The 288,358-nt window shown below is 39.0% G+C and overlaps 1 protein-coding gene across 2 annotated transcripts; it reads right to left on the reverse strand.

Annotated features, from left to right (window-relative positions):
• Positions 1–30,031: 30,031 nt before the first annotated feature.
• On the reverse strand, positions 30,032–230,788 carry LOC149162411 (chlorophyll synthase, chloroplastic-like). Of its 2 annotated transcripts, none has more exons than XM_089437258.1 (16): positions 230,601–230,788; positions 230,416–230,460; positions 200,907–201,001; positions 162,639–162,726; positions 161,820–161,905; positions 161,536–161,622; positions 120,494–120,559; positions 120,285–120,368; positions 120,085–120,146; positions 119,623–119,698; positions 119,452–119,514; positions 119,223–119,304; positions 58,549–58,625; positions 30,873–30,920; positions 30,661–30,748; positions 30,032–30,535 (listed from the first exon to the last, which is right to left on the reverse strand). In XM_089437258.1, exons 1-15 carry the CDS (start codon positions 230,743–230,745, stop codon positions 30,686–30,688), a joined length of 1,167 nt encoding a protein of 388 aa, XP_089293384.1. In that variant the 5' UTR covers positions 230,746–230,788; the 3' UTR covers positions 30,032–30,535; positions 30,661–30,685. The 2 variants fall into 2 exon arrangements, with proteins under 2 accessions (XP_089293384.1, XP_089293385.1); XM_089437259.1 differs by having other exon boundaries at positions 30,032–30,555.
• Between the last annotated feature and the right edge of the window lie 57,570 nt (positions 230,789–288,358).

Genomic DNA, 288,358 nt, shown 5'->3' on the forward strand with positions numbered 1-288,358 from the left:
CACACCTTGTACAGACAACTAATTGGGTCACTCATGTATCTAGTCAACACCGGGCCAAACATTTGTTTCGTTGTCAATACCCTTAGTCAGTGCACGGTGGGACCAAAAAGGGTACATTAGGCAACATCTAGGCAAATTCTCTGATATGTGCGTAGATCAATCGGACTCAGGGTGAAATATACTCAAGGAGATGACGTCAGGTTGAGAGAATTCACAGATGCAGATTGGGCAGGTAGTTCAGTGGACAAGAAAAGTACCTTCGGGTACTGCTTCAGCGTTGGATCAAGGATGCTCTCTTGGTGTAGCAGGAAGTTGAAGTCAGTAGCACTGAGCTCAAGAGAAGCAGAATATATGTCGGCTAGCACAGCTATGTGCAAAGCCATATGGCTTAGGAAATTGTTGGTGAGTTTGTTCAAGAAGAAAATGGGAGTAACCAATGTTTACTGTGATAATAAGAGTTGCATAAAACTCTTCGAGAATCCAGTATTTCGTGATAGGTCGAAGCACATTGATATCAGATGTCATTTCATCAGAGATTTTGTTCAACATGGGGCAGTCCAGCTGCAGTATGTTCCCACAGGCGATCAAGTAACAGACATACTCACAAAATCTCTAGGGAGGGCTAAGTTAATCCAGTTCAGAGAACAAATGGGTATGATGGAGAATCTGTTCCAATAGATTCTCAACAATAACAGTTGAGAGGGAGTTGCAGTAGTTGACAACAGTTCAACAGGGTCAGCAGCAGCACAAATGCAACACATATCAGAGTTACGCAGTTGTTGGTGGGCAGCAACAGCCAGACATCAGGAGCGTGACAAGAGATGGTGCAGAGACAGGATGTTGCTTTAGTAGATTGTGGCACTAGAACACATTCCTCGCTAAGAGCGAGTGTTGATTTTTGTTGCATTGGATGTGTTCTAGCCACGAAATTTTGTGGAGAGGCTAGAATACATATATTCTCCAAAACCCAGAATCGTTTCTGGAAATTCCACCTAGAGACGACTTAATTAAAATAATTAACCTTTTTTAATGGTTCCTAAATCTAAACTTAAGAAATCTAGTTAATTAAAGGGTATTAATTAAGTCATGGTGAGAATCTTCTAGAAGACATGGATTGATTTCTAGTTAATCTTAGCCATCGATTATGTTTTAATCTTGGTCATTGGTGCTCCAATAGAATATTATAAGAAGCAGTCGATGGATAGGTGGAGAACACACCAGGGCAGATACTCAGTTGCTCAAGTAGATCAATTTTCCCAGCAGCTGAAGTTCGGCAAGAGAAAATTGAGTCATAGAGTGAGTTGTAGGTGGGAGAGAGAGGGCATCAGCTTAGTCTGAGAGTGCAAGACAAACCTGGAGGGGGCAGCACAAAGGAGGGACACAGATGATCAGTGCAGAGGGTTGACACAAGGCCTACGCAGTCACTGCGCAGAGCGTCACGCAGAAAGGCTAGCGAAATAGCAGGAGGTCCTCTTCAGGGTCAGAAAAACATTGTGGAGTGTGAGAAATTCACCAGTAAATTTCTCTCAATGATTCTTCCTCTATTTTGTCTATCTATGTCTTGTACATAAATTGTTACTGAAGATTAATAAAAGAAACCCTCATCTGCTGCACTGGTTTTCCCACATTGGGTTTTTCTGGGGACAATTGTCCAAAAATAACTGTCACTGTGGTTATATATGTGCTAGTATTTTCCTTCTATTTACTTTTTGCAGAATTTTATTTGTGAAGGTTGCAGTGTATGTATTTTGATCTTTGCCATAGAAAACTGCAAATAATTTGTTTAAGTAATTTAACAAATAGAAGAAATGTTATCAGTTACTGGAGTAGGATTCGAGATCACCCAATTTTCACAAACTCAAGGAAATTCATGTTTTTCAAATTAGCATCTCACTACATCATGAACATAAAGCTTGTTCTACATAAACGATATTCAAAGTTCAAGCCTATAAATATAAATCATGAGTCAACGATTATGTGAAAATTTCATCTATCACAACAACTAGAAATTATTTTTCTAAATGTTAATTTATTTAACAAATTATCTATTGTCTGCTAAGATAAATATCAAATAATTCACACTGTGGATTTCACAAATAAAAATGCAAAAGAAAATAGAGTTGAAACTGAGAAAATCTAGCACACACATAAAATTTACACAGTGATTTTTGGACAAATGTCCCCGGAAAAACCCAACTTGGGAAAACTGGTGCAGCAACTAAGGGATTTTATTATTATGCAGTAGTGAAATCTGAGTACAATTTATGGATGCCCAAATGGCAATCCAAATAGCAAGTATCTGACAAAAAAAGTGATTAGAGAGAAGAAATTATCTCACTCCTCAAGCAATTTCGGCACTAACTCCTCCAGAAAAACTAGTCGTCCAAACCCCTACGTAGGCCTTTTGCGCAGTCCTTGCGCTGCCTTTCACATGTGTGGCTTAGATCAGCCTCTAAGCAAGTTGTTTTGCTTGTCTTAGTTGATTTCTGGTAGCATCGAGTGTGCTATAAGCCTCAAAATTTGCAGGGAGGCTAGAACACATGTATTCTAGAATACCCAGAAATTGTTTTGGGAAATTCCACCAAGAGACAGTTTTATTAAAATAATTAATTATTTTTAATCGATGCCTAAGTCTAAACTTAGGAAATTAAAATAATTAAAGGGTATTAATTAAACTGAGGGTGAAACTTCTAGAAGAAGGCGAGGATCAAGTCAACATGATCTGAGCCATTTATTAGAATCTAATATGGTTCGTTGATTGATCAACAAGAGGATTATAAGGACTTCGATAGGCATTTGGAAAATGAACCCGAAAGATACTCATTTGCCCAAGCAGATCCATTTTCTCATTGGCTGAAGTTCGGCAAGAGAAAATCAAATCAGCGGGAGAGTTGCAGGTTGGAGAGAGAGGGCATCAGCAATAGTCGGGAGTGCAGGACGCGGAGAGAAGATGCAAAGAAGAGGAGGGACAACGCAAAGGCAGTGATGCTAGGACTGCGCAGTCACTGTGCAGAAGGTGACGTAGTGAGGGCAGCAGGTCCTCTCCAAAGTCATAATTTCACTGTGAAGCGTGATAAAATTGTCTGTAAAATTTCTTCTCACATAAATTCCTCTTCCATTCTACTAGTTGTATCTTGTACATGAGATTTATTTAAGATCAATAAAGAAACCCCTATCTGCTGCATCGGTTTTCCTAGATTGGGTTTTTCCGGGGACAATTGTCCAAAAATAACTTTGTTATTGTTATTGTACTTGTGCTAGTATTTTTCCTTGCATTTGCTTTCCGCAGTATTTGAATTGTGAAGACTACAGTAGAATTTTTTTTTATATTTGTTGTAGAAACACTGTGAATAACTTATTTCTGAATTAATAAGTAGAAGAAATAATATCAATCACTGCAATTGGATTTCTATTTAGAAATTTTCACAGTCTTTGCCGCTAGAAGTGACTCTTCGACCCTCTAGAAAACTTCCTCCCCAACTAAATTGAACTGCTCTGCTTCAGCGACTGCACAGTCCTTGCGCTGCTTTTGCGTGGATCACTTATGTCACTTGCTACTGCCTCTCCAGATCTGGAAGACTTCCTCTGGATCATTGTCTATGCTTCCTCACTGAAGCTCGAACTCTTCCAACACTGTTGGCTTTTTGGAAAATCAAACTCTTCAAGGAAATTGAACTTTGTGGTTCTCACAAGTGTATTATCCAAGTGCCCATCGACTTCTTCTTATAATCTTTTGTTGGAGCACCAACGACCAAGACTAAAATTTAATCAAGGGCCAAGATCATATCGGAGTCTATCCGTGTGAGTTTCTAGATGATTCTCACCTTGACTTAATTAATTCTAATTAATGAACCAGTTTTCCTAAGTTTTGACTTAGGAAACATAAAAAAATAGGCTAATAATCTCATTAAGTCATATCTATGTGGAATTTCATGACTAGAACACATTCGAACACAAAGTTTCATGACTAGAACACATTCGATGCTACAAAAATTAACACCCCTCTTAGCGAGGACTATGTTCTAGTGCTTCACACCTTGCCACAACACCCTGTCTTTGTATCACCTTCTGTCACGTTGTTGATGTCTATCCATACTTCCCACCAACTACTGCGCAACTTTGATGCTACATCTATGTTCTTGCTAACAATGCAATATTGATGTCAACTCTACATCTACACTGCAACTCCCTCTCATATGGTGTTGTTGCTACTGCAACTCTAGCAACTGAGAAGCAACCTAAATACTAAATCAATTGTGTTCAGTATGATGCATTTGTCTCCCAAGTCATGATTGCTACTAGCCACTACACTGTCTACCAAGGAATCTGCATTGTTGCTGACTTTGCACTGCTGCCAACTCTGCACTGCACTCCTTAGCACCTGATTGTTACTAGTCTACAACTGTCAATCTGGAACCTGCCTGCATCTCTGACACTGATCCATCCTGCTACTAAATACTATGGGCCCCCATAGAAAGGTACTGATCCATGAGGAGAACACCTCAAGGATCCTACTCAATCTATGTAGTTCTGGACTACAACTTCAAGTCACCCCACCTCACTCTTAGAGGTATGACGGCCAACATAGCAAAATCTGATCTACTCATACTGTTGATGCTATTGCGCTACTAATGATTTTGCACTGCTTCTGCAACTACTACAATGATGAGCCTGATCTCCCCAGATCCTGAAATACTAACTTCCATAGAGATGTTCCCTCTGAAACTAAACTCCCTTTGAGTCTCGATCTCCCAACGGGAAATCTCTCTGCTCCCTCTTGGCAACTCACATTGTCCTACACTGGAAACTGGACTGCGCAGTTCTGCATGGGAATCTCTTGGTTGGAATTGCACCTGCATACTGCAACTGGGCAATTTGCACTGCCTGTGCCACTGCATCTAGCTTTGCAACTATCTCCTGGGTACTAACTGTGACTAGATTTGCAACTGTCTAATGACAAATTACGTTCGCTGACACTGAACCTACTACTATGATATTGCGGGCTCTTGTAGCAAAGGTGATGGTCCCGCTGCAACAATCTGGAACTAATTTGACTAATCTCCTTGTTGCAACTGTGTTGGACACTACCCAATATGGCACATTGGAGTCTTATACTCCTTCCCTCCTAGATCCGATGCCCTACTATCTCCTTTCAAGCCTAGTCCCTAGCTGGGACCCTTCCTTTCTTTACAACTCGCACTTCCTCTGGTATCTGCCTCCTGCAACTGGAAGTCGATCTGTTGCCCAGATCTACATTCTGGCTCACTAGCACAGCCTCCTCTGGCAATCTCGTACGAGCATCCCTGTAGAGCTGCAAAATATGGAAACTCAACAGTAGAGAAATAAACCTCGAAAATATCCCTCTTTCCCTCTGTTCGGTTGTTGAATATGCTACTCGCACTCCCTTTTGGAGTGAGAAAATCTGCTCATAGCAACTACCAATCTACAATTGGAAAAATTTAGATCTCTAAGACTCTAGATCTGTTAAAATTGGAACCTAGGGCCAAACTCCATGTGGGTCATCTTATTTATCGCAGCTGATATTTTTATTGGATCCCTCTCATCGAGAGTTGTAGGATTGAGCTAAAGATCATCTGATTCCGATAAGTATTCATGGAGTTCTGAATTTATTTGTGTTATAAGACAATTCGTTAAGGTCGGCCAGCAACCAAATAAACCCCACATGTGCTCAATGTTTTAGTATAAATAGAGGTGGTCTTCAAGTCATTTCAACACACTTGGGATCTCTTCCTCTCTCTACTTGTCTTTGGGTTTTAGTAGAAGGAGAGATCCTAAGGAATAACGTTGCCCTGATCCAGAGGGCAGAAAGCCGAAACTGCCGGAAAAGCCAAAAAAGCTAGAACTGCCGGAAAAGCCAGAAAAGTCAAAACTACTGGAATTGCCAGAAAAGTCGGAACTGCCGGAAAAGTAGGAAAATCCAAAACTGCCTGAAAGGAAAATCCGAAATTGCTAGAAATGCCGGAACTGCCAAAAAAGCCGGAACTGCCGAAAAAGCTAGAACTGCCGAAAAAGACGGAACTACCAGAAAAGCCGAAACTGTCGGAAAAGCCGGAAAAGCCGAAACTACCAGAAACGCCGAAAAAGACGGAAATGTCGGAACTGTTGGAACTGCCAGAAAAGTTGGAACTGCCAGAAAAGACAAAACTGTCGAGACTGTCGGAACTGTTGGGAACAACCGGAACTGCCGGGAACTGTCGGTAACAGCCGGAACTGCCAGAACTGCCAGGAACTGCCGAAACAGTCAGAGCATCTGTCTCCGAAGGAGAGCAGCATGCAAGGGACAACTAACTAACATTGGGACAGTTGTATGGTACTTAACAGCAAATACACCAAGCATGCAATGTTACAGCTAGCATGCAAGGGACAACTAGCATGCAACAACAAGCATGCTAAGGACAACAAGCATGCTAGGGACAAAAAGCAAGCAAGCGACAACAAGCAAGCAAGGTGCAGCCAACACATAGGTCAGGATGGCAACATGGTGCAGCAATGGCACATAATGCAGTACAGTGATGGGTACAGTCATGATTAATGAAGCGTGATGAGATGCAGCATAGTGATGATGGGTGCAGCATGGTGCAGCGTAGTGAGGTGCAGCATGATGACGAAATGCAGCACAATGATAGGTGAAGGAGTCACCTTAGAGAATTAGTTGAAGCAGCGTGTCTTCAACTGATCTCATGTATCATCTTCTTAAAGATGATCTATGCTCTTATCTAGATAAGTCAAAGTGTTGACTTCGGTTGTAAACGTACTATTTCTCTCTCTCTCTCTCTGCTGAATTATTGAAGAACATATAAGAAGAATTGATCAAGGATTTCCCCACATTGGGGTTTGTCCCTGGCTAGTGCCACATCTTGTGTCCTCTTGTCTTGGCTTGTCCTCTATGATTTATGTTTATGTTATATCTGCAGTTTACTTTAATTCTGATGTGATTGCTAATCTGGAAAAGATATGGAACTAACTGTGAAAATTGAAATAAATTGCTCTAAGCATAGAACATATCTAAAATTTAACATGGGATCAGAGCTGAGGTGAAGATAATGCCCAAGAAAGAGTGAAAGAGCAATCACTGAAGGCATTTGGGAAAGGACAAAAGGATCAATGGATTCCTCATCCCTCTTCAAATGCACCAAGGGTGAAGTCGAAGCAGAGAATATTATCAGAATGGCGCAACGGAATATGGCCTACCTAAATATCACTTCATTGGAAGACTGGATCTCAGGCTAGAAGGAAAGGCAGATAACTAGTTCGGCCATTATGCGAAGGAGTGTCTGAATGGCAGGGACACATCACTTGATGATGATAACAATCATTCCAAGGACATCTTCAATGATCAAAGGAATGACAGGTAATGCAAGTCAACAAGGAAATGGCCGACTCTTCATAGAAAGCAAGGAACCCCAGGTATGAAGAATCAAATGTTGTTTCTGATAAGATAAAGAAGCATTATCTTGTATTGGCCCTCTCCTTCAGATTCTTTGGGAATCTGGCTTATAGATTGTAGTCCTTCAAGGCACTTCATTGGATAGATGGGCGCACTCTCTAATTTGGTAGAGATGGAAACAATCGTGGGATTATACTTGTAGCCGATGCCACCTATCCCGGAAAGGGTGTAGGTAATGTTAACTCTCAATTGAATAAGGGTAACTTGATTCATTTACAGAATCGCTTTTATGTACCTGATCCCAAGAAGAACCTAGTGTCCATCTCAGAAATGGAAGTCAAAGGTTTCAGGGTGGCATTCATCGATGGAAAGGTACGTGTTAAAAAATATAATTTTCAAAAATGCTTTTTCTCATGGGTTCAGGGTTGGCAATTTGTATCAAATTGCAGGATGGTCCATTTGGGATCATGTCAATTGACATATCGCATCTATAACACCGGAGGTCTACCTATGGGGCCCTACCTGATGTGAGTCAAATGGTGATAGGGATGTCTAAATTCAAGTAGAGCATGAAGGTACATGTCTGAGATGTACGGAAGGAAAATCTTATAAGGGGACCATTCCCCTCATGCATCAGGTCCACAGGTTTGAAACAACCTGAGGTGTTTGAGATTCATGACCAGGAATCTCATGTATACAGGTGGAAGAAAGCCCTCTATGGCTTAAATCAAAACACGCCGGGCGTAGTATGAGAGGATTGATAGCTGTCTGATGAAGCTGAGATTCACTAGGAGTGAAACCGATCCAAACCATTACCCAAAGGTTGTGGATGATAGACCTCTCATATCGGCACCTTATGAGTACGACCTATTTATGGCAGGTACAAACCCTCTCATTTGCAGAAGTAAGAGGGAGTTGGATTCCAGATGTGGAAAGATAAACTGTAAGCCTGTGACTACCTTGAGGATCTTAACTTTCAAAAGTTATATGGTAGTGATGTCGGACCGGATTTGGGAAATGCCTCTGAGTTTCATAAACTCATTTGCGTTGATATTCTTGGTGAACTTCCATCTGGACATATGTTTTGCAGTTAGCATGGTGAGCTCATATTTGGTTGAGCCTCACTGGATTGGTGCCAAGAATCTTCTGAGATATCTTCGGGGCACAATCTCTCATAGATTGAGATACACTGCCGGAAATATGAAACTGCATGATTATTCGAATGCTGACTAGGCAGGCAGTGTCGAGGATCACTAGAGCACTTCTCAGTGCTGGTTCTCTTTGGATTCTGCTTCAATATCATGGATGATGATGAGCCCCAAAAATGGACAAATATTTGGGCTCATCCAACCTCCTAATTTGACTTAATCCACCATTCTCATTTGTTTATTGCATGTTTTTGATTATTTTTATGTTAATAGAGTGAATTTGGTTAGTCATTATGCCAACAAGTCTAATGGGTGCTTTGTGTAGCCTTGTTGGTCAACTTGGAGGCAAATTTGAAGGTCTTAATGAGCACTTGGCAGCCAAATTCGTGGGAAAACAAGCTAGAGGATTTGTAGGAAGGTGTCCCCCTCATTTATGGGCCCTTACCTCGAATTCTCCACCATCAGCTCGGAGTTCAAAGGCCACCAAATTAATGAGCACAAGGGCAGCCAAGCAAGTCAAGTTGGACTGCTGTTAACTCCAAGTCTTGGGCAGCCAAGTCCCTAACTTTTAGGAGGACTGTTGGGTCCTCAAATTGTATAAATAAGAAGGCTTGGGGCCTCATTTTGGTTAGCTAGTTGGTAGTCATTTTTGTAGCTAGTTAGTCATTTTGTTTTAGCCATTAGTTAGCTAGCTTGTAGTTCGAATTTTAGGCCATGGATTAGCTTTGCTTTCAGCTCATTCTCAAGCTCTCCTTATGGACAGTTTTGATGTACTTTTCATTTCTTGATTAATAAAGATGGATCCAGCTTTGCACCAGCTCTAAATCTTTCATGGGAGGCTGTAGCTCTTGGGGTTGGGCCCATCTCAAGTGCCCAGTACCTCCCTTGTGTATCTTTATGTGTTTGTTGCGTTCTTGAAATAAAAATCTGCTCTTTAGATCTTGCTTTGTTATGGTAGTTGGTTTTGATGGGTGACGTAGCTTTTTATGCTTAGAATCAATTGGTAGGAGTTTGTTATGCATTTAGATCTTTTGGAATGCTCTTTCTCACGTGAAGTACATGGTTCTCTTTCCAAACAAAGCTGTTGTTCATTTATTTCATTGACAATTAGATTAAGTTAGCTAGGACTTGGTTTGTTTGCAAGAATTCATTGATTCGTTTAAATGAGCATTGTGCAGGGCATCTCTATCATCTTCATCACCTCCTCAAGTTCTATTTAACCTCTGTCTCACTCATTTACCCTCCAACTCTCTCATTTCCCACATAGCTCCATCTCCTTCAACTTTCGTTGACATAGCCCTTTACCTTCCAACCTACTCCCTACACTCACTTCCCATCCTATTCTTCCACTTCTACAGCCATCACCAGCCTCATTCCTACCTTACACATCTCCCCCTACCATTCCATTACTCCTCCATCACTCCAAACACTCACGGTAGGTCATCCTGTAGCCATTTATATACATCCTGTAGAAAACAGAGTATCCTGTAGGATCCTCTGCAGGCATCCTGTAGGAGGCCACTCTCTCGGTTGCTGAGCATCTGAATGCGAGGAACCTCTGTGGATGGATGCTAAGGATCCCTAGGGACCTCTCCTAACCTCCCCAACCTATCCCACGCTTTCCTTCCTTCTCCATCCCATCTGCACAACCAAACCCTAGTTAGCACAAGATCACCATCATTCCACACACTTAAAGGAAAAATACAAAAACATAACCTTCATGATGCAAGTAGTTTAGATCCATGCATTCTCACTTATTAGAGGTAATGACAGCATTGGTAGAAGTTGCATTTACATTCCTTGCACTATAGAGGTCAGACTAGTTAAATTAGGGTTTCCTAGGTTTACATGCTTTGATTTGCTTTCAGTTCATTTTTGTCAATTAAAGTAGCTTTCCTTTGAGATTAGCTTTCGTCCATCAATTAGCAAGCTTCTTCTGAGAGCCTATAGAAGTTGGCTTGAACCCTAGCGGACTTGTGCCAGCTGACCAAGTGACAGCTGCGACAAGAGCTAGTACTTGTGCATATAGCACCGTCGCTTCCAAGTTTGTACGAACTACCGGGTTGATAAAATGAGAGACAGGAAGCCCCAGGAGTTGTAGCATTATTGCTACAATACTGGAGCTCACCAGATGAGCAGGAAGCAGAAGTTGGGTGCTATAAGCACCGCCGAGACCGAATACATAGCTACGAGTATGATCTCGTGTGAAGCTGCATGGTTGTAGAAGCTCTTAAGTGAGTTGTTTGTACACATGATGAATACTACTGTGATTCTCTATGACAACCAGAGAGGTGATTCAATTATTGAGGAATCTCGTATTCGATGATTACTCCAGCAGATAGACATCAGATACTGCCTTATCTGCGATATGGTAAGTCGATGAGCGAGGAGGCTCCATCGCATTGAGACTGATGTACAGGTCGCAGACATTTTGTCAAAGCCCCAGGGAAAGGTCAAATCTGTGACTTTCCCGAATGACTTAGAGTCGTTGAGAGATCTTCTTATAAGGGTCCTGCGGGTTGCATGCATTGAGCTCTGGGAGCTCTGGGGGGCTTGGGGTACTTACTGGAGCAACATACGACCACAGGGTGACTCACCCTCCCCTGGTGGTGCGCTATGAACAAGATGATTAGTTCTTATGTGGGCCAGGATGATTCTCTCGTGGCAACTATGGAACAGGATGATTAGTTCTCTTGTGGGTCGGGATGACTAGTTCTCCCGTGGCAACTATGGAACAGGATGATTAGTTCCCTTGTGAGCCGGGATGATTAGTTCTCCGTGGTGACTATGGAACAGGATGATTAGTTCTCCTGTGGGCCAGGATGATTTGTTCTCCATGGCGACTGTGGAACAGGATGATTAGTTCTCCTGTGGGCCAAGATGATTAGTTCTCCATGGCATCCACTGACAAGATGATTCATTCTCCTGTGGACAGGATGATTAGTTCTCTTGTCGAGGCATCCTACCCATGCAGTCTGGGACTCATGGGAAGTACCTCTCATCTGATCAATGAGCAGGGAAATGAGGATAGGGACCATAGTAGTATTATCGATGGATGCATCGTTGTATCTATCGTACTCCCTATGCTAGGATGACCTCCATTGATCTGGGATCAGTATGAGTGGTTTGAGACACTCTCTTGTGACATTAATCTAGGATCAACGAAACTGATCTGGGATCAGTATGAGTGGTTTGAGACACTCTCTTGTGACATTGATCTGGGATCTGTATGAGTGGTTTGAGACACTCTCTTGTGACATTGATCTGGGATCAATGAAACTAATCTGGGATCAGTATGAGTGGTTTGAGACACTCTCTTGTGATATTGATTTGAGATCAATAAAACTGATTGTGGGTCAGTAAGAGTGATGTGACACACTCTCTTCAGATGAAACTGAATTTAAGTCAGTAGAGAATGGTATGAGACATTCTCGATCAATTCTTCTTCTTCATGGTTCAGCAGAGCAGAGCTCAGTAGATCAGAGCATAGCAGAGCAATGCAGGGCATTGATGGCAGAGATAGTAGAGTCGGACATATGGATCAGCAGATGGAGTTCTCCCTAGTTGAGAGGGAGTGCTAAAATTGACAACTAGGGCCAAACTCCATGTGGGTCATCTTATTTATGGCAGCCGATATTTTTCTTGGATCCCTCTCATCGAGAGGTGTAGGATTGATCTAAAGATCATCCGATTCCGATAAGTATTCATGGAGTTATGAATTTATTTTCGTTATAAGACAATTCGTCAAGGTCGGCCAACAACCAAATAAACCCCACATGTGCTCAACGTTTTAGTATAAATAGAGGTGGCCTTCAAGTCATTTCAACACACTTGGGATCTCTTCCTCTCTCTACTTGTCTTTGGGTTTTAGTAGGAGGAGAGATCCTAAGGAATAATGTTGCCCTGATTCAGAGGGCAGAAAGCCAGAACTGTCGTAGAAGTCAGAAAAGCTGGAACTGCCGGAAAAGCCAGAACTGCCGAAATTGTCGGAAAAGTCGGAACTGCAAGAAATGCTGGAAAATCTGGAACTGCCGCAAAAGCCGGAACTGCAGGGAAAGCTGAAAATGTCGGAAAAGCCAGAACTGCCAGAAAATCCGGAAAAGCTGGAACTGCCGGAAAAGACGGAACTACCGGAAAAGCCAGAAAAGCCAGAACTGCCGGAAAAGCCGGAAAACCCAGAACTGCCAAAAAATATGGAAAGGACGGAAATGTCAGAACTGCCGGAAAAGCCAGAACGGTCAGGACTGTCGGAACTGTCGGGAACAGCCAGAACTGTCGGGAACACCTGAAACAGCCGGAGCATCTGTCTCCGAAGGAGAGCAGCATGCAAGGGACAACTAACTAACATTGGGACAGTTGTATGGTACTTAGCAGCAAATACACCAAGCATGCAATGTTACAGCTAGCATGCAAGGGACAACTAGCATGCAACAACAAGCATGCTAAGGACAACAAGCATGCTAGGGACAACAAGCAAGCAAGGGACAACAAGCAAGCAAGGTGCAGCCAACACATAGGTCAGGATGGCAACATGGTGCAGCAATGGCACATAATGCAGTATAGTGATGGGTATAGTCATGATTAATGAAGCGTGATGAGATGCAGCATAGTGATGATGGGTGCAGCATGGTGAGGTGTAGCATGATGACGAAATGCAGCACAATGATAGGTGGAGTCACCTTGGAGAATTAGTTGACGCAGCATGTCGTCAACTGATCTCATGTATTATCTTCTTAGAGATGATCTATGCTCTTATCTAGATAAGTCAAAGTGTTGACTTCTGTTGTAAACGTACTATCTCTCTCTCTCTCTGTTGAACTATTGAAGAACATATAAGAAGAATTGATCAAGGGTTTCCCCACATTGGGGTTTGCCCCTGGCTAGCGCCACATCTTGTGTCCTCTTGTCTTGGCTTGTCTTTTGCGATTTATGTTTATGTTCTATCTGCAGTTTACTTTAATGCTAATGTGATTGCTAATCTGGAAAAGATATGGAGCTAACTGTGAAAATTGAAATAAATTGCTCTAAGCATAGAACATACCTAAAATTTAACAAGATCCCCTAAGAGAAATTTTCCCTCGGTGTGTGCTTTTCTCTTCCACTCGACGCAGGTTCTACTACTGCAAAACCCTCTGTGTCCAATCAAGGAATCTGTTCAGCGAAAAATCTTTGTTCCTGCTCACTCTGACTATTGGAATCACTATTTCGGGCAACTCGAATTTTTTGCAACCCTGCAACTGAAAATTGAACTCCTACCCCAGCAATTCGAACTGCCAATCTAGGTATTGTGCAGCTTTTAAGAATTTTAGTTTGTTACTCCCTCTAAAAAGTGAAATTCTCTCCGCTTTTGAGTTATTTCGCTGATCTCTCATGCTCTGATACCATGTGAAAGTTTCATCTATCACAAAAACTGGACATTATTTTTCTAATGATTAATTTATTTAATAATTTATCTGATGTCTGCTACAACAAATATCAAATAATTCACATTGATTTTCACAAATAAAACTGTTTAAAAAAATAACGTTGGAAACTAAGAAAAACTAGCACACACACATAAAATTCACACAGTTATTTTTGGACAAATGTCCTCGGAAAAAACCCAACTTGGGAAAATCGATGCAGCAACTGAGGGTTTTTATTATTATGTAGGAGTGGAATCTAAGTACAATCTATGGATTCCCAACTGACAATCCAAACAACAAGTATCTGACAAAAAAAATGATTAGAGAGAAGAAACTATATCACTCCACAAGCAATTCCAGCACTAGCTCCTCTAGAAAACTAGTCATCCAAACCCCTACGTAGGCACTCTGCACATTCGTTGTGCTACCTCTCACACGTCTGGCTTAGATCAGCCTCTAAGCAAGTCATATTTCCTCTCTCTGCTACTAGAAGTGACTCTCCATCCCTCTGGAAGACTTTCCCAGACTCTAGAAGTTGAATCGACTTCCTCCCCAGCTAAATCGAATTGCTTTGTTTCAGCTACAACGTAGTCGTGGATCACTTTTGTCACTTGTTGTTGCCTCTCCGAATATGAAGACTTACTCTAGATCATTTTCCCTACCCCTCACTGTCTTTGCTTCCTTACTAAAGCTTGAACTCTTCCAACACTGTTGGCATTTTGGAAAATCGAACTCCAAGGAAATCAAACTCTTTGTGGTTCTCACAAGTGTCTCAAGTGCATTCTCCAAGTCCTCATCAACTTCTTCTTATAATCTTCTATTGGAGCACCAACGACCAAGATTGAAACATAATCATGTTGAGAAATCTATAGGGCAATGATTACAGTGATTTATCTTTTCTTGATAACTTCTTGTGATGTCTTTTTACTTTTTCTTACTTATTAACTTCTTTACTTATTATTATGTTTGTATATCATCAGACAACTACCAAACCACGAAGAACAATAGCACACAAGAACACAGAATGTATGTTGCAATCCAAGACCAAAACCTCTCCACTTAAGAGGAAAACCCACAATTCTCTTCTCTTATAGATTTTTCAATTGATGAATTCTAAGACTTCTAGACCAAAACCAATACCCTCCAAGGCGAAGTCCAACCCTTCCGGATGATGTGCTTCCTTTGTCCAAGTCAAACCCAGTCAAATCTCTTCCAGTAGCACAACTTTGACCCCCAACTTCAGAATTTTGGCCTCTACTGCAAGTCTGAAATTTTCATCCCTCCCCGCAGCAGTCGCTGCCAAATGTGTGAGCTTATTGTGGTCTCCCAAGGTTTCTTCAAACCTTCACTTGGTTTTCTCCTTCTTCTGGTGCTTGAGGATCGCCTAATGTGACCTTCACTAGCCTTCTTTCTCTTCCTTCTTCAGGATTGAACCTGCAAAGGAAAAACCCTAGACCAATAACAAAAACCCTAGCCTTCCTTCACATGTGTGGGAGAGAAATAGCCCAAAAACAAGGTTTATTCGCCCTCTTCCTCCTTCGTTGCCTTCTTCTTCTTCCTCCTTCGCTTGAATGAGTGAGTGATGAATGTGTTCCAAGGAGGTCAAGCTTCCTCCTTTATATAGGCTTCTTAAGGTGGACGCGGCTCCTCAAGTTAGGCTGAGTTTCCAGCTGCCAGGCCAACTTGGTCATGAAAGTTATTTTGACACTTTTAATGAAAAAAATAATTTTCTTTACAAGTTACAATGTGCCCGATGGGGTCTTTAACTTATGACAATGACTCTTTTGACTTCTTGACCTAAGACAAACCCTATAAGCACTCAATGGGTGCTTGACCTCTAAAATAAAAGACCTTGAGCATCAAACCCATGCTTCGAAAATAATAATAATAATAATAATAATTTTTCTTTCATTTTACAATATACAAGAATCAAAAGTACATTTCATATTTATGAAGACAGAACCTAGTTACACATTTTTCAACGCTCCCTCTTAACTAGGGAGTTATTCATAAATGGTACATGGACATTCTCAATCTGAAGAAATCTCATAAGAAGAGTCGGATTGGCATTTTTCCACTTTTAACGATAAAAATAATTTTCTTTACAAGTTACAATGTGCCTAATGAGGTATTTAACTTATGACAATGACTCATTTGACTTCTTGCCATAGGACAAACCCTAGAAGCACTCAATGGGTGCTTGACCTCTAAAATAAAATACCTTGAGCATGAAACCCATGCTCCAATAATAATAAAATAAAAAAATTTCTTTCATTTTACAATATACAAAAATCAAAAGTACATTTCATATTTATGAAGACTGAACCTAGTTACACATTTTTCAATAGTCCCTCTTAATTAGGGAGGTATTCATAAATGGTACGTGGACATTCTCAATATGAAGAGATCTCATAAGAAGAGTCGGATTGGTAATCCATATGTTTAGCATCATACCAACCAACATTCTCATATAGAAAGGCCTTGTCTAACAAATTTATCTCTCCACAAGATCGGAGCACAATTTTGGCGAGACCAACGATTGATAGACACCATCATCATTGTCTCTCTCGGAACATACCCCACCCGAGTTCTCTCAGAGTATGTTCCACTAGGACTATTCTTATCTTAGATAGTCAGTCCTCAAAGAATATCGGTCCCCTATGACTACTCTTATCTTGAATGGCCTACCACATCCTTAAAGAGCATCGAATGTCAAATGCTTACCCAATCCTCCATTCATTCTTCCCAAGTGAAGACAAGAATGATGTGCCTATCTCTCCCTCTCAACCAGGGAGAATATATCAACCAAACCAAGCTTGTCTCTCAAATACACAATCTTCTTGTTAAGAAGATATTTTGTCAAAATATCAGCTACATGTTCATCAATGGAGATATATCGTAGCTACATACACCATCTTGTACTAGCTTTTGAATGTAGTGATACTTGTTTATATGCTTTGTCTTTCCATTAAAAACTGACTCTTCAGACAGTCGTATACAACTGGTGTTATCACAATGTATCATTGTAGGGTCCATTGGTCCTTCAAACAAGTCGGACAACATCTTCTTCAGCCAAACAACTTCTCTTCTTACTTCACAGGCTACAATATACTCAGTGTCAACACTACTCAAAGAAATTGTATCTTGCTTTCTACTCATCCATGAGATCATGGAGGATCCCAAACTAAAACATCCTCCTATAGTGTTCCTTCCATCCTGCTCATTGCCTCCCCAATCGGAATATGTATATCCAATCAAGTGGACATCATTCCTCCTATCATATTTCAAGCAGTAGTGGATTGTTACTTGCAGATATCTTAGTATATGTTTTGTTGTTATCCCATGATCACGCTTCAGATCCACTTGGAATTGACTGAGAACATTTACAGCAAAACAAATATTTGGTCGTGTATTCACCAAGTACATCAGTGAGCCAATCAATTGTCTATACTTGGTAGGATCAACGAGGCTCGATTCAGAACTCCTTAGTCTTTTCAAGTTTGTGATCAATGAGGTTGGCATTGGTTTGCAATCCATCATGTCAAACCTCTTCAACATCTTGATCACATATTTTCCTTGACCTAGATAGATCTCATCAAGTCCTTTCCAAACTTCCAATCCCAAATAATAGTGCATTAGCCCTAGATCCTTCATGTCAAATTATGTTGCTAGTTGCTTTTTACATTCTTCAATTCGACCTTCCACACCTGTCAAGAGAAGATCATCCACATACAGAAGAATGATTACCAACTCTCCCTTCACAACCTTAATATAAAGGTTCGGATCAACAGAACTCTTTATGAAGCCTAATCTTTGTAGGTATGCATCCATCCTAACATACCATGCCCTTAGTGCTTGCTTAAGGCCATATAATGCCTTCTTCAACCTACAAACATATGCCTCTCTATCTTTAACTTCAAATCTCAATGGTTGATCTATATAGACTTCATCATCAATTGTGCCATTCAGGAATGTAGTCTTGGCATCCATTTGGTGGATGTTCCATCCCATCGATGCTACCAAAGAGGCCAACGAACATATAGTTGTATACCTTGTTGTCGGAGCAAATGCTTCTTCATAATCGATGCCTTCTTGTTGAGAGAAGCCCCTAGTCACATCTCTTGTCTTGTATTTATCAATACTTCCATTTGCTGCATGTTTAATCTTGTAGATCCACTTGGAAGTTACCACAGATTTGTCTTCAGGCCTAGGTACGATCTCCCAAACTCCATTTTCTATTATCGATTGATACTCTTCATTCATGGCATCCTTCAATTCTTGGTGTGTGACAACTTCTTCAAAGGTGGATGCCTCTGCTTCTATCAATTTTGTCATATAGGTTGCATATCCAGAATATCATTTGGGCTTCTTTCTTTCCTTGAATGTGCCTTGAACTGCTCCATGACCTTCTGCATCAAGTAGTGTAGACTTCAACCAATTAGGTCTCTTTCTAGTTTTGGGGATTACCACAGGTTGTATAGGCTCACTGGGACCTTCATCTTCATGATTTGATTCTTCTTCCTCCCTAGTAACTTCCTCTTCAAACACAAAAGTTCTTCATCATTAGAGTCGATAGGGAGTGTTGTCGCGCAGATTGACACGACAACGCTCAGACCGGGGGCTGTCACTCTGATCCCTGATCCCTCCGTTTAAGCCTGTCTCCCACGGCTAAGGGGGGTAGACCCTTCGAAATGATGAAGACCAACTGTCGATCAGTTGGTTGGGAGACACGATATGAAAAGCACTAAAAGGATTTGAAGTTAAAAGACTAGTGCCTTAAGAGATTAAATTTTAAGTGATCACTTAGTAAATATTTCATAAATGTAAATGATGTGTAGCAATCATTCATCATCAAATGACTGGAATAGGAGCAGGATATTCGATAAACACACAGAGTTCTTATAATGACCAGAGCTCAATAACGATATTCAGTAATTAAAAGAGATGAATGCTTTCAAACAACCACGAGAATCATAAATCATTAACCAGATACCAGCTAACCTTTAAGATGATCATTCATGTACAGATTCCTCTAAAACATTTATCCCACATCAGTATTTTGAATCTTAAAATGATATTTTCCTGAAAACAACTGGATCTGGCAAACAAGAAAATTTCAAAAAAGAAATTTTTTTTTTTTTAATCTAAACTAAAACTAAAATAAAAAGGCCTTATATATATATTTACAATTATATTTTTTACAAAATTTTAAAATCTAATTTGAACTCAAAATCTAAAAAAAATAAAAATGATATTTTTTAGGCTTTTTATGAATTTTTATCCTTTTTTTTTTAATATATATATTTTTAAAGTCTAAAAAATCTAAACTAAAAAAAATTATAAAAAATCTAAACTAAAGTCTAAAGCCTAAAATTTTTTTATAAATGAATCCTTTTTTATTTTTATTTTTTATTTTTCATGTTATAAAAATCTAAAAGAGAAAAACGATTTGTTAAGCAACTTAAAATCTAAAAATTAAAATCTAACAAATCTTAAATCTAAAGTCTAACTAAAATCCATATCGAAACTATAATGAAACTTTAAACTAACTAAAACGTAACTAAACAAAAGACTGTAAAACGATTAATGTGATACACTTACGGCGCTTGAAGAAATGTAACCCAGAAGAACCACGACCTGGCCACGCGAATGTCAATGAGGAAAATCCAATGTGCGTTTAATACTTTGATGACTGGAACAATAATCATAACCCTTGTCGAATGCTCCAGACTTGCCCGGTGACGGATGTCCTGCGATTTCCAGCTCTCGACGCGGGGTGAGCAGGGCATAAGCAGCAGCGACTGAGCGTTTGAAAATACCGCCAATCCTTGCCACGCAGCAGATCATGAGGACATTTGCATTTACGATTTGGAAGAAACGCTGGCTTACAGTGAGTTTTCCTTCACTTTATACGCAGATCAACTGTCAACGTGATGTGTAAACTGAGCACGTTTCTGCTAATCGGCCAAAGGAAACTTGATGGCGGATAAAGATTTTAGCCAGAGGTTTGTTGTCTGCAGGCTTTGTGATGGCAAGGAAACAATGGCGCATATGGTGGCAACTGTGTAATGCTTTAGAGATGGATTGATGGCCTGAAATGATGAAATCACCCAAAAAAAAAAATATATGTACATAAAACCAAAATCAAAACCCTAATGAAAAATTTGAAACCCTAGATCAGCTTGATTAATTTACAAATTTTGGCCCCTTAACAGCCAGATTCATCAATAAGCACAGAAATATTTAAAAAACAGAGATTTCAGATTTTCACTGTGAAGAACTTCAGAAAATCTCTCATGCAAATTAGAAAAATAAATTGAATGATAGACCCAGGATCAAATCCAACTGGGCTCAGCAAAAAATGCTTGCGGGAGTTGGCTGGTTCAGCCGAGAGCTTCCCCAAACGCCCACCAATCTTCTTTAGTAAGGTTTTTCTGCACAGCTCAAAACAACCATCAGTAAAGAGGGCAAAAATGCTGCTAGATCTCAAAAAGTAATGGAGATACCTGCCATTAATTCAGAAACCCTAACAACACTCAAACCCTAGCAAGTGAACAAGATACCTGTGGTCACAATACTCTACAATTAGCTATTATTAGTGGCTGAAAATAAAATATGCAGAAACTAAATTAGCTCATAGCACTTCCAGAGAGTAACACCAGCAAGATTTGGACCCCAAAGTCTTCTTTTATTAACCAGAAAACAGATTACAAGAGGGCTTCTTCAGTACCAGACTCACAGATCCAATTCCATCTGAAATGACCCCTAGCACCCTATTTAAAGGAAATGATCCCAACGGCTAGTTCGAGTGATCCATGTCGAAATGATCTCGACCGTCTATGAGGATCAAGACATCTCTTAATCTCATCCGTCGATTTATTAAAAAATGATATTTTGCATGCATTCACTTAAAATATTATTATTTTATTATTTTAGGGTTTTTGCTCTATTTTATATTTTTTTATTATTTTTTATTTATTTCATTTTTTAATTTTTTTAACTTTTATTTATTTTATTATTTTATTATTTTATTTATTTTCTCAAATGGATCATCGAACTAAGCCTTTGGAAACATCACCTAGGACCTAGGACTTAGGACTCATGAGGGGATTTAAAACATTTTTCAACCCTCAAGACACATTACATCATGACTTTTACAATTTACATCTTAAGGGGACAAACCCACTTAACATAGACCCTCATAAACCACCCAGTTCTGCGACACAACTATAATCTAGCAGATTAACACACTACGATTCTCCTAAAGTTCTAATAACAAAATGCATCCCGGCTTTGGGGTCAGGTTAAAGGAAAACTCTGCCGATCGTAGATCGGTGAGACGAAAAACCTTCCAGGACGTAGATTATCATTAGAAAGTTAGGTCCACCTAGACAACTTTACATACATGATTCTGATCTGCTAAGATTATTTACATTTCATACATGCAGACTGGGTTTACAATTAAACTGATCCAGCTGTTGATGACTATAGGCTGGCACGGACACGTCGTTCAGGTGTTACCCCTTTCTGCCAAGAAAAGAGGGGGTGTACTGCATGGGTAGTTGACCGGTAGTGGTCAACATCTGGCTCTACTTGGGGACACGTTGTTGCTCTGTAGGAATGTGAGAATCCAGAATCTGCATCCATACAACACAAAAATAAGTAGCGTCCATCCAAAAATCATCATATACATTAAGCACATGATAAATAAAAGCTCTTCATTTGTTAACTATTCTAGAAAAGCAAATCTAATCCTAAATCAGAAATGAAAATGCGGAAAAACAAGGAGTAGGGTTACAAATACAATACAAAGGATGCCCCATGGCATCAGATGTGTTCAATATAGTGTATACTGGGCATTTGCCTGCTTTCAGGCAAATCTGTCGGCTGCTTGTCGGATGTGCCATGTCCAATTCTGCATATGGTAGGACTTTTTCCTATCCGAAAATCAAGCTGCTCACGGCCGTCTAATGCAGCAAATCTTCTTCTCATTCTCTTTCTCTTACGCTTTTTCTTTGTGGCAGGTTGAATTACTGATGACCTGGAACTTTTTGTTTCAAAACTATCAAATGAAGTATGCGTGATATGTCTTTCTTTATCCTGCATCTGATCTTTATCATTTTTAAGTCTATCTGGATCACCTTCAATTAACCACCTTTCAATCGAATCAATGACCTCCTCATAATAAGATGGAACTTGTTGCAACAAATGAGAAGGCTCCTGCTCTGTTGATGTCCCCTGGTTTCTCTTATCCTTTGACCATTGTTGAAACTTTTGAGCTTGTATTTTAATGGCATCCATCTGACTAGAGTGTTCAACCTTTGTAGCACTGATTTGTCTGGCATGATGTTCTTCCATGTCTTTTATTACTTTATCGTTCTTTTCCTTCATGTTCATCAAGCAATGCTGCATGGAATTTATTTCTTCTCTATGATTTGCTTGCATGTTAGCCAACTGATTATTATGATTGAACGTCATGATAGTCATTTCTTCATCCATAGTTAATAACTTGTTTTGCATGGAATCAATTTCCCTATCATGATCAGCTTTCATGGTCATCATATTTTCTTCTAAGCCTGACATTTTGCTTTGCATGAATCTAATTTCTGTTTCATGATTAGTCTTCATGGCCTCAATTTCTTTAGTATGCTGATTTTTCATGATCTCCATCTCCCTATTACGTTTTTCCAGGTGGGTGCATAAAGTTTTGACATCATTAACGTAATTATTTTGATTGTTCTCCATATTTTTCACCAGCATCATTAGATCTTGCATAATTTGCTTTCGCTCCTTTTCATTGTCATTTGTCCCTGATTTTCCACTATCATGAACTTGGTCTGCGATATTTCCGGTGGATGACACATTCTGATCTTGAAAACTTTCTTCAACAGCTGGACCTTTTATAAGATTACTTTCTTTCTTTTGCACAATTTTAGGGGCAGAAGGAACGCTTTTTGGATAACCATATCTATCTTTAAAAGCTTCGACAATGTCTTGTAAAGAAGTGAAAGAATCCTTAGGAAAATTGTTAAACCAATTCAAAGCATCATCTTCTAAAGAAAGGACAAATAGACGCATTTTGATATCTTCATGATTAAACTGAGGGGGTCTACAATATATGATCATTATGCGAGTAAACAAGCCTAGATGCCTTCTAACAGCGATTGAATCACCACCCGAGAAAATAGGTAATTTAGAAATGGCCTCTTCCGGAAACTCATGGAGACGTTCAGTAAAACGACACGGTTTAAATGAATAATCCATGATGAATGATAAGGGATTAAAAGAATGATAGAACTAGATATCTGCTCAAGAAAATCAATAGATGAAAACAGTGGAGTCGCCACTTGAACAATGAATCTGATTCTAAGATCCAAAAAGAAATCACAAGCAGATATGAGGAAGGCTTCTTGTCTGGGAAAAATGAGAAAATGGAGTCGCCACCCAAACAAGAAACACACCGAAGAGATGCTGATGATATGACGAAAAATAAGGCAATAAAAGATCCAAATGATAACCCCAAAGGTCGAATCTGCCAGCTCAAATGAGAGATGAGAAAGATGAGAAGATGAATGTCGATGAAACTCCAGGAACAAAAAAACTCTGTCCCCGGCAACGGCGCCAAAAAATATTGGCGTTGTCGGGCCAGCTGAAAAGATAAGAAATGAGAAGGATGATTGTCGTTGAAACGCCGAGAATGAAATGATCCCCGGCAACGGCACCAAAAAATGTTGTCGCGCAGATTGACACGACAACGCTCAGACCGGGGGCTGTCACTCTGATCCCCGATCGCTCCGTTTAAGCCTGTCTCCCACGGCTAAGGGGGGTAGACCCTTCGAAATTATGAAGACCAACTGCCGATCAGTTGGTTGGGAGACACGATATGAAAAGCACTAAAAGGATTTGAAGTTAAAAGACCAGTGCCTTAAGAGATTAAATTTTAAGTGATCACTTACTAAATATTTCAGAAATGTAAACGATGTGTAGCAATCATTCATCATCAAATGACTGGAATAGGAGCAGGATATTTGATAAACACACAGAGTTCTTATAATGACCAGAGCTCAATAACGATATTCAGTAATTAAAAGAGATGAATGCTTTCAACAACCATGAGAATCATAAATCATTAACCAGATACCAGCTAACCTTTAAGATGATCATTCATGTACAGATTCGTCTAAAACATTTATCCCACATCAGTATTTGGAATCTTGAAATGATATTTTCCTGAAAACAACTGGATCTGGCAAACAAGGAAATTTCAATTTTTTTTTTTTTAATCTAAACTAAAACTAAAATAAAAAGGCCTTATTATATATATATATATATATATATATATATATATATATATATTTACAATTATATTTTTTACAAAATTTTAAAATCTAATTTGAACTCAAAATCTAAAAAAAATAAAAATGATATTTTTTAGGCTTTTTATGAATTTTTATCCTTTTTTTTTATATATATATTTTTAAAGTCTAAAAAATCTAAACTAAAAAATACTATAAAAAATCTAAACTAAAGTCTAAAGCCTAAAATTTTTTATAAATGAATCCTTTTTTATTTTATTTTTTTATTTTTCATGTTATAAAATTCTAAAAGAGAAAAACGATTTGTTATGAAACTTAAAATCTAAAAATTAAAATCTAACAAATCTTAAATCTAAAGTCTAACTAAAATCCATATCGAAACTATAATGAAACTTTAAACTAACTAAAACGTAACTAAACAAAATACTGTAAAACGATTAATGTGATACACTTACGGCGCTTGAAGAAATGTAACCCAGAAGAACCACGACCTGGCCACGCGAATGTCAATGAGGAAAATCCAATGTGTGTTTAATACTTTGATGACTGGAACGATAATCATAACCCTTGTCGAATGCTCCAGACTTGCCCGGTGACGGATGTCCTGCAATTTCCAGCTCTCGACGTGGGGTGAGCAAGGCATAAGCAGCAGCGACTGAGCGTTTGAAAATACCGCCAATCCTTGCCACGCAGCAGATCATGAGGACATTTGCATTTACGATTTGGAAGAAACGCTAGCTTACAGTGAGTTTTCCTTCACTTTATACGCAGATCAACTGTCAACGTGATGTGGAAACTGAGCACGTTTCTGCTAATCGGCCAAAGGAAACTTGATGGCGGATAAAGATTTTAGCCAGAGGTTTGTTGTCTGCAGGCTTTGTGATGGCAAGGAAACAATGGCGCGTATGGTGGCAACTATGTAATGCTTTAGAGATGGATTGATGGCTTGAAATGATGAAATCACCCAAAAAAAAAAATGTACATAAAACCAAAATCAAAACCCTAATGAAAAATTTGAAACCCTAGATCAGCTTGATTAATTTACAAATTTTGGCCCCTTAACAACCAGATTCAGCAATAAGCACAGAAATATTTAAAGAAAAGAGATTTCATATTTTCACTGTGAAGAACTTCAGAAAATCTCTCATGCAAATTAGAAAAATAAACTGAATGATAGACCCAGGATCAAATCCAACTAGACTCAGCAAAAAATGCTTGCGGGAGTTGGCTAGTTCAGCCGAGAACTTCCCCAAACGCCCACCAATCTTCTTTAGTAAGGTTTTTCTGCACAGCTCAAAACAACCATCAATAAAGAGGGCAAAAATGCTGTTAGATCTCAAAAAGTAATGGAGATACCTGCCATTACTTCAGAAACCCTAACAACACTCAAACCCTAGCAAGTGAACAAGATACCTGTGCTCACAATACTCTACAATTAGCTATTATTAGTGGCTGAAAATAAAATATGCAGAAACTAAATTAGCTCACAGCACTTCCAGAGAGTAACACCAGCAAGATTTGGACCCCAAAGTCTTCTTTTATTAACCAGAAAACAGATTACAAGAGAGCTTCTTCAGTACCAAACTCACAGATCCAATTCCATCTGAAATGAACCCTAGCACCCTATTTAAAAGAAATGATCCCAACGGCTAGTTCGAGTGATCCATGTCGAAATGATCTCAACCGTCGATGAGGATCAAGACATCTCTTAATCTCATCCGTCGATTTATTAAAAAATGATATTTTGCATGCATTCACTTAAAATATTATTATTTTATTATTTTAGGGTTTTTGCTCTATTTTATAATTTTTTATTATTTTTTATTTATTTCATTTTTTAATTTTTTTAACTTTTATTTATTTTATTATTTTATTATTTTATTTATTTTCTCAAATGGATCATCGAACTAAGCCTTTGGAAACATCACCTAGGACCTAGGACCTAGGACTTACGACTCATGAGGGGATTTAAAACATTTTTCAACCCTCAAGACACATTACATCATGACTTTTACAATTTACATCTTAAGGGGACAAACCCACTTAACATAGACCCTCATAAACCACCCAGTTCTGCGACACAACTATAATCTAGCAGATTAACACACTACGATTCTCCTAAAGTTCTAATAACAAAATGCATCCCGGCTTTGGGGTCAGGCTGAAGGAAAACTCTGCCGATCGTAGATCGGTGAGACGAAAAACCTTCCGGGACGTAGATTATCATTAGAAAGTTAGGTCCACCTAGGCAACTTTACATACATGACTCTGATCTGCTAAGATTATTTACATTTCATACATGCAGACTGGGTTTACAATTAAACTGATCAAGATGCTGATGACTGTAGGTTGGCACGGACACGTCGTTCAGGTGTTACCCCTTTCTGCCAAGAAAAGAGGGGGTGTACTGCATGGGTAGTTGACCGGTAGTGGTCAACAGGGAGATCCTTTGATTTATTGAATGCAATATTTTCGTCAAATATCACATCTCAACTGACTTTTATTCGATATCCTTCCTTTATGTAGATCCTATAGGCCTTAGAAGAATTATTGTAGCCAACAAATGTTCCCTTAATTCCTGATGGATCCAACTTCTTTCTCTTGTCCTTGGGCATATGAATATAGACATGACAACCAAAATTTCGGAGATGATCCATGGTTGGTTACTTCCCAGTGAATACTTTTTCAGGAGTCTTATTATCTAGTGACCTGTGGGGAATTTGATTTTGTATGTATACAGTTTTCTTTGTAGCTTCACCCCACAGAAATTTCAGTAAATCTTGATCATGTGGCATAGCTTTTACACTTTCTTTAATGGACTAATTCTTTCGTTCTATAACTCCATTTTGTTCGGGATTATATGGGACTATCAACTCTCTCTTAATCCTAAACTCCTTACAAAAGGCTATAATTTCCTTGGATGTGTATTCTCCTCCATTATCAGATCTTAATATCTTGATTCTTCTTTATGTAAGGTTCTCTACTTCAGCTTTGAAATCTTGAAATTTGGTAAATACTTCATCCTTAGATTTCATTAAGTAAACCCAATTTTTCCTTGAATGGTCATCTATAAATGTGACATGATATAGATGACCTCCAAGAGATTTAGGAGTCATAGGACCACAAACATTGGAATGAATAAGATCCAAGATTTATTTTGACCTTGAAGCATTGCTTCCAAATGGTCTCTTGGTGTTCTTACCTTATGCACATCCCTTGCATACTCCTTCGTGATCTTTTTTCAGTTCGGGGATTCCATCTACTATTGAATTTAGGGTTGGAAGGATTTTGAAATGGAGATGACCAAATCTTCTATGCCAAAGTTCACATGAGCTGATTTCAATGTGAACTAAAGCTTGAGCAAGGGGAGTTAGCAACCTGCAAAGTCTTCCTTCATGAATCGCAATCATTCTAGCATTTTCTATGCTTGCATTTTTACCCCATACTCAACTTTTCCATCAATAAAAGCCACTCTATCACCTTTATCTTCTAAACTTGAAATGGAAAGTAAATTCTTATGCAAACTTGGAACAAATAGGATGTTGTTGAGATGAATATTTCCTCCATTCTCTAGCTCTAGTGAGGTTGATCCAATCCCTCTCATAGGATAGCTCTTATGATCACCAAGCTCTACGAAGTAAGAGTAATTTCCTTTTGACGGAGTTTTTAGTTGCTTGTGATGGTCGGTAATATGTCTTGAGGCTCCACTATCAATCACCCAAACGCTCCCATCTTGAAATGTGCCAATGAACGCTGAGAAGAGTCCCTCATTCTTTGTCTTGATCACTTACTTCTTTGGAGTAAATAGAATATTCCATACTTCTTTGAAGTTATTCTTGAGATGGCTTGCTACCTTTGAACACTTCTTTGAAAACTTCTTCAATGTAATAGAGATCTTCATAATGCTCTTAGGCAACCTTAGCTCTGAAACCATGTTGAGAAATCTATAGGGCAATGATTAGAGTGATTTCTCTTTTCTTGATAACTTCTTGTGACATATTTTTACTTTTTCTTACTTATTAGCTTCTTTACTTATTATTATGTTTGTATATCATCAAACAACTACCAAAACAAGAAGAACAATAGTACACAAGAACACAGAATGTAGGCTGCAAGCCAGGGCAAAAACCTCTCCACTTGAGAGGAAAACCTGCAAATCTCTTCTCTTCTTATAGATTCTTCAATTGACGAATTCCAAGACTTCTACACCAAGACCAATACCCTCCAAGACCAAGTCCAACCCTTCTGGATGATGTGCTTCCTTTGTCCAAGTCAAACCCAGTCAAATCTCTTCCAGTAGCACAACTTTGACCCCCAGCTTCAGAATTTCAGCCTCTACTGCAAGTCTAAAATTTTTGGCCCTCACTACCGCAGTTGTTGCCACACGTGTGAGCTTATTCTGGCCTCCCAAGGCTTCTTCAAACCTTCACTTGGCTTTCTCCTTCTTCTAGTGCTTGAGGATGGCCTAATGTGACCTTCGCTGACCTTCTTTCTCTTCCTTCTTCAAGATCGAACGTGCAAAGGGAAACCCTAGACCAACAATAGAAACTCTAGCCTTCCTTTGCATGTGTGAGAGAGAAATAGCCCAAAAACAAGTTTTCTTCATCTTCTTCCTCCTTCACTGCCTTCTTCTTCTTCCTCCTTCGCTTGAATGAGTGAGTGATGAATGTGTTCCAAGGAGGTCGAGTTTCCTCCTTTATATAGGCTTCTTAAGGTGGACATGGCTCCTCAAATTAGGTCGACTTCCCAGCGGCCAAGACAACTTGGTCTTGAAGGGTATTTTGACACGTTTAATGACAAAAATAATTTTCTTTACAAGTTGCAATGTCCCTGATGGGGTCTTTAACTCATGACAATGACTCTTTTGACTTCTTGACCTAGGACAAACCCTAGAAGCACTCAATGGGTGCTTGACCTTTAAACTAAAATAACTTGAGCATGAAACCCATGCTCCAAAAATAATAATAATGATTTTCTTGCATTTTACAATATACAAGAGTCAAAAGTACATTTCATATTTATGAAGACCGAACCTAGTTACACATTTTTCAACAAATCAATGGCCAAGATCATATCAGAGTCAATCCGTGTGAATTTCTAGATGATTTTCACCTTAATTAATTTTGATTAATTAACCAATTTTTCTAAGTTTTGACTTAGGAAACATTAAAAAATAGGTCAATAATCTAATTAAGTCATCTCTAGGTGGAATTTCCAAAAACGATTTCTGGGTTATGGAGATCTCATGTATTCTAGCCTCTCCACAAAGTTTTGTGACGAGAACACATCCGATGCTACAAAAGCTAACAAATTCCACAGTGAAATCTAAACGAGTATAACTTTCAAAATGCAGGAGTTATAAGATGGAGAAAGAATGCCCTTATTTAACGCTCTTAATAATCTTCCCCTATGAAAAAAAATTGTTTTCCAAGTTTATAAAAGAACGGAGGTTCCCTAATTCACCTTTTCATTAACTTGTGAAATTCATAACTTTTTACCTTATCTAGAAGGGAATTTTAGGTTGAGTTGTCCTTCCTATAAAATAAGGAAAAATTTTCCTTAAAAGCATAAGTTAAACCTTTTCCGCATGATTATTTGTCGACTTCTTGCCAAGATGCACAAGAAAGAGAACCAAACACAGCAATTCTTGGAAAAAAAAACAGAGAAATGGTAACACTTAATATTCTACACTGAAGAAAGTATTTTTTGCAGTCACTCACCATACAGAGATTTTGCATCAACAATAATACATCCTTAAGACTAAAAGATTTCATTATCCCTTGATATCCTATCAACGATACCTTTGTAATTACATAGAGGGTTAACCTGCCCAAAAAGCAACCCATTAACGTTCACATACAAATTCTTACAAGAAAATAGTGGAAGTTAATATCTATCACTAAAATGCTTCTACAAGATACAGTACAAGCAAATGGTGAAGTCCATATCTATCACTACAATGCTTCTACAAGATACATTGCCACAAAACACATAAATATAATTGCTCCTAGTGTACATTAACACGTTTTACTCTATGTTTTCTTGTAATAATTCCTTTATGATAGTCCTTTCTTGTGGGGCAGCTAAAAGTAAACTACAGACTAAAACTGACCCCTGCAGACCACAGTGAATTGTTAAACTTTTTTTATCAGCAATGAACAGAAGTAGTTGGGCTGCTGCAATTACTAGTTTCAACTGCCACAAGGATTGAAAAGCTTGCCACCGATCTTGCATCGGTATGTGTGTCCTCGATTAGGCCTGCAGTGATCACAAATTCACTTTGCGCAGACTCAGTATACTTCAGTGGCATTCTTATGCATATAACCTTGAAATAAAGTGAATCATAAAGATAATCTTAAATACACAATAAATGTAATGTCTACCTATTTATACAGCAAATTCTTTGTATCAATGACTGGTTGCCAGAGCTGTGCAAAGCAACCCAAAAACAAGAAAAGGTTGTGCGCTAGCCTGAACGGGAAAGAAAGAAGTATTTGTTTTAAAATAACCCTTATAAGAGTGGCAGCTGATCATTCAACATAATAATTATACAAACAAATATACTGGTAAAAGTAGCATTAGATGGATAAGTTACCTGGTATTTTACATCATATTTAATAGGGTCCTTCAGAAAGTATTGAAACTGCCAAAAGCAAACCAAAGTTAAAATAATATTGAAGAAGTGTGTAAGCTAAAAGATTAAAAGTATTTGGATAGAGCAGACAAGTAAGAAATTACAAAAGGATCACAGACAGATAAAGAAATAAATTATAATACTACCTTTACCGAAACATTGCATTCTATCTTGAAGATACATTGAAGAACACATTAACAAATAGTAGAATGCATTGCCCATAGATAATTACTAACACATACCCCAACAATGTAAATCTGACCTCATGCAATGATATATTTAATGGACAAATAACAAATCAATGCTCCACAACGCAATCCCAGCCAACTTAAGTACACATAAATTAATAAACTAAAAGGATAGATGACAAATGCTAAAATGAATAAATGATAATTAGTAAATAAAATTAATAGAAGTTTTGCCAACTTCACCCACTCTACACGCAAAAATACAATAAATTCTGGAATTAGAGGAGGCATACAGAAATAAGGATGGAGATTTACTATTTATTAATGAATTCTACATGGACTTTTTAAGTTAAGCAGAGAACCATAAGAAAATTACGAACCTCTTCAGTACTGAGCAAATGAAATATAGACTAGACAGAATATGTCTCGTTCCACTTTCCTAACCTACAGCATCAGTTATAACCACAGGATCTGTGGTGCCCCTATCGTATTAAGCTCTGACATCTGCTTTTGCTCTATCTTCAAAATACAGTATGATAATATTTAAGGGTTGCCATCTGACATCTGTTTTTGTGCCATCTTCAGGCTACAATTTGTCAAGGGTAATCCTTCAATATTGGCATTTACATCATCTTCAGTTTATATCATTACCCCCTCATTTCTAGGGGTAATTATAGAAGGTTTTTCTTCAATGATCCGCATTACAGACAATGGTCCCAGTGATGACATTCAGCATTCCCCAGATACTGTAGTCCACAGATGCCTCTTATATCATGCTCAGTTCACTCATTTATTGATGATGGTTCCCGACACAAATGAGGTACGTTTGTCTATTGCTCCATACTAAGTGTTTACATTTAATGTACTTGGCATGAAAGTAGGGATCAAGGGCTGAATCAAATAATCAATCATGATGCTTGGAAGTTATGCCTTTTGCCTTGTTTCACCTTGGTGGTCATCATCATTTTCCTAGTCAAGTGTTGCCACTGTTTGGGAGAGGGGTACTAATGGGGAGCCTTGATAAGGGTAACGTGCACATGTCTTTCCATACTTAACATACTCCATCTAGTCCAGTTTTCATTATCCTTGGGTACTAATGAGGGACATTGATAAGGGTAACGTGACCATGTCTTTCCATACTTAACTTACTCCATCTATTCTAGTGTTTGTTATCCTCTCTTTGGGGTTGGCTGTTACATGTACCCCAAAAAGGTTCATGCTTCATGATCCCATGAGAAGGGGCCTAGATGCCAAAGGTTTATGCAGTTGTGTGTGTATATATATATATATATATAAAGAGCATGATATGAAAATAATCTCAGCAAAATAATTTGGAGAAAAATTCCTCCCTTTTGCAAATTATCTTGGCCTCCTCCTGCCTCCTCAAACCCCGCTGAGAAACTCGGCCTCCAGGAATTCGCACTGCCTAGCATGGGAAGATTGTACATCCTGCTAGGTGGCTCCAAGTGAGTTGTCATGTTTCCCTCTGCTACTAGAAGAAATTCGCTTGGCCTTCCGAAGCTCGATCTGAACTCCGACAACACTGCAAACCCTCTTTCGGCTACCCACACTAGGTTTCTAGCTATTCGAGCTTCCTGTAGAGATATTTCAGCCTCCCTACTTTGCTGCTGGGAATCTCTGTTGGAATACTCTGTTGTTGCTCCCTCAATCTCACTCCTGCTTTCCTTCTAGCTCAAACTCTTATTCCTTGGTCAATTTCAGCAACTAGATAACTCGATCTGCCAAGGAACTCGCTCTCCCTATGTCTCATTGCTATGCTCAAGTGTGTCTCCTTCATCCCCATCGACCTGCTCTTATAATCTTGTTGCCACACAATCTAGCAGGGGTACTAAAGGGACAACTACTAGACCTAATGACAACAATGAGGCAAGGACCCACTATCACCTTAGTTAATGTCCCCTGCACTTTACGTACTTTCACTAATGGGAGGAGTCTCGGTATGAAGGAAATCACTAGAATAATAGGATCAATGACGAGGTATGGTGTGATTTCCAAATCCCATTCAAAGGAAAGACTCCAGTAATGCCTTGGTTGCTTCAAAAGCAAGATAATGGCTCCCCATGAAAGGTGTGCGAGGAGGCCTAGACCTAGGAGGAAGGGATACTCAATACAAAAGATGCTCCTAGATTAAGGCTTCCTAAGGGAATAAAGGACCTCTCTTAGGGTTTTGTGAGATAGTGATCATATAAACCTTGGGACCACAAGAGAGACCTAGAGGCATCTAAGCAAGGCCTAGGGTTTGCAAGATCAAAAGAGGAATAAGATACCTTAGGTCAAACAAGGAAAAGATAGGTCAAGGAAATGATTAACATCCAATGAGATTTCGAGGACAAATTGTTAATTTTTCTTAGGGCTATATTGTTCTTTACTTTGATAATTGCATTTCTTCATTAGCACATTACATTCACCCCATAACATCATAACATTATTCAATAGCATATGCAACTATATATAAAGAACAATATCATCATCATCAATGCAGCGGAACATAAAGGAAAAATAGAAGAAAAGCATTCACACATAGAGACAACAAGATTGGTCGGAGACTAAGGCAAAACCCACTTTGGGGAAAACCCTTTCAAATTCTTCTTCTTATTAAATTATCAATGAATGATTTAGCAAAATAGAGTACAATGATCCATGTCTTCATTCATACAACTATCTAGCAAAACAACTACAACATCCATGAAATGAACCCAACAACTGTTAAAATTTGCAACTAGGGCCAAACTCCATGTGGGTCAGCTTATTTGTGGCCGCTGATATTTTTATTGGATCCCTCTTGTCGAGAGGTGTAGGATTGATCTAAAGATCATCCAATTCCGATAAATATTTATGGAGATATGAATTTATTTTGATTATGGAATTATTATCAAGCCAACCAGCAACTTATGTAGGCTCAAGAAGCCCAAACGTCATGTCTATTCAACCTATACGTTTTTGGTATAAATAGAAGAGGATTTGATGTCATTTGGAAGACACATTCTTCATGTGATCTCCTCCTCTCCACGTCTTGGGTTTTTGGTGAAGGAGGGACACTAAGAAGAATACGCTGGCCTTGTATGATGCCCTAATTGCTGTACGTTGCCCTAACTGCTATACGTTGCCCTAGCTGCTGTACGCTACCCTAGCCGCAGGTCAGATGTGCCCTAGCCGCAGGTCAAGGGAAGGCTCCTATCCTCTGCCCAAAGGAGTTCCAATAAACAGTTAACATGATGCCCTAATCTGCTGACAAGTAATGCCCTAATCCACTGTCCAAGGAGACTCTTAGATGCAGCAAAAGGAGACTTTAATTCGTGGTTAAGGAGAGGCCTAACCCGCAGTAAATGGAGGACTGATACGCAGCAGAGGAGGCTCTTATATCTGCATCAACAAAGCCCTAATCCGTTATCATAAGGAGGCTCCTAAACTGCAGTCTAGAAGTGACCCTTAGCCGCAGCTAAAGAAGACCTGGCCGCAGATATAACAAGCCCAAATTCACAGCTAAGGAGAGACCTTCAGCCGCAGCAAAATGAGTCATAACACAGCAAGAAGAAGCCTGAAACAAGCATGAATTGCTGAAGGTAACAGCACAGAGATAGAGGTTGTTCCTAGGCTTGGGTCAAGGACTGTTTGCAAGGGAAAGGAGCTGCAGCATATTACACTGCTGCGTTGATGGTTATTGGAAGTTGTTTGGTGGAAGACCGTAAGCCTATCTTGCTGCCACAGGCCATAGCCAACGTCAAAGGGCAGCATGATAATGGGCAGCATGATAAACAGCAGTGATAGAATGGCATACCTGTAGCAGCCCTATCACAATGAACAGCAGTGATAGAATGCCATCTGTTAGAACAGCAGCATGATGATGATGCACATTAGTATGGGCAGCATGATGATGGATAAGATCATGGACATGGGCAGCATGATGATAATCATGATTAGTGCAGCATGGTGCAGTATGCAGTGGTACAGCAAGAGAACCAAATGCAGCACGATGATAGGTGAAGGAGTCACCTTGGAGAATCAGTTGAAGCAGAATGTCTTCAACTGATCTCATCGTTATACGAAATGATCTATGCTAGATCTGGATAAGTCAAAGTGTTGACTTCTGTTGTAAATGTACTATCTCCCTCTCTCTCTTTCTCTGCTGAACTTTGAAGAACACAAAAGAGGAATTGATCAAGGGTTTCCCCACATTGTGGGGTTTGTCCCTAGCTAGCGCCACATCCTGTGTCCTCTTGTCTTGGCTTGTCTTCTGCGATTTATATTTATGTTCTATCTGCAATTTACTTTAATGCTGATGTGATTGCTAACTATGAAAATTTAAATAAATTTCTCTAGCATAGAACATACCTAAAATTAACATGGTATCAAAGCTGAGGTGAAGACAATGCCCAAGCAAGAGTGAAAGAGCAATCACCAAAGACAATAGGGACAAGGATCAATGGGTTCCACATCTCTCTTCTAAGTTCACAAAGGGTGAAGTCGAAGCAGAGCATATTATCAGAATGGCATAGCGGAAGTTTCTGATGGCCCATATAAAGATCACTTCATTGGGAAGTTCGGATCTAAGGGTGGAAGGAAAGGCGGATGCCTTGGTTGCAATAAGTTCGGCCATTATGCGAAGGAGCGTCTGAATGGCAGAGACACATCTCATGATGAAGATAACAATCATTCCAAGGACATCTTCAATGATCTAAGGAATGAGTAATAATGCAGGTCATCAAGGAAATGGTCGACTCTTCAAAGAAAGCAAGGAACCCCAGAATCACTTTTATGTACCTGATCGCAAGAAGAACCTGGTGTCCATCTCGGAAATGGAAGTTTAAGGTTTTAGGGTGGCACTCATCGATGGAAAGGTACGTGTTTGAAAATAGATTTTTCAAAGATGTTTTAGAGTTCAGGGTTGTATCAAGTCCACTGGGGACCATGACCATTGACTCAGCACCGGAGGTCTATGAGTCAGATGGTGACCGGGATGCCTGAATTCAAAAAGAGCATGAAGGTACATGTCTAAGATGTACCAAAGGAAAATCTTACAAGGGGACCATTCCCCTCATGTAGTAGGTCCACAGGTTTGGAACAACCCGTGGAGTTTGAGATTCATGAACACAAGTATACAGGTGGAAGAAAGCCCTCTATGGCTTGAAGCAAAACACCCTGGGCGTAGTATGAGAGGACTGATAGTTGTTTGATGAAGCTGAGATTCACTAGGAGTGAAACCAATCCAAACCATTACCCGAAGGTTGTGGATGATAGACCTCTCATACCGGCACCTTATGCGGACGAACTATTTCTGACAGGTGTAGACCCTCTCATTTGCAGAAGTAAGAGGGAGTTGGATTCCGGACATATGTTTTGCAGATAGCATGGTGAGCTCATATTTGGTTGAGCCTCACTGGATTGATGCCAAGAATCTTCTGAAATATCTTTGGGGCACAATCTCTCATGGATTGAGATACACTGCTGAAAATATGAAAACTGCATGATTATTCGAATGCTGACTGGGCAGGCAGTGTGGAGGATCACTAGAGCACTTTTCAGTGTTGGTTCTCTTTGGATTCTGCTTCGATATCATGGATGAGCAGGAAGCAGAAGTCGGTTGTTATAAGTACCGCCGAGACTGGATACATAACTACAAGTATGACCTCGTATGAAGTTGTCTGGTTGTGGAAACTCTTCAATGAGTACACATGATGAATAACACTGTGATTCCCTGTGACAACCAGAGGTGGTATTCGATTATTGAGGAATCTCATATTCAATGATTGCTCCAGCAGATAGACATCAGATATTCCTTATTTGGGATATGGTAAGTCGATGAGCAAGGAGGCTCCATTGCACTGAGATGATGTACAGGTCGCTACACTTTGTCAGAGCCCCGGGGAAAGATCAAATTTGTGATTTTTCCCAAACGACTTGGAGTCGTCGAGAGACCCTTGTAAAAGGGTCCTGCATGTTGCATACATTGAGCACTGGGAGCTCTGGGGACTTACGGTTCTTACTGGAGCAACATACGACCACGGGGTGACTCACCCTCCCCTAGTGGTGCGTACTGGGACAAGATGATTCGCTCTCTTGTGGGACAGGATGATTCGCTCTCCTGTGGACAGGATGATTCGCTCTCTTGTGGGTCAATATGATTTGCTCTCTTGTGGGACAGGATAATTCAGTCTCCTGTGTAGCAAGATAATTAGTTCTCCTGTGAGATCTGGATGATGTGTTCTCCATGACGATTGTGTAGCAGGATGATTAGTTCTCCTGTGAGGTCTGGATGGTGTGTTCTCCATGACGACTATGTAGCGGGATGATTAGTTCTCCCGTGACGTCTAGATGATGTGTTCTCCATGATGACTATGTAGCAGGATGATTAACTCTCCTATGTGGCCTGGGAATAACACTGTGATTCCCTATGACAACCAAGGTGGAATTCGATTATTGAGGAATCTCATATTCAATGATTGCTCCAGCAGATAGACATCAGATATTCCTTATTTGGGATATGGTAAGTCGATGAGCAAGGAGGCTCCATTGCACTGAGATGATGTACAGATCGCTACACTTTGTCAGAGCCCCGGGGAAAGATCAAATTTGTGATTTTTCCCAAACGACTTGGAGTCGTCGAGAGACCCTTGTAAAAGGGTCCTGCATGTTGCATACATTGAGCACTGGGAGCTCTGGGGACTTACGGTTCTTACTGGAGCAACATACGACCACGGGGTGACTCACCCTCCCCTAGTGGTGCGTACTGGGACAAGATGATTCGCTCTCTTGTGGGACAGGATGATTCGCTCTCCTGTGGACAGGATGATTCGCTCTCCTATGAACAAGATGATTCACTCTCTTGTGGGTCAATATGATTTGCTCTCTTGTGGGACAGGATGATTCAGTCTCCTGTGTAGCAAGATAATTAGTTCTCCTGTGAGATCTGGATGATGTGTTCTCCATGACGATTGTGTAGCAGGATGATTAGTTCTCCTGTGAGGTCTGGATGATGTGTTCTCCATGACGACTATGTAGCAGGATGATTAGTTCTCCTGTGACGTCTAGATGATGTGTTCTCCATGATGACTATGTAGCAGGATGATTAACTCTCCTATGTGGCCTGGATGATGTGTTCTCCATGGCGATTGTGTAGCAGGATGATTAGTTCTCCAGTGAGGATAGGATTGATTAAGTTCTCTTGTCGAGGCATCGTACTCATGCAGTCTAGGACTCATGGGAAGTACCTCTCATCTGATCAATGAGCAGGGAAATGAGGATAGGGACCATAGTAGTACCGATGGACACATCGTTGTATCTACCATACTTCCTATGCTAGGATGACCTTCATTGATCTAGGATCAATGATACTGGTCTGGGACCAGTGGTAGGAGTTGTACCTACTATGACGCTAACTTCGGATCAGTTGAGACTGGTCTGGGACCAGTGGTACATACTCTGAGACTGACTTTGGGTCAATGGAGGACTGGTCTGGGACCAATGGTAGGAGTTGTACCTACTATGACGTTAACTTCAGGTTGGTTGAGACTGGTCTGGGACCAGTGGTACATACTCTGAGACTGACTTCAGGTCAGTGGAGGATTGGTCTAGGACCAGTGGTAGGAGTGGTACCCATTATGACGCTGACTTTGGGTCGGTTGAGACTGGTCTAGGACCAGTGGTACGCACTCTGAGACTGGTCTGGGACCAGTGGAGAATGGTATGAGACATTCTCGATCAATTCTTCTTCTTCATAGTTCAGCAAAGCTAAGTTGAGCAGAGCAGAGACAGCTGGAGGTGAGCAAAGCAGAGCTGAGCTAGCAGAGCTGAGCTAGCAGAGCCAGCAGAGCTGAGCAGAGCCAGCAAAGCTGAGCAAAGCAGAACAGAACCAGCAGAGCTGAGCTGAGCAAAGCAAAGCAAAGCCAACAGAGCTGAGCAGAGCTGGGCAGAGCAATGCAGGGCACTGATGGCAGATAGTACAGTTGGACATATGGATCAGCGGATGGAGTTCTCCCTAGTTGAGAGGGAGTGTTAAAATTGGCAACTAGGGCCAAACTCCATCTGGGTCAGCTTATTTGCGGCAGCTGATATTTTTATTGGATCCCTCTCGTCAAGAGGTGTAGGATTGATCTAAAGATCATCCGATTCCGTTAAGTATTTATGGAGATATGAATTTATATTGATTATAGAATTATTATCAAGCTGACCAGCGACTTATGCAGGCTCAAGAAGCCCAAACATCATGTCTATTCAACCTATACGTTTTTGGTATAAATAGAAGAGGATTTGATGTCATTTGGAAGGACACATTCTTCATGTGATCTCCTCCTCTCCACGTCTTGGGTTTTTGGTGAAGGAGGGACACTAAGAAGAATACGCTAGCCTTGTATGATGCCCTAACTGTTGTACGTTGCCCTAACTGTTGTATGTTGCCCTAGCTGCTATACGTTACCCTAGCCGCAGGTCAAATGTGCCCTAGCTGCAGGTCAAGGGAAAGCTCCTATCCTCTGCCCAAAGTAGTTCCAATAAACAGTCAACATGATTCCCTAATCTGCTAACAAGTAATGCCCTAATCCATTGTCCAAGGAGACTCTTAGATGCAGCAAAAGGAGACTTTAATTCGTGGTTAAGGAGAAGCCTAACGCGTAGCAAATGGAGGACTGATACGGCGCAGAGGAGGCTCTTATATCCACATCAACAAAGCCCTAATCAGTTATCATAAGGAGGCTCCTAAACCGCAGTCTAGAAGTGACCCTTAGCCGCAACTAAAGAAGACCTGGCCGCAGATATAACAAGCCCAAATTCAGAGCAAAGGAGAACCTTCAGCTGTAGCAAAATGAGTCATAACATAGCTAGAAGAAGCCTGAAACAAACATGAATTGCTGAAGGTAACAGCACAGAGATAGAGTGTTCCTAGGCTTGGGTCAAGCACTGCTTGCAAGGGAAAGGAGCTGCAGCATATTACACTGCTGCGTTGATGGTTATTGGAAGTTGTTTGGTGTAAGACCGTAAGCCTATCTTGCTGCCACAGGCCATAGCCAACGTCAAAGGGCAGCATGAAAATGGGCAACATGATAAACAGCAGTGATAGAATGGCATACCTGTAGCAGCCCTATCACAATGAACAGCAGTGATAGAATGCCATGTATTAGAACAGCAGCATGATGATGATGCACATTAGTATGGGCAGCATGATGATGGATAAGATCATAGACATGGGCAGCATGATGATAATCATGATTAGTGCAGCATGGTGCAGTATGCAGTGGTCAAGCAAGAGAACCAGATGCAGCACGATGATAGGTGAAGGAGTCACCTTGGAGAATCAGTTGAAGCAGAATGTCTTCAACTGATCTTATCGTTATACGAAATGATCTATGCTAGATCTGGATAAGTCAAAGTGTTGACTTCTGTTGTAAATGTAATATCTCCCTCTCTCTCTTTCTCTGCTGAACTTTGAAGAACACAAAAGAAGAATTGATCAAGGGTTTCCCCACATTGTGGGGTTTGTCCCTGGCTAGCGCCACATCCTGTGTCCTCTTGTCTTGGCTTGTCTTCTGCGATTTATATTTATGTTCTATCTGCAGTTTACTTTAATGCTGATATGATTGCTAACTGTGAAAATTTAAATAAATTGCCCTAGAATAGAACATACCTTAAATTAACAATGATGCTTATCCTCAAAACCCTGATTATGAAGTTTGTAATGTACTCTTACTATCTGCAGTCAACTAACGAACACTGTGGTCACTGAGCAAAATCTTCAGACAACCGAACTTTCATCATTTAGGTCTCGATCGCACAAAGGAGTCATGCATGCGACTAGGAAGCTTCCAGCCGCTCTCTGGAGCCTACAAGCTAGCGACTGCATTCTGCAATTGAGATTTTGAAACCATAGATGCCGGTCGCATGGAGGACGAGTTGTGCATGCGACTGGGATGCTTCAGTCACACGGATGAGCCTGGTAGCGAGCGACTGCAGCCGAGATCTCTCTGTCATGTGCTTGTGACCAATGTTTTAAAACTCCGACTCGAATTCGGAACAAACCGAAGGTTGACTCCGACTTTGACTCTAACTCGGTATCGACTCAGCCAGTTTGATTTCAATGACTCAGTCGTTGTAAAAAATACATTAAATATTTATTATTTTATGAAAAAACATAATTTTAAAGATTTTCATTCATGTTTCCAAACACAAAGCATTAGAATATAGAGACAAGAGAACATATGATCAAAGTAGGCTCATGAATATATCCATTATATCAAAATGGCACCCAGTGCACTGTCCAATACATACATGATATAGAGATCAAAACAAAAACACGTAACCAAGGCAGCTCTAAATGGCCTCTACAACAAAAGTAAATTGTAAAACATCACTAGTCAATGTAGTCACCAGTACTATTGGCTATTGCTAGAGAAGCCAATATCATTTGGCTCAGACTATGAATCAGAATCAAACAAGGAAACCCATCGCTCCTCCTCCTCCTCATCACCATCTCCAACTCCAACTGTAGAAGTAGTAGCACTAGCAGGCGCAGTAGCTGCACACTGAGATAGACGAGATATGCGCTTTCATCATGGCTAAGTAGAGGAAGGGACTGCAACTGGGACTTGGCGCTGGGCCTGGTATAAGTGATCTGCATTCAACTAAACATTATGTTCAACTAATGGCTCCATCTGTAAATCCAAATCAAGACCAAGATCCTCATCAGAATCAAACTTTGTTGGATGACTCTCCACTACCCAATCTGATGCTGGATCAATATCTTCTAGCACAATGGGATCTGGATCAGGCCTTTTGTTCAACAATTGGTTGCGTCTTAGTCGGCGGTTGTATTGGGCATAGACTTGATCATTTAACTGTTTTTGTTCCAAACGGTTTCTCTTCTTCGTGTGAATCCTCTCAAAGACAGACCGATTACGCTCGCACCCAGTAGCACTGCAAGTTTGACTCAAAATATGGATTGCAAACTTCTGCAATTGAGGACAATGGCTACCAAAAGCCTCCCACCATTGTGTTGCAAAAAACATGGTTGTGTAATGAGTTAGCTCAACAAATTATATTCAACTTTCAAATTATAAAAAATTTAACAAAATAAGAATTTGAAAATTGAAATTTTTGTTTACTTGGCTCATATGCTTCACTTGCAATCCTTGTTAGGTTCTTGCCAAAGGTACTTGTGGCTCTACTGAAACAAGTGATCTGTCGGTGTATCTCTAGTTGATCACTCTCCTTGGGGACCATGCGGTCAATTGTTGATTTGGGGTAGCATCGGATGTGCTCTAGCCACGAAATTTGGTGGAGAGGTTGGGGCACATGAGATCTCCAATACCCAGAAAGGGTTTGGGCAAATTCTAAACAGTTCATGAGATATTAAAATAATTAATATTTTTAATGGAGTCCCTAAGTCTAAACTTAGATAAAATAAAATATTAATGTGTATTAATATGAAACTGTATTAGAATGGTCCAAAAGACATGGATCAAGCCAGATCTAATCTTAGTCGTTGATTAGGCCCTTAATCTCGACCGTTGATATGTCAATGAGAAAAGTATAAGAGGAGGCTTGAGGGTCACTTGGAGAATACACCAGAATGATCAGTGATTCTATTCTCTAGAAAGGGGTTTGTTAAAAGAGATAGAATCAGTGATCGGAGTTGCAGCTAAGGGGCATTGAGTACAGAGAGACAGAGAGGCAGAGATAGTGTCGGGAGAGCAGCGCAGTAGCTGGGGAGAGTGACGCAATAGCAGCCAGAGCTCACGCAGAGGTAGTCGGGAGTTGCGCAGAGCTTCAGAGAGGTCAGCATTGCTGACACAGAGAGCGAGAAGGCTGATTCAAGCCTTCCTAAGGCTGACACAGACCCATCCGGGGTGACGCAGGGCCAGTGCTGGGCAGAGAGGGGCTGAACCAGTGCAACAAGGCAGACGTTGGGGTTTCTGGGGCAAATTGGAGCTGAGGAGCTGCCAAAAGGATTATCCGAGGTTTCAGCCAGGAGATTTGTCTCAAACTGAGAGGTATTACTGCCAAGGAAATTCTCTGTTGGATAGGCCAGTTTCGGCACCTAGATTGTACTCTGATATTGCTTAATAAGAAAACCCTCAAATAGTTGCATCGGTTTTCCCACAATGGGTTTTTCCGAGGACATTGGTCCAAAAATAACGGTGTCATTTGGTGTGATTGTTCCTGTTTCCTTCAATTGTTGATCTGTAATATGTTGAGCATGCACTAGTGTTTATTTTCAGTATTTACATTATAAATAACTTGTTAAGTAACGGAACAAGCAGGTAGGAATAAATCAGATAAAGTGCAGGGAGGGTTTCTAACTAAGAAAACTTAGAAACCTCAACATGGTACAGAGCGTGATTGCAAATCATAGGAGAACTGAGGACATCATCCGAGCGGAGCAATAGCAGCAGAAAACAGTTGTCCCAAGGTGACAGAAGTTGTTTCTAGCAGAGTAGCGACAAGAGAAGGGTGACGCAATGCCTGCGTCATCAAGGGTGAACCAAGAAGAGGCAGCGCAAAGGCTAAGGAAGGCAAAGGGAGCCTCACGCAAAAGCTAGGAGGGCTGACACAGTTGGCTGAGGAGGTCGGGTTGCTGGTGTCCGGGATTGTGTAGAGCCTAGGAGCTCTCATCTTTAGGTTGCTAGGGTTTAGAAGGTTGTGGGAATATTGCAGAGTGGAGCTGGTGAGGTACTGTAGTCAGAACAGTACCTGACAAAGCAAGGCCAAGAAGAGGGAGTTGCTACAGAGGGTTTCTAGCCGAGAAACCCGGATCAGTGGTGTGGTTGCACAGACGATCAGAGTAGGGGGCATCTCGACGACGATCAGAGTAGGGGGCATCTCGACATCGGCTGGAGGATTTCCAGGAGGGAAACCAAGACTCAGAGGGAGTCAGATCGAGAACTTCCAGGAGGGAAGTAGAAGAGCATCATGGCACTACAAGGAGTAAGAGACCAGGATAGACTGGACAGAGCATTGAACTTCGCAGTTTGGAAGGCCAGAATCTTATATGTACTTGATAGAAATCGTGTCAAGAACTTCGCCTTAAAGGTTATAGCTATCCCAATCAACCCCAATGATAATGACAAGTACAAAGAGGCAATGGCGAGGGCCAAGAGCATCATCCTTGACGGGGTCAAGGACCATGTAGTACCACACATTGTTGAGAAGGAAACGACGTATGAGATGTGGGAGGCCCTCAAGAAATTGTATTAGCATATACTTCTGTGCAGAGAAGAATGTTACTAGAGAATCGGTTGAGGTTGTATCAGATGAAGAAGGGAGAAGCGATTGACACCTTCCTCTGAGGATTGAATGAGACCCGAGATCAGTGGACCGCTATAGAAGCCATACCGGATCAGGAATTGATGGTGAGGACGGCCCTGAATGCAGTCTCAGAAGACTGGGAGGTATTTGTCCAGAGTATACTGGGCAGAGGGATACTTCCACCTTGCGATGAGATGTGTGCTGCTCTTCGCCAAGAAGAGATCAGACGGCAGTCGAAGACGGGTAGCAGCAGCAAGGGGATCAAAGTCAAGCAGGAGGAGGAAGATGTTGCCCTAGCCTCTGAGGGAAAGTAGGAGAAGTGGAAGAAGAAGGATCTTTCCAAGATCAAGTGCTTCCACTTTGGGGAGCTGGGTCATTATGCGACCTAGTGTCCAAGGAAGAAGAATAAGGGAGAGTCTTCCAAGACTAAGGCAGCGCCAGAAAGGGCAGAGAAGGAAGTTTTGACAAACGATGATTGTGCCATGAGTGCACACGCACCACTTGAGCGGAAGTGGGGAGACATCAAGCTGTAGTCAGACAGACTACAGGCGATGAGGGGCAGGATCCTCGAAGTACCTAGCCTCTTGGATTAGACCTTGCTATGGGAGCCCCGACGAGGAGTAGTAGGACTGGCTAATGTGGGTAGAGATGGATGTGGATGGAGCGACAAAGAGAGCTAAAGTGCAGTAGTCCCGAGACAGCGCGAGGCTAGCAGGTTGCAGCAATGGGAGAGGCACAGGAGTGTTTCACTAGTGCAGGATGGCACAGAGAGGTGTGCAACGGTGCGAGATGCAGGGAGTTGTTGCAGCAGCACAGAGGCCAGAGAGGGAGCACTTGTCAACAGCAGAGGGAGCTTCAACATCAGGAGGGTCTCTAGCCCAACAGGAAGGTCAAAGTTGGGAGATTAGTCACTTACTTCTTAGTAACTGAGTTGCAGTGCAGCAGTGGGCAACATGATGAGAGGAGGTGCAGTGCGGATGCAGTGCTGGGAGAAAGGACCAGCAGCAGCGCGGATGTAGAGGGAGTTGTCGTACAGATCCAGCAGTGGCAGTGGCAGAACCATGGGCAGTAGTACAGGATACAACAGTGTAGAGGATGGTGGGCAGCAGGCCTAGCATCAGCATAGGAACCGATGCCAGATGATCAGAGTAATACTCAGTGAGAAGTATTGCTAGAGCACAGTCCTCGCTAACAAGGAGTGTTGATTTGGGGTAGCATCGGATGTGCTCTAGTTACGAAATTTGGTAGAGAGGCTGGGGCACATGAGATCTCCAGTACCCAGAAAGGGTTTGGGCAGATTCTAAATTGTTCAGGAGATATTAAAATAATTAATATTTTTAATGGAGTCACTAAGTCTAAACTTAAGGAAAATAAAATATTAATGTGTATTAATATGAAACTGTGTTAGAATGGTCCAAAAGACATGGATCAAGCCAGATCTAATCTTAGTCATTGATTAGGGACTTAATCTCGGCCGTTGATATGTCAACGAGAAAAGTATAAGAAGAGGCTTGAGGGTCACTTGGAGAATACACCAGAGTGATCAATCATTCTATTCTCTAGAGCGGGGTTTGCTAAGAGAGATAGAATCAGTGATCGGAGTTGCAGCTGAGGTGCATTGAATACAGAGAGACAGAGAGGCAGAGTTAGTGCCGGGAGAGCATCACAGTAGCCGGGGAGAGTGATGCAATAGCAGCCAGAGCTCACGCAGGCCACGCAAAGGTAGCCGGGAGTTACGTAGAGCTTCAGAGAGGCCAGAAGGCTGATGCAGAGGACCAGAAGGCTGACGCAAGGCTTCCTAAGGCTGACGCAGACCCATCTGGGGTGACGCAGGGCTTCCTAAGGCTGACGCAAACCCATCCGGGGTGACGCAGGGCCAACGCTAGGCAGAGAAGCACTGACGCAATCCAACAAGGCAGACACTGGGGTTTCTGGGGCAAATTAGAGCTGAGGAGTTGCCGGAAGGATTATCCGAGGTTTCAGCCAGGAGATTTGTCTCAAACTGAGAGGTATTGCTGCCAAGGAAATTCTCTATTGGGTAGGCTAGTTTCGGCACCCAGATTGTACTTTGATATTGCTTAATAAGAAAACCCTCAGATAGTTGCACCAGTTTTCCCACATTGGGCTTTTTCGGGGACATTGATCCAAAAATAACGGTGTCATTTGGTGTGGTTGTTCTTGTTTCCTTCAGTTGTTGATCTTTAATATGCTGAGCATGCACTAGTGTTTATTTTCAGTATTTACATTGTAACTAACTTGTTAAGTAACGGAACAAGTAGGTAGGAATAAATCAGATAAAGTGCACGGAGGGTTTCTAACTAAGTAAACTTAGAAACTTCAACATCAATGCAGTCAATCAATCCATCTCTAATTTCCCTAATCAAAGATTCTGCCTCCAGAGCTTTATAATGATACCTTGGGTTCAAAAATATGATATCCATATGGTGTAGAGAGAAATCCCAAATTAGGGGAAGGATACCAATTTAGAAATTCAGAGCCTTTCCTACAACCACAAAATGAATGAATGACCAAGCTCAGGAACTCGCTATCACGATCATTGTTCATAACTTCATACTTCATGGTTGCCCTAAGGTCATGACGAGAAGAAGAAGGGGACCGAGGGCATGGAGAGACACAACAAACAGATTGCTTGATATGATGGTCACATTGAAAAGGGGCAACAATTGTGTGTTCATAATCCCAAGGGTATCACTGAGAAGAAGGGATACATCTAATGAGTGGCTCTTCCTCAACATCATACTCAGGAGGGGGAAGGATTTATTGATATTAGTGATGGTATGAGAAAGGGTAAGGCAATGGCACATGGATGATGCATTAGCTGTAATCTCATGTGACTGGAAAAACCTTCATGAAAATATTAACTCTTTCAAAGATCAAGAACAACAAGCAACTGCAAAATACGTTCCACCACATCTTCAGAAGAAGAGCCAATTTCTAAGAAGGAAAATTAAACTTACTACACCGTCAACAAACATGAGGAAGAGACTATGTCCTAAAACCCTAAGGCTCAAGGGACTCATAAAAGGTAGAAATGTCAATATACTTATAGATTCTGGTAGTACTCACAATTGTATAAACATTGATCTTGCTAAACAACTTGGTCTTTGTATATGCCCAATCAAGGACCTGACCATGTTTGTCACTACTGGAAAAAAAATCAAGGAAATAGGAGAATGTCAAAAAGTTTCAATCCAAATACAAGAACTGGAGCTACAAACAGATCTATTTGCCCTACCACTCAAAGAAATGGATGTAGTTTTAGGTGCAGAATGGTTAATACAACTAGGGAGCTATACTACAAACCTTGAAGAACAATTCATGGAGTTTAAATGGCAAGGATGACATTATAAATTAAATGGTGTCAACATTCCCAGCTCCAAGGAAGGTACAATTACTCATGAAGAATGCACCAGTCAATGAAAGGATGCCATTCCATCACAACAATGTTCAACTAGAGAAAACCCTTCTGGTTGTGCTTTGAGGACAAAGCATCTCTAAAGGGGGTGGCAATGTTATGAATAAAAATATTCAAAAACATCAATTAAATAATAAATATTTAAATAACAAATATTAATAATAATAAATTTATTAAATTAGTTAATGTCCCATTACTTGTGAAGAGACATGGGTCAAAATTTGTGACCTTCTATCTTCGTGGCCAGTCAATGCCTATATAGGCACACCGCCACGAAGAATTGTAAGCATCATTCATATTTTTATAAATAATACAACTACTACTTACTACAAATACAGGTCTACACATACAAATTCATGCTTGCAGGCAAGTTTAATCGCTCCAATGCAACTAGAGCTTAAGTTTTCATGCAAACCAACCATGGGAATTGCTCCAAACTTGGAAGGCCAATAGAGGAAACATTGGTGTAGATTCTTGTCTAATTACTTTTGCAAAATTCCTCCTGTAATGCAATTTACAGGCATCCCTAGTTGACCGTCTAGGAGGGGCCGAAAATTTTTGGAGAAAAGAAAAGTAAGGAGAAGGTGACCACCAATTTTACTTGGATCAGTGCCTAATTCTTGAGCTATAGAATCTATGATGATTCGAAATTTTGCTGAGATTGTCTTCAAGGAGGCTAAAAACCAATGCCCTAGCAACCACCCTTTAACATTTACCCACCCACGATCTATGGACTTTCATGGAAGAAAAACAAGTTTCAATCCACTAGGAACATTCATCTACTTGTTATTCAATGAGTAACATGTGCAATTTCACAATCTAACAATCTTTACAATGATATTCAATAAAATTAGGGCACAAAGATCTAGCTAGTTGTAATAATTCCACACATTAGACATTATTTCATGAAAAATCTTCAACAAAAATCACTTACAAGATAACAAGAGATATATCCAATCATAGATCAAGAAGTAGCTCCAAGAAAGAACAAAATTTCCATTCCCAAATATATCGAAATGCATCAAGAGATCTCCAATAGACATCCAAGAAGAAGTGTGAAATTCGTACAAGAGAATAGATCCAAGTGATGATTGGTGACAAGCCCACCAAGTAGCTCATAAAGTTAAGAATAAGCCATCCAAATTGAGTTGAAATGATGAAATGATGATGTACATGGGTCGTTAGAGGGCCTCATTCAGTCCTCAAGGTGCCATAATGAGAGTGATGGCTCAATGAATGATAGACAAAGGGTTGGCCCCTTGATCTCCAAGTAAAACATCATGTGGTGCTCCAAAGTAGCTTTGGGGCATAAGTAGTGGTCTCATGGGTGTCCTGATGGAAAATAAGCTTGTAGACTACTCCAAATGAGGGCACAGAAGATGGTGCTTGCCCTACCATGTCTCAAGGATGAGAGAAACCTCCTCTAAGCCTCAGATCAACTAACAAACCTTGTATATACTGCTAAGCCAACTAGGGGCACTACTGGTCCAAGTGCATCATCTCGCATATAATGTGGGCAATGAACAAGCCGCTAAAGGCGTTGAGGTTGCCCATGGCCTTAGATAATGCTCTGTCACATGATGAAAACCCATGGCTCTCAATGCTTCCCCTACAAGTGTCAATATGATCCTCTAGTGGGCTTAGGCCCCAGTTAAGTTGCCCAGCCGATGATGAAACCACCTGCCAATCCTGTGTAAGACCCAATGTGTCTCCTCACCTTCAGGTACAATAATTCATTAGTGCATCTAAGTGAATCAAGCTTGTTAGTCAAGGGCACAAATAAGACTTCATAATGGGTTTCCATTCCAAAATTGGGGCTTTGAGCATCTAATGGTGTTACCTCCTTAGGTACGAGTGGTTAATAAAGAACCCTATTGTGAAAATTTCTAAATAGAAATCCAACTACAGTGATTAATATTATTTCTTCTACTTATTAACTCATAAATAAGTTATTCACAATGTTTCTACTGCAACCTTCACAATTAAAATATTGCGGAAAGTGAATGCAAAGAAAAATACTAGCACAAGTATAACCACGATGACAGTTATTTTTTGACAATTGTCCCTAGAAAAACCCAATGTGGGAAAATCAATGCAGCAGACGAGGGTTTCTTTATTACTCTTCAGCAAAATCTCATGTACAAGATATAACCAGCAGAATAGAAGAGGATCCTCTGTGAGAAATTTTGCAGACACTTCTCCGCGAGTTTTTGATCCAGGAGAGGACCTGCTACCCCCTCTGCGTCTCACTGCATTAGCTCCTGCATGAGGACTGCACAGTCCCGACATCACACTACCTCTGCGTTGTCCCTCCTCTGCATCACAACCTCTATGTTGTCCTCCCTCTGCTCTGCGTCTTCTGCTCCTGCACTCTCGATTGATGTTGATACCCTCTCTCTCCTCACCTGCAACTCTCCCTCTGATTCGATTTTCTCTTGCTGAACTACGACCAATGAGAAAATCGATTTTACTCGGGTAACTGCGTATCTGCCTCTGGTGTGTTTTCCAAATGCCCATTGAAGTCCTCCTTATAATCCTCCAGTTGAGTAATCAACGGCCCAGATTAGATTAATGAATGGCTCAGATCATATTGACTTGATCCTCGTCTTCTTCTAGAAGTTTCACCCACAGTTAGATTAATACCCTTTCATTATTTTAATTTCCTAAGTTTAGACTTAGGCACGCATTAAAAATAATTAATTATTTTACTAAAACTGTCTCCGGGTGGAATTTTCCAAAACTATTTCTGGATATTGTGGAATACATGTGTATAAGCCTCCCTGCAAAATTTGAGACTTAGAGCACATCCGATGCTACCAGAAATCAACACTCCCTCTTAGCGAGGAATGTGCTCTAATAATGCAACTTGCCAAAGCATCGCCCTGTTCTGTAACATCTTCCTCTGCGTTGTTGATGTCAGACATCACTGGCCACCAACTACTGCGCAAATGTTGCATTTGCATTGTTGTTGACCCTACCACTACCAACACTGCATTTGTACTGCAACTCCCTCTCATTTCCTATCACTGTAACTGAGAAATCACCTGTTTCTACTACTGAAACAGATTCTCTACCATACCCATCTACTCTCTAAACTGAATGAACTTAGCTCTCCCTAGAGCCTTTGTGAGTACGTCTTCTACCTGATCTCCTGTGGGGACATATTGCAATTGTACTTCTCCACGCTAAACACAGTGTCGGATAAAGTGACATCTGATATCAATGTGTTTCAACTGATCATGAAATACTAGATTCTCAGAGAGTTTGATACAACTCTGATTATCATAGCAAACCCTGGTCGCTTCCATTCTTTTTTTGAACAAACTCACAAGCAGTTTTCTAAGCCATATAGCTTTGCACATAGCTATGCTGGCTGTCATATATTCATCTTTTGTTGAGCTCAGAGCTACCGACTTTTGCTTCCTACTGCACCAAGAGATCATGCCTGATCCAACACTGAAGAAGTACCCAAACATACTTTTCCGGTCTACTAAATTGCTTGCCCAATCTACGTCTGTGAATCCATTCAATCTGACATCATCCCCTCGAGAGTATTTCAACCCATATCTGACCGTTCCACGCACTTTCCTAAGAATGTGCCTAGCTGCTGTCCAATGCACTCTTTTCAATTCCACCATGAATTGACTAAGGGTGTTGTCAGCGAAGCAAAACCAGATATATGAGTGACCCAATGAGTTGTATGTACAAGGTGGAGTCCACCTCCTTGTCTCCTGATCTATTTTCTTCCCGTTGGTGATCATGAGAGTAGCCATGGGTTGACAATCCTGCATTCTGAATCTCTTCAGAATCTCTATAGCATATCTTCCTTGACCAAGGAAGATCTCCCCATTCTTCTGCCAAACTTCCAACCCTGAAAATAATGCATCAACTCCATATCCTTCATGTCGAATTTTTGCTTCAAGATTCTTCTTACAGTCTTGTATGAGCGTAGTGACCCTGTTAAAAACAAGTCATCCACATATAATGCCAGAATAAGTGGTAAAATCTCTACCATTAAATAGTAGAGATTGGAATCAGCGTCACTCTTGACGAATCCTAACTGCTGCAAGTAACTATCAATCTGACCATACCATGCTCTGGGTGCCTGCTTCAGCCCATACAAGGCTTTCTTTAATCTGCATACATGAGTTTTCTTTTCACGAGTTTCAAAGCCTTCAAGTTGTTCTATATACACCTATTCTTCTATCACCCTTTCAAGAATGTTGTCTTGACATCCATTTGGTGAATCTCCCATTCCATTTGAGCTGCTAGGGATATAACGGATCTGATAGAGGTATATCGGGCTACTGGAGCGAAGGTCTCTTCATAGTCTATTCCTTCTTTCTATGTCTACCCCTTTGCCACGAACCTAGCCTTGTACTTCTCTATACTTCCATCTGCAGCATACTTGATCTTGTATATCCACCTTGATCCTACAACTGATCTATCCTCTAGCCTAGGTACTACTTCCCAGACATCATCTGTCATGATAGAACTATACTCTTCTACCATGGCATACACCCAAACTTGATGTTGAACGGCTTCCTGAAAGCTAGAGGGTTCTTCAACCTGTGCAACTAAGGCCTGGAATCTGTTAGGCTGTCTACATTGCCTCTTCTCGATTCTAGGAGCTCCAACAAACTCCTCTATGTCCCTCAACGTATGTCGTACTTCCCTATTGGTTCTACCACTGGTGGTGGGAGGCTCAATCAACTCCTCCTCCTGATCCTGTCGTTCCATCTGCTAAGAACTATCTGGATTTCCTTCTTCTGAGGAAATACTGGTACTGGTCAGTGTACTCGATCCAGGTGTTTGTCCTCCTGCCTATCCTTCTCATTGCCCCTACTGCTGCTGGACTAATGGAACATCCACTGACTAACCTTCTGTTAGCATCTCTCGAGATTTCTTGATAGCCCTATCCTCCATGAACTTCACATCCCGTCTCACTACAATCTTCCTGCTGCTAGGAATGTACATTCTGTATGCCTTTGAGGTCTCGTTATACCCTACGAGGTACCCCTTTTCTGCAGCCTAATCCAGTTTACTGCGCTTTTCGTCTGGAATGTGACAATATGCCACGCTTCCAAATATCTTGAGATGACTTACTTCCGGCTTCTTCCCTATGAAGACACCTTCAGGCATTCTCTTCCCCAATGCTTTGTGAGGAGTTCTATTCTGGATATACACCGTTGTGTTGCAAGCCTCTACCCATAAGAATCTAGGCAAGTCTTGATCATACAACATAGTTTTTGTTGCCCCAACAATAGTTCTATTTTTCCACTCTACTACTCCATTTTGCTCCGGATTATATGGAGTTGTCCATTCTCTTTTGATGCCCTCCTTTGCGCAGAAATCTGTGAAGTCTTTGTCTATATATTCTCCACCATTATCTGAACGCAATACCTTTATCTTTTTCCCTGTCATGTTTTCAACGAGAGCCTTAAACTCTCTAAATCGATCAAAGACCTCATCCTTGGTCTTTAAGAAATAGATCTAGGTTTTTCTAGAGTGATCATCAATAAAGGTGACAAAGTATTCGCCACCACTAAGAGCTCTTGTGGACATTGGACCACATATATCTGAGTGTATTAATCCCAATACACATTCTGCTCTATTGTTACTTCTGGAAAAAGTTGCTTTAGTGTACTTCCCTAGTACGCATCCTCTGCATAAATCATCATGCTCAATACTAAGGACTCCATGGTGTAAGTGTCCCATTCGCTTATGCCATAATTCATTCAATTCCTTTTCACCATTATGATTGTTGCCTATTAGTGCCATTGGAGACTCGAGCTACAACCTATACAATTTGTTGCTTCGAGCTCCAATTTGTCTCTTCTTCTTCCAGCTTGGATGTTTGACATATACTTTCTTTCCAATGAAGTATAAATTGAATCCCTTGTCCTGTAACTGGGACACTAAAATCAAATTCATTCCTAACTCGGGCACATGCAGAACATTGGTGGCTCGGATGCTAGTTCCTGCGTCCGTCTGAAATGCTATGGTGCCTCTCCCTACTGGAGTACACTTTGTTTTGTTTCCCATAGTAATCTAGAAGTCCATTTGTTCTTCTTGATAGCTCAAGAAATATTCCCATACTCCAGTCATATGGGTTGAAGCCCCGCTATCAATGTACCAAACATTTGCTGATGTTGAACTTGTTAGGCATGCGAATTCTTCTTCTAATCTGGAAGATAATTCGGAGACATCTTGAGTTTCCATCTTTGTGCTACTTTCTAACAATCTTTGACACTATCCTACCCCAGCAACTACTATAAGAAAAAAATGCGTCTTTTCTTGAAGACTGCTATGCGCTGAAGCTTTTGCGCTGCTACCTTTGTCACTGGCAAACTTTAATCTGGAAATCTTCCTCTTTGTCGACTCTCTTAGAGAGAGATTTTCTCATGAGAATTTTGCCCTCCTAGGCTGGATTGCGCAATTTTTCTGGGGATTCAATTTTCTTCCCATGCAGTAATTTCGAACTCCTTCCTCTTCAAAACTGGCTCTTTCGGTCTGCACTCCTGCTTAACCTTCCTTTGATACCATGTGAAAATTTCTAAATAGAAATCCAACTACAGTGATTAATATTATTTCTTCTACTTATTAACTCATAAATAAGTTATTCACAGTGTTTCTACTGCAAATATCGAAATAAATTCTACTATAGCCTTCACAATTAAAATACTGCGGAAAGTAATGCAAAGAAAAATACTAGCATAAGGATAACCACGATGACAGTTATTTTTGGACAATTGTCACTGGAAAAACCCAATGTGCGAAAACCGGTGCAGCAGACGATGGTTTCTTTATTATTCTTCAGCAAAAATCTCATGTACAAGATACAACCAGCAGAATAGAAGAGGATTCTCTGTGAGAAATTTTATAGACACTTCTCGGCGAGTTTCTGATCTAGGAGAGAACCTGCTGCCCCCTCTGCATCTCACTGCGTCAACTTCTGTGTGAGGACTACGCAGTCCCAGCATCACACTGCCTCTGCGTTGTCCCTCCTCTGCGTCACAGCCTCTGCATTGTCCACCCTCTACTTTGCGTCTTCTGCTCTTGCACTCCCAACTGATGTTGATACCCTCTCTCTTCTTCTCACCTGCAGCTCTCCCTCTCATTCGATTTTCTCTTGCCGAACTTCGACCAGTGAGAAAATCGATCTTACTCGGATAACTGAGTATCTGCGTCTGGTGTGTTTTCCAAATACCCATCGAAGTCCTTATAATCCTTCAGTTGAGTAATCAATGGCCCAAATTAGATTATAATCAATGGCTCAGATCATATTGACTTGATCCTCGTCTTCTTCTAGAAGTTTCACCCACAATTAGATTAATACCTTTTAATTATTTTAATTTCGTAAGTTTGGACTTAGGCCCTCATTAAAAATAATTAATTATTTTAATAAAACTGTCTCCGGGTGCAATTTCTAAAAACAATTTATGGGTATTGTGGAATAAATGTGTCTAAGGCTCTAAGCCTCCCTGCAAAATTTGAGACTTAAAGCACATCCGACGCTACCAGAAATCAACACCTATTAAGTGTTCCCAACCCCTAAAGGAAAGGACATGTTTAAGGTACATCCTTCAAGTTGTAGGTGTCATGTGTATAATGATGAGGCAGATTGGGACACATGGGTCTCAAGGCCAAATGCCATGGGCCCAAGGGTGGTAATGATGAGGGATGTCCACATATCTGGATTTATGAATGTAGGAGGGATAAATCGTGGCACATGAGTTACCCCGCCCTTTGTTTTCCACACTTCTTCCTTTTCCTTTTACCTTTTATTGATTTTTCTTTTATTTTACTGCTCGGGACTCCAGGGGATGACAGCGTGTTGCGTATGATATAGCAGTGATTACCCCCTGAAGGTGGGGCAGTTCATCATCCACTAGGGGTTGGGACATGCATGGGTTCCTTAATGATGTAGGGGGCACTCATAGTCGTAGGAACCACGGTGATGACCATAATGATAAGGGGTAAAGCTCATTTTTCACTTTTTCCCACGTGCTAAATTTTATTGTCCCGATCATCCTTTGTATTTTGTGGTATTATTTCCTTTTGTATGTGGCCATGATATGATTTTATCTATTTTTCTTAGTTGCATTAACCTCTGGGGCATCGTTCCAAGCCCAGCCCAGACATGTGAAAAAGGGGAGGGGGAAGTACCAGAGCCTTATGGACCCCGTGGTCGTGTGGACCTAGAGAGGGAAGATGATGAAATAGGGCATGTAATGTGTGGAGGGGAGTGAAAAATGTGGAACAGGAAGACAAGACCATGCTACCAAAATTGAGGTTTCCCAGGTAGTACCCATCCTAAAGTTGTAAGCCTATAGAGGAGATCCCAGGGGACTAAGGTTGAGGATTAACCCGCCATTTAAGGTTGAGGAACAAGACTATGGTCGAAACCCTTCCTTCTAACAAGTCCCCCAATAATCCTTACCCAAGTGTGCCCAAGGAAAACAAGCATAAGCACCTGATTGCCCAATGAAAGACATACCTTTAGGATTGGATGGCCCACCCTCAAACATATACTTTCGACATATGAGCGAGGGTACATATGACTAGCTCAAGGAGTGGAGATCAACTGACACAATATTGGCTACACGGATGGTTATCGAGGCTACTGGAAAATCTAGGAGAAAAGTTCTCCTATGGGGTCACCCACTGGGGGTGGCTAACAAACCCTTGGGCAATTAATCTGTAAGGGGGCATTACACTTAAGACCCATTTTTGTCAGTAAACTATCTTTGTTCAGTGGTACTTCCTCCTTCCCCTGCAGACTCAGGTAGCATCCTGCCCTCTCTCTCCATGTCTGCACATTTTTCTTTTCTTTCTATACTTGACATATTTCAAAACAGAAGGTTCATTCTCTATTTCTTCTCTAGCTTGTGTTTCTCTCCAGCAGCCTTCGAGAAAATAATGATAATCATAATAATATCCTCTTTCCCCCTACTTAGCATAGCAATTATCTCCAACTATGGTGTCTCCTTGGTCATGGTTATTCCTCCTAGAATCTTGGGGATAATGGAAGTTATAATTGTGACAATTGTCATTTAACTTGTCCACCACTGGGACTCCGACCACCTACAATTATTTGATAGCAAAGAACCCTCATGCTAGCTCCCATAACATTTTCAAATAAAGAGAATACTTTATTTATATATTTATTTATTTATTTATTTATAAATAATAATACACAAATATTTACACCTGTCCTTTCAACATTTCAAATTTAGTCTTCACCTCATGGTCAGTGTATCTACTTCAAATATTTACAAATAAACATAAGACCATAGAGTCCTTCAAGAATTAATTTGCACTAGGGGTATCACACTTTGTGTGCTTTGTGTGCCTTCATTCTACACTTAATGTGTGCAATATGGATTTATGAACCATCTAATTCATAACATTGGGCCAACATATAATAATATAATTTTAATACAATTTGGTTCACATAAAAAAAAAAAAAAATTGACAATGAACTTAGAACGTACCTTTATACATAATACAATAAAGTTAAAAACAATATCCAAGAAATGATGCCAACAGATAAACCGTTTCTCGGATTTTAACATTTTAGAAAGTCTATAGTAATGTGTAATGAGATGATTAAACTTTTGTTCTATTTTGCCATTCATTACACCTGTAACTAACAATTTCAATTTTTATTATAGACAATTATTATAAACTTTACTACATTATTCTAATTTCCTTGCGCACCAAATAAAGATGAACAGTAACAGCCCTAGCAAATCCCAATACAACAAAGATGATCTTCTTAAGAGCCCTACAAATTGCAAATGTATGATTTTGTGTAGTGAACCAATAATGAAATGTTCATATTTTTAAATTTTAGGATCCTATCTTAAAAACACTCGTTAGTTTGCATCTCTATATGGTGACTAACTTGTAGTATTGATTTTATGATTTATTTGTTTCCACCATTATTTGAATATTGCTACTAAGCTATATACACATCTCTAATTTAGTAAATAAATCAACTTCAATATCAATGATGTCATTTATTTAACTGATATTGCTGGTTATAGACAAAAAATAAAAAACCCTAACAAATCACATTTCAGGTTTATATTGCCCTTTTTTTCAAGCCTTGGCGATTTTTGGTGATTTTGTTCTTAAAAATCACAATTTCACACTTTTTTTTTTTCTAAAAATCACATTTTTTTCCAAGTGAATTCTTGTTTTCTGTTTGACATCACAATTTTTCACGATGTTGCAAATTTTTCAGTGATTTATTCATCTATTCACTGGTAGGTCTTGAAGAGTCATGAAAGTTCTAGGTGTCTACGTCTATAGATAATTTGATACAAAGTAGCACATGTTTTGACAACCCGAAAACCAGTGACTATGGCAGAAACAAAAATGTATCTTGGTATGATAGTAAACCATAGTCCATTGAAGTCATGCTTTCTATTTATTGAAGGTGCACAACTGAAATTCAAAAGGAAAGCTTCCATTGTTATAGTATGGCATAGATGGATTCAAAGACTCAAGCACAGTAGCATGATATTCAGAACCAACTGATCAACAAATTATGCAGTTCAAACAGGAAACAAGAAAACAACCAAGTTATGTTTATGCAAAAGAGGATGACAGATGGAAGAAGAGATAACAAATATATCTAAAGATCAGAAAAATAGATTAGTTGACTATAGCTCAATTAAGCCCGAGTAAAATAGAATTGAGAAAACTCAGCTTAAGCTTGCCTAGAAAAGTAACAGACATGGGGTCTTACTTGGAGGATAATTTGCGGAGTGATCAAACCAAGCAGGGCTAGAGCATAGTACTGTTTCCCTGTCGCAAAAAGATAACCTGCAACCAGTTTGACATGGTGATGGAAGAGTGTTTAGTATTATAAGATAAATTCCAATTGCCTAGTTCAAAGACATATTAGACCCATTTAAATACTAAGCATTTGCCATTAAATCATAGTTTGCAGCACCTCAAATAAAAACTTTTGTTTTTAACTAAAGCTACAATGTATCCATCATGTAGCACATCTTGGTGAAGTTACAATAATACTATATTCAAGTAGAAGAGGAGGCACAGAGCAAGGTATTCTGACACTAGTCACCTGGTTTTAACCAGTGTTCCACCAAGTCTCCAGGATGTGGGGACGGGGGAGCGGGGCAACGCAGGAGCAGCCTATGCAAAAGCTCCCACCAATTTTTAGGAAACGTGGGGGGGGCGTCGGGGTATTTAACACAAGGGACCCCAATAAAAATAGTAACTGTAAAATACTAAAAAATTATAAATGATTAATTTTTAATAATTAATTATACAATGTTATTCATTATTTTATAATTATTTTATTAATTATAGAAATTTTAATATATTAGATTTTATATATCAAAAAATATTAGTAATTATATTATAATAATTTTTTTACAAATAAAGAAAAATCTAAAACATTTTAAAATATCTAATTTAATTACTTATATATAAATTTATAAACAATATTCTTAGAAAAGAAAAAATATAATAATTTTAAATCATCATAACATATATATCTTAAATGTTTTTTTATGAATAAATATCCAAACAATATCTCCAACAAAGAAAGATGGAACAATGAAAATTAATTTTCATGCTACCAAACCATTATTTTAATATTATTCTGATCTCATAATCTGCTATCAGCGACCATGGATCTATCTGATTGTATATATTTATCAAGAAGTCGTGAACAAAAGAAAAACACGAGTCATATCATTTAGATTATGAAGTTGGCATCATTTATGCCATTAGTTGATCTGATTCTTGGACCGTGCAACATAGTTTTAAAAACCGGTGGAGAAAACCGGTTACCGGCCTAACCGGCCGGTTGGAAGCTTGGCCGGTCCGAACCGGCCCTCCTAACCCGGTTTAGACCCCCACTTGCCCAAAAATAGGCCCTAACCGGTAAAAACCGGCCGGTTTAGGGCGGAACCGGCCGGTTTATAGCAAACCGGCTGGTTTATGGACAGGCCGCCGGTAAACCCAAAAAAGCGCAGCGGTTTAGCAAATGAGGGCGGTTTAGGGGTTTTGGGGGTGAGGGAAAGGTATTTTCCCTCCAAAAACACCCTCACACTTGCTATAAGACACCCCTCTCACTCTCATTTGTCTCACACAACTGATTTGGAGTGTTTGTGAGTGTTTGTGAGTTTGTTTGTGAGCTTGGAGAGTGTGGAGTTTTTGCTGAAGTAGTCATCTTGGAGTTGGAGTTGGAGCTATTTTGGAGATAGTGTGTAGCTGTCAGTGGAGTTGCCATCATCAAGAGGAGGCTAAGGGAGCTACTTTGCATTTCCAGGTAAGGATTTGCACTTGATAATTCCTCATTTGAGTCTGCTGTCCATGAATTATTTTTTTTGTGCTATAAACTTCTCACTTCAATGATCTATCATCTATGCTAAGCCTATGAACTCTCTAGCTCTATGCTATCAAATTTTGTAGCTTGCATGTGCATTTTTTTCCTACATTTATCATTGGTTTTCCATGTTCCTTAGCTGCAATTTTTTTTTTAAATGGCAGATTTATTTGCAAATTGTTATTATTTCAAGCAAACATGGCTCCAAAAGGAAAGGACAGTGCATGGGTTCATTGTGATGTAATTGAGGGAAAAATGATATGCAAATTATGCCATAAATCTATTGGAGGTGGGGGTATTCTTAGGTTGAAACAACACTTGGCTGGGGTAAGAGGCCAAGTAAAGCCATGTGATGCACCAAAAGAACTGTTAGGTCCTATTAGGGCAGAATACATTGCCAAGCTTGAAAAAATTTATGAGGATAAGGCTAGGGAGAAGGCCATCCAAGATGAAATTGCAAGGAAGAGGGAATTAATGGAAACCATGAATGTTTTGAAACAGAGTGGGTATGATCATGATGATTATGAGATTCAAGACTCCACTTCTATCCCTTCCACCAATGACCCCTTTCACTATGTTCATCCTTCTGTTGGAGTTGGCCAACCATCAAAAGGACCAAAGAGACCAAACATCCAAAGTTATTTCTCATCTTCTGCCACCATTGCCTCTTCTAAATCTAATCCCACTTCCTCCCAGCCAAGTTCTCAACCCACTTTGGATCAGCATTGGAAAAAACAATGCAAAGAAACTTCTCACCAATACATTGCTAGATGGTGGTATGATTCAGATATCCCATTTAATGTTGCTCGCTCACCTTATTACCAAGCTATGTGGGACTCTGTTATAGCTGCAGGAAAGGGCTTCAAAGGCCCTAGTATGCATGACTTGAGGGGAGCTCTTTTGCAAAAAGAGATATCTTCCATTGATGAGTATTTGGTTGATTTTAAAGAGTCATGGGTCAAAACAGGTTGTTCCATTATGTCAGATGGATGGACCGATGGAAAGAACCGCACTATCATTAATTTCCTTGTTTCTTGCCCTCAAGGAACCATGTTTTTGAAATCAGTTGATGCATCTGATAGGGTAAAGGATGCAAGCCTTCTATTTGAGCTTTTGGATAACATTATTCAGGAAGTTGGGGAGCAGCATGTTGTGCAGGTCATCACTGATTATGCCTCAAACTATGTTCTTGCTGGAAAGATGCTTGAGGCCAAATATAAGACCATATTTTGGACTCCATGTGCTGCACATTGCATAGACCTCATGCTTGAGGATATAGGCAAGGTGGAGTGGGTAAAAAACACTGTAGAGCATGCCAAGTGCATTACAAAATACATTTACAACCACTCATGGGTATTGAGCCTAATGAGGAAACACACTGGAGGCAAAGAGCTTGTTAGGCCTGCAATTACGAGATTTGCAACTCACTTCCTCACGTTGCAATGTCTCAATGGTCAACATAGAAACTTGCAGAAAATGTTTTCCTCTGATGAATGGTCTGAATCTCGGTGGGCTCGTAGACCAGATGGAAAAGACACCAAAAAGAAAGTGTTAGACACTTATTTTTGGAAAAGGTCTGTAGAGCTTGTGAAAATTACCGAGCCCCTTGTTAAGGTGCTAAGGTTGGTGGATGGGGAAAGATTGGCCATGGGCTACATTTATGAAGCTATGGATCAGGCAAAGGAGCAGATACGGGCAGCTTACAATGACAGGTTAGCTAAATATGGCCGTATATGGGAGATCATTGATAACAGATGGAACAATCAACTCCATCGTCCTATACATGCAGCCGGGTATTTTTTGAACCCAAGGTATCACTATAAAAATCGGCTAGGAGATCAGCATGATGGGGAGGTCAGAGCTGGATTGATTGATTGCTTGGAGCGCATGGTCCCTAACCATGTAGACCAGTTGGATATACATAGACAGCTTACTATTTTCAATCAAGCAAGTGGTACTTTTGGCAAAAACTTGGCAAAGATGGCAAGAGATGTCGACCAACCAGGTAAGCAATTCCAATTTCCATTTTGTTTTTCATTTCAAGTTAAAATTGTTTACGTTCTTTACAATTCAAATTATAAACTAAGTTACTAATTATTGTCTTTTTCTTTGCAGCACATTGGTGGGAGTCATTTGGTGGCCAGTGTCCTCAATTGCAAAAGTTTGCAATTAGAGTCCTCAGTCAAACTTGCAGTGCTTCAGGTTGTGAGCGCAATTGGTCTGTTTTTGAGCGCATACACACGAAGAAGAGAAACCGTTTGGAACAAAAACGGTTAAATGATCTTGTTTTTGTGCAATACAACCTTCGACTGAGGAGGAACCAATTGATGAGCAAATCACCTGATCTAGATCCCATTGTGTTGGACGATATTGATCCAACATCAGAATGGGTGGAGGAGACTGAAGATCCTGTGTTTGAGGCTGATTTTGATATCGACATGGCTTTAGCGGAGGATGAGGCAGATTATGTGGCGGCATCAAAACCAGGATCAGTAGCGGCATCAAGGAAAGGCAAGGAACCAATGGAAGGCACTAGTCGTGCAGGTCGACAAACTCGTGCTTCCATTAGGTCCACTTCTATTGTCATTGGTGGCATTGATACTGATGTTGCAGATGAGGCAGAGGCATCCTCAGACTCTGAACCAGATGATGTCTATGTAGCTCCTGATGATGATCCTGTGTCTAGTAGTGGTGATGGACTTGATGATTGATCATGTGTACACTGTAGACTTGTAGTAGGCCAATGGCCTCATAGCTTGCAGCATTGTTTTTGGACTTTATAGGCCATTTAGAGCCTCATTTCTTATGTATTTTGCTATTTTGTCGATGATATGTATTGCACTCCGTGCCATTTTGATATATTCACCTTTGCATGGTATATAAATGAGCAAACTTTGCATATTTTGTCTCTATTGGCTTGGAATCATGGTTTTACATCTTAAAAATAGTTTTGTTTCATTAAAAATTAATTATTTAATGTATTTTTTAAAAACCGGTTCGTTTAGACCAAACCAGTCCCGGTTAGACCGGTTCCGGTCGGTAAACCGGTTCATTAGGTGGACCGGTTCGGTCACCGGTTCCGGTTTTAAAAACACTGTCGTGCAAAGGGCTAGTCCATACCCAACCAACCTCCATTATTGGATATAGAATTCAACGAATGAACAAATCAGTTTTAGTCAGAAGCTCAACACGCCTCTGCAAGTGGACCTCATAATTTTCTTGACACAAAGTACAAATTCATATTTCATACACTCCAGACCGTACTGCACCTTACCCTTACCCGCCCATTAAATTGCTTGGCGACAAAATAGCATGTGAGCATAAATTTGACCTCGAATTTTTTTGGAAACGCAGGAAACATTTCCTCTTTTGGGAGGAATCCCCCCCTTCGAGTTTCCTCACATTTCTGTTTTTTTAGGGACGGGGAGAAATGTACCCCAGACGTCCCCGGAGCGCAAGGAAGCGCAGGGACACATTTCCCAGGTGGTGGGACGCGTCCCCGTGGAACACTGGTTTTAACTACTGTGCCCTTTGACATGCAGCCAAATATGGATCTGCTCAACCAAGTTCCATCTTCCACCGTCAGTTGCCATATATTAGAGATCAATTCCAATATATCAATGTTACTTGCAGACAGGTAAATATTTGCTACAATCTAAAGGTAATTGTCAAAAATAAGCCAGAGTAATGTACACTTGCTTATTGTCTAGAAATGCAATATGTTGGATCAATTATAGTATGGTTGGTTGTACTCTATCCAGACACAAAATATCTAGAGATCTTTTAGGACCATCAAATCCATTGTACCAAGCATAGTATTCAAAACCAGAACCCATGACCGGACCGGTCCACCTATCAAACCGGGTTTCAAACTAGAACCGGTCAAACTGAGACTGGTCAGATCTCAATGAACCGGTCTTTAAAAAAATAAATGAAATAATTATTTTTTAATGGAAAAAAAAAAAAAAATTAAGATTTAAAACCATAATTCAAAATCAATAGAGACAAAATATGTGAACTTTGCTCATCTATATACCATGTAAAGGAGAATATCTCAAAATGGCACCAAGTGCAATACATATCAGCAACAAAATACATAATCAATGAGGCTTTGGATGGCCTCTAGAGTCCAAAAACAATGCTATAAGCTATGGGGCCACTAGCGTATTACAAATCTACATATCAATGATCAACATGATCACTCCTCATTATGACCAAACTCATCACCACTACTAGACATGGGATCATCAACATGAGCTACATAAATAATCTAGCGCAGAGTTTGAGGACTCCTAGTACTCCTCTGCAACCTCAGTAGTAGTGGTAATAGTAGCAGCAAAACTAGACATCAAAACTACAAATCACTGATCAACATGATCACTCATGAAATTCATCATTCATTCAGTACTACTAAAAATGGGATCATCAACAAGAGATACATAAACATCATCTAGCTCAAAGTCTTCAGACTTGGATTGCTCAACCTTATAATATGATAGAAATTGAAAAAGTATAAGATGCCTAACCAATGATTTTGATTTGAGTGAAGGGTTCATCTCCTCAACCTTATAATGTGGTAGAAAAAGCATAGCATGCCTAACCAATTATTTTCCTTTGAGTGAAGGGTACATTTTTGTTAAGGCCATGGTAGAGGAGTTCAACAATCAATACCACCAACATCAACAAAATTCAACAATCAATGCCACCAATAGCAAGGTACTTAAAGGGCTTCATGGTCTTCATCAAATGCCAATCTCATACCTCACGCATGACAGAATCAAATGGAACATTGCAAACCCCCAAACCATGAAATCCAGAAAACCATTAAGTCTGCTGAATTTTGAGTGAAATCTATAATTCTAGTTTCTCCATATGAAATCCAATGAGGTCGAAACCACTCTCAAACATCTTGAGTCATTTCATGGTAATGTTAAAAAATTAAGCAAAAGGATTCCTTTTAATTTAAGAATTTAACATTAGCATTACCATTAAGAATTTAACATTACCATTGAATGCCAACGTTGCTAGGGTTGAAATATGTGAGGCAAATGAGAGGGGAGGCATGTTTTTCTTGGAGGTTCTGTTTTTGGAGGGAAACAACCCCAAGTTTCCCTCAAAACCACTTCAAAACTCACAAAATTGCATTTTGTGGGGTCTGCAGCTGGCCTGGCAATAAATTGGGTGGTTTATGATGGAACTGGCTGGTTTACGAGAAAACTAGTCAATTATCTCATAAACTGGCTGGTTTATGCCCGGTCAGACCAAAAAATTGTCAAGTCTGCTCAGATAACCTAGTTTTTTAATCGATTCAGAGGCCTAGGCTAATGAACTGGCCGGTTTACGGTTCGAACTGACTTGTTTTAAATATTACCAAGAATGCAAATTGGTATGTTGAGAACGCTGAAGAAGAGAAATCTACTTGGATGCTTTCTAACCATGTATTTAAGGCTTCAATAAAGGTTTCCCAAACATTCGCAAATCTTCCATTTTACGAAAGGAATAAAACCAATGTTTTTAAAACCGGAACCAGTGACCGGACCGGTCCACCTAATGAACCGATTTACCGACCCGAACTGGTCTAACTGGGACTGGTTTCGTCTAAACGAACCGGTTTTAGAAAAATACATGCAATAATTATTTTTTAATGAAAAAAAACTATTTTTAAGATTTAAAACCATGATTCCAAGCCAATAAAGACAAAATATGCAAAGATTGCTCATTTATATACCATGTAAAGGTGAATATATCAAAATGGCACCGAGTGCAATACATATCATCGACAAAATACATAAGCAATGAGGCTCTAAATGGCCTCTAGAGTGCAAAAACAAAGCCTACAAACTATGGGGCCAGTGGCCTACTACAAGACTCCAGTCTACATATATGATAATACTATAATAGTGATCAACATTATCACTTGAAACTTCTCATGAGTCATCATGATCAAACTCAGTTGGTTGAGTCTCGACTCCCAAACTTTGCAGTCACAAACTTCTCTATTGGTTCAGTGACTTGAGTCTCAAACTTCTGAAGGTATTCTGCCCTAATAAGCCCTATTATTTCTTGTGCCCCAACCTCTCCACCAAATTTCGTGGCTAGAACACATCCGATGCTACCTCAAATCAACATCGTATTCTTCATTCATAGCATCCTTCCATACTTGTTGCTTCACGGCTTCTTCGACTGATGAAGGCTCATTTTGAATGATAGTGCTCATGGCAATCAAATATCCTTGATACATGTTCGGCTTCTTGCTTTCACGGAAAGTACCCCTTGGTGCAATGTGCCTCTCAGCATCTTAAAGAGTCTCCCTAAGCCATGAGGGTCTCCTCTTGGAGGAGGAAGGCTCATGAGGGAGTGGATCAATAGGATCCATAGGTTCATCAACATTAGGCATCATTTTGTCCTCTTCTTCACCCTGATTTCCTGTGTCAGCTTCTTTCTCCTTCCTTAGGATAGGAAGGTTGTTGATCTTCCTAAGGGCCATATCTTCATTGAAGGTGACATCATGACTTATCTCTGTTGATTTGGGGTAGCATCGGATGTGCTCTAGCCATGAAAATCGGTGGAGAGGTTAAAGCACATGAGATCTCCAATACCTAGAAATGGTTTGGACAGATTGTACCTGGTTTGGGAGATATTAAAATAATTAATATTTTTAATGGAGTTCCTAAGTCTAAACTTAGGAAAAATAAAATATTAATGGGTATTAATATAAAACTGGGTTAGAAGAAGAGCAGGACTATTAGAAGGCAGGGTTTTGATGACGGAATGGAGCGTTTACTATTTGTGACCTGCGGCAAAGGTATGGCGAGATCTGGCAGGCCGCGGTGGGCAAGCCCATTAAGGTCGATGATTGGATCCTCACCACATTCTGGATCCCCTGTAGAGTCAGGTACACGCACACACCCTCGTTCTCGTTTAAGGCCCTTCAAATCATCAACCGCTCCCCGCAGCAACAAGCCCAGGAGGTGCAACCCTAAGCTGCCCAAGAAAAGCCCATCGCCATCAACAAGGAGAGGCCAGACACCATCATTGCAACCTAAGCTTTCTTCACCTTTTAGTCCAGAAGTGGGAGTTTTGAGGGCGGGAGTTGCCGAAAAACTCTCTCGCGCTGACATAATTGCTCCACTTGGAGGCCTGGGAAGATATGGCAGCCCTGGACAGGGATTTCGCTCCCCAGGTGATAAAACCAAAGGCAGCCACGCAGAAGATGTCATGCAAACGCTGATTCGAAATAGCCATCACTCAAAGGTTGCCAGTTCTATTCATTGGCAAGGATTGAACGTTCTTGAGCCGGATCAGAATCTTATCCATGGATTGAGACACATCCTATCAAATCTGATCAACCAGAAGACAAAGTTGCCCTCGATCTGGCGAGATCCGGAAGTATCTCCTCGAACCAACAATACCCAATACCTTTTTGTTGATGCTAAGCTCTCTATGAGGATGGATCTGGTATTTTTCTAGGTTCTACCGGATCCTGCGGGGTTGGATCTGCATATTATCTTAGCAATACAAGAACACGCCCCAGATCTGGTAAACATTGAACTCAGGAACCAAAAGGGCCTCTTTGGCATGCAGATCGGTGGTGCTCTTGCCGGCTGGATCATGATGAAGCTCTGCATGGAAGCATCAATACGCTTAGATCTGACATATCCAGGCACATGGGCAACAGATCGAGCCCCTCCTCAGACAGACCCACACTCAAAAGTGGAGGATCTAATACAAATCTTCATTAAAACACTGGAAGGCAAGACTATTTGCTGGAGGATCTGGAAAGGGAGGAAGATTCAGGAGCTAAGAAACAAAATCCAGAACCACCTCGGTATACCAGCATGCCAGCAAAATCTGATCTGCTCAGGCCACAGTTTACAGGACAACCTCACACTCCAAGATTATGGCATCACCGCAAACTCGACCATCATAATTAACCTGCGTCTAAGGGGTGGAAGTGTTGGAACCAGCTCAAAAAGCACAGGATCCTTCAAGGAAGCAGTCAAAGGTAAGGAAAAAGCACAAACCAAAACTGCAACACCGCCCGAGCTTCCAAGGCCCTACATTGTAGAACAAAAATCTAAGAATCCTGCTCTTACCATCGCAATGCCTGAGGTAAAAGACCTATACACAGATCTCTATTCCAAATCAGTTATATGCAGATTTAATGGGTTTTGGCCTAAATCTGATGTTTTGCACCAATGGATTTATGATGCCTGGTCACCAGACTGTGAAATATACTTATGCCCCAAAGGCTTTTTTATAGTCAGATTCAAAACAGTACAAGAAATGGAACATATCCTCAATAAGGGGCCATGGTTCTAGGGCAATGCAGGACTATTTATGACCCCTTGGTTTCCGGAATTCGACGCCAACACCATGGTGGTATCAAAGATGCCAGTTTGGGTCAAGTTGCACAACCTCCCGTTACATTTTTGGCATCACAATGTATTAATTGCCATAGGGAATGTATTGGGAAAATTCCTAAAGACCGATGAGGACAGAATTACAAGGGGGATATTCACTTTTGCCAAGATATGCGTGGAGGTAGACCGCAGTGAGGGACTACCAGAAAGCATAAACTTGAATTTCAATAATACACAGTGGACACAACCACTAGACTACGAAAATACAGCCTTTCGATGTCGTGGATGTCTGATGCAGGAGCATTCAGCCCAAGGAAAATCATTGTAAATAGTAGACATAGAGGGTCATGCATTTTAGGAAATAGTTCTCCTAAGTATTAAGTTAATGCAATATTTAAGCCTTTAAGTGTGATTTAATTAGCTAATGGGAGAATATATAAATGCTTTCAAAACAAATAAATGAGAACATGAGTAGTGAATAAATGACAAAGAGTTAGAAGTCAAATCCAACTCTTAAACAGTTCCATGATTCAAGGGACAAGAGAGAGCTTTTAGGAATTAATTAGAGTAGAAGTGGACCATTGAGCTGATAAGGAGACTTTTCTGTTTTAAAACAAAGAAAAAGATGGAGTCGATAAAGTCTGCCACATATGTATGCATGTAGAGAGCTTTAGGGCTTTTGTTAGAGGATTGATTAGGTCCTTCATAGTAATCCAATCCAAAGTTTCCATAGAAATATATGTAAGCCTACGGACAGAAAGAGAGAGGCCACGAATAGTAGAAATCAGGCCTCTGCGTGTGTGTGTGTGAGCGAGACCGAGGAGTCTCGAATGTAATCATTGTTTGACATATATATATAGAGTTTATTTCCTGTCTATGTCAGTATGCTTAAGAAGTATTTTATGTATGAATTACTTGTGAATTCGTAGGCTCTACAATAGGTTGCAGGCAGAATTCTGAGGGACGCAAAGGAACGAAGATGATTTAGAGGAATCATATAGGGATCATTGAATCCAAGTGAAAGACAGAGTTTTCTTTGGAGAGGAGCTGCGAAGCAGGAATTCACTAAGGAGTCCAGCACAGAGAAGAAGAGCGATTCGGAGAAATCGTATTGATCCACTTGAAAGATCAAGAGTTGCTTTGAAGTAGAAGTGCATGCAAAGTGAAGCTCAGAAGGAAGAGTCGCAGAGAATAGCGAAGGAGGAAGAACCTTTGAAGAACCCAAAAGAGCCGCAGAAACCATTGAAAATGGCGTAAGGTCTAAATAAAGGGACGAGCAGAGAAGTAAAGAATTGATGCTCAGCAGCCGTTGGATCTTCAAAGATCAACGGCCACAATTGGATCGCTAAATCGCAATCGGAGGAGTAAGACTAGCGATGGAACGGAGCATAGCGATATGCCAATAACGATATCACCGATAAGCACTAATCGGCGATCAGAAGTTCGGGAGATCAGGAATCGGCGTTGGAAAGAGGCTCGCGATAGTACCAAGGACCGACGGATGAACGGACCCGACGTCGCTTTAAACTACGGTGTATAAACTTTGAAGTCCACTTATTATATGATTTGGACGGAAGGTTAATGCAATTCCTTTGTATTGTGTAAAGAGTTGCGCCGGTGGTTTTAGGCTTAAGTTGTGTTTAACGATCCCGACAGTCGTTGGATCTTCAAAGATCAATGGCCAAAATTGGATCGCTAAATCGCAATCGGAGGAGTAAGACTAGCGATGGAACAGAGCGTAGCGATATGCCAATAACGATATCACCGATAAGCGCTAATCGATGATCGGAAGTTCGGGAGATCAAGAATCGGCGTTGGAAAGAGGCTCGCGATAGTACCAAGGGCCGACGGATGAACGGACCCGACGTCGCTTTAAACTACGGTGTATAAACTTTGAAGTCCGCTTATTATATGATTTGGACAGAAGGTTAATGCAATTCCTTTGTATTGTGTAAAGAGTTGCGCCGGTGGTTTTAGGCTTAAGCTGTGCTTAACGATCCCGATAGTCATATATCAGAGTCGGAGGGGTGATGAACCACATATGTGGTAAGACCTGTGAAGATAGCCGATAGCGATTGCAATGAGGCTTTAAACTCGGGTTCTGTGCAGAACCTGTATAAAGGAGGAAAAAGACGTATTGCGTGGAATTCCTTTGTGTAAGGATTATACAGGGAAATTAGCGCCAATAGTGTTATGTGTTAATATCTATATTAACCAAGGTCGAGAGGACTGGTTATATATATATATATATATATATATATATATATATATATGCGGCTAAAGGCTTGAATCAAAGGTTTGAGGGTTCCTATAATCCCGAGAGGAAGGTTCGGCGGGGTGATTGAAGTTCCGTTACAAAGGAACTGTATAATAGGGCCACTTGACCATTTATGGTTTGAAGATTTGACTCCATTATAGAGTTAAATACCTGAGATAGTTGTGGATGCATTATTGATAAATGCATACTATGGGCATATGCTGGGTAACCTGGCATCAGTTTGGCTAAGTATGGGTATATGTCGGGTTTTTACCCGGCACCATTGGTGTTATCAGAGCAGATTTGTAATCTGTAAGAGGGAACTTTGAAGTTCTTGGAAGACTGTAGCAGTTCCGGTAGAGGCTTGGAGTAAACAGAAACAGAGGATTCCTTGAAGGAAAGAGAAAGCAAGATTGCTTAATGCTAGTTCTGAAAGAAAGAGGACTTGAGGGACAAAATAGAGGACAATCCATTCAAGTGCAGAAGAATGGGTGAAACAAGATCATATTGAGATCTTGAAGGTAAGGTAATATGTTCTGTTTTAAATTGAGAATGTGTGTTTTTATAGTAATGCACAGGTGACAGCAAGAGAAGTTGGGGAAAGAGAACAAATGTGTTCTTGAAGGCAGAGTAAGGAAAACACTCTGAAGGAGAAGTGGCAGTGAACCTAAGAATCCAACGAGAGATTGGACAGAGAGGATAGCTGAAGTGTTCTCAAGAGGTAGTGAGAGATTGCAGAAGCCTAGAAGGAGCAAAGATGTTGCTCAAGAGGAGGTTCCAGACAGAGGACCGTGCTTACCAAAAGATTGAGTGAGGAGAGCTTAGTGAGGTAAATTGCAGCCAGGAGGACTAGTTGTTGCTGAGGCTTGTTGCAAAGGAGCTCATGAAGAAAGAAGAGAAGAAGATGACTACTGATAGTCATAGCAACGGTTCAGAAAGAAGTCACAGCAGAGGATATAAGAAAGAGGATGCCAAAGCAAATGGCAAGAGGATGAGTCAAGAAAAAATTGACAAAGAGGTTGTTGAATTAAAAGAACAACTCAATGCATTAAGGAGAATGCTTGAGGAAAGCCAGAGACTAGGTTGGGTCTTGAGGAAGAAGCCAGTGGAATGGCATGAGATGCAGAGAAGGCTACAACAAAAGCAAGTGAAGTGGCTGATGGAAAAACTCAAGGAAGCTGAGTTGGAAATGGAAATGGAAGAGTACATTTGTAAACCAGAACAAGGAGAAATTCTAGGAGAAAGTGAAGATGAAGACTTGAAGACTGAAACTTCAAGTGAGGCCAAAGGGTCACATGGGTTTAAAACTGACAATTTATGTGTGTATGCAGGTGAAACATGTAAAGAAGGACAATTGGTTGATATTGTCATGAAGAAGGAAGAAGACCAGCAGAATCAAAATTTTGTTTTGGAAAAAGATGAGATAGATAGATCTCATATACAGCTGGAGAAAGATATCAAGCAACCAAGTGAAGGGCTTGAAGAGATTGAAGAGGAGACAATCACAAAATTTCTAAATCATATGAAGGATTTAGAATAGCAAGATATGATGGCTGAACCATCCAGTGGGACCATAGAGTCTATTGCTTTTAAGATTGATAGTTTGTCTGTGGATGCAGAACAAATGCAGGAGAATATTAATGCAGATGGTGAGACAAGGATAGCTCTTGGAGAAGATAAACAGCAAAGGACTGAAGGCAAACTTGAGGAAGAGACTATGTTAGCTGAAAACATAGTAAAAGATCATCAATTCACTATGATGATAGGCACAGTGGAGATAGCCATGGAAACTGTTGAGACAGACAGTAGGGAAGAAGGACATCTACTGAAAGATGTTAAGAAGGAGGAACCCTATGCAAAGGATTTAACCTTGGGAAAAGGAACACTAACAAAGGAGTGATTTGAAGAGGATGGACAGTCTTTTGAAGATGTCGAAAGTCTAGAGGAGTACTCTAGGAGAACAGAGTATCGTGGAGAAGACCTCTTGCACGAGGGAAGTAGTGATTTGCTACAATAGAAAGACCTTGAGATTACAAGGGTCAAAAGAAGACAGGGTTTTAATATTGTAACACAGCATGTAAAGGATGAAGCTAGAAGAAGAGAGCATTGTGATGAAGTGTTTGCTAAGTGTGAAGAGGAAATTAAACTGCTGAAGAAATTGAAGAGAGAACCTGACGGTAGAACAGAAGCTACAGTTATAGTTTTTAAAGAAGAAGACGTGTCTCAAGTAGCCATGGAGACAGGAAGACGTAATAATTTGGTTGTAGGTTCATTAAAAAGCATGAATGAATATGATTATGTGATCAAAGAGATTGAGCAGAGATTGATTGAAGATGGTAAGGAGGCAGTAGGAATCAAACAATTTCAAAGTGAAGATAACCAGTCGCAGGTTAAGAGAGGAGAAGTTCACTAATGTGAACCCAAGCAGGAAGACATCATTAGAACAGATGGTGTGGAAGAGAGACTAACTGACAGTCTCATGAATTCTGATAAGAATTCGAATCAACATACTGATGTGCTGACAGAGGAGAAGGAGGAAACAGAGTAGCAAACTAAATTGTTGCCAAAGGAAGATAAGGCACAACAACCTTATGTTTTTAATTTTAACAAGTGTTTTATGAATGCAGGTTTTGTTGCAAATGCTGGAGGAGATTTGGCACAGCTAAGCCACTTAAAGATGGAAGAAGGAGATTTTGTGGAAGAATTCAATCCATGGAGCAGAGAAGTTAATTTGTTGGAGAAAGTGCTGAACAGTCATGATTCAATCATGAAAGAGGGTAAGGATGATAGGGAGGCAGCAAGTAAAAGAGAAGTTAGCATAGGAGTCACAACAAGCGTTGAAGCAAGAGAAAACAAACTAAAAGTTGAAGCAAGCAAAACAAGAGTCAGCATAGGAGTCAACATAGAAGACAGCAACAGTAACCTGAAACACAAAGAAAGAGGTAGAAATATGAAGCAGAATATGGACCAGCCCAAAGATATGCTGGACATAGAAATTGAAGAAATGTGGCAGCAGATGATGAAGCAATTCAAATGGAGAAAAGTGGTAGCAACAGCAAGCAAGATCAATCAGAACTTGAACCTGATTGACAAGAAGAAGAAGACACCAGACATACAGCAGCAGCAAAGGAACAAAGCATCTGGACAGTTACAAAACAAAGTATGGGATCCAAGAAGACAAAGATCAGAAGACGCATGATCAGGAGATCATGAATATTTTCTACTTTGGGAGTTTGATGCAGGAGCATTCAGCCCAAGGAAAATCATTGTAAATAGTAGACATAGGGGGTCATGCATTTTAGGAAATAGTTTTCCTAAGTATCAAGTTAATGCAATATTTAAGTGTGATTTAATTAGAAAATGGGAAAATATGTAAATGCTCTCAAAACAAATAAATGAGAACATGAGCAGTGAATAAATGACAAAGAGTTAGAAGTCAAATCCAACTCTTAGACAGTTCCATGATTCAAGGAACAAGAGAGCTTTTAAGAATAATTAGAGTAGAAGTGGACCATTGAACTAATAAGGGGACTTTTCTGTTTTAAAACAGAGAAAAAGATGGAGTGGATAAAGTCTGCCACACATGTATGCATGTAGAGAGCTTTAGGGCTTTTGTTAGAGGATTGATCAGGTCCTTCATAGTAATCCAATCCAAAGTTTCCATATAAATATATGTAAGCCTACGGGTAGAAAGAGAGAGGCCACAAATAGTAGAAATTAGGCCTATGTGTGTGTGTGTGTGAGCGAGACCAAGGAGTCTCGAATGTAATGTTTGTTTGACATATATATACAGAGTTTATTTCCTGTCTCTGTCAGTATGCTTAAGAAGTATTTTATGTATGAATTACTTGTGAATTCGTAGGCTCTGCAATAGGCTGCAGGCAGAATTCTGAAGGACGCAGAGGAACGAAGATGATTCAGGAATCATATACGGACCATTAAATCCAAGTGAAAGACAGAGTTTGCTTTAGAGAGGAGTTGCGAAGCAGGAATTCACTAAGGAGTCCAGCACACAAAAGAAGAACGATTCGGAGAAATCGTATTGATCCACTTGAAAGATCAAGAGTTGCTTTGAAGTAGAAGTGCATGCAAAGTGAAGCACAGAAGGAAGAGTCGTAGCGAATAGCGAAGGAAGAAGAACCTCTGAAGAACCCAAAAGAGCCGCAGAAACCATTGAAAATGGTGTAAGGTCTAAATAAAGGGACGAGCGGAGAAGTAAAGAATTGATGCTCAGCAGCTGTGGATCTTCAAAGATCAACAGCCACGATTGGATCGCTAAATCGCAATCGGAGGAGTAAGACTGGCAATGGAACAAAGCATACCGATATGTCGATAATGATATCGCCGATAAGCGCTAATCGGCGATCGGAAGTTTGGGAGATCGGCAATCGGCGTTGGAAAGAGGCTCGCGATAGTACCAAGGACCGACGGATGAACGAACCCGACGTCGCTTTAAACTACGGTGTATAAACTTTGAAGTCCGCTTATTATATGATTTGGACGGAAGGTTAGTGCAATTCCTTTGTATTGTGTAAAGAGTTGCGCCGGTGGTTTTAGGCTTAAGCTGTGTTTAACGATCCCGATAGTCATATATCGGAGTCGGAGGGGTGATGAACCACATATGTGGTAAGGCCGGTGAAGATAGCCGATAGCGATTGCGATGAGGTTTTAACCTCGAGTTCTGTGCAAAACCCATATAAAGGAGGAAAAAGGCTTATTGCGTGGAATTCCTTTGTGTAAGGATTACACAGGGAAATTAGCGCTGATAGTGTTATGTGTTAATATATATATATTAACCAAGGTCGAGAGGAATGGTTATATATATATGCGGCTAAAGGCTTGAATCAAAGGTTTGAGGATTCCTATAATCCCGAGAGGAAGGTTCGGCAGGGTGATTGAAGTTCCGTTACAAAGGCACTGTATAAGAGGAGGGCCACTTGACCATTTATGGTTTGAAAATTTGACTCCATTATAGAGTTAAATACCTGGGACAGTTGTGGATGCATTATTGATAAATGCATACTGTGGGCATATGCTGGGTAACCTGGCATCAGTTTGGCTAAGTATGGGTATATGCCGGGTTTTTACCCTACACCAATGTCTACAAACAGGACACCTCCACAGTGCCTGTCCTAAAGCAAAACAAACTCCCAAATGGAACAAGAAGCAATAGAAACAGCCAAAAGGATGGCAATATACAGCCCCCGTGGAGGAAGAAGTAGAAAAAGCAGAAACAGCAGCATACAAAACAGAAACGGAGGATCAAAAGGACCAGAATAGCATACAAAAGGAGGAAGACCCCAGTAACCCTATCAGTGTTGCGGGGGAGCGCCCCCCCCCCCTCGAACCCCCTCCCGAAGCGCGCTCCGGGCCGGAGCGGCTCGGGAGCGGGTCGGGAGCGCGCTCCCAAAATCACTCCCGGACGGGAGCGATTTTCGGGACCGCGCTCCCTTAAAAAAAATTACGCTCCCTGCTCTGATAGGGAGCGTTTCAGGGAGCGATCGCTCCCGAGCTCCAGGAGAGCTTTTTAATGCCCGGGAGCGATCAGGGAGCGATCGCTCCCTGATCGCTCCCGGGCATTAAAAAACGCTCCGGGAGCGATTTTTAACCGGCCGGGAGCGCTTCGGCGGAAAAAAATTCCGCCGGACCCGAAAAATCAAAAAAATTTAACTAATTTTATTTTGTTTATAAGCCCAATGGGCCAAAAAAAACTCATTTCAACTTCATTGAGCTTGAGATTGAGAGCTGAGCAAGAGCAAAGGAGCAAGGAGCAAGAGCTGAGGAGCAAGGAGCCAGAGCTGAGGAGCGAGGAGCAAGTGCCAAGGAGTGAGGAGGAAGCTTGCAGAGGTAAGTAACTTAATCATTTAGTTAGTTTAGCTGGTTAGGTAGTTAATTTGGTTAGTTTCATTTACCTGTTTGAGTTTAAAGATCATTAATTTAAATTAAATTAATAAATTAAATGAACTAATCCCAATAAACTAAATTAATTTGCAGATTCAAGACTCAAACCCTACAAACATCAAACACGATGGACCTGAGGATTTTTATTGGCATTTTCCTCTTCCTGGTCCCCTTTCTGGTTATTATGGTGGTGGAGAGTAGGAAACGGAGAAGGCCTGAAGCTGAAGAGGTGGATGAAGAAGCCGGAGGAAGTCAAATGGGTGAAAACCCCAGTGAGGAGGATGTGGAGGAGGGTGAACATGAGGGTCAAAAAACTAAACAAGACCAAACTCCATTGTGGAAATATGTTCACAGGGCTGAAACAGGGAGAGGGGGTGGAACCACTAAATTTCATTGCCCCCATTGCAACACTGACTACACAGGCTCATACACCCGTGCTAGAAGACACCTCTGCGGGAAAAGGCCATGGGATGGAGAGAAACAAATAGGAATCAAAACTTGTGACAAGGTGTCAACAGCAGATAGAGCCAAATACATAAAGGAAGAGGAGGACGCCCAATACAGAGCAAAAAGATCAAGGGGTTTCTTTGAACCAAGCTCACAAAGAACTCCTTCAGCATCCTCCCAAGGCAGTGGATATGGACATGGAGGCACAGGGTCATCATCTTTACGTCGTAGAACCATATCAGATTTCCTTGATGAGGGGTGTAGGAATGATGTGGATTCAAAAGTTTACAGGTTCCTCTATGCATGTGGGATACCATTCAATGTTCTACGCTCACCTTATTGGCACGAAATGGTTTCTGCCATAAATGATGCCCCTAAAGGATACAAGAGCCCTGGGTATGACAAGGCAAGAACTGTTGGCCTTGATCATGAAAAAGCAAAAATATCACATTCTTTGAATAAAATGACAAGTTCTTGGACTGACAATGGGGTGTCCATTGTATCTGATGGATGGACAAATGTAAAAGGCAAGCCATTGATAAGTGTTCTTGCTGTGTCTGTTAGTGGTCCCATCTTTCTAGCTGCACATGATTACTCAGACAAGTTCAAGACCGCTATCAACATTGCAGAAGCATTGCTTGAAACAATTGAGCGTATTGGCCCATACAATGTCATCCAAGTCATCACTAATAATGCTCCTAATTGTAAGGCAGCGGGAGCAATTATTGAGGATAAATACCCGAACATATTTTGGTCTGGATGTTTGGTTCACACATTGAACCTTCTGTTGCATGATATTGTCAAAAACAAAAATGAACAATACCAATGGATTGGTGATTTGTACAAGAAAGGAAAAAAAATGATAAAATTTATTACAAATCATAGCAATACCCATGGCCTTTTCCGCAGTCACTCGAGATTGGAGTTGCTGAAGATTGCGAGGACTAGATTTGGTAGCTATTACCTCACCTTCAGGCGCCTTTTGAAGGTAAGAGAGGCATTAGCTAGCATGGTATCAAGTCCACATTGGCAGGTGTTAAAGGAAAGGGCTACAAATGTAGCTGACATTGCAGGTTTTGAAACGGTGGAGGAGGCCGCTCTTGATGGGCAGTTTTGGACAACTGTGAGACAGGTATTGGATTTCACCAAGCCAATTTATAACATGATTCGGTTTGCAGATACAGACAAACCAGTGATTGGCGAGGTGTATGAGCAAATGGATACCATGTTGGGGGAAATAAAAGACATTGTTCATAACAAAGATCCCGACTTGTACAAACTGATTCACAATTGTGTGTGTGAACGGTGGAATAGGCTTAACCTTCCACTACATTGCTTGGCGTATATCCTTACGCCAAAATACTACTCAGATTCTTGGTTGGGCAAACCTGCAGCAGGGGGTGGTGTTAGGACCAAACCCCATTTAGATCGAGAGGTAACTAGAGGATATCTGGAAGCATTAGAAAAGTTGGTGCCTGACAGGGAGGAATGTGCAGCTGTGCGCCTTGAAATAAGCAGATACTTCACTGGCAGTGGTTTGTATGGTAACTTCCATGCAATGGATGACAAAGATAAATTTGATTCTCTCACATGGTGGGAAACATATGGCGGCCACGGACTTTTGCGAAAATTGGCAATAAAAGTTCTTTCACAGGTTGTAAATTCTTCTTCTGCAGAGAGGTGTTGGAGCACCTACAGTTATATACATAATGTGAAAAGAAACAGGCTCAACGAAAACCGAGCAGAAAGCTTGGTTTATGTGCACTACAACTTGAGGTTGTTGAGCCATTACTGTGATCGGGCTAATGAAGATCCCACATATAAAATTTGGGACAATCACCCTGAGGACGACAATTTGGAGGATGGCATTGTACATATGGAAGAACTAGAAGAGGAGCTTGTACGGGATGAAGCTGAAGCAGCTGCAGCAGCCATGGCACCTCCACCTCCACCATCCAGTAGCAGTTCTCGGGGCCCGAGTCTTGTTCCATTGCTGTCGCCACCTCCATCGGCACCCTCGCGTGGAGGCTCTAGTTCTGGTCGTCGGTCTGGGCGGGAGACTCCTAGAAGACCACCACGACCTACTTATACTCCTGGAGACTCTCGTGGCAAGGGCCACTTGTAGATTTACAGTTTACTTGTCTTTTTTAGTTTCTATTAGACTTGTCACTTTAGTTTTCATAACTGTTCAGTGTTGAGTTTTGAGTCCTTGACTCTTGACTCTTGACTCTTTCATATCATTATGACATTATGATATTTTTTGTAAACATTATATCACTGTGACAATGAAAATTTGAAGTTTGAAGTTGGGCCTTGGCAATTATAACTCATTGGTAATGATTGTGAATTATGAATATGATGCTTTGTGAAAGACTAGTCACTAAAGTTGTTTCATTTCATCTCATTATTCATGTTTCATTTTATAAATTTTTAACATTTCATATCATGTTAACAGTTAGAAGTTAGGAGTCAGGACTTAGAAATATCTTCGATATTACTTCTTGTAATGGTTAAACTTGGCTTACAAGTACAACTTGTTACTTTGGTGATCAATGATGATAAATGTTATTGAATTTTCAATTCTGAAAGCTTGAAGTTGAAACTTTAATATTGAATTTGATGAATCATGATTTATAAGACTCAATATGTTGCAGTTGTAATATGTATTTTAATTTTACTAAGGTTGATGACGATTATAATTTCTAGATGATTGATGTGATATGGTTCAATGATCAATTTATGTTTTTTTATGTTTTTTATGTCTATTTCATCATTCTACATGTTTTTGTTGACATATATGTATCAAAAATTAAAAAATATAAAAAATATATATATTTTTAAAAAATCGCTCCGGGATTCGCTCCCAAACCGAGAGCTTCTGAAAATGGTCGCTCCCGCTCCCGCTTCCGCTCCCGCTCCCAAGTAACATTGAACCCTATGCAACGCCAAGCATCTCAACTAACAGGAATGGAAATAATTGGCATCAAGCAAACTCATGGATCAGAAGGATCCGATTCTGACAAAGACACTCCCACTCATACAAGTGAAAATCAGCTTTCCATTGTAACGGCCACTCCCAACACTAGAGGTTGGCGAAAGGTGGAAAAAAAGAAAGGGAGAAAAGAACAGTAGTGATAATTTTTTATTTTTATTTTTGTTTGTCTTGTACTTTGTGAAAACAGTAACAGGCCATATGCATATGCTCTTCAGCATCTACAATATGTAATTTTGTCTTCTGAATAAAATTACGATTTTTCCAAAGGGGAGACCAAAAAAAAAACTGGGTTAGAAGGTCCCAAAAGTCAAGGATCAAGCCAAATCTAATATTAGCCGTTGATTAAAGATTTAATCTTGGCCATTGAAGGACCAACAAGAAAAGTATAAGAAGAGGCTTGAGGGTCAGTTGAATGATATACTGAGAGAGACCAGTCAGTTCAATTTCTGGAGTGGGGTTAGCTAAGAAATTCGAATGAGTGGTCTGGAGAGCAGCAAGAGGCAGCGGGTAAAGAACAAAGACTCGGGGACTGCACCAGAAGACCAGCTCAGAGGTTGGAGAGACAAACGCAGAGGCAGCAGAGTGTGCAGTGACTGGAGGACCTGCGTTGGTGACGTAGAGAGGCCCAGCGTTGACACAAAGAGGCAGGAGCTGATGCAGAGGGTCTGGGAGCTGCACAGAGGCCAGCAAACCTGACAGTGCGACTGGGAGAAGTGCTGGATAATTTTCTCTGTTGGGTAAGCCAGTTTGGCACCTATTTGTACTGAAGAATTGCTGAATAATAAAATCCTCCTCTGCTGCATCGATTTTCCCGCATTGGGTTTTTCCGGGGACAATTGTCCAAAATATCTGTGTTAATGTGTTGATTCCTTTGCATGTGTTTGTTTCTGTATTATGATGTGATATCTGCAGCAAAATTTATTTTAATGTTTATTGAAGGGTTTTTGTAAATAACTTATTGGGAAATAAGTAGGTAAAATAACTCAGTTGTTGCAGTGATAGAATTTTCACATGGTATCAGAGCAAGTAATCAAAGACAGGAAGGGAAAATCAATTATGGGTCAAGACCATGATGCAGAGGCATCTACGTCAAGAGACTCGCACAGATTTTCATAAAATTGCACAAGAGACAGTAATTTCGATTTCTCTATGTTGGCTTCCAGGCTGGAAGAAGAAGTTGCTTGTGTGACTAGCTCTGCATCATCAAAGGTATGGTATATAGACAGTGGAGCCTCTTGGCATATGACAGGAATCCGGGAATGTTTCTCGGATTATCAAGAGGAGAGGATGAAATTTCAGATCACCATGGGGAAGGCAAAGTGTACTCCAGTAGGGAGGGGTACCATAGTTTTTCAAACAGAAATGGGAGAGCGATTCTGTGCTACCAATGTGCTGCATGTACCAGGATTGGGGATGAACTTACTTTCCGTGTCGCAACTTCAAGGCAAAGGCTATGACGTTTTCTTCATCAAGGAGAAAGTATACGTCAAACACCCGAGCTGGAAAAAGAAAGTGCAGATCGGGATCAAAAGTAACAGGTTGTACATACTACAACTAGAATCACCAATGGCACTAATAGGCAGTCATGGAGACAAGGATTTGAACGAACTATGGCACAAAAGAATCGGACATTTGCACCATGGGGCTCAGAGAATTCTCAGGAACACTGTAACAGAAGTTCCGAATCTTAGTATGGAACATGATGATGTATGCAGAGGATGTGCTCTGGAAAAGTATGCCAAAGCAGCATTTCCTAGAAGTAAAAACAGGGCGAAGAGTGTACTAGGATTGATACACTCAAATATTTGTGGACCTATGTCCACTAAAGCTCTTAGTGGTGTCGAGTACTTCCTCACCTTCATTGATAACCACTCAAGGAAAACTTGGATTTATTTTCTGAAAACCAAGGACGAGGTTTTCTGTCAATTTAAAGAGTTCAAGGCTCTGGTGGAGAATCTGACTGGAAAGAAAATAAAAGTTTTGCGCACAGATAATGGTGGAGAATATGTCGATAAGGACTTCACTGATTTTTGCGCTAAGGAGGGCATCAGAAAAGAGTGGACAACTCCTTACAATTCGAAGCAGAAGGGAGTAGCAGAAAGGAAGAATAGGACTATCGTAGAAACAGCTAGGGCCATGATGTATGATCAGGATATGCCAAAATTCCTGTGGGCAGAAGCATGCAACACAGTAGTCTATGTCCAGAATAGAACTCCTCATCGGGCATTGGGCAATATTACACCAGAAAAAATCTTCACAGGGAAGACGTTTGAAGTCAATCATTTCAGGATATTTGGGAGCTTAGTATATTGCCGCATACCCGAGGAAAAGAGGAAGAAGCTGGATCAAATTGCAGAGAAAGGATATCTAGTGGGATATAGCGAGAACACTAAGGCATACAGAATCTATCTTCCATGGAGCAGGAAGGTAGTAGTTCGACGAGATGTGAAGTTCATGGAGGACAGGGCCTTCAAAAAATCTCGAGAAATGCCTTACGAGGAACAGTCAAAAGAGGAGCCATTGGTCAAACCTCTTCAACCAATGGAAGTAAAGAATTCTTCCTCGGATCAGGAAGAATCATAGGAGGAGGAGCTAACAGAAGCACCTACTGGCAGAGGAAGAATGAGCAGGGAACTTCGTCAGATTCTGCGAGATGCAGAGGATTTCATCGGTGCACCAAGGAACAATAAGAGGGAGAGAAAACAGCCAGATAGATATCAGGCATTAGTAGCTAAGGATGGGGAGCCTGCCAGTTTTCAGGAGGCTGCTCAACATCAAGTTTGGCTGGATGCAGTGTTGAGGAATACAACTCCATAATGGTGAAAGATGTCTGGGAGGTAGTGCCAAGGCCTCAAGACAGATCAGTGGTAGGTTCGAGATGGATCTACAGGATTAAATATGTTGCAAATCGCAGTGTGGAAAAATACAAAGCCAGGTTTGTGGCTAAGGGGTATGCTCAGAAGGAAGGAATTGACTACGAAGAGACCTTTGCCCCGGTAGCCAGGTATACATATTTTAGAACGGTGATATCTCTCGCAGCACAAATGGGATGGGAGATTCATCAGATGGATGTCAAAACGGCATTTCTAAACGGGGTGATAGAAGAAGAGGTATACATTGAACAGCAAGAAGGCTTTGAGACACATGAGAAGAACTCTCATGTATGCAAATTAAGGAAAGCCTTGTATGGGCTGAAACAGGCACCTAGAGCACGGTATGGTCGAATTGATGGCTACTTGCAGAAGATGGGATTTATCAAAAGCGATGCAGATCCAAATCTCTACTATATGGTTGTAGAGAATGAGCCTCTAATCCTAGTATTATATGTGGATGATCTCTTCCTGACATGATCATCCAAGCTCATCGAGGACTGCAAGAAGAATCTAGCCACAGAATTTCACATGAAGGACTTGGGACGAATGCATTATTTCTTGGGGTTGGAAGTTTAGCAGCAAAAGGGAGAGATCTTCCTTGGGCAAGGAGATATGCTACAAAAATCTTGAAGAGATTCAGGATGGAGGACTGTAGACCCATGGCTACTCCAATGATCACCAACTGGAAGAAAATTGATGCATCAGAAGACAAGGATGTTGATCCCACCTTATACAGGCAGCTCATAGGGTCCCTGATGTATCTGGTCAATACCAGTCCAGACATTTGTTACGTTGTCAACACCAATGTTGCGAAAATCGCGATCGGGATTAAATCGGTGAGGGTCTGAAATCGGAAAAAATCAGAAAAATCAAGATAAAATTGATAAAATCGGCAAAAATTTGGCAAAATTAAAAAAATAATAATAATAAATTTAAAAAAAATACAAAAATACAAAAATCAAGATTTTTTCAAAATGAAAAAATCACTGATTTAATCGTTTCAGCAAAAAAAACGCGATTTTCACAACACTGGTCAACACCCTCAGTCAATTCATGGTGGAACCAAAGAGGGCACATTGGGCAGCAGCCAAACATGTTCTCAGATATATATAGGGTAAAATTGATTATGGACTCTTGTACAGCAGGAGTAAGGATATCAGATTGAGTGGATTTACTGATGCAGATTGGGCTGGAAGTTCAGTGGATCGGAAAAGTACCTCTAGGTACTGTTTCAACATTGGATCAAGAATGACCTCTTGGTGCAGTAGGAAACAGAAATCCGTGGCTCTGAGCTCAGCTGAGGTAGAATATATGGCTGCAAGCACAGCTTCATGTGAGGCCATATGGCTTAGAAAACTGCTTGTGAACCTATTCAAAAGAAAGATGGAGGCGACCAAGATCATGTGTAATAATCAGAGTTGCATCAAGCTCTCTGAGAATCCAGTGTTTCACGATCGGTCAAAGCATATTGATATCCGATGTCACTTTGTCAGAGACTGTGTCCAATGAGGAGCTGTACAGTTGAGCTACACTCCTACAAGAGAACAGGTGGCAGACATCCTTACCAAGGCCCTTGGAAGAACCAAGTTTGATTATTTCAGGGAGAAGATGGGGATGATAAAGAATCCATTTCAGTAGCAGAAATGGGTATGATGTTGCAGTGCAGTAGCAGTTAGCAGTAGCATGATGCAACATGATGAGGAGTTGCAGTGCAGATGCAGTGTTGGGAAGAAGGACCAGCAGCAGCATGGATGCAAAGGGAGTTGCAGTGCAGATGCAGTGTTGGGAAGAAGGACCAGCAGCAACATGGATGCAGAGGGAGCTGCAGTACAGATGTAGCAGTGGTAGTGATAGAGCCATGGGCAATAGTACAAGATACAGCAGTGTAGAGGATGTTGAGCAAGTAGGCTTATCATTAGCACTGGTACCAATGTCGTATGATCAGAGTGATACTCAGTCTGGAGTATTATTAGAGCACAGTCCTCGCTAAGAGGGAGTGTTGATTTGGGATAGCATCGGATGTGCTCTAGCCATGAAAATTGGTGAAGAGGCTAAAGCACATGAGATCTCTAAGACCCAAAAATGGTTTGGACAGATTGTACCCGGTTTGGGAGATATTAAAATAATTAATATTTTTAATGGAGTTCATAAGTCTAAACTTAGGAAAAATAAAATATTAATGGGTATCAGTAAAAAACTGAGTTAGAAGGTTCCAAAAGTCATGGATCAAGCCAAATCTAATCTCAGTCGTTGATTAGAGATTTAATCTCGTTCGTTGAAGGACCAACAGGAAAAGTATTATTAGAGGTTTGAGGGTCAGTTGGATGATATACTAAGGGAGACTAATTAGTTCGAATTCTGGAGCGGGCTTAGCTGAGAAATTCGAACTAGTGGTCTGGAGAGTAGCAAGAGGCAGCGGGTACAGAACAGAGAGACGAGGACAGCACCAGAAGACCAGCGCAGAGGGTTTGGAGAGGCAGACGTAGAGGCAGCAGACTGTGTAATCACTAGAGGGCCAGCGTGGTGACACAGATAAGCCCAGTGCTGACGCAGAAAGGTAGGCGCTGACGCAAAGGGTCTAGGAGTTGTGCAGAGGCTAGCAAGCCTGACGCTAAGACTGGGAGAAGTGTTGGAGAATTTTTTCTCTGTTGGGTAAGCCAGTTTGGCACCCAGTTGTACTGAAGAATTGTTGAATAATAAAATCCTCCTCTGCTACACTGGTTTTCCCGCATTGGGTTTTTCCGGGGACAATTGTCCAAAATATCTGTGTTGATGTGTTGATTCTTGTGCATGTGTTTGTTTATGTATTATGATGTGATATCTGCAGCAGAATTTATTTTAATGTTTATTGAAGGGTTTTCGTAAATAACTTATTGGGAAATAAGTAGGTCAAATAAATCAGTTGTTGCAGTGATAGAATTTTTACAATCTCAACTTCCTTTTGGCCAGGCATATAAATTCTATATCCCTTAGAATTTTCACTATAGCCCACAAAGATTCCTTTCTTCCCAGATGCACCCAATTTGCTTCTTTTCTCTTTCGGCACATGAAAATATACGGGGCTTCCAAAAATTCTAAAATGAGAGACATTGGGTTTCTTACCAGTGAACATTCCTTCGGGAGTCTTGGAGTCCAATGCTTGATGAGGGCATTGGTTTTGAACATACACAACAGTATTTGCAGCTTCAACCCATAGGAACTTCGGAAGGCCTTAATCATGAAGCATGGCACGAATTGCTTCTACAATAGAGCGATTCTTCCTTTCAGCCATACCATTCTGCTCAGGAGTGTATGGCGTTGTAGTCTCCCTCTTAATGCCAACTTCTCTGCAATAATCTTGGAATTCATTGGATTCGTACTCGATCCCATTATCAGTCCCCAACAACTTGATTTTTCTCTCGGATTGGTTTTCGATCGAGGCTTTGAAGTGTCGGAACCAGGTGAACACTTCATCCTTCTTCTTCAAGAAGTAGATCCAGGTCTTGTGAGAATAATCATCCGTAAAGGTGAGATAATATAAGCATCCTCCCAAAGAGTTTACAAGCATCAGTTGTCATAAATAAGATGACCCATGTGGAGTTTGGCCCTAGTTGCCAATTTTAACAAAAATGTAATTCGTCACCTCCACACTAAGTTGGCCCTTGCCTGATGACATCAGCCTACAAGAGGACAATTCGACCCACAAAAGAGGCTATATATAGAAGAGCAGTTCAATCTATTTGGACATCAACTCAACAAGTTTGATACACATCAAAGAAGTGCAGAAAAAGTGTGAAGTTCAAGGAGAAGGAAGAATTGCAAGTCGAAGTTTTTGGGCTATCTCTCTCTCTCTTTTATGCGAAGTTACTAGGCTATTTGTTGGGTCGAAGTTTTGTTGCTAGGAAGGTCGAAATTCCGAATGTGTTGGGTCAAAGTTCTGCTACTGGGAAGGTCGAAATTCTAGATTTGTTGGGTCGAAGTTGTTACAGCAAGGTCCAAGATCTAGATCGAAGTTGTTGGAAGGAAGGGATGACTTGGTGGTTGGAGGAGGTATGTGTCTAAGTTGAAGAGTCTTGGATTATCTTGTCTTAACTATTGAAGGAAGAAGTTTGATTGGGTTTTCCCCTACATAGGGGTTTTACCCTAGCAGAGTGCCTACATCTTGTGTCTCTTGGTCTTGTGATCTTCATACACACATAATTTGGTAATTGCTTGATGAAAGATGATATAATTAAGAAATAAAAGAAGACAACATAATTCACAAGTAATTATCAAGGAAGAGAAATCTAACCGTGATTCTACTAGCATTGATTTCTCAACATGGTATCAGAGCTAAGGTCAAGGAAGATTGGAGATCACTCTATTGGCTTAAAAGAAAGGACTACTCCCTCTATGATAAGATGCTTGAAAATGGGATTCAATATTACGAGAAGCTGGATCAAAAGAATCATCTACAACTTATTCAACAAGGTCAAAAGCAAAGGGTTTTTCGCTGCACTCACAAGTTCACTCAATGATGACAATGCAGAGATCATTGTCAGTGGAGCATCAAGACACATGACAGGAGATAGCAAACAACTTCACACTCTATCAAAGGAACAATCTTCTCATGCAGTGGAATTGGGAGACAACAAAAGCTATGTTGTTAAAGGCCTGGGATCAACTTCTTTGAAGTTGGACAATGGAGCAAAGCTACATCTCAACAATATACTCTATGTTCCAGGTTTGAAAAAGAATTTACTTTCAATTTCTTGCTTAGAAGATAAAGGTGATAGAGTTGCTTTTGAAGATGGAAAAGTTTTAGCTTGGGGTAAAGATTCAAACATTGATAAAGCTCAGGTTGTGTAGAGTTATCTTCCAGAGTCATCGCATTCATGTTTGTAGGAATCGATGTTTCGAACCAACCTCTGTGGTTCATCATCAGGAATAGATCCATAAGTGGATAAGTTAGAACTCAATAGGGTTAATAAATAAGGCTAGGGTTAGTATGGGAATGAATATAAGCCAACAGGTCTATTACAGTTCTGTTATAATTTAATTTTATTGTTAACTTAATAATTATTTTAGTTGTTGGTTTTTAATTTCTGATTTAATATCTAGTTTTTCTTATTTAAAGATTAAAGTTAGGATTTTAATTTATAATTAATATTGATAAGTGATTATAAACTAATTAATAATTATCTATATTATTAATTAATTTTTATTAATTATATGATTATCTTAATTTTAAGTTATGTTTGAAAATAAAATAATAAGTTCCTAGTGACAATAAATTAATTTGTATGATTAATCCCAAGAATGAATCTAATGTTTTGAATTAAATTATATAAAAACTTTTTTGTTCTTTTTTGTTCTTTTTTTGTTCTTTTGTATTAAAGGTTAAGTGTATTGTAAAATTAATTATGTTTTTAATTAAATTATTAATTAATTTTTATTAATTATATGATTATCTTAATTATAAGAATTAATGTTTTGAATTAAATTATTAATTAACTTTTATTAATTATATGATTTTTAAGTTATGTTTGAAAATAAAATAATAAGTGCCTAGTGACAATAAATTAATTTATATTATTAATCCCAAGAATGAATCTAATGATTTGAATTAAAGTAAATAAAAAAAAAAATGTTCTTTTTTATTAAAGGTTAAGTGTATTGTAAATTTTTAATTATGTTTTTATACCATAATTGATTACTTTATAAAGATTTATATTTTAGAATTGAATGATTAAATTAAAGTTGTTAGATTAAATTCTTTTTACCTTTGAATTATATTTTAGAATTGAATATGATTAAATTTAAGTTGTTAGATTAAATTCTTTTTAACTTTTTTGATAATTATGAAAAAAAAATTATTTATTTTTGATGATTTGAAGAAAATGGTTAAATGAATATAGGGTTAGTGTAATACAAAGGAAGAGCATGGAGGTCAAGTCAAGGGATAAGAGGGCAGGGAATATTTAGGGGAAGGCGGGATTAGAGGTAAGAGTCGGGATCCAATTATCACTAATTTTCCAACCATCATCGCGGTTAAGGTTGTTAGGGTGTTTACCTATTTCGATAGCTTCTCTGAATTTCCTATGGTGATAATGATCAATTTTGGCCACAACACAAGAGTTTTCAATACAAATATGATGATTGGTTTTATTGGAGTGCTCGGCCAAAGCTAAGGTTTTGGAACGGTTATGCTTAATGTCAGCTGCATGCTCTTGTATCCTAGTTGAGATTGATCGATCGGTCTCACCAATGTAGGTTTTGCCACAAGAACAAGGAACCAGGTAAACCCCTTTATGGCATTTAGGATCAATGGGATCTTTAACGGATTTTAGGCATCTGCTAATGGTGCTCATAGGTTTAAAGGTAGTTTTATGTTGTTTTTCTTTAAAATATATGAAATTTTATCAGTGGTGCCCAATATGTAGGGGAGGTTGACCTTACCAACACACTCATCCATAGGTTGTTTGTTTTTAGGATTCTCAACTTTCTCGAAAGCTTTGATTCCTTGGCATCTTCTATATCAATTCTTTTCAAAAACATCCATAAGATGGTTCTTCTCTTGTTCAAAATGATCCTGATCCGAAATGCGAACAGCCCTGGTAGCAAGAGTGTTGAGAACCCCTAGTTTTTGAGCAGGATGATGGTGTGAGTTGGCATGAAGGTAATGCTCTGTGTGGGTTTTCTTACGATAGACCTGGTGAGATATTGAGCCATCTTGGTTTCTTTTGATTAGGATGTCAAGAAAGGGAAGGCTCCCATTCTCTTCCACTTCCATAGTAAATTGGATAGAATTAGATTGACTGTTTAGGTGTTTGAGGAAAATGTCTAGTTTTTCTTTTCCATGGGGCCAAATAATATAGGTGTCATCGACAAATCTTTTCCAAAGCTTAGGTTTTAATGGTGAAGATTCAATGGCCTTAGTTTCAAAATGTTCCATAAATAGATTGGCAATGATGGGAGACAAAGGTGATCCCATGGCTACACCGCAAGTCTGCTCATATATATCATCTTTATAACTGAAGAAGGTTGATCTCAAGCAAACTTCTACTAATTTGGCTGTGTCAGGATCAACGAGTTCTTGGATTACCTCCATGGCTTCACCTATGGGAATATTGGTGTAGAGTGATTTGACATCAAAACTCACCAAGATGTCATTTTAGTCAAGTTTTATGTGCTTGATTTCATTAATGAAGTGGTTGGAATCTTTGACGAAGGAACTAGTATTGCCCACCAAGGGTTTAAGTTTTTTAGCAAGATATTTGGCGAGATGGTAAGTGGGACCTCCAATGGTGTTGACAATGGATCTTATGGGGATACCTTCTTTGTGAATTTTGGGGGCTCCATAAATCCTAGGGGTGTAGGGATTAGTTTCAATAAGATTCTTAATGTTGTGTTCTTTGTTGGATTTTATTAAGTTAGTGACGACCGTGGATACCTTTCTTATGGGATTCTTTTTTAATTTGATGTAACAGTCGCTGTTAGTTAGGTGGTCTAGCATCTTATCATTGTAATCTTTTGTGTTCATTATAACAGTCACACCACCTTTGTCAACTTTCAAGACCACAATATTAGGGTTTTGGTTAAGGGTCTTAAGAGCAAGATATTCATGTTTGGAAATGTTGCTTTTGGGAGGTTTGGCTCTCCGGAGGATGATGGAGCAATCCTATCTAACAATTTCTTTAATGTTGTCTCGTAAATCCTTAATCCCATACTCAATGTTGCACAGAATGTCTTCTTTGGGGATGGTCCATGGAGAAATGGCAAAATTCAAACCTCTTTCAAGCAGACCTAACATGACTTGGTCAATCTGGGTGCTAGATAGATTTATGATATGCTTACTTATTTTCTCAGCATAGGATGATGTTGTCCCCTTCTCATGAACATCGTTTGTTGTCTCAATCTTCGTGGATCCAACTTCAGCTTGGGGTAATGTTAAAGACTTATCGTATTCCTCATTATTTGAAGGAGTTGTTCTCATCTTCATGTAATCGACGTCCATTATCGCATCAGATATCGAAGTTTGTAAGTTAATGTATTCAGTGGTTCTCATCTTCCTACAGTGGCTATCCATTATCGAATGAGACATCGAAGTTCGGGGTAAGTATTCGCTGGAATCCTTGTTCGCTGGAGCTGTTCTCTTTTTCTCAATCCCACTGTCTATTATCGCAACCGAGTTCGAAGCCAAAACAACTTCCCTACACCCGCAACCCGAATTAGGTCTCGCGTGTTTCTATGCAGTCCTGTCACTAACTACGCATGCGGATTCTGTATATGTTTTAGCCTTCGTATTGACTTTAGGAACAGCGGTAGTTTCCCCGCTATCTCTCGAAGCCTTGTCATCTTTTTTTGAAGCCAAAACGACCTCCGTATACCCGCCATCCGGATCATGCCTCGTCTGGTTTTGCGCAGTTCTAACACTAACCATGCATTTTGGAGAATATTGCTTCACAGATTCTGCAACAACGTAAGTTTCATTGATTACCGTTTCCCCCGTCGAGTTGTGTTTTCTAGTTTCATCCGTCATCATGGATAGAGACCGAGGGGATTCATTTAGCTTCCCGGATTCTGGAGTCGTTGTAGCCTTTGTTATGGTTGCTTGAATAGCGTTGGTTAATGTCGTTTCTCCCACCGAATTGAGATTTAACCGTGGCCTGGTTTCATTCGAAACGAGGGAATTTAGAAAGAAGATTTGTGCAGGGCTAAGTCACCTGACACGGGGATTCGGGACACGTAGGATTCGAGATTGTGGTGTCGGATTCGGACACGTTGACCCCCCGGAACAGGGCACGTAGGATTCGATATATATTATTTTATTAAAATATATATATATATATAGATAGTAAAAATTAGATATTTCTTACACAAATTTTAATTAATGATACAAATTTATTGATTTCAAATATAGATCTTCATCTATAGCTATTAGCATGCATAGTACATACAAAATTCAAATACATGTCAATCTATTATCTATTTCTTATGCTTGGCCCTCTTGCCACCACGAGAAATGTCTAATTTTTTAGTCTTGTTGCAAAATCAGGATCTTTGTCATTAATATCACCCTCTAAGCATTAATATCCAGAGGTATCTTTGTCATTACCTCTATATCTGTATAGGGATCTTTGTCATTAATATCACCCTCTAAGCATTAATATCCAGAGGTATCTTTGTCATTACCTCTATATCTGTATAGGGATCTTTGTCATTAATATCACCCTTTAAGCATTAACATAAGATAGAACAAGCATAACATGTCAAGTCAAGATTTTGTTTGAGTGATGCGTACGTTTTTAGGAGGGTCATGATACAGCAGTTCGACAACCATTGTCACTAACATCAAGGTACATAGAGGGATTGGTGCTCTTGATTAAATACGAGTTCCATACCCTGATACATGACAAAATTCAATGGAAACATTGCAATCCCCCAATCCTAAAATCCTGAAAAACTGACAAGTCTGCTGGATTTTGAATGAAATCTAAAATTCTACTTTCTCCATACGAAATCCAATGAGGCCGGAACCACTCTCAAACATCCTGAGTCATTCCATGGTAATGTTAAAAATTTAAATAAAAGGATGAAAATGAAGATTAAGGAGAATGTCACTTTTACTTTAAGAATTTAACATTACCATGAATAGCATATCAATACTAGGGCCTAGAGTTGATCATTAAGCTGCCAAAACGCTTGCAAAATGAAAATATGCGTGGCTGTAATGACCAAATGCAGCCTTTTCATACCCGTGCAGGTCACTTTTGCCGCCTAATGAGTCTTGTAAAACAAGACACGCTGCCAAAATTGTGACACGACCTCGGATTCGAGGAGTCAGGAAAGGACACAACGTGTCATGGTTTTTGGACACAAATCAGGGCAAAATCACGTCGGACACGCTGGATTCGGGATTCGTGGGGCCTATAGGACGAATCCGGTTATCTAGGTGTAGGGTTTATCCTGGATTGAGATTGAGGTTGGTCGGGTGTTATCATAGAGTTAGGATAGGTGACGGCTTTCTTATTCAATTTTTGAAATTTTGGTGTATGTTTGAGGTTCTTTTGTTCTTCGATTTTAAGAGATTTTAATGTTGAGAAGGCGTCTATTCTAGACCAGACCAGAGGCTCTATGTGGTTAAATAGAATTAAGTATAGTTTGAAAGCTTTATTGTTTAATAGGTTAAGTTCAGCCCTGATTTTGCTAATTTCTAAACGAAGGAGAGCTTGGCTAGCTTTGGCAAAAATGTGATTATTCCTGGAGTTTTTGAGGTTGTGTTTGATGCAGAGAAAGCTATATAGACTCTAGAGTAATAACACCATATCCTCAAGCCCTAGTTCACATGGAAATCAATCCCATTGAACTATGGCATAGAAGATATGGACATTTACATTACAATGTTATTCCCTCTCTCAATAAATTGGTAAATGGCAATCCCAATATTAATGAAGATCGTGAAGGAATATGTTGGGTCCCTATAATACTAGTGATTACCCCATTACTATTGTAGTTGTACCTCCTATTAATATTGTTGTGCCCCTATTATCCCCATATTGTTATTACTATGCCCCATAGAATCCCTCTATTGTTTTTTTTGTGGCTTTATATTATTATTGTTAGGTCGGCTGGGTTATATTGTGACTCCTTAGACTCCTATATATAGAAAGGAGGTTTTGTCATTTGAATCATCCAAGAATTGTTCATTTATGTAATGTAAAGGAGGTTGCCCCCTCGAAGAGGCTGAATTCTAAGGCGTTGATCTATCTTTTCTATCTTTTTCTTGAGCTGGTTTCATAACATTTGGTATCAGAGCTTTGGATTCTAGGGTTTCGCTGCTCCAAACAGGTCATCGTGGCATTTTCGCTATAACTTTTTTTCTGCGACGTTTCAGAAGTTGAAAAAAAAACCCATTTGAGAAGAAATCGCGTTGAACCTCGGGTCCGAATTTCAGAGCTGTTCGCGCTATATTTGCGGAGATATGATCTGAGGAAGTTGGTCTTTTTGCAGACTCCTGAATTACATTCCAAACAGGTGACCTGGGGAAAAGCATCATAACTTTCTCTCTAGGGATCGGATTGAAATTTCGTAAGAAGGTACAGAAAGAGAACGGACTGTAGTTTCTTGTATGCATTTTTCAGATCCAAAGGTCGAAACAGTGACTCGTGGCAAGTCGTACAAGTTCGCTCTACTGAACTAGTCTATAATCAAGTCACTGTGGGAGATTTCGCATAACTCTTCCTTGGAGAATCCAATTTGGGTCAAACTTGTGGCATTGGAAAGAGGACACAGAGGACTACAGCAGGTCACAAATTCAGATCTAGATGATTGGAAAGTACAGAGATACATCAGAGGCAATATCGAGCTCCTACAAAGTGAAAAAAGGTGTGTAGATTTTCTTAAATTTTTGCTTAAGCTTGGTTTGAAAATTTATTTTGAAGGAATTCAAAGGGCATAGTAGAGCATTATTATCGGTAACTGATGCCCCGAGGAAAGAAAATGCAAACACCTAGTAAGGAACCTGAAAGCTCTAGCATGAATCATGAAGAGGAAGAAATGCAACATGATATATCAAAATTACAAGACCAAGTGCAACAACTGTCCTTGCACAAAAAGGAACAGAATCTAAGATGGATGGTTTAAAGAAAAGCGTAGAAGCTAAGATGGATTGTTTAAAGAAAGGTGTAGAAGCTAAGATGAATGACGTGGAAGCTAAGATGGATGATTTGAAGATAGATTTGAAGACAGACATGGAAAAATTGAAGATAAATATGAATAAGTTGCTACAAGAAAGGGTCACTAATGGTGAAAGGGTAGTAAAGGAAACTCATGATGAGAACAAAAGAAATGTTAATCATGATTCCATAGACTCTAATGTTGGATCAAAGACCCACCATATTCCAAAAATCGATATGAGGAAGTTTGATGGCAAGGATCCCGCAACATGGATATTACAGATGGAGCAATTTTTCGATCTCAATAATGTGCAAAACACACAAAAGGTACGTATTGCAACTTTATATTTGGAACCAAATCAGTTTGTATGGTATCAATGGCTTTGCTCTCGTAAACAATTTATCACTTGGGCAATTTTTACGGAAGAATTGATAGCACATTATGAGGATACAAAAAGCAACACTTTTTTTAGCCAATTGATAAGTCTCAAACAAAAGGGTTCAATAATGGAGCACATTGAGGAGTTCCAAAAATTGAACATAAGGGTAAAAAATATTCCAGAGGAGCATAGGATTGATGTGTTCATAGGGTCTTTAAAGGATAATATCCAACATGATGTTCGCCTTTGGGAACCTGATTCATTAGAGAAGGCATTCAGGTTAGCAAGAAAAATGGAAAGCAAAATTATGGCAACCAGGAAGCATACCACTCACAACTATAAAGACGGAAGTGTTGTTGCCCTAGTCTTCCACAACCTATAAGGTTGACACCACAACAATTGGAAGAAAAAAGAGCAAAAGGGCTTTGTTACAGTTGTGATAGCAAATACACTAAAGGTCATAAGTGTGCTGAGAAGAAATTATTCTACATAGATTGTGAAGAGGAAGAAGAAAAGGAGCAAGAAAGGTCAAAAGAAGAGGATATACTCCAGGAACAAAGCCTAGATAAAGAAGAAATGAATCCGACCATATCTTGTAATGCATTGGCGGGAATTACCACTCCTCAAACCATCAAGATAGAAGGACAAATCAAGAAGAAAAAGGTAATAGTGTTGATTGATTCAGGAAGTACCCACAATTTTATTCATTGTAAGGTAGCAAAAGAATTGAATTGCTTCTTATATCCAGCACCAGAGTGTCAAGTGATGGTTGCAAATGGAGGAACAATAAATTGCTCTGGAAAGTGCCATAATATCAAGCTATCCATGGGAGAATATGTATTGACTAGCCCAATGCTTTCCATTCCAATGGCTACAATCCCTGGGTACAATAGCTTTTAATTTTCAAGAACTTTTCATGAAATTTTCTGTGGAAGGAAAGGAAGTTGAATTAAGGGGTATTGCAGGGAAACCAGGAAAGATAATCAGCTCTAATGGTATGACAAAGCTTCTAAAAAAGGAACAAAGAGGTGTAATTGCACAATTATGTTCGCTAGATGTTTCCACATGGAATCATCTATTTCTCCAGATCTCCAAAAAGTCTTGGACAATCATTCCAAGGTATTTGAGACTCCCAAAGGTCTCCCACCTATTCGTGATCATGATCATGCTATTCATCTGATTCCAGGAAGTGTTCCTCCAAACATCAGGCCGTACAGATATCCCTATGCCCAAAAGAGTGAAATTGAACGTATGGTTGCAGAAATGCTAGAGGCTGGTATAATTCAACCAAGTCAAAGTTCTTTCTCTGCTCCAGTAGTATTGGTGCACAAGAAGGATGGATCATGGCGCATGTGTCCGGATTATAGGGAGCTCAACAAGCTCACTATTAAAGATAAGTTTCCCATTCCTGTCATTGATGAATTACTGGATGAATTGCATGGATCAATTTACTTCACCAAGTTGGATCTTCGTTCAGGATATCATCAAATCAGAATGAAGATTGAAGACATTCCGAAAACAGCATTTAGAACTCATGAGGGTCATTATGAATTTTTGGTCATGCCTTTTGGCCTTACCAATGCACCTTCAACATTTCAAGGTTTGATGAATTCAATTTTCAAACCATTCCTTAGAAAATTTGTGTTAGTATTTTTTGATGATATACTAATCTACAGCAAGTCTTGGAAGGATCATGTTGAACATGTTGACAGGGTGCTACAACTATTGGAGGAGAAACAATTATATGCAAAAAGATCCAAATGTTTCTTTGGAGTACAAGAGGTGGAATATCTGGGTCATATTGTATCTCATGAAGGAGTTAAGGTAGACCCTAGCAAAATTAAAGCCATTAAGGAATGGAAAATCCCCACATCCATAAAGCATCTGCGAGGATTTCTCGGGTTGACAGGGTATTATCGCAAGTTTGTTAAGAATTATGGGAGAATAGCAGCACCTCTAACAACATTATTGAAGAAAGATGCATTTTCATGGACTCCAGAAGCAACAAAGGCCTTCGAACATCTTAAAGAGGCAATGTGCCAAGCACCGGTCTTAGCTACACCGGACTTCACAAAAACCTTTATTGTGGAATGTGATGCTTCAGGAAATGGAATTGGTGTTGTTTTAATGCAAGATGAAAGACCCATTGCTTTTGAAAGTCGTCCAATCAAGGGAAAGTTTTTAACAAAGCTATTTATGAGAAGGAAATGTTGGCAATACTCCATGCACTTAAGAAATGGCGACCCTACCTAATGGGAAGACACTTCAAGGTAAAAACGGATCATGATAGCCTTAAATACTTTTTAGAACAAAGATTATCCTCTGAAGAGCAACAAAAGTGGGTCACAAAGATGTTGGGTTATGACTTTGAAATCATCTACAAAAAAGGGAAGCAAAATGTGGTGGCAGATGCACTCTCAAGAAAGGATGAGGATGTGGAAGCATTGTTGTGTGCCATTTCTATTATCCAACCAGATTGGATAAACGAAGCAAGGGAGGAATGGAAGAATGACGAAGAAGTGTGGGCACTTATTCGAAAGTTACAACAAGATTCCAGTATGTCTGATACATTTAGCTGGAAAAATGATTCGTTATGGTACAAAGATCGCTTATACCTCTGTAAGAATTCCCAGCTAAAACAAAAGATTCTTATGGAATTGCACACTTCTCCCTTAGGAGGGCACTCAGGATTTTTAAAAACTTACCACAGGGTTAAGAAGGAATTTTTTTGGGATGGCCTTAAATCAGATATTCAAAAGTTTGTGGCGGAATGTTTGGTTTGCCAACAAAATAAAGTTGAAACAATTAAGACACCAGGTCTATTACAACCTTTATCCATTCCAAGCCAACGTTGGGAGGAGGTTTCAATGGATTTTATCACAGGTCTGAGGGAAAGAGTGTCATCATGGTGGTAGTTGACAGACTTACCAAGTATGCACACTTTTGTGCATTATCACATCCATTTAAAGCCAGTACAGTTTCTACTGCATTTATGGAAACAATTCAAAAGCTACATGGAAACCCAAAGATTATTGTAAGTGACAGAGATCCCATTTTCACTGGAAATTTTTGGACAGAATTATTTTCTTGTCTTGGTACTCAGTTAGCTCATAGCTCATCTTATCATCCTCAATCTGATGGGCAAACTGAGATAGTAAACAAATGTTTGGAAGGATATCTTCGTTGCTTTGTATCTGATAAACAAACACAATGGGTCAAATGGTTGCCTCTGGCTGAATGGTGGTATAACACTTCCTTCCATACAGCAACAAAAATGACCCCATTTATGGCACTTTATGGGTATCAGCCACCATCCATCACATCATATTTAAGAGAAAATTCTAAGGTTCAAGCAGTGGAACATCACATTGAACATCAACAACAAGTCCTCCAACTCTTAAAGGATAACCTCGTGTTGGCACAGAATAGAATGAAACAACAGGCAGATCAACATCGTAGCGAAAGAAGTTTTGATGTAGGTGATTGGGTATTCCTACGGCTACAACCATATAAGCAAATGTCCCTCAAGCAAGCTAAGAAGGATAATAAATTATCACCAAAGTATTATGGTCCATACAAGGTGTTGCAAAAGATTGGTACTATGGCATACAAATTGGAGCTTCCTGCAGCTTCTCGATTGCACCCAGTTTTCCATGTTTCATGTTTAAAGAAGGTTATAGGCGACAAGCTCCCAGTTCAAACAATATTGCCAGAACTTGACGAGGAAGGAAAAATTATATTGGAACCGGAAGCAGTCACAGAAACAAGAACTCGACAGCTACGAAATCGATCAATTTCGGAGTATCTTATCAAGTGGAAGAACTTATCCGCTGAAGATTCCACATGGGAGGATGAGAATTTTATACAGAAGCATCCAGAACTTCTCAAGCATTGAGGACAACACATTTTTGAAGGAGAGGGGCATGTTGGGTCCCTATAATACTAGTGATTACCCCATTACTATTGTAGTTGTACCCCTTATTAATATTGTTGTGCCCCTATTATCCCCATATTGTTATTACTATGCCCCATAGAATCCCTCTATTGTTATTTTTGTGGCTTTATATTATTATTGTTAGGTCGGCTAGGTTATATTGTGACTCCTTAGACTCCTATATATAGAAAGGAGGTTTTGTCATTTGAATCATCCAAGAATTGTTCATTTATGTAATGTAAAGGAGGTTGCCCCCTCGAAGAGGCTGAATTCTAAGGTGTTGATCTATCTTTTCTATCTTTTTCTTGAGCTGGTTTCATAACAGAATATGCAAGTGATGTGCCTTAGGAAAGAATATAAGGAAACCATTTACAAGCAATGAAACAAGGTCTAAAGAAATAATGGACCTCATTCATTCAGATGTGTGTGGGTCTATGTCTGACAAATCACTTGGAGGTCATATTTATTATGTAACCTTCATTGATGATCACTCTAGAAAGACATAGCTCTATCTACTCAAAACAAAGGACGAAGTATTTGAAAAGTTTAAGGAATTTAGGTCTGAAGTAGAGACCTTAACCGAAAGAAGAATAAAAACTTTGAGATCCAATAATGGTGGAGAATACACTTCAAAAGAAATAATTGCATATTGCAAAGAAGTAGGAATTAAGAGGGAGCTTATTGTTCCCTACAATCCCAAACAGAATGGAGTTGCAGAAAGGAAAAATATAACATTTGAAGAATGTATACAAACAATGATTTTTGATCAAGATATACCAAAATTTCTATCGGGAGAAGCAGCAATGGTTGTTGTATATATAGTATATACAAAATAGAAGTCCTCATAGAATCCTCGATAATATGAAACCCGAAGAAGCATTCACAAGAAGAAAGCCATGAGTGGACCATCCCTAAATCTTTAGATGTCCCGCCTATATCCATGTTCCAAAGGACAAATGAAAAAAGCTAGATTCTACAAGCATTAAAGGGATTTTGATTGGCTATAGTCTTTCTTCAAAGGCATATAGAATCTATATCAAGGAAGACATATTGAAGTAAGCAGGGACATTATATTTGATGAAAATCATACCTACAAAAGATCCAAAGATATTTCTATTGATTTTGATGATGAAGACATACCACTATTCAAAGAAGAAGAGCATCATGACAATCCTACTACAAATCAAGAAGAAGAAGAAGAAGGACCAAGTGAGCCTATTCAACCTGTGATCATACCCGACACAAGGAAGAGGCCAAATTGGTTAAAAGCTACTCTTGAAGATGTCAAAGGACATGGAGCTGCGAAAGGAACTTTTAGAGAAAGAAAAAGACCAAAAAGATATTTTGGATATGTTGCATACATGACAAAACTAATAGAAGTTGAACCAACTACATTTGAGGAAGTTGCTCATCAAGAAGTATGGAAGAAGGCTATGCAAGAAGAATATCAATCCATCATGAAGAATGGGGTTTGGGAAATCATTCCTAGACCAAGCGACAAATCGGTTGTCACTTCTAAATGGATCTACAAGATCAAGCACGTTGTTGATGGAAGCATAGACACAAAGCTAGATTCATTGCAAGGGGTTTCTCTCAAAAGGAAGGCATAGACTATGAAGATACCTTTGCACCTACCGCAAGATATACTACTATAAGATATCTGGTTTCACTGGCTGCAACAATGGGATGGAATATCCATCAAATGGATGTAAAAACAGCATTTATGAATGGAACCATCGATGAAGAAGTATACATTGAACAATCTGAAGGCTTTGAAATAAACGGCAAAGAAACTCATGTTTGTAGACTCAAGAAGGCCCTATATGGTTTGAAGCAAGCTCCTAGGGCATGGTATGCAAGAATGGATGCATACCTTCTAAGAATCAGGTTCGTCAAAAGTTCTGTTGATCCAAATCTCTATATCAAGGTTGTGGATAATGAGCCAGTCATTATTCTACTATATGTGGATGATCTATTTATTACAGGTGTAGAGCGAAAGATACAAGAATGCAAGAAGATGTTGGCAGCCGAGTTTGAGATAAAGGATTTGGGACTGATGCATTATTACCTAGGTTTAGGAGTATGGCAGAAACCTGGGGAGATATATCTGGGACAAAGAAAGTATATAATTAAGTTGTTGCAGAAATTCAATATGATGGATTCCAAGACCATGACTACTCCCCTAATCACCAATCTCAAGAAGTTGAGAAGCGCTGACTCAAGTCTAGTAGACCCTACCACCTATCGAAAGTTGGTAGGTTCTCTAATGTATCTAATAAACACTAGACCGGATATATGTTTTGCTATGAACATTCTTAGTCAATTTCAGTTGGAGCCTCGTCATGATCATTGGATAGCTGCCAAGCATATATTAAGATATCTACGTGGTACTATTCATCATTGCCTAAAGTATGATAGCAAGGAAGTCAAGCCAACAGGTTTTACAGATTCTGATTGGGGTGGTAGTGAGACTGATGGAAGAAGCACCACTGGTGGATGTTTTAGTTTAGGATATGGCATGATTTCATGGATGAGTAGAAATCAAGATCCAGTTGCTTTAAGTAGTGTTCAAGCTGAGTATGTAGTTACATGTGAAGTAAGAAAGGAGGTTGTATGGTTGAGGAAACTTCTGTCAAATTTGTTTGAGAAACCTCTAAGTCCTACTATGATAAATTGCGATAATAAAAGCAACATTAAGATGTCTGAAGATCCTATGTTCCATGCAAGGATAAAGCATATCAGCAACAATACCACTATATTAGAAGTTCGGTACAAGATGGGATCGTGAAGCTACAGTTTGTTCGGACCAACGAACAGGTAGTTGATGTGTTAACAAAGTCTCTTCCTAATAAGAAGTTTGAATATTTAAGAAGCATGCTTGGTTTGGTTGATATCGCTGATTTCGTTAACGACAAGTGTTTGGAAGAGACTTGAGGAGGCATCTTGTGTGATACAAAATGTCTAGGAGGACATCTGATCAGTGTATGTGTTGATGTCTAGTTCCAGAAGTAGGGAGGGTGGCGTTGGTCATAGAGCTCTGACCTTGCATTACGCACCTAGTTCCTTGGGTTGACGATTAGCAAGTAAGCCTAATGGTACCTAGAGAGGCTGAAAGCTTTAATCCATCTTAGTCCCACCCGGATAGATTCCATTGGTTAGGAATCTAGTCCATGGCACCATGTGTGCCTAAGTTCTTCGTAGTTCTTGTGTTTTTAGATCTTCCTTGTACTTGTATATACGTGTGTAAATTATGAATACCTCCTTAATTAAGAGGAAGTGTTGAAGAATGTAACTAGGTTCGGTCTTCATATTTATATTTGAGTCCAAGAATAAAAAAGAAACTTTTATTATTATTACAATGACTTATTAAAGCGTGGGTTTCATGCTTGGGTCATCATATTATAGGTCAAAGTCCCCATTGAGGGCTTCTAGGTTTTATACTGAGTCTTTAGAGTCATTGTCCATTTAATGAGATCCTTCTTAGGATTTTCAATCATGTAAAAAAAATTATTATTGAGTCAAAAATGTAATTTGTCACCTCCACACCAAGGCGGCCCTTGCCTGATGAAGTCAGCCTACAAGAGAACAATTCGACCCACAAAAGAGGTCATATATACAAGAGTAGTTCGATCTATTTGGACATCAACTCAACAAGTTGGATACACATTGACATCAAAGAAGTGTAGAAAAAGTGCAAAGTTCAAGGAGAAGAAAGAAGAATTGCAAGTCGAAGAATTGCAGGGTGTGCAACACTAGAACACATTCCTCGCTAAGAGGAAGTGTTAGTTTTTGTAGCATCAGATGTGTTCTAGCTACGAAATTTGGTGGAGAGGCTAGAATACATAAAATCTCCAAAACCCAAAGAACATTTCTAGAAATTCCGCCTAGAAATGACTTAATTAGATTATTAACCAATTTTTAGATATTTCCTAAGTCTAAACTTAGGGAGTATGGTTAATTAATCAATATTAATTAAGTCAAGGCGAGAATCATCTAGAAGCTCACACGGATCGATCCAAAGATGATCCTAGCCATCGATTATGTTTTAATCTTGGTCGTTGGTGCTCCAACAAAGGATTATAAGAGGAGAACGATGTGGTGATGGAGAATATATCTAAGAGCATCAGAAGTTCGATTTCTTGGGAGATCGATATCTAGAGTAGTAGCAGTCAACTACCAGAGAGAGCCAAAGTTCGAAGCAGTAAGGGGCAGAGACAGTGAGGCTAGAGGAAGTATTCCAGATCCAGTGAGTGCATTTGCGGAGAGGCAGAAGAGCCACAGAAAAGCTAACGCAGGGGCAGCACAACAGCTTCTAGAGGCAAATTTGATTTGCTAAGAGGGGTTGACGTCTTCAGTTCCAGAGGTCAGGAAGGAGTCCCAGAGTGTCGGAGAAGCATCTTTCCAGCTAGTAGAGGGTAAAACGACTTCATCAGAGACCAGTTAGAGGCTTAACGTCAAGAAGGTTGCGCAAAGCAGCGCAGAGGCTTGACGTCAAGCAGGTTGCACAGAGCAGCACAGAGGCTGACGCAGACGGTCAGAGGGTCGAGTTTCTGAAGGCAAGTTGTGCCAAGGATTGCCTATGGGGTGAAATTCCTCACTAGATTTTTGCCAGTATTTTTCTATGTAGGATTGCCAGATTTCGACATCTAGTTGTACTCAGAATTTGTTACTGTTGCATAATAATAAAACCTTCAGCTACTTCACCTGTTTTCCCGCATTGGGTTTTTCTGGGGACTTTTGTCCAAAAATAATTGTGTTAATTTTGTGTGTGTGCTAGCATTTCTCAGCTTCTAGTGTTTTATTTTTCTGCAGTATTTTATTTGTGAAGGTTGTTGTGTGTTTATTTTGATATTTGTCGTAGCAGATAAATTGTTAAATTAATTAACAATTAGGAGAAATAATACTAGTTGCTGCAATAGGATTTCAATTTGGAATTTTCACAATTTTGTTGTTGGGAAGGTCGAAATTCTAGATTTGCTGGGTCGAAGTGTTGCTGCTGCAAGGTCGAAGATCTAGATTGAAGTTGCTGGAAGGAAGGGTTGACTTGGTGGTTGGAGGAGGTCTGTGTCTAGGTTGAAGAGTCTTGGATTATCTCGTCTTAACTACTGAAGGAAGAAGTTTGATTGGGTTTTACCCTAGATACGGGTTTTGCCCTGGCAGAGTGCCTACATCTTGTGTCCCTTGTTGTTGTGATCTTCATACACACATTATTTGGTAATTGCTTGATGACAGATAATATAATTAAGAAATAAAAGAAGCCAACATAATTCACAAGTAATTATCAAGGAAGAGAAATCTAACCCTAATTCTACTGGCATAGATTTATCAACAAAGGCTAGCGAAGGAGAAGGAGGTCTCTATCAAACACAAGAAGTCAAAATTCTCTCTCTCTCTCTCTCTCACACACACACACACACGCACACGCACACACATGTGAAGTTGTTGAGTTGCTGGAAGGGACGGAGTTACAGTAATATTGTTGGGCCGAAATTATGGATCTAATGGGGGCCGAAATTCTAGGTTGTTGTTGTTGGGTTGAAGCTGCTGGACAAGAAAAGACTACTAAAGTTTGTTAAAACATATTAGAAGGCTGATTTGGTGGAGGAAGGTCTTTGGGTCTAAGGGTCTTGGTCTATCTCAATTTGAATTTGATAGTGGAAGAGTTTGATTGGGTTTTCCCCAATAGAGGGGTTTTAGCCCTGGCAAAGTGCCTACATCTGGTGTCTCTGACATTCATGTTTTTCTTTTGATAATTGCTTGATAAAACAAAGATAAAAGAAGAACATAAGAAAGTTAATAAAAACTCAAATATATCACAAGTAATTATCAACATAAGAAAATAATTCTGCCTTTCTAATTTTCTAACAAAGCAAGGGCTAGGGTTTTGGGTGAAACTCTAAACAAAGACCTAGACCAGGCAAGGGAGGAGAAAAGAGTCAACGAAATTGAGTTTTACTTGAGATTTCAATGCAATGACTCTTGATGAAGCCACTAACCAAGGAAACCTAGGGTTAAGAACGAAATTGTAGCTAGGGCTTGGGATAATTCCAAATCTAGCCACGGGAAGACCTTCAAAATTTGTGAGGGCCTAGAGGACACCCCAGGGCAGTTGATGCCCAACTCGCTCTTGAAATGGATGGCTACAATGATTTTCGCTTGATGCCCTAGGAGACTTCTAGGGTTAGGGCTTAGGAAAAGAGGAAAGGAGGTCCCATATATTGAACAAGATCCTGAATTTGATGCTATATTTTGAGAAATAAACAAGGTCGATGGTCTGATGCTCATGAGCGATATTAGAACGTATATAGATCAGTGAGAAGCAAACCTACCCAACAAAAACACAATATCTCTTCTTTGGATCTCACCCAGATAGAGGTAAGACCCAAAGAAATGCCATGTGGATGGGACTTTTATATAGGATCCTTGCCTAGCCTATTGGGAGAATGGAGTCAATGTGCTTCAACTTTTGGAGATCTTTAACCGAATCAAGGAGTCCTCTAGCAACTTCGCATGGCCCTAAAGGCAGCAACCAAGTTACCAAATGTGAAAATTCCTTAATCTAACACATCAGAAACCCCTACTGCGATTTCTGGTTTACTATCTCCTACTTGTTCTTTACATTAACAAGTTATTTAATTGCATAAATATCGAAGTAAACACAAATGCATCCTTCACAGATATACAGATCATACACTAAAGTAAACAGAAACAATAACACAAGGGACACCATTATTCTTGGACAATCATCCCCGGAAAAATCCAATGAGGAAAAACCAATGCAGCATATAGAGGGTTTGCATTATTAAGCAGATTTCTGAATACAACTAGGGTCCTAGAAATGGCTCACCCTTCAGAGAATATCCTTGGCAGTAGTACCTCTCTCCGGAGACAGATATTCCAGCAAATCAGCAACTGGATGATCAACCCCACAGTGACTTTGACTGTTCCTTGTGTTGGACAGCGAAAGCTACTCCAAACACTGCTCTGGAACTGCATCACCCTCTTTGGAACTGCGTCACCCTCTCCCGACTCAGGATCTGTTGATCAGCTCCCAGTCTGCCCCACAAAATCTTGCAGCACTGCCTCTGAAGCCCTTTGCGTCAGCCTCTATGGCCCTCTGCGTCCTCTACGTTGGCTCCTCAGGCCTTTGCATCATCCCTTCTTGGGCCTGCGTTGCCTCTTCCTGCACTTCCTTGCCTCTCTGCTATGTATTCTTCAGCCTTGGATCGAAATCCCTTGTTGAACTACCCCTCACTACAACTATTCTCTAACTCGATTTCCTCAGCAAACCTAGCCCCAGAAAATCGAATTCTTGATCTCTCTTGGTGTGTCTCCAACTGACCCTCAAGCCTCCTCTTATACTTTTCCTGTTGATGAATCAACGGCCAAGATTAAGTCCCTAATCAATGGCTAAGATTAGAACTGACTTGATCCTTGTCACTTAGAACTTTCTCACCCATTTTATATTAATACACATTACTATTTTTATTTTCCTAAGTTTAGACTTAGGAACCCATTAAAAATATTACTTATTTTAATATCTCTTCATATGGGTGGAATTTCTCCAAACGATTTCTGGGTCTTGAAGACCTCATGTGCCTTAGCCTCTCCGCCAAATTTCATGTCTAGATCACATTTGATGCTACCAAAAATCAACACTCCCTCTTAGCGAGGAATGTGCTCTAGCAATGCTTCACCATAGAAGCATCACACTGATCCTCCGCATTGGTCCTCTACGTTGATGCTTGGCCTGTTGCCCCACATCCACTGCACTGTTGTTTCTTGTACTGTTGCCCATGACACTGCCACTGCTACATCTGCTCCCTCTCAAAATGCTGCCTCATGCTGCCCATAGCACTACCACTGCTAACTGCTGCACTACAACTCAATTACCGAGAAGTAAGTCACTGACTTCACCCAAACACTGACATCCTGGTCAGTCTGGAAGCCTCATGATGTTGAAGCTACCTCTGCTGCTATCTTGTGCTCCCTTTGTTGCTATCTTGTGATCCCTCTTCTGCCACTGCGCTACTACAACCTCTTTTGTGCCTCTCGCACTGCTGCAACTCCACCGCGCTGCTACAAACTTCTGCACTCTAGCACTGCCTTGTCGTTCCATCACACCTTGCTCCACTCGCCACCTATCATCATGCTACTATCGTTAAGGGCTCTCGTAGCCGTATGTGATCCAAGAGTTTGGGCACCTCAAGAATCCTGACCCCTTCTATAGTCCTCTTGACTATAGCTCTATGTCTCGCCACCTGTTCTCTAGAGGCGCGTGAGCACGCATGGCACAATCGTCATCTATTTCGACATCCTTCTCCACCTTTGTTGGAGCGGCCTTTGAGTCGAAAGCTTCTCCCTTGCATTTCTTCCTGGGCCACTAAGAGGCATAATGTCCCAGCTCCCCACAGTTGAAGCACTTGACCTTAGAGATATCTTTCTTCTTCCTCTTTTGAACCCCCTGCTATCCCGCAGATGCTAGAGCTACATCCTCCTCCTCTTTCTTGATTCGAACTCCCTTACCGCTACTCCCCACCTTGGTCAACCTCCTGATCTCTTCATGTCAAAGAGCTGCCCACATCTCCTCTCAAGTGAGGAGAGTTTCTCTGCCCAAAATGCTTTGGACAAACGTCTCCCAGTCCTCGAAGGCTACATTCAGAGCAGTCCTGACCATAACCTTGGCTGATTTTCCAATAACATCTTTCGTTGCACGGAAGAGCCCTGGTATAAGGTGGTCAAGGTCTACCACATCTCCCTTGCTGTGTTCTTCTCAGCAATATGTGGTATGACATGATCCTTGACCCCATCTAGGATCATGCGTTTCGCCTTCACCTGGGCCTCCTCATACTTCCCATTTACATCAGGGTCAACTGGGGCAGCTACGATTCTCAAAGCATAGTCCTTATGCAATGTTTATCCAAGATTGCCAGGATCCTGGCCTTCCAAATGACAAAATTGGAAGCCTCGTCCAATCTATCCTAATCCCTCAATCTGTTCACTGCCATCTCTGCTCCTCTCCTCTAGACTCCCTCTAAGTCCTAATTTCCCTTTCGAAAATCCTCTGGCCAACTGTCGAATCACTCCTCTCCAATCCTCCCTTTTCATTGCAACCCAGATCTAGATTTCTTGGCTAGAAATCTATCGAGGTAGTGCTTCCCTCTACCTTGGTTCAGTCTCCTTAGACATTGTTCTACACTAACAGAAACAGCGTCCCACCAGCTCCTCAAATCAAAATCTGCACATCTTACTTAGCCCTGGCAACTCGAAGAATCTGAGCCCTTTTGGCTCTGCGCAATCACAATAAGAATTGGATCAACTCCTCCTAGCCACTGCATCAACCCTTCCTGGCTGAGAAAGATGACTTGCCACTGCGTCAATCCTTCCTGGCTGAGAAAGGTGACTTGCCACTGCGGCAATCCTTCCTGGCTGAGAAAGATGACTTGCCACTGCGTAGGCCCGATCTGCTCCCCATCTGCCTTTGTGTTGGCCTAGGCTGCTGACGCAGCTACTACATGGGCTCCTCCCAGCTACTGCGTCACCTTTACCTGGCTCATGCGTCACCTTCTCTGCACTGTGCCCCTCCTCCTTCGGCATCTCTGGCTCTGGAACAACGCTATCTCTCGGGACAGCTGCTTTTCTGCTGCAAATTCTCAAATTTTCTCGGCTTGTGTCTTCAATCGCCTCTGATCTGCAATCCCTCTGATACCATGTGAAAATTCATGAATCTAACACATAAGAAACCCTTACTGCAATTTTTGGTTTACTATCTCCTACTTGTTCTTTACATTAACAAGTTATTTAATTGCATAAATATCGAAGTAAACACAAATGCAGCCTTCACAGATATACAAATCATACACTGAAATAAACAAAAACAATAACATAAGGGACACCGTTATTTTTGGACAATCTTCCCTGGAAAAACGCAATGCAGGAAAACTAGTGCAGCGTATAGAGGGTTTGTATTATTAAACAGACTTCTGAATACAACTAGGGTGCCAGAAATGGCTCACCCTTCAAAGAAAATCCTTGGCAGTAGTACCTCTCTCCGGAGATAGATATTACAGCAAATCAGCAACTGGATGATCAACCCCACAGTGACTTTGACTGTTCCTTGTGTTGGACAACGAAAGCTGCTCCAAGCACAGCTCTGGAACTGCGTCACCCTCTCCCGGCTCAGGATCTGTTGATCAACTCCCAGTCTGCCCCACAAAATCTCTCAGTGATGCCTCTGAAGCCCTCAACGTCCTCTGCATTAGCCTCTATGGCTTATGTGTCAGCCTCTACGGCCCTCTGCATCCTCTGCGCTGGCTCCTCATGCCTCTGCGTCAGCGCTTCTTGGGCCTGTGATGCCTCTTCTTGCACTTCACTACCTCTCTGCTATGTATTCTTCAGCCTTGGATCAAAATCCCTTGTTGAACTGCCCCTTGCTACAACTGATCTCTAACTCGATTTCCTCAGCAAACCCAGCCCTAGAAAATCGAATTCTTGATCTCTCTTGGTGTGTCTCCAACTGACCCTCAAGCCTCCTCTTATAATTTTCTTGTTGATGAATCAACGGCCGAGATTAAGTCCCTAATCAACGGCTAAGATTAGCACTGGATTGATCCTCGGCACTTAGAACTTTCTCACCCATTTTATATTAATACACATTAATATTTTTATTTTCCTAAGTTTAAACTTAGGAACCCATTAAAAATATTAATTAACTTAATATCTCTTCATCCCAGTCGAATTTCTCCAAACGATTCTGGGTCTTAGAGATCTCATGTGCCTTAGCCTCTCCACCAAATTTCATGGATAGAGCACATCCGATGCTACCAAAAATCAACACCAAAGGAATTTATACTTCTTGTTGCAATAATTTGATGACTTCTCAAGGCAATTATAGAGATTTTGTGCCCCTAGGAACATTCATTCACTATACCCAAACATGTAACATATGCAATTCCCTTACAAGATCAAATTTGATTAATTCGCATTAAATTTGAGCAAAATTTCAGATTTCATGAGCGAAAATTCCCCACATTATACATGTACATCATAAAGAGAGAAATAAATCATGAAAAACACTTACAAGTATAGCGAGTATATCCAATCATCAAATTGAGACAAAATCGAAGCTCCAAGACCAAGAAAAGATATTCCAAACATCAAAATGCATCAATGATTCTCCAATTCTTCCTCAAATAGGTATAGCGCAATTCTCAAGAGAGGGAGATACAAATCCAAGTGATGATGAGGAATAGAATGATCCTCTCATCAATATATATCATCCTCTAAGGGTTTGATTTGCCTAATTAGGCCTAGTGATGCCCCTAATGATAATATAATGTGCAAAATAACATTACTTGGTGACAAGCCCACCAAGATAGCTCCATAACATGAAAAGTAAGCCTCTCAAGGGGGTCGAAATGATACAAAATTCGGTAGGAGGGCCATTGAAAGGCCAAGTAAGGTCCAATATGTGACAAAATGAGTGCAAGGGTTCCAAATAATTACAAAGGGGGTGGCCCCTTGATCTTTAAGCAAATGACCTGTGGTGCTCCCAAGTGGCTTTGGGGGCACAAAAACATCCTCATGGGTCTCCATATGGATCGAACAAAGTTTGTATCCCATCTGTAAGGGTTGGAACAATGATGCAAGTCCTCTTGTTGTCTTCCATGGTGAGACTCAACCCCATCTGGGCCCTGGATCAACTGCCAAGTGTGTAGCCGATTGGGCAAGGTGGTCCAAGTGCATCATCATAATCAAATAAGTAGAACATCAGTGAGGAGCGAGTGGTACTGAGGGATCTCATGGCATGGGTATCTACTCTTTGTTATAGTGGAGGCTCATGGCTCTCAACGCACACCTTAAAAATGCCAATATGACCCTCTGGAGGGCGTGGACCCCGTATAGGGAGACCAAACCCCAAGATGAAGACCCACCTACAATCCTGTATAAGACCCAATGCATCTATCTCAAAACTACCTTCTTGCATGGTTTGCTTAAGGAGGAAGTATATGTGGAACAACCCGAGGGGTTCGAGGTTCAAGATCGTGAGACACATCTATGCAGGTTGAAGAAAGCCCTTTATGGGTTGAAGCAAGCCCCCGGGGCTTGGTAAGAGAGGATCGATAGCTATCTTATGAAGCTAGGATTTACAAGAAGCGATGTTGACCTAAACCTATACTTCAATGTTAAAAAGGATAGACCTCTCATTCTGGTCCTTTATGTGGATGATCTCTTTCTGACAGGTGATGACCCTCTCATTCATCAATGCAAGAGGGAGTTGGCTTTTGAGTTCGAGATGAAGGACCTAGGTTTGATGCATTATTTCCTAGGGTTGGAGGTCTGGCAAAATCCAAGTGAGATTTTTCTTTCCCAAGGAAAATATATTGTGAAGCTACTTGAGAGATGTCGGATGGTGGACTGCAAGTCCGTGACTACTCCGATGGAACTCAACTTTAAGAAGCTATGTGGAAGTGTTGTTGGGCCCAAATTGGCGAACCCTACCAAGTATCGCCAACTTGTAGGGGCTTCGATGTTTTTGGTCAACTCCCGTCCTAACATATGCTTTGTTGTGAACACATTGAGTCAATATATGGTCAAGCCTCATCAGATTCATTGGATTGCTGCCAAGAATCTCTTGAGGTATCTTTGGGGCACAATCCACTATGGATTGATGTACACTGTTGGGAATTTGAGGCTACATGGATATACAGATGCTAACTGGGTTGGCAGTGTGCTGGATCGTAAGAGCATGTCTAGGTGTTGCCTCTCTTTGGGGTCTGCTTCTATATCTTTGAGGAGTAGGAAGCAGAAATCAGTTGCTCTAAACATCGCCGAGGCCGAGTACATTGCTGCGAGTATGGCTTGTTGTGAAGCAATCTGGTTGAGGAAGCTCTTCAGTGAGATATTTGAGCATGTGTTGGATACCACCATGATCATCTGCGACAACCAGAGTGGGATTCATCTATCAGAGAATCTCGTGTTCCACAACCGCTCCAAGCACATTGATATTTCGATATTTGCTGTAGACAACTGTGAATAATTTGTTTCAGTAAATTAACAAATAGAAGAAATATTATCAGTTGTTGCAGTAGGATTTGGAATTTCTATATTTTCACAATATACACTACCCACAGGTAGTGAGTAACAAGGACTAGCCCCCATAGTTTGTTGTAGGGAGACAGCTAGAACAGAGGAGTCAGGGATCAAAGTGACAGCCCCCAACCTGATCGTTGTCGCATCTTGCCTATACAATTTGAGCGACAACATGGACTATGTAACGAATAAAATATATATAAATAATGTAAAATAATAGAAATGATAATAAGAATAAATAATTATTAGTTAAGCAGTAATTAGGTTGAAGAGGCATGTCTAATTGAGACATGACTCTTCATGAAGAGACACTTGCCTAATATGTAAGCAAGCCTCTCGTTCTCATTGTAAATAATTATCATTCTTATTCTTATTCATATATCTAATATAATATTTATGTCCTCAATGGATAACTTCATATTCCAAGTTTTCTGGAATAATTAATTTGTAGAAGGAACTTTGTTTGCTTCATTTGGTATCAGAGGAGTTCGGTCCTCTAGGTTGTTTAACCGGTGCACAAAGCTCATTCTCTAATCCAAGTCTTTGGCTATCGACTCTTCGTCAAATTTATTGCTGTTGCAGTCAAGCGTTTTGCTAAATATTTGGGGTTTCTCCGTCTCGCTACCAGGCCTTTGGCTATATATATATATATATATATATATATATATATATATAACAAAAATAATAATAAAGATTATTTGAAAAAAAAAGCCATAAAAAAAGAGATTAAAAAAATATAGAAAAAAAATCAAATTCAAAAAAAAAAAGTGCATAATAAAGATATGAGGGAATATTTCCAAGTATATTTAAAACTTTTTACGTGGAGAAGCCCGTGGTTTTAAAAACAACCCATGGTAATTGCCCATGGTATTTTAAAAAGTTAAAAAAAAAAAACAAAAAACAAAAGGAATATGTTTTACTTTTTACGTGGAGAACATTTTAACGGAGGTTTTAAAAACAACCCATGGTAATAGCCCATGGTATTTTAACATCGTGACCGTGTCATATGAAAAGACATGACCTTTATATTTATTAAGTGGGGTGACATTAAAAATTTATCAAGGAAGTAATTAAGTATATAAAAAAAGGGGACCAATTTATTATTAAAAAAAAGAAGTGAAACTATTATTATTATAAGATAATAAAGTTATTTTGAAAAGGGGTCTTAATATAAAGAAATACATACATATATAGAGGGCAACAATATAAAGGAGTATTTTTTTTAATAAAAGCTAAGTTACCGGATCTGGCAGCAGAGGGTCAAAGATCTCCGTATCCTTGGATCTGATCCGGATCCGGATCCGAATACGGAGAAATACATGCCAAATACAACAGGTGGCGGATGACACTTTTTGGAAACAGCTCCTCCTCGCCAGAAACGTATGCCTAGTATAATGCCGAAACCCGCATAACTTTTGCCTAAATTCTGAAACCCGAAAAAGTTAAAAATTAAAATCGTTGTATGCGTTGGAGTTTAGGGTTTTTGCTTTGTACACTAGTTAAAGTTAGGTGGTCCCCCTTTGGTCGGCAGTGCACCCAACAGGTGGAACAGAAGCGTTTGGCGTTTAGCTTTCAGCGTTTCTTCAAGGGGCCCAGCGTTCAGGTTCAAGTTTCAACGTGTGTCGGCTGGACCAAGAAACCGTGCAAGGTATTTTAAGTTTTTTATATTCTCGCCATTGGAATGTGTTGAAGCCTGAAATCTTTCCCACGGCCGCATTGTTTTTATATAACCACAGCCGCATTGTTATTGCCACAACCGCATTGTTATTGCCACAGCCGCATTATTTAAAACATAACCATAGTTATAACTTATCAGCGTTATTACCACAGCCGTGTTTTTTTTTAGTTATCAGCGTTTACCCATAGGTTTTATAATATATATATTATTATTATCAACGTTTACCCATGGGCCATAGCGTCTATATATTATCAGCGTTTGCGTTTATAATATATATATATATTATCAGCGTTTATAAATTATTATTATCAGTTTGATAAATTACCAGCGTTTAGTTTATTATCAACGTTTATATAGTTTGAAATATATATATAAATACCAGCCATTAACTTTGGCTTTGTAGGTTATTGTTTCTCAAATGAGATTTATTTCTTCACAAACAGCACGCCCCATCTGCTTTGTTGGTTTGTCGACTGCTTTAGCCAATGCTCAGTAAGGGTTACTTATAATACCGTTTGACTTTTCAATAATTTGAGTCTTTGTCATATGATTGTTTATGTAATATTGGATAGCAAATCCTGCTTTGAGGTTTTACCAGCCATATTGGATATGCCTCAGTTTCATTAACTTTCAAATGAGCTTTCAAATGAACATTTAAAAGAAATCATATATATTTTAATTTTAGCTTTTGGTATTGATATTTTGATATATACATAATATTATAATAATAATATATATATATGTAGCTATTTAACCCTAATAAATGACTATAGCCTAGAGGGTTAAATGGGTTATGATCCTTTTTGTTACTTTGATTTTTGAACTCTAAAGTGTTTTTTAAAATTTTAAAAATATTATTATATTTTATTTTTTTGTACATGACGTATCCTTGTCGTATCCGGATCTTGGATTTTCAAAAAACTAGCGGATCCGTATCCGTATCCGAATCCTGGTAACATAGAATAAAAGGGTATTCAAGTTTTAACAATCCACATTAAAGGAGAATATTTGAAAAATATATATAGAAGAAATAAGTGATATTTTATAATAAAAATAGCTCCAGTTGACATATTGTTTACGTAAAAACATCAAGGAAAAAAGGAGACTAGTAATGAAAGGTTTCCTGAAACCTATAGTATATGTGTTTACACACTATTTAAAATCAAAGGATCACTCACAGGAAGAGACATCATAATCTCTATCAATCCTACTAAAAGAAGTAATTATGTTAGTCCTAAATGTGCTAACCAATTGGTGATTCCTGAATCAAATATAGTTGAAACAAATATTTTTGGCAAACAATACGATATAAGCAATCTACACCTAAATATTGGAGATTATACTTTTACCTCACAATTCACTATGAAAACCTTATGTTTTAACGATAGTGACATTGTTTTGGGATCACCATGGATGAAAACTCTAGGTTCCTTTATTCTAAATACTAAGAAAAAGTTTTTTACATTTTCTTACAAGAAGAAGAAAATAACACTCCAAGATGTTACACTGAAACCTAATTCAGTAACGCCAGAAGATATATCGGATATTTCAAAAGTAATTTCTCAATAAGGTAAAAAGTATTACAAAATATGCAAAATGAAATTGACAAAATCACTATTGACAAAAATGAAGAAGTTTCTCGCCTTAAAAACCATAGTGAAAAATTATTGACGCAAATTAAGAAACTTAAGAAGGATAAGAAGTCATTAGAAAACAAGGTAGAACAATTTATCGAGAAAAAAGTATCAAATGTAGGAATTCAATTTGATGAAAAAAAACAAATACCGATCCAGTGAATATGACAACTCAAGAAGACAAGTCAGTTGAAGAAACGACACATGTAGATGTTGCAGTTCAGACAATGAACATCCCAAGTGAATGTTCCATAACCATCTCAACAACATCTTTGCCAGAAGAAAATATAAAAATTGGCACATGCCCAGTAAGGAGAAATCAAACCAAAAAAGTTCCATATCGGCATCTGAATCATGAGAACAGACGAATCAACCATGCTACATATTTGAACCAATCAGAACCGAAACAACAAACTGATGTTCCGGATAATAGTGATGTAATCTCAATCCAGTCTTATGCTAACAAGTCGTTACAAAATTCCAGTGATCAAAATACTATACAGAAGATTAATCTCGGATGGTCTGATCCCTTCTCAGTGCGACAATTTTGTTTGTCACTAAGAAGATCATATCAACTTGTATCAACGAAGATGACTATTCCGAGAGAGAAAGACGTTCGAAGCCGAAAAAGAGATCAAGCCTTTTTTCATCGACAAGCTTTGAGGACAAAGCTCTTTGAGGAAGGAGGCAATGTAACGAATAAAATATATATAAATAATGTAAAATAATATAAATGATAATAAGCATAAATAATTATTAGTTAAGCAGTAATTAGGTTGAAGAGGCATTTCTAATTGAGACATGACTCTTCATGAAGAGACACTTGCCTGATATACAAGCAAGCCTCTCGTTCTCATTGTAAATAATTATCATTCTTATTCTTATTCATATATTTAATATAATATTTATATCCTCAATGGATAATTTCATATTCCAAGTTTTCTGGAATAATTAATTTGTAGAAGGAACTTTGTTCGCTTCAGACTATTAAGCCAAAGTACTAAGGATAAATAATAAAATAAGTGATTTAGATATGATCTCAACCGTTGATCTTTAAGTAAGGCAGATAAATAATAAAATAAGTGACATAGATATGATCTCAACCGTCGATCTTAAGTGAGGCGAGATCTAATCTTGACCGTCAATCACTTAGGCGATTAGTGTTAGGGATTTGGCTTAATCAAGTTACAAAATAAGCCTAAGGGAGAGGTGAACACACAGAAGTGGAGGATTTTCTCTAGAGCAAAAGGCTCAACTAGACTAAAGAGAAGGAACGAAGAGTGCAGGGAAATTTCGGGAATATTTCCAGGAGGCCGAGTTCAGGAAATCGAGAGACCAAGTCGCTGAAGCACGAAGGAGGCTGAATTGTGGAGAGATGGATTTATCCAATGGGCTGATTTTCTTGAATGCGCAAAGGTCCTATGAGGAGGAAAGGAGAGAGCCGATTTGTTGGTGGTGGAGGTCGAGTTTCTCCAAGTCCGAATTCTTTAGGAGGCCGATTTTCTGGTGGGCTGAGTTTTCCAGGGGGGAGAATTATATATACCATCAATGCATTTTTCTGTGGATCTCTCTGTGGATCTAGGCCCAGATTTTCCAGGGGATTTTAATAAAAGAAAATTGTTATGGTGTATACTTACTGTTGCGATGTGATTGATCTCTCTAATTTTTATTTTTTCCGCTGCAAATTATTTTTATCAAAAGTTAAATAACAGTGATTTTATCTTCCAGCAATTCATAATTTTATTTAATAATTTTCTGGGAATAAAAAATTGTTGAGGTATAAATAAATCTGGGCTGGTAACGAAAATTTAACACTAGTAGTCACAAATCCTGAAAAGACGCATATTTCTGATAATCTGTCCAAAAACAGCCCAAAATTACACGACTTTTGCAAAATCTGCTCAAAAAATGGCCAAATAAACCACAGATCTGCTCTAAAACAATTGAAAAACACAGATCCAAAACAATCAGATCTGCTAACTACCAGCACCAAACCAGTTAATTTTGACATGGATCTGTTGAAAAAGAATAAATCAGCAACCAACTCTTCCAGATCTGCAAATCTAGGCAGCAATACAGAGTTCAAACAAGAACACTCTGAATATACTCTAAAATCCTCCAAATTGAAAAGAAATTTCACTAAATAACAGCTAAATCCGGCCATACATGTCCAAATTTCTGTTCAAGATCTCCCTAACAGCATCCATATAGTGCTAGAGGTTGCAATGCTTGTACTGTATAGTCAAATGGCTGTTGTGTGGCCGAACCTGTTGTCTATATGACTCAATTTAGCTATACGGCAGCTCATGTGTCATGGTTATATGGCCGTACAGCTAAATTCCATACACCTTTCTTTAAATTTGAAGTTTGAACCCAGGTTTAAACCCAAAATTCTTAAACCTAGCTTCTAAAACCAAAATTCAATCAATCCTAGCTTTCAATGACCTGAAAGGCTGAAACCCCTTGGATCCTTGGATGTGTCGTACCAGCAATCCCTTGATCTGTCTCTACCGGCAGCAGTCCTTAAGTCTTCACACTCACACAAACTCCATGGCACACAGACCACTAAAGTGACAAGAGTGGAAACCTTGCCTTTCAAAGGCATGAGACTCTTGAGTCTTGATACAGCTTCACAAATGTAGAACTCTAATACCATATCATGATAATACAAACAAATAAAGCTAACCAAGATTGCATTCATAACGCAGTTGCAAAAGTTTTTCTTAATGAAGGGTTACAAGCTAGTCTAGTCAATCCACATTATGAATGCGGGATAAACCAAGAAACACACTAAACTGAAACAAAGCATAGAAAGCATAAAATAACTTAAAGTCAAAGTGACTTTATTAATGCCTTTGTCTAATATCTAACACCTTATAATCTGATATTTACTTTAACAATGTAATGCACCCAACACGCATGAGTTACTAGAATGGAACCGCCAATAGGGGAAAACAGATAGCATGTAAGATTGTGTCATCTTCTTTGGAAAGAACACCCACTCTAAATCTGGAAGACTACTTTCTCATGTACCCTGTCTAAAGTTTGATCATGCATGCATTCTAAAAATGAACGGAGCTGAAATCTGAACTGAAGAGTAACAAAAGCAAACCTCTGACAGTAGACTAACTCTATATAAAACTAGAACTGCTATTTCTGAAACTGGACATGAACTGATGGTGGTCCATGCAGCCTCTACCAAACAGCAGCCCATATGTCTGTCCACTATACCCTCATTAAACCTATTCATTACTGCTGTAAGGAAATATTGAAAGCACCCTCTCTGCTGTCTTCTCTGCTGACTGTGGGCACTGTGATGCTGTGCAGAAAGCTATCCAAGTTAAAAGTTAAAAAATCTAACACAATAAGGGAGCCATTTGGCTACTCTCCGTTGCCAATTCAAGAATTTCCCAGGCAATAATAAGACTATCTAGGATGAAACACCCTTTACCCCATTTGCTTAGGTTGAACAATTTGGTGTCATGTGGTACAAGTAGCAAGAGCTTCAGCCTTCAAGTTAACACTTTGTAAGACATTGAGAAAACTGATAGGCCACCAACTACTCTTTGTGTCCTTTCATGTCCCTTTAGGAATCAACTTAATAAGACATGCATTTATTTGTTCCTGCATGTAGCCTACATCCAAAGTCTCTTGGCATATCTGCAACAGATCATTGCCAATCACAGATCAAAGAGAAATACGTCTCATACAACAACTAATCAAGGCCCGGTGATTAGCCATTAGCCATGTCTCACAATACCTAAACAATTCATCTTTGTCCAGAGGCTTAGACAAAAAGGACTGCTCACAGTTAGGATTTTTAGTAGGAACAATACTACTGGTGAGTTGCTTAATAAAGTTTAATTTACATACCTGCAACCGATAATTGAGTGATGTCAATTGCGCCAACACATATCCATTTTGCAGTGTCTACTCCAAATGCAACTGGAAGTGACTGCCACATTGGATAAAAAAGTAAGACAAATGCAAGTCTTTGATATGAAGAAGAAGCAGAATAGGTGTTCAGCGAAATGGAACATGACTCAAAAGTATCAGACCATCTTAATTAACAAACATCAAGATTTCTGAACATGCAAGAGACCTGCAGTCCCATGGCTCGATCACCTTCAATGCTTTTGAAGTCATTTATGATAGCAATTCCTAACTGAAATGCACCAAAATAAAGTCAGAAAAATGTGTTCCAGCACACATCATGAATGAGGTTGCTATCATTAAAATGAGATTCAACTGATGGGCCTAAAGAATGACATACCCCTGCTATACTGTACAAGACAGTTAACACCATTATGTCAGGTTTAAGTGTCCCAAACAATGCTTGACCAGCCCACCTACTCATTGAAACAATGAATCTTTTATTTTACAAAAACATTTCACATCAATGATGAAAGATATACTTCCTTGCAAGAGTTTCCTTGCCAGTTGCAACCAATGCATAACTTTAACTACACATTCTATAGAGGTACTTAGTTACTTGACATGATCCTGTTTAGCAGCCAAAAAATTGTCATTCATAACATAAATATTGTACAGAAACACCAACTTATTGTATGCAAGAGATTGTATTCTGACTTTCCCCATCCATCTTTTCAAAGACACAAAATATACTTTAAACAAATTAAACCAACAGCTTAAAAGGGAAATGATCATCACAAATATTAACAATGGAGAAACTAGTAAGGCAATATCCAGAAACATTTCACAATATCCTACTTACCAGGGCAAACATATGTAGCTTGAACCAAGTGCAAAATTACCTATCCAACCATTCTGTTTAAGCTGTATAACGAAATGTTGCCAGATTAAGTTCCTTAGGTATACAAAAAATGGATCAACTCAATTTGCAAAGGAAAATGAATCCTCGAGGATCTTATTTCAACTAATTGTAGATATGAAATGAGAACAAAAAATGTGCACCTTTAGAGGCGGAGCTGAATATATATAAGAGAGTAAAGAACCACCAACAGCAATATAAAAAACAGATGGAACTGTATGCCCTGCCTGTACAACAACCAAAATATATGTTAGTACGCAATTTTTATGGCCATTAGACATACAAATATTAGATTGTCAATGTATTCTTGATAACAATCGCACAATATATGAAAAAGTTTACACTTGCTTACCCATATATCTAAAATAGCCGCCAAGCCCAGGCCTCCTAGAAGAAGTACCCAAATCTGGGTTATAACCTGAAAGTGCAGATATCACCAAATGTAAATCCAGAATCTTGAAAGACAATCCTTATTATCAGTGCCAATACTTAAATTTATTTTTAAGGGGTATAAGTTAAACTCTACCCTTATTTCACTACAAATTCTGGATCCACGTTTCAGACTTAAACTGAACAACCAACACAAAGCTATAAATAGAGCCTCGGTTTTAATTTATCCGAGATAAATAGTCAAATTCAAAATTCGATTGCTATGAAGCAAACATCGAGAATGCAGGTGTCAATCAGATCAAAACCAAGATAACAGCTGAGTACAAGCCTTCTGCAGAGAATAAGTAAACTGGCTACTACCTACTTATTTATCCTTTGGGTGCCAAGTAGAGCTCAGTAAATCACATAATCCTTACTGAGGACAATGTATTTATTGATCGATCTCCAATAGAATTAATGATAGAAAGCTGATGGAAAATTCCACGGCAACCAGTTCATTTTAATGAAACACCCAGAAACTTGTCCACCTCGCGGTTGCTTCATGCGACAGAAACACAAGTTGTATCTATCATCATCATGACCAATTGTCTATTTCCGTATACACATGAACAGTGTCATGTCCCCAATAAATAATTTTGCTAAGTGAAATCCTCATTTTTGCAATTTTGGCGTTATAAAATATTTTGGCAAATAAAACTTAGGAAAAGTGGGTTAAGGAGCCACTTACTTTATTTTCGGTGAAAAAGGAGAAATAAACATTAGAGTAAATAAGATTATTTTGTAAGTGAATTGTGGGGGCCAATCCAAAAAGGAATTTGACCCCCCCCCCAACCACCTCCCTTCCTTGAGAAATTCACACTAGGAAAAAGAGAGAGAAAAAGGGAGTTCGAACTTGTGGAGAAGGGGAACCACGAAGGAGAAAGGGACCAGCATCTATAAATAGCACATGGGGGCTCCATTTTTGCATTTTTTGTCCATCTATTTTCTGGAGATCGAACTCTCTCTTGGAGGTTGTTCAGCACAAGAGGAGCAGAGCTGTTTAGCTCAAGAGTTTCAAGCAAAACTCAACCTCATTTCGGAGAACTTCGAGTGTCTCCCTAGTGAGGCCTTGGGGAGTCTATTCCAGGACTTCAGTTGGGGTTTATTGCAGAGATTCCACTAAGAAATTTAAACTTCCTGGGCGGAGAAGAAGAACCACAGCATATAGTTGGAGCAGCTTCCTTCATTTGTAGGTTCCAGGCTTTTGCAGATGAATTTCTTTTGGGAGGAGATTGGTACCAAATTTCGGAGCTGAGATAGTGGCATTTTACTGGGCCAAATTTCTCTCTTCCAGGGCCTGCGCAGGGGTTGATAGACAGGAATTTCGCAGGCGTTAAGGGCCGGTGTTTTGCTTGGAGTTTCAGCTGGGAAAGACTGTCATTCCAGGAGGATATTTAGCATATAATTTCTCAGCTATTTTGCAAATGGAGAGATCCATTTCTCAGCAGTATTTTCCAGGTTGGATGAAGCATTAAAACTCAGAAATATATATATCTATTAATTGATTGAATGATGGTGTTTTTACAAGAAGGGCCCTGGCTTAAATAAGCCCTTGGGCACCGTTTCGACAAGGATCATGCCCCAATTACATAATTAATTAATTACATAACATTGTGGGTGCTACAGTATCGATCAGAACCATTACGTTGTTCTTCTTGATATGTCCTTTTAACTTTAATCTCTAGGGCTGCAATATACCTGTCATGGTCAATAATGACGCGGAATATTCTCGTTATCTAGTTCTTGAGAGAATTCTAGGGAATCTTTGATTTCTTCTACGTTTGATTCATCACTATCTGAATCATTAGCTGCTTCACATTTATACAAGTTCTTGGTCTCCTTCCCTTTAGCACACCTATGTTTAGGGTCCCATTTTTCCCCACAATGTTTGCACTTGCCCTCTTTCATTCTTTGCTTTTTCAAGTTAGTTTTTTCTCCTTCACAAAGATGTGGTGGAACATATTTTGTGTTATCCGTGTTCGCGGCTTGGGAAAATCTTCGTCTCGAATATACTCTTTCAACCTTTGGCCATTGCATCTTTTCGTGCTTCTTTTCGGCAGTTTTTGCCCTCTGTCTAGCTACCTCTATAGAAGTGATGTCATGAAGCTCAAGCTCAGCCTGGAGATGGGGTTTAAGCCCCGTGGTGTATGATTGAATCAAACGAGTTTCTGATAATCCAAGTACTCGTATAGCTAAAGTTTCCCATTCTCGAGTGTATTCGTCCACATCTCCTTTTTGTTGCAATCTGTTGAGTGCCGAAAAGAACTATTCTTCCTTGACACCTTGGAACCTTTTAAAGAACGCATTTTTGAATTTTCTCCAACTTATAGCAAGTGTCGTCTTTTTCCACCACACATACCAATTATATGCTTCGCCTTCCATTTGCATGGATGCATGCCTGATCTTTTCATCATCATTGTCAATACCGTAAATCTCGAAATATTCCTCTACTTTATTGAACCATGCAACGTTGCATTTCTCGTTACCGTCAAATTTGGAGAGTTCAAGTTTTGCTCTCCGTTGATATGTCACATATTTGAGAATTGATTCCAGGGCTGCATATTTTGAAAATTCGTATTACTATTTTGTTGAAGGGGTATGGACGATGCTTTTGGAGACTCGGGTTTCTCATGTAATTTTGACAAATTTGACAAATCCGGAGAATTGAGATGTTGAGTAGCTTCATTATTCGGGGGTATTTGATTGGGTGTAATCTTCAACTTGTCACAAATACAGGTCAACATCACCATTGCTTGACTATGATTTAGATTCACCGTATTTGAAAGGATTGCATGATCCCTTTTAAATTCTTTATGGTTCTGCTCGAGTTGACTTTCTATTCTCTTTGTTGTTAACTAGAGCTCCTTGATCTCATTGGAATGCCCGGTAACTTTATCTTCAAGACCAATCAATTTTTTACTAAAATCAGCCATTTGTTGATTTATGGTAGCATCGAATGCTCTCTAAGCCTCAAAATTTGTAGGGAGGCTTGGACACATGTGTTCCACAATACCCAGAAATCGTTTTGGGAAATTCCACCCAGAGACAGTTTTATTAAAATAATTAATTATTTTTAATGGGTGCCTAAGTCTAAACTTAGGAAATTAAAATAATTAAAGGGTAGTAATCAAACTGTGGGTGAAACTTCTAGAAGAAGACTAAGATCAAGTCAATATGATCTAAGCCATTGATTAGAATCTAATCTGGGTCGTTCATTACAAGAGGGACTTCGATAGGCATTTGGAAAACACATTGGGCAGATACTCAGTTACCCAAGTAAGATCAATTTCCTTATTGGTCGAAATTCAGCAAGAGGAAATTGAATCATAGGGAGAGTTGCAGGTGAAAAGGAGAGAGGGCATCAGCATCATTCAGGGGTGCGAGAGCAAAAGAAGACGCAGAGCAGAGGAGGGACAACGCTGAGGCTGTGACGTTGGGATTGATGCTGGGACTGCGCAGTCCCTACACAGAAGTTGACGCAGTGAGACGTAGAGGGGGCAATAGGTCCTCTCCAGAGTCAGAATTTAGCTGAGAAGCATGAGAATATCGTCTGTAATATTTCTCACAGAAATTCCTCTTCTATTCTGCTAGTTGTATCTTGTACATGAGATTTTTGCTGAAGATCAATAAAGAAACCCTCATTTGCTGCACCGATTTTCCCACATTGGGTTTTTCTAGGGACAATTGTCCAAAAATAACTGTCATTGTGATTATACTTGTGCTAGTATTTTTCTTTGCTTTTACTTTCCGCAGTATTTTAATTGTGAAGGTTGCAATAGAATTTATTTCAATATTTGTTGTAGAAACACTGTGAATAACTTATTTCTAAAATAATAAGTAGAAGAAATAATATCAATCACTACAGTTGGATTTCTATTTAGAAATTTTCACATGGTATCAGAGTTGAGTTAAGTAGGAGTGCAGACCGGAAGAGCCAGCGTTGAAGAGAAGAAGGGAATTCGAAATTGCTGCATAGGTAGAAAATCGAATCCCCAGAGGAATTGCGCAGTCCAGTCTAAGAGGGCAAAATTTTCATAGGAAAATCTCTCTTTGAGAGAGTTGACAGAGAGGAAGATTTCCAGATCGAAGGTTGCCAGTGATATGTTAGTTTTTAGTAGCATGGGAAGTGCTCTAGCCCTGAAAATTGGTGGATAGGATAAAGCACATGAGTTCTAAAGAACCCAAAAACCATTTGGTGAAATTCCACCCAGATTGTATTTTATTAAAATAATTAATATTTTTAATAGAGTTCCTAAGTGTAAACTTAGGGAAATTAAAATATTAATGGGTATTAATCAAAATATGGGTGAGAATGATCTAGAAAGCGGATCAAGTCATTTTTAATCTTAGCCATTGATTAGAGACTTAATCTCAGCCATCGAAGACCCAACAAGAAAAGTATAAAATGGAGGCTTTGGGTTCATTTGGAAATACACATGGAGAGAATGAATTGATCTGGAGTTCGATTTCTAGGGCTAGGAAGCTGAGAATTCAAACTGAGTGATCATTCTGCAGCAGAGGGGCAGGGATAGTTCAGGAGTACTTGACAGAGAGGCGGAGAGACAGTAGTGGAGGCAGCGCAACAACTAGAAGGACTGATGTTGGGCCAATCTGGGCCCACGCAGGCCTGACACAGAGCCCGAAGGGCCAGCACGGAAGAAGAAGTTGTCCTCACGCAGAAAGCTGGAACTGCCAGGAACTGTCGGAACAGCGAGGAAAGCTGACACAGAGGCAGCGCAGTAGCCGGAAAAGCTGTCAGAACTACCGAAACAACTGGGAGAGCTAACGCAGAGGGCAAAGAAGGTGACGCAGAGCCAACACAGAAATAGTCGGGGTTAGCCAGTCTTGTGCTGGATCAGCGGGAATTCTGCCAGGTGAAGTGAGGTAAAAGTTAAAACTCACTTAGATTTTCCGCCAATATTTTCTCTGTAAAGGATTGCTAGATGAGCATCCTATATTTATATTCAAATATTTCTCCTGCATAATAATAAATCCTAAGAGTTGCTACACCGATTTTCTCGCATTGGGTTTTTCCGGGAACTATTGTGTCCAAAAATAAGTGTCCTGTGTATCTTGTTCTTTGCTCTGTTTTTCGTTTCATGAGATCAAATATTTAATAAGTGTAGGCTGCAAAAGTAATTTGCTTCATTATTCAAAAGAATAACTTGATTAATGTATATTAAAAAATCAAGTAGGTGAGGTAGATTCAGATTTGCTGTAGTAGGGGTTCCTTCGAGTCTAGGAATTTTCACATGGTATCAGAGCATTGATTTTGAAACAAAAAGAACAGATCAAGTGCTAAGCAGTGAGGCAGAAAGCTGCACTTGGCAGCAATTCGAATGCCCTTGAAGGAATTGCGCAGTCCTTGCCAGGAAGCAGATCCGAGGAAATCTCTCTCTAAGTGAGACGACAGAGAGGTACGATTTCCAATTCGTGAGTTTGCAGAGGTAGGGGGAGTGATGTAGAGCCTCAGTGTAGTGCTTGAGGAGCAGATGAGTAGTGCTAAGCAGTGACTAGAGCAGTCAGTTCGACAATTGGGTGAGATGGCATCACATGGGCTCAGAGATCAGGACAGGTTGGACGAAGCCTCCAACTACGTCATATGGAAAACCAAAATCTTAGTTGTTCTGGAGGAATATGATCTCGAGGCCTACGTCAAAAGTGTTGTAACTGATCCTGCTGACAACGATCAAAGAAGAAGTACAAAGCCGAGCAGGGGAAGGCGAAGAGGCTCATTCTCGATGGAGTTCGAGATCATGTGGTCTCACACTTGCAGGGCAAGGATACAGCGCGAGAGATGTGGGAAGCCTTGTCTTCTTTGTATGAAGGCTCTTCCGAACAGCAGAAGATGTACTTAGAGCAGAAGTTGCAACAAACCTTGATGCAGAAAAGAGAAGGGGTGAACCTCTATCTTCAGCATTGTTAGAACACTAGAGACCAACTTGCTGCAGTGGGGTCCACTCCTCAGCCAACCGCGATGTGAGGATAGACCTGAATGGAGTCTCAGATGAATGGCAAGTTTTCGTCCAAAGCATATTGGGCAGAGAAAAACTATCTTCATGGGAGGAGATGTGGGTGGCTCTTCAACAGGAGGAGTTAAGGAGGGACCTAAGGAAGGTCAACCTAAGTGGCAGCAGTGGGAGTGGCACAAAGATGAAGGAGAAGGAGGAGAACGTAGCTCTAGCATTGAAGGGGTAGCAGAAGCTGAAGCCAAAGAAGGACATTTCGAAGGTCGAATGTTTCAGTTGTGGCAAGATGGACCACTATGCATCCAAGTGTCCTTTGAAGAAAAAGGACAAGGATGAGAAACATGATCCTAAGGTTGTTTCAGCAAAGATTAACGAGGATGAGTTTGCCATGAGTGCCCACGCATCTCCAAGCGGGAGATGAGGGGATATTGAGTTGTAGTCGAGAGGACTACGTGTGGGCAGGATCCTTGAGGAGTCCACCTCTTGGATTAATTCCTTGCTACGGGAGCCATAGTTTCAGCGGTAGCGAGATGGACTTAATGTCAGATGATGCAGTGGATTGTTTGGACGACAGATGCAGTAGCTTGGGACCAGAGACTGATCAGTGAAAAGCAAGGTTGGCAGCAATGTAGTTGACACAGTGCAAGAGTCAGTGGCAGCGCAGAGGATTAAGAGGGTCAGCAGCAGTCAGATTCCAACATTCATTGTATTGAGCTGAACACAATTAAGTTCAGCTGATTTTGGACCTTTTTAGTTGCTTCTCTCAGCAACTAAGTTGCAGTACGGATGCGATGCTAGCAGTGGCAGTGCTAGCAGCATAGCAGATGCAGTGTTTGAGAGGGAGTTGTAGTATAGATGCAGCGGTGGCAGTGGCAGTGTCAAGGGCAGCAGTATTGTGGAAGCAGCAGCATAGTGTTGGTGGAAACAGCAGTGCAGAAAGGAGGTGCTTCAAAAACAAAGCAGCATGCAGGTGGACATTGTTACTAGAGCACTTTCCTCGCTAAGAGGGAGTGTTAATTTTTGGTAGCATCGGAAGTGCTCTAGCCATGAAAATTGGTGGAGAGGCTAAGGCACATGAGTTCTAAAGAACCTAGAAACCATTTAGTGAAATTCCACTCGGATTGTATTTTATTAAAATAATTAATATTTTTAATGGAGTTCCTAAGTCTAAACTTAGGGAAATTAAAATATTAATGGTTATTAATCAAAATATGGGTGAGAATGATCTAGAAAGCGGATCAAAACATGTTTTAATCTTAACCTTTTATTAGAGACTTAATCTCGGTCGTTGAATACTCAACAAGGAAAGTATAAAAGGCTTGGAATAAATTTGGAAATACACTCGGAGAGAATGAATTGATCTGAAGTTCGATTTCTGGGGCTAGGACGCTGAGAATTCGAACTGAGTGATCATTCTGCAAGAGAGGGGCAGGGATAGTTCGGGAGTACTGGATAGAGAGGCGAAGAGACACTAGTGGAGGCAGCGCAGAAGCTAGAAGGACTGACGTTGGGCCAATCTGGGCCCACGCAAGCTTGACGTAGAGCCAGAAGGGCCAGCGCAGAAGCAGAAGTTACCCTCACATAGAAGGCTGATAATTGTCGGGAACTGCAAAAACAGCCGAGAGAGCTGACGTAGAGGCAGCGCAGTAGCCGAGAGAGCTGACGCAGAAAAGCTATCGGAACTGCCGGAGTTGTTAGGAACAATCGAGAACTGTCGAAACAACAGGGAGAGGTGACACAGAGGGCAGAGAAGGTGACGCAGGGCTGATGTAGAGCCAACGCAAAAATAGTCGGATTTAGCCAGTCTTGTACCGGATCACAACCGGAATTCTACCGAGTGAAGTAAGGTAAAACTCACTCAAATTTTCCGCCAGTATTTTCTCTGTAAAGGATTGCTAGATGAGCATCCTATATTTGTATTCAGATATTTCTCCTGCATAATAATAAACCCTTAGAGTTGTTGCACCAGTTTTCCCACATTGGGTGTTTCCAGGGACTATTGTGTCCAAAAATAAGTGTGTCCTATATATCTTGTTCTTTGCTCTATTTTTTGTTTCATGAGATCAAATATTGTGTCCAAAAATAAGTGTGTCCTATGTATCTTGTTCTTTGCTCTGTTTTTTGTTTCATGAGATCAAATATTTAATAAGTGTAGGCTCAGATGTAATTTGCTTCAGTATTCAGAAGAATAACTTGATTAATGTATATTAAAAAATCAAGAAGGTGAAGTAGATTTCGATTTGTTGTAGTAGCGGTTCCTTCGAGTCTAGGAATTTTCACATGACAAAGGGAGCATCGCATAAGCTTCAACATAGAGCAATCTTCAGGTGAAGACGCAGTTTTTCTGCAGCAGTTGCTGGGACAGAAAAGCATCAGAAATCAATAGGAAAAATAGCACAAAGAAGGATGGAAAATCAAGATGTCTCTGAATTATCTTCCAGATTGGAAGAAGAATTTGCATGCTTGTCAAGTTCAACATCAACAGATGTTTGGTATATTGATAGCGGGGCTTCAGCCCATATGACTGGAGTACGAGAATATTTCTCGAGCTATCAAGAAGAGCAAATGGACTTCCAGATTACTATGGGAAATAGAACGAAGTGTACTCCAGTAGGGAGAGGCACCATAGCATTTCAGATGGAAGCAGGAACCAGCATCTGAGCCACTAATGTTCTGCATGTGCCCAGGTTAATGTTGATTTTTGGGTAGCATCGGATGTGCTCTAGCTCTGAAATTTTGTGGAAGGGCTAGAACATATGTGATCTCCAAGACCCTAAAATCATTTGGAGAAATTCCACCCGGATTGTATTTTATTAAAATAATTAATATTTTTAACAGAGTTCCTGAGTCTAAACTTAGAAAAAATAAAATATTAATGGGTATTAATGAAAATATCGGTGAGAAGTTTCAAAGAGATGAGGATCAGGTCTAATTTAATCTTAGCCATTGATTAGAGACATAATCTCGGTCGTTGATTTCTCAACAGGAAAAGTATAAATGGAGGCTTGGGGTCAATTGGAAAGGATACGCAGAGAGATTGAGGAAATCGATTTTCTGAGGTACGAAGTTCTCAAGAGGGAAATCGATTGGGGAGATCTTGCAGCTGAGGGGCAGTGATAGTTCGCGAATATAGATAGAGAGGCGGAGAGAAACTTGTGGAGGCAGCGCAGTAGCCAAAAGAGCTGACACTGGGCCAGTCTGGGCCCACGCAGCCTTGACGCAGAGCCATAAGGGTCAACGCAAAGGGAAAGAGCTGCCTTCCACACAAAGTGTCACGCAATGGGCAGAAGAGTTGATGCAAAGCCTAAGAGAGCTCCACACAGGCTCACACAGTTACTGTGAAGGGGCAGCGCAGTTGTAGCTAGGGCTAGCCAAATTCGCTGCCGGATCAGCCGGAATCTACCGGGTGAAGTGAGGTAAAATTCACTCAGGCTTTCCACCATTGTATTTCTCTGTCACTGGTTTGTCGGGAGGGAAACCACCATTTGTATTCAAAACTTCTACTTAATAATAGAAAACCCTCAAAGTTGTTGCACCGGTTTTCCTGCATTGTGTTTTTTCGGGGACGTTTAGTCCAAAAATAAGTGTGTCCTTTGCATGATTGTCTCATTTATTTTTCAGTACTTGATCTATATATTGGTGTAGGTTGTAGTGTATTTGCATTTAATATTTTCTGGATATTTCTAAAAATAACTTGTTAAATGAAAAACACAAGTAGGTAATGCAAATCAGTTTACTGCAGTAGCATTTCTGACTAGTTAGATTCAGAAATTTTCACGTGGTATTAGAGCAATTGCAAATCAAGGAGGACTAAAGCCATCAGCGATAGGACAGAGGAAAATGTGTGTTGAAGACAGTTGTCCCAAGAGACAGTGCAATTTCTGGTCGAGAGAGTAGACGAGGGGTGACGCAGTCACCAAGGGAGGCTCACTCAGAGCCTACATCAGCGTGATTGGGTGACGTTGTTGCTGCAAAGGGCAGCGCAGTGGTTATTGGACTAGCGCAGAGCCTGTTGAGTCTCGTTTCTGGTTGCCATGGCTAGAGGTGCAACGCAAATTTCATCTGGAGTTGCTGGTGGGGTGTTGATTCTGTTGGTGCAAAACAGTACCTATGTTGAAATTTGGTACCGGAGGACAGGTGGTTCCCTTAGGCTTTGATCTTTGGCCTAGGGAAAAGTGTCCAAAAGAATTTAATTTTTCTCCTAAAGTGACTTTATAATTTTATAAAGTTAATTCTAATTTAAAAGTGACTTTAAGTGATAAAGTTACTAAGTCTAATTTTAAAGTAACTTTTATAAAGTAAATGAAAAATTAGAAAGGAAAAGTGACTTTGGAAATAAATGACTAAGTGGATCTTTATTAAAGTGGGGTGAATTAAAAAATAGAAAGTGAGATTTAAATGAGCATTTAATCTCAGCCATTGATCTAAATCTATTTCAGCCATTGGATTTAGAGATCACCCAAAAGTCACTTGGAGTTATATTAAAGGAGGAAAAGGAGAAAAAGGTCATTCATTCTTTCATGAGCAGTGTTGGCGCGCAGATTGACACGACAACGCTCAGACCGGGGGCTGTCACTCTGATCCCCGATCCCTCCGTTTAAGCCTGTCTCCCGCGGCTAAGGGGGGTAGTCCCTGTGAGATAATGAGACCAACTGTCAAACAATTGGGCTGGGAGACACGAGACACGATATGAAAAGCACTCGATGGATTTGATTAACTTAGCAGACCAGTGCCTTAAGAGATTGTTGTAAAAACGATTACTTGTTAAATGATATAGAAACATGAACCATGAACAGCAATCATCTATCATCAGCTAAATCACAATGCTCAAAACGATATCCGGCAACTGAAAATTTTGAAAAGATGAATGCTTCAAACCACCACGAGTCATAAACCATTAACCAGATATCATATTCGTATCTCGACTTGAAAATTTCAGATCTCAGCATGAAAGATATATCGTGAAAACCACTGAATCTGGCAAAATAATTTTCCACGAAATTTTTATATTTTTTCGAATTTTTTAAATCTCTTTTCAATTTTTTTTTATTTTTTATGTCATAAAAAATCTAAATCTAAAATTTATAAAAAAAACTTTAAACATAAAATCTAATTAAAACAAAAATTAAATCAAAATCTAATTAAAACTAAGCTTAACTCTAAACTAAACTTTAAAAAATTAAATTGAAATCTAACTAAAAGACAAACATAAAATTTAAATCTATATAAAACTATACAAATATTAAATCTAAAGTCTAAAAACTTAAATAAAATCTTTTTATTATTATTTCCCTTTTTTATTTTTTTATCATAAAATCAAAATAAAACAAAAAATTTAAATCTAATCAAATCTAAAAAAAAATAAACCTAATCTAACAAAATCAAAACATCACATCTTTTGCTCTTTGAATTTTTTATGACAAAATTTAAAACTATGTTAACATCTAAACTAGAAATAAACAAATTAAAATAAAACCAAACTAAATTTTAAACAAATCCTAAACAACGCAACGCATCTTTCATTCGATTTTTTATGAACTTATATGAAGTTAAAATCTAAATATATTAAAGAGGAACTAACATAAAAAAACTATGAACAGATAATATACAAAACCTATTCAATAAATTAAAACCTAAATAAAATCTATGCTAACCTACGCCTACGCTGACGGAAATATATCAAACGCATCCAAAACTATAGCGAGGACTTGAAAATAAACTTACGGAACCGAAATCAGAGTGACGCTAAGAACGCGGATTTGGTTTGAAGCTTACCTGAGGCGATGAACCCATTTACCTGCGTGATGGCCTGCGGTGATTGATTTTTCGATGCCTGGAGTCCATTGTATATCGACAAAACCGTGGCTCCTCTGCGTGAACACGATGTGGTTTCCAGTTCCGGATGGCGGACAGCTTATGCCTGAAAACGTCGTTACCTTAGTCGCCGAAGTGGAAGTCGAATCACCTTGCCCAGTGACGTGTTGATAGCAGACATCAATGAATGAATATGCGTGAATCAATAGCTGATACGCAGTGATCGATGGCTCTGTTGTTTCTCTTTTCTGGCAGCTTCGATTCCTCACACGCAGGTTCAATCAGTGTTGAAACATGTGTTGATTGTGGGTCGAGTTTGGATCGAGGCGGATACCTGCGTGATGGATTGATTTTGATTTGCAGTCACGTATAACGATGGTGACCAAACGATAAGATTATAGCCCTGAGAAATGATGACTGGAGCTGCTGGCAGCCTGCGGGCTTCGATTGGAAAACGTTCACGCCACTGTCGGCTATCTTGAAATCGGATGAGTTGAGTCCTCAGCGTGGATGGCTTGTAGCTAGGACGCTGATCATTTGGAAATGTTGGACTATGATTTGCAGATGCGTAAAACACTGTGGGAGAAAATGTGATCCTATACCTGCGAAAGAAAAGAAACTTAAAGTAGTATATGCCAGAGATTAACCCAAAAACCCTAAACCCTAATGAAAATTACAGTTGCTGATTTTTCACTCAGAAAATTCCAGCAAACTGATTTTTTCATAAACAGCAGTTTTATCTTTACTACAGCAGTGCTATTTTTCAGTTTTAGGACAGCAGGATGTCATTGGGATTGAGGGTGGAGGATAGGCTGGATGGGCATATAAATTACAGCGTTTGGAAGAAGAGAATGCAGAGTATCTTTGAAGAGGCAGAAGTCTGGGATATCATGGTGCATACCGCACAGAACCCTGTTGTTGTGCCCACTGATGTTACTCAATTGGCTGAGTATAAAAAGAAGAACAATAAGGGTAAGAGGCTGATTCTAGACGGAATCAAAGACCATTGCATTCCTCATGTGAGAGGAAAGAGCAATGCCCATGAGATGTGGACAGCATTGTCCAATCTCTACCAGAGTACCAATGAGAACCGGAAGATGGTCCTGAAGGAGAAGCTGAAGAACATTAAGATGGGTAATGATAGTGCAGCTGGATATCTCACAAAGATTACCAATGTGAGAGATGAGTTGGCAGCGATTGGAGAGGCCATTCCATCCACTGAGTTGGTGCGTATTACAGTGAATGGCCTCCCCCGTTCATGGTTGAAATTTGCTGATGGGGTTTGTGCACGTGAGACCCTTCCCACATGGGAGAGGTTTTGGGATGATTGTATTCAGACAGAGATCAGGAAAGGACAGCTTGGGGCAGCCAAGCCAGTTGAGCAGGATGAGGACGTAGCACTCGTGGCAGGAGGCAAGAAAGGCAAAGGGAAGAAGCAGGCTTCCACAAGCAGTGGTGGGGGCAAAGGCAAAGGTAAAGGTAAACAGAGTAACTCACAGAAGGACTATTCCAAAGTGAAGTGTTGGAATTGTCAGAAGATGGGACACTATGCAGTTGTGTGTCCGGAGAAGAAGAAGAAGAAGGGGAAGAACCAGGATGTGGCAGCTTCAGCAGAGATTGAGGACTTTGTTGGTCGTTTTGACCGAGAGTTTGCGTTCACTACGTGTGAGTCCTCTAGTGCAGGATCACCTGCCACACAGGTTCAGAGGGAGCATGCTTTTCCCTCGATTAGCGGAGCATCTACAGGTATCTGGTATGTGGACAGTGGGGCTTCACGTCACATGACAGGAGTCCGGGAGTACTTCTCAGAGCTTTCAGAGAGTAGCACTGATATTGAGGTAGTACTCGGTGATGACAGAGTTGTTAGAGCAGTCGGGGTGGGGACAGTGACATTTCAGAGGGAGTCCAAACCTCCCTTGAAGGTGTCAGAGGTTCTTTATGTGCCAGGGATGAGGAAGAACCTCATATCCGTCTCAGCTTTGGAGGACAGAGGATATGAGGTACTGTTCAGGGGAGGACAGGTGTTGATGTATCCCAGGGGCACTCCAACTGATTCAGCTAGAGTGATAGGTGTACGCCATGCAAAGGTGTACAAGTTTGCATTCCAGCCCCTTTTGGCATTGAGCAGTAGTACCGACAGCAGAGCTAGCAGTTCTGAGCTGTGTGAGATTTGGCACCGCAGGATGGGACATATGTATCATGGAGCCTTGAGGACATTGCGGGAGATCACTACAGGTGTGCCAGATTTCAGTACTGATCACTTTGATACTTGCAGAGGTTGTGCGATGGGTAAGTTTGCCAAATCCCCTTTTCCGAGCAGTGACAGCAGAGCGACGGGGATACTTGATTTGATTCATTTCGATGTGAGCGGTCGGATGTCTCATGTTTCCTTGAGTGGATATGAGTACTATGTTTTATTCATTGATGATCACTCCAGGAGGACCTGGATTTATTTTTTGAAGACCAAGAGTGAGGTCTTCAAGCGGTTTCAGGAGTTCAGAGCTCTTGTGGAGACTCAGACAGGTCGAAAGATCAAGTCCTTGAGGTCGGACAATGGAGGAGAGTACACCCTTGGAGAGTTTGTTGACTATTGTGCGGAGGCAGGCATTAGGAGGGAGTTCACTGTTCCTTACAACCCCCAGCAGAACGGGGTTGCAGAGAGGAAGAACAGATCCATCATAGGGGCTGCCAAAACCATGTTACATGATCAGGGGTTGCCATTGTTCTTGTGGGCAGAGGCCTGCAACACAGCTGTTTACTTGCAGAACAGGAGTCCGCATCGTGCCTTGGGGCACATGACTCCGGAGGAGGCTTTCTCTGGGAAGAAGCCTGATATTGGTCATCTTCATATCTTTGGATGCATTACATACTCCTATATACCCAAGGAGAAGAGGACCAAACTAGAGCCCACCGCAGAGAAGGGTATCTTTGTGGGCTACAGTGAGACCTCAAAGGCCTTTCGGATTTACATTCCTGCACAGAAGAGAGTTGTTGTCAGACGGGATGTGAAGTTCGAGGAGGACAGGGCCTTTAGGAGGTCACGGGAGTTAGAGTATCTGGATCAGCCAGACCCTCAGCAACAGTTGAGTCAGTCGCAGGGATCCAGTGGGCAGGGATCAGGAGGATCAGGAGGTACATCTATGAGGATGTCAGGTCCGTCAGTGAGCGGTGGCTCATCGAGCCAGAGGGGTGGTGCTCCGGGCAGCATGCAGAGCAGTTCACAGAGCAGTTCACTAGGGAGTCCACTGATGGACAGTTCACACGGTACCTCAGCTTCTAGAGGTTCAGGTGCAGGCAGGAGGACAGCAGACAGACAGTCAGGAGTTCAGGCTACTGATGATGATGAGGAGGAGGAGTTTCATTCTCCAGTGGGAGAAGTGCGCTCAGGGAAGAGGAAGCCCAAGTGGCTTCAGGACACCTTGAGAGATGCCACATCTGTTGCTGAGCCGAAGAGGCCGGTCAGAGAGAGTAGACCATCTGAGAGGTTTTGTAGCTATATGGCGATGGTTACCAGCATCCTTGACTCTGAGCCTTCTAGCTATGAGGAGGCAGCTAGCCAGCAGGTCTGGAGAGAGGCCATGCAGGAGGAGTATTCTTCTATCATGAAGAATGATGTTTGGGAGGTGGTGCCGAGGCCTGAGGGCAAATCCGTGGTTACTTCCAGATGGCTTTACAAGGTAAAGCATGCTGCAGATGGCAGCATTGAGAAATTCAAAGCAAGGTTTGTGGCTAGAGGGTTCTCCCAGGTAGAGGGAGTTGATTATGAGGAGACCTTCGCTCCCGTGGCTCAATATACTTCGATCCGCTCCATTATATCGATAGCAGCAGAGATGGGTTGGAAGATCCACCAGATGGATGTGAAGACCGCATTTCTCAATGGCTTCATACAGGAGGAGGTGTACATTGAGCAGCCACAGGCTTTGAGGTGCATGGGAAGGAGTCCCATGTGTGCAGACTGAAGAAGGCCCTTTATGGCCTGAAGCAAGCTCCCAGAGCTTGGTACTCCAGGATAGATACATACTTGCAGGGGATGGGATTCACAAAGAGTGAGGCAGATCCGAACCTTTACTTTATTGTGATTGGTGAGGAACCTCTCATTCTGGTGCTGTATGTGGATGACTTGATCATTACAGGTGCAGAGAGACTCATAGAGCACTGCAAGAGAGATCTTGCGACAGAGTTTGAGATGAAGGACATCGGTTTGATGCATTACTTTTTGGGTTTGGAGGTGTGGCAAGAGGAGGGGCATTTCTTCCTGGGGTAGGGGAAGTATATTGTGGACATCCTTAGCAGATTCCACATGGAGGATTGTAGACCCATGTCGACACCGATGATCACCAACTGGAAGAAGCTTCATGCTTCGGATTCCGAGTTGGTAGATCCCACATTGTACAGGCAGCTGATTGGTTCCTTGATGTATTTGGTCAACACTAGACCAGATATATGTTTTGCAGTCAACACGATGAGTCAGTTTATGTGTGAGCCTAGGAAGGTTCACTGGGTCGCTGCAAAACACATTTTGCGGTACTTGCAGGGGACAGTGGATTATGGTCTGGACTACAGGCAGGGAGATGGAGTGAGATTGGCAGGATACACTGATTCTGATTGGGCAGGTTGTGCTTCTGATAGGAAGAGCACTTCAGGGTGTTATTTTGGGTTGGGTTCAGCAGTAGTGTCATGGTTCAGCCGGAAGCAGCAGTCAGTAGCACTGAGTTCAGCGGAAGCAGAGTATATGGCAGCCAGTCTAGCTAGTTGTGAGGCCATCTGGCTTCGCAAGATGTTGTTTGGCTTATTTGGTCAGCCGTTGAGACCTTCAATGATTTACTGTGATAATCAGAGTTTCATTAAACTCACGGAGAATCCAGTATTTCATGACAGGTCAAAGCATATCAGGATCAGATATCATTTCATCAGAGACTATGTTCAAAAGGGAGTTGTGAAACTTGAGTATATTTCCACTGATGAGCAGGTTGCAGATATTCTTACCAAAGCCTTACCACGGGGCAAGCATGTCTACTTCAGAGACAAGATGGGTGTGGTGAGGAACACCTTCCTCGGTAAGAGGGAGTGTTGAAATTTGGTACCGGAGGACAGGTGGTTCCCTTAGGCTTTGATCTTTGGCCTAGGGAAAAGTGTCCAAAAGAATTTAATTTTTCTCCTAAAGTGACTTTATAATTTTATAAAGTTAATTCTAATTTAAAAGTGACTTTAAGTGATAAAGTTACTAAGTCTAATTTTAAAGTAACTTTTATAAAGTAAATGAAAAATTAGAAAGGAAAAGTGACTTTGGAAATAAATGACTAAGTGGGTCTTTATTAAAGTGGGGTGAATTAAAAAAATAGAAAGTGAGATTTAAATGAGCATTTAATCTCAGCCATTGATCTAAATCTATTTCAGCCATTGGATTTAGAGATCACCCAAAAGTCACTTGGATCACCCAAAAGTCACTTGGAGTTATATTAAAGGAGGAAAAGGTCATTCATTCTTTCATGAGCAGATTGGGAGAAGGAGAGCAAGAGAGATTTCTGAGCAGGGAGCTGAAGGAGACAGCAGCTTGGCACACATTCCAAGGCAGCAGTTGAGCAGATTTGTACAGCTGATTCAGCACATAGTGAAAGGCAGATTTTTGCACAAAAATCGAGGAGCAGTTTGCTGATTTTTCTGCACACAAAACGGAGGCCGTACAACATTTATTGCTGTCCTGTTTGCTGTAATTTCCAGATTGCTGTGAGGCACGGGAAAGGAGAGAAGTTGTAAATTTGCTTGCTGATTTTTTGCTGAATAATTCTCAGTGTAAAAAGGCAATTTTCAGAAATAAAGAAGAGCTCTCAAACTGGGTTTCCCCAAGAGTTGTAGGGGGTTTTTCCAGGGTCAAGTTGACCAAAAATATCAGTGTTTTAATGTGTTTTAATGGCTGTTTTTGATTGCTGATTTTTAATTCTGCAATTTCCAGCATTCTGAAAAATTTCCAGAATTTGTTTTTTCAGCAATATTTATTTTTTTTCAGTCTGTTAAATATATGGTTATGGGAATGGGAATTTAACTACATGGGAGAAATAAGGAGAAACTGAAAACCGGGGTGGGAAAACAGAAATTTTTACAACCTAGTGGGGCAGAAGCAAAGTAGAGGGAATCAGTTCCTCAGAAGATTTCTTGCCAACAAATATAGATCCAGTGCTGAGCAACAACAAAGAAAGATCAAAGAGGGATGGTTCAACAGTGGTTGGCAGAAGGATTTCCTTAGAGGATTTCTAGCGCCAAAGAAATCCAGATCCGAGTTTTGTTGGGGCGGCAGCGAAAGAGGGAAAAGAGAACCAGATCGACATTCATTTGAGCAAAGATGGCAAAGAACGGACCGAGGGATCAGGACAGGTTGGATGGAGCATCCAACTTTGTCATCTAGAAGGCCAGGATCCTGGCAATTTTGGATAAAAATCGCATCAAGGATTATACCTTCAAGACTGTTGTTGTTCTAGTTGATGTTGATCCTCTCAAGAAGTACAAGGAGGCTCAAGCTAAAGCGAAGTGCATGATCTTAGATGGGAACAAGGATCATGTGATCCCACATTTCTAAGGACATAGCAAGGGAAATGTGGGAGGCCTTGACCACATTGTACGAGGGAACGTCCATTCAGTGGAAAATGTTGCTTGAGAGTCAGTTGAGACAGTTTCAGATGCAGAAGGGAGAAGAAATCGATCCCTTCCTTCTCAGGTTGCAAGGGATCTATAACCAGCTAACTTCTGTAGGGGCTACACCAGATCCTGAATTTATGGTCAGGACTGCCCTGAATGTAGTCACTGAAGATTGGAAAACCTTTGTCCAAAGCATCTTGGACAGGGCTTCTCTTCCCAGTTGGGAGGAGATGTGGGCAGCTCTTCGACAGGAAGAGATCAGACGGTTGACCAAGGCGGGAAGCAGCAGCAAAGGGATCAGAGTCAAGGAGGAAGAGGAGGATGCAACTCTCGTGTCAGCGGGATAACAAGGGTAGCAGAAGACGAAGAAAAAGGACATATCCAAAGTCAGATGCTTCAAATGTGGAGAAATGGGTCATTTCGCCACGGTGTCCTCAAGAGAAAGGCAAAGAAGAGAAGTCTGACTCAAAGGATGCTCCAGTGCAAGCTAACAAAGAAGGCGATGATGATGATTGCGCCATGAGTGCTTGTGCACCTCTAGAGAAGAGGTGGGGCGATATTGAGTTGTAGTCGGGAGGACTACACCAATAAGGGGGAGGATCCTTGAGGTGACCAAACTTTTGGATCACATACGGCTACGGGAGCCCTTTAATGACAGTAGCAGAATGACAAGAGTTAGTTGGTGTGAGGGACGATGGAGCAACAGTGGCAAAGCTAGAGTGCCAAAGTCTGAAGCAGCGCAGTAGAGTGTTGCAGCAATGCCGGAGGCATAGAGCAGATACAACAGCAGCGCAGTAGCATCAAAAGGTCTGCAAAAATTAGCAGCAGAGGTAGTTTCAGTGTCAAGAGGCATCCAGACTTATCAGCATGACAACTTTTGGGTCACTTTTCAATTGCTTACTTCTCAGCGACTGAGTTGCAGTGCCGCAGTTAGAAGTGGCAGTGCTATGGGCAACATGATGTAGCATATTGAGAGGGAGCTGCAATACAAATGCAGCAGTGACAGTGGCAGTGTCATGGGTAGCAGTACAGATTGCAGTGACGCAATGGATGAGGGGCAGTAGGTCGAGCATCAGCAGAGCAGAGGACTGATGCCATGGATCAGTGTGATACTTCTCCTGAGAAGTATTGCTAGAGCACATTCCTCGCTAAGAGGGAGTATTGATTTTTGGGTAGCATCGGATGTGCTCTAGCTCTGAAATTTTGTGGAGGGGCTAGAACACATGAGATCTCCAAGACCCAGAAATCGTCTGGACAAATTCTACCCGGATTGTATTTTATTAAAATAATTAATATTTTTAATAGGGTTCCTAAGTCTAAACTTGGGAAAATTAAAATATTAATGGGTATTAATGAAAATATGGGTGAGAGGCTTCCAAGAGACGAGGGTCAAGTCTAATTTAATCTTAGTCGTTGATTAGAGACTTAATCTCGGTCGTTGATTTCTCAATAGGAAAAGTATAAATGTAGGTTTGGGGTCAGTTGGAGAGGATACACAGAGAGATTGAGGAAATTGATTTTCTGAGGTGAGAAGTTCTCAAGAGGGAAATCGATTAGGGAGATCTTGCAGCTGAGGGGCAGTGATAGTTCGAGAATACAGACAGAGAGGGGGAGAGAAGCTTGTGGAGGCAGCACAGTAGCCATGAGAGCTGACGCTAGGTCAGTCTGGGCCCACGCAGCCTTGATGCAGAGCCAGAAGGGCCAGCGCAAAGGGAGAGAGGTGCCTTCCACACAGAGTGTCGGAACTGTCAAAAACTGTCGGGAAAGCTAACGCAGTGGGCAGAAGAGCTGACGCAGAGCCTCGCAGGCCCACACAGTTACTGCGAAGGGGCAGCACAGTTGTAGCCGGGGCCAGCGAGATTTTCTATCGGATCAGCCGGAATCTGCCAGGTGAAATGAGGTAAAACCCACTCAGGATTTCCACCATTGTATTTCTCTATCACTGGTTTGCCGAGAGGGAAACCACCATTTGTATTCATAACTTCTGCTTAATAATAGAAAACCCTGAGATTTGCTGCACCGGTTTTCTCGCATTGAGTTTTTCCAGGGACGTTTAGTCCAAAAATAAGTGTCCTTTGCATGATTGTCTCATTTAATTTTTAGTACTTGATCTATATATTGGTGTAGGCTGCAGTGTATTTGAATTTAATATTTTCTCAATATTTCTAAAAATAACCTCTTAACTGAAAAACACAAGTAGGTAATGCAAATCTGTTTACTACAGTAGGATTTCTGACTAGTTAGATTCAGAAATTTTCATAGTTAGAAATGAATCTAATTTCAGTGTCCCAGTTACACGACAAGGGATACGATGTATACTTCAATGGAAGGAAAGTATACGTCAAACATCCAAGCTGGAAGAAGAAGAGACAAATTGGAGCTCGAAGCAATAAACTGTATAGATTGCAGCTCGAGTCTCCAATGGCACTGATAGGCAGTAATCATAATGGTGAAAAGTAACTGAATGAACTGTGGCATGGGCAAATGGGACACTTACACCATGGAGCACTAAGGATGCTCAAAGAGACTGTTATAGGAGTTCTAGTCCTTAGTACTGAGCATGATGATGTATTCAGAGGATGCATGCTAAGGAAGTACGCTAAAGCAGTTTTTTCCAGAAGTAACCACAAAGTGTAAGGCGTATTGGGATTGATACACTCAGATTTTTGTGGCCCAATGTCCACAAGAGCTATTAGTGGCGCCAAATACTTTGTCACCTTTATTGATGATCACTCTAAAAAAACTTGGATCTATTTCTTAAAGACCAAGGATGAGGTCTTTGATCGGTTCAAAGAGTTTAAGGCTCTCATAGAGAACATGACAGGGAAAAAGATAAAGGTATTGCGTTAAGATAATGGTGGAGAGTATACGGACAAAGACTTCATAGATTTCTGCACAAAGGAGGGCGTCAAAAGAGAATGGACTGCGCCATATAATCCAAAGTAGAATGGAGTAGCAGAGTGAAAGAATAGAACTATTGTTGGGGCGGCAAAAGCTATGTTGTATGAACAAGACTTGCCTAGATTCTTATGGGAAGAGGCTTGCAACACAGCGGTGTATATCCAGAATAGAACTCCTCACAGAGCATTAGGGAAGAAAACGCTTGAAGGTGTTTTCACAGGGAAGAAGCCGGAGGTGAGTCATCTCAGGATATTCGAAAGTGTGGCATATTGTCATATTCCAGACGAGAAGCATAGTAAACTGGATCAGACTGCAAAAAAGGGGTACCTAATAGGATATAGCAAGACTTTGAAGGCATATAGAATCTACATTCCTAGCAGCAAGAAGATTGTAGCAAGACGGGATGCAAAGTTCATGGAGGATAGAGCTTTCAAGAAATCTCCAGAGATGCCAGCAGAAGGTTAGTCAGTAGATGTTCCATTAGTCCAATAGCAACAGGGGCAGCAAGGAGGACAAGCAAGAGGACAAACACCTGGATCGAGCACAGTGACCAACACTAGTATTTCCTCAGAAGTAGGAAATTCAGGCAGTTCTCAACAGATGGAACAGCAGGAACACGAGGGGGATTTGATTGAGCCTCCCACCACCAGTGGTAGAACCAACAAGGAAATACGGCAGATGCTGAGGGCGCAGAGGAGTTTGTCAGAGCTCCTAGAACCGAGAAGAAGCAGCATAGACAATCTGACAGGTACCAAGCCTTGGTAGCACAGATTGAAGAACCATCCAGCTTTCAGGAAGCTGTACAACACCAAGTTTGGGTGGATGCCATGGTAGACGATTATAGTTCTATAATGACGAATGATGTCTGGGGAGTGGCACCTAGACCAAAGGATAGATCAGTTGTAGGATCAAGGTGGATCTACAAGATCAAGTATGTTGCAGATGGAAGCATAGAGAAGTACAAGGCTAGGTTCGTAGCTAAGGGGTACCCACAAAAGGAAGGAATAAACTATGAGGAGACCTTCGCCCCAGTAGCCAAATATACCTCTATTAGATCTGTTATATCCCTAGCAGCTCAAATGGGATGGGAGATTCACCAGATGGATGTCAAGATAGCATTCTTGAATGGGGTGATAAAAGAAGAGGTGTATATAGAACAGCCCAAAGGCTTCAAAACTCATGAAAAGAGAACTCACGTATGCATGTTAAAGAAAGGCTTGTATGGGCTCAAGCAGGCACCCAGAGCATGGTATGGTCGAATTGATAGTTACTTGCAGCAGTTGGGATTCGTCAAGAGTGATGTTGATCCCAAACTCTACTATCTAATGGTGGAGAATGAGCCACTTATTCTAGTATTATATGTGGATGACTTGTTTCTAACAGGGTCATCTAGGCTCATAAAGGATTACATGAAGAATCTTGAAGCAGAATTCGACATGAAGGATATGGGGTTGATGCATTATTTTCCAGGGTTGGAAGTTTGGCAGAAGAATGTGGAGATCTTCCTTGGGCAAGGAAGATATGCTACAGAGATTCTAAAGAGATTCAGAATACAGGATTGTTGACCCATGGCTATGTCCATGATCACCAACTGGAAGAAAATAGATGCATCAGGAGATAAGGTGGTGGACCCCACCTTGTATAGACAGCTCATTGGGTCACTCATGTATTTGGTCAAAACTAGGCCAGACATTTGCTTCAATGTCAACACCCATAGTCAGTTCATGGTGGAATCGAAAAGGGTGCATTGGGCAACAACTAGGCACATTCTTAGATATGTGCGTGGAACAGTTGGATATGGGTTGAAATACACCCGAGGAGATGACGTCAGATTGAATGGATTCACAGATGCAGATTGGGTAGGTAGTTCAGTAGACCGGAAAAGTACCTCCGAGTATTGCTTCAGTGTTGGATCATGAATGATCTCTTGGTGCAGCAGGAAGCAAAAGTCGGTAGCTCTGAGCTCAGCAGAATCCGAATATATGGCGACCAGCACAGCTACGTGCGAAGCTATATGGCTTAGAAAATTGCTTGTGAGTTTGTTCAGGAAGAGGATGGAGGCGACTAGTATTTTCTGCGACAATCAGAGTTGTATTAAACTCTCCAAGGATCCAGTATTTCATGATCGGTCGAAACACATTGATATCAGATGTCACTTTATCAGAGACTGTGTTCAGCGTGGGGCAATACAATTGCAATATGTCTCCACAGGAAATCAGGTAGCAGACGTACTCACAAAAGCTCTAGGAAGAGCTAAGTTCATCCAGTTCAGGGAGCAGATGGGTATGGTAGAGAATTCGTTTCAATAGCAGAAATAGGTGGGTTCTCAGTTGCAGTGGCAGGAAATGAGAGGGAGTTGCAGTACAGATGCAGTGTTGGTGGTGACAGGGCCAGCAACAGTACAGATGCAGCATTTGTGCAGTAGTTGATGGACAGTGGTGTCAGACATCAGCAGCACAAAGGGAGATGTCACAAAATCAAAGTGATGCTTCAGCAGGTTGCATTACTAGAGCACATTCCTTGCTAAGAGGGAGTGTTGATTTATGGTAGCATCGGATGTGCTCTAAGCCTCAAAATTTGCAGGGAGGCTTGGACACATGTATTTCACAATACCCAGAAATTGTTTTGGGAAATTCCACACGAAGACAATTTTATTAAAATAATTAATTATTTTTAATGGGTGCCTAAGTCTAAACTTGGGAAATTATAATAATTAAAGGGTATTAATCAAATTGTGGGTGAAACTTCTAGATGAAGACGAAGATCGAGTCAATATGATCTGAGCCATTGATTAGAATCTAATCTGGGTCGTTGATTACTCAGTTGGAGGATTATAGGAGGGACTTCGATGGGCATCTGGAAAACACACTATGCAGATACTAAGTTACCCAAGTAAGATCGATTTTCTCACTGGTCGAAGTTCGGCAAGAGGAAATTAAATCAGAGGGAGAGTTGCAGGTGAAAAGGAGAGAGGGCATTAACATCAGTCAGGTGTGCAGGAGCAGAAGAAGACGCAGAGCTGAGGAGGGATAGTGTTGAGGCTGTGACGTTGGGACTGCACAGTCCCTACATAGACGCTGACGTAGTGAGACGTAGAAGGGGCAGCAGGTACCCTCCAGATTCGCAATTTGAGAAGCGTGAGAATATCGTCTGTAATATTTCTCACAGAAATTCTTCTTCTATTCTATTGGTTGTATCTTGTACAAAAAAGAAAGAAATTATTTTAACGTCCACGAGGCTAAAGATAGTCTATGGGACAGATTGCTTCTTCATCTACTTGATGTATTCGGCCCTTTTTCTGTGGAGCTTCAAAATAAATGCTCCAGCTTCTCGACAGACCCCTCTCTAAATAGATTATCCCAAGAGCTAGCTGCCAGCATATCTGCATAACTTTCCCTGTTGTCTTTGAAGGCCTCGCATTCTAAGATGAAATGTTTTTCTGTTTCCACTTTTTCGGAAGAACAAAAAATGCATACCCTTTCCTCCCACACTTCCTTTGGCCTTTTCCAGCGCCCTGTTTCACAATGGAGTTTATGAGAATTAGTCCTTAACTGAGCAATAAGAATTTTGGCTCTCCAAGAGATATTGGCCTCTATGTATGCTTTTGGTTGATGATTATGAGTGGGATTAAACACTTCAATATAGTCATTTTTCTTTCTTCCTAACTCCTTATCCCAAGTACGTTTGTGGAACTTTTCCATTACAAAAGCTTTTCTCTCTTTGTTGTTTATGGGACACGCGTTCAAGCAAATACCCCATTTACTAAACCATTTGTTATTTTATTGCATCCAAGTTTTTTTGCTCTTACACAATCTATCATTAAAGACACCCTTAGGCCATCTACCCTCTTCCATTTGCTCAATTTTTTTTAAATACCTTATGACTCGCACCATAGCAATTGCTTCATGAGATTTTTGCTAAAGATCAATAAAGAAACCCTCATCTGCTACACTGGTTCTCCCACATTGGATTTTTCTGGAGACAATTGTCCAAAAATAATTGTCATTGTGATTATACTTGTGCTGGTATTTTTCTTTGCTTTTACTTTCCGCAGTATTTTAATTGTGAAAGATGCAATAGAATTTATTTCGATATTTGTTGTAGAAACACTGTGAATAATTTATTTCTAAAATAATAAGTAGAAGAAATAATATCAATCACTGCAGTTAGATTTATATTTAGAAATTTTCACACCATTGTCATAGATGACAACATTGAACGAGTATGTGATGGTGTATATTTATCCAGCTTTAACTTTTTCCTTAACTTGATCCTAATTTATTTCTTTTTATTTTTTTTAACTCACTTTATTTAAATATGAGTTAACCTATATAGTTATTAAATATTAATTAATTATATAATATAAAATATGTTGACCACTCCATGCCAACTACCCCATAGATGTACATTTTTTCGCGCCTGCATTTCCATCATGTCTGAGCACTTAGATGATCCACAGATTTATCATCATCAGCTATATGTACACTGAAGTTTTGTAAATCCATTCTGCATTTTGTAATGTAAATAACAAATGTATGTAATAACCCAGGTAAATTTATTTTTTCTGATGAAGATTTCTATCCTAGGAGATTTTTAGTCTCACAGATTCATGTGTGTTTCTAAACACGGATGATCGGTAGAGTTTTTCCCTCCAGCCTCACCCCAAAGCTAAGGTGGATTTTGTCGTCGGGATTTTAAATGAATCCTAGTGTTATTTATCTAGTCTCTGTAAAAGTGATTTGGGAATAATTCTAACTATTTGGTTAGATTATTTTATTACAAGTCACTTAGTCAACTAGATCATATTGAGTCGCAGAAATGGGTAAATTTTGATGATCTATAACGAACAGGTGCTCCCCCTCATGGGTTCGAAATGTAATATTTCATGTAAAAAATATTTAGTGCATGGTCCCTCATAATTAGACACCATGGCTAAATATTAGAGGGTTGGAAAAATTAATAATCCCCTCATGAGTCAATTAATTAAAAAATTTGGCTAAAATAAATTAAAATGCTAAAGCCAAAAATTTAATTAATTTAGGTCCTAGGAAAAATTAAATTCTCCAACATTTAAAATTCGTGGGTTTTAAAGTTTTTAATTTTTGGAGGTCCCCGGCCAAGGGAATATTGAAAATTTCAAGATATTTTGAACCCTTGGGCCATAGTAGTTAAGTCAAAGTCAACTTTTTGCAGCAATTAACTCAAAATAATCATTTTTTAGTTAATTAAAAAGAAATTAAAAGTGAAATTCGAATTCCCTCGAAAAATAACTTTATTTCAACATTGATGATTAAAAGATCATTTGATCTTCACCAACAGTTGAGATTGCTTTGACGGGGATCAAATCAACTAGCCATTGGAGAATTTTTCTATAAACCAAAGGTCTTTCTCCATTATTTGGATCCGATTTTTGAATCGTGTGCTTGCTCTAAGAAAGCTCCTGTAACTTTTTTCTGGTTAATAAAACGCAAACTTTGGGGTTTCGGACCGTGGTGTTCCTCTTTCAAATTTATGTGGTAATATTGTTCTTAATACTTCGTTGCTTTTATTTGCATTTGTTGGTTAATAGCCTTTGAGGATTGATCTATGCACAGGTATCTTGCACAGATTTCTGGGTTTTTAAAATATCATTTTGGTTTGATAGAAATAGCAGGTATCTCTATTGCTTGATAATCTTATGATTATTTTGAATCTCTATTAATCTAACAATTAGGTCTAAGTGTTGAAAAGTCATCATTCAAGATTTGGGCGTTTGGGGAAATCCTCAGCTGGATCAACTGCCTCTCATATTACAGAATCTAAAGAGCCCATTGTTTTTAATTTCTGAAGTCATCTTACAAAGCATTTTACTTGCAGGGTTTTTCTTGGGCTTGTGCCTCTTTAAAATTTCCAATTTATTTCTCAATTTGTGCAAAATGGTTTAAATTTGGTTAATAGAAGGCTATGATCTGCAGATCTGCTAGATCTGTAGAATATTATTGCAAATTTGTAAATATCAAATTTTTAATTCATTGGGGTTTTGGGTATTTCATATTTTTGTATATACATGTTTTGGGATTTTCTATCTTTCGTTTGTGCAGTAGCATATCCATTTTGATTGCAAGTGATTTTGGTGGATTCCGGAGACAGATCTAGACCCCGGAGGGCATCTCCATTTTGTTTACAGGTTGAAGAGAAATCTCAAGAAGATCGCGGGCAATTTTTTTAGAGCCTTGAGGCCCTATGCTGGCCATCTCCAGCGTTATTCTAAGCGTCCATCATTCCACCCTTAAGCCTCCCCTCCACCAAGAATTTTTCACTAATTTTTCCTAAAAAATTCCCTAAAATTTTAACAAAAATTTCTCAAAAAAAAAATTGAGTTTGGCATTTGGAATTGGAAGATTTTTTTCAGTGAATTGGACAGCATATCTCCAAGTAGCTTCAAGCCCCTAAGGGTTGACTGGTGCACATCCTCTAAACCTTTACTCATTTCATTTATCTGTGTGAAAGCAAGGCTAACATTGGCATAGATTTTCAATTCGCTGAAATTTAGCAGCAAATTTAATTTACATCTTTTGATGTTGTACATTTCAGAAATAGAAGTTATCTTTAGTAACCTTTCGCATGCAAATTGATAAATTTCTGAACATTGTTTCACTGTTTTTCAGTAATTTATTTCTGAGTTTTCAAATTAAATGCATAACTATATTAGAAATAGTTAAAACTCATAAATTTTCTAAATTTTTAGTTCTCAGTGTGTCATTTGAATTTTCTGTTGTTATACATAGGAAAAATATGAATATTGCATGATAATAGGATTGTTGGTTTAAAATATATTGCTAGCCTTAGCACTTGTTTTAAGAGCAGAGTATTAGACTGATATTTCATTAATGTGATCTGAGTTTAAAACACTTAGTTTAATTTTTGAATTTCATTTGTTTTTACATGCTAATGCAAGTAGGACTAATCTAGTTTACTTATGCACCTAATGATCTTTGATTGAGTACCTCATATAAATGGATTTTTGAATTTAAAGTGTTTTATTTCCAGCATTTTACATTTCAGTCCTATTGTACATTTCAGCAATTACTTGTGCAAATTTTACCTTTTACATTGTTGATATAAGCATTTGGTTTCACATTTTTCTGAACCTTAAGTTAAAGAACACTTGAGAAAATTCCTACTTTGAAGGAACCCCTACTGCAGCAAATCTGAATCTACTTTACCTACTTGATTTTTAAATTACATTCATCAAGTTATTCTTCTGAATATTGAAGCAAATTACTTCTGCAGCCTACACTAATTAAATATTTGATCTCATGAAACAGAAAACAAAGCAAAGAACAAGATACATAGGACACACTTATTTTTGGACACAAAAGTCCCAGGAAAAACCCATTGTGGAAAAATCGATGCAGCAATTTTGAGATTTTATTATTATGTAGGAGAAATATCTGAATACAAATCTAGGATGCTCATCTAGCAATCATTTACAGAGAAAATACCGGCGGAAAATCTAAGTGAGTTTTACCTCACTTCACCTGGCAGAATTCCAGCTGATCCAGCACAAGGTTGGCTAACCCCAGCTATTTCTAAGCTAGCCCTGCGTAGGCCCTGCATCAGCCCTGCATCAGCGATCCCGACTATTCCGACAATTTCGGTTGTTCTGGCAATTTGGATTATGCGTGACAGGCAGCTTTTCTACTCTGAGCTGGCCCTTCTGGCTCTGCGTCAGGACAGCGTGGGCCCAGACTAACCCAGACTGGCCCAGCGTCAGCTCTCCCGACTTTTGCGTTGCCTCTCTGCAACCTCTCTCTGCCTCTCTATTAGTATTCTCCGAAGAGTCCTTCTGAATTCTCACTGCCCCTCAACTGCAAGATCTCTCCAATCAATTTTCCTCCTAAGAACTTCTCACCTCAGAAAATTGATTTCCTCAATCTCTCTCTCTTTGTTTCCAAATGAACCCCAAGCCTCCATTTTATACTTTTCCTGTTGAGTCTTCAATGACAAGATTAAGTGTCTAATCAACGGCTAAGATTAAAACATGACTTGATCCCCCTTCTAGATCATGCTCACCAATATTTTGATTAATACCCATTAATATTTTAATTTCCCTAAGTTTAGACTTAGGGACCCCATTAAAAATATTAATTATTTTAATAAAATGCAATCTAGGTGGAATTTCACCAAACAGTCTTTGGGTTCTTTAGAACTCATGTGTCTTAGCCTCTCCACCAATCTTCAAGGTTAGATCACTTCCGATGCTACCAAAAACTAACACTCCCTCTCAGCGAGGAAAGTTCTCTAGCAACAATGTCCACCTGCATGCTACTCTGTTTCTTGTCAGAGTAGCATGCACCTATAGCTACGAAGAAGAGTTAGTGAAAGTTGCATCTATAGTTACGTAATATAAGATAAGGAATCAACATCTAATATTGACTAGAAGGATAAGCTATGACATCTCCATGGATAAAGTATGAAGACAGTAATAAAGTTTGTAAAGGAAGGAGACCCTTGACATCGAATGCCTTGGAGATCGAGTCATACATATGCAGGATTGCGATGTTGCATGAAGTTGATGTCATGACAAAAGGCCATCATAAAAAGATAACTTTGATTTGATGTTAATTTTGATTTTAGAAATCATTTGGTTCGGTTGAAACAGGGCTACCAAAAAGAGTTGTAGATGTCACCTACAACTAGTACTCATGAGATTGGATGGAAGATCCTAAAAGAAACATGACTTGGAAGAGGTAGTTGTATGAAGAAAAGCCAGATGTGGACTAGAAGATCACTTTCCGATGAAGAGAAGGATGACATGACTATTGGTTCAACCCTATGGTTCGTTGAAGGAAAGTGATGGATGGTCGATGCCCTACGAAGAAGATCTAGAAGATGAAGGCTCCATAATGAAGAAGATGAAATTCATGACATCGAAAAGAGGAGCCCTACAAGCAGTTGATAGTACCATGATCTCCACCAAAGAGAAAATAGCTGCTATTCATAACAAGTCCCTAGTTAAGAGAGAGCTTGGGCAAGTCCCTAGGTAAGAGAGAGCTTGGGTATATTCCTTTTATAGGAATGAGTATATCTTCCCTAGTTGAGAGGGAGAGATAGACACATCATTCTTGTCTTCATGTTATGAAGAAAGAATGGAGAATTGGGTAAGCATCTGAGATTGATTCCAATACTCTTTGAGGATGTGGTAGGGCATCCAATAGGTAAGAGTAGTCAAAGAGGAAATTTTTTGAGGATGTGTTATTCCAAGACAGGAATTGTCCTAAAAGCACATAACCTTTGAACAACCGGGAGGGGTACGTGCCTTGAGAGACAATGATGATGGTGTCTATCAGTCACTGGTCTCGCCAACATCGTGCTCTGATCTTGTGGAGAGATAGAGTTGTTAGTCAAGGCCTTGCTATGTGACAATGTTGGTTGATATGATGAGATACAATAAGACAAGCCTAAATAATAGCTTATGAGATGGCTTACCAATCTGACTCTTCTTATGAGAATTCTTCAGTTTGAGAATGTCCAAGTACCATGTATGGATTATGAATACCTACCTAGTTAAGAGAGAGTGTTGAAATATGTAACTAGGTTCGGTCTTCATAATGACATATGTACTCATGATTTTATATATTTAATGTAAAGTGAAAAATAAATTTATTATTGTCATTCTTGAGGCATGGGTTTCATATTTATTTATAGGTCAAGCACCCATTGAGTGCTTCTAGGGCTTGTCATTGAGTCTACAAGTCAATTGAGTCATTGTCATGTATGAAGACCCTTTTGGTCATGTTACATCTTGTAGAACTTGTAAAGAAAATTTATGTAAATTCAAAAGTGTCAAATAGACCCTCCAAGACCTTGTCATCATCAAAAGAACAAGTCGACCTCTATGAGTGGACAAGTCGGCCTACAGGCAGCAATTTGACCTAGAGAAAGACCTATATATAAGGAAGACCTCGACCTCATTTGAGAGAGAAGAGAAGCAACTCGTGAAAGCACAAGAAGAGCATAGAATACCTAGCAAAGGGAAGAAGAAACCAAGGAAGGAAAGTGAAGTCTTAGAAGATTGTTTTTGGGTCATCTACACCTCACACGTGCAAGAAAATTGGGCATCAATTGCAGCAGTAAGACCGAAATTGCAGCTACCTTAGGAGACCGAAATCAGGTGTGAAAAGACTAAGTTTGCAAGTCGAGTAGTCAAGAAGGAGAAGGCTATCCAAGCGAAGAAGGAAAGGAAGCAAATTCATCATTATTATCCCACACGTGCCATCTAGGATTTCTGCAATCAAAGTTGCAGAAGAAGTTGTTGGGGGTCGAAGTTGCAAAAGAAGTTGTTGGGGGTTAAAGTTGTTGGAGAAGCAATTGGGGTCGAAGTTGCTAGAGAAAAGAAAGCTCATCAAGGAGGAAGGATTGACTTGGTCTTGGAGGGCACTTTGACAAGGGTCCTAGGTCTTGGAATTCGTCATTTGAAGTTCTATAAGAAGAGAATAATTCTTGTGGGTTTTCCCCTCAAGAGGAGAGGTTCTGGCTCTAGTTGATAGCCTATATCATGTGTCCTATTGTCGCACTAATCTTCATTGTTTGGTAGTTGTTTGATGATAAATAACACTAATAATAATCAAGTGAAAGAAGAAGCTAATCAGGTTAAGTAATAATACATCACAAGCAATTGTGAAAGTAAGAGAAATCACCTAATCTAACTGCCCCTAGATTTCTCAACACTAGCCACCACCAACTACACACAGAACAAGGAAGAGTAAGACAGAAAAGTTCAAATTCACAACACTGACACTCTAGAGTCTAGAGTCTAATCTATGAAAAAAGTAGAAAATTGTGAATATATCTACTAACCTCTCTTCCTTACACCACGGCCACCACGTGAGCCTCCAGGAGGTGGATATGAAGAAGATGGTGGGCATGGAAGTTGTGGAATTGTTGAGCCTGAAGATGAAGCACCTTCTGCACTAGTTGAAGAATGGAACCTGGGCACCATGAGACCGGATGGGGGTGTCGTCTCAGATTGATCATCATCATCGTGGCTAAGAGCATCTTCAAATTGCTATAATTGCAACACTCCATCCTCCAAATTGACCTCCTCTGGATTTTTTTCCCAAAGCTTAAGGTCTTTATTATTCTTTGCATCCTCACAATAATGGGACAACAATCGCAAGTTGCAATGAACATAAACCAAGCTCTCTACCTAATCTACATTTAACCTGTTCCTTTTGTTGATTATTCAAGTGCAATAGATACAAGCACAAAATTTCGGAAATACTGATAATTACTTCTAATGATGTAGATCTTCTTTTAACAATTCTAGTTTATCATTAAGCCATTAAACTTCACAAAATTCAACCGTAAACCAATAAGGACACTAGCGATCGCAACGCACAAAGAGAACACAAGATTTACCCTAGGAAAACCCACTTGGGGGAAAAACCCAGCGAACTTTTCCTTATCGAAATTCCTCAGTTTGACAAGAGATACATCTAATGCAGCTAGTCAACAATCAGGCCAAACTCATAAACAAGCTATCATCAAACCTAGTCAGGCAGCCCTCTAGTCAAGTCAAACTTTTGCCCTTCAAACTTCGGCCCTCTCTGATCTACCTAGGCCGAATTTCAACCTCCCAAAATATGCCCAGAAACTCAACCTGCCTAGAATATGTTGCCTAGAAACTGTCTAGAAATTTACACGTGTGAGGTCAAGAGAGAGAGAGAGAGAGATAGATGTTAGAGATGAATTTGTGCTTCTTATCCTTCTTCATCCTTCATCTCCTTCGCTTGGATGCCCATAAACTATCTTTTGTTGTGTGTGATCAAATGATGCCTTGAGGAGGAGGTTGAATGTTCTTTATATAGTGATTTTCCTATCCAAATGGGTGTGTCTCTTCACTGGGGCCAACTTGACTTGAGGGAGGGCTGACTTGACTAGTTTGGAGCCAAAAATTCAAAATTCAAATTTTGAAATTTTCTCTTTTAAATTTGACATGAAGAACATGTCTTATAATAATTATTTCAAGGGCTAATCAATGAAAATGACATGAAGAACATGTCTTACAATTACATTATACATTTCAAGGGCTAAAAATATAAATTATGAAGACTAGCCATAGCTACAAAACTCAACACCTTTTAACATTGTGGATGAAAGAATAGGTGCTCCAACACCTCTGTAGAGAAAGTGTTTACGACCTATGATAGCACTCGTCAATGTCACATGGTTTAGGTTCGAGTTCGAGTTCGGAAATGATTATGTTTGAATTGAGTTTGAATTTTTTGATGAGGTTCGCCATTACGTTCATGTGTGTGTGTGTGTGTGTGTGTGTGTGGGTGTATATATATATATGATAAAATAGTAAGAAATCAACATCAGTAAACATCAAAAATGCTATCACGTACATGGAAACTGCAAGGATAAATTACAAGCTTGAGTTGTGACATGAGATTATGAGTTTTATCTATGGACTTGGTCGGTGGCTATGAGATTCGATGAGGTTTGTCAAACCTCAAATTATTTTTAAGGTTCGCTAAAGTTTGAACCTCAATGTTAAAGTTCGACGAACCTTGTAACCCAAAATTTGCAAGCCAAATTTTTTACCAGAGACAAAGTTTGCTATTGTTGGTTGAGTATTAAAATTGCAATAGGTTTCATCTACTTCAAGAGAAGATCCAGGGCTTTCTTCAACAGTCTTTGTGCATCATAAAATATCTTGATAAATCTAACAGTGAAAAGCCATTGATCACAATCATAAAAGCTCCAATGTCAATAAAATGTCTCCAGAAAAAACAAAAAAAAAAAGAGATGGAATTTTGCACTTTCTAAGGGATTTGATAGCAACGAAAATGAGAGAATCCACATTGGGAATATTTCGTTTTCCAATGTAAATGAAACCACTCTTGTGTGCACTGTAGACAAAAGTGCCCTGGTCGACAAAGTATCCCAATTGCATTTATCAAGATAATAATATTACATTTTGTAAGACTGAACAACAAAATCCTTAGCCAAAAAGGTCATTGCATGTATTCTTGAGGACCATGGACAAGGTAAGGCTGCATCCACAATATGGAACAACCTCTCATCAAAATCCAAAGAATTCAAGGCTGGTAACATTGTATAAATTGTTCAGTTGATCGTTATTGATCAGTGGATGACTTGCACGATGAAAAAGTATGCAATGTAATACATATAAGGCAGGGCACAATATAATATGGAAAAAGAAGTAAGTAGTGTGAATAATAGGCTGCGAACTCTGCAACTTGTGAGCAACATGTTGTCCATGTAGTGACACATCACAGTCCTACATGCAACCATTGGTTACACAAGTCTCTACACTAACTACAAATACAAGGAAATGCATTGGCATTGACAAGTAGTAGTTGCAAGGTTTGACAAGTTTTATGAATCAAAATGCCAACGTAATGAGCATTTCATTACTCCAGAAATAGAGGATAGAAATTGAATAAGCTGCAAAGTGTCTCTCTCACTCAGCGCATAGAATCCCTATTTGTGCCCTCCAGTAACCAAGAAAAAGGGAACTCATTCCAGGCAATGAGGAAAATGGTTCTAAGTATTGAGGTGTGATGCCATGCTCTAGAGAAGAGCTAATGCACTAAAAATATGATTTAAGGCACCTGCTATTAGAGGATTTATATTTATTCTTTATATGGGTCATCTATATATTTTGGGAATGATCGTTGTTACTTAGATTTATATGACAAGGGAGCTTTTTAATTTGCTTCGATGAACTCATGAGGAAAACGAGCTGCCAGGTTTTGTTTGGTTTGTTTTAAGTTTTAACCCTAAAAAGAAAATCGTACAAGTATCAGTTTGGACTATATGCATGAAGACCAATTGTTCTAAATAATAATTACGACTATATTGATGTCATGTCCTTGAGTGCGGATCGAGACCTCAACTCAACTCTAAGACTTGCTTCACAGAGTCGGTGTCTTTTTCTAATATGCATGGCAACCAAGATTCCCATGTATTAGAAAGGCTTGTTGAAGAGTTCTTATTTAATTAATTGTTATCTGTGATAACCATTTAGTATTCGTTGGTGTGGATTATAAGAATTAAACTACATTATCACTACAATCTTTGTTTGTGGAGCGTTGGTGTGGGTTTTGAAGCCAATTTCCAGTGAATTGGTTCGCTAAGCACAAGAATTGTTGTGCGTGATATCATTTAGATATGGCATCTTTCTATTGCACTTTATCCATTCACAATTCAATTACCCACAGCTTGTTGCTTTTTTCATTGACTTGTGGATTCATTGGATGGTTGTTGAGTGCAGCGTTCGGTTTCCCACAACATCCATAGACTCTATCTCACATAACGATTGCTCTTTCACTAGATCGTGAGCCTAGTAATCGATGTTATTCATAATTCACATCTATTCGACTTTCTATATAAAAATACCATCCGCCCTTTTCCTTTCACAGATAATATGAAATGTGACCGAATGAAGAAGAATAGGATCCAACGGAATTGGTCAATCTGAGTTTAAATTTCGTAGAGGCCTCAGGAAGTAAATTTCGAGTGCATTTTCCAGACAATTGACAAGGAATTTCAAGAATCCGCAACATGGGCTTTTTGCAAATCACCTTCAATTAACTTATGCGTGGGCAGATTTGAAAATTTGTGAACCATTTAAAAGATTATGTTGGTTCTTCCAAGGGGTATGTGCCAAGTTTTTAAAACGGCCACCAGTTCCCACTAAGTCACTTATCAAAGGATATTGAGATATCCATGATTGCTACCAGAGACATAGTTTATCTAAAATAGCCAAATTTAAAGAAGCAATATGTCGTGAATTCAATAGGCTTTGGGAGCATAACAGATGCCTTACAATGAACTTATTAATCTGAATGAATTGGCTATGGAGATTATGAAACCATTTCTTGGGGCACCATTGAAACAAGTCGCTTTGGGAGATTTTTTTATAAAGACATCAGCTTAATATGAGTCTTACCAAAATGCTCAAGGTGAAACCAAGACTATTTTGAGAAGTATAGAATATAACCAAAACAAAGAGGCATTAAAAGTCAAAGATCCGTAGAAGTAACACCATCACAAACCAGTTAATCGTCTTGCAGGTGCTCGAGCAGTCAATGGCTCGCGTCGTTTTGTCTCCAAATCAATGGATTTCCAACAGGTCAACAAAATTGAAGTTTAATTAATAGGGACGTGTCGAAAAGGCGGAAAAGCAAAACCACCCATCTGGAGATCTACAGCTCTGATCTATTCCAACAAGTACCCCTCCATTTCCAAAAACCACTACGGGTACCCGTCAGAAAGCAGTTTCAGGTTTTCATGAAACTAGTAGTGGATTCTGACATTTGCATGACAAAAGCCTGGGCCTGCACAACTTTCACACTAGCCTCAAATATTATTATTTTATATATATTTGTTGCAGAATTAAAGACCTATGGTTGTTTGTTACAAAGACTTGTGCAATCTTAAATATATGGCACAACATTTATTTATTTACATTGTTCAAAAGCCCAAAGGCATTTTTGTAAACATTGTAACAAGAGGGCGGGCTCCACTTTAGAAGTCAATTTTAATTATGTCTATTGTATGAGTTATTAATATTTGCTTTTTGGACTTTGACCTTTTTAAAAAAAAAATTAAAAAGAAACAGGTTTGTAACTGAATCAGCTTAAAAACTGATTATTGGACAATTAGTCTAGAAGGAGGGGAACAAAAATCTGAGATGAAAATTTTGTAGGGGTTCAAGGGTCCAGAAATTATGAGGATTATGTAATGAGGAAATCTCTTGGAGATTGAAGAACAAAAACCAGATGGATTCCAATTTTGGGGTAAATTGCAGTGTTTCCCATGTCTTGTTTTTCCGACTTTTTGGCATTTCATTTATGTTTTTCTTTTGCTGGTTAAGTGTATGTAGCAGTAGGGTTATTTGAATTTAAGACTATGAATTTACCCACTGGCAATCAGGTTTTAATTTAAATCCCTTAATAGACGCTCTGTTTTTCCATAAATTCATCCACAAATTCTTTTGCTTTCACTATTCATTCTGCAAAGTTAAAGCTCAAATTCTTAAATGCCTGAGGTCTACCCAACTAATTTTAGCTAATGAAGACAAATAAACCTTGGATTATATGCCAACCCACTAGCTCAATGCTAAAACATGCCATAAATGCCCACATGTGTGAGTCATAAGCCTCATTAATGCTGATGTCATTCTCTTTTTGGGCTCCAAATGCCATGTCATGGTGTGATGAAGGCCAAAAATATGTCTATGTGCCAAGATCATCCAAAATTTGAGGAGTGCCACTCAAACCATCCTCTAGGGTCCCAAATCCCGCTGGGGTGCCACCATGTCATCTCCATGGATCTCCAATGGTCAATGAGGGGCCTCCTCTCTCCAACTTTAGGGTTATATTAGTTGCAACAAGCCCTCTCTAGTCATCTCATGGAAGACCATCCTCATCTGGGCTCTGAATCATGGCTTGCCCATCAAGTAGTGTCAAGGTCAGCCTGGAGGCATGTTGGGTCCAATAGTGCAATTATCAAGAATCCTCTATGTTGGGTCAAAGAAGATCGACGTCCTGGGACATGGATCATCTGCTCAAGTCATCATAAGACCCAACGCTCTCAAAGTTGCATCTGCTAAGTCATCTAACTCTCTGAAAGCCCTGGGTATGTATGGAGTGGGTGCCTTCAAAGCCTGGGTTGCTATAGACCACCTGACAAGACCAACATGAACACAAGTGAAAGCAACAATCCATTAGAGATTAATATCATGTGAGCATCTAAGTGGACCAAACCTATATGTTAAGGGCATATTAATACTTCAAACTTGGATCACCTTCTAATATCTAACTAGACCAAGTCCCGTAAAGGTGTTCCCTACCTTGATAGAGGTGGCTAATGGTCAAACCTATTAGGTACTTCCAGCCCTCAAGGAGAAGTGGCTTTTACGAGGTCAACCCCTCAATCAAAAGGTGTTAGTGTAGATGTATGGAAATGGAGGGGAAAGGGCTTCATGGCCAAGTGTCATGGTCAAAGAGACTAGCTGATGGAGAGTCCACATCCTGAATGTATAGATGTAGAGGAGGGAACAATCATGGAGGCATAAGTTACCCTACCCAACCTGCATTTTCCACCCCTCTAGTGTGTCTTTTACTTTTTCTTGGTAATGCTTTGTATTACGATGTATAGCTCAAGGGTTAGAGCTTCCTCTTTATGATGTAGAATTTAAAATCACCCTTTAAGATGAGACAATTCATAACTCATCAGGGTTGGTACACGCAAGGGATCATTTTGATGTGATGGAACATCTTGTAGGGTAGAGCTCATGCTAGGTTTTTTCCCATGCGCTATCTTATGTCTCGGCCATCTTTTGCATCATGGTTTTCGTCTTTTGCTTTTGTTGTGGCCATGATATGTTTTTTCATTATTTTAGCTGCATCAACCTCCAAGTCAATGGTTTCCCGGGCCTACTCAAGGAGTGTGGGCATGAGAGTGCCAAATCCCAATGAACCAATGAAAAGTCAGACCCAAAGAATGGAGGTGGTACATGGGGCTTGTAATGTGGCATGAAAAGTATCAAGTATGACGTAGGGGAGAACAAACACACTATTTCAATCCAGGTTTTCCAAGTAGTTCCTCTCCTATAACCCTAAGGCCGCAAGGGAGGTCTCCCTGGACTAGCGTTAAAGGTTAACCCCCATGGTAAAGAGAGAGAGAACGAATTTACAGTCAAGATCGGCCAATCTTCCAAATCACCCCTTTATCCATACTAAATGCCCAAAAAAAACAAGTACCCGATTGCAAAATGATCAAAATACCTTTTGAATAGCATCCCATCTTCATCCAAGTGGAAATGTTGAATGGTGAGAGCTATGTGGCTGATGCAGATGGTGGAAGCACATGGCATATCATCATCAAGAAGTGAATATTAGGCGCTGCTTGTTAAAATTTCTAAGTATTACCCATTATAAATTTTATCTATATTCGGTGGTTTATTCCGCCTACTTGTTTATTTATTAACAAGTTATTTAACCATATAAATACTGAAATAAACACAATATAGTCTCAACCATCTACAGATCAACAGTTGAAAGAAATGAACAAACACACAAGGGACACCGTTATTTTTGGACAATCGTCCCCGGAAAAACCCAACTTGGGAAAACCGGTGCAGTAGTTCTGAGGGTTTTATTATTAAGCAACTTTTCTTGAGTACACTGGGTGCCAAACTAGCTCACCCGACAAAGATAAATAATCTGGCAATAATACCTCTCTTAGGAAGCAAATATTCTGAAAGTCTGCCCCACGAAACCCTCTCCAACACAATCTGAAGCACTGCATCAGCCCTCCTGGCCTCTGCGTCAGCTTAAAACCCTCTGTGCAGCCTCTCTGGTCCTCTGCGTCACTTATGCAGCCTCTGCGTGGGTGACGCAGGCCCTTCTAGCCTTTGCGTAGTCACTATTGGCCTCTGCATGGCTCTCTCTGGCTCTGCGTCTGCCTCTTTGCCTCTGCACTGGTCTTCCGGCACTATCTCTGCCTCTCTGCCTCGTACTCACTGCCCCTCGTTGCAACTCTGATCACTGGTTCAATTTCTCTTAGCAAACCCCACTCTAGAAATCGAACTAACTGATCACTCTAGTGTATTCTCCGACGGCCGAGATTACATCTCTAATCAACAGCTAAGATTAGATTTGGCTTGATCCATGTCTTTTGGAACCTTCCAACCCAGTTTTATATTAATACTCATTAATATTTTATTTTTCCTAAGTTTAGACTTAGGAACTCCATTAAAGATATTAGTTATTTTAATATCTCCCAAACCGGTTAAAATCTACCCAAACCATTTCTGGGTCTTGGAGATCTCATGTGCTTTAGCCTCTCCACCAATTTTCATGGCTAGAAGACATCCGATGCTAGCCCAAATCCGGCTAGTGGTCAAATTAGGAGAAAATTTTCCTCCTATGGGGTTACCCATTTTGGTGGGTAACAAAATCCACACCCAGTCCAACTGGCCAGTTTAACCTGTTCTGGTTCAGACTGGGTGGGTTTTGAAGGCTATTGTGGTTCCAAGTTCGGTTTAACAAAGCAATACTTCAGCTCAGGCCAAGAGACATTATAGACAGGACATGAGTGTAAGAAGTACGAAGAACAAATACAAATATTAAGCTAACAATTTCTGCAAGTCATTGAAGTTCTTTTAGCTTTCACACAATACATCATATAAACTGAAATGAGAAATTCAAAACAAATAAATTGAATACACGATGATATTGAAACACAACTATTTCGGTAACTCGGCCTAATCCCTGATGAAAACCAACCAAGGTATCACAACATAGAACCAAAAATGAGGCTCTATATCCAATGATTCCACAACAGTGGATATTGGTATTTCCTCCAGTTCACTATTAGTACTAAACTGTTTTAAAACCTTAATATAGATCCTAGTCTAGGCTGATTACTAAGAACAGACGTTATAGTTGAAGAGCTCAAAATTCAAACATGTCTATCTGAGCAAAACATAAAACACTGACAATGGAATAGACTTTATAGGCCTATAATAATGGCAAATAAAGTTTTGATGTGAACCTATCTGCATCACCTCAAGTTACCATATATATTCAAAAATGAAATTTAAAGCCTGGATAAATCTACTCACTTCACTCTCAGAAATTGCTCCTGATGGAATTGGGCGGTATGGTTCATTGATGGCATCAATTTCTCTGTCATACCAGTCATTTAAAGTCTGCAGTCATTGTCAAATGCTGCAATGAGGATTCCACAGTTGTGCCACTTTAAAACCAATACATTCAGTATCAAACTTATAAAGATCCACTTGGACAAACTAGACCCATTAATCCAGCTATATAATTGCAAATTAACATGATAGGTAAATATAAAGATCGCTGTTAGATTCTACCATGAATAGGAATAGGTATCTACCTGTGTGTAACCAGTGAGAAGGGGCCCTGACATAACCATGCAAGCAATGGCTTTGGTTACATCTTCAACAGTCCAGTTAAAGTTACCTGCAAGAATCGGTGCCATTTCTGTCCAGTGAATGTCTGAAATTTACTTTATTTTAATTTAATTAATATCCACAACTGGCCCAAATGGCCAAGAGGACTACAAAAGATACGAATTTTTATTGGGAATGCCCAATGCATTTCTGCAGTGCCAGTAAAGTATATAAGAGTGTAATGAAACAGGCTGTCCAAGAAATACAATGAAGCAAAAGTTAATCCTAATGAGTAAATACTAAAAACTCAAGGGTAGATGACCAAAGGAGGGCATCAAGATAGAAGCCCTAAAACTGTAACAGCCAACAAAGCTTATCTGGGTACAGAGTCAACCAACAATTCTCCTAACATCTAAGTCTGAGAAAAAGGAGATATAAATGCTTAGTATACATCTTACAAAATTATACATCTTTCATCACAAGCTATGGAAATAGAAACAATGTACAGATGAATAATTCTGCAACTTTTTCATATCTATTTTCCTTTCAGAAACCATAAACTTGTTATAATAATGTAAGCTCTGAAAAAAGAGAAACAAATGCATATATTCATGCTGTTACAAATCTGTTTACATCATCATTGGTGTTTTTCATAATAGTATATACAACCTTTGAAATTTGTATGTCAAAAAGTTCAAAGGAGTGAGTGGATATATTATAAATAAAACTACATTCAAATGTTCAAAATGGATGCAAAGAGAATAGGTTTGGATCCCAGGAAAAACAAAGTTTGATGCCAGCACCAGAAGCGGCAGCACCGCAGACTACTCCCCAGATCAGTGGTGCCCAAGTAACTGGCTTTGTGAGTTGCAAGCGAATCTTCAATTTATCCTGCAAAACAAAATACATAATTGTTAAACTTCCTTTGAACCCAGCAACCTGGCTATTTAATTCCTAGCAGATACACATCTATTGAATAAAAGCACAACTGGGATCCTAACATAAATTATTCAGTGTCTGTAAATAAAACAACCAATCTCACACATGCACATTACACAGATATTCTGCTCAACCAGATCAGTTCTAATTAGTATAATATCAAAATATATTCACGCTCCCTTCCTGGGAAAATGGCTCATTGAGGAACTTACATGTTGAGAAATCATGTTGCTTGCATATTAGGGTAGATTTCTCTTACATGGTAATACTTCTGAATGTTTGTTGGCTTCTTATTAAATGTATATTCTTCTTTCATCAAGCAATTACCAAAATGAACAAAACATGAAAATCACAAGAGATAGAGAACACAAGAAATTAGGCTCCAAGCCAAGGCAAAACCCCACAAGGGGGAAAACCCTAAATCCTCTTCTTCTTATAGAATCAGATCAAAGTGAGAAATCCAAAACCCAAGACTAATACAAGAATCCAACCTCCAAGATGCCAATTCAAGCCATCCAAATTCTGCTGCGTTTAGTCCATGAATAATTCTTTCAATCCGCCATAAATCTGTCCTTCTGAAGCTTGCATCATACACTCATCACCACAGAGAGAAATATATATTACTGCATTACTGTCACTGAACTTGCACCACAGAACTCACATAACAGAGGTGTCACCATAGAACTTGCATCACATAGATACAGAACTCGCATGACAGAATTGTGTCACCACAGAATTCGCATCACAGAAGTGTGTCACCACAGAATTCGCATCGCAGAGGTACAGAACTCATATCATTCCACAGAAGGTACAGGAAACTTGCATCTTTGCACAGAAGGTATCACAGGTTTCGCAGAGGATAGACATCTGAATTCTTCTATCCACGGATGATCACCGAAATTGCTTGCCATTTGGTGGAGGATGTATGCCAAGATATAGTTGTTTTCATATGTGAAAATACGTGTCTTTTGAGTGACCCGACTTGGTTTCTTGAGGTGAGTTGACCCAAATTATATTTTTGTAAATTCTTTTCCTTTTTCTTCACAAGAAGTCCAAATAGGAATTTGACTCAATAAATCCTAGAAGCATGAAGAGCATGCTTTGACTAGAAAAGAATAATAATTTAGTTTTCCTCCTTTTGTTTTTGCAATAAATTTATATGGATACAAGTACAAAGATAATTATGTGTTGATTTTTGGTAACATCGGATGTGCTCTAGCAATGAAATTTGGTGGAGAGGCGAAGGCACATGAGATCTCCAACACCTAGAAATCGTTTGGAGAAATTCCACCCGGATGAAGAGATATTAAAATAATTAATATTTTTAATGAGTTCCTAAGTTTAAACTTAGGAAAATTAAAATATTAATGTTTATTAATATAATATGGGTGAGAAAGTTCTAAATAACGAGGATCAAGCCAAATCTAATCGTAGCCGTTGATTAGGGACTTAATCTCGGCCGTTGAATTGTCAACGGGAAAAGTATTAGAGGAGGCTTTATTGAAATTTCTAAGTCTGACCCATTAGAAATTCTTCCTGCATTATCTGGTTTATTTCACCTACTTGTTTATTTCTTAACAAGATATTTAACCATATAAATACTGAAAATAAATACAAATGCAGTCTCAACTCATCTACAGATCATCAACTGAAATAACAGACAAACACACAAGGGACACCGTTATTTTTGGACAATCATCCCCAGAAAAACCCAACTTGGGAAACCTGGTGCAGCAGTTCTGAGCAGTGTTGAAAATATCGATATCGACAAAATATCGGTGAGGGTCCAGAAAACATCTTATCGACAATATTGGCGAAAATATCGACAAAATATTGGCAAATATCGGCAAGCATAAAAAATGCATAATATATTCATTTTTTTCAGATTTTTAAACATATAAAACAATAACAACATGAAATAAACACATTGACACATAAATATGAAGAAAGCACTGATATATATGATGTCAACTAGAAATGATACATCAAAGGCGATACCAAATCCTGCTGATCCCTGATAATTGTCCATTCAAGGACTCAAATGTGGAGAACCAATACAAAATAACATCACATATATAAAAGTATCTCATCATCATGAGTTATATGTAGCATAACAAATAAAACTAGCAGCTATCTATCTGAAATCACTGCCATCTCCCACTTTTACGGGAAAACATGATGGGTTGTTTGCCAAGCCTGCCCCTAGTAGTAGAAGGCGCTGGCCCTGCCTCTGCACCTAATGTCAAATAATGAGTGCTAGGTATGGAGTTGTGCTCTCCTATATCTATAGTAGATGGTGTTGATGTTGATGCTCCCACAGTGTCCTCCTCCTCCTCCTCCTGCTCCGAAGAAGAAGATTGCTCCTCCGAAGAGTCCTCCTCCTCTTACTGCCCCTGTTCTAATGGATCATCTGGATCTAACCATGAAGGTGACTCCTCCAAGATGGGCTCCTCAGACTCCACCCTCCACTCAGACAATACATCAATATTGTCTAAGGAAATGGCATCTGGATCCATTCGTGTTTCTATTTGCCTCACTCGAAGTCGGATGATGTAATGCACATACACTAAATCATCGAGGTGTGCAAACTCCAACCTGTAAGAGTGTCAAAAAAACTAATGAGTCTTGACTCTTGACACTTGAAGGTCACAAATTAAAAATTAAAAATTACAATAAGTGTAATTGCTCAACTGAAGGCTGGAGCTCAAAGTTATACATGTTGCGCTTTTTTGTGTGTATTTTCTCAAATACACTCCAATTGCGCTCACACCCTGAAGAGCTACATGTTTGACTCAAGATTCTTATGGCCAATTTCTGCAAATTTGGTGCCCTTGCACCATAGCTTTGCCACCAAATATCTACAACAAAATAAAGAAATAAAAAATTCAAAAACTTAAAACATAATTAAACTTTCAAATAAAAGTTACATAATTGAATTTTAAAAAAATAGAATTATAAGTAAGGAAATTCTAAATTGAAAATTCTAATTTCTAATGAGTGATGACTTGTCACTTACGTGGCATGAAGAGGGTCCTTTCCCTAATAGCATCATCAAAGCCAAATAGGCCAACACAATCCCGATAAAACTGTATCTCGTGATTGATTTTGCTACGAAGCTCAGGATCAGGTACCATCCTATGAATACAGGAATGGAGCCCTTCCATCACCTCGTCATCAAAATCAAAGCCGCATTTGTATGAAAATGCGGGGTTGAGGAAGAGTGTTGTTGCATGAATGGGTCGATGAAGCATCCCTATCCACCGACTATCAATCACATCCCATAACATCATATGCCTATCAAGGCCAGCAGAACCCTTGTCTGCATAATAAGAACGAATGGCCTCCTTGGCCCTATCCATGGCCTCATACAAATAAGCCATTGCAAGCTTCTCTCCATCTACCAATTTGAGAACCTTTACTATAGGTTCACTAACTGAGCATGCTTCTTCTACTCCACGCCAAAACATCTCAGAGTACACCATTTTTACAATGGCTTTCCCGTCCTGTCTCCTGATGTATCTACAATTACGCCAGTCATCAGACACAAACATTTGCTTCAACTCAAACTGACATCGAAGCAAAGACTGAAGAGCAATAAAGTTTGTGGCAAAATGTGTGATCGCAAAACGCCGCAACTCCTTGTTTCTGGTGAACTTTCTCATGAGGCTAAGAACAAAAGCATGGTTATAAATAAACTTGGGGATGCTCCTAGCCATATCAATCGCCTCCATGATGAAGGAGAGTTTCCCCATATCCTCAAGCAACAAATCGAGACAATGTGTTGCACACGGAGTCCAAAACAATGTGTGATGCCTCTCCATAAGCATCTTGCTGGCAAACACATAATTAGTTGCATTGTCTGTTATGACTTGCACCACATTCTGCACACCAATCTCTCGAATGAACCCATCTAACAATTCACATATCATCGCTGCATCTTTGATATGTTCTGATGCATCCACTGATTTAATAAACATGGTACCTTTAGGACAATGTACCAAGAAATTTAGAAGGGTCTTACCCTTCCTATCTGTCCAACCATCAGACATCACTGTGCATCCAATAACTTCCCATGTTTTTTTCAACTCCGCCAATCTAGAGTTGATGTCTTGCTTTTCTGCTTGAAGAATTGGCCCCCGCAACTCCTCATATGTAGCACTTTTGTACATTGGGCCCACAACAGCAATAGCATCACACATTGGCTACCAAAATGGATTGGTTTTGGTGATGCTGAGAGGTAAGTCGCTCCAAAAAAGACACCTCCCCATGACTCTATCTGCTTCTTGCTTCTCCTTTTTTTTAACAAGTGATTTTATGCCAGGTTGTGATCCATGTCCTATTCGTGGAACAAAAAATGATGACCTCGCACTAGTAGTAGCAGGTGATGCTGTGGAGCCCCTCCCACTACCCTCAGCATCAAAATCAGGAGAAGATATCCCTAAAGATCTACCTGCACGTTCAGCCTTGTTTCTTTCTGTCTCTTCCTTCTTTCTGTCTTTTTCATCAATTGCCTCAAGAGCTTTTTGTATAAGCTCCGGACTAGAAACTGTACAAATCCCAACATCATGTCCAGTGAGTCTAGCCAGATGGTATTTCAATCGTGTAACCCCTCCTGTCATCCTGGTCCCACACAATTTGCATGTAAGATATGCCCGATTTGTCCCACCATCAGGCTCCCCATACTCCCAAAATGGGTCCAAGGCTTTTGGCATATTTGAATTTTGTAGTGAGCTAACTCAAACCTAGGGCACCAAAAAAAAAATTGGAATTAATAAATAATAACCACATCATTTTACAAAATATTTGTTTTGCTACATTATTTGCAATGTGAATTTAATGAAATACCATAAATGACAATAAGAGGGTGCATTTGAAAGTTTAAAAAAAATGGAGTTTGCTCTCCAAATATGAAGAAAACCCTTGCATTTGCTCATGGGCATGAAAATCATAGCAAATGGAAAAAAAAAACAAGAAAAATGATTGTAGGCAAATAGGCAAGCAAGAATAATCCTAAAACTATCAAAAAATTCATTAACATAGGGGTTTATTTGAACATACCTGTTAATGGAAGAAATGAAATTGTCTCACTGTTCTTCAATCTTAGATCAACAAAATCTTCGTTGTTGGTGGCAATAATGGTTATTCAACACTCAAACCCTCCTTGGAAGCGAGCACATAGCTCTCCCCTTCCTTCTCCAGCAATCAAAAATGAAAATGATTGAAAAAGAAAAACAAAATTGGCCTTTTCTAGCCGCGGCGGCATTTTTTGCCGTTGCCCGGCGATATTTTAGATCGTAGCGCAATATTTCCCTGAGATATCGCCGATATTTCGGAAATATCGCGATATTTTCGAGGAGACAAAATATCGCGATATTTCCTCGGCGATATCTCGTCTCCCCGAAAATATCGCGATATTTCCGAATATCGGCGATATTGTCTTCACTGGTTCTGAGGGTTTTATTATTGAGTAGCTTTCTTGAGTACAACTAGGGTGCCAAACTAGCTCACCCAACAGAGAAATCAATCTGGCAGTAATACCTCTCTTCGAAAGCAGATATTCAGCAAGTCTTCTCCACAAAAATCTCTCTGATGCTTCTCTGAAGCTCTGCATCAACCCTCTTGGCCTCTGCGTCACCCTGAAGCCCCCTGCATCAGCCTTATGCTGCTCTGCGCCGGCTCTCTGGCCCTCTGCATCACCCACGCAGGCCCTGCTAGCCTCTGCGCAGTCACTCTGGCCCTCTGCGTGGCTCCTGTTGACTCTGCGTAGCCTCCTCTGTCTCTGTGCTGGTCTTTCAGTACTATATCTACCTCTCTGCTATGCACTCACTGCCCCTCGCTGCAACTCAGATCACTTGTTCGATTTCTCTCAGCAAACCCCGCTCCAAAAAATCGAACTGACTGATCAATCTTGGTGTATCTCCAACTGACCCTCAAGCCTCCTCTTATACTTTTTCTGTTGAGTCTTCAACGGCCGAGATTAAATCTCTAATCAATGGCTAAGATCATATTTGGTTTGATCCATGTCATTTAGAACCTTCTCACTCAATTTTATATTAATACCCATTAATATTTTTATTTTCCTAAGTTTAGACTTAGGAACCCATTAAAAATATTAATTATTTTAATATCTCTCTAATCGGGTGGAATTTCCCCAAACCATTTCTAGGTCTTGGAGATCTCATGTGCTTTAGCCTCTCCACCAATTTTCATGGCTAGAGCACATTTGATGCTACCCCAAATCAACACTCCCTCTTAGCGAGGAATGTGCTCTAGTAATGCTCCACCACTGAACATCACCCTGATCATCCAGCACCGTTACCTGTGTTGATGCTTCGCCTGCCACCCAACATCATCTGCATTGCTACCTCCTGTAATGCTACCCATGGCTCTGCCACTGCCACTGCCACTGCTACATCTATAATGCAGTTCCCTCTGCATCTGTACTATTGTTGGTCCTTCCTCCCAACACTACATCTGCACTGCAGCTCTCTCCCATCATGCTGCATCGTGCTGCCCATAGCAGTAACACTGCTACTGCTGCACTACAACTCAGTTACTGAGAAGTAGGTAACTGATCTACCCAACTACTGACATCCTTGTCAGGCTAGAAGCCCTCCTGATGTTGAAGCTCCCACTGTTGCTATCCTATGCTCCCTCTGCGCTACTGCAACAACTATGTGCCTCTCGCACTGTTGCAAACACCTTTATGCCTTCCTGCACTGTTGTAACCTCCTCTATGCCTCTCGCACTGTTGCAACCCTCATTGCGCTGCTACAGATCCCTGCACTCTAGCATTGTTCTGCCGCTCCATCCGCATCTTGATTCTACCAACATCCATCATCCTGCAACTATCACTCGGGGCTCTGTAGTCGAATATGATCCAAGAGTTTGGGTACCACAAGAATTCTGCCCCACATCTCTTGTAGTCCTCCTGACTACAGCTCGATGACTCCCCACCTCTTCTCTAGAGGTGCATGAGCACTCATGGCACAGTCGTCATCCATCTCGACTTCTTTCTTTGCCTTTGCTGGAGCTACCTTGGAGTCAGAAGCTTCTCCCTTACTCTTCTTCCTAGGACACTAAATTGCATAATGACCCAACTCCCCACAATGGAATCACTTTATCTTGGAGATGTTCTTCTTCTTTCTCTTCCCCTGTTGTCCCGCAGATGCCAAAGCCGCATCCTCCTCCTCCTCTTTCTTGAATCGACCTACTTTACTGCTACTTCCCGCCTTGGTCAGCTATCTGATCTCTTCTTGGCGAAGAGTTGCCCACATCTCTTCCCATCCTGGAAGATTTGCTTTGGACAAATGTCTCCCACTCCTCGGAGACTGCATTTAGAACGATCCTCACCATGAACTCCTGATCTGGCATGGCCCCTATGGAAGTAAGTTGGTCCCGAACCTCCTGCAACCTGCTGAGGTATAGATCTATCTGCTCCCCCTTTTGCATCTGATACGACGTCAACTGATTCTCCAGTAGCACCTTCTTCTGCATGGAAGTGCCTTAACACAATGTTGTCAAGGTATCCCACATCTCCTTTGTCGTGTTCTTCTCGGCAATATGGTGAACTACATGATCCTTGACACCATCAAGAATTATGCACTTTGCCTTGGCCATTGCATCCTCATACCTTTCGTTATCAATTGGGTCGACTGGGATAGCCACGGTTCTCAAGGCGAAGGCCTTGATGCGATGCCTATCTAGAATACACAGGATCTTGGCCTTCCAGATGACAAAGTTGGATGCCCCGTCCAACCTATCCTGATCCCTCAGTCTGTTCATTGACATCTCCGCTCTTCTCTTCGACTCCCTCTGAGTCTCGACTTCCCTCCTGGAAGTTCTCTCTTAGACTCCCTCTGAGTCTTGATTTCCCTCCTGGAAATCCTCTCCTCGACTCCCTCTAAGTCTAGATTTCCCTTTGGAAACCCTCCTTCCAACTGTCGAATTGCTCCTCTCCGATCCCTTTTGCTCCTGCAACACTGATCTGGATTTCTTGGCTAGAAATCCGCCTAGGTAGCAACTCTCTCTACCTTGGTTCTGTCCCGTTAGGTATTGTTTTGCTTTGACAGCAACAGCGCCCCACCAGCTTCACAATCCACAATCCGCCCACAGCTCCCTAGGCCCCAGCAGCTGAAGAAACTGAGCCTATTAGCTCTGCGCAATCCCAGCAAGGCTGAATCACTCCTCTGGCCAACTGCATCACTCCTACCTGATTGAGCAGGATGACGTGGCTCTTCGTGAGCCTCTTCTGCCTCTTACTGCTTCTGCAATGGCCCTCTCTCTAGCTCTAAATGATGACGCAGGCCCTCTGTGTCACTCCTCTGCTGCTTTCTGCTTAGGAACAACTTCTGTCTCTCAGGACAACTGTTTTTGCTGCAAATTCTCTGATTTAGCTGGTGCCTTCAGCTTTCCTGTGATCTTGAATGTTCTAATACCATGTTAAAATTTCTAAGTCTAACCCGTTAGAAATTCTTCCTGCATTATCTGGTTTATTTCACCTACTTGTTTATTTCTTAATAAGATATTTAACCATATAAATACTGAAAATAAACACAAATGCAGTCTCAACTCATCTATAAATCATCAACTGAAATAACAGACAAACACACAAGGGACACCGTTATTTTTGGACAATCATCCCCAGAAAAACCCAACTTGGGAAACCCATTGCAGCAATTCTGAGGGTTTTATTATTAAGCAGCTTTCTTGAGTACAACTAGGGTGCCAAACTGGCTCACCCAACAGAAAAACCAATCTAGCAATAATACCTCTCTTCATAAGCAGATATTCAGCAAGTCTGCTCCACGAAAATCTCTCTAATGTTTCTCTGAAGCTCTGCATCATCCCTCCTTGCCTCTGTGTCACTTTGAAGCCCCCTACGTCAACCTTCTACTGCTCTGCACTGGCTCTCTGGCCCTCTGCGTCACCCATGCAAGCCCTGCTAGCCTCTGCACAGTCACTCTAGCCCTTTGCGTGGCTCCTGTTGGCTCTGCGTAGCCTCCTCTGCCTCTGCGCTGGTCTTTCGGCACTATATCTACCTCTCCGCTATGCACTCACTGCCCCTCACTGCAAATCAGATCACTTGTTTGATTTCTCTCAGCAAACCCCGCTCCAAAAAATCGAACTAACTGATCAATCTTGGTGTATCTCCAACTGACCCTCAAACCTCCTCTTATATTTTTTCTGTTGAGCCTTCAACAGCCGAGATTAAATCTCTAGTCAACAGCTAAGATCAGAAATAGCTTGATCCATGTTATTTAGAACCTTCTCACCCAATTTTATATTAATACCCATTAATATTTTTATTTTCCTAAATTTAGACTTAGGAACCCATTAAAAATATTAATTATTTTAATATCTCTCTAACCAGGTGGAATTTCCCCAAACCATTTCTGGGTCTTGGAGATCTCATGTGCTTTAGCCTCTCCACCAATTTCCATGGCTAGAGCACATCCGATGCTACCCCAAATCACGGGCTTGAAGGTAAGTTGGAGACACACCAAGAGAGATCAAGAATTCGATTTTCAGGGGTTGGGATTGTTGAGGAAATTGAGTTAGAGATCAGTTGCAGCGAGGGGCAATTCAGCAAGGGATTTCGATCCAAGGTTGAAGAATACATATCAGAGAGGCAGCAAAGTGTCGGAAAAGGCAACGCAGAGCCTAGGAGGGCTAACACAAAGGCTAAGTAGGCCAACGCAGAGGACACAGAAGCCGTAGAGGCAAACGCAGAGGCTGACGCAGAAATCCGTAGAGGTTGGCGCACCGTAGAGGGCTATAGAGGCTAACGTTGGGCTGAAGAGGCTGCGATGAGGAGGTTCTGTGGGGCAGACTGAGAGCAGATCAGCCGGGAAAGGGTGACGCAGTTCCAGAAGAGTGCTTGGAGTAGCTTTTTGTTAATTTTAGGTATGTTCTATGCTAGAGCAATTTATTTCAATTTTCCAATATCTTTTCCAGATTAGCAATCACATCAGCGTTAAAGTAAACTGCAGATAGAACATAAATATAAATCGCAGAAGATAAGCTAAGACAAGAGGACACAAGATGTGGCACTAGCCAAGGACAAACCCCAATGTGGGGAAACCCTTGATCAATTCTTCTTTATGTTCTTCAAAGTTCAACAGAGAAAGTGAGAGAGATAGTACATTTACAATAGAAGTCAACATTTTGACTTTTGATATTTGTATGAAATCAGTTGAAGACATATTGCTTCAACTGATTCTCTAAGGTGACTCCTTCACCTATCATAGTGTTGCCTCTCATCCATTTGTTGCACCTTACCGTGTAGCACCATGTTGTACCATCACAGTGTTGGACCTAGATGACTGAGCTGCTCTCATCATCATGTTGCTCTTTACTAACATGCCCATTATGTTGCATCTTCCTTCATCATGTAGCCCTATTCATCATCATGTTGCTCCTTACTTAACATGCCCATTATGCTACATCTTCCTTCATCATTCCTTCTGCTGAGATCATCATGATGTACATTCACATTAGTGCCATCAAGATCAATTTTGTGAGATCATCTTTTATACCACCATTTACTGAGATATGAGAGTTATATCGAGATCAAGAAATGATCCTATAATTGTCATAAGACTGTAATTAAGAACATATCACGGAGATCATTCCTTGTCATTAATATATATTCATTGATCACCAAGTATAAGTCATATCCTTACAGATCTGACTGGGAGAATGTCGAGATATATTATGAAATCATAGTGATCTTCTATACTATAATAGTTATGCAGAGAACGTAGCCCTTTTGCTTCAAACCCTAACCACTGCTGGTCATTATGCTGAGACTTCTATAGGAATACCACCTGAATCTGCTTCATCAATGGTATGCCAAGATTGTAATGTTGCTTCAGTGATGACTAAGATCACCGACACTGGGAGGAGGCCGAAACTCCATGACTGCGTATCATTGTCTTCATTAACTGTGTATAAGGTGTTTCCATGTCTGCGTATAAAGAGTCTCCATGACTGCGTATGGATGTCTCTATGATCTGCGTATAAGTGTCTTCAATAACTGCGTGTAAGAAGTTTTCATGACTGCATATTGATGTCTCTATGACCTGCGTATAAGAGTCTTCAAGAACTGTGTATAAGAAGTCTCCATGACTATGTATGAATGTCTCCATGACCTGCGTATAGGTGTCTCCATGAACTGCGTATGGATGTCTCCATGACCTGCGTATATGAGTCTTCATAACTGCGTATAGAGTCTTCATTGACTGCGTATAAAGAGTCTTCATGACAGCGTATAAATGAGTCTGCGTTGGATCATCATACTGTGGCTAGGGCATCATCTGCAGCTAGGGCATTATACACTTAGCCCAACGTATCTTCTTAGTGTCTCTCCTTCACCAAAAACCCAAAGACATGGAGAGGAGGAGATCACATGAAGCGTGTGTCAAAATGACTTCAAGTCCTCTTCTATTTATACTAAAACGTAGATGATAAATAAACATGTCTATTAGGCTTCTGAGCTTACTCAAGTTGCTGGCCGACTTGACAATTTGTCTTATAACACAAATAAATTCATAACTCCATGAATACTTGACGGAATCGGATAATCTTTAGATCAATCCTACACCTCTCGATGAGAGGGATCCAATAAAAATATCAGTTGCCATAAATAAGATGACCCACATGGAGTTTGGCCCTAGTTTCCAATTTTAACACTTTAGCTGTCCAACACAAGGAACAGCCAGTCACTGTGGGATCGTTCATCCGGTTGCTAATTTGCCAAAATATCTATCTCCGGATAGAGGTACTACTGCCGAGGATATTCTCTGAAGGATGAGCCATTTCTGGCACCCTAGTTGTATTCAAAAATCTACTTAATAATAAAACCCTCATATATGTTGCACCGGTTTTCTCGAATTGGGGTTTTCCGGGGACGATTGTCCAAAAATAACGATGCCCCTTGTGTTGTCTCAGCTTATTTCAGTTGTTGATCTGTATATTTGTGAAGGCTGCAATTGTGTTTACTTCAATGTTTATGTATTAAATAACTTGTTAATGTAAAAACAAGTAGGAGATAATAAACCAGACATTGCAGTAGGGGTTTCTGATGTGTTAGATTCAAAAATTTTCACATTATGAAGACTGAACCCAGTTACATTTTCAACACTCCCTCTTAACTAGGGAGGTATTCATAATTTATACAACATAATACAAGGATACTCTCAAATTGAAATATTCTCGTAAGAAGAGTTCGGATTGATAGGCATCACCAACTATCATCATCATAACCAGCATTTTTTATTACAAAATAGCAAGGCGTTGACTTGACAAGCTCTGACTCTCCTCTAGATTAGAGCAAAATGTCGAGAGGCATACATTTGGACACCACCACCGCCTCTCAAGGCACATACCCTATCTGGATGTTCACCAAGTATCTCCTTACAGGACTATTCTTATCCTGGATTCCCAATCTTCAAAGAATATCAGTCCTCCTCAGGACTACTCTTATCTTGGATGCCCTACCCTATCCTCAAAGAGTATCGGCCATCGAGACTACTCCTATCTTATATACCATTCCTCAAGGAGTATCGGTCCCAGATTCTTATCCAATCCTCCATTCTCCCTACCAGTACCTTCACTAGAATTATGGCTATTAGTCCTGGCCTAGTGCATGACACTTGGAGAATACGGTGTCCATCCTCACTCCCTTTCAACCAAGGAGGAAATCCTTACTCCCTCTCAACCAGGGAGACATAACCACAAGCCTCGTCTTGTCGCATTTATCAGCTACTTGTTCTTCCGCACAGATCTACTTATAACTTGTACGGCTTACATCACATCATACTAAGCTTCGACCTTCTTGGACCTTTGTCAATCTTCACATAGCTATATCATGTCATCCAAACATCTTATGGAGCCAAACTCTTTCATTGTTGATCACACAAGCCTCCTTAATCTTCATTTTCATCCTTTTACTTAAATTTTTAACATGACCATGAAATGACTCAGGATGTTTGAGAGTGGTTCTGACCTCATTGGATTTCATATGGAGAAAGTAGAATTTTAGATCTCATTCAAAATCCACTAGACTTATCAGTTTTTCAGCATTTCGGGATTGGGGGGATTGCAATGTTTCCATTGGATTTTGTCATGTACTAGCGTATGGAACTTGTATTTAATAAAGAGCACCAATCCCTCTATGTACCTTAATGTTAGTGACATTGGTTGTTGAACTCCTCTATCATGACCCTGTTGTCGCCCAGATTGTACAAGCACCGCGAGAATCGCTCAAGGAGGGGGTTGTCACTCTGATCCCCACCCACTCCGTTCTAGTTGTCTCCCAACAACAAGCTATGGGGGGTAGTCCCTATGGAATGAGGTGAAGGAAAACAAGTTGGAAACCAACTTGTTTGGGAGACATGGATGAGTGGCCTAGTTACTTGGTTAAATTTAGCAAGATTAATGATTAGATTATATTTTAAGTATGAGACCAATGCCTTAATGGAGTCATAATTCTTGCTTATGATAAATTAAAACCAAGTGATCGGATGGACACCCGTTGCTTGAATGATTAACTAACCTATATGATATGCAAGTCCTAGGACCTATGTGAGGTGCAGTGATCTTGGTTGATTTAAATTATATGCCTAATCTAAGTATGGCCTTCCCTGGCTCCAAAGTAGGTTATGGAAAGGAGGCCAATAGGAGGCAGGCTAGGGCCTGATTAACGATACCTTTAGTTGTGCTCCTATCACCCGATGCCTCCGACGCTGCAGAGATTGTGGCTCTGATGACTGCAAGGTCATAGTCTTAACCACCGATGAGTTGTCAAGCCCCTCAAGTTAGGTGAGAAGGGTTCCCTAGATTTCTATCAACCTAGCTTATGCGAAGAGGTAAGTTTTAATGCAATCTAGATCTAGGATGCTTATGCAACGATAATGACTGAAATTATCTTGAGTTAGGATTGTTTGAGATACTTAAGTACTTAGTGTGAATTGTCTTAAAGCAAAGAGTAATTAACAATTATTGAGATAACAATCTTAACAAGATAAATGGTAAAAAGATACAAGTGCAAACTCACAAAGCTATAAGATGCCAATGTTCAACAATACCCAATACTTCAGATGAGCCAAATTATCTTAATAGAAAATAAGTTTTAATGCAATCTAGATCTAGGATGCTTATGCAACGATAATGACTGAAATTATCTTGAGTTAGGATTGTTTGAGATACTTAAGTACTTAGTGTGAATTGTCTTAAAGCAAAGAGTAATTAACAATTATTGAGATAACAATCTTAACAAGATAAATGGTAAAAAGATACAAGTGCAAACTTCACAAAGCTATAAGATGCCAATGTTCAACAATACCCAATACTTCAGATGAGCCAAATTATCTTAATGGAAAATTAGATACCCAAATTCAATCACATCAACAAGATACCAATATGACCAAGAGACTTATTGCCAAGACAATTTATGGCTTCAAGTGTTTATAGGTGAGTGAGCACAATGTTAGCCACTTTCACAATATTAATACTAGGAACAAGTAACGAAATGTGAAGATACTTAGGCACTTTATGTTCTAATCATCATTTTATGAGAACAAGTGGTTGTTAGGACAGCAGTTAAACAAGTTATAACAGCAGTAAGTAAATATCAATTTATCAATGTTTGTGTTTGCCCAATGTCACAAAAATTAACCCAACCACCAAATAACTTGACAAACTTGAAAAATCAAGAAGTGCTAGCCTCTTTAAGATGTATTTCCAAAAATATTCAGACCTGATATGTTTATTTCAGCAGTAAGTAAATGACAGAACAGCAAGCTCGCAATGCCAAAGGCAATGCCCAAAATGCTCAAAAAATAGTAAAAAATTTACAAACTTGAAAAAATCAAATTTTAGGGCTTTTATATGGTATGATTCAGAAAATTTTAGATCTGATCTATTTATTACACCAGAGAATAACTAACAGATCAACAAGTTAATGAAACTACAATCAATGTCCAAAACAACTAAAAAATAGGAAAATTTCACTGTAACTGAAAGTTTTGAGTTTTTGACCCTTTTTAAGTGTATGCTTCAGAAATTTTAGATCTGAAATTTTCAGTTATGCAGTAAATTCCAGCAAGCATAAAAATAGATCTAGGCTATATCTAGGGTGCCCAAGTGGCCAAAATTCATAAAAATGAAAATTTTGCAATTTTAAACAATTTTGACCATGTAGCATGTGATTTTAGGGCCTAATTATTACTGATCTAACTGTTGTAATAAAACAGAGATAAAACTAGGGTTTAGAGGTCAAACCCTAGGCCTCAAGCCTTGTAGAAGCACTTGCCCAAGTGGCCCAAAAATTTTGGATGAAGATGCCACTTGAAAATCATAATTTTGGAGACCCTAAACCTGCAAAACCACCAAGGAATCAGTCTTAAAAATTTAGATGAGGCTTTTAGGGCAGATTAGGGCAAAAGAGGCCAAGGAGAGGGCAACGCTCGGCCAAGGTCAGTCAGCGTTGGGGGATAAGGAGGCTAGGATGATAGATCTGGGGCTGAAATGGCAAGAGAAGGCCACAAAAGGTCAACGCTGGAGGAGGAAGATGCCCAAGGACTTGACGTTGGGGCAGAGGAGGCTCAACAAGAAGGACATTGAGGGTTTAAGGGTTTAAAAGCCCACGGCAAGCCCCCTAGGGCTTCCGTCTAGCCTTCCAGAGGGAGGCCGTGGAAAAAAGGCCACCGCCAGCCCTAAATAGGGCTTAAACCCTCTACATGGGGAGCTGGAAAGGAGGTCGAGGCCTCTAGGACTCACAGCCTGCCCTAAAAGGGTCGAAAAGGGATGACGCAAGGGCTAAAAGGCTAACGTTGAGGCCTGGAGAGGTCGGATCTGGTCCTGGGAGGCCAGAAAATGAAAACCCTTGTCTCAAAAAAAAATCTTTTTCGAATTTGAATTTTGCTGCAAAATCTTCAGTGAATAGTCCTGCAAAATTTCCTAGAAACTAGATCTTACCCTCAAGGGCCTAGATCTAGATCTACTTCAACTTGATCCCTTGGTCCAACTTGCAAAAATGAAAATAAAACACACAAACCCAAAATATATACAAAATACTTTAAAGCCCCAAAACCCAAGTTAGAAAAAATAATGTACAAATTAGGTTTACAAAATTATTTACAAATATACAAGGGTTTTGAAAATTTTTAAATTTTGAGAAAAATATTTGTATGGAGTTTTTTCCTTTAATGAATGGCTAAAAATACTTTAAAAACCCCAACGTATACTATAGCCTTGGTGAATATTTAATCCACCATACAAATATTTGCAATCCAAGCGACAGCGATTCCTGTCCAAGACTGTGAACTTGGAGGCCAAGGACAGATGTACCTGCAAGCACTATGTATTTATCTCAAAATAATCAGTTAGATCACATGGGGAATCAAACCACTTAAGATTAGCCCAAAACTGTCAATAGTATGATTTTATCTCCATCCATTGAAAAAACAAACAAATCTTACCAATATTCAACACAACATAGAGATGTCTGTTGTCAGCACATACTACAAATCAATAAGCAAGAACACCTTGAATTGCACCCCAAAGTCTTTATTATGATAGAAAAATAGTTCCCAGCAGGACAATAGTTACAAAGATGCTTCAGCAACAATTTTCTAGCCAGAGATCAAGATGCTAGAGACTCAAATGACTCTCTAATTTATAGATTTATCCTCCAAGTGGAAAAATAACGACTAGTTTCTTTGATCATTGTCAAAATAATCTTGGTCGTTGATAAACACTTCAAGATCTTTTAATCTTGGCCCTTGATTTTTTATTTTTGAGGAATTTTCGAATTTATCTTTTAATTCCATTTTTATTAGCTCAAAATTAATTATTTTGAGCTAATTTCCTCAAAAATTTGACTTTGACTTAACCACCAAGGTCCAAAGGTCCAAATTTTCTTGAAATATACAATATTCCCTTGGTGGAAGACCTTTAAAAATTGATTCCTTTAGGACCCACGAATTTTTCCACTTGGAGAATTATTTTTCTTAAGACAATTTAATTTTGACTCTATTAATTAATTTTCTAGCTTAGGATTCAAGTTTATTTTGCCAGAAAAATTAATTAATTTACACATGGGGGGTTTTATTTATTTTTTCACCCTCTAATACATAAGATTTTACATTTACAACCCTCAAAGGGGGAATACACATTTAGCTTAAACGTTCAAGACACACAACCCATCTGCGACACAATATGGCCTAGTAGACCAAGTCATTTGTAATAAAATAATTAAGCCCAACTAGCTTAAATTATTCCCAAATCACTTTTACATCGGACTGTTGATTTTTGGTAGCATCGGATGTGCCCTAAGCCTCAAAATTTGAAAAATCTAATCTAATCAATAAATATTGCTCTAATCTAACCAAGTGTCTAGGCCACTCATCTGTGTCTCCCAGGCAAGTTGGTCCTCAACTTTCCTTCCTTCACTTCGTCTCATAGGGACTACCCCCCATAGCCTGTTGTTGGGAGACAGCTAGAAAGGAGTAGGCAGGGATCAAGGTGACAGCCCCCGCCCTGAGCGGTTGTTGCAGGTGCCTGTACAATCCGGTCAACAACATTTTTTGGCGCCATTTCCAAGGACCAATTTATTGGACCTTGGCCTTACGACAATTTCTCATAATCTTCATTCTTCATATCCTCATCACTTTATCTTTCGTCCTCTCACTAATCTTCTCATCTTGTTCATTCACACAATTAACACCTAGACATTTAGGTTGGTTTCATGTTTGGGTGGCAACTCCACTTATTCATCCATGCACTAGAACGTACTCTAGAAGGAATCCTGGTATCCTGGTTAACCCCATTCCCAATCCTTAAAAGGTTCTAAGAGCTCGGTTAAAAAAGTTACATTCTAGAGATCGTTTAAATTTTCTCGGATAGGAAGCTCTCCTTGACCTCCATCTGCTTTTCATTAATCCTCCAAATCAAGATATCATGGGTGACTTCTACGGGCCTTGCAACTTCACCAACATCCAGGGGTACCCGCATGATATGCCAAATGAGTCAACTATTTTTTAAGGAAATAATGCTATCAATGTCGAAGAGCATATAAAGAAGTTTAATGTGTTCCTCCATAGATATGCTCATTATGTGGATTATAATCATGAAGATATCAAGATGAAACTATTTGTCTTATCATTGGAAAGTAGTGCACTTGATTGGTTCCACGACAAGGCTGATAATTCCTTTGACTCTCTGGGAACCCTCCTCAATGCATTCAGAGACAAATATGGGGATAGGAGGGAAGGAAAATACTTGGTAAAGGAATTCAATACCATTAAGAAAAAAGAAAATGAAACGGTGGTAGAATTTAACTAGAGGTTCAACAAATTGTTAAAGGATATGACTCAGGATTATAAGCCTCCTAACAAGACAGTCTTAGAAACATACCTTGAGGCTTATCATGCAGAAGTGCAGTATGAGATAAGACGTGCTCACCCTGTTATTTTGGTTGCTTCTCAAAACACAGCTGAAGAATTATAAGAAGATAAAAAGGCTTCAGGAAAATCAAAAATCCCTGGTTATGAAAGATGTCTAGCCAAAGTCAAAGCAGAGTTAGAAACGATAAAGTAATGAACCCGATTGGTTAAAGAAATGGAAATTAAGCATGCCAAGCAAATAAGTGACATGCATAATCAACTAATATAGATGGAAACAAATACCAGGATACAAATGCAGAGCATGCCTCCCCAGAACAATAATAATAACAAGGGTAACAACAACAATCAATGGTCGAGAAGGAATTCCTCAAACGATCAAAGGCCTCCTACACCACTTGAGTCTGCCAACATGGTTGATGAGTCTATTCCCTTCTACAGACCTTGTGACAGTTTTCATGAAGAAAGTACATGTGCCTTTGCAGAAGTGTAACGGCCCATCTAAACTGATCCACTATATAAAGTTTTAAACTTTATAATAAAACAAATATGATGAATTTTAAATAATAAATATGTTTAAGTTTTATAAATATAAATTTAAACTTTATAACATATATAAATTAAACTGTATAAAATATATAATTTAAACTTTATAACATATATAAATTAAACTTTATAAAATATATAATTTAAACTTTATAACATATATAAATTAAAACTTTAATAAACTAAACTATATACTAAAAATACCAAAAATCAAAAGAAGGACCCTTATACAAAGGGGGCGCTTAAAACCAACTGAATATTTATAACAGAGCGCATATGACAGCAGGGAAAATATCTGAGAGCCGTAAATGCGTGGAAGGCGTGTCGGGACGAGGGAAGGCGGTGGCTGCAGGTAGGAGGGCGGCCACCGCCAGGCCCGCAGATAAAACCGGAGGCCTGAACCGAGAGAGGGGGGGGGAAAGAACGGAGTTAGAAACCAGAAGGAGGAAATTCAGCAGTGAGAGAGGTCTACCATTGGAAGAGCTTTAATCCGTCTGAGGTTCTGGGCACGGGGGACAGTGGGCTTCTGTGAGAAGCTTGCTGGATTGAGCAGCCAGTCTCTGCTCAATCAGGCTGGGTGGAATTGGTCTCCCTGGGTAATTGGAGCAAAACAGCAGCAGCATCATCAACTTCACGGGATCAGATAGCAGTTCAGGTAAGTGCAAATCAAATTTTTTTTATGGTTCCTGCTTTCAAGTTTATGATTACTACACATGGTATCAGAGCCCAGTGTTCAAACCCTTTGGGACCTCACAGGAACTACATAACCGAAAACATATGTATTTGCTCTGTCAAATTCTGCAGCGTAGTTAAAAATAGAATCATATTAAAAACCAGGGTCTGCGTAGAATGAGAAGCACAACCTCTCTTGTGAGAGTGGCTGCCAACTGACTCAGGAAATTTTGATCTTAATTACCTATTGAAACAATCCGTGAAAATTAATGTATGCTGCTCCTTAATAGCCTTAGATCTGCTTCAACTACGCAATATGGCTCAACGTTAAGATGGCAATTGGTCTAGCACGATTCTGCAAACTGTGCCAATTAAATCCGGCCCGGTCGAATAATGGACTTGGCCACAATACTGAACTCCGCCCTTGTTAACTTGATCACCTGAAAGAATGCGATTGGCGTGTCTCTGAGACAAAATTATAATTTTGAATTAGCTGCCTCATACTTTTATTCATCCCTTGGGTGATTAGATTCAGTTCTGGGCAAATTCTCGCCCTTTGAAGAAAGCACAATTAAATTTGGTGTCTCCGTAATTGATTCTCAGAACGGCTAACCTGTGCATAGCCAAATGCGATTACTCAGGCTGCTCTGTGACTGAGGTAACCCTATTGTGGGGCCGCATAATCTCAGTGAAGAAAGTGACCAGGACCAAGGACCTGTGAGAACTGAGCTAAGGATATATATAACTATGAAATTATGTGAATTGGATTTATGCTGATCCGTGCCTGAATAAGATGATAAGAAAATTTTTAGGAAAGTTTGAACCCTTGCGAATATCTCAGTAGAAATTAAAATGGGTAAAGACCTATATAAATGAAGTCAGGGCTTATTGGTTTGCCGCTCTAACTATTATCTCCCTTACTGTTTTGCTATAGCTACCTGAAAATTGCACTAACAGTGGTAAAATCTTCATTTAAGTGCCCTAAAATCACTCATGAAATACATAACACATTAAGGAATTGATTGCATCGATTGGATATTAATGGTTAGGCTCATTTCATGATTTGTCGCTGACTGTCATAAACATTCTGAGGTCTGATATAAAGCAGTGACACATGCATCTTCTTGCTGTTTGCATTCCATCTTAAGTGCTCTCACCTGAAGCAAGATGAAATCAGAAATTTGGCATTGAATTTGGCATTTAGCATTAGTAACTTGCTGCTGTTCCTGAGATTTTCTTACAGATTAATTTTACTGGATTAAATTTACATTTTAACGAATATATCGGAGTTTTTTTTTTAATTTAATTAAATTCATAGCTTTTAAATTAAATTCACATCGGAGCTTTTACTCTTACACAAATAATAAACATAAAAATAAAAAGTGAAGATAAATATCCAAAAACTCCAGAGAATAGATATAATTTCCCTGTTTAAAGCAACCATTAATAAAGAACTGCATAAATTGCTTCATTGGGACAGAGCTCTCTCACTAACATATCTTTATCAGCTGGTCTGCCTCAAGGAGTCTGCCTGCCTTGCATAAATCCTGCAATTAAGGTACTATAAGTATCTACAGTAGGCTGTCAATGCTTCTCCATCATTTTGTCAAGAAGCTTAAATGCGAGATCACTACTTATTTCAAGCGGCATGCCATCCAGGTCATGTATTCCATCTAAGTTATCAGGATCTGAACTACCTACTGCATCCTCATCAGTAATCAAGTGTTCCTTCTGTACCTTGTTTTCTTGAACTATACCATTCATAAACACTCAATAAGTTCGATAATTAGGTTGGCATCCTTCATTTATCATCTTACTTAAATAGATCAAAAGTGATTAATTCATCTCCTAGAGTACAAGAACACCTCCCCATCCTTCCTTTGGAGGACTTAGTAAAATACTAAATACTAAACCATGTCATAGAAGGAATTAATAAAGTAGAATATATATGATATTAAGAAAATTACAAAAGTACCCATACATTATTTAGTCACATAGATAGTAGACCTCTTAATTGGTGAAGATAAAAGAATCTACTCAATCATTCGCATCAGATAAATTTACCACGACTAGAAATAATAAATTAAAACATGATTCTTTGTTGGACTCTCATTTTTTACCATCATTGTCAACATACTCAGGGTTATCTAATAAAATAATCATATATGACCTTCTTTAAATGTAATAGTCAGATTGAGATATGACAGGTATGTTACCGATGTACATTGTAAACGAGACATCTAACATTTTCATTTTGTGGATGTTGTTAGGTAAATAAACTTTAGGTGCCTTACCTTAGGGGCTAATATCCATACACTTTTGCATTATTCATATTAGGATAGAATACCCTGCATTAGGACAAGGAGGTCGCGAGACCACCCTCCTTGACCTCGGTACCAGTAAGATCTGCCTAGCGGGTAAAAATAGCAAAACTATACCCGTTTATGAATGTGATGTTGCAAAAGGAAATTGTGTGTTAAAATTCGGTTATCCACCTCAAAATTTTTACGGAATTTTATTATGTGTTCAGGAACCATCACAATGGTAAGGACGTATGAGCGACGACGACGTGATCAGGCAGCATCACCACCATTAATGCCGCCACCGTCGCCATCATCATCCCCATCACCATCGTCACCGCCAAGACCATCATCAACATCAATCGCCCCAGCGCCAGAGTTGACTGTGATAATGAATTCTTTGGGGGCCTTATTGGAAACATTAAAAGAATCAACTAAGGCCAAAACCAAAGGGGAATTTCAACATGTAGCCACCAGTTCAGCGAAACCAAATAATTTTGAGCCCAGAAGATCGAGAGAAGACATTTCTAGGGAGCTTCAGAAAATTAGACTCCCAGAATTCTCAGGAGGTCGAGCAGGTGAACACGCTGAAGCATGGTTGGAAGGAATGAACCGATGCTTTAGGTTAGAAGAATATTCGTCTTCAGCAAAAACAAAAATTGTCGTGTTTCAACTAAAGGAAAGTGCCTTGATTTGGTGGGGAAATCTGGAAAAGCAGCTGCACCTTACATCGGATAATGTCCCTTGGGAACTATTTGAGGAAAGGTTCCGCGCAAAGTATTTGCCTCCATACTTTCAACAACAGCAAGCCAGAGCCTTTCATACATTAATTCAGGGAAATAAAACGGTGGAAGAATACGAGATAAGGTTTATGGAACTTGTAAAATACATTCACTACTTAGATTCTGATGAACGTCAAGCTGAACGCTTCATATTTGGGTTAAATCCTCGCATCAGAGCCTTGGTAAGCATGTGGAAACCATCATCAGTAGCTGAGGCAGTCGAATGTGGTCATTATGCAAAAGAGCACCTTGGAATCAAAAAAGATATGGGGCCAGCAGGGCCTTTACAATCAGGATTTCCAGGGAAGGCTCCCCGGAACTTCTTCAGAGGAGGTAGCTCGAGGCCACCTTACGGTAACAGGTTTACCCCAAATGTGGGGACAAGAGCTCCCATGGCAGTAAACACCATAGCCGCGGAATCATCCAACACCAGACCATGGGCATCGCGAGGGACTGCCAGTAGAGGAAGAAGTGTGAGAGGAATCAACATGGGGGGACGAAGCTCGTTCTCTAGAAATTCACACCTTGATTCAAGAGGATCAACGCAGCTCAATTGTTGGGGATGTGGGGGACCGCATTTCCAGTGTGACTGCCCAGAAGCTTCATCGAATATATTGCATAGGACTAAGAAGGAGCCGATATCAACCAATCGAGGTAATCATAGAATTCATGCAGTAGTCAACCATGACCAAGCAGCCCAGCAATCCACTGTAGTGGAATCTTCAGGTATTATCAATGGCATAAAACTCAAAATCTTATTTGATATTGGTGCCACAGATAGTTTCATTTCGTCATATGCATTAAACAAATGTGGGTTGGCAGCTCGTAGACAAAATGATTTCCACCAAGTGGAAATGGCCTCAGGAGAACTCCAAACCGTGGGCTTGAGTGTGGATCAATGCAAAATTGACCTAGGGGTCTGTTCGACTAAACTGAAAGTCTATGTCACAGCCTTAGGAACGTATGATCTTATCATAGGTATGGATTGGCTAGAAGCTCACCAAGCTTGGGTGGACTGTTATGGGAAAAGGATTCTGGGCATAAATGATGAGGGAGAAGTAATCCAAATTCAAGGAATCAAGAGTGAAGTTTCTTTACGCTACATTTCAGCAATGCAGGTGAAGCGTTGTTTAAGAAAAGGTTGTCAGGTTTATGCAATTCACGAAGTAAGCCAAGAAAAAGGGCCATCCTTAGAACAATATCCGATGTTAGCCGAGTTCCCGGATGTATTTCCAAAGGAACTACCTGGATTACCCCCGGTAAGAGAATTGGATCTCACTATTGAATTAAAGCCAGGTACCCAACCGATCTCTAAAACGCCTTATAGAATGACAGCTCCAGAACTTCAGGAATTGCAAATCCAATTGAAGGAACTACTCGATATAGGGCATATTCGGCCCAGTACATCACCTTGGGGCGCTCCTGTAATTTTTGTGAAGAAGAAAGATGGATCCTTAAGATTATGCATAGATTATCGAGACTTGAATCGAGCTACAGTAAAGAATCAATACCCTATGCCGCGAATCGATGATCTTTTCGATCAAATGAAAGGAGTTGTTGTCTTTTCAAAAATTGATCTTCGATCAGAATATCATCAGCTAAGGATTTCTGAAAATGATATTTCTAAGACTGCATTCCGGACACGTTTTGGACATTATGAATTTACTGTGGTACCATTTTGGTTAACAAATGCGCCAGCCGTGTTCATGAATCTTATGAACAGTGTTTTCCGTGAATATCTTGATCAATTTGTGCAAGTCATTTTAGATGATATTCTCATATATTCCAAGAATGAGGAAGAGCATGAAGATCATTTGTGGATAGTATTGTCCTGCCTTAGAGAACGTCAGTTATATGGAAAACTATCCAAGTGATCTTTTTTTCAGGAAAAGATTCATTATTTGGGTCACATCATATCAGGTGAAGGGATTTCAGTAGATCCTGAGAAGGTAAAAGCGATCATGGAATGGCCAATACCGAAAAATGCACATGAGATACGAAGCTTTATGGGTTTAGCCGGTTATTACCGGAGATTTGTGGAGGGATTTTCCAAAATCGCAAAGCCAATCACAACCCTTCAGCGTAAAGGTCTTAAGTATGAATGGACCGAGGAATGTAATAAAGCATTCTCTGAACTCAAAAGACTACTCACTAGTGCACCAATCCTAAGAGTCCCTGATATGGGCAAAGACTTTACGGTATGTACTGATGCATCCAAGCAAGGGCTGGGTGCAGTGTTGATGCAGGATAGGGGAGTGATAGCTTATGCTTCCAGAAAGCTAAAACCTCATGAAGAACTCTATGCTACTCACGATTTAGAATTAGCCGCTGTAGTGCTAGCTTTAAAGATTTGGAGACACTATCTAGTGGGACGAAATTTTACACTTAAAAGCGACCATCAAAGTCTACAATATTTGTTCACCCAAAGAGACTTAAATGCCAGGCAAAGGCGATGGAGTGAATTCCTAAGTGAATATGACTTTGGAATATCATACATTAAGGGAAAAGAAAATGTAGTAGCCGATGCCTTAAGCAAAAGACCTCGGATATTTTCTCTCATACCCATTAAAGTGGACTTAAGACAACGAGTACTGGATCATCTTATAAAAGAAAGCTGGTATTTAAAGGTGAGAGCAAGTCTTGAGGGTATTAGGGCAGAAGAATCTAAATTTGAGGGTTATGAATTAGAAAGCGATGGGATCTTACGATTCCATGGAAGGATGTACATTCCTGATGATAAAGATCTTCGAGATACCATCCTTGGCGAAGCCCACAAAGCAGTATATTGTGCTCATCCTGGAGTAGGGAAAATGTATGCGGATACCAAGAAACTCTTCTTTTGGGCAGGCATGAAACGTGATATCACTCAATTTGTTGCAAAATGTTTGGAATGTCAGCAAGTAAAGGCAGATCATTGTCACCCAGCGGGCCTCTTACAACCCCACGACATTCCTATGTCTAAATGGGAGACCATTTCTATGGATTTTATCACTGGACTACCTCTTACTTCTCAAAGACACAATGCCATTCTGGTAGTGGTGGATAAATTAACAAAAAGCGCCCATTTCATTCCGGTAAGAGATACTTACGATGTTGTTGACGTAGCTCGAGTATTCATAAATGAAATTATCAGATTTCATGGAGTACCTAAGAAGATTATATCCGATAGAGATTCGCGATTCACTTCCAGATTCTGGACTTGCATGCAAACAGCCTTGGGTACTCAGCTAAATTTAAGCACTGCTTACCATCCTGAGACTGATGGGCAAACTGAAAGAGTAAATCAAGTACTTGAAGACATGTTACGAATGTATGTGATGGATCAGCAATCACACTGGGAAAAGTATTTACCCTTAGTCGAATTCGCATACAACAACAGTTACCACAGTTCGATTGGGATGCCTTCATTTGAAGCTTTATATGGCAGACCTTGCAGAACACCGTTAAGTTGGGACAGGTTAGAAGATCGAGTGATAATAGGACCAGAATTAATCCATGAAATGGAAGCGCAGGTCAGACAAATTAGACAACGATTAAAGGAAGCACAGGATAGACAAAAGAGTTATGTTGATACTCACCGAATTGATAGGAGGTATGGAGTAGGGGATCAGGTCTTCATCCGCATCAAACCAAATAAAAATACTATTCGATTCGGAAAAGGGACAAAGTTGTCACCCCGATTTATAGGACCGTTTAAAGTCGTGGAAAGAGTTGGACCTGTTGCCTATCGTCTTGCCCTGCCACCTCACCTGCATAGAATTCATAATGTATTTCATGTTTATGTATTAAGACATTATATAGCTGATCTATCTCATAACCTCCAGTGGAAAGAATTGCAGGTATTGGACGAGGGAGTCATAACGGTCGAACCGTTACATATACTGGAACGTAGAGTTCGACAACTGAGGAACCGTCTGGTGGACCAAGTTAAGGTCCAATGGGACAAGTATAGTCCTGGATCAGCAACTTGGGAAAATACATAGGACATATGTCAGAGATACCCTAATTTATGTCCATTTTGAAGAACTTTACACTATGTTTAGTATATATTTACTTCACTACAATCAGAGAATCAGAAACATTTTGAATGATTATGGATAAACATGAAATTTTGTGGCATAATATATGTTTAATTCCTGCTGGTACATGGATACCAAAACAATATATGTGGTTCATTTTACTAAATTATAGTTGTTGAAGTAAAGTTAAGATAGTTGAATAAATTTTCTTCTGATAGAAATTAAGATATTATAGATCTGATTTATTTATTTATGTCAATATGATCAATGGGATAGAAATCAGGAAGTGAATACATTCTAGATGAACGTCAAAAGACATGCGTGGAATATGGCAAAATATGTTGTACTATAGTATCATAGGTGAATTCATAAGGGAATAATATGTGAGTTATTTTGAATATGTTGATGCACATTTTACGAATGCATGGATAAGCGTCTGATTGCAGGTAATAGACAGTTACCGGGATGACCACGTGATGACAGAACCTCAGAACAATTAAAGCTCCAAGTGATTCTATGATAGGGTATTAACCCTAAATCCTACTAGGAGGGGTGGAGATGTTGCCCACCGTTTATCCTTCGAACCCTGGAGTCATGGGAGGACTATGCGGATCACACTCCCCTAGACGTGTGATGATGACTGTCGGATGCCTACTGGGAATCAGGTCGGTATAGCCGACGCTATCACCTTAGAGTTTATGAATGGTCAGGTCAGTAAAACTGACGCCATGGCATACTCCGGTAGAGGATTGATAGGATGGGAGCAGAAGAGATTAGGAAGGATAGGATGATTTTAGAATAGCTTGGGGACCTGGATAGAAAAAGGTCATGTCCATTAAAACCTTAAACCTAAAACTCTAACTTCGGGACGAAGTTTTCAGAAGGGGGAGTGTATGTAACGGCCCATCTAAACTGATCCACTATATAAAGTTTTAAACTTTATAATAAAACAAATATGATGAATTTTAAATAATAAATATGTTTAAGTTTTATAAATATAAATTTAAACTTTATAACATATATAAATTAAACTTTATAAAATATATAATTTAAACTTTATAACATATATAAATTAAAACTTTAATAAACTAAACTATATACTAAAAATACCAAAAATCAAAAGAAGGACCCTTATACAAAGGGGGCGCTTAAAACCAACTGAATATTTATAACAGAGCGCATATGACAGCAGGGAAAATATCTGAGAGCCGTAAATGCGTGGAAGGCGTGTCGGGACGAGGGAAGGCGGTGGCTACAGGCAAGAGGGCGGCCACCGCCAGGCCCGCAGATAAAAACCGGAGGCCTGAACCGAGAGAGGGGGGGGAAAGAACGGAGTTAGAAACCAGAAGGAGGAAATTCAGCAGGGAGAGAGGTCTACCATTGGAAGAGCTTTAATCCGTCTAAGGTTCTGGGCACGGGGGACAGTGGGCTTCTGTGAGAAGCTTGCTGGATTGAGCAGTCAGTCTCTGCTCAATCAGGCAGGGTGGAATTGGTCTCCCTGGGTAATTGGAGCAAAACAGCAGCAGCATCATCAACTTCACGGGATCAGATAGCAGTTCAGGTAAGTGCAAATCAAATTTTTTTTATGGTTCCTGCTTTCAAGTTTATGATTACTACAAGAAGGATCTTAGAGGAAAGTAGAAATCAACAAAATAATAATGCAACTCAAGGTGAGTCAAATGAGAGTCGATGCACCAATATGATTTCTTCAGCCTTCGCAATAAACACCTTCGGTGAAGAAAAGGAGCCCATTACTCAGGCATATGGTGAGAAACCAACTCAAGAACAAGTTCTAGAACTTGCAAAGAATAAGGGCTATACAGAACAAACGAAGGGTAAAAGTCAAAGTCAAGCTAAGCAAGTTCCTTCTGAAAGATGTAAACTTGCTTTAAAGGTAGATTGGACAACATGGATAAATAACATCAAGATGTCAGTTCCATTACTTGAACTTTAAAAATTCCTTCACAAAGGGCATCTTTCTTCAGGGCATTGGGTGTGCTTCAACAGAAAGATGACAGAAATAATTATCAGGACAAAGAAATTTAGTTTAAAAGACATTAATTGTTATGTGACTAATGAAAACCATGAGCCATTCTTTCTTACCTTGGACATAAATGACAGATTGCTTCATAATTGCATGCTAGATTCTGGTGCATCTAAGAATGCTATGACCAAGAAGGTCATGAGCAATTAAACTTTAGGATTTCTAGACCGTACCATAATATTTGTTCAATAGACTCTAGAAAGGTTGAAGTCCTTGGTGCGGTTAAAGATTTACAGGTAGCCTTAGTCGATTATCCGTACAGAATCATTACCATGCATATAGCAGTCATTGATACACCAGATGTATGGGGAATGCTTCTCTCGAGCAAGTTTGCGGCTGATTTGGGTGGGTCCATTATGCCAATATCCCCTCAATAGCAGGTGGAATGGTTAGAGTGTACAGAGAAGTACAAAGAAGGTACCACATGGAAGTCCCAAAGAAGTTGGAAAATGGTGAACAAGTTCTGCCACAGGAGCATCCGCCTCATTTTGAATCAGAGATATGTCACTTTTTCCACCACCCATCCCCTCCGCCAAGCAGAAAAAGAAGAAGATTTCAGATTGACAGAGATATGCAACGCAGTGATGAGCAGTCACACCGACCTAAGAGGGTCAAACTTCAGCAAGGGACATCTGAAAAGCAGCCAAGTGATCTACCAGTCAGTGGACAGATGCCCAAGATTGTTCCTCACCAATGACATTTGATGCCATAGGGCATCGTTTTGTATAGTATCTCTAACCCTACTCCCTTTTATTTCATGTCATTAGATAGTTTATTTCACGCATATATATTATGCCTTTTATATTTTAGTTTGTTAGAGTAGATTTTTTCTATTCCAACAATACTTTCTATATATACATGATGATTTTGATGTTGAAAAGATATCTATTTGATGGACTTTCGTTTTCTTGGATGCAGGATTCTGGGGTTCTCACATTACTTCTTGGAAGCAATGTGTCCCCATATGGAGCCATATGTTGCACTCAAATTGTCAAAGTTCCAGGGGTGCGGAAGTACCCATTTTTTCAACACAATCAGATCACATATCAGTAGTCCATGTGTCATGTTTATCCTATTCTGCAAGTTATGTAATGTAAATGATCTTAGTAAAACCTTGAGACTATGTAACAACCTGGGTAAGCTTATAATTTTGATGACAAATTTCATCCTAAGAGGTTGTTTAACATCGTTGATTACCTGTGTTTTTAAACACGGCTAATCAGAAGAGTTTTTTCCCTCCAACTTAAACTCCAAAGCTAGGGTGAAATTTATTGTCAAATTATTAGGTGAGTCCTAGTGTTTTTAGTCAAGTCTGATGTAAAAGTGGTTTGGGAATAATTTAAACTAGTTGGCTTAATTATTTTATTACAAATCACTTGGTTTACAAGATCATATTGTGTCATAGATAGGTTATGTGTCTTGAGGGTCTAAGCCAAATGTGTATTCCCTCTTTGAGTCTTGCAAATGTAAAATCATATGTATTAGAGGGTTGGAAAAATATTATATCCCCTCATGTGTAAATTAATTAATTTTTCTAGCAAAATAAAATTAAATCCTAAGCCAGAAAATTAATTAATTAGAATCAAATTTAAATTGTCTTAAAAAAATAAATTCTCAAAATGGAAAAATTTGTGGATCTTAAAAGACTCAGTTTTGAAGGTCCTCCACCAAGAGAATATATATTTCAAGAAAATTTAGACCCTTGGACCTTGGCGGTTAAGTCAAAGCCAAATTTTTTAGGAAATTAACTCAAAATAATTATTTTGAGCTAATTAAAATGGAATTAAATGATAAATTCGAAAATTCCCCAAAAATAAAAAAGCAAGAGCCAAGATTAAAAGATCTTGAAGTGTTTATCAACCGCCAAGATTATTTTGACAAAGATCAAAGAAACTAGCCGTTATTTTTCTATTTGAAGGATTTGTCTATAAATTAGAGTCATTTGAGTTTCTAGCATCTTCATCTATGGCTAGAATATTGCGGCTAAAACATTTTTGTAAACTATTGTCCCGTTGGGAACTTTTTTTTCTGCTATAATAAAGGACTTTGGGGTGCAACTTGAGGTGTTCTTGTTCGTTGATCTGTGGTATGTATTGACTACAGGCTTCCTATGTTGTGTTTTATGTGATTATTTTGAGATAATACATAGTGTTTACAGATACTCAATCATTGGTCTCCAAGTTCACAGACTATGGGCAAAGATTATTTTGCTTGGATCCTTAGTTTTTATATGGTGAATTAAATCTTCGCCAAGGCTATAGTGAGCATAAATTTTCTGAAGCATTTTTAGCCATTCATCAAAAAGAAAAAATATTATTAAAAAATTATCTCTCAAAATCTATTTGAAACCATTGTGTAATTTGTAAAATAATTTTGTAATTTAAATTGTAAATTATTTTTCTAGATTGGGTTGAGGTTTTTTGATTTATTTTGTATATATTTGGGGTTTGGGTGTTGTATTTTTATTTTTTGCAGGTTGGATCAAGGGATCAAGTAAAGGAAGAGCTAGATCTAGGCCCTTGAGGGTAAGATCTAGCCTCTTGAAAATTTTGCAAGGCTATTCACTGAAGATTTCACAGCAAAATTCAGATCCGAGGAAGAAAAAAATTCAAGACAAGGGTTTTCATTTTTCGAGCATAGATTCAGCCTCCTCAGCCCCTCCATCAGCCCATTGACCTCCTGCATCAGCATTTTTCAACCTTTATGGCTGGTCATAAGGCAAAAAGGCCTCATCCTTCTCCCTCCTTCCCTGCCCCTTCTCAGGGCTAGTCGTAGCCTTTTGGGGCCTCGGCCTCCCTCTGGAAGGCTAGACAACTACCCTTGAGGGTTTGTCGTGGCCTTTTGAGGCCCAAAACCCTCAGCGTCCTCCCTTTTGAGCCCCGGTTACCCCTGCGTCAAGCCTTTGAGGCTCTTTCTCCCCCAACATTGCCTCTTTCCGACCTCCTCTTGCATTTTCTGCCCCCGATCTATCACTCTAGCCCCCTTATCCCCAAATGATGGATTTCTTTGGCCTAGCATTGGCTTTTCTTGGACTTTTTTGCTCTAATCTGCCCTAAAACCTTCCTCTGATTTTTCAACATTGAATACTCGGTGGTTTTGCAGGTCTTGAAGCTCACAAATTCTATTTTTCAAGTAACAACTTGATCCCAAAGTTTCAACAAATTTTGACCAAGGGATCTTCAAGGCCTTGGGCCTAGGGTTTGACCTCTAAACCCTAGTTTTATCTCTGTTTTATTACAGCAGTCAAATCAATAATAATTAAGCCCTAAAATCACATGTTTAATGGTCAAAATCACCTAAAATTGTAAAATCTAAATTTTTATGAGTTTTGGCCACTTGGGCATCTTAGATCTAGCCTAGATCTAATTTTATGCTTGCTGGAATTTACTGCATAATTGAGAATTTCAAACTTGAAATTTCTGAAGCATACATTTAATAAGGGTCAAAAAATTTTAATTTTTCAGTTTCCAACAAAATTTTACTATTTTTGGGCATTTTGGGCATTGTCTTTAATATTGCTAGCTTGTTGATCTATCATTTGTTTACTGTTGTAATAAACATATCAATTCTGAAATTTGTTGAGTCATACTCTGTAAAATCCCTAAAAATTGTAATTTCCAAGTTTCAGTTCATTTTTGCTATTTTTGGGCATATTGATCATTTATTCTTGGTATCATTAGCTTGCTGATTTGTGGTTATTTATGCTGTAAATTTGTAATTAATCAATCAAATTTGAAATATCATTGAATACATCATCATAAAGTGGACTTAACGAATTATTTTGCATTTGTTGGTCATCAAAAAAAATTATGTTTCCTATGTTGGGCAAATTTCATGATTTAAAGTAGTTTCCTTACTATTGTCATAACATTAACAAAGTCTGAAATTTCTAAAGTGTTATTGCTGATCTAAATTGTCATAAATCTAAAATTGGCTTATCTCATCTTGGTCTCAAAGGTTGTCTAACTTTGCACTCAAAATCTGAAGTTAATCTTGTTGATGAATAGAGTTAACTTGGGCATCTAAGTTTAAATTGGCATAATATCTTGTGTTGATAATCATTGGTGGATAAGTTGATTTACTTAAGCATCTTGTGGATTGACCTATAGTTGAATTTTGCACTTGTATCCGTTAGCATCTATCTTGTTTAAGATTGTCATCTCAATATTGTCAAGTACTCTTGTAATAAGTTGATTCTCACTAAGTACTTAAGTAACTTAAACAATCTTAACTCAAGATAAATTTCACTCATCATCTTGCATTAAGCATCCTAGATCTAGCTTGCATTAATAATTTATCTCCTAGCATAAGCTAGGCTAATAGAAAGATAAGACAACCCTTCTCATCAAGCTTGAGGGGCCTCGGCAACTCTTTGGTGGTTGACACGATGACCTTGCAGTCGTCAGATCCACAGTCTCTGTAGCGCCGGAGGCACCAAATAATAAGAGTCTAACAGAAAGTATCGTTAATCGGGCCTAGTCTGCTTCCTATTGGCCTCCTTACCACAACCTACCTTGGAAGGTTACATTTAGACTAGGCCAGTGTTGCGGGGGAGCGCCCCCCCCCCCCCCTCGAACCCGCTCCCGAAGCGCGCTCCGGGCCGGAGCGGGTCGGGAGCGCGCTCCCAAAATCGCTCCCGGACGGGAGCGATTTTCGGGAGCGCGCTCCCTTAAAAAAATTTACGCTCCCTGCTCTGATAGGGAGCGTTTCAGGGAGCGATCGCTCCCGGAGCGATCGGGGAGCGATCGCTCCCGGGCATTGAAAAACGCTCCGGGAGCGGTTCGGCGGAAAAAAATTCCGCCGAACCCGAAAAATCAAAAAAATTTAACTAATTTTTTTTTGTTTATAAGCCCAATGGGCCAAAAAAAACTCATTTCAACTTCATTGAGCTTGAGATTGAGAGCTGAGCAAGAGCAAAGGAGCAAGGAGCAAGGAGCCAGAGCTGAGGAGCGAGGAGCAAGTGCCAAGGAGCGAGGAGGAAGCTTGCAGAGGTAAGTAACTTAATCATTTAGTTAGTTTAGCTGGTTAGGTAGTTAATTTGGTTAGTTTCATTTACCTGTTTGAGTTTAAAGATCATTAATTTAAATTAAATGAATTAATCCCAATAAACTAAATTAATTTGCAGATTCAAGACTCAAACCCTACAAACATCAAACACGATGGACCTGAGGATTTTTATTGGCATTTTCCTCTTCCTGGTCCCCTTTCTGGTTATTATGGTGGTGGAGAGTAGGAAACGGAGGGGGCCTGAAACTGAAGAGGTGGATGAAGAAGCCGGAGGAAGTCAAATGGGTGAAAACCCCAGTGAGGAGGATGTGGAGGAGGGTGAACATGAGGGTCAAAAAACTAAACAAGACCAAACTCCATTGTGGAAATATGTTCACAGGGCTGAAACAGGGAGAGGGGGTGGAACCACTAAATTTCATTGCCCCCATTGCAACACTGACTACACAGGCTCATACACCCGTGCTAGAAGACACCTCTGCGGGAAAAGGCCATGGGATGGAGAGAAACAAATAGGAATCAAAACTTGTGACAAGGTGTCAACAGCAGATAGAGCCAAATACATAAAGGAAGAGGAGGACGCCCAATACAGAGCAAAAAGATCAAGGGGTTTCTTTGAACCAAGCTCACAAAGAACTCCTTCAGCATCCTCCCAAGGCAGTGGATATGGACATGGAGGCACAGGGTCATCATCTTTACGCCGTAGAACCATATCAGATTTCCTTGATGAGGGGTGTAGGAATGATGTGGATTCAAAAGTTTACAGGTTCCTCTATGCATGTGGGATACCATTCAATGTTCTACGCTCACCTTATTGGCACGAAATGGTTTCTGCCATAAATGATGCCCCTAAAGGATACAAGAGCCCTGGGTATGACAAGGCAAGAACTGTTGGCCTTGATCATGAAAAAGCAAAAATATCACATTCTTTGAATAAAATGACAAGTTCTTGGACTGACAATGGGGTGTCCATTGTATCTGATGGATGGACAAATGTAAAAGGCAAGCCATTGATAAGTGTTCTTGCTGTGTCTGTTAGTGGTCCCATCTTTCTAGCTGCACATGATTACTCAGACAAGTTCAAGACCGCTATCAACATTGCAGAAGCATTGTTTGAAACAATTGAGCGTATTGGCCCATACAATGTCATCCAAGTCATCACTGATAATGCTCCTAATTGTAAGGCAGCGGGAGCAATTATTGAGGATAAATACCCGAACATATTTTGGTCTGGATGTTTGGTTCACACATTGAACCTTTTGTTGCATGATATTGTCAAAAACAAAAATGAACAATACCAATGGATTGGTGATTTGTACAAGAAAGGAAAAAAAATGATAAAATTTATTACAAATCATAGCAATACCCATGGCCTTTTCCGCAGTCACTCGAGATTGGAGTTGCTGAAGATTGCGAGGACTAGATTTGGTAGCTATTACCTCACCTTCAGGCGCCTTTTGAAGGTAAGAGAGGCATTAGCTAGCATGGTATCAAGTCCACATTGGCAGGTGTTAAAGGAAAGGGCTACAAATGTAGCTGACATTGCAGGTTTTGAAACGGTGGAGGAGGCCGCTCTTGATGGGCAGTTTTGGACAACTGTGAGACAGGTATTGGATTTCACCAAGCCAATTTATAACATGATTCGGTTTGCAGATACAGACAAACCAGTGATTGGCGAGGTGTATGAGCAAATGGATACCATGTTGGGGGAAATAAAAGACATTGTTCATAACAAAGATCCCGACTTGTACAAACTGATTCACGATTGTGTGTGTGAACGGTGGAATAGGCTTAACCTTCCACTACATTGCTTGGCGTATATCCTTACGCCAAAATACTACTCAGATTCTTGGTTGGGCAAACCTGCAGCAGGGGGTGGTGTTAGGACCAAACCCCATTTAGATCGAGAGGTAACTAGAGGATATCTGGAAGCATTAAAAAAGTTGGTGCCTGACAGGGAGGAATGTGCAGCTGTGCGCCTTGAAATAGGCAGATACTTCACTGGCAGTGGTTTGTATGGTAACTTCCATGCAATGGATGACAAAGATAAATTTGATTCTCTCACATGGTGGGAAACATATGGCGGCCACGGACTTTTGCGAAAATTGGCAATAAAAGTTCTTTCACAGGTTGTAAATTCTTCTTCTGCAGAGAGGTGTTGGAGCACCTACAGTTATATACATAATGTGAAAAGAAACAGGCTCAACGAAAACCGAGCAGAAAGCTTGGTTTATGTGCACTACAACTTGAGGTTGTTGAGCCATTACTGTGATCGGGCTAATGAAGATCCCACATATAAAATTTGGGACAATCACCCTGAGGACGACAATTTGGAGGATGGCATTGTACATATGGAAGAACTAGAAGAGGAGCTTGTACGGGATGAAGCTGAAGCAGCTGCAGCAGCCATGGCACCTCCACCTCCACCATCCAGTAGCAGTTCTCGGGGCCCGAGTCTTGTTCCATCGCTGTCGCCACCTCCATCGGCACCCTCGCGTGGAGGCTCTAGTTCTGGTCGTCGGTCTGGGCGGGAGACTCCTAGAAGACCACCACGACCTACTTATACTCCTGGAGACTCTCGTGGCAAGGGTCACTTGTAGATTTACAGTTTACTTGTCTTTTTTAGTTTCTATTAGACTTGTCACTTTAGTTTTCATAACTGTTCAGTGTTGAGTTTTGAGTCCTTGACTCTTGACTCTTGACTCTTTCATATCATTATGACATTATGATATTTTTTGTAAACATTATATCACTGTGACAATGAAAATTTGAAGTTTGAAGTTGGGCCTTGGCAATTATAACTCATTGGTAATGATTGTGAATTATGAATATGATGCTTTGTGAAAGACTAGTCACTAAAGTTGTTTCATTTCATCTCATTATTCATGTTTCATTTTATAAATTTTTAACATTTCATATCATGTTAACAGTTAGAAGTTAGGAGTCAGGACTTAGAAATATCTTCGATATTACTTCTTGTAATGGTTAAACTTGGCTTACAAGTACAACTTGTTACTTTGGTGATCAATGATGATAAATGTTATTGAATTTTCAATTCTGAAAGCTTGAAGTTGAAACTTTAATATTGAATTTGATGAATCATGATTTATAAGACTCAATATGTTGCAGTTGTAATATGTATTTTAATTTTACTAAGGTTGATGACGATTATAATTTCTAGATGATTGATGTGATATGGTTCAATGATCAATTTATGTTTTTTTATGTTTTTTATGTCTATTTCATCATTCTACATGTTTTTGTTGACATATATGTATCAAAAATTAAAAAATATAAAAATATATATATTTTTAAAAAATCGCTCCGGGATTCGCTCCCAAACCGGGAGCTTCTGAAAATGGTCGCTCCCGCTCCCGCTTCCGCTCCCGCTCCCAAGTAACATTGGGTCACTAGGCATATAATCTAAAACTAACCAAGATCCTTGCACTTCACATAGATTTTAGGACTTGCATTTCATATAGGTTAGTCAAGCATTTAAGCAGCGGGTGTCCATCCAGCCAATTGGTTTCAATTTATAATAAGCAAGAATTGTGACTCCATCAAGGCACTAGTCGCATTACTTGAAAAAACTAATCTAATCAATAAATCTTGCTCTAATCTAACCAAGTGTCTAGGCCACTCATCGGTGTCAACCACGCAAGTTGGTCCCCAACTTGTCTTCTTTCACTTCATCTCATAGGGACTACCCCCCATAGCCTGTTGTTGGGAGACAGCTAGAATGGAGTGGGCAAGGATCAAAGTGACAGTCCCCACCCTGAGCAGTTGTCGCAGGTGCCTATACAATCCGGGCGACAACGCAACCTATGCCACAAATCAACAGCTGTCATACCAGAACTTAAAATGTGAACTCCCCTTGATAAAAATATGTTAATGCATTAAAACATAAATAGGTGGTATGTTAATGCATTAATATGTATGCATTAAGATATAAATATGTGGTATGCTAATGCATTAATATGTATGTGCCTGTCAAGCAGCTATGTTATGCAGGGTACAGTTACACAATATACCATATAAACCATACATGTAAAAAAAGAATGTCTTAACAGCATTTAAGGTGCATAGCCTGATTATGTTCTAACATATTTCATTTAGAGTCATTGGCTATGATAAATTTATTTATAATTCAAAATTCAAATACAAAGAACTAAGTGCCATAACTTGCCAAACAGCTGAAAGCGGCACTGATATATTGCAATGAATGTGGCATTTAAAATTAGAAATCAAAGAGAGAGTTTTACTACTTAGACATTGATAAGAAACTGCAATTGCATTCATGAAATCCACATACAGTACATTGATAACAATCTGCAATTGCATTCATGAAATCCACATACAGTTTCTTGCGCTGCTCCTTTTATTCCAAGAAGTTGATTGAGGCTAGATGATCCTTCATTTTTCGCTGGTGCCTTTTCTGGAGTTGTAGACTCAACTGATAGAACAAGATTAAAAAAAAGTATTAAACGAATGGTGACTGCATTTACCTAGTACTGCACCTAAGAAAAAGCGACAAATGAATGTGAATCAAATTCATATCAATATGCTTCCATGGAATTATAGTGTGAAATTCATAGACAATTATTGTTTATGATGGGAATGAGGGGCAGGTGGGGAAGACACAGTGAACCTTTGGGATCATCCATGGAATGGAGGGATTGTTTCAACTTTCAAGGACTGGTGACATGCTGAAAAAAATGGTGGTTTTCAAGGATCATGAGACAATAAAGGTGGCACAATATGCAAATAGTCAAGCCTTGGGCAAGAATTAGAATAAAATATTAGCAGCAAGAGGGAATTCACTGATGAAATGCTGGAAAACACCTATATTATCTTTCTAACTTGAATCAGAAACATATATCTGTAGCTGTGGGGCAAGGCAAGTTTGTGTGGCATATGGAATCCTATCGTGGTGAATACAAAGTATCCTGGTAAGCAAAGTTGATGCAAAGGGAGCTGATATAACAAATGGTAACAAATTATGGGAATAGCTGTGGCTGTAGAGAACTCTCCACAAGAAGCATCTTTCGTGCAATATCCTAAGCAAGACTACCAACTTGTACACCAGAGGAATGCACTGCCTAGTATTGGGGATGGATACCCTGCCCACTGGGAATAAGGGGACTGTGAGGAGATGTCCATCAGCATCCACAAGTTTAGAGGGAAAGCTCAGGGAAGTGCCTTGTGATGTATCTGTCCCAAGGATGTCCCTTCTAATAGTGGATGCTGGGATGTCCCTTGGTACTTGTGTTACCAGATCCGCGGGTTCATTAGGCTAGATACGCAAATCTGCATCTGGTCCACCTGGTAGGCTAGTACACGGATCCTGCTTGATAGGAAACAAATCTTGTGTGCTGGAAGCAGATCCCGTTTCTGGAAACATATCTAATGACAGTGAGACCCCACCACGTATGGATCAAAACGAAAAATACATTTTTGCAACTTGTTGAAACCCTAAGCAATAAGTGCATTGATATTTATTAGAAAACCCCTGCTCCACTTCCAAACCACAACATAAGCAATAGAAAGTGAAATTTCAGTGGGAATGAACAGTAAGCATCAATCATGACCAATGAAGTTTCGTTGTTCAAGGGGCAGAATCGAAGCCATAGAACTCGTGAGGATTCGAGGGGAAGTCACTTCATCAATCGGTGTAAGATTCCTCCCTGCAAATTTCCCAAATTCTGCCTATAAAGTTCTGAGGTTTGTAGTTATTCTTCAGTGATCACTTTCGTCAAACAGTTTGATTGTTAACTGCTGTAGGCTGTGATTTTATAGTTTTATCTCATATGACATGTGCAGTGAGTATTGTAAACATGAGAAATGCTTCAAATAAATGAACAAATGCTTCTATAAAATCAGAAATAAAATTATCACTCTTGATAACTCTTTTCAATGAATATAATTTTGAATATGGGCAGTCATATATTCAACTGGGCACAAGCTTACATGGGGGATAATAGAAAGATGGAACCCAGTATATTAACTTCAGCGACAGAGGCTCAGATTGATCAGTCTTCCTCAGTGGATGCTATCGAAAAAAATATCAGTCCATTAAACTAATTTCCAGCAGTGCCTTCTTCAGTGATACGTCCCAGCCATGAGTTAAGACATGCTCAGCGGCACACAATGGCTAGCTCAGGTGGTGGAGAATGGTGGCACATCGAGCTATCTGGTGGCTGCAAGGGGCTGCTGGCTGCCGGCTGAAGACAAATCCAGGAGAAAATTTCTCCTATAGGGGTTACCCACAGGTGGTGGGTAACAGGTAAAGACTTGGGAGAGTTGTGGCATAGGAGGATGGGACACTTACATCATGGAGCACTCAAGTTGCTCAGAGACACTGTAACAGGGTTCCAGAATTGAGCACAGAACACGATGACATGTGTAGGGGGTGCTTACTTCAGAAGTTCGCAGAGGCAGCATTCCCAAGAAGTGACAGTAGAACCAATTGTGTGTTGCAGTTAGTACACTCAGATATTTGTGGCCCGATGTCCACTAGATCTCTCAGAGGTTACAAGTACTTTATGACCTTCATAGATGACTTCTCCAAGAAGACCTGGATCTATTTTCTGAAGACGAAGGATGAGGTCTTCAGTCGCTTCCAAGAGTTTAAGGCTCTTGTGGAGAATATGACAAGCAAAAGGATCAAGGTGCTTCATACAAATAATGGAGGCTAGTAAACAAATAAGGACTTCACAGGGTTTTGTGTGAAGGAGGGCATCAAAAGAAAGTGGACAGCTCCATACAATTCACAGTAGAATGGAGTGGCAGAGCGAAAGAACAGGAGTCAGGACTATTCTTGGGGCAGCAAAGGCGATGTTGTATGACCAGGATATGCCCAAGTTCTTATGGGCAGAGGCATGTAGCACAACAGTGTATATACAAAATAGGGTTCTTTACAGAGTGCTAAGGAAGATAACACAAGAGGAGGTCTTCACAGGGAAGAAACCAGAGGTCGAGCACTTCAGGATCTTTGGCGGCATAGCATACTATCATGCATCAGATGACAAACGCACCAAACTAGATCAAACTGTAGAGAAGGGATATTTTGTTTGCTACAGCAAAACAACCAAGGCATACAAGATCTATATTCTTGGTAGTAGGAGGATTATCGTGAGACGAGACGTGAAGTTCTAGGAGGAGAAAGCCTTTGGGAGATCTCGCAATTTGCCAGCAGATGATCAAAGTGGGCCAGCAGAAGCTCCAAGGGTTGAGCAGCAGCCGCAGGGACAGCAAAGCACGAGTACAGTTACCAGTACGAGCACTAGCTCAGGTGTAGGAGGTCCTGCATGTTCACATCAGACGGAGCAGCAGGGGCAGGGTGAAGAGCTTGAAGCTCCAACCACCACTAGTGGAAGAAGAAGTAGAGAGGTGTTTCAAACATTGAGAGATACGCAAAAGTTCATGTGAGCTCCTAGATTGAGCACCAGAGAGCGCAGACAGCCATACAAGTACAAGGCATTGATGACAGAGGTCGTCAACAAGGATCCTTCCAGTTATGATGAGGTTGCACAGCATCAGGTGTGGCAAGATGCCATGCTGGAGGAGTACAACTCCATCATGATCAATGATGTATGGGAGGTCATGCCTAGACCAGTTGACAGGGTAGTGGTCGGCTCCAGATGGATCTACAAGATCAAATATGTTGCAGATGGCAGTGTAGAGAAGTATAAGGCAAGGTTCATGGCCAAGGGGTATGCGCAGAAGGAAGGCATAGATTATGAGGAGACCTTCACACCAGTGGCCAGATATACCTCTATCCAGGCAGTGATCTCATTAACAGCGCAGATGGGATGGCAGATTCACCAGATGGACATCAAGACTGCATTCTTGAACGAGGTGATAGAGGACAAGGTGTATATCGAGCAGCTAAAGGGATTTGAGGCGCATGAAAGAGACACGCATGCGTGCAGGCTGAAGAGAGCACTATATGAGCTCAAACAAGCTCCTAGGGCATGGTATGGTCGGATAGACAACTACTTGCAACGAATGGGCTTCGTGAAGAGTGAGGCAAATTCCAACCTCTACTATCTGATGGTAGGAGGTGAGCCACTCATACTAGTTTTATATGTGGATCATCTCTTCTTGACACAGTCATCAGGGCTCATAGAGGACCGCAAGAGGGACTTGGCAGTTGAGTTCGAGATGAAGGATTTGGGATTGATGCATTACTTCCTAGGACTACAAGTATGGCAGACGGGCAGGGAGATCTTCCTTGGGCAAAGGAAATACACTATGGAGATTCTGAAGATGATTACCAACTGGACGAAGATAGACGCATAAAGGATCCAGATGTAGACCCAACCTTATATAGGCAGAGAATCAGATCTCTTATGTATCTGGTCAACACTAGGCTAGACATTTGTTTCACGATCAACACTCTCAGTCAGTTTATGGTGGAGCCAAAGAGGGTGCATTTGACAACAGCGAGACATGTTTTGAAGTATTTGCGGGGTACAGTCGAGTATGGTTTGCAATATACTTGAGGTGATGGTGTCAGTGTGTGCGGATATATAAATGCAAACTAGGAAGACAGTTCAGTGGATTGGAAAATCTCTTTAGGGCACTGCTTCAATATTGGATCAGGGGTTGTCTCTCGGTGCAGCAGGAAGCAGAAGTCCGTGGCACTAAGTTTTGTAGAGGCAAAATGCATGGCAACAAGCATGGCCACATGTGAAGCTATTTGGCTTCGGAAGATGCTAGTGGGTTTGTTTGGTCAGCGGATGGATTCAACCAGTATCTACTGTGATAATTAGAGTTGCATCAGGCTCTTTGAGAATCCAGTGTTTCATGATAGGTCGAAGCATATCGACATGAGATATCACTTCATTAGAAATTGTGTTCAGCACGGATCAGTTCAGTTATAGCACGTTCCCACAAATCAACAGGTTGTGGATATTCTCACGAAGGCCTTGGGTAAGGTAAAGTTTGTCTACTTCAGGGATAATATGGGAGTAGTGGAGAACACCTTCCTCGCTAAGCGAAAGTGTTAGTCTTTGGTAGTAGTGGACAAGTGTTCTAGTCTCTATAGTGTCTATGAGACTAGGGAACACATTTCCTACAACACTCAGAAAAGGTTTCGCAAGAAACACCTCAATTTGATCAATTAGCCAGTTATTAATTATTTTCCTAAATCTAACTTAGGAAAATTGTTAATTAAATCAGATTAATTAAGGAAAATCGTTTTTTCTCTAGAGACTTCTGGAAAAGTCACTTGATGGGATCAGGATGATCTTCGCCATCGATTGTGATTAGATCATGGTCATTGATTGCTCAACGAGAGATTATAAGAACAAGTTGATGGGGTTTGGAGAGACACACTTGAGCAGTTTGACTTACCCAGTTGCAATGATCAGCAAGGGCGTAGTTGAAGCAGCGGGAGACACCAGCAGCAAGGGTTTAAGCAGAGAATTTGGGAGGATATTTTCAAAGAAGATTTCCACAGATTTTCCAGTGCTCCAATGACAGGAAGAGATGCCTAATTTACTTGCAGGGAGGCCATACTAGAAGGTGTGAATTAGTTAGTGTGAACTGCCAGTTATCCAGTGCGAGTTTCAGAGGTTACAGATCAAGTCCAATGTCGGGATCAATTACCAAAGGAGGTGTGAGTGGCTTCAATGAGTAGAAGGAAGCAGTGTGGTTGTCGGAACATATTTCCGGATGCTGATCAAACTTCACAGAGCTAGTGGTGTGCATTTCTAGTCACCAGTGTGAGTAGCAGGAGGAGGTGCGAGTAGGCTAGGAAGAGGCCGAGTTATTTTTGCAGAGGAAGCTTGTGTTTCCAAATTATTTTGTCAGTGGAGAAAATTGTATGTCGGAGCTTTGCCAATATCAGGAAAGCAATTGTATTTCTCAAATTGTTAAAGAATTAATAATAAAACCCTCATCTATTGAACTGGTTTTCTCCACATTGGGGTTTTTCCAGGAACTATTGTCCAAAAACCTTGGTGTCCAAAATGTTGTGTGTGCATTATTTTCTCAATTCCTAAATTTTATTTGTGAAGATTACAGTAGTGAATTAATCGCTATTTTCCATAATAATTTTTTAAGACAAATAAACTGCATAAGTTAGAAGATTAATTTTTGGTTGTTGCAATCAAAGAAATTTCACACTTAGCATCATCAGGAAACTCAACCTGTACTTTTGAGTCCTGCTTCTTCAGATTAGAAAACAATTAACATGCATTCCTCGAAATCAATCATGCTGATAGAAAGGCAAGATAACAATAAAAAATATTTCTCGAACATGGCAGCAAACTTGTTCATCTGAGTTTTTGCAGAGGCCGCTACCTGTTTATGCTACTACTCTTTACCCTTCTTCTTTTATGGACATTGTGATGCATAATGATCTAAGTCACATGACACAATGGCATGGGACACGAAGGACACAAAAATATGAGTCTCTAACACGAGACACGACAACCCTGCAAATAGGACACATTATACACACACACACACACAAATTTGTTATATATATTAAAAAATATAACAAATTAGTAAATTACACATAAAAATGAAATATAGACAAAAATTCTTTTTTTGGAATTTAGAAACTAGAATATTTACAATTTTACATGATCATGATACAAATTCAATCATTCGACTTTTGCTCTTGAGCCTGATATCATGCTAATACAATTTTTTTTAGCATTTGAAGTTATGGTTGCAACCCCACTTCTAGCGGATAGGCAATAGAAAACCCTGAAGAAAATGGAGGGGGTAAAACATTTGTGGAGGCATTCCTGCCTTTTCTTTAACTTTTTCCAGATGCCCTTGATGATTGAGCCATGATTTCTATGAAATGAGGAATCCAATGGACTGTTGTAGGAAGAAACTCGAAGATTGCTACACCAATCCACATGCACAGCACTTGGAATCCCTTCTAACACTACACAATAACCCTCAGCTACACTCCAAACATCTGACACCTCCAACCTGTTGAAGTGAAATGAACTCAAATGAAAGGGAAAATGTGTTTTTATGGGTTGCAAGCCTCTTTTACGAGTGACGCAGTGAAGGCATGTGTCGAACACATGTTTGGCAGGTAACCTGTCAACAAGACACATGCCAAACATGTCTCAAACATGTGTCCTCAGTTATTGGTGTTCGACACGTAGGACACAAGACATGGCCCCTGTTTGGAGGTGTTATGTTACTTAGATAAGATTGTTTTTATGACAAAGGAAGCAGGTGATTTTAGTCAAGTCCTTTCTTAGTTGTGAGATTGACTCCTCACTCTTTCCCTTCCCTTGTTAGGTCCTTCACCTTTATTTGACTAACCAAATAGAGATAAGTTGTTAAGACCACCCTTCTTGTTGGTGTTTGACTTCATCTGAGTCTCCTCCTGAATACAATCATCCCAAATCCTCTCAAAGTTAGGAAGGTTTTCCCAAGCGCAAAATGGTTCCCATTAAGCCAGAAAACCATTCAATGCCTTCTTCACTAGCTCTGCATCTACAATCTTTTCTTCCCCTTTATTTGACTAACCAAATAGAGATAAGTTGTTAACACCACCCTTCTTGTTGGTATTTGACTCCATCTGAGTCTCCTCCTGAATACAGTCATCCCAAATCCTCTCAAAGTTAGGAAGGTTTTCCCAAGTGCAAAATGGTTCCCATTAAGCCAAAAAACCATTCAATGCCTTATTCACTAGCACTGCATCTACAATCTTTTCCCCAACTGCTACAAGTTGATCACAAATCTATGTGATTTTCATAAGATAACTAGTGACCGTGTCCGATCTAGACACCACTATGGATTTGAGTTTGTTCCACAATATCATCTTCCTGTTTATGTTCTAAATCTAGTAGAAATTAACCAGAGCATCAAACATCCCCCTCGTTGTCTTCTAGGAAGAGTGTAACCCTCACCTTCCATGACAAGAAATTCAAGACACCATCTAGTTTGTCCTCAAACATAAAGCTCGTTAATGCCATCTTTGAAATCTACAACACAAACTCCCAAATCTGAGAATAAAACTTTGAAACCCTCTAAATGTTGAACCTTCTTCCCTGTGATAGATTTACTGTTGTGAATCCCTCAAAATCTCCATCAGAGAAATTTCTCTGATACCATGTGGAAATTCCAAGCCCTAAGTAACCAAACTCCTGAAGATCTCAATTAAACAAGTAATTCCTAATTTAAATAATACAAAAATAAATTGTAACCATAGCATCAATCACACAATAGCTAGAAATTAAATAGTGGAAGCATGAAATCAATTTCACGTATCCACAAGTAATTACTCTTTAAAAACAATTTTTCATTCCTTAAAAAAACCTACAGGGAAATCTCCACACGCTGCTCGCTTAGAAATCAACACTGCACAGTTACTGAAAAACACCTTGAACTAAGTGGAATGGTCGTACGTACAACTATGTAGCTCACTGTATTGATTACACAGACACTAGTGTTATCAGAACCACAACTGATCTGACTAGTTTGGAGGAAGAAACAATTCAATCTATGGTTGTGAACCGTTTGAAGCCAATTCAGTACCAAACCGGCCTAAAACATTAAATCGATCAGTTTTGTACAGTATGACTAAAGACCACAAATTTCTAATTTATTAAAATAAATAAACAAATGAACATATTTTATGAGTGGGGTTGCCTAAGAATCAACCCTAGGGCTTATTAAAACTTATTTAAAGAGGTCACGACCATCCACTTCACTCATACTATTAATTTGAGCTACTTGAAATTCTTGAACTGAGTTTCTTGAGGGACCTTGGAGAGATATCTGCATGGTTGTTTTGAAGTTCTTGAGCAAATTGGGAAGTGTTGATTTTCTAGTGCAATCAAGACTAGTATAGTTTTTTGAAATTGATAACTAGTTCCAATGATACAATTAGTCTTCTTATACCGTTCCAATCATTAAGAAGTTACACATAAAAAACTTCAACCATTCACTTTCTACAATAGAGCAATAGAGATCACAGTAGACAATAAACAAGAGACACCGGAAATTAGGCTCACAGCCAGGGCAAAACCCACAAGAGGAAAACCCAACTTATGAGAGAAATTTTGTTCATCAAAAGTACATCCAAAATATTCCAACAAGATTTCAAATTCTGACCTCAACAGACACCAATTCAAACCAGTCAAGGTAGAGAGAAGAAAGTCAACGTTGGTCAAAATCACAATCTACAACAGAGGTCGAGTTTCACCCTAAGGTAGCTCAGAATAGAGGGTCGAAATTCGGTCAGATCCACAATCAACGAACTAGTCGAACTTTCGGTCAAATTCACAAGGTTGACCTACTGAGAACAGAGATGAAGATGTGATCAAAAAGAGACAAAGTATTCCTGAAATGTTCGGCCTCCAAGACAATAAAAGAGCTCGGTCAAAACAGAAGCAATGTGTCCAAGTCAACGTTGGTCAAACAGAATAAGATAGGTTGGTCAATGCAGAACAGATTCTCCTTCGCACTTGTGGATGTCTTCTCTCTATTTCATATCGAATGTGATGGATGAGATGATGCCAAATGAAGTCCAACGATGTCTTATTTATGTGTAATAAGAGGTGGCTTTTCCACGTGTGGTGTGACTTGGTCAAATGTAAAAAAATGAACTTTTCTCCATGATTTGCCAATGAAAATACCAGCGATAGCTACCCAGTTTTCAACAGTCCCTCTTAGCTAGGGAAGTACTTTTCATTCTCTCTCAAGATCAATCTCTCCGACCAATCCATAGGTCTCCCAGCCACAGCCTGCGAGAGAGATCACACGTACAAGTCTCTCTCTCTATCAAGATCAATCTCCTTGACCAATCCATAGGTCTCCCAGCGATAGCCTAAGGGAGAGATCATTAGTCTCATCATAAGGAAAGATACATAGCATCCAACACATCCCAAAAGCCACAAACCTATGGCATCTAGGTCAATGCCCTACAAACCAATGGGATCAGTCAGTGAGGCCAAACCAATCATATGCACTGGATACATCTCCCCGATCACAAACAAGGTCTCTCGGTCCACAACCTAAGGAGAAACTCAAGATCAATCTCCCTGACCAATCCATATGTCTCCCAACAATTTTCTAAGGGAGAGATCACAAAATCAATGTCCCCGACCAAACTAGTCTCCCAGTAAAAACCTAAGGGATCACTTTATGCCTCAAAACCAAGCTCCCCGACCAGATTTATTGGCCTCCCAGTCAACTGACCTAAGGAAGTGATAATCTTCCAGACCAATCCATAAGTCTCCCAGCCACAACCTTAAGGAAGATAGTCAATCATATAATGTTGTATAATCAATGCTCCCACCCTCTCGGAGATCAGTTCTCAACAACTCCAAATTGTTCTCTGAAATAAGCAAACTTCATCCGAGACAATAGCTTTGTCAACACATCAGCGACCTGCTCATCAATAGGGGCATACTCGAGCCTCACAACTCCCCTCTGGACAATATTCCAGATGTAATGATACTTGATCTAAATGTGCTTCGACCTGCCATGAAACATCGAGTTCTCATAAAGCTTCACACAACTTTGATTATCACAAATATATAATGGTCATTCCAATGCTTGATCAAACAAGCAACAACATCAACGATCGCCTTCAATAACTTTGAAGTACAGGTTCGGATCAGCATCGCTCTTCTTGAAACCAAGAGTCAACAGATAGCCATCAATACAGAAGTACCATGCACAAAGAGCCTGCTTCAGCCCATACAGGGCTTTGTTCAATTTGCAAACATGAGTTTCTCTAACATGGACCTCAAAGCCTTGAGGTTGCTCAATATGGACTTCCTCTTCAATGACTCCATGTGAAAATTCCTTGAAAGGCAACAACTAGAAATAATTTTTCTAACTGATAAATTAATTATGCAGTTTATTTTGTTTACAGCAAAATAACGAATTATTCACACTACAATTTCTTCACCATAAAAATGATAGAATTATTTTTGGACAATTGTCCCCGGAAAAATCCAATGTGGGAAAATCGATGCAGCAAATGAGGGTTTTATTATGCTGCAGCAGTAGAAATTTTCAGTACAATAAAATGACGCCAAACTGGCATTTCTATCTGAGAGAAATACTGGCAAAAATATCTAAGGGAATTTATCCCCCTCCTCAAGCAATCCCACAACAAATTGAGCCTCAGAAACTGGCTCTCCAAACCCTTACGCAGGCCCCTTTGTGTTGCCTCTACATAGGGCTACACAAACTATCTGGAATTTGCCTCTAAAGATGGAGTCCTGCCTGCTGCTACCTCTGGAAGTGATTCTCCCAGCCTCCTGGAAATTTTCCCGGCCACTGGAAGTTGAATCGACCCCTCCTGGTTGAATCAAGCTGCCTTTCTTGAGGCACTTCATAGCCCTTGCGCAGCCTCCTGAAGAATAATTTCAGCCTCCTCTTCTAGCTCTTCTGGAACTAGAAACTCCTCCGAAAATATGCTCTACTGCCCCTCTGCCTTTGATCACTGGCTCGATTTCTCTGCGGAATCATCTACTACTGGAAAATCGAACTGTCTTGATCAGTGAGTATCTGCAACTGGTGTGTTATCCATCTACCCATCAACCTCTTCTTGTAATCTTCAATTGAGACTTCAACGGCCAAGATTAAAACTTAATCGATGGCTGAGATCATCTCCAAGTCAATCCTTGTGAATTTCTAGAGAATTCTCACCTTTTTCAATCAATTACTATAATTAACCAATTTTCCTAAGTTAGACTTAGGAAAAATTTAAACAATGATCAATTAATTTAACTGAGTTATCTCTAGTTGGAATTCCATAAACGATTTATGGGTTTTGGAGAACTCCAGTGTTTTAGCCTCTCCACAAAGTTTTGACACTAGAACACCATCCAATGCTACAAAAACTAACACTCCATTCAGAAAAGTAGTCTTGAAATCCATTTGATGCAATTTCTAACCCGTAATAGAAGCAAGAGCAATGACAGATCTAATAGAAGCATACCTGGGAACAGGAGCAAACATGTCTTCATAATCATCTCTCTCTTTCTGGGAGAATCCTTGAGCCACAAATCTTGCCTTGTACTTTTCAACACTTCCATCAGCAACATGCTTGATTTTGTAGGTCCACATTGAAGGCACAACAGACTTTCCTTCAAGTCTTCGCACAATTTCCCAAACATCATTCTTCAATATAGATTGATATTCTTCAATCATAGCATCTTTCCAAACTTGTTTCTCAGTTGCTTCTTCATAGGTGGATGGCTCGGACTCAATGATCTTGCACATCATTCTTGCATAACTAGAGTACTTCTTTGGCTTCTTACTTTCCCTGAAGGTTGCACGAGGTGCAGCATGTCCTTCAGCTTCCTTCAAAGTTTTTTTAAACCAAGCAAGTCTCTTTCTAGTCTCAGGTGTTAGTTTTTGTAGCATCGGATGGTGTTCTAGTCTCGAGACTTTGTGGAGAGGCTTGTTACCATTCAAACTAGCAGGGATCCTAAGGGGGTTTCCTATAGAGCAACTACTAGGTCAAGTGGCAACAATGGAGCAATAACACACTGTCACCTCAACTAAAGCTACCTGCTCTTTACAGACTTTCACCGATGGGAGGAGTTCGGGTATTAGGGAAATATATCAATGGTGTAAAGATAGTGATTCCAAGAGCCTATTCAAAGGAGAGACCCAATGATAGGGATTGCTTGCTTTAGAAGTGTTGACCACTACCGGTCAACTGCCCATAGCAGTACACCCCCTTTTCTTTGCAAAAAGGGTAGCGCTTGATCGACATGTCCGTGCCATTCTGCAGTCATCGACAGCTTGATCAATTTATGTTGTAAACCCAATCTGCATGTATAAATTGTAAATAATCTTAGCAGATATGAGTCATGTCTGTAAATTGCCTAGGTGGACCTAATTTTCTAAGTGATAATCTACGTTCCGGAAGGTTTTTCGTCTCACCGATCCATGATCGGCAGAGTTTTCCTTCAGCCTAACCCCAAAGCCAGAATGGATTTTGTCATTAGAATCTTAGGAGAATCCTAGTGTGTTAATCTGCTAGATTATAGTTGTGTCGCAGAACTAGGTGGTTTATGAGGGTCTATGTCAAATGGGTTTTCCCCCTTTGGGATGTAAAGTTGTAAAAGTCATGATGTAAAGTGTCTTGAGGGTTGAGAAATGTTTTAATCCCCTCATAAGTCCTAAGTCCTAGGTCCTAGGTAATTTTTCCAAAAGCTAAATTCGAGGATCCATTTAAAATAAATTTAAAAAATAATAATAATAATAATAATAATTATAAAAAATTATAAAAAATAATAATAATAATAATAATAATTAAAAAATAAATAAAAATAATAAAAAATTAAATATATATATATATATAAAGTAAAAAACCTAAAAATAATAAAATAATAATATTTTGAGTAAATAAATTTTTTAATACATTAAAAAATTCGACGGATGAGATTAAGAGATATCTTGATCCTCATCGACGGTCGAGATAATTTTGACGTGGATCACTCGAACTAGCTGTTGGGAATTTTTCCTTTAAATAGGGTGCTAGGGGTCATTTGAGATCATTCGATCTGTGAGTCTTGTGCTGAAGAAGCTCTCTTGTAATCTGTTTCTGGTGCTAATAAAGAAAGACTTTGGGGTTGAAATCTTGCTGGTGTTACTCTCTGGAAGTGCTGTGAGCTATTTTATTTCTGCATATTTTAATTTTCAGCCATTAGTAACAGCTTCTTATAGAGTATTGTTGAGCACAGGTATCTTGTTCACTTGCTAGGGTTTGAAGGGTATTAGGTTTTCTGAAGTAGTGGCAGGTATCTCCATTGCTTTTTGAGACCTAGTATTGTTTTTTTTCTCTCTTTATTGATGGTTGAAGTGAGCTGTGCAGGAAACCCTTATCGAAGAAGACCAGTGGGCGTTTGGGGAAGTTCTCGGTTGAACCAGCCAACTCCCGCAAGCCATTTTCTTGCAGAGCCCAGCTAGTTTTGATCCTGGGTTTATCATTCAGTTTATTTTTCTGAATTGCATGAGAGATTTTCTGAAGTTTGTTTTATAATAAATATGAAATTTTGATAATATTACTGCTGATTATTGATCAATCTGGCTATTTAAGAGTCAAGCTGTAAAAAAAAATTCGCTGCTCTAGGGTTTTTACTTCTTGTTTATGCATATATTATATTAGGGTTTTCCTTTCTTTTGCAAGTTACAGGTATTTTTGGAGCGGGGAAATTCAAATATAAATTTCGTGGAGAGCTTCAGTGGTTCCTCTTGCAAATCTGGGTAATCCATTTCATCTCCATAGCTGCCAAATCCACAATCTGTCAAACCTTCATGCAGTTCCTTCTGGCATTTTCAGCTGCCCAACCTGCAAATCTATTTTCATCCCTGCAAAGCCCTCTTATCTGTCTGCCGTCAGCAATCTTTTTCCTGATCCGCCCTCCTCTTTCATTTCTTTTCTGTCACGGTTCCATTCATCCCCGCGCCATTTCAAACCTGCAGTTGCAAAAAACATTTAAAGCCTGCAAATAAAGCAAAACAGCGTGATCGATCCTTGCTGCTGATTCATCGCATATCTCTCAGCCTGCATCTGATCCTTCTCTCCTTTCCACGTAGTCAAGAAATTGCATTTGAAACCTGTCAGCCGAAACGTGGAGCGTGCATCTAACGTTGCCCAAGCAGTCCATCCCCATTCACTGCGTCGTTCTTAATCTTCTAACACTTGGCCCTCCTCCTCTGCTGCAAAGTTGCACTCCCCATCCTCTTGCGCTGTCCTCAGATCTCATTCCGTCAAACCCGCAGCCTTTTCCTTCGACCTGCACAAGCACCAAACGAAATCATTGATTTTTTTTTGGGTCTGAGTTTTAGTTGCGAGATTCGATATGCATGCGTAGGTTTTCATTTGCATACATATTCACGTGTTAGGAAATCATATAGGCCGGTTTTGCATATATTTTCTTTGTTGATCTCTCTTAGTCCTGGTTAGGTATCGTTTAGTTTAGTTTATTTCCTTTTAATTATATTATCAAAAAAAAAAAAAGAGAGGCACATTTTTATTTTTTAAAAGATTTTTTCTTTAGACTTAAGTTCTAAATTCGATTTTAGATTAAGCTCCTGTTTTGAAATTTAAAATCATAAAAAAGGGGTTTTGGGTTTTAATTCTATAGTTCAAGTTTTATTTTAGGATTTAGATTTTATCCTTTATTTTTTAGGTTTTGTTTTAGTTAGAGTTTAAAAAAATAAATAAATAAAATCATAACAAAAAAAAAAAATTATAAAAACCGTAAAGAGTTTCTTTTCGTTTAAATTTTCATTAAACTCAATTTAGATTTAATTTTGTTTAAAGTAAATAAAATTAAAATTAAAAAATATATATATAAAATATATAAAAAAAAATCATAAAAAGTTTTTAGCTTTAAGGTTTTAGTTCATTCTTTTGTTTAAGTTATAAAAAAAAATAATAATAATAATAATTTTCTTAAAGCTTAGATTTTGATTTAGCATCATTTAGATTTTTGTTTAAAGTTTCTTTTAGCTTTAAATTTTTACTGTATCTGGAAAAAACACAAAAAATATTTTGGAAATATTTTGTCAGATTCGATCTTGGCTCGGGGATTTATCACGTTTTATTATCTTTGCTAAGGCTAAGATTTTTGATGTGGAATGAATGTTTATCATTTTATGTGAGTTGGCATGCATGAATGATCATTAGCTACATGAATATGATATCTGGTTAATATTACGTGGTTGTGTATCGAGCTTTATCTTTCGAAGTTTTAAAATTGCTAGATCATCGTTAAAACATTGTGAATTTACTGGATATCTTGCATCGTTCAAGTTATTTGATGGTAAATGATTGCTGTACACGGTTTACATTTCTGCAACATCTAGTAAGTAATCGTTTAAACATCAAGCCCATAAGGCACTGGTCCATTAAATTAATAAAATCAATTTAGTGCTTGTTCCTTCGTGTCTCCCAATCCAACTGGTTCCCAGTTGGTCGTCCATTTCCCTACAGGGTCTACCCCCCTTAGCCGTGGGAGTAAACGGAGAGATCGGGGATCAGAGTGACAGCCCCCGGTCTGAGCGTTGTCGTGACAATCTGTGCGACAACAAGAAGCAAGATGAATGGCTCTCCAAGAAGGGCTTCAGGAGACCTAGACCTAGGTTTGAGGAGTATCTCTTGGTAAGAAGTGCCCTAGACCTAAGAATTCTAGAAGAATAGGGTTTCTAAGCAATCCTTATGAAATTGGAGTGACAAGGTTGAAAGACCACAAAGAAGCCCTAGTGGACCCTGTTACCCACCACCCGTGTGTAGTATTCATAGGAGAAAAATTTTATCCTAAGATGGTCCTTAGCCAGCAGCCACCGAATAGCTCGATGTGCTACTATCTCCCCCACCTGAGCCAGCCATATGTTCCCTCGCCCATCTGTTATGATCGTATGTTTGAAGGTGGGCCTTTCAGCCCCGAAGGTATGGCGTTTCATTGTGTAGTTGGGTATTTTTGTTTACTTGTCATGGACACTTTGGACATGGACTAGTGGGGGTATTTGGCGGAAAGAGTGGGTTTGCTTTGTACTCTTGTCTCCTCTGTCCAATTTGATGGTTAACCTTGTATCCTAGTCCTAGGGGATTTCCTTTATTGGCTACTAGCTTTAGGGGAGACACTACATGGGAAATCCCGATTTTGGTTGCGCGGTCCCGCTTCCCGACACCATACACATCACTCCCCTCTGCTCATTATAACCCCATTCACCATATTTTCCATTTGGTTCCACGTTTGTCCATTGGGTCTATTGCACCCTTTTTGTCACAAGTCTAAGAAAGCAGTTGTACAAAAAATTTCAAAGTTCAGAATCATCAATCAGCCAATGATCATGTCGTTGTAAACCCAATTTCTACAAATTGTAATGTAAATGATGCTAGTACGACCATTTAATTATGTAAAAACCTAGGTAAGCTTATGATTTTGGCAATGAATTTCATCCTAGGAGGTTTTTTAACCCCGCTGATTACCTGTGTTTCTAAACAGGGCTAATCGGGAGGAAAATTTAAAAAAAAAAATCCCTCCAACTTAAACCCCAAAGTTAGGTTGGAATTTATTGACAAAGTCTTAAGTGAGTCCTAGTGTTCTTAATCGAGTCTATTGTAAAAGTGATTTGGCAATAATTTAAGCTATTTGGCTAAATTATTTTATTACAAGTCACTTGGTCTACTAGATCATATTGTGTCGCAGAATTGGGTAAAATTTATGAGGGTTTATAACGAATGGGTATTCCCCCTTTGAGGGTTGAATTTGTAATTATCTGATGTAAAAATATTTTAGTGCATGGTCCCTCGCAATTAGACACCATGGCTAAAGTATTTGAGGGTGGAAAAATAATTAATCCCCTCAAGTGTCAATTAATTAATTTTTCTAGCAAAATAAAATTAAATCTTAAGCCAGAAAATTAATTAATTTAGAGTCAAAACATTAATTCTAGAGAAATTAATTTCTCCAAGTGGAAAATGACCAAAAAATTCGTGGGTCAAAAAAAAATCAATTTTTGGAGGTCCCCCACCAAGGCAAAAATGGATTTTTTAAGAAAAATTAAGCCCTTGGACCTTGGTGGTTAAGTCAAAGTAAATTTTTTTAGGAAATTAATCCAAAAAATCAATTTTTGGATTAATAAAAAATGGTTTTTATGAGAAATTCGAAAATTCCTCAAAAAATAAATATTTTCGATGGCAGAGACTAAAAAATGATCAAATATTAATCGACGATCAAGATTATTTTGATGGAGATCAAGCCAACTAACCGTTATTTTCCAATTGGAGGACTTATCTATAAATTAGAAGCCAATTGCTTCTCAAGTCATGATGAAAGCTCTAACTCTAGTCAATGTAATTATTTAACATTGATTTTGTTCCACTGATATGCTGGGAACATTTGAAATATCATAATAAAATACTTTGGGGTTCAGTTCATGGTGTTCTTTGTCCGATGATCTATGGTATGTGTTGGGTATGTGTTTTCTTATATTGTGCTTGAAATTTTATAAGTTTGTTTATTCATTAGATGGTGATAAGAACATTCTATTGGTAAATTTTGGATCTATCTTAGGTGATCTGGTTCGCCATATGTCTAACAAGTTTTCTTGAAGAAAATATATAGAGTTTGCAGGTTCCCTGGCCCTTAGGCTCCAAGTTCACAGACTTTGGAGGAGAGCTGACCTTGTTTGGGCTCCAAGAATTTTATTTGGTTTTCTTACTTCACTAAGGTTGTGGGCAATACCATAACTTTCGAAACACATTTGATCTATTGTCATTATTCATCATTTTAAAAAAATATATTTTTATTTTCAAGCATTGTACATTTGTAAATATATTTATAAATCATTTTTGTAGGATACTTTTTTGTAAATAAATTTATTCTAACCCTTACTTTGCAGCTACTAGTGTTTGGGGTTTATTTTCAAATTTTTGTATATATAGGGGTTTTGGGTATTTTCATTTTTCATTTGTGCAGGTGAACTTCAAGAAGATTTGATGGGATAGATCTAATCCCTTGAGGGTAAGATCCCGTCTCGAGAAATTTTTGCAGGGCCATCTTCAAAAAAATTTGCAGTGAAGTTGAGCAATATTGAAGATCTGAAGCAAAATCAAATTTTTGGCAAGGGTTTCAGAAATTTTTAGGGCCTCCAGGCTCGGCGTCCTCCCTTTAACTTAGTCATTGCCCTTGTGTACCATTCCTTGGCTAGCCATAAGCATGAAAAGGCCTCTAAGGCCTGGCCATGAACCTTTTTTCAATGTTCCACCAAGACTCTGGGGCGGGGAGACGCGGGTGCGGGGAGAAGCACAAGGGGGACGTGTGGGAGTACCCTCAAATTTTAGGGAAGTTTGGGGGAAGTGGGGTGACGTCGGGGTATATAATTTTTTTCCTTTTTAATATATATATATTTCAAATTCATATTCAATAATGAAAGCATAAATACAATGATACATACATAATTGAATTAAATAATGAAATACATTGATCCATACTCGATCATCCTTACTAATATATACATGATTCATCCATAAACCATGAGATTCAATAATGAAATACTTTGATCCATATTCATTATTCATTATTCACCATTCTAGAATCTACATTGATTTAAAAATTAAATTCATCATTCATCATTCTAGATTGTAAATTGATTTAAAATTAAAATTCATCATTCTAGAATCTAATTAGTACTAAGCAAAATAGACTATAATAGACACAGAAATCTGAACACTAGAATAGTAAATTGATATAACTAAAACTCAAAAACACTAGAGTGATGAGTCTAAATGTCACTCTAAAGTACACATAGGGCTTGGTGCTCTTGATTAAATACTAATTCCATACCCTTGTACATGACAAAATGCAATGGAAATATTGCAATCCATCAAATCCTGAATTCCTGAAAAATTGTTAAGTCTACTGGATTTTGAGAGAGATCTAAAATTCTACTTTCTCCATATGAAATCCAATGAAGCTGGAACCACTGTCAAACATCCTAAGTCATTCATGGTAATGCTAAAAATTTAAGTAAAAGAATGAAAATGAAAGATAAAGGAGAATGTCTCTTTTACTTTAAGAATTTAACATTACCATGAATTGCATAGCATTAGTAGGGAAATATGGTCATACTAAGTTTCCCCTGTCATAAATCATTGTTTACAAGAAAATTTAAGGGAGGATGCATAGACCATTTTCAGGACATTGGGGAAATGTCCCCCCTGCGTCTCCCCAAAAGGGGGACGTGGGGAAACGTTTCCCCAGACATCCCCCCGTCCCGGGTGCGTGGGGTGCAAGGGCTGCGCGCACCCGACCCTGGGGGACACATCCTCGTGGAACACTGCCTTTTTTCCCTTCCCGTGGGCATTTCCAAGCCTCTTAAGCTTGGTCACAGGCCTTGGGGCCTTTCTGCTTTGCCATCTCCCCCTATTTTCCCCTGCGGCACCCTTATTTCTCCTCCTTCTCCCCTTGGTTCCCCTTATCTCTCCGAGTCGCAGCCACTTTAGGGCTTGAAGCAGGCCTTTAAGGCCTTAGAACCCTAGGTCATAGGCCTTAGGGCTTACTCCAACACCTCAACCCTTCCTTTAACCAAGCGGCAACCCCTCCAAGGCTTGTCGTGGGCCTCAATTTCCCTCTTGACCCTGGCCTGTAAGGCCTTGGAAACCCTAACATAGGACTATTTGGCCTTGTGTCCCCTCTTTCCTAGCCCTAACCTTGCCTCATTTGCTTTCTCTGTCTCTGTGGATGACTATTCAATTTCTGAGCTAATCTATTGATGTTTACAGTGGTTTTCAAGTGAATTTTTAAGCTAACATTGGTGGATGTAGTTAGCCTAACCATTGGGAGAAGTTGGGCAAGTTTCTTTAAGGCATCAAGGCCTAAGGGTTTGATCTCTAAACCATATTTCTCCTCATTGTTTGCTACAACAAGATAATCATTTCATAATAGTGACATTTGAGTCATTGAATTGACATAAAATTAACTCACACATTGTCTAATGCACTGATAAATCAATTGGATAAGTTGGGCACTCATAATTTCGCTTATTTATGAAAAATAGGTGACTGTCATAAGTTCACTGAGGTCTAGTCTATAGTAGTGATATTAGCATCATAAGAAGGCCTAGCTCATTCATGAATTTGGTCTTGGCAAAGTGGTTTTGGTAGTGGATTGTTTCATTTGCATCTAAAATTGTTCTATAGTAATCTAACTCACTGTTGTCATAAAGCTCACTTATTACTCATTTGGATAACATTGGAACATAAGTAACATAAGATTTCCATTGTTTCGTGCACTAGTTACTCGTTGAAAAGATTTGTTTACATTGTCTAATATGCTATTATGAAAAAAGATTGTTGGCATTGTTCAATGGAACAATGTCTGTGGTGGGGACTGGATGGAAATGGTATACTCAGGTACATACCGTTGTTTGTTATTTGGGAAATCTGGAAGACCCAAAATCACCCCGTATTTCAGGGGCTCCATTGTAATGCTTACGGGATTTGCTCTAAAATTATTGCCTAGATAGAATGTATGGAACCACAGAAGAAGACCTCCAGGGACCTATCAGGGAGGTTTTCGTGCCCACAAATCAACCTGCCAATGGGAATTTTCGATGGTGCAGCCCAGATGGGGAGATGTGGTTGTGGGGCTTGGCTCCGCATTAGTGAAAACTCTCACTACAAACTAGATTGGTTTGGGGGGATGGGCACAAATTCCAGGGCGAAGATGGTGGCTCTATGGGGCCTTCTCTAGTTTGCAAAAGAAAAACAAGTCCAGAACATTCATCTCTACGGAGACTCTATGACTATTATTCAGGGCATTCTAGGCAACACAAGTTTTGATCCTCCTTATCTTCGAGGTTGGCATGATCGGATGGGTGCTCTAATACAATCCTTTTTAAGTTTTGACATTCAGCACATCTTTAGAGAATTGAACAAGACAGTGGACTCCCTGTCCAAAAGGGGACTGAATGACGTGGAAGGATATATTTTCTTTACTTTTGTTTCAGGTGGTGTTACCAGGGAGGAGGGGTGCATCACTCTACCATAGACTTGATAGAAGTTGGTTTCCTTGTCATTTACTTTCAATCATATGCAGTCTTTATATGGTTTACAACTTTGTGAAATTTTCAGACATTATTCTTTGTTTTGCATTTTGATAGATGATGTTTCTATAGATATATGGGCTGGAAATGCTTTTTTTGTATTCAAAAACATGATGGCCTTTATTGATTGATCTGGAACAAACTCAGCATCAATGTAAGACACAAATGTAACTAGTTTTTAGTCCCTTAATAAAATTGAGTTTGGTTTTTTCATCTGCGAAAAAAAAAAATATATATATATATATATTAACATTCTCTTGTCTTGTGAGTTTCATGATCCTAATTGTGCACTAATCAGCTCACTCTCTAAAGCACTTGACATTGAATCTATCTTGTTAAACTGTTGAGTATCTTGGTTATATCACTTGTCTTTTGGGAAATCTAATTGTTTCTATCACTCTAAATGGCATTAAAGTAACTTGTTCCAATTGTGTTTAAAGAATATCTTTGAATGACTCTTGAGCAATTTGTGATCTATAGGTATCAAAGATCAAAATATCTTGAACAATTGGTATTGAGGAATATAATTGCAATATTGGCATTATCTTGTTGGTATATCTTAAAAGGCTTCTAATTGCATAAGAGCATTGATTGTCTAATCATCATTGGCATCTTGTATTGTCTCATTGGCTAATTGCTTTAAGTGGATAAGTGCTCTAGTTCTCTTTCTTGCCATTAATGTCATTTTATGGTTATTGTGGATCTTTGGCATATTGGTGATCTTTCCTTTTAAGAGCATATATCTTATAATTATTAAGCAATTGTATCATCTTATATCTTGTTGTATCTTGGTTATTTCTTGTATCTTTTGAGCACTTGTTAAGTTGGCACATTATCTTGCATATAAGATTGTCTCTTAATTCATTGTTAAGTACTCTTGTCATAAGGCTAATCATAACTAAGTACTTAAAGTCATTAAGCAATCTTAACTCAAGAACCACTCAATAATCTTGCATTCTCATCCTAGAGCTAGCCTTGCATTAATAATTTACCTCCAAGCATAAGCTTGGTTGATAGAGAGATAGGAACACCCTTCCATCTTTGCTTGAGAAGTCTAGGCCCTCTAGTATTTAAAATGGTGACCTTGTAGTCGTCAGAGCCATAGTCTCTGCAGTGTCGGAGGCACTGGGTATGTTAGATTTCAAGGAGAGGGATCGTTAACCAAGCCATTGCTTGCTTCACCTTGACTTCTCTCTGCCACTTACTCTAGAGACTAGGCTCAATATAGATAAAGATCAAGGGATATACTTAGCTAGGCATTTAATTTAATAAACCAAGATCTTGCATTCACCTAAGTCATCGGATCTGCATTTCATCTAGGATAGTGAATCATTCTTTAAGCAACGGTTGTCCATCCAATTACTTCGTCTCTAATTAATTGAAAGCAAGTAGTTGACTCCATAAGGCACTGGTCTCATAATAATCTAATCGAATCCTTTAAAACTTGCTAAAATCAACCAAGTGGCTAGCCAATTCAACTATCTCGAGAAACTTGTTGGTTTTCAATGAGTCTTGCATTCTCATCTTTCATAGGGACTACCCCCATTGCTTGTTGTTGGGAGAAACCTAGAATAGAGGGGTCGGGGATCAGAGTGACCGCCCTTGACCTGAGTCATTGTACCGTGCCTATACAATCATATCAACAACAGGGGTGAGGAAAATTCCTCACAATATTTATGCCAGTAATTTCTCTACAGGATTATCATTTTTCAGCATCCAGATTGTACTCAGAATTTCTCATTGCTGCATAATAATAAAAACCCTCAACTACTGCACTGGTTTTCCCAAGTTAGGTCTTTCTTGGGACATTTGTCCAAAAATCATTGTGTTAATTTTGTGTGTGTGTGTGTGCTAGCATATTTCTCAGTTTGCAGTTCGAACAAGTCGAACTCACAATTGGTCTCTGCAATTTTGTAGTGTTGGTCTGCCAATGGTATATGGTCTAAGTCAATTGCAGGAGGGATCATCGGATTTTCACTGGTTTGCTTTGACTTTCCTTTAGGTGCCATTATTCAGAATAATGAGGAACAGAGGTGAGGAGTTTGGTCTTTTACCCGAGAAGATTTGAATGTTTGCTGAGTAATCTAGTTGTTGTGACAGGTACGTGATCGAAAATGGTTGACTGGAATCTGCAGGGGTGACCGAGCAATCGAGCAGATGAGGTGGCAGTTTAAAATGCTACATTGTTTATCTGAAATGGACGGGGAGTAAAAAGGAGCCACAGTGATCAATTTGAGGATTTTTATAGATAATTAGGAGTTTTTCATTACTTTTGATCCATTATGGAGTGGGTGTGATGACAGGTGGTGAACGTTTGGACAGTAACGGGCAGAGTGTAACGAAACTGGCTAGGTGTCAACGGGAAAAGACATGTGGCAGCGGGGATATGCAACGTTATACTAGAGCGGGGAGGCCACGTGGTGGAATAGGAGTGGCAGGGAAGTAGGGACGTGGCGGAGGAATGATGTGATGGGCGCAGATAAACGTTGGCGGGGAGATGGGAGTATTTCAGGGGGGCAGGTGGTAAGCAGTTTGGAGCGGGGGGGTGCGAAGTGATGAGCACCCGCCACGTATCGTGGGGCCCGTGAACAGGAATACACTTTTCGGATCCCCTGCTGATAAAGATAGCATGGGCAAGGGGTCCGAGATTGGTTCCGCGTTGTTGATCTGGGCAGGGTAAATCACAGCCGGTGGATGATGCGTGCCAGATACCATAAGCCGACAAAAGAAGTCTTGTCGCTTTTCAACCTTATAATAAAATCATAACTTTAGCGCCCGAGCATAATATTACAATTTTATTAATCATGTTTAAATGACATGATTAACAAAATTAAACTAAGATTAATCTTTTCAAAATATAGCTAATGTATCCTAAGGGCGCATTTAATCTAGCCGGCCCTTTTTATTTTTCTAAGGTTGCTTCTAACCCTATTCTAATGCATATTTATGCAATTAACCAAGTTTAGACACTTTGGTTAATATTCCTCTAATCTACCTATTTATTTCAACCAAGATTAGGCTTGATGGTTGATTTATTATCTAACCTCCTTTTTATTTAGCTTAATCATGATTAAACAGTATGATCAAACTATAAAATTTATTCCTATGTGGCATTTAAACAAGTTGCACACTTTTATTTTAAAAACTTCTAAAGTAACTTCAATGCATTTTGTTCTTTTTTTTATATGGTGGCACTTAGACTTGCTCACCTGCATACATATATTTCTTTTTGGGGTTTTCATTCTTTTCTTTTTTATTCTATTTTTTCTTTTTCTCATATACATTTTTTTATACCCTCTTTTCATCAATTTTTATATATATTTTTGTAAATCATTTGCAGAATACAATATTATTTACAATTTCTATCAACTGAAAGATAATAGCCAATCATCATTTGATCCTATGATGTTAATTTTAGGCAACAATGGTATGTTCTATACTTTAGAGCAATTTTACTTCAATTTCTTTATTATCCCAATATCAATATCCAGTTTAGCAATCACATCAACACGATAGTAAAATGCAAATAGAACATAAACATAAACAATAGAAGACAAGTCAAGACAAAATGACACAAGATGTGGCACTAGCCAAGGACAAACCCCAATGTGAGGAAATCCTTGATCAATTCTTCTTTTAGTCTTCAATAGTTCAGCAGAGAGAGATAGTACAATTTACAAATTCTGATAATTTAGAACAGCAGCAAAAGAGCCCTAACCAAAAAGTCAACGCTGGTCAACAGGGCAGATTTGACCCTCAAAGATTCGGTCAACTTCAGTCAACTTTGGCCTTCAAACAGCAAGATGAAACAACCCTCAAAACAGTGAAATTCAGCCCAGTCAAAGTCTGGTCAAATAGTCAACCTGTGGTCAACCCTAACCACAGTCAACGTTGGTCAAACAGTCAACGGATTGCCTCAATTTCTGTGCCCAGAAATGTGGCCTGCCCAAACAGAAATTCCTCACACAAAACCACAGTCAAAGATGGTCAATGCAGCCCAAAACAGCCTTCTGGAAATTCGGTCAAACCTGGTCAACGCTGAAACAGAAAATGCCCTTCCTTTCCTTTGCACGTGTGGAGAGAGTAGCTGCCCAGAAATCCACACCCAATCAGATGAGGAAAGAGAGAGATGTGTTGATGGCTTGGGTGCAGGCGTTAAAGACAATCTCCCTAATCTACCTGCAAGTTCTTCTATATCTTGATCAACTTCCCTTTCTTCAGTTCTTGGCGCATCAGTCATTAAACTAATATTTCATTTCTTTTAAAAAAACACCACGGTCATGTTTTATTATCAAACAGTGGCTTTCAGGAATTCTTAAAAGAAATATCCCTTTTTGTGGACTTACGCATACAACAAATATATATTCACGTTATATATTCTTCTTGCATCGGCGACGTTTATAGACAGAATTTTACCATGGGAAAAGGCTTGTGTATATGTATCGCATCGGTGATAGTTATGTATCGCCGCCCTCTATGCTAGTTTCGCCGATATATATATAAGTCGCAATCGCCAAAGCGATGGTCTTCTTCCCTTCGAATCAGCGGATCCGATGCACTAATACACGGCCTTTAATAAATCGGTGGTTCCGCTTTTCGGCAGTCGACTCACTTAACAACTCTTCTACCTCCGAGATAACGGACCTAGCGATACATATATGTTGCAATTTATATTAATTTGGCTCCAAATTCGGAACTCGGCCCTTTGCCACGCTATGGCTCCATTCGGACCAGAAGGCTTTGTAAATCGGGCATTCAACTATCAGTTCCAAGGAACCTCTTGACGCCGATATGGTCTCGGATCAACGTGGGTAAGAAATTACAGTTATAAACCATAAAATGAAAAGGGAAACGATTCAATGATTAACATACAACATTTGCAATGTGAGGAAATAGGAACCTTTCAACACCGTCGCACTATCCAATAATCGACAAGTACATATTACTCTACACATGCATATCACAGAGTCGTTTAATAAGAGACACCGAGAGAACAAATTTTTCCAAAATAATACTATGGCGCTCGCCCCTCTCTTCTGTCCGATGAGGGCTTTGCTGCCTCTTTATTTATAACTAAGGATAGGCCCTCTCGGTCCTTATCCGATACAAAGAAAAGCATGCTTTACAGGATGATTTAAAGCTTGATAAGCTCTATTACAAATAGCATGATTTATTGCTAGAATTTATTCTATTTTTAACTAAGAAAGCATAGAAATTGCAGGCTAAAGGACCCCACTCCCTTGCCTGTAAAATTTTTTTGGATTTTTGGAATAATTTGGAAGATTTTTCCCCTCTGAGTCACATGCTCCCGCATCATGTGTGAAGATGAGTGTGTCCAAATGAGGATGAGGCATCATGTATTTATAGGCTAACGTTGGGGATAAATAGACGTGACTATTGGGCTTCTGAGCCTACATGACTTTGCTGGCCGACCTTGACAATTTGTCCATAATCATAATAAATTCATAACTTCATTTGTACATGTCAGAATCAGATGATCTCTAGATCAATCCTACACCTCTTGGAGAGAGGAATCCAAGAAAAGTATCAGCTGTCATAAATAAGATGACCCATGTGGAGTTTGGCCCTATTTGCCAATTTTAACATATGAATTATAGGACCCTAACAGCTTGGATTCATATGGATGCATACTAATATAAGTTTTTTTTCAAAATTTGAATATTTTATGTATATTTTGGTCAACCGTTTTTTTTTTCGAATTTTTCCTGGTTTCGGTTTGGTTCACGTTTTTGGCATCAATCGGTTCAACGATTGGTCCGGTTCTGATAACATTGGTAATGCAGACACTTGTACAATATGACCATACAATTGTATGGATCTATATGGTGTTATCCCTACAACTATACAAAACTAATCTGTGTGTTGTACAAAACTGTTGTATGGAACTGCACACTACCTAGAAACGTCTCTTTCCTAGCTATATCCTCTCTCTCTCTCTCTCAACCTGCTTGACTGCTCAAGTGTGTGTGAACTCTCTATCTTGTCATGTCTTTATACTTTTAGCTGAGACCCAAACCCTAAACAATTTTTGAATTTACTCCTAGTTTAAGTCATGCATGCATGAGATACATTTTTTAAGACTCAACAGCTAAATAGAAGACCTTCACTTTTTTCACTAGAGTGAATTACAAAATAGAATTTCTTTCCAAAAAATGACTTTTCAAAAATATCTCAAACTACTACTAGCATGTTCACATTGAAACTGTCTGAAAGTTCTTGTTCAAGCTAAAATTCTCAACATGGTCCCCAAGAGCCATCTTGGTGGTGGAGGCAGATTTGGAAGCTCAAAACTCCCCATAAAACTCGATTATTCTCTGGTTAGAATTAAAGAACAGGGCTCTGACTTGGGAATTCATGCAGAGGCAAAATAGACAGGATCTTTGGATCTGTATGTTATGTAAAATAGATGATGAAAATATTCCCCCCTTTCTGATTAAATGCCTTTGTGCACAATGAATCTGGAAGGAGACACAACAGACTACTTGCACGTTCACATTGAACCTGTCCAGAAGTTCTTGTTCAAGCTATAATTCTCAACATGATCCCAAGAACCATCTTGGTGGTGGAGGCAGATTTGGAAGCTCATGGCTCCCCTTAAAACTTGGATTCTCTGTTTAGCATTAAAGAACAGGGATCTTACTTCGGAATTCATGCAGAGGCAAAATAGACAGGATCTTGGGATCTGTATGTTATGTAAAATAGATGATGAAAATATTTCCCACTTTCCGATTAAACGCCCTTGTGCACAATAACTCTGGAGGGAAACACAACAGATCAAAGGCACTCCAAATGTGTGGAAAGAGGAAACTGTGGAAGAATGTTTAAGGTTTTGGTATACCAAAAGAGAGTTGAAAGAACTTAGGGCCCTGCCATGTCTCATCATCCAGGGAATTTGCTAGCTAGGAACTCCCAAATTTTGAAGATAAATTCATTCTTAATCTTCAAGTTCTGTCATAATTCAGGTCTATGGTTTTGTGTGTAAGAGTGCCTTTCAAACAAAATGCCCCCTTTGTGTTGGGGGATCTGTCAATTAACAAGTCAAATGCCTGGGGTTATTTTGATGGAGCTAAACAGGGTTCAAATATAGTCATTGTTGATGGCATTGAGATTACTGCTCAGTTGATGGCATTGAGACTACTGCACAAATGTGCTAGAGTTGGGAATGTAAACAAGTTGCAGATTTTTGTTTATTCTTCCGTCGTCATTAACTGGATGAAGGGAAGTGCCCAAGTACATGCCATTTGTCTTAGGCCTTCGAAAGATCAGCTTAGGGTGATAGCAGCATCCTTTCAATTCATCTCATTTAGCCACATCTACAGGGAGCAGAAAGAGGTAGCATACACACTTTCAAATGACGGGCAGCAGAATGCAAAAGGGTCATGGGCTGTGGAGGAAAGCAAAGATAATATCTCTGTGTCGTCTTTGAGCAGTTTCTTATTCGTTTGCAAATTTTTTTCTAATTGCATCTTGCTTTTCCAAGTGTTATGTTTCTAGTCTTCCAGCTGGAAGATTTGACTAATAGTGATGAAGCAGCTTTTTGCTGTGTTTTCCTTCATTATGTGAAAACATAGGTATAGGAATGTTCGTAGGCTTCCTTTCAGCATAATAATTTATTTATCTTTTTTCGGGAACCATTTTAGATTATAGGTTTCTAGGATCTAACTAGAATCTGATTTTGAATCCAAACATGGGAAATCACCTGAGAAATGTAATTTCCTTTCTCTTCAAATAGAAGTCGATTTTTTTCTTGGCGAAAAAAGTGAAGAAGCGAAAGGAAAAAAGGTGCACCACTCTTAACGGTGTATCTGAAGAAAGAAGCCATACGTTTCAGAGAAAAAGGAATCCTTCTTTGCATTAGGATCAGAGCGTTCTGGGCCTCTAGAGAAAACCAGCAACAGAACTAGGAAAGTAAAATTATTGAACAGCTCCAAGAAGGAAATTCTCCTGCAGCTAGACAACTTGAGGAATTCAAGGAAACTGAAAACGGGTCAGACATGCTAATTGTGTATCCATTCATTGTTATATTTTACCAAACAGGTATAGCTGGGGTTTTAAATATCTAACCATTTCTTCTATATTGCCAGAAAAAGCGGACGTGTTCTCGTTTGGGGTTTAAAAAGGCAATTGAACTATATGTAGCTAAAGAACCGTTCCATTTGGTTAGAATTAATGTTCGCTGAGATTCAAAACTGCTACTACAGACTATCTCCGACCCTCATTGGAATTGAATAGAAACTAAAGTAGTTATGTTTGGAAAACATGGCATGAGAGCCTGACCTGGATTTGTGTCTGTTTCTGCTGCTCTGACCCTGATATTTCTCCCTGGGAGAATGTATGGCCACCGATGAAAGACAATGAATCAGCTAAGCTTAAGCATGTAAACTAAATAATGTGTATTGAATGTGGCACTTATTGAACTGGCCATTGGACAAAATGCACAGAGAAATTCAAAGAAATCTCACTGTGAAGAGACAAGGTAGGGTTCGGAGTAGGTCTGAGTAAGATCGAGGGTGTCCCAGTGTAGCTTCCATTAAAGAGCGAGCGTGTCCCGCTGTAATTTCCATTCTTGAAGCCCGTGAATGAAATACCATGTAGGAGAGCAGCCATGGCAGCAGCACCTGACGAGAATGGATAGTAAGATATTCTGAAGATAGAGTGATAATATAATGCATAATACACATTATATTATATTTAAAAATATAATATTATATCTTTATAATATAAAATATGTTATATTTTGCTCTATATATATGAACTATAGATGGAAACATGTTTGTTGATTTTTAGATGGAAGGAGGTTTGTTGATTTTTAGTTTTTTTTAATTGAGGGTTTAGATTGATTCTCAAGGGAATATGTTCATCATATGCTTTTTCTTAATGTTTATCAACAGTTGTAGTGTATTACAGAGTTTGTTAGGTTGCATTGACTTTTAATAAATTTAAAAAATTATATTTGTGTCACCTCGTTTCCCACCCACCAATTTCCTAGGGATTTGAGATTATTCAAATTCTAATAAGTTCCTCCATGTTGAAATTATTCCAATTCTAATTGTTGTGTCTCGTTGACGGAGGTTATCGGAAGGTGGAGTGGAGTCGCTTGATGTAACAGCTGGTATCATTAACCTGCACGGGAGGAATAGGAGGCGTGGGAGGAGTACGCAGGTGCAGAATGTGTGTGAAGGTCGGTTTTGCGTCGAGACAAAACCTGCTCTCACCATCATATCATTGCTCTCACCAGGGTTGACTACATCAACGGGTCGTGGATTACCAGTGGAGAGTTCAGGGGGCCAATCACATCACTGTTATCATCAGGGTCGATTACATTTTCTGTGGGGCGAGTTGAAGAAGTAAATCAGTGGGTCGTGTCACTAGTGGAAAGTTCAGGGCAGTAAATCACATCGCTGCTATCATCAAAGTTGATTACATTCTCTACGGACTGAGTCGAAGGAGTAATTGAGTTTCACCGGGTCCGTAGGGTTCTAGTATGACGGATTTTTTATTTTTAACATGAAGAAACCCACATTTTCAAGTGAACAAACAAGGGACAACTAGGCAAGACATTTCAGAACCTGTGGAAACAAATGATCTAGGACAAGTGAAAATTGCCTCATTTGTCAAATCTGGGAAGTGGGTTTGGGTCAATGCCAAACAGTATTGGGGCATCTTAAAACGAAGACTAGCCCATCTAAAATGAGAGCAGACAAGGAAAAAAGGTCTCGAAGGGAAAGTACTCGAGCCCTTCACAATATGCATTCAAGCAAGTCCCCTATGCAAGCATGTGGCAACAGCAAGTCCAGAAGAAAAGTCATTGATGGTTATGCCTTTTATAGTCCCACATCCACACCTCTCACTTGGTCATTTGATCTATATGTGAAAGAATTGTTAAATGCAAAACAGAGGTTGGAGGTTTTAGAAGCTAAAGAGCAGGACAGAGATCATAAAATTCATATAATATCAGCTGAAAACAAGGCTTTAGCAAAAATCAAAAAAGTTTTGAAAGAACAAGTGGCATTGCTACAGGAAGCTATTTTGATACAGAAGACAGAATGGCAGCGCATGAAGGCAGATGTGCAAAACATAAATAAATTTGTAGTGGACAGTACAGAGGTGGTGAATGTGAAACCATCCCAAGATAAAGGGAAAGCGGTTGCCCAAATAAACAACCATGAAGAGAAAGCCAGAGAAGAAAGGAAAGGAGATTCCACAAAAGTTTCCAAAACTTGGGCTCAAGTTATTAGCAATTCTGCTAATAGGGAAGGAGAAACAAACATTTGGGTTGACAACATGCAAGATAGAGAAAGCAAGGAAAAACAAAATAGAGCAGCAAACATAATTATTAAAGGGGTGAAAGACTATGGGAAAAAGGAATGTACTTTTGACCTTGCAAGGGATTTCTTGAAGGACAAGTTGCTATGGCAAGGACAAATATGCCAAGCATGGAGGGTGGGTAAGTTTAACAGTGAGAAAGCAAGGCCCATAAAAGTTATCATGCCTAGCTTGCGTGATAAATATATCATTATAAGCAAAAAGCATCTCTTTAGGGGTTCTTGTTTTTTTCTAGAAGAAGATTTAACTGTAAGACAACAGGAGGAAAGGAGGGGGGAAATGTCAAAGGTTAGGGCAGCAAAAGATGAAGGCAAGACAGCATGGATTTATAAAGGTAAAGTTGTGATAGCGCGATTTGGACCTCCTTCCAGAATAAAGCAGCAAGATGGTAATAAAGAAGAAGCAACAAACTCTTCAATAGGAAATCAGGAAGCAAGGTCAGTATGGGAAAGCAGAGATAAAGACTCAACAGTGAGTCTTGCATGTCAAAATAAATAACAATCAAGTCATACCCAGGTTTCCTTGAGATTAGTTTGTTGGAACTGCAGAGGTTGCCCATGGAGACGAGCACTTGGGTTAGGACCTATTGCGGAAGATAGAGACATAATTTTCCTCATAGAAGCACATGAGCATGAAGGGTGTAAGACACCTTTGTTTGAAGGATATTGGAAGATGGTAGTGTGGAACAAGGCAGCAGGGAATGGCAAAAGACAAGGGGGTATCATGGTATTAGTGAGGGAAAAAGAAGGTTGTCTCATTCAGTTAGAAAAAGAAGACTCAAATAAACAATTCATTTGGTTTAAAATATTAGAAAATGGAAATCACATCAGAATTGCAGCATGCTATGTTGCCCCGCAAGTTTCAAAAATCTACCAAAGTAGAGGGTTTGACCACAAAGATCCCTTTGCAGCCTTAAAAGCAGATATTGCAACCTATTCTCAGTTAGGTGAAGTGCTTATAGTGGGTGCTTTCAATGCTAGGACTGCAAGTGAGAAAGCTAGCATTCTTTGTTGTAAAGAAGATTGCGACCTTATTTGGCTTACAAAAGAGAGTAATCATCAGTGGGAAAGAATTTCAGAGGACAAGGGCTGCAATCTCTTTGGTGAACAATTACTTACTTTATGTGGGGCCTTCGATTTAGTCATTTGTAATGGCTTGACTAGATGGGCAAAGTCTGGTAATTTCACTTGCAATACTTACAATGGAGAAAGTGTAGTAGATTATGTAATGTGCTCGCATGGTTTGTGTGAGAAAATGGAGGAAGTTTTGATTGGAGATCAACTTTGGGATTTAAAATCAAATCACAAGCCAATTTATTTAAGTTTCTCTTGGACTAGAAAGAAGCAATTAGAGTTAAAAACAAAGTGTGTTCAACAAAATCTCCCAAAGGGCAAAATTCTTTTGACTCCAGAAAATTGCAATACCTTCAAAATGATGCTAGAGAGGATCTTCAAGAAGGAGAAAATCTCAATTCACGGCCTTCATAGCCACAAATTAACACATTTAATTCAAAGTGCACTTGCAGAGTGCAAAAGAGCAAAAATTAAGAAGTCTAAAACAAATTGTTTTTCGGTTAATGCTTGGTTTGACAAGGAATGCAAAAAGGCAAAGAGAATGTGGAAAGAGTCAAACAAGGATAACATAAAGCTCAAATCTTACAAGCAAATCTTAAGAAAGAAAAAGGCTGATTTCATGGTTTCAAGGAGGGAAGAACTAATCTTCCTTAGGAAAAATAATCCCAAATTATTTTGGAAGCAACTCCAACCAAGAAAGATGCAAACTGAAAATAATATTACAACTTCTAAGTGGTTTGACTATGCAAGCAACTCTATGAGAAATATCCCAAGGTTGACCTTCCCCCTTGGTCAACACTAATATTGAACTCTTCACAATGCAAGAGGTAGAGATGGGTATCAAGAAGTTGGGTGTTGGAAAAGCAAAAGACTTAGCTAAACTCCAAGCAGAGTATCTAAAGTGGGGCTTAAAGATTCTTGCACCTCACATTACAAAAAATTTCAATAACATCATACAATAGGGGTTCCCCACAGATTGGACAACTAGTCTGGCAATACCTCTTTTCAAGAGTGGTGACATCAATAATCCCTCCAATTATAGGACCATAATGATAAACCCCTTGTTTGCAAAGTTATTTGGAAGCATGCTAAAAAATAAAATCAGCAAGTGGGCAGAAGAAAGAGATAAGCGTGCTAAAGGGCAAGCGGGTTTTAGACCTAAACATTCCACAGTTGATCATTGTATAACTTTAAGACACATCATTGAAAAATTTTGGGAGAAAAAGGAAGAAGTTTTTTGTTGCTTTGTTGATTTCAAAAAGTGTTTGACATGGTTCCTAGGGATAAGCTTTGGCACAGAATGGAGGAACTTGGGGTTCCTAAACATTTGAGAGCAGTTGTGCATAGGTTGTATGAAAAGGTGAAAGTCAAAATTAGAACTTCAGCAGGCATTTTTGAAATTTTTAGAAGTGATATCGGGGTCAATCAAGGTTGCCATTGTCTCCTATCCTTTTTGGTTTATATATCGACAAACTTGAGGAGTGGTTAAATTCGCAAGGGGGTGATGGTATCCATTTGGGAAAGTTTGTTATAAGGCTTCTTTTGTATGCGAATGACCTTATTTTGATTGCTAAATCTGCTCTTGGTTTGCAAGAGCACTTATTATCCTTTGAGCATTTTTGTAGAAGGGTGGGGATGCAAGTTAATATTAGCAAAACAAAAGTAGTGGTTTTCTCTAAAAAAAAAAAACATAACCAACATAAGTTCTACTTTGAAGGCAACATTTTGGAAGAAGTTGTGGATTACAAATACCTCAGAATTGACTTCAACAAATCTAAGTTGGGATGGTTGTAGAAAGAAAGGAACTTTGGGGGCTTGGAAAGCATTATGCTTTTCAAAATAGGTGTAAATAGGCAGGGTTATGGGACTGGAAAACCACTCAAACTCTTTTTGGGCTTCTAGTGATTCCAGTGATTCTCTATGGTTGTGAACTGTGGGCCAGCAGTACATCCGACATGCAGTGGAAACAAATTGAGAAAATTCAGAAGTGTTTGATTACAAACAAATTCAAAATTAAAAGTGCAGTTCCTTATGCTATCTTGTTAAGTGAAACAGGGGTTGTTCTTATTGAAGCAATTGCTATGGTGCAAGTCATAAGGTATTTTAAAAAAATTGAGCAAATGGAAGAGGGTAGATGGCCTAAGGTTGTCTTTAATGACATATTGTGCAAAAGAAAGAAGACTTGGATGCAACAAAATAACAAATGGTTTAGTAAATGGGGTATTTGCTTGAACACGTGTCCCATAAACAATAAAGAGATAAAAGTTTTTGTTATGGATAAGTTCCACAAGCATACTTGGGATAAGGAGCTAGGGAGAAAGAAAAAATACTATATAGAAGTGTTTAATCCCACTCATAATCATCAACAAAAAGCGTACATAGAGGCCAATATTTCTTGGAGAGCCAAAATTCTTATTGCTTAGTTAAGGACTAATTCTCATCAACTTCGTTGTGAAATAGGGCACTGGAAAAGGCCAAAAGAAGTGTGGGAGGAAAGAGTTTGTATTTTTTGTTCTTTCGAAAAAGTGGAAACAGAAAAGCACTTCATTTTAGAATGTGAGGCCTTCAAAGGCAATAGGGAAAGTTATGCAGATATTCTGGCAGCTAGCCCTTGGGATAATCTATTTAGCAAAGGGTTTGTCGAGAAGTTGGGAGTGTTTATTGTGAGGCTTCATAGGAAAAGGGTTGAATACATCAACCATATGTAGAAGCAATTTGACTCATAGGCTATCTTTAGCCTCGTGGACATTAAAATAATTTTCTTTCTTTCTTTATAACATTCATTTATATATAAGCAAATTTTATTTATCAAAATGGTCCATTAATTTTAATAAATTTAAAAAATTAGATTCATGTCACGTGTCTCCCCACCCACCAATTCCTAGGGATTTGAGATTATTCCAATTCTAATGGAGTTGTCTTTAGTGTGACTTTTGGATTTTCTTGTGTCAGACTCTGGTGGAAAAATTTGAGGTGAAATCTTGATGTGTGTTATTTAAACTGATTTTTTCATGGTCAACCATGGTCAATAACCATTGTCAACCATGGTCACATTATGACAAAGACTATCCCTTAATCTAACGTCACATTATCACAACCATGGTCATCTATGGTCAACCATGGTCCAACATCGCATTGTGAAAAATATTGTCTCAATATGGAGATCAACCATGGTCAACGATGGTCAACTATTGTCCAACGTCACATTGTGACAAACATTGTCTCAATATGAAAATGAATCATGGTCAACCATATTCCAACGTCACATTGTGACAAATATTTATCTTAGGGTTTATAATCCCTTGGGTTTATTATTACCTTGGTTTTATAATATTTATCTTAGGATTTGTATACCTTTCGTTTCTAATATTAATCTCTTGGGTTTAATATTACACCATTATGTTTATATTATCAATTCATTGGGTTTTAATCCCTTAGGTTTTTAGTATTAATCCCTTGGGTTTATTATTCCATTGGGTTTATAATATCAGTCCCTTTAGGGTTTATATACCTTGCATTTATAATATTAATCCCTTAGGTTTAATATTATTCCCTTGGGTTTTAGAATTAATCCCTTGAGTTTATTATTCCCTTCGGTTTATAATATCAATCCCTTGGGTTTATTTGGTTCATATTCCAGGGTATAATATTATTCATAGGGTTTATAATAATAATCCTATGGTTTAATATAAATCCCTTGGGCTTACAATCATGGTAATCCATGGTCAACAATGGTCCAATGTCACAATGTGTCAAAGATTGTCTCAATATGAAAATCAACCATGATCAACCATGGTCAACCATGGTCCAACGTTAGATTGTGACAAATATAGTCTCAGTATGAAAATCAATGATGGTAAATCATGGTCAATCATGTTTATTTTAGGGTTTATTTGTCTCGATATGAAAATCAATCATGGCCAACCATATTCCAACGTCTCATTGTAACAAATATTTATGTTAGGGTTTATATTCCTTGGGTTTATAATATTTATCCCTTGGGTTTAATATTATTCCCTTGTGTTTATAATATTTATCTTAGGGTTTATATACCTTGTGTTTATAATATTAATCCCTCAGGTTTAATATTATTCCCTTGTGTTTATATTATCAATCCATTGGGCTTTTAATCCGTTGGGTTTTTAGTATTAATCCCTTGGGTTTATAATATCAATCCCTTTAGGGTTTATATATCTTGCATTTATAATATTAATCACTTGGGTTTAATATTATTCACTTGGATTTATAATACACTTGGGTTTAATCATGGTCAACCATGGTCACATTGTGACAAAGACTATCTCTTGGTCCAACGTCACATTGTCACAATGATGGTCAACCATGGTCCAACGTCGCATTGTGACAAAGATTGTCTCAATATGGAGATCAACCATGGTCAATGATGGTCAGCCATTGTCCAACATCGCATTGTGACAAACATTGTCTCAATATGAAAATCAATCATGGTCAACCATATTCCAACGTCACATTGTGACAAATATTTATCTTAGGGTTTATATTCCTTGGGTTTATAATATTTATCCCTTGGGTTTAATATTATTCCCTTGGGTTTATAATCCCTTGGGTTTATTATTCCCTTGGGTTTATAATATTTATCTTAGGGTTTATATACCTTGGGTTTATAATATTAATCCCTTGTGTTTAATATTATTCTCTTGGGTTTATATTAACAATTCGTTCAGTTTTTAATATTAATCCCTTGGGTTTATAATATCAATCCCTTTAGGGTTTATATACCTTGCATTTATAATATTAATCCCTTGGGTTTATAATACATTTGGGTTTTAGAATTAATCCCTTAGGTTTATTATTCCCTTTGGTTTATAATATCAATCCCTTGTGTTTATTTGGTTCATATTCCTAGGGTATAATATTATTCATAGGGTTTATAATATTTATCCTAGGGTTTAATATAAATCACTTTGGTTTACAATCATAGTCATCCATGGTCAACGTTGGACCAATGTCACAATGTGCCAAATATTGTCTTAATATGAAAATCAACCATGGTCAACCATGGTCCAACGTCACATTGTGACAAACATTGTCTCAGTATGAAAATTAATGATGGTAAATCATGGTCAAGCATGTTTATTTTAGGGTTTATAATATTTATCTTAGGTTTTTTATACCTTGGGGTTTATAATATTTATCCCAGGGGTTTAATATTACTCCCTTGCAACGAGCCACTATCGATATTGGAGACAGAGAGAGGTAGGGTTTGACATTTACAACTATATCAAGAGTGAAAACAATAGATGGTTTGCAAATTTCACTACCTTTTTCTTTTCAACGTTATGCAAAAATGCAAGACAGTGCAAGAAGGGATTGGTTGGAAAGCGTGAATGGGTGTGATCATTATCTTGTTGATTTGAATTGGTGCAACTTTTGTCATCAGTGTCAGTGTGTTTTGGAAGAGACTAGCGTTTAATAATTGTGTTCTGGTGGAGTGTTTAAAGTTGAATTTCCTATCAACCACATTTAAATTGTTGTTTGATTTTTATTAAATGTTTATTTCATAATTACTTCATTATTATTTATTAAATGATTATTAATATAATTGTTGTTATTATCTTTATTTATTTATTATTATTATTTAATATAATAGTAATAATATAATATTAATTATTATTAATATGGTTCTTATATTTATATTAATATTATTGATAATAACATTAATAGCATTAATTCTTAATATTATTGATAATTGATATATGTGCTTCATATGAGCTATCGGCATTTATCAACCACATTTATTAACGTGGTTGTGCTAGTATAATTTCTTTGCTAGGTTGGACACATTTGTATTGTGTCATCGTATTGATCTCTGTATTTGATTGGTTATTTTTTCTTCCTTATTTTAATATATGCTACATGTTATATTCTACGATATAATATAGAATAATGTATATATGTATGTATTGGGCTGAAGATGTTTTTTATTAATGTAATTATTTATTGGAAGATGTTTTTTATTAATGTAATTATTTATTGGAAGATGTTTGTAATGTATGATAATATTTAGGGATTTTATTATGTATTTATTTTGTGTAAATTAGGATGTTTAAGTGGTTTAGTTTAAATTTTTTTAGATTATTCAAATGTGATTTGTCGATAATTTGTTATTTATATGGTGTATTAATGTTATTATACTGTGTTATCCACTTAAAGTGCATGATTTCATTTGAGAAATGCTTCCTTTATCATCTCTTTTAGTTGGTAGTTGACAGTCATTAGTAGTCGATGATGATGTGCCACTTATATCTATGCCACCTACATCAATCATATGTTTCCTCGCCGATCTCACAAGAGCACATGTTAGAAGGTGGGCTTCTGATCAAAAGGTACTTTATTCATTTTGCAATTGGGTTCTTATACTTGTTTGTATTTGAACCTTTGATATGGATTATGGGGTAACTTGGAAGAAAGAAGGGTCTTGGTCATGATCTTGTTCCCTCACCTTAAATGGGGGTTTAATTTTCAATCCTAGTCCAATGGACCTCCCCTAATGGGAATAGGAGGGGCACTACTTGGGAAGCCATGATTAAGATATTGTAGTCCCATGTCTCCCTGTTGCATGCTTACCACTTTCCATATTACATTACAAATCCCTATTCCACCTTCATTCTTTGGGTTCAACTGACCACTGGTTCAATGGGATTTGGCGCCCACATCCTCATGTCTGGGTAGGCCCTGGAAATTTTCCTTGGGAGGTTTATGTAGGTAAAAGAAACAAAAAGAGTATATGATGGCCACAAGTAAAACAAAAGAAAATTCAAAATGCAAAAGATGGCTAGGACATTCAAATTAGCAAGTGGGAAAAAGCCAAGCATGAGCTCTAGCTCACTCATATGGCCATCACCTAGTTCCTAAGCTAATGATGCCCTATCTTATAGAAGACAAGGAATGTTTGCATGTCCTAACCCCTGATGGGTTATGAATTACCCCATTCATAAGGAGGTAATAATTGTTATAAATCATCCCCGATCAAGGTGTGAGTTGGATAGCACTCCCACCAGGATAATTAAATGTGAAGGATCTTGGGGTAAAAAACCCACCACCCTCCACATGCTCGAGGTGATAGGTGCGGTGGCTCCTTGCATGCAAGAGGTTAATACTCCCATAGGAGGTGGCAACAACATTGTGTCAAGTGCTCTACAAGAGTTGATGGTAGGTTATTTGTCAAGGGTAAAGAATTGTGGAAAGGTGACGCCGAGAGTAGAGGAACGACACGACTCCAAACAAGGTGGTGGGCTAATCTTCTCTGGACGAGGGTAAATTGGTGTGTGACCTGCTTCTTCTCTCCCTCCTCCATGCATCGGTTTGTCTTGTTATGGGATTTGTGTCTGCATAGGGTCGACTTGCCTGAGGTTGGGAGCAAGTGGGGTTTCAAGAAGCTGTCGGTGCTTGTAACCTTGATGCAGTATGTCATGTTGACTAGTGTGGTCTCTATGTTTGTTAGGTTTGAAATTCTTCTTTATCGGATGAGGTTATATGGGATTTTTGCCCCTGTCGTCGACCCTTGGGACCTTCTTTGTCTAGTTTGGTATGATAATCTTGGGGTTTCGGGATGGGTGGAAGTTTTTCTCCCTACATGTCTTTTGGCCCTAACACTGTAAGTTTTTCTCTGTATGTCTTGCTAATTCCCGTGCCTTTTGCCTTTGTGGAAGTCTTTGTGGGGTTAGATGCGAATGTATGCGACGGTCTGGATACCGGGACTGCACTTATGCTGTAAGCCCTGTCGGTCTCTTAAATTTTTCTTCTGATTACTATGATAATTGGTTTTGGCTTGTGGAAGATGAGTCTTTGTATGGGTCAGATGGAAAGGATGGGGTGCATGAGATAAGCCTGAAGGAAGTTCATCGAATTTTATCATGGAAATTATTGTTTCGTTCTCCCATAGCAGGTGTCATAGGCGATTGAGTCACCTAGAAGCAAAAAGCTTCTATGCTCAGGCCACCACCTGTAAAAGAAATTCACCATACCCACCTTTTCATTGCGCACTGTGAGCTCGTGGCAATGGCGCGAGCTGTGAATGATAGAGGTCGCAGCAAGAGAACCCTGGTGACTATGCAGGAGGAGCAACCCAACTCCTATGGGGGAAAAACAAGGGGCTGCAAACTGGTAGCTAACATCATAAACGATGCGGACACAACATATCATGAAAGGACCAACGAGAAAATTAAACGGTTAATCGAGGAGTGGGAGGCTGATCTGAACCGCCAGGCGGGATTAATGGACATTGAGATGGAGGATTGGCGAGCGTTGGTGCCAAATCCCGGACATACTCGAGGGCGTATTACCCAGTTTAAATAGACTTTATACCTGTACTAGACCATGAAAAGTATCCTGGGAAAGGCCTTGGAGTAGATCTTAGTGAGTATGGCAGCAATAGTGCAAGACTTCCCCAACTACAAGCAAGACTTCCAGAAACTTTAGTTCCAGCTGCAAAAGTAAGATGGACGCCTTCATCGAATTGAGTATCACCTTCAATGCGCCATTTCGAAGACAATACTGCCGAGTTCCAATGTTAAGGATTCGACCCTGGTAGAGTCTGCATCTTCCGAGGGAGAAGAGTAGTTTGCTAGATGGTTTCAGTTTTTTTTTTTTTTTTTTTGTAGGTAAGACCCATGGGGAATTTGAACCAGTGACCTATCACACGGAGTGCCTTAACAATGCACCCATTCATCGTCAATCCAAAGCCCCATGGGCTTTTCAGTTTTTTATTATTATATATGTGGTTAGCTTTTAATTTCCAAAATGTTGTTGTTTTTTTTTTTTTTATGTTAATAGGAAAATAGTTTTTGGACAAGGCAAAGACATTCAAACTTATATAGCTTGGGCAGAAAGACTTATTATTTTTTGCTACTAGATGGCTTATCATGTTGTTAGGTGGCCAACATACTTGGTTTCCCTTTGGGAAAGTTGAGGCCACCTAACTATTCATATGTGGATGTAACTTTCTTATATTTAATGAAAATGAATGGATCTATCAAGCTTATACAAAAAAAAAAAAAATGTTATACATCATACAAAGCAAACTCTAACCCTTTGAGTAATGAGTAGTAATACAAAGAAGAATCAAGAAAAAGTAAAAGGCATAATAGGGGTGGAAAAACAAAGACTAAGTTGGTAAATCAGGCATCCATGAATGCTCTTGCCTCACATCTATACACCCAGGATGAGGATCCCCATCATGTTGGTTCCTTTGATGATGGCACTTGGCCATGAAGTCTTTTCCCTTTTGTTCCATCATTATTCAGATGGAACCTATCAATTGAAAGGTGGACCAAGGACATGTCACCTCCCCTTAGGGGTTGAGAGCACCAGATAAGGTCATCTATTAACTACCCCTACCTAGGGAGATAACACCATTATGTGACCAAATACAAAATTTTGGAAGAGAAGCCTTATATGAAGTGTTAGTTTGCCCATTATTTTCAATCTTGGTCCACTTAGATGAAATACTAATTAAACATACCTAATGGTGAAAGTTGCAGCACTAGATATTATGTGTAATTGACAGGTGGTTCCATCTATAAGTCTAGGCAACTTAACTAGGGTCCAAGTCCTCTAAAGGGACATATTGACACCCACAAGTGAAGCATTGAGAACCATGGGACTCTAAACAATTTTCGAGCATCATTGACATCCTTGGGCACCTCTAACACCCACATCTTTCCAGCGCTTTGACCCACATGCCTCCAACACCTCTAGCACCAGCATGCCCCCAATTGGCTTAGAACTGATCAGATGGATGGCAGGCAATCTAGGGCCCTAATGAGATGGTCTCACACATTGAGACATGGGAGAGATAGCAGCACCATGAAATCCCTCAATGTTGGATCAAATATAGGCATCTTGGACACTTAGAGAACCATGAGACCACTTTTTCACCCCAAAGTTAAAGTTGGGGTCCACAGAGGGAGATTGACAAAGATCTAGGGGCCAACCCCTCGAGGATGATTTTAGAGGGCTTCTACACACTTCATGGCACTATTGACCCTCAACGCTTGCTCTAGAAGGGCCTACACTTGCATGATGTTAACACATTTCCTTATTTTTGGCTCAGATATGTGAAGGATTAATTTGTTTTTCAAAGGCTACTAGGCCAGCTTGTGACCTAGCACATTATTTTATGATTTAGAAGGGATTCTATGCTAAATAAGAACTCAAACTCCTCATATAAATAGAGGAGGCCCCTATTGTTGTATTTCACCACATCACACTCTTACAGATTTCGACTTCTGTCTCTTTAGAGAAATTTCGCCCCTATTTTCTTGTGGTAGAGATTGGATCTATAAATGCACTTTGCACTACAAGGAAAAGTCCTTCTAGCGGAGGTTTTTATAGAACATGTGGGTTTCACTGACAAAGCAATACCATATCACATGCATTCATATTGGGGCATAAAAAAGGAGGAAAAAATGAAATAATATATTGAGCGTATAATATGGGGTAAAGGGTTTTTATATGTTGTATAACAATGTGTGTATTATAAGCTATTGTTTATATAATATATTAGCCATGTGGAGGAAAAGAACAAGTGGGTTGAAGAAATAGAGGTTTATGAGTATTGTGGGAGTATCAAGAGTGGGAGGGAGAAAGATTTTTTTTTGTAATATTAGGTCCATCGTAGCCTAATATTCAAACTTATGGCCCTAGTATTGACATGTTATTCATGGTAATGTTAAATTCTTAAAGTAAAAGTGACATTCTCCTTTATCTTTCATTTTCATCCTTTTACTTAAAATTTTAACATTACCATGGAATGAATCATAATTTTTGAGAGTGGTTCCGACCTCATTAGATTTCAAATGGAGAAAGTAGAATTTTAGATCTTACTCGAAATCCAACAGACTTATTAGTTTTTTAGGATTTCAGGATTGGGGGGATTGCAATGTTTCCATTGGATTTTGTCATGTACTAGGATATGGAACTCATATTTAATCAAGAGAACCAAGCCCTATATGCACCTTTATGTTAGTGACATTGGTTGTCAAACTTCTTAATCATGACCCTACTAAAAATGTCCCAATCACTCCAACAAAATCTTGACTTTACATGTTATGTTTTTTATATCTTATGTTAATTCTTAGAGGGTGATATTAATGACAAATTTTCCAATATAGGCAATGATTTTGATGATATGTAGGTATTTGTTGTAGCATGATTTTTTTGGATGCTAAAGGCCATCCAGAGCCTATTTGTTGATGTATTTTTGGTTCAGAGTTGGATTACACTTGATGTTATTTTGATTATGTGCACCCTTACATGCTATATAAATGATAACTTGTAATTTGAGATATGTTGTTGATGAAAGTTATAATTACAAGATGAATGATGTTATACGATTTAATCCATGTTTTATGTTTTATTTATCATAAATTTATTATTCTACATGCTTTTGTTGACATAGATGCATCAAAGTATATAAAAAGATATATTATATAAAATTCACTCCCAAAATCGCTCCCAACTTGGGAGCTTTTGAAAATGTCACTCCTCACTCCTGCTTCCACTCCCACTTCCCTCTTCTACTCTCGATTCTCACTTCCTCTCCCATTCCTAATCAACCTTGCTCCAAAACAAACATGAATCACATTACTATTACCTCTATGACCTTTGTCTAATGAGTGCATTAAGGTTTTTTACCTATTGCTCAGTTAGTGATCCTCCCAATGATGGGGTGGTAGAGAAGACAATAGGTAGGGCACCTTCACCCTTTCCTTACATTAGTGATGAGTAGGTTGAAGAAAAGTGAAGGAAACAATGATATCGACTATTTCTTGGTAGAGGGAACATGCATGCCACAAGAGATAGTGAAATAGACTATTGTTTGGAAGAGGGTGCATGCATGCTAAGGGCACACATGTCACACCTTCAGTTAATTCTAGTTTAGATGTTGTTTCAAATTTAGCAATTTCAATTTTGGATAGAGTTTTTCTATTATTAGAGCTTTTATTTTGTTATTTTTAGCATGCATGATCTATTCTTACTAAGAGGGTGTAGATCCTTAGTCAATTAGAATACGTATTCATGAGAAATTTAAATCTTAGGTAGAGGACACAAATCTAAAGGAAGGGATGCATGCTTGCATGTGCCAGTTCATATTTTGATGGTGACACACTTACTTTGCACTCTTACCATACAACTATGGTGCATTATGTGATCAGATTAGGGCTATGATTTGAAAAAATCCAACTAGATTTGTTGTCGGCTCAAGCTTCTTCCATGCATCCTTTTTCACATGGAAATATAGCGATGAGCCAAAGATCCTGAAGTGACCCACATCTGGTCTCTTACCGGAGAAAGCTTCCTCTGGTGTCTTCATTCCAAGTATGCGATGCAGGCTTCTATTTTGCAAATAGACCGTTGTGTTGCATGCCTCAGCCCACAAGTGAAGTGGTAGGCCTTGGTCATGCATCATTGCTCGTGCTGCCCCTACAATAGTTCTGTTCTTCCTCTCGGCCACCCCATTCTGCTGTGGGTTATGAGGTGCCGCCAAATCTCATTTAATTCCTTCCGCTACATAGAAGTCCTTAAACTCTTGAGAGACATATTCTCCACCGTTGTCACTTCTCAGGGCCTCGATCTTCTTCCCTGACTCTTTCTCGACCAAAGCTTTGAACTCACAAAACTTTGTGAAGGTTTGGTCCTTTTTCTGCATGAAATAAATCAAGCATTTACGAGAATAGTCATCAATGAAAATCACATAATACCTTTGCTTCGCTGTGGATGCTGTCGAGAATGGTCCACACAAATCAGTATGAACTCGCTCTAAGATAGCCTCTGCTCGACTCTCTCGATCATGAAAGGAAGACTTGGCGTAATTTCTCAAGGTACAACCTTTTCATGTGTCAACTTGCTCAAGTTTACCTTTGGGAAGTCCTATAGATATCTGCTACATTATCTTCAAATCCCTGTGATGAAAATGGCCCACATGTGCCATAACTCGCCAATGGCTTGGCTTTGCACCAATTCTGCTTTCATACTCAAAGCTGCACAATCATCTACCTCTAGTTTATAGATTATATTCTTCACTCGAATCCCTATCCTCTTGGTCTAACCCATGGCTATGTGTCTAAGAAATGTCTTTCCTTTACTGAAGACAACATTGTAACCTTGGTCCTCCAACATCGCGACTGATACCAAGTTCTTCTTCAGTCCAGGCACATACATCACATATGTCAAGGTGAGAGGAGCTCCATGCTCCCTCTGAAAAACAATTGTGCCCACTCCTGAAACACTATACCTTCCATCTTCACCCATCTCATGTGCATCTTGAGGTCTTTATCTTCCAAGGAACTGAATAAAATTTTATCACCGGTCATGTGGAATGATGCTCCACTGTCAAGATACCAGACACAACCCATCATCGATGACACCATGCATGCGATGAGGGTAAAGTCCATTTCGAACTGAGAGGCTAATGCCTCACCTTCCGATCCTTTCGAGGACCCCTTCTTGGACTTCTTTGATGGGCAATTAGTTGCATAATGTCCCATCTTGTGACAATTAAAGCATCTTACTTTAGACATGTCACCCTTCTTCCCTCCATGAGAAGAATTAGATTTGAAATGGGAAGCCTTCCCCTTCCCTTTCCTTGCCTTACTTTCTAAGGCCAGATTTTTTATCATCATTCTTGGATGAAGAACCATCTCGTGTGCTCCATCTGATCTCCTCTTGCATAAGATCCGACCATAGTCGTTCCCAATCCGGCAGTTTCTCCCTTCCATTCACAGAGTCCTGGTAGCTATTCCAACTCTTTGGAAGGCCAAGGAGAGCGAGGCTCACCATATCATCATCGGCAGTAGTTATTCCCACACTGCCAAGCTCATCTCTACAAGTGGTGAGCTTGTTCAGATATGTGGAAATAGTATCGCCCTTCTCCATCTTGATTCTTCGAAGCTTATCCTTGAGCGCCAATTTCCTCTGGTCACTACTGTTCTGGTAGAGGTCATTCAATGTCTTCCACATTGAAAATGGAGTATCCTTCCCATGGAGACTCGAGACAATATGGTCTCGAACTCCCTCAAGGATGATCTGTCTCGCCTTCGCCACACACTTCTTCTACTCAGCTAACTCTTGTGCATTATTTGAAGATGGGTTTGGGATTTCTTGATCAATGAATTCCTTCAAGCCATTATCTTCTAATACAACCTCCATTCTATCTTTCCATGCTATGTAATTCGATCTACCTTCCAAGGCATACTTGAGTCTCAAGCCATAGAATTCCATTGGCCAACCTTGAAGTATGATATGAATTCGATTTGCACTTGCAACCCCAAACTTCAAACTTTGAATTCTCTTCTCAGTATACTGTTCACAGCTCCAATACCATGTAGAAAATTTCTACAAATCTAGCTTTGATACCATGTAGAAAATCTGTGTAGGTTAACTCGATAATGCAATATAAACCAAAGTAGAATACTATAACCTACTTCTACTATCAATTTGCGAAAGCTTAAATATTGAGCTGAACAATATAACCAAAAGAAGAAGAATCAATGGCACAATACACATGAAAATACTTTGGAGAAAGCCTTAGCTAAAAACCCCACAGTATTGTATTATCATACATGGTGGAAATACATAGGATTATACAAAGCCTTAGCTCTCACAGCTAGCCAGCTCTCAGTACAAACCTCACTGATGCTCAAAGGCAATCTTGGCTTCTCTCCAGCCTTCCTCTCTACCCTCCAAGCTCCTATTTTCTTGCGTTGTTCCTTGTGAATGATTTTCTTTTACCAAGTGGAAAAACTCTTCCTCCAAAACTGCGCAATCCTCAATGATAAATCCTTGACTGAATGCATGAGTTTTCTCCATGAGAAAACACATGCAACTAATAGTACACTGTCCTTGAACATTAATCTCAATTGGGTCTTTCTCATAATATACATGCATGAGTTTATGATGAGGGAATCTTCAGTTAAGTAGAGTAGCACTAGTTGAGTGCATTAATGCATCAACTAACTGTTAACTCACTATTAGTTCCTCAAACAGTTTGGAACTAATTTAACTGGACTTAACTTAGTAAACTAAGTTAACTAATTACAACTCAAATATAACTCAATCTTATCTCCTTAATTTAAGGGATAACTCTTGCATGACTTCAAAAAGACTTCTAACTTGAATTTCTCCAACTAATTAATTTAAAATAAATTAATTAATTATTTCCAAGTAGCTATTAAGACTAAATTCGATTTTAACTCACAATTTAATTCAAGGACAAATTAAATTGGAATATTCTTGTTGCCATATTTCAACAGAAACAATGTAAAGAAAAGAATTTTGCGAGAAAAACTAGATCTGACCTAGTGTGGGGACCTCATCAGGATTGTGAGAACTTGACATAACCATCAACGAGATTTGAAGTGCCTCGACTCCTTGATAAGTCCCATAACTTTTCAAAGTTGAAAAATCACATTTTGAGAGTTGAATCAAATCACAAATTATATTTGGACAACTACTGCCAATTACTACAACAAGATCACTATTATCAAGATAACAATTATATACATCACTAGTTTGATCAAAATTTTCTACCTCAACAAAAAGATTACTCAAGTCATAAGATTACGAGAATGTAAAGATCGAAGAAATTTTGTGGATAACCTGAACTAAAGAATTATCTTCATGTGAGACTAGAGATTGTAAGGAATGAAATGGATGCTCAATAATTTGATTGTTTTCTTCTTCATCATGTGCGACCTTACCACCTTGTGTCAATTTAAAATCCTCTCATTAGATTGTGAATTAAAAAAACATGGCATATTTTCATTATGAGTTACTTCATTATGAACAATGTAACACAAGAGATAGTCAGTTGAGGAAGAATTTCCCATGAGAATATTTTCTTGACAAATAGAAAGATTGGCCGATGTAACTAGGAAATCATCACCATGTATATTAATGGAGTCATGGTCATCAGAATGATGGCTGCCTAGAAATTTAGATTGATTAAGCATATTGGTTTCATTTGATTTCTTGCTGAGATCACTAGATTCTAAATCAACCAAGAATGAAGGAATAACATCTTGACATGGAGTACTTTGAAACAGAGAAAATGGATTAAAAGGATCTTCACACTCCTATCCCTCTACCTATGGAATGTGACCAACTTGTACAAGATCAAAACTTGGACCAACAAATCAATAATTGAGAGTATCTGAAGAAGTAGTTGGTGGACCATATTGATCAACTGAATCAAGGTACAAAGGGTCATGAGATGTAGATGATAGAGGATGACAGGTATCCCTTGAAGAAATACTACTTTCCATGGTATCAAATTCAAAATTTTGGTGATCTTGAGGAATCAAGGGATCAATATTCACCTTAGGCTCCATGGATTTATTATAACATTCAAGGTTTTCTCACGCAAATAGATAACATGAGGATGGGATGAATGGATCAAAAATCAAATTTTCAGACTTCTCAACTTCAACAATAATACCAGAGACGACCTTGTTAGTCAATGAAAAAGGAGGAGGATGAGGGACAAAAGGAATAGTAGGTTTCTCCTCTAAGATTGGAGGTGTCTCATGATTAATAAAAGTTGGGAGAGCACTATTAACCAAGGATTAAAATTCATATTGTTTCAAGGATAGTTGAACCAAGTGTTGAAACTTTTCTTTGAAGAAATCCCAATCCATATCTTCTTCAGGAAACTCATAACACAAGTGAAGAAATCTATTAGAAAAATCCTCTATTGATTCATCAGACTTCATTTTAAGTCGACTAATTCTTTTATAAACATCTGAGTAAGCATTCCCATCAAAAGCTTGATGAAGCTACTAGAACAGTTGTTCAAATGAATGAATAAAAGAAAATAGTAAGCTATGAAACCATAACTTAATTCGACCTTCAAGGGTGAGGGCGAATAATTTACAAGCCATATCTTCATATTTCCCTTCATTAAGATCACAAAACTTAAGAAATTGATATGTGTGCTCAGTTATGGGTATTCCACCCTCGCCATCAAAAATTAATTGAGACAAGTTGAAAATAAGTTTCACAGGGAGTGTAAGATTTTCTTTATTAGAGAAACATCTTGGGATTATGATTTTGGAACAAGCCATTCAAGATAAGAGATTCAAAACAAAATCAACATGATTAGCTTGTCATCTGGCCCTTCTTCTAGCACCAATTGTTGACAATGTTGGAAGTCCATCAATGAAGGGGGTCTCCCAAGTATGAACTCCCAACTAGACTCACACCGTTTGGAGTAGGAGCCCCAATTAGGAAATATGGTTGGTTGCCATTATTCTCAAGAATTTGCCTTAGCTGCAATTATCAACATAAGAGATTATGCAAACAATATTCGAAACAAGCAAGTTAACATTATTAGGCATACAATTGCAATACATATGAGGTACTTTCACGAAGGGAAATAGAAAGTGAGCCTCTAGAAGAAAAGTAATAATACTTGTTAAAATGTAGCAAGAAAAGGATTCATTTGACTTGTGCCTTAGTCAAATGGAGAAATTTAATTTTCCACATTAGCAGGATGACTTGGATTGCAGTTAGCTGGAGTGACATGGCTTTGTCTCCTAGCTAAATCAGTAAATTTGAGTTTGTAGTCTAGAAGTAGAGTTGTGCATGGGTTGATTGTTAAAATCTAGCAATCTAGTGGAGTTGTTGTTAGTTAAACTCAATTAACTGAGCTCTAGTCTTTAGTGGAGTCATTAAGAGTTAAGTTGAGTAGTTATAATAGTTGTTAACTCACTGATATCTCAGTTAACTGATAAATTTACTAAAAATATACCCATCCATGCATGGAATTCGAATTTCCTAGTTGGAGTGGAGGAAAAGGCACATTGTAATTATCAATTGTATACTAGTTGAGTGCACTATATTTTTGCATTGAGAAGTTGGTCAATTCCTTTAGGATTTGCGCAAGGAAATAGGAAAATCTACTATTTTTGAGGGGATAACTTCCTCCAGGATTGCGCAAGGAAATAGGAGGAAAGTTGAGGCAAAGTGTTGGTCAAAACAGGTTAGTGAGCAGGAGATCATAATTTCAGTGCAAGATGTGCTTCAGGATTGAACTAAGACATTGTAATTGATCCATATTCTCATATGAATTAATGTAAAGTAGCAGAGGGGTTTTTCTCGGTTGGGTTCCTCTGTAAAATCGTTGTGTTCCTTATGTTTTGATGGTTGCACGTTGTTGCATGTGTTTATATCATGTGTTTTCCTTTCCACAATAATAGTAGAAGAAAATTATGTCTCTTGATTTCAGTTCGATTTCATTAGCAATAGCAAGTTTCTTGCAATTTCTACAGTACTATCCTAAAAAGAGACACAAAAGAGCATGAAAGAATCGTTGATTAACCTGAAAATTAGTTCACAAGATAACAACAATAATAAAAATGAGTAACAATGCACATTCAATAATATGCATTCCAAAGAAAATGAAATAGTTCATTTTCCTTAGTATGTGTTAACATAAACATACACCACAAAAATTTAATGAAAGAATAATCTCACAATAATGCACAACATATGCATGAAAGTGCGTCGGCTTTGAGAGCTTCATATATTAAGTGAAAGTCCCAAGATACACGATTACAATGATACCATATTAGACCCAATAGTGGAACTTTAAGTCACCACTTGCTCCTCCAAATAAAGAACTTCTCTCCTATGCCAAACTAGAGAAGCCAAGGTGAAAAGTCCAAAGCTCGAAGCCCCTTATCTTGAACTACGAGGGTGTATTTATAACAAATGAGGTGAATCTTCACCTCCCATGTGACTCTTGACCTCCCTCTTGACTCTTGAGCTCTTACTTTGACTTTTCAAATTCCTATGTGACCTTTAAGATTCTACATGATTTTAAAACTTTCTAGTGGCTTTTCACATTCCATTTGGGACCCTTGGTCTTCCACAAATTTTTTAAAATACAATAATTACATTCCACAAATGTTGTGGAAAAATACATTGACAAATAGGACCTTGTAATGACACTTTGAGAAGCCATGACTTGGCGATGGTGACATAATACTTCATTTCATCAATGCCAAGTTCTTCTCCTTGTTGTTATGACTTTGACTTCTTTATGATGGATATTTCTTATTCTTTATCTTCATCCTCCAAAGGTCTACATAAGTGTCGAAACCTTCCAAGTTAGCATGAGTTTCCACCTCTTTTCCTTGGTCCAAGATTCTTTCTTTGTCCTTCATGACAGTTCCTCCTTTTGTTTCTTCTTCACAAGTGCCTTATTATAGCCTCTCTTTGATAACATCCCTTGAGAATCACATTGCCATGTTGCAATGATAGCACTTGCAAATGAAGTCCACTCATGATAAGGCAACATCAATACAAAAACCACCTATTCTACCCTTTCTTACTCATGGAAGATGTTTATTGTAATGAGGAAACAAGCAAGGGTTTTGAGAGTAGGGAGCTACAAATTGCGCATTTGAGAGCTATAGGGACCCAGGGATGGACACACTATCCTTTGAAACTACACAATGTGCAATTAGGGAAGTTTTTTCAAGGTCGTGCATAGAGGGGAAGTCTAGGAGACAAGGTGATGGGATTGCTTACTGAGAGTGTGCAATGAATAGTGTTCAAGGAAGAGGAGGCAAATATTTTGTAATTGAGCATCATAGAGGCTAAGGGATGACCCAAATGTCCTTTTTAACTATGAAATATGTAGTAGGAGGCAAGGTAGGGAAAGGTACTGCACAGTGGGGGGTTTCATAAGAGGGATAAGATTGGCCACTGTAACTGCACAAGGCACAGTGAATAAGGGGAAAACTCCAAGCATTGTGCAGTTGAGGGTTTCAGTGACCTAGATGTGACCCATTGTTCACTAGAACTATGCAATGCATAGTAGGAGTCTCACTAGATGAAGGGATTGTGCATTTGGGCAAGTTAGTGAGACAAGGAGGCAAGGTTACACACTGTAATTGCGTAATGCGCAGTAACTGAAAATGAGGTTCAGGAGACTACACAGTTGGGAAATTTAGTGACATAGGGAGGCTCCACTATCCATTGTAAGTAAGAAATTCAAAATCTAGGGTAGAATATATCATAAATTGTGCAGTTGAAAGGGCTACGCCGCTAAATTTATGGTCCAAACTTCAAGGTTGATCAATGTACAATTGAGGGGGACCATCCTCTAGGAATGTGCAGTTCATAGTTCCAAGAGGGAGAGGATGCTTTAATATAACTTAAGACTGTGTAGTGCCCAGTTCCAAGATGGAGAAAGGTTAGCAAGTTGCAAAGACAGACAAATCTCCGAAAATAACTGTGTGTGGGAACAACGAGATAAGAGAGAACAAGACATGCAAAAAAGTATTGAAATGGTGATCTCACACTTGGATAATCATCAACACAATCTAAAGAAAGCACAATACCCAAAATCCACATGAATAACTTGAAGAAACAACAAAGCAACACTTATTTCTATGTGCAACAGTTGAAATGTAGCTTTGCGACCCTTAGAATACAAGTTAAGATAGAAGTGTCGACGGTAACCAAAACGTGCACTAAGTTGTGGGAGAGTGTCTAGCACTAAGGGTGTTCGTCGCAGTGACAAAAATATCATTTCTTGAGAGAATAGGTTGTTGCTAGCATTGTTCATCTTGATTATGTCACCACTAATGAGCAACTTTCATATATATTTACAAAGCCCCTATCGTAGGAGACATTTGAATATCTCAGCAAAAACTCAGAGTAGTATTTCTAACAAACAATTGGCTCAAATCAGGTAATGATTTGCAACTACTTATGATGGAAATTTAAAATAATAAGTAGGATGTAGGAGAAGGGAATCATATTTGGGCTTGGTTTTAGGGGGAGATGTGCTACCATTTTCCATTGATGTCAATGGGGGAGATTAATTGTTGGGAGTAGTGGCCCAAAATTTGTGACATGACAAAATCGAAAGGGGGCACTGTGGCTAAAGAACATTTGTAAGTCTGATATTTCAGGGGGACTGTCTTCAAGAAGAATACGAGTCTAAATTTTTTCAAGGTGAGTGCTACTATTTGTTAAATTACAACAATGTTTGCAAGTGTTTCCACCAATGCCAAAGGGGGAGATTATTGGGCAATATGTTGTCATTAATGTCAAAGATGCGAGTTCCATGGAGCTTACCAAGAAATTTAAATTTTATGGGGAGTCCTCTAGTAGCTATAGTTTTTAGTATAGAACCATCATAGTAGCAGGTTAAGTGAGGAAGCTAAAGATGGTTGGGTGAACCAATATTTGAAGGCACTTTTTCCTTAGGGGATCTGCTCATTTGCTCTTACGATGTGCTCAAGGTATATCTCTTGGAAATACCTTTCCAGAAATATAAGGCATATTGACAAACTCCAAAGGATGATGGAGTTATGGTCAATTGATGTTTAATAGAGTTATAGGCTTCAAGGTTCCACATAGGCCTTGTGTTTTGTAAGAAATTTTAGAATTATTTAGATTTGTGAAGAAGTCGAACCAGTGGGGAAAGTCAGGATTTTGGCCTAGTTGGTAGGTTGATTCAGTTGGGAGGTCATCTCATCATAAGGTTTTGAAAGGAGTACAAAGGACTGACCCCTAACCCCTGGCCTATGTGAGACTCGAATAAGACAAGTGGCTAAGATATTTTTGGTAGTGAATGGTGTTATGGAAGCATATTTTTGGAGGTGAATCATGCACCAAGTGGTCTCCTTAGGCGATCCGACGATATGAGGGACCCTTCCCGACCTATATGGGACCCAATGTGAAAAGACTCAAAATGCATGATAAGTTGGCCAATCGGTGATCAAGAAGTCAAACTATTTGCGCACTAAGAGATCTCCTAACCCCAGAGTTGTACTTTTAAGCACTCAATGGTTAGGTCATTGTTTCTAACCCCTTGGGTGTATGATGCCAAGCCATCAAGTAGTGCAAAATGGCATGTTTGGTGACGTTCGTTGAATCTGGAAATTAACCAATTTTGGAGATATAGTTATAGACACTACTAAGAACCTGTGATATACTATAATTGTTAAATTAAGTAGTTGATCAGAATGTGATGCCAGAACAATAAACACAACATGGAATCAAACTACATTGCTTTAATGCAATAGATCATAGTTAATGTGTTTGGTGCATCGTATTTGTTTCAGTAATGAATTCTCTTTGATCTTAAACACATGGCAATGGAGGACATATTTTAGATAGTTCAGATTAAGAATAAAATCTTTGTTGAAAGACTCTAATCAGGTACTATGGTCATTTAATTGGCAAGGGGAGCTATAATGAGAATTAAACGATAAATTATATCATGCAAGAAAACACTTTAAATAATTATGATTATATATTTCATGCTCCATTGTTTACTTTCTTGCAAGCTTTGACTCATTTAATGTGGTTCTCAAACTACATGACAGAGTGGGAGGAAATTATTTATATAGTGTCACAGTGAGATTATTCTTGGTGGGGAAGGGATCGTAGTGTGTGAGTGTTGGGTCCCTATAATACTAGTGATTACCCCATTACTATTGTAGTTATACCCCTTATTTATATTGTTGTGCCCCTATTACCCCCATATTGTTATTTCTGTGCCCCATAGAATCCCTCTATTGTTATTTTTGTGGCTTATATTATTATTGTTAGGTCGGCTGGATTATATTGTGACTCCTTAGACTCCTATATATAGAAAGGAGGTTTTGTCATTTGTATCATCCAAGAATTGTTCATTTATGTAATGTAAAGGAGGTTGCCCCCTCGAAGAGGCTGAATTCTAAGGCGTTGATCTATCTTTTCTATCTTTTCTTGAGCTGGTTTCATAACATTTGGTATCAGAGCTTTGGATTCTAGGGTTTCGCTGCTCCAAACAGGTCATCGTGGCATTTTCGCTATAACTTTTTTTTTTGTGACGTTTCAGAAGTCGCAAAAAAAACCCATTTGAGAAGAAATCGTGCTGAACCTTGGGTCCGAATTTCAGAGCTTTTCGCGTGATATTTGCGGAGATATGATCTGAGGAAGTTGGTCTTTTTGCAGACTCCTGAATTACATTCAAAACAGGTGACCTGGGGAAAATCGTCATAACTTTCTCTCTAGGATCGGATTGAAATTTCGTAAGAAGGTACAGAAAGAGGACGGACTTTAGTTTCTTGTGTGTGTTTCAGATTCAAAGGTTGAAACAGTGACTCGTGGCACGTCGTACAAGTTCGCTCTACTGAACCAGTCTAAAAACAAGTCACTGTGGGAGATTTCACATAACTCTTCCTTGGAGAATCCAATTTGGCTCAGACTTGTGGCATTGGAAAGAGGACGCAGAAGGCTACTACAGGTAGCAATTTCAGAATTGGATGATCCAAAATTACAGAGATACATCAGATTCAATATCAGGCTTCTATAAAGTGAAAAAAGGTGTGTAGTTTTTTTTTTTTTTTTTTTTTAAATTTTTGTGTAAGCTTGGTTTAACGGAATTCAAAGGGCATAGTAAAGCATTATTATCGGTAACTGATGCCCCGAGGAAAGAAAATGCAAACACCTAGTAAGGAACCTGAAAGCTCTAGCATGACTCATGAAGAAGAGGAAGAAATGCTACATGATATATCAAAATTACAAGAACAAGTGCAACAAATGTCACGCTCACAAAAGCTAACAGAAGCTAAGATAAGTGGCGTGGAATCTAAGATAAATGGCGTGGAATCTAAGATAAAGGGCATGGAAGCTAAGATGGATGATTTGAAGACAGATTTGAAGAGAGACATGGCAGATTTGAAGATAGATATGAAGACAGACATGGAAGAATTGAAGAAGTTGCTACAAGAAAAGGTCACTAATGGTGAAAAGGTAGTAAAGGAAACTCATGATGAGAACAAAAGAAATGTTAATCATGATTCCATAGATGCTAATGTTGGATCGAAGAATCACCATATTCCAAAAATCGATATGAGGAAGTTTGATGGCAAGGATCCCGCCACATGGATATTACAGATGGAGCAATTCTTCGATCTCAATAATGTGCAAAACACACAAAAGGTACGTATGGCAACTTTATATTTGGAACCAAATCAGTTTGTATGGTATCAATGGCTTTGCTCTCGTAAACAATTTATCACTTGGGCAATTTTTACGGAAGAATTGATAGCACATTATGAGGATACAAAAAGCAACACTTTTTTTAGCCAATTGATAAGTCTCAAACAAAAGGGTTCAATAATGGAGCACATTGAGGAGTTCCAAAAATTGAACATAAGGGTAAAAGATATTCCAGAGGAGCATAGGATTGATGTGTTCATAGGGTCTTTAAAGGATAATATCCAACATGATGTTCGCCTTTGGGAACCTGATTCATTAGAGAAGGCATTCAGGTTAGCAAGAAAAATGGAAAGCAAAATTATGGCAACCAGGAAGCATACCACTCACAACTATAAAGACGGAAGTGTTGTTGCCCCTAGTCTTCCACAACCTATAAGGTTGACACCACAACAATTGGAAGAAAAAAGAGCAAAAGGGCTTTGTTACAGTTGTGATAGCAAATACACTAAAGGTCATAAGTGTGCTGAGAAGAAATTATTCTACATAGATTGTGAAGAGGAAGAAGAAAAGGAGCAAGAAAGGTCAAAAGAAGAAGATATACTTCAGGAACAAAGCCTAGATGAAGAACAAATAAATCCGACCATATCTTGTAATGCATTGGCGGGAATTACCACTCCTCAAACCATCAAGATAGAAGGACAAATCAAGAAGAAAAAGGTAATAGTGTTGATTGATTCAGGAAGCACCCACAATTTTATTCATTGTAGGGTAGCAAAAGAATTGAATTGCTTCCTATATCCAGCACCAGAGTGTCAAGTGATGATTGCAAATGGAGGAACAATAAATTGCTCTGGAAAGTGCCATAATATCAAGCTATCCATGGGAGAATATGTATTGACTAGCCCAATGCTTTCCATTCCAATGGGAGGTGCTGATGTTGTACTAGGAGTCCAATGGCTACAATCCTTGGGTACAATAGCTTTTAATTTTCAAGAACTTTTCATCAAATTTTCTACGGAAGGAAAGGAAGTTGAATTAAGGGGTATTGCAGGGAAACCAGGAAAGATAATCAGCTCTAATGGTATGACAAAGCTTCTAAAAAAGGAGCAAAGAGGTGTAATTGCACAATTATGTTCGCTAGATGTTTCCACATTGGAATCATCTATTTCTCCAGATCTCCAAAAAGTCTTGGACAATCATTCCAAGGTATTTGAGACTCCCAAAGGTCTCCCACCTATGCGTGATCATGATCATGCTATTCATCTGATTCCAGGAAGTGTTCCTCCAAACATCAGGCCGTACAGATATCCCTATGTCCAAAAAAGTGAAATTGAACGTATGGTTGCAGAAATGCTAGAGGCTGGTATAATTCAACCGAGTCAAAGTTCTTTCTCAGCTCCAGTAGTATTGGTGCACAAGAAGGATGGATCATGGCGCATGTGTCCGGATTATAGGGAGCTCAACAAGCTCACTATTAAAGATAAGTTCCCCATTCCTGTCATTGATGAATTACTGGATGAATTGCATGGATCAATTTACTTCACCAAGTTGGATCTTCGTTCGGGATATCATCAAATCAGAATGAAGATTGAAGACATTCCGAAAACGGCATTTAGAACTCATGAGGGTCATTATGAATTTTTGGTCATGCCTTTTGGCCTTACCAATGCACCTTCAACATTTCAAGGTTTGATGAATTCAATTTTCAAACCATTCCTTAGAAAATTTGTGTTAGTATTTTTTGATGATATACTAATCTACAGCAAGTCTTGGAAGGATCATGTTGAACATGTTGACAGGGTGCTACAACTATTGGAGGAGAAACAATTATATGCAAAAAGATCCAAATGTTTCTTTGGAGTCCAGGAGGTGGAATATTTGGGTCATATTGTATCTCATGAAGGAGTTAAGGTAGACCCTAGCAAAATTAAAGCCATTAAGGAATGGAAAATCCCCACATCCATAAAGCATCTGCGAGGATTTCTTGGGTTGACAGGGTATTATCGCAAGTTTGTTAAGAATTATGGGAGAATAGCAGCACCTCTAACAACATTATTGAAGAAAGATTCATTTTCATGGACTCCGGAAGCAACAAAGGCCTTTGAACATCTTAAAGAGGCAATGTGCCAAGCACCGGTCTTAGCTACACCGGACTTCACAAAAACCTTTATTGTGGAATGTGATGCTTCAGGAAATGGAATTGGTGCTGTTCTAATGCAAGATGAAAGACCCATTGCTTTTGAAAGTCGTCCAATCAAGGGAAAGTTTTTAAGCAAAGCTATTTATGAGAAGGAAATGTTGGCAATACTCCATGCACTTAAGAAATGGCGACCCTACCTAATGGGAAGACACTTCAAGGTAAAAACAGATCATGATAGCCTTAAATACTTTTTAGAACAAAGATTATCCTCTGAAGAGCAACAAAAGTGGGTCACAAAGATGTTGGGTTATGACTTTGAAATCATCTACAAAAAAGGGAAGCAAAATGTGGTGGCAGATGCACTCTCAAGAAAGGATGAGGATGTGGAAGCATTGTTGTGTGCCATTTCTATTATCCAACCAGATTGGATAAACGAAGCAAGGGAGGAATGGAAGAATGACGATTCGAAAGCTACAACAAGATTCCAGTACTTCTGATACATTTAGCTGGCAAAATGATTCGTTATGGTACAAAGATCGCTTATATCTCTGTAAGAATTCCCAGCTAAAACAAAAGATTCTTATGGAATTGCACACTTCTCCCTTAGGAGGGCACTCAGGATTTTTAAAAACTTACCACAGGGTTAAGAAGGAATTTTTTTGGGATGGCCTTAAATCAGATATTCAAAAGTTTGTGGCGGAATGTTTGGTTTGCCAACAAAATAAAGTTGAAACAATTAAGACACCGGGTCTATTACAACCTTTATCCATTCCAAGCCAACGTTGGGAGGAGGTTTCAATGGATTTTATCACAGGTTTACCCAAGTCTGAGGGAAAGAGTGTCATCATGGTGGTAGTTGACAGACTTACCAAGTATGCACACTTTTGTGCATTATCACATCCATTTAAAGCCAGTACAGTTTCTACTGCATTTATGGAAACAGTTCAAAAGCTACATGGAAACCCAAAGATTATTGTAAGTGACAGAGATCCCATTTTCACTGGAAATTTTTGGACAGAATTATTTTCTTGTCTTGGTACTCAGTTAGCTCATAGCTCATCTTATCATCCTCAATCTGATGGGCAAACTGAGATAGTAAACAAATGTTTGGAAGGATATCTTCGTTGCTTTGTATCTGATAAACAGACACAATGGGTCAAATGGTTGCCTCTGGCTGAATGGTGGTATAACACTTCCTTCCATACAGCAACAAAAATGACCCCATTTATGGCACTTTATGGGTATCAACCACCATCCATCACATCATATTTAAGAGAAAATTCTAAGGTTCAGGCAGTGGAACATCACATCGAACATCAACAACAAGTCCTCCAACTCTTAAAGGATAACCTCGTGTTGGCACAAAATAGAATGAAACAACAGGCAGATCAACATCGCAGTGAAAGAAGTTTTGATGTAGGTGATTGGGTATTCCTACGGCTACAACCATATAAGCAAATGTCCCTAAAGCAAGCTAAGAAGGATAATAAATTATCACCAAAGTATTATGGTCCGTACAAGGTGTTGCAAAAGATTGGTACTATGGCATACAAATTGGAGCTTCCTGCAGCTTCTCGATTGCACCCAGTTTTCCATGTTTCATGTTTAAAGAAGGTTATAGGCGACAAGCTCCCAATTCAAACAATATTGCCAGAACTTGACGAGGAAGGAAAAATTATATTGGAACCGGAAGCAGTCACAGAAACAAGAACTCGACAGCTACGAAATCGATCAATTTCAGAGTATCTTATCAAGTGGAAGAACTTATCCGCTGAAGATTCCACATGGGAGGATGAGAATTTTATGCAGAAGTATCCAGAACTACTCAAGCGTTGAGGACAACACTTTTTTGAAGGAGAGGGGCATGTTGGGTCCCTATAATACTAGTGATTACCCCATTACTATTGTAGTTATACCCCTTATTTATATTGTTGTGCCCCTATTACCCCCATATTGTTATTTCTGTGCCCCATAGAATCCCTCTATTGTTATTTTTGTGGCTTATATTATTATTGTTAGGTCGGCTGGATTATATTGTGACTCCCTAGACTCCTATATATAGAAAGGAGGTTTTGTCATTTGTATCATCCAAGAATTGTTCATTTATGTAATGTAAAGGAGGTTGCCCCCTCGAAGAGGTTGAATTCTAAGGCGTTGATCTATCTTTTCTATCTTTTCTTGAGCTGGTTTCATAACAGTGAGTATCATGTATTTGAGTGAGTTGTGTATGAGCCGAAACAGAGTGGAACAATAGAGTAAGTTGTGCAGAAGAATATGTATGGTTGTGAGCTAATATTGAATATGTTGAGTGAAGCGTAGAGAGTGTAGTAGACCAAAAGTAGCTAAGACAAAGACAACCGAGTGTGTGTATGTAGAGAAAATGAGAAGGAGATATAGAGAGACAATAGATCAAAGTCAAAATTTAATTTTGTAATAATGAGGTAGGTCATTGTTCTCCATTTGAAAATTGTATGAAATGTATAACACTTGTATTAAGCAGGTTGGGGCCTACATTTATAAGATGTTGGAGCCTCTAGGAAAGTTGAGCTTGCTGATTTGAAGGGGTTGGTGCCTCCTATGAGGAGGTTCTCACAAACATATGATGGAATCATAGTTGGTACCTTGATTATCATCATAATACCAAAATAGTCTTGGGTGGTTATTCTCCCAGAAGGGTTTCCATGTAAATCATTGTGTTCAAATGTATGTGAATGGTGGTCTATCATGTGTTGTTTGATTGTTTTCAATTAAAATTTTATGTGATAAACATAAAAGAAAGAAAAAATGTTAATTATTGATCTACCCCCCATCTTAGTAATTCTTGATTCTCAACATAGATAAACTCTCCGAGCGTTTAAATAATAATAATAACTTATAAGAGGATAGGGTAAACCCTTGCAATGATAATGAGACCTTTCAACAAAGTCTAAACTCTTTATTCTTTGATCTGGTTGAAGAATTAGCCATGACCATATGACTCTAAGCTTGGTCCTAATCGAGACCACACATTACACTGGGGCGTGTCATGACCTAAAGAAAACTATAGGTTTTCACTTTACTTAAAATTACAAGAAAATGTACAAGAGAAACCTTGAGGGTTTTACTAAACAAGAACCGCTTGGGCTGAAGAGATTAGTTACCTGAAGTACGAACCCTCGTCAAGAGTGTTAGGTCCCTCTACTACTAGTGTAGACCCTTATTGTTATTATTGCAACCCCCTTATTGTATTGTTGTGCCCATGTAGTCGCCATATTATTATTATTTTTCCCCATAGAAGCCCACTATTGTTATTGTTGTGCCCTTACATTATTATTGTTATGTCAGCTCTAATTATATTGTGACCCCTTAGACTCTTATATATAGAAAGGAGGCCTTATCGTTTGTATCATGGAAGAATTGTTCATTTGTGTAACGTAAAGGAGGCTTCCCCCTCGAAGAGGCTTATTTTGGGGTCGTTGATATATCTCGTTTTCTATTTTGTGAGATGGTTGCATAACATTTGGTATCAGAGCTTTGGATCCTAGGGTTTCACTTCTTCAAACAAGTCATCGTGGAATTTTCATTATAACTTTTTTCTATGAATATTTAGAAGCTAAAATTAAAACCCATTTGAGCTGAAATCTCGATGAACCTTTTGCAAGAATTTCAGACCTTGTATCGCTATATTTTCGAAGATATGATCCTAGGAATTTAGGGTTTTTGCAAGCTCCCGAATTCTGTCTCAAATAGGTGACCTAGGTAAAATTGTCATAACTTTCTCTCTGAGCATCAGATTGAAATTTCGTAAAAAGTGACAAAAAGAGGATGGACTTTAGTTTGTAGTGTATTGTTTTCAAGGCTGGAGGTCGAAACATTGACATGTGGCACTTCGTACAAATTCACTCTACTGAACTAGTCTATAATCAAGTCATCGTGGGAGATTTAGCATAACTCTTTCTTGGAGAATCCAATCTCGATAAAACTTATGGGGTTTGAAAGAGGAATCAAAGGGCTACCACATGACAAAATTTAATAACTTGGAGATCCAAAATTACATAGTTACAATCGTTTCAATATTGAGCTCCTAAAAGAAAGAAAAACGAATGTCTCGAATCAAGAAAATAGAAACACCTAGTAAGAAAAATTGGATGGATGATTTGAAGAATGCAATCGAAGCTAAGATAAATGATTTTATCTATGGCATGTAAGCTAAGATCGATGGTATAGAATCAAAATCAAAAGGAAACATGGAATATTTGAAGAAAGACAAGGAAGGTTTGAAGGAAGGTTGGACAAAGTTGCTACAAAAAAGGCTTCCTAATGACGAAAAGGTAAATATGAGGAAGCTTGATGGAAAAGATCCGGTAACTTAGACACTACAGATGGAGCAATATTTTGATCTACATGCATGCAAAACGCACAAAAGGTATGTATTTCATCTTTATATTTATAACCAAATCAGTTTATATGGTGTAGAGGGCTTTGTTCTCGTAAACCACTTGTCATGTGGTCAATTTTCACAGAGAAAATGATAGCACATTAGGAGGATACAAAGAGAAACACCTTCTTTAGCCAATTGATAAATGTCAAACAAAAGGGTTGAATGGTAGAGCACATTGAGGACTTATAAAAATTGAATATAAGGGTAAATGATATTCTAGAGAAGCATAGGATTGAAGTCTTCATAGGGAATTTAAAGGATAAAATACGACATGAGGTTTGCCTTTGGGAACTTGATTCATTGGAGAAGGAATTCAGGTTGGCAAGAAAAATTGAATGGAAAAATATGGCAACAAGGAATCCAACCACTCATAATTATAAATATGGAAGTGTTGTTTCTCCTAGCCTCCCACAACCTACAAGGGTGACACCACAACAATTGGAAGAAAAAAGAGCAAAAGGGCTTTGTTATAGTTGTGATAGAAAATACACTAAAGGTCATAAGTGTATTGAGAAGAAATTATTTTACACAGATTGTGAATAGGAGGAAGAAAATGATCAAGAAACATCAAAAGAAGAGGATATACACCAGGAACCAACCCCAGAGAAAGAAGAAATGACAAAGAGGCTTATTTTGAAGTTGTTGATCTATATCTTCTTTTATTTTGTGAGCTGGTTTCATAACAAAGAGGAAGTTCCAGGGAAAAAGGCATCACTTCACAAGGCACCTAGACACAGTAGAAATATGTCAAGAAAATCTTTGAAACAATGTATAACTCAAAGAATGGAGATTTTAAGGATATAAATTTCAAACAATGGAAACCAAATTACTTAAAGAGTTGAATAAAATTTACAATGGAGTACTTGAGTGTTTTGACGCGTCATAGGGTTTGAAAACTCTATAGATTCCCAATTTGGTTGAGAAATATGAAATTGAGAAATTCAGGGGACCTTGCATTCACCATATTTGCACATATAGAGACAACGTATTAGAATAACATAGAAAAAATGATTTATTAGAAAACCTTGTGAAATTTTGGTTTGAAAGTGTGCATCGTCGAATTGCCATGTCAAAAGGATAAAGTTTTGAAATGACACATTAGAAGCAGCGGAATCTTATCTTTCGTCGAACCCCAAATCAACCAAAAAATCTTTGATCAATCCCCTTCAAAGTCCACACATCCAGATTTTCTCTCTAAATTCTACAGGCGGTGGAACACCTTTTATTTTCCTTTATTTAATCGAAACCCTTCCTTTATAAATGTTGGCATGATTTTCCTTTAAGTTTGGTCCTTGTTCCCTCATCACAAAAAACCCACCTGAAGGTTATATTTTCATGGTCCCTTTGGAGCAAGTTGGGGTCGAGCCCTGACTCGAGGTCAGAGGTTGGCTCTCCATTGACACATGTCGATCACCAATGAGCCTAAAGGCCCAAATTCTTTCCTAGCCGACTAGTTAAACTAGGTTCCATCAAGTTCGGGGGTCAAGATATCGTTATGGTCAGAGGTCAGAATGGAGTCGACTTTCCATCCCACTTCACTGTGCTTCGAATAAGCTTTGTCCCGACTTGAGATTTCCTTACATGCCTTCAATAATTTTGGCAGGTTTCACAAAACCTTTTTTTTAATGATTAAGTATTATGTGTCAGTGTTAATGTACTCACGTTGGAACTTCACAATTTTCACGACTTCAACAAAATTCACTGCTTCTTTAGTGACCTTTCGCATGGTACCATTTACTTTCCTTAGAATTATTTCTCAGGCTTCAATCCTTTCCTTCTTCCTTCTTAATATATTCATGATGATGGGCTCTTCTACTCTTATCCAAGCTAATTTTTCCTCGAGTTGTAAACTCTAACTTCTGAAACTTATCCCTCATGCACTCTCCTAAACTTGTACTCCACACATGGACTTTAGAGTGAAGTTGAAGTCAGTGCACAAATCTATCAACAAAAAATTGAGGCACTCACCCTTCTACACAAGCACATATATATGTATACGCGTTGAATACCAATGATCGTTAGATAAATAAATGATGCTTATCACTTAGGGGATATAATTTAGACATAGAGAACACAGAGCGCTTCATAGCAGCACATAATAAATTCCAAATTATTTTGTAGAACAATAATTTTTCATAGGGGGGTGATCTCCTTATACAAATATTTAGAGATTTTGTGCTCCTCCTTGCACTCTTTTTGCGTCTCTTTCAACAACATCACCCACACATAGGATTCTCTCGAAATTCGAACTGGATCAGACCAAAACTTTAACCTACCTATACATAACTTTTATGGTTTCCCATAGGATGGAAAATATCCTAACTAATTACAGATATGTGTACATCTATCCAAAAATAACACACACCTCACTTAGACACATGTTTTATTTACAAAATTCCCATTTTGCCATAAGGCCAAGTCACTAAAATATCCAAACAACACAACTATTCCTGGCTCTTCTAGAATAAAGACACTTATATTTACATTAAAACAACTTATTTATACTTTTATTTACAGTTGAGGGAAAATAAAATTCCCTTTGGAAACCCCATGACCCCTTTTGGGTCTTAAACAAAAAAATGATATTGTCAAGGGTTGATGCTCATGTATTAGACTCCCTAGGTGGAAAAAGTTTGAACTTTTGTCAAATGTCTTCAATATTCTAAAACCTCTAAGATCCTAAACAAAGTGTTGTTACTGCCCACATGTTTGGTTATTTTGTTGCTTTAGCCCCGAATTCAGTCTGTTAGGATCCCATACATGATTCTACAATCTGCCACTTACTTTATTAAGGTAATCTTGCACAGTCAACTTGATGTTGGTTGTCCTCTTCCCTCCTCGATCCCATATTCTACTTTGTAGTTTCTTCACCTTTGCCATGTTGATGTAGTTCCCTCCAGTTAGCCAAATGATGAAACTAAATAATCTTTCTTCACCGTTGTATCATTCCCTAGGTACTCCTTTTATCAACATCATTATTTCCTCAACCTCCATATCCAATCTGCCTTCTTGCTTGTACATGCTAATTCTCCCTTGTTGATTCAAACTAATGATACCAATTGCTAATTTTTAGGGCTAGATTGTTCTTTACTGTGGATAATTACAATGTCTAAAGTATCCATAATTTACACATTAAATTCACCCCATAACATCATATCATCATTAACAATTATGTAGAGAGAACAATAAACATCAACAATGCAGTGGAATGATAAAGAACAACATAAGGAAATCATGCACAATAGAGACACCGGGATTTATTTAAGAGACCAGGGAAAAACTCCACAAGGGGGAAAACCCAACCAGATTCTTCTTATATTAGATTTTCATCAATTGTGACATGATATAATATAGTGATATATTCAATGAAGGAAATGATCAAACCAGTTAGGGTTCTTTAATGATAGTTGGACATTAATCGTGTTCATGATGACAGTGCCCTCGTTCATATGCCAGAGATAATGATACTTGATGAACATTGACCATGACGAAAATGACCTTAATGATCATCGCTGATGACAATGATACCCTTGATAGTAGTACTCCCTTTGATATGGTTGTAACCTAGTATGGAAATGACCCTAACATTACAGTGACCCTAATATGAAAATTATCTTATGGTAGTGATTTTAATACATGAAAATGATCTACATGATGCCAACAACATTGATAATAACATACTCTTTATAACAATGATAACATGATGGATAATAGATGTGACAATGGCAATTATACTATTGTACATGACATTGTATTTGACAATGATGTAATAGCAAATATTTTGGACAATTGTCCATACCACACTGTAATACAAGCCATAGATCAATGTATGCTAAGCCATAGAGTGAGCCATAGATCAATCAATATAGAGAGACATAGAACACTTGTAATGTGAGCCATAAAACACTTGTAATGTGATCTAGGAAGTGAGACATAGAACATTGTTATGACAGTGGACCACAATGAAAAGAAAACCACAAATATGCGAGCTATTGTAGAGATGTCATAAATAAAAGAGTGTGAGCCATGGTGATATGAGTGCCTGAAAGCACTAACGAACCACATACATGTGAACTACTATTACCATACGGACTGCCTCAAACCCATCCTAATTTTTCCACAGAGTAGTGCCATATGAAATTGTAGATCCTATTGATTATCTTTTCCATTTGGTGATGAGTGTATGAGTCTTCACTTCTATTAATTTATACAATTTGATGAGGATATTTTTAGAGACAGGCCAACATGAAATCCTTTTATTTATTCCACTACAGCTTAATATAAATCCCTTTTAAATTTATTTACCAAATTATTTGCCAAAATAAATAATAATAAGAGACTGCCATGACAATTTGATTAATTCAATAATAAATTTCTCTTTACCTAATTTGAATTTATCTTCGGGTCAAGATGAGCTTCATTTGGCTTCTATAGGGTTTCTATGGGGAAAATCATCCCATATCTGCCCAAATTTCAACACTCCCTCTCATCTAGGGATTTCCATCTGCATCATTAGTCACATCTCAGATGTCTTATCATTGCTACATCATATCTCATCTTGTCTCATCTCATCTTATCTCATCTTATCTCATCTCGTCTCATCTTGTCTCATAGCAGTAGAATAATCCACAACCAATGGTAGGGGAGATCGATTAGATCCACCAAACCCTGCTAGTCTCCAGGTCATGTTTCGTGACCTTTATCTCAAATGCATCAACAAGACATCCATATAATTATATCTCATCTCAACTTGTCTCCTTTGATCATCAACTGGATAATCATGTATTTATATAAAGAAGAAGAATCATCATAGGGGAGATCAATTTTCCACCCTATATCTAATGAAAATAGGCGAGATACAAATTAATAGGCAAGGATCACAACTATCATATTATATAATGATAATAGGCAAGATACCACTTTCCATGAGAGGTAAGAATCACATCTATCTTATTGTCCAATGATAATAGGAAAGATACGACTTATCATTAGAAGTAAGGATCGCAACCATCCTATTTCCCATTGATATTCCCACCTTGACCCTCAAGAATCAAGTGGTATAACACCAGGCATCCCAGACTTAGGGAGCTCAGTTTACCAGATGTGTTCGTCATGGGTAAAGCTACTCCAACCTAAGACTCTTCCCTACTCATTGGCCAGATGAGTGGTACTCCCCACAAGCCTAACTTGTGGGTAGGATGCATACTGGGGTATACTCTATCAAGTCCAAAACATGATAGGAGGAAATACCCAACTTGACATAAATGACAAGGATCACACACACCCTATAGTTAAAATAGGCGGGATACTACTTACTACAAAGGGTAAGGATCACAACCATCCTATTTTCTAGAGATCCCTCAACCCTAGGATCTCGTCATCTCAATTCCCCTCCATGAGAGCTTAAACATGGGGGAAGAGCATAGCTCAGTGTTCTTGATCAACCGTGACCCTTACCTGGAAGGGTCATATCCATTAGTCCAAACTACTCTCTAAAGACAAAGAACTTCCCTTTCAACAAAAGCTTGGTGATAATCTCAAAAATTAGCTCATCTACCAAAGCCTCACTACTTCAATTCCACAACAAATCAATTTTAGAGCCTCACTACTCCCTCTGCATCATATCCCAAATATAGTGAAAGTCTAATCTTAAAATGCATGGACTAGACATAAGACACAAGATTCTCTAAAAGTCATATCCCACTCTTAATATCTCAATATATCATAATCATGTCAAAAACAAATCTCCAAAGATATTTCTCGATCACAGTGCCTCACAACTACCCATTCTAGCAACAATTTGCTCTACCTTAGTTGTACTGAAATCAAAAGACTTGTGTTTCATGCTCACCCAAGAAATCATGGCAGACCCTAAGCTACTGCAACACCCATATGTTCTTTTCCTGTCAACAACATTTTCAGTCTCAGTCAGTCATTGGTGTATTCATCAAGTTTCTGGAAGTGTGTCTCGGTCCATGATTAATAGTTTCATGTAGATATCTTATCACATATTTGGGTGCAAATCAATATACATATCTAGGCTCTATTTGGATCAGAGTACATAATGTAAAGCAAGGATCCATTTGACTACCTACACATCATGAGATCCATAAAATATGAATCTGAAGAAGTGTCTCTCTCAACAACTTCATTTTAAATCATCATGCCAAGTCTTAGGTAACATACTTCCCTTAACAAATAAGTCCTCGTCATCATTTTTTGAGATGTTGATCATCTGTGCTCAAAGGTCAGCTCTCTCTAGCATTGAATACTAAGATGATTTGATCTTGTCAGGAAATAAATTGTTAGTATATATGAAGCCAAATATAAAATACATACCTTCAACCTTGAAGATTGGAGTCTGCATCATATGTACAATAATCCAGACTTACCAAGTCTAGGGAACTTTCTAGCTTCCATATGGGAATTTATTCAATCTGCAATCATGAGTCTCTTTTTCATGTGCCTCAAAGCTCTAAGGTAGCTCTAAGTATTCTTCTTCCTCAATTACATCATGGAGGATGCCAACTTCGTATACATTCGATAATGCCTCTGGAAACAGGTGCTAGGATATTATCATAGTCCTCTCCTTCTAAGAGCATCTTGATTATCACTGTTGGACTTAAAATTGCGAAAGACTTTGAAACTACAACATCTTTGTCATTAAGAATGGTCCTTACATGAGCTACATATTACTTCTCCTCTTCTCCTTATCTCAGAATAAGTCATTGTTACATGGAAGTCTACTCCCTATGAACAGGATGCCTCTTCAATCAACATGGGAGACATGGATCCTTCCTTCAAGGTCTGATTTCTTTCTCATATTTCAAGTACCACTCTAATAATGGGATGTATTTTCATCCTCCTCAATCTCGATATTAAGGACTAGGTCCTTCCATCCATCTTACGTACCTATTGACCCTAGGATAAGAGCAAGAGAAATAATAGCAAAATAAATAAACATAATGAAAGTGTACCCAACGATGAGGCATGACTATCTTTCTTCTCTAGACGTGAGAGAGGTTCCTTCATTTTCCCGCACTAGATCCATCTTAGATCTTACATTTCTTGCACTATTATACATCCTGATGATCCTTGGGATTTGATTTTCTTGATCACATCCTCCTCCAAGAAGTTAGTGAAAGAACCATTTTCAAATATTCATGTAGGAAGAATGAAAAATAGTTTAGATAATAAATCTAAACAAGAGTAGTGTCATAAAGAAATAAGATGAACTTTAAAGTACTTATCTTTAACGAGGATTTATAGGAATCTCTCAGCTCCCTCTGTTGGTCGAAGTTGTCATTGATGTCAATATGTTGGACCATCGTTGAAGATGATGAAAATCCTACTTGAAGGAACCCTAGTTATTGCATGAGTACCAAAACCCTAGTTTTTACATGAAGATGGATGGCATAATCCTAATGATGTATGCATTTATGAATCCCTTTCACAAACCCTAGGTGCCCTGGCCTTGTTTAATGATGCTCTTGATGTCCTACGGAAGCCCTAATCCTAATAGGTCCATTCCATTAATCTCAAGCCTTAAATGAATAAGGAAGGAGCCTTAATCTAGAAGAAATCCTAATAGGTTCATTCCATTAATGTCAAGCCTTGAATGAGTAAGGAAGGAGCCTTAATCTAGAAGAAATCCTAATAGGTCCATTCCATTAATGTCAAGCCTTAAATGAATAAAGAAGGAGCCTTAATCTAGAAGCAAATAATGCGTTAATCCTAAAACTATATCCATATTATAAATCCCTAAATACACATGTCAAATATATAACCTAACCTTAAGTCTTAAAAATCCTAAATATATAACCTAACCTTAATTACATTTTTTTTTTCCAAAGAAAAAAACGAACTTTTTATAATTATGATAAAAAGTTACATATCATATGCCGAAGCATTCCTTTGACTGTATGATGGATCATCATAAAGATCTGTATGAAGACTATTCTGCCTTCCTTCAGCAAAAGAGAGGTGGAGCATACTGAGCATAACAAGAGCATCCTCTATAGAGGAAAACAACTCCCTTCCTCAGCACCATAAAAAAGTATCAACAATTTTCCATATATTTAGCATCCATGGTAATAAAAAATAGCAGCAAGCATCTTTCCCCCGGGTCTCCTCTATCGAGGAAAACAACCCAAGTTGAGAAAGGATGTCCAAGTCTAGATTTTCAAAAAAGAAACTCTCAGCTGTATACAAAAAGAAACTATATAAACCAGTCTGCTAAGTCTTTAGAAGCATGCATCTATACATAAGGAGGCTGGTCCGAGAGATGGATTTCTCTATTGTTTTCCTCCACTATTCTCCAACTGCCCATAGCTTGTTGTAGACCTTCTTTATAAAGCCTGTCTGCTAAATCGTTGCGCTCCCTGTTAATGTGATGAATAGAGAAAACATTAAAAGATAATTTTAAATGCTGAATTTCTTCTAATAAAGGATACAAGATATAATTTTGACATTTGCTTTGATCATTTGCCCATTTGATAACATTTAATGAATCCCCAAAAATCTGAACTGTGAAGATGTTCCTGTGTATAAGCCAACATAGGAGCAGCTTTAGAGCAAATAATTCTGCAAAATTATTTGAGCCACTGCCTAAGCCCACAGAAGCTTTTAGAGACCATATTTTGTTTATATGGATGATTAATCCTGCTCCAGCTTTGTTATCTTGAGATGCTCCAACAAAATAACCCCATGGCACTCCTTCCTTGATTTGTTCTTCTCTAACTTGTTTGGGCATCCTTTCTTCCTCTGAATCAGGTATGTTTGAGTACATAGATGTACATTGAATGGCGATTGATTCAACAGGGGTTTCCTTGTCTAGAAAGATGGTTCTGTTTCTTGCAATACAAATACCCAAGAGATAATAGGAGGCAGATTCCGCAATTTCCCATTTGAATATAAGCGCCACCATTTATGCCATGCTTCAGGGATATTTCCCCCTTCCCAGGCTGCCGATAATTGAATAAGCTTCTCAACCTCCACCCATACTTTTTTAACTACAGGACAGCCAATAAAAAAGTGTGCTATAGTTTCAGAGTCATTTTTGCACATAGGGCATCTTCCCGGCCCTGACTTAAACCTGGATTGGAGAATGTCCCATGTAGGGACTTTTACTTTTAGAATACACCAGAAGAAAAGCTTGGCTTTAGCAGGGCACTTTAGCTTCCATAATGAATTTTCCCACAATTTCGGATCTCCCCAACCTTTCTTAGTCATGAGGAACTTGTATCCAAATTTTGGGGAGTAGGATCCAGAATCAACATGAGCCCACACCAGCTGATCCAGTTTGTCTTTTAACCTTACATTAGATTTGGAAAGTTCTTGAATGTAGACCTTCCAATGGTTCCACCAATGGGGATGAAGGTCTAATTCCTCTCCTGATTTCCATGCTTGTCCCCATATGGATGAATGACCAATTTTATCTACCTGATTAAGGAAAAGAAATCCTTTTGACTCTAGATGCCTAATCAGGCCTGGGGGCAAAGCAAAATTTTCGTTACACCCCACCCAGGGGTCCCTACCAATTCGAATATTTTCACCATTTCCAATCTGCCAGGCAAAGCCTTGTTCAATAATCTTGAAGGCATCTATAGTCGCCCTACAGACTACCGACACATTTCCTCCTTTCTTTTCTGGGTTCCTTATCCAATCTTCAAGAGGGGTGGGGTCAATGTATTTCCGTTTTACCACTTTCGTCCAAAGATTTTCCATATTGATGATTCTCCACCCTGATTTTGCCACCAGGGAGGTTCTGAAAGCAGTGAGGTCTTTTATACCCCACCCTCCCCATTCTTTTGGTCTTGCCACTTTCTCCCAGGCAACCAGGGAAGCACTGAATCCTCCTTTGATCCAGCCCATAGAAATCTACTACAGATTCTTCTTATCTTTTCCAAAATACCTTTAGGAACCCAGGTTAGTGCAACCCAGTAAACTGGAATTGCTAGAAGGACTGATTTAATTAAAGTTAGCCTTCCTGCTCTGGAAAGCCACCTGAAGCTCCAATGAGAGATTCTGGTTTCAATCTTCGCTACCAACCAATTCTAGTCCTGTTTCCTGTAATTATCCGATTTTAGCCAAAACCCCAGATATTTGAAAAGATATTCGAGCTTATAAACATCAAAAGGAATAACTGAGGTAATTTGGCTTGTCTCCTATCTATTAAAGCCTTCCAGAATGAGCTGAGATTTCCTATGCTTGCATCCCAGCAGCTTTCATAAAAAGCTCAAGAATCTTCTTAATCTCCTTTATTTCAGACTGGTTCCCATTGCTGAAGAGTAAAATATCATCGACAAAGAGAAGGTGCGAAATGAATAAGTTGACTGCAACCTCCAACCCTTTTAAAGTTCCTTCCCTTTTGGCTTTTAGAATTAGTTGACTCAGCCCTTCTGCTACCAGAAGGAAGAGCAGTGGGGACAAAGGGCATCCTTGTCTTAACCCTCTTTGTCCTTTGAAGAAGGGAGAGGCTGCTCCATTAATAAGGACCGCATAACTGACACTGGTGATACATCCCATAATCCAATTGATAAAGTCAACTTTAAATCCTAGATGTGTTAACAGCATCCGGAGGTAGGTCCAGCTGATTCTGTCGTAAGCTTTTGACAAATCAATTTTCACCACTGCTCCTTTCCTTTTCATCTGTTTAACACTATGAATTGTCTCTTGAGCCACCCCAATGGCTTCATGTATTTGGCGACCATCCAGAAAACCAAACTGTTCGTTTGAAATGCATCTAGATAGAATTGGCTTTAAACGGACAACAATCACCTTAGCTATAATTTTATAAATGCTGTTGCACAACGATATAGGTCTGAAATCTTCAAACGATACTGGATCTTCTTTCTTAGGAATAAGGGCTATAAAGGTTGAGTTGAAAGGTGCATAGACCATACCTTTTCTTCTGGATTCCTCAACCACCTCTGTTAATTCTGAGCCAATCTGATCAAAGAAATGCTGGAAGAGTTCAATAGGCCACCCATCCGGCCTAGGGCTTTTGTCTTTGGCCATAGATTTTATAATACTCTCCACTTCTTCTGTTGTGACTTCTCCCTGCAAACCCTCGGCTTCTTCCTCCTCCACATATCGGGGAAAACATTGGGCTGTTCTGATAACCTCTGCTAAAGTTGGCTCCCCTTGATCAGAGAATAATTTTTGGAAATGGTTCCTCCCCATGAGCGAGAGAGATTCAAAGGTATTGGCCTCTCTACCTTCCTCGTCCTTCAACTTCCAGCCTCAATTACATATGCCAAACATGCATATTGAAACACGTGTCCTAAGTCCTAAATTTTTAGCTCATATATGAAACCCAAAAGAAAAACTATTTGAAAAATAATTATCTTAAAAAACACCTCAAGACCTTTTCCAATCATATCTCCTCACCATTCCTTAACTCCCTAGCATAACGAATTTAATATTATTAATTTCACAAAATGCATAGATTGAATTTATTATATCAAAATACATAAACTGATATCGGCGTTTCCATTCACATGTCAACTCCACCTCATATATCGGCTTCAATCTACATATTGACTTCTCCTTTGTTTGTGACAGTTCCATCTTCAAATTGTATTAATACAAATGACTTGAGCTAGATTTCATACATCAAAATTGCAACATGCTATTTTGTGCTGCAGGTTTCAAAAATATACAAAGGTAGAGGGCTTGACCACAAAGATCCATTTGCAGCCTTAAAAGCGGATATTGCAACATATTCCCAACTAGGTGAAGTCCTTATAGTGGGTGATTTCAATGCTAGGATTGAAAGTGAGCAAGCTAGCATTCTTTGTTGTAGAGATGATTGTGACCTTATTTGGATTACAGAAGAAAATAATCATAAGTGGGAAAGAATTTCAGAGGACAAGGGCTGCAATCTCTTTGGTGAATAATTGCTTACTCTATGTGGGGCCTTTGATTTATTCATTTGTAATGGCTTGACTAGATGGGCAAAGTCTGGTAATTTCACTTGCAATACTTACAATGGAGCAAGTGTGGTAGATTATGTAATTTTCTCGAATGGTTTGTGTGAGAAAATGGAGGAAGCTTTGATTGGATATCAGCTGTGGGACTTGAAATCAGATCACAAGCCAATTTATTTATGTTTCTCTTGGATTGGAAAGAAACAATTAGAGTAAAAAATTCAACATGTCCAACAAAATCTCCCACAGGGCAGGCTTATTTTGACCCCAGAAAATTGTAACATCTTCAAAATGACACTAGAGAGGCTCTTCGAGAAGGAGAAAATTACAATTCACAGCCTTCATAATCATGAATTAACAAATTTAATTCAATGAGCACTTGCAACGTGAAAAAGAGCAGAAATTAAAAAGTTTGAAACAAATTGCTTTCCGGTTAATGCTTGGTTTGACGAGGAATGCAAAAAAGCAAGGAGAATGTGGAAAGAGTCAAACAAGGATAACATAAAGCTCAAATCTTACAAGCGGTTATTAAGCAAGAAAAAGGTTGATTTCATGGTTTCAAGGAGGGAAGAACTAATCTTCCTTGGGAAAAATAATCCCAAATTATTTTGGAACGAGCTCCAACCGAAAAAGATACAAATTGGAAATACTATTACAACTTCTAAATGATTTGACTATGCAAGGCAACTCTTTGAGCAGGTTCCCAAGGTTGACCCTCCCCCCTTGGTCAACACTGATACTGAACTCTTCACTGTACAAGAGGTAGAGATGGGTATCAAGAATTTGGGTGTTGGAAAAGCAAAAGACTTAGCTGAACTCCAAGCAGAATATCTAAAGTGGGGATCAAATATTCTTGCACCTCACATTACAAAAATCTTCAACAACATCATACAACAAGGGCTCCCCACAGATTGGACAACTAGTCTGGCAATACCTTTTTTCAAGAGCAGTGACGTCAATAATCCCTCCAATTATAGGACCATCATGATAAACCCTTTGTTTTCAAAGCTATTTGGAAGCATGCTAGAAAAAAAATTAGCAAGTGGGCAGAAGAAAGAGATAAGCGTGCTAAAGAGCAAGCATGTTTTAGACCTAAACATTCCACAATTGATCATTGTATAACTTTAAGGCACATCTTTGAAAACGTTTGGGAGAAAAAGGAAGAAGTCTTTTGTTGCTTTGTTGATTTCAGAAAAGCGTTTGACTCAGTTCCTAAGGATAAGATTTGGCACAGTATGGAGAAACTTGGGGTTCCTAAACATTTGAGAGCAGCTGTGCATAAGTTGTATGAAGAGGTGAAAGTCAAAATTAGAACTTCAGTAGGCATTTATGAAAGTTTTAGAAGCGATATCAGGGTCAAGCAAGGTTGCCCACTGTCTCCCACCCTTTTGGATTTATATATCGACAAGCTTGAGGAGTGGTTAAATTCGCAAGGGGGTGATGGTATCTATTTGGGAAAGTTTGTTATAAGTCTTCTTTTGTATGCAGATGGCCTTATTCTGATTGCTAAATCAGCTCTTGGTTTGCAAGAGCACTTACTATCCCTTGAGAATTTTTGTAGAAGTGTGGGGATGCAAGTCAATATCATCAAAATGAAAGTAGTGGTTTTCTCTAAGAAAATTAAACATAACCAACATAAGTTCTACTTTGAAGGCAACATTCTGGAAGAAGTTGCGGATTACAAATACCTCAGAATTGGCTTCAACAAAAATCTAAGTTGGAATGGTTGTAGAAAGAAAAGAACTTTGTGGGGTTGGAAAGCATTTTATGCTTTTCAAAATAGGTGTAGAGATGTAGAGTTATGGGATTGGAAAACCACTCAAACTCTTTTTGGGCTTCTAGTGATTCTGTTGATTCTCTATGGTTGTGAACTATGGGCCAACAATACATCCGACATGCAGTGGAGACAAATTGAGAAAATTCAGAAGCATTTGATTACAAACAAATTTAAGATTAAAAGTGCAGTTCCTTATGCAATCTTGTTAAGTGAAACATGGACTGCTCCTATTGAAGCAATTTCTATGGTGAGAGTCATAAGGTATTTAAAAAAATTGTGCAAATGGAAGAGGGTAGATGGCCTAAGGTTGTCTTCAATGATAGATTATGCAAGAGCAAAAAAGCTTGGATGCAACAAAATAACAAATGGTTTAATAAATGGGGTATTTGCTTGAACGCGTGTCCCATAAACAACAAAGAGATAAAAGCGTTTGTTATGGAAAAGTTCCACAAGCGTACTTGGGATAAGGAGCTAGGAAGAAAGAAAAATTACTATATTGAAGTGTTCAAAAGCATACATAGAGGCCAATATCTCTTGGAGAGCCAAAATTCTTATTGCTTAGTTAAGGACTAATTCTCATCAACTCCGTTGTGAAACGGGGCGCTAGAAAGGCCAAAGGAAGTGTGGGAGGAAAGAGTATGCATTTTTTGTTCTTCTGGAAAAGTGGAAACAAAAAAACATTTCATTTTAGAATGTGAGGCCTTCAAAGATAATAGAGAAATTTATGCAGATATGCTGGCAACTAGCTCTTGGGATAATCTATTGAGCAAGCGGTTTGTCGAGTAGCTGGGAGCATTTATTTGAAGCTTCATAGAAAAAGGGTCGAATACATCAAGCAGATGAAGAAGAAATTTGTCCCATAGGCTATCTTTAACCTCGTGGATGTTAAAATAATTTATTTCTTCTTCTTTCTTATAGACATTCGATCAACAATTAATAGAAGAAGAAATAAAGAGAAGTTCACAACTCGTGAAATTAAGAAGGAAGAGATTTGAAGGAGAACTCGTGAACAAATTGTGAACTTAATGCTATTGTAAGAAGAACTCTTTTTAGCCTGGCAAAACTGTGCATTTGAGATAATTCCCCTGCAAATTTATCAAAGAAATCTCGGACCTGTGAATACAAAGGATCTAAGTGAACGCACAACGCGGAGTAGAAATTGACATCACGTGAATTTAACGTAAGGATGAGAAGCTTGACATCGTTGAGATAATATTGGTCGGTGGATATCTAACAGACCCGTTTTTTTAAATTTGAATATTTTAGAACCTGTTCTTCTCGACCTATATCCTAAGAAGTGGTTTTGAACCTGAAGAAGCATCTAGAATAGCATGTTTGCATACATACTCTCGATTTATTGAATAGTGTGGATCTGGCCCATATTTGAGTCATGATTTTGGATTTGGATTGAATTTTCTAGCATTAAGCATTCAATTGTGACCATTTAACCTTTTGAGCAGTGAACAAAGGACCTTGGGCTTGGATCTCAAACCTATTATCACTTGCTCAAGCACTTGTTGGAGGACTTGTTGAATATCTGTTGGAAAACCTTTTTGTTGAGGACAATCTAAAGCAAGACTAAACAATATTGTTGAAGTATCATTAATTTTGTTTGTGGAATCTTGAGCATCCATTGGAGACATCTTGGAGTTTCCTTTTGAGGTACTCTTGGGCCACCCTTTTGAAGTAGACTTGAAATTTCTTGAAGAAAACATAGAACTAGACATTGGAGTGACTTTAAAGAAGATTTTGGAAACCTTTTTGGAGGATTTATTAAAGCCATATTAAGAATATTTTAGTCCAACACTTAAAGAATTCTATGGAATATTAATACCAGAATTGGAGCAAAAGTGAAGTGATCCTTGTAAACCTCTTTATCCTTGAAATATCTTGAAGAAGTATTTTTGGATGCACACTTGATTATCTTTGAAGCAGACTTGAAGTGGACAGACCTTGGTAATAGACTCAGAGACATTATTGTGTATACTTGAAGGAAGTTGTAGATATCCCTTGAGTAGATTCTTGGAAGACTTGAAGAAGTTGACATGAAGGCATCCTTGGAGATCATGATGAAGCCCTCATAATGTAACCTTGAAGATTTTGTTTGGGTGACATGAAGAGTTGTGGAGACACATTCTAAGAAGATAAATTTGTCATTGATGAGTTAATAAGTGCTTTGGAGATCGATTGAGAGCATTGTTGAAGGTGAAGATATTGTCAGGATTGGTTGCAGAAGATATTGGAGCCTTGAAGAACCATTGAATTCATATTGAAGATATGAAGAATTGGGTTGGAGCCCTAGAGGATAGGAGTCCTTAAGAAGATCAGGTTGGAGACTGTACCAGTGAGAGGGTTGGAGCGCTAGAGGTTGGTGCATCATAGAGACAATGTTGGAGCTTTGGAAGATAGGATTGGATCACTAGAGGTTGAGGCCTCATGAAGTCCAAGTCGATGCTTGGCAAAGTATAGGTTGGATCCTGGTGGATTGGAGATTGGTGTCGTCATCTAAGGTTGGAGCCCTAAGCAGTATTGTACCTAATTTATTGTAAAGAAGAAGATTGAAGTCCTCATTATTTCTGATTAATAAAATCATTTATTCTATATTGTTGATTTTGTGTTTTGGTTATAAGTGATCTAAAAACTCGTAAAATAATAATTGTAAAAGAAATATTGATTCACCCCCCTCTCAATATTTCCAACAATTAGTATTAGAGCCAATACTTTCACTGAAAGCCTAAAAACTTGAAGGTAGATCCTTAGAACACAAATGGAAAAGACAAGGAAGAAAGCCTCCAATGTTTGCCAAGATGTTACTTATTTAACCGTGAAAATAGGATATAATCAAATTGGGAAAGCTCCATTGTTCAATGGAAATTTTGAAATATGGAAGGCAAGAATGAAGAATTTCTTAATGGCTCAAGGTTTTTAAGTTCGGGAACCAGTGATTACTGAAAGCTCGATGAAAGAAGAATCCAAGGAATATAATGCAAGAGAAATAAAGGCAATCTTAAGTTGGCTACCAAATCCTATAAAGACCAAATTGGAAAAATGCTATTATGCAAAAGATATATGGGGAAAACTTCAAAATCTTCACTAAAAGGGAGTATTGACCATAAACTATAGTCAAGAAGATGATGGTAATCAAGAAGGAAATCTAGAACCCATAAAAGAAGTTGAAAACAAGAGTGAAGACATCAATACCAAGGAGGACCTAGAAGATGAAGAAAATGAAGAAGATCTCAAAGAAGGTCTCAAGGTAAAACTTGTTGTTGCCCTAGAAGAGATAATTGGTTTGAAAAAATAAAATGAGGAACTCAAGAAGAAAGCACAAGATGGTGACCATGACCTTGAAAAGACAAGGAAGGAAGTTTACATTTTCAAGATTCAAGTACAAGAAAAGGATGAGGAGCTCACCAAGTTTAAGGAGGAATTTCATCAAAACAAAAAAAGGCATCATGAAGAAGTCATATCTAGTGACAAATCAATTGGATAAAGCAAAGAAAAGGGAAGACACTTTGTCAAGACGTCTTGAACAAAGACACGAGGACTCGAACAAACTTGAAGCAAAAATTCGTCAATACAAGGAAGAGGTCTCCTCCCTTAAATATCAACTAGAAGAAGCAAAGAAACAAGCACAAGGAGATGAAAAAGGTGATGGAATTTTTGACCCTCCTAGAAGGACAAGTCAATGAACCAGAAAAAGAAATAAATGTCATGACATGCCAACTAGAAGAAAAGGATGAAGACATCACCGAATTAAAATAAAAAATCACCTCACTTAAGGCCCAATCATGTAAAGCAACCAAGATGAAAGAAGAAATGGAGAACCATCTAGCAAAGAAAGATGAAGAATGAAAGATGATGAAAGAAGAAATTGATCTCCTAAAGAAATAAGTTGTTCATTTGAACAAGAGTCTAAAGAGCTCTCAAAACCTAGATGACATCCTAAGTCATCAAAGATCTCCTCTTGATAAATCGGGTCTTGGTTATGCAGGTGAACCCTCAAATAGTAATGATGCAAACCCTAATGCTTCAAACAACAAGGATGTGGAGAATCTTGGAATAAATATTGATTCCCCCAGTTCTAGAAAAAGCAAGGAGAAGAGTCAAGATGACATTGGAAGAAACCCTACTCCAAGAAGATATGTAGATGGTGTAAAAAATTCAAGAGGCAATAATTTTGATCAAAGGATCCCAAGAAAGAATGAATTTAGAAGTACATCAAGGCAATCACCATCCTCCACGTACCAAAGTATATATTTTTGGTTATTTCTATTATTATATAAATTTTGGGTACATGACAAAGGATTGCAGGGCATACCACAAGAACAAATATAATGGTTCACATCATCTTTCTAGAAGCATCTTTTCAAGAAGAATTCATGTTTCCTCATTGATGAACAAGACATAATTCTTCAAATGCCATAAGATTGGACATATGGCTTGTGATTGTAACTTGACTTTGGTTCTTAAACAAGCTAAAACCATGACTACCAAGCATGAAAGGAAAGTTACACAAGTATGGAGAAGGAAGAAAATTGGATCAAAAAATGTCTTGAACACTCAAGGCATCAACCCATGTTGTTGATATGATAAGTACATCTTTGGCGTATATATTCCAAGTTTTCATGGTGAAATTTTGCCAAAAAGGAGACCATGCACACTGTTAGGGGGAGCTTGTGATTCTTGACTATTCTTGCATAAGCTATCCGTGAAGAGCCCTATGAAACTCTTGATGAGTCACACATGGACTATCATCTCTTGATAGATCATCTCTCTAGAGTAACTCCATTGAACAAAATCATGATAATGTGAAGATGTGTTCCAGTTGATCACAAGGAAACAATATTTCTTATCTTGAGAAAAAAGAAGAGCTAGAGGAATTTATGTAGGTAGGGGGAGTTAGTTGATCATCTACCTCATCCATTTCCACGAAGGCATACAAAGGCTTAGGGGGAGAAAGTCCATTAAAGAAAATCATAATGACAGAGGAAGTTGCAAAGAGCAACATGACAAGGAGCACCATGACAGGGGGAGAAACATATATATCATGGTGAACTATCATTGATGAAGAAAATACAATGGAGCAGCATGTCAAGAAGCAACTTTATAGGGGGAGTACTTGGGCACCCCATTTTCCATTGATGTCAAAGGGGGAGAGATTGTTGGAAGGGAAGAGAATATTACCATCAATGAAAAATGGGGAGAATGTTAGTCTAAGTTGTCATTGATGCCAATATGATGGAGCATTGTTGAAGATGATGAATATCCTACTTGAAGGAACTGTAGTTATTGCATGAGTACCTAAACCCTAGTTGTTGCATGAAGATGGACGACATAATCCTAATGATGTATGCATTTATGAAACTCTTGCACAAGCCCTAGGTGCCTAGCCTTGTTGAATGATGCTCATGATGCCCTAAGGAAGCCCTAATCCTAATAGGTCCATTCCATTAATGACAAGCCTTAAATGAATAAAGAAGCAACCTTAATCTAGAAGAAATCCTAATAGGTCCATTCTGTTAATGTCAAGCCTTAAATGAATAAAGAAAGAGAATTAATCTAGAAGAAAATAATGCTTTAATCCTAAAACACTATCCATATCCTAAATCCCTAAATATACATGTCAAATATATAACCTAACCCTAAGTCCTAAAAATCCTAAATATATAACCTAACCCTAAATACATATGCCAAACATGTATATTGAAACGCATGTCCTAAGTCCTAAGTTTTTAGCTCATCTATGAAACCTAAAAAAAAGAAATATTTAAAAAAAATTATCTTAAAAAAAACCTCAAGACCCTTTCCAATCATATCTCCTCCCCATTCCTTAACTGCCTAGCATAACAGATTTATTATTAATTTCACAAAATGGATAGATCGAATTTATTATATCAAAATACATAAACCGATATCATATAATCGACCTTTCCACTCACATGTAGGCTCCACCTCATATGTCAACCTCAATCTAGATATCGACATCTCCTTTGTTTGTGACGATCCGCTCTTCAAATTGTATTAATACAAATGACTAAAGCCAGATTTTGTACAGAGATTAGGTCAACAATTAATAGAAGAAGAAACAAGTTACATAGTAGCAAGTACCTGCCACCTAGTTTAAATATAGTTAAATTAAAGTAAAAAACTATGAATATTTGGCAAAATGGAAGCCTATATAAGTGCATGTAGAAATTGAAAACCAAAAATGAAGAAAAATAAGAAGAAAAATAAAAAGAAAAAGGAAAAGAAGTACTCACAACTTAGTTTAAATATAGCTAAATTAAAGTAAAAAACTATGAAGATTTGGCAAAATGGAAGCCTATATAAACGCATAAATCAAAACTAGAAGAAAAATAAGTAAAATAGGAAAAGAAGAGATTAGGGAAAAAAAGGGTGACTATAATTAATTATAAACAGTCAAAATCTACAATGATGTCTTATATTTTTTTTAAGATTAGAAATAAATATTTAGGAATATTATTTTATAACTTTAAAAAACACTCTTCACAAGTCATGGTCATTTGATGACTATAATAAGCCATGAACTATAATTTCACTATAAAATTCTACCCTTCATGGAGATATTAATTTGACTTATGAAAGGGACAATATTTATCCACCATGTAGAGTTTTTACTCATTAAGTTAAAGAATTTTACATTCAATTTGAACTCTTTTTTAATGAATGGTTCTTGAACAAATTATGCAATTTGTAAAATTTAAAGAATTTGATAACAAATTGTTAATTATTTTCCTTTTATAAATATACCCCATTTTATGAATTTTATTTCAAATACAAAATTTGGGTTTTTTCATAAAATTTAAATTACCTAACACAAATAAAGTTTGTTCAAAGTTAGACTACGCTAATGTGCTTGTTTATTATTATTTTAAGGCTTTAAATTGCTACGGTCCCACATAGATGAAGTATTTCACATAGCTGAGCAGTTCATAAATGAAATTTAATGTTATTGTCCAATTCTATGGACTACACTTATGTGATTAGTTTATTATTATCTTAAACATTTATATTAATATGCTCCCACATAAATGAATTTTAATGTTATTGTCCATTTCTATCTATGTTATGCTTTACACATGGTTTGCTTGCAACCTTTATTTTAATATCAATTTAAATTTTCTAATTTTGGGATTGTGATTATTGTCCAACATACTCAACATTTTTTCATATATATATATTTATTTGAACAACGTGATGAATTGAAAAGTTACTGGACTAATGGTTCGCATTGGCCCATGACTGCCTCAATTTTCTACTCACATGCATGCATTATTAATGTTTAATTATTGCCCATAGAATATTTGTGTACATAAGCACATACAATATTTGTGAACACTTTATTGTCATGACATTAGAAAAAAGTATAATAAAATAGGCAAAACACAATAACTTAGAATTTAATTAAAAAAACTTTAGAGAATGAGAATCATGAGATTACTAGGTATGCTAATACATAGGTCCATGACAGTTGAAATAGTTGTCAACCATCAATAATGAACAACCCTTCGTCTTCACACGTCAATAGGTCGAAGACCACCCTCACATTTCACATTAAATGCTAACTAGTCCATCTTTTAATAAATAATAAAAATAATGTGGACTGTACAAAAATAATTAATGATGTTGTACAAATGGTGAATTAGTAACATGTTGGAGTTATATAAGCGAGGCCTAGGATAAAAAAATTTGACTATTGTTATAACATCAAGAGTATATCTAACTTCATACAAGCTAGATATACCAAAAACTTATGACTTAGCAAGAGGAAAGATGTTGCCGTAGAAGGGGGTCCCTACTCTTCAAGCCTTGTCACAATGGGTCAACATGTCCCTTTGCAAGAATTAATCTCGTGCGGAGGGGAAAATAAACCATTTTCCCAACCACTTGAGTTACACCCACGGGGCAATTGCATGATAACCTTTTATCAATAAGTGTAACAATTACATATTGAAATTTTATTTAACGTATTAACACACCGTCCAATTGAATGTCGATAGATTACTAATGTGTAATGATTACATATACACTACATTTTTATTATTGTATCCCTTTACACTGTCTCATTTTGTATGACGATGGGACTCTTATTCATATATAAGAAAATTGGTTTCTTATTTTATTGCATTGGCTAATATTGTCAATTGTTGTGTTCCTTTTTAATTAACACATTGATCATTACATAGTTATAGATAATAGAAATGTGATTTGTTAGATAATGCATTAATGCAATTATTGTATCAAAACACGATAATTAAAATATAACCATCAATATTATTGTAAAAAATATTTGATTTTGAGATGATTATTTGATATGTGTGTGTGTGTGTAAGCACATACCATATTTATGAACACTTTATTGTCATGACATTAGAAAAGTGTATACTAAAATATGTGCAACATAATAACTTAGAATTTAATAAAAAAAACTTTAGAGAATCAAAATCATGAGATTACTAGGTACACTAATACGTAGGTCCATGACAGCTGAAATAGTTGTCAACCATCAATAATGAACAACCCTTCATCTTCACACGTCAAGAGGTCGAGGACCACCCTCTCATTTCACATTAAATTCTAACTAGTCCATCTTTTAATAAATAATAAAAATAATGTGGACTGTACAATAATAATTAATGATGTTGTACAAATGGTGAATTAATAACATGTTGGAGTTATATAGGCGAGGTCTAGGATCAAAAAATTTGACTATTGTTATAACATCAAGAATATATCTAATTTCCTACAAGCCAGATATACCAAAAACTTATGACTTAGCAAGATGCAAGATGTTGTCGTAGAAGGGGGTCCCTACCCTTCAAGCCTTGTCACAATGGTTCAACATGTCCCTTTGCAAGAATTTACCTTGTGCGGAGGGGAAAATAAACCATTTTCCCAACCACTTGAGTTACACCCACGCGACAATTGCATGATAACCTGTTATCAATAAGTGTAACAATTACATATTAACATTTTGTTTAACGTATTAAACACATCATCCAATTGAATGTCGATAGATTACTAATGTGTAATGATTACATATACACTACATTTTTATTATTGTATACCTTTACATTGTCTCATTTTGTATGACGATGGGACTCTTATTCATATATAATAAAATTGGTTTCTTATTTTATTGCATTGTCTAATATTGTAAATTGTTGTGTTCCTTTTTAATTAATATATTGATCATTACATTGTTATAGATAATAGAAATGTGATCCATTAGATAATGCATTAATGCAATTATTGTATCAAAACACGATAATTGAAATATAACCATCAATATTATTATAAAAAATATTTGATTTTGATATATATATCTATATATATCTATATATATATATATATATATATATATATATATATATATATATATATATATTGCATTGTATTCTGTTGAACTCATTAAATGGTGTGTGCAATAAAGATAGAAATCAACGTGTTTTTATGAAACATATGCACTAGTGCTTAGTAGCAAATAATAGTGATGACATCTCACATTAAGTGTCTACAATTTCATGTTGCTCTGGTGCACATGGTAATATAGGCACTAGGGTTTTTATATGTACAATATAAAGCTCAATAGGCCTTGGTGTCGTATTTAGGTGTATGACCATCAAAAATTTTATAAACTATAAGAATGGGTTGATGGGTACATAAAACAAAAGACAACCTAGTGCATAACAAATTATATTAGTATTGTTGCATCATCAAACAAACTAGGTTATTGTAGTGAGCAGTGATTGAAATTTGATTATTTATTTATGGAAGAACAACCTGCCCACCAATAAGATGCTATCACTAGGATTGTCACTAGGATTGTGCGAAACTTGATCGAGCTTGGACGCCCCTTGGAATAGTTTAATTCCACCAAAGGTGACTCTCATCCTCAACCCCTCCCAATGAAATTTGAACCGATGACCTAATCGGGACTAAACCCCACACAAACCAACTGATCTACACTTCATAGCTACAACAGTATATAAATTCTAATAAAAACATTAAATATAATTGTCTTTAAAAAAATCATATTTTTTATTAAAATAAATCTAATTTTTGATGTGAAGAATCTCAAATATAGTTACAATTGTTGAATAAATTTGCATTATGAAAATAGAGACTTTTTCTTTTTTAATTGAAACTCTTTAATTTTTTTGGTAAGTGGGGTCACTTTCTAACCTACTCTCTTATGTGTTGCTTTAGAGATCATTAAATACAATTATATCAAATGCATTGAAAATAAACCCAAATCAATGATAACCAATTTCAACCAACTTAATGTTAGACCATAACCCATCCAATAGTGAAGTAAAACCTTAATCATATGCCCAATTTGTTGTTTGCCATTTTAAATATAGATTCGAGGAGGTGTAACATGCATGGTGGGAAATTAGAATATGGTTGAAGGTACCAAAAGGTATTAAATTGAATGTTGTTTAATTTTAAATTATGAGGAATTATTATTTAGATTTATATTTATAACGAAGTTGATTTTGTAATTAAAAAAAAGGGTAATAATAAATTAGATAAATTAGA

Source organism: Pinus tabuliformis, chromosome 5_2 (assembly GCF_031772625.1).
Source record: "Pinus tabuliformis cultivar Carrire ecotype Pingquan chromosome 5_2, CPIR1, whole genome shotgun sequence".
NCBI classification, from domain to species: Eukaryota; Viridiplantae; Streptophyta; class Pinopsida; order Pinales; family Pinaceae; genus Pinus; species Pinus tabuliformis.

Coding starts and splice junctions, on each gene's coding strand:
- LOC149162411 (XM_089437258.1), bottom strand. CDS start 230,745: ATGGCTGCTCTCCTACATGGTATTTCATTCACGGGCTTCAAGAATGGA. Junction 120,369..120,493: donor CGGCTATTTTAGATATATGG/GTAAGCAAGTGT, acceptor GTTGTTGTACAG/GCAGGGCATACAGTTCCATC. Junction 58,626..119,222: donor CACTCAATTATCGGTTGCAG/GTATGTAAATTA, acceptor AACTGGTTGCAG/GTTATCTTTTTGCGACAGGG.